We start from the raw sequence: 255,840 nt of genomic DNA, 5'->3' as shown, positions 1-255,840 counted from the left end.
CTGGAAAGCCGGAGCCGCAGCCACTCCTTTCAGAGACGCCAATGAGCAGGGCCAGGGCGCAGCGCTGCGGAAGTACCCCTGCAAAGTAATGAGGAGGCCTGGGGGCCTGGGAGGGAAGGGGGCACGGATGGAGGAGGCCAGGGCTCAGAGGAGGACTTCTGTTTTCCTATTTTTCAAGTTTTCTGTAAAAAGCATGAATTGTGCCTTTTTTTTGTTTTGTTTTTAAGTTAAAGGAATAGAAACTGGTTTGATGATGCAATTGGTGCTTGCAAAATACCTCAAAAGTGGCCGGCACGGTCATCCCAGCACTTTGGGAAGTCGAGGTGGGTGGATCACTTGAAATGAGTTCAAGACCAGCCTGGCCAACATGGCAAAACCCTGTCTCTACAATAAATACAAAAATTGGCCGGGCGCGGTGGCTCAAGCCTGTAATCCCAGCACTTTGGGAGGACGAGACGGGCGGATCACGAGGTCAGGAGATCAAGACCATCCTGGCTAACACGGTGAAACCCCGTCTCTACTAAAAAATACAAAAAAAGTAGCCGGGCGAGGTGGCGGGCACCTGTAGTCCCAGCTACTTGGGAGGCTGAGGCAGGAGAATGGTATAAATCCGGGAGGAGGAGCTTGCAGTGAACCGAGATCGCGCCACTGCACTCCAGCCTGGGCGACAGAGCGAGACTCCATCTCAAAAAATAAATAAATAAATAAAATAAAATAAATACAAAAATTATTCGGGGCTGGTGGTGGGCACCTGTAATCTCAGCTACTCAAGATCCTGCCACTACCTCCCAGCAGCTTAGGCAACAGGGTGAGACTCCATCTCCAAAACAAAACACCTCAAAAGTGAGGAGGTTCATAAGGGGGGGCATGGTGAGGCATTTGTTTTTCATTTTTATTTAGGGGATCAGCACCTAGGCCTGTGTTTTGCAAGCAGCTGGTAGCAAATTTTTAGTGGGTCAAGAAATAAGTACAGAAGACTGAGAACCACATTTTTTAAAGCTACGTTTTGTTAAAAAGTTTTGTTTTGGGCTGGGTGCGGTGGCTCACACCTGTAATCCCAGGACTTTGGGAGGCCGAGGCAGGCGGATCACAAGGTCAGGAGATCGAGACCACCCTGGCTAACATGGTGAAACCCTGTCTCTACTAAAAATACAAAAAATTAGCCGGGTGTGGTGGCGGGCACCTATAGTCCCAGCTACTTGGGAGGCTGGGGCAGGAGAATGGTGTGAACCGGAGAGGCAGAGCTTGCAGTGAGCCGAGATCGCGCCACTGCACTCCAGCCTGGGCGACAGAGCAAGACTCTGTCTCTAAATAAATAAATAAATAAATAAATAAATAAATAAATAAAAGTTTTGTTTTGGTATGCATGCTCTGGGCCACCATGCAAAATATAACCTTTTTTTTTTTTTTTTTTTTTAAATCACCCAGGTTGGAGTGCAGTGGCATGATCATAGCTCACTGCAGCCTCTACTCCTGGACTTAAGGGATCCCCCTGCTGTGGCCTCCCAAGTAGCTGGGGCTACAGGCGTGACCCACCACACCTGACCACACCATACCACACATTAAATAAATATCATGTATTTCTTCAGTCAAAACTGCTTGCAGGTTGGGGCAGGAATTGACTTGGAAGGAACACCAAGGAATTTTCTAGGGTGATAGAAATGGCCTATATCATGATGGGTTTGGGTTACATAAGTGTATGAATTTATCAAAATCTGAGGGTACCTTAAGATTTGTGTATTTTATGGTATGTAAATTTATCTAAAAGCCAAATTATCAGCCGGGCGCAGTGGCTCAGGCCTGTAATCCCAGCACTTTGGGAGGCCAGGGTCGCAGATCACCAGGTCAGGAGATCAAGACCATCCTGGCTAACAAGGTGAAACCCCATCTCTACTAAAAATACAAAAAAAAAATGAGCCGGGTGTGGTGGTGGGCACCTGTAGTCCCATCTACTCAGGAGGCTGAAGCAGGAGAATGGGGTGAACCCAGGAGGTGGAGCTTGCAATGAGCCAAGATCAGGCCACTACACTGGGTGACAGAGCGAGACTCCGTCTCAAAAAAAAAAAAGAAGCCAAATTATCAGCAAATACTGAACTCTAGCCAATGATATGCACGCAGAAGTGTTTAGGAATAACAGGTGTCTGACACTTTAAAATGCATCAAATAAGATGGACAGGCTGGGCGCAGTGACTCACGCCTGTAATCCCAGCACTTTGGGAGGCCGAGGTGGGTGGATCATCTGAGGTCAGGAGTTCGAGACCAGCCTGGCCAACATGGTAAAACCCCATCTCTACTAAAAATATAAAAATTAGCTTGGTGTGGTGACGGGGACCTGTAATCCCAGCTAGTCGGGAGGCTGAGGCAGGATAATCGCTTGAACCTGGGAGGCAGAGGTTGCAGTGAGCTGAGATCGCACCATTGCACTCCAGCCTGGGCAACAGAGCAAGACTCCATCTCAAACAGTAAAATAAAAAAATAAAAATAAAGATGGACAGAGAGAGAAAGAGATATGTGACAAGCAGGCCAGGCACGGTGGCTCACACCTGTAATCCCAGCACTTTGGCAGGCCAAGGCAGGTGGATCACCTGAGGTCAGGAGTTCGAGACCAGCCTGACCAACATGGTGAAACCCTGTCTCTACTAAAATTACAAAAATTAGCTGGGCGTGGTGGCAGGCACCTTTAGTCCCAGCTACTTGGGAGGCAGAGTCAGGAGAATCGCTTGAACCTGGGAGACAGAGGTGGCAGTGAGCTGAGATTGCACCACTGTACTCAGCCTGGGCAACACAGCGAGACTCTGTCTCAAAAAAAAAAAAAAAAAAAGGCTGGGCATGGTGGCTCATGCCTGCAATCCCAGCACTTTGGGAGGCTGAGGCGGGCAGCTCATGAGGTCAAGAGATCGAGACCATTCTGGCCAACATGGTGAAACCCTGTCTCTACTAAAAATACAAAAATTAGCCAGGCATGGTGGCAGACGCCTGTAATCCCAGCTACTTGGGAGGCTGAGGCAGGAGAATCGCTTGAACCCAGGAGGCGGAGGTTGCAGTGAGCCGATATTGTTCAATTTGGGAGGTGGAGGCAGGTAGATCATCAGAGCTCAGGAGTTCAAGACCAGCCTGACCAACATGGCAAAACCCCATCTCTATTAAAAATACAAAAACTGGCTGGGTGTGGTGGTATGCGCCTGTAATCCCAGCTACTCAGGAGGCTGAGGCAGAAGAATCTCTTGAACCCGGGAGGTGGAGGTTGTAGTGAACTGAGATCGCATCCATGCACTCCAGCCTGGGCGACAGAGCGAGACTCCATCTCAACAACAACAACAAAAAGAACAGTGCAGAACATTAAGATAGAGTCTGAGGGGTAAATGAGATTCAACTTCTCTGGATATTTGAAATTTTTGAAAATAGAATGTCTTGAAAAGCTGTATTTCTCATTGTGGGTTTTGGACAAAAGAGTTTGAAGGACCCTGGCACCAGACAACCTCCACCAGGGCAGTTAGCTCATAAGGCACCTTTGCAAAAAACGGCTTGACAAGTGGAGCCATGTGGATCTCAGCCCCCGCTGCCCCCTTGGCCAGGAACCCTTGTGCATGCCTTAGCTTGCACAGCGCTGCGTGGCAACCTTTGCTCGTGAGTCTCTTCAGCTGTAATATCCCATTCTGTTCTAATCAAGATGGGGATCCTGGCTTTTCTCAAAGAGGGCAGAAAGTGATCTGGGAGTCATAGTGGAACACAAGCCAAATAGAAGTCGGCTACGTGTGAAAGAGGGAAAACGTGTAAAATATTAAAGCTATAATGGGAGCATAATTATAGACACAGCCTCTCCTTAGGACCTACTGCAGTAAGGGGACCTTGTAAATCCTTGGCATCGTAACCTTTCATCGGGTAGGAGGGAGCTGTCACCCCCCCTAGTGACATGGCGGCTCCCCACTCTGTCTCACATTGAGAATAAAGAAACAGCTGGTCTCAAAGAGGCAGCGTTAGCCACACCTAACCACAGCAACTGCTCCACATCTGGCTGCTGGTGCAACCGTTTGGCCCAGTCCCTGCCTTCCATAGATAAGCTGATGGACAGGATGCTGCCAGAGTCCTCTCCAAGGCCTTCAAAATGCCAAGCTGACCCCAGCATTTCATCTCTCCTGCCACCTGCCCAGCCACCAGCTGGAACCACAGGGTCCCAGGAGCCATGCCAGGGACCCAGGTTAGGCCCATGGTCATGGAAGCACCCCACAGACCACCTCAGGACGGGAGCTTCCTTCCTGCTTGGCCACCACCTGGCTGCCTGATTTCAGCACAGCAGCACCTGTCACCACTCACCTCAAGAGGTGGCTCCAGAGCCTCCTGGGAGGGAAGAGGCCGTGGCAGTTGCTGTCATCATGCCAGCCCTGGGGCTCCAGCCCAGGGCAGAAGTAGGCTCTGGAATGAGTTGGACCCGGAAGCACAGTACACAGGGGGCTGGTAAGAGTGCAGGCATGAATGTAGCTTGGGTCTGGCCCTGTGTGGGGTGAGAGGCCAGGCTGCAGAAGTGTCGGGAGCTGGGAGGCTGAGGGTGGGCCCGGTGTTCACCGCTCCCAACCAGCAGGTGGGAAGCGGGCACCCAGGGCCGTGGGGGCCAGGCCCCGCCTGAGTGCAATGCCCTGTGTCAATTATGGTGGCTCAGGATCCAGCTGTGGCAACTGATCAGTATTTTCAATGTCACCCCTGGAGACTAGGCTGTTCGAGATGACTTCTGCCTTGTGGGGGGTCCTGGGAAAATTGCCTTGTTCACCTGCAGTGATGGAGTTCATTCAGCTTCACATTTGTGCTGTATAGCCCCGCCTCCCAGTCACAGCTGATTGGGTGAGAGGTGCACAGCTAAACCAATAAGATCCTGTCCTGGGACTAGAGCCTCAAGTAGAAATAACCTATTGGCTGCCTCTCGTTGTGGTGTGAAGACAGAGCCAGCCAGACACAGCAGCCAGCCCAGATGGCTTTAAAGAGTTTCTGATTTGGTGTCTTAGGAGGCCTGCCAGCCCTCCAGGCTGCCCTAGATTTTAATGAAGTAGCCTATTCCTTCCCACATATTTGCCTCTTTTGCCTGAAGTGCCTCTGAGTGGGTTTCTAGCTCTTCTAACCCAAGGTGCTGTAATTAAAGCATGGTCAAAAGGGTTGATCCATATGAGGCTGCATTAGTAGAAATATAGAGTCTAGTGTAAGGGAGGTGAAGGCCCTTTTCTGCTCTGTTCCATCCAGGCTCCACCAGACAGGCCATGTTGGCTTATGGGTGTGGGATGCTAAGAGGACTTAGCCTGCTCAAGTGCCTTCAGGAGAGAAAGCCATGATGGCCAAGGCGCCAGAACCGCTGTCTGTGGACATTCACCCTGGAGAAACCTGGAGACCAGGGTCTGTGCCTCCATCCATTTGATCAGCTGGTATTCACGAGTGCTCGCCAGGAGCCTGGCCGCTCCGGGTTTCAAGTGATTCTCCCCCCTCAGCCTCCTGAGTAGCTGGGATTACAGGCGCCTGTCACCATCCCCAGCTAATTTTTGTATTTTTAGTAGAGACAGGATTTCACCATGTTGGCCAGGTTGGTCTCAAACTTCTGACTTCAGGTGATCCGCCTACCTCAGCCTCCCAAAGTGCTGGGATTACAGGTGTGAGTCACCACGCCCAGACAAAATTTATTAATGAGACATTTCACACTATTTTTCTCATCCCTATCATTATTATGTCATCTTCCTCCTCATCACCAGTATCACCATCACCACCTTCAACATTATCATCACCAGGACCACCATCACCACCACCATCACCATCATCATCATCATCATCACCACCACCTTCACCATCATCACCACCACCATCATCACCATCACCCTCATCATCACCAACATTATCATCATCACCATCACCATCATCACCACCACCATCACCAACATTATCATCACCATCATCACCACCATCACCATCATTGCCATCACCCTCATCATCACCAACATTATCATCACCACCACCACCATCACTGTCATCACCATCACCCTCATCATCACCAACCACTATTTTTCTCATCCCTATCATCATTAAGTCATCTTCCTCCTCATCACCACTATCACCATCACCACCTTCAACATCATCATCACCACCACCATCATCACCACCATCACCATCATCACCACCACCATCATCACCATTATCATCACCATCATCATCAACATTATCATCGTCACCATCATCACCACCATCACCACCATCACCATCATCACTAGGACCACCATTACCACCACCATCACCATCATCACCACCTTCACCACCACCATTATCATCATCATCACCTTTACCATCACCACCATCCTCACCATCACCATCATCACCACCATCACCACCATCATCACCATCATCACCATCATCACCACAATCGTGGCATCTCACCATTACCACAACCCTCACCATCATGACCACCTTCATTATCATCAGCATGATCACCATTATTACTACCATTATCACCACCACCACCACCATCAATGACATAATCTCTAAGTATAATCACCAATTCTAAACATCAGTCTTTTAAATCTAGTGTGTATTTTATACTCACAGCACATCTCAGTTTGGAGGAAGCCACATTTTCATGGAATGATATTATCCTTTTTTTTGTTTGTTTTTTCAGACAGAGTTTTGCTCTTGTCGCCCAGGCTGGAGCGCAATGGCATGGTCTCAGCTCACACTCACTGCAACCTCCGCCTCCCAGCTTCAAGCGATTCTCCTGCCTCAGCCTCCCAAGTAGCTGGGATTACAGCGCCCGCCACCAGGCCCGGCTAATTTTTGTATTTTTAGTAGAGATGAGGTTTCACCATGTTGGCCAGGCTGGTCATGAACTCTTCACCTCAGGTGATCTGCCCGCCTTGGTCTCCCAAAGTGCTGGGATTACAGGCGTGAGCCACTGAGCCTGGCCTATTTGATCTTTGATGTAGACTTCATAAAATTCACATTTTGAAAAGTGGATTCACACACCCAACTTGTTCTAAGTATGCTAAAATGTTTTTCAATAATCAAATAGTGTTTAAAAGTAATTAAAGTAGGCTGGGTATAGTGGCTCACACCTGTAATCCCAGCACTTTGGGAGGCCAAAGTGGGTGAATCACCTGAGGTCAGGAGTTCGAGACCAGCCTGGCCAACATGGCGAAACCCCATCTCTACTAAAAATACAAAAATTAGCCAGGTGTGGTGGCGCGTGTCTATAATCCCAGCTACTCAGGAGGCTGAGGAAGGAGGATCACTTGAATCCGGGAGGTGGAGGTTGCAGTGAGCCGAGATTACACCACTGCACTCCAGCCTGGGCGACAGAGCAAGACTCTGTCTCAAAAAAAAAAAAAAAAAAGGCTGGGCGCGGTGGCTCATGCCTGTAATCCCAGCACTTTGGGAGGCCGAGTTGGGCAGATCACGAGGTCAGGAGATCGAGACCATCCTGGCTAACAAAGTGAAACCCCGTATGTACTAAAAACACAAAAATTAGCTGGGTGTGGTGGCAGGTGCCTGTAGTCCCAGCTACTCGGGAGGCTGAGGCAGGAGAGTGGCGTGAACCCAGGAGGCAGAGCTTGCAGTGAGCCGAGATCCTGTCACTGCACTCCAGCCTGGGCGACAGAGTGAGATTCTGTCTCAGGACAAAAAAAAAGGGGGGGTTTTTAAGGCTGGGCACGGTGGCTCTTGCCTGTAATCCCAGATTTTTGGGAGGTCAAGGTGGGAGCATCACTTGAGTCCAGGAGTTAAAGGCTGCAGTGAGCTATGATGGTGCCACTGTGCTCCAGCCTAGGACAGAGACACAGCAAGACCCTGTCTCAAAAGAAAAAAAGGCACTTTAGGGAGAATGCTGGAACTGTACAAATAACAAAAAATAACGCATGGGTGGCGCCCTCAGCTTACCATCTACAGCTGCAGTGCTTACCCCAGGAGGAAGATCCAGCTGCTTCCCAGCATGTGCAAAGCAAACGCGCACCAGGGGTTCCTTCCCCTCCACCCACAGGGCATCTGCCCTGCCTCCAACAGGCTCCCCTAGGTGGTCTACATTTGACAGCTTTGTAGATGTTCCTTGATTTCACAACTTTGAAGGCCCTACTACAAACCAGGGGGAGCCGATGCCCTGAAAAGTCCAGGGTGAATAAGACGTGGCCCTGCATTGAGGGCTCCTTGTCTGGCAGACATGAAGGTTAGCTTAGTGTTCAAGGACTCAGGCTGGAGGAAGACAATCATTCATTCAAGAACATTAATTGAGCACCTGCTATGTACCAGGCGCTGTGCTGGGAGCCCAGAGAGTCATGGTGAGCTTCCAGCGGGCCCTGTATGGGGCGAGGGGTCAGGCTGCAGAAGTGTCAGGAGCTGGGAGGCTGAGGGTGGGCCTGGTGTTCATGGCTCACGACCAGCACGTGGGAAGGGGGCCGTGGGGGCCAGGCCCAGCCTGAGTGCAATGGCCCTTAGACAGGCTGGGTTACGCCTCTCCAGAGAACTGTGAACTCAGCTTCCCTGGGGGCCTGAAGCTGCAGGGAGGCAGCTGTCAGAGCCTGGGAGAGAGGCTGTTCCTGGCGGGAGCAGGGCTGGGCTGGTTCCTGGGTTTGGGCGTGAGGAGGAGGTGCAGATAGGAAAGGCTGTTTCAGGGGTTTCAGCCTCAGGGAACATTTGGTCTAAGGGAATATTTCCCTAAGGGAAATGGAGTCTTACACTCAGCACAGGCAAGACCAGGTCTTTTTATTATTATTATTTTTACCCAGGAAGATCTCACTCTGTTTGTCACCCAGGCTGGAATGCAATCACGGTTCACTCTCGTAGTGCTGGGCTTAAGCGATACTCCCACCTCAGCCTCCCGAGTAGCTGGGACTACATGCAAGAACCACCATGCCCAGATTATTTTATTTTATTTATGTATTTATTTTGAGACAGATCACTCTGTCTCCCAGACTGGAGTGCAGTGGCACAATCTCGGCTCACTGAAACTTACGCCTCAAGAAAGAAAAGAAACAGGAAGCCACTGATGGTTATCAATGGTGGCAGAGGGCTGGGCACGGTGGCCCACGCCTGTAATCCCAGCAGTTTGGGAGGCTGAGGCGGGTGGATTGCTTGAGGCCAGGAGTTCAAGACCAGCCTGGCCAATACAGTGAAACCCTGTCTCTACTAAAAATAGAAAAATTAGCTGGGTGAGGGGGCAGGCACTGCCCAGCTACTCAGGAGGCTGAGGCAGGAGAATTGCTTGAACTTGGGAGGTGGAGGTTGCAGTGAGCCAAGATAACACCACTGCACTCCAGCCTGGGCGATGGAGTGAGATATCAAAAATAACGCATGAGATATTTTATTTTATTATTAAAAAGAACAAAATAAAATAAAATAAAACCTTACCTCCAGATAATACAACCCAAGCTCCAGGTGATATCATCTTGCCCCAGGTAGTAGAACCCAAGCTCCAGGTGATATAACTCACGCCCCTGGGTCAATGACTCTTCTCATAAAGGTCAACTCAAGTAGCAATGGATGGGAATATAGGGGGCGTAGGGAGTGGACGGGAATATAAAGAGGCCTGGGCTGCTTGCTTTCTTTTTGTAATGGGACCAGGAGACTTCCCAGGTGAAACCCCCATGGACTGTCACAGCTTTTACACCTCGGGTTCGAGGCTTGCCGGTGGGAGGCGTTCCTGCCTGGGGACGGTGTGGCCCTGCTGCAGGTGTGGAGTGTTCCCCGGGATGAGCTCTGCCCCAGTAACTGCCAGCTTGGGGTCAAGGTCAGCAGGTCAGGCCGGAACGCTCCAGGGAACCCGAGAGGGAGGTTCCCAGTGGGCGTGAGGGTGGTTGGCCCACGTGGCAAACATGTCTATCGGGAGAGCTGCCCTCTGGGGGTGTAGGAGGCCTTATCGCTGTCCAGGGGCCCCGGCTGGGGGGTCTGCCCTGTCCTCAGACCAGCTGCTGTTGGGAGTGCCTCGGAAACAACAGGGGCTCTCTCAATCCCGAATGCCCGGAAGGCAGAGCCTGAGGCAGAGGCTTCCTGCTGGGATTCTGCGGAGGTGGGCAAGCCCAGAGCAGAGTGAGGACAGGGGGAGTGAGGCAGGATGGACAGGAACCCGGGGACGGCGCGTCCTGGAGCTGGCCATCTCAACGTGCAGCCGACCACACAGTCACACATGAGGGTCCTCCAGGCAGCAGGAGGACCACGCCTCGTGCTGTGCAGGGGAGGAGGAGACGCGTTTCGCACCCGCTGTCATTGATGGAGGGTCAGCTGTGCTCCCCTCTGAATGGTGCTCTGGGCATGAGTGGGTCGTGGGCATCTCGGCTTCCCTGGCAACACAGAAGCTCTGAGCAGAAGGCAGGGGCAGGAGTGGGCAGGGGAAGGGCTCGGCCACGGCCAGGGCCCACGTGACGTTGCTGCCTGTGGACACGCTGAGCTGTGGCTGTGGTGAGTGTTCAGTCATCTGCAGTGGCCACTGACCTCATGGTCACTTGTCAGGCATGGAGTGAACCTCCTCATGGCCCTGGGGATATGGTCACCTGAGACATAACTCCAGGGAACCCCAGGGCCACAGACGGTTACACCCTGAGGACACGCTAGGGGAGCCTCAGAGGGTCAAAGCAGAGTGAAGTGAGCTCTGGGCAGTCAGGAATCAGAGGTGGGCACTGCTGGAAGGTGGAGGAGGGGTTTGCCAGGTTGGGGACAGCATTCCAAGGGGAGGTGAGACTGAGGACAATGGCCCTGGGGGATCCCGTGGCCCTGTGTGGTCGGTGCAGTGCCGGGGGACTGAGCAGTGAGGAGGGGGTGTGGCCGCTGTGCTGAGCCAAGAGGGGACTGAAGACAGGAGGTCCCTGTCCTGCTCGCTTGGGCCTGAATGCCCCCAGACCTCCTTTCTCCCTTCGTTGCTCCCAACCAGAGCCCCAGGGCATGAGAGGACGCCACCCACGCAGGGCTCTGTGCCTCACTGTGACCTCCATCTGCGGGATCAGCATGGGGCCAAAGTCACCAGAGCCAAATGCGCGTGGGAGCCTCAGAGTGTTCAGGCTGGAGGAGGCAGGGGCTGTCTGTGAAAGCCTCCTCTGTCCTGGGTACTGCCTGAAAGCCAGGACTCCGAGGGCCACGTGTCACCTGCTCTACCCTCAAGAGGCCCAGAGGGTCTGGACCCAGAAGTGTGGGCAGGACACGGCAGGTGGCAGGGGGCTGGTCGCTCTCCTTTCAGCTCTGACCAGGGCCCCAGGAAAGCCAGCCACTGGCTGGGCCAGAAGCGGGGGAGGGTGAGTCAGCAGGGCAGAGGGGCCCACAGGCACTGAGCTGGGGGCCAGGCTGGTTCCAGGACTTCCTTCTCTTCACCCAGGTGATGCTCAGCTCATCTCCACTGCTGCCCGGAGCAGTTAGCAATTCTGTGCCCTCCCGAGCAGCCCAAGCAGCCACCACTGCTCCTCAGAGACTGTGCTGGGGGCTGAGTTTGGAGGGCGGGGCAGGTCCGGGTTCCAGCCCATCTGTGCCTGTCTCTGAAGCCCCGAGCACTGCACGTCCTCCATGAGATCACAGGGGGGCCCGAGACCACATGGGTGGCTGCAGGAGAGCACTTGGTTCATCTTCACTCAGGGCAGCGTCTGCTCCTGGGCCTGGGCCCTTGGTCTCCAGTTCAGTGTTGGCCCCGTCCTTCCCATCAGTTGGGCTCTGGTTTCACTGGCGAGGTAGGGATGGTGAGAGCCAGGGATGAATCGGCGTCTTCACCCAAGCTTCCTCGCCACACCTTGGGGTCCTCAGTGCCCCCTTTGCTGCTGGTAGGGGTTTGTCACATGGTTCCTGGCCACATTGCAGGGTCCTAATGCCAACCTTCTAACCCTCAGCTGGCCGCTGAGGCCGCAGGCAGGTTCCAGGTCAGACTTCAAGCCACAGGTGCCCAAGCAGGTCCATTGCTGACATCAGCGAGGTAGCACCCTGAGCATGGATGGAGCCGAATACCTGCTTGAGGTAGGAGGGTGGCAGGGGCCCACAAGTCGGCTCCTGGCGGGTAGGTGGGTGGGAGAGGATGGTTACTGAGGCCAGCCATGGGGGATGAGGGTGAGGCCTCCCCTCTGCTCCCCTTTCTTCCCTTCCTCTGTCCTCCCTTCCCCATAGGATATCATGGCATATCACGGCTGGTGTGTTCGACGTCTGCTAAGTACCTGAAGTTTGTGTCCTCCCCAAAGGCAGGAGAGCACATGCTGTTTCTCAGGCGTGTTCCATGTGGGCATCTCACTCGACCCGCCTCCGAGCAGCAGCAGGCAGGACCCTTGCTTTACAGGCGACGAGGGGGTTGATGCTCCTGGGGCTCTATAGCTTGTCCAAGACCTCAAGGCAGTGAGGGGCATGGCTCGGGCACACGCTGCCCAGTGTCAGAGCTTCCCTGAGGACCAGGCCTGGCTCCCGCAGAGGTAGGCAGTGACAGCAGTGACCGCAGGCTTCCTCCCTCGGCTTTGGCTGTGAAAGAACGGGGGTGGGGCAGGGAATCAGATGCACAGGCAGTGGGAACCTGTCTGCTGCCTGCAAATAAATGGCCTTTTGCCTGTTTGGTCTGCAGAGCCCCCAGCTCGGTGCCCGGCTGGGACCAGCCCCTTAGAGGAACCCAGGACCCTCAGCAGGAGCAGGCAGGTGCTTGTGCCCTGCTGATCAGTTCCTGTTCTTGGTTTCCAGGAAAGGGAGGCTGGGGAACCCAATGGAAATTCACTCAGGGATATAAAACAAGAAGTCCCCGAATCTCACAGTCCCTGACAAGGAGTCAGGAAAGCAATATGCGGAAGACACGGAGACTGTGGTTGCCTCTGGGGAGGGATCCTGGCTGCAAGGGAGGTGTAGAGTCGACTGCTTGAAAATTGTTGTTTGTTTGTGTTTGTGTTTGTTTTTGAGATGGAGCTTCACTCTCATTGCCCAGGCTGGAGTGCAATGGCACAGTCTCGACTCACTGCAACCTCTGCCTCCTGGGTTCAAGCGATTCTCCTGCCTCAGCCTCCCGAGTAGCTGGGATTACAGGCATGCACCACCACGCACAGCTAATTTTGTAGTTTTAGCTGAGACGGGGTTTTGCCATGTTGGCCAGGCTGGTCTCGAACTTGTGACCTCAGGTGATCCTCCCACTTTGGCCTCCCAAAGTGCTGGGATTACAGGCACAAGCCACTGCACCCAGCCTGAAAATTGTTTTAACCATGTACATATTTCTTAAAATTGTCTATCATGGTAAAAATATATAATATAAATGTACCTTTTAAATCATTTTAAGGCATTAAGCATGTTTACAATGTTGTATAACCACTACTATTTCCAGAACCTTTTCATCACCCCAAAGAGAAACTCTGTCACCATTAAACAATAGCTGTCCACTTCCCCCTCTGGCCTGGTAACTACCTTCTGCTCTCTGGCTCCATAGACATTTCACATACACAGAGCTACACGGTGCCTTCCCTCTGTGCCTGGCTCTCTTCCGTCCACATCCTGTGCTCAAAGTCCAGCCCCATGCTGGTGTGGTGGCTCACACCTGTGATCCAGCACCTTGGGAGGTCAAGGCAGGAGGATCGCTTGAGTCTGGGAGTTTGAGACCAGACTGGGCAACATAGCAAGACCCCATCTCTATGGGGAAAAAAAATTAGCAGGGTGTGGCGGTGCATGTCTGTAGTTCCAGTTACTTGGGAGGCTGAGGTGGGAGGCTTCCTTGAGCCTGAGAGTTCCAGATTACAATGAGCCATCATTGTACCACTGCACTCTAGCCTGGTAGCTTGGGTGACAGAGCAGGACCCTGTCTCACACACACACAGAGAAGTTCATCCCCTTGTAGTGCACACATCAGAGTTTCATTTCTTTTTTTTTTTCTTTTTTTTTTTTTTTGAGACGGAGTCTCGCTCTGTCACCCAGGCTGGAGTGCAGTGGCCGGATCTCAGCTCACTGCAAGCTCCGCCTCCCGGGTTCACGCCATTCTCCTGCCTCAGCCTCCCGAGTAGCTGGGACTACAGGCGCCTGCCACCTCGCCCGGCTAAGTTTTTGTATTTTTAGTAGAGACGGGGTTTCACTGTGTTAGCCAGGATGGTCTCGATCTCCTGACCTCGTGATCCGCCCGTCTCGGCCTCCCAAAGTGCTGGGATTACAGGCTTGAGCCACCGCGCCCGGCCAAGTTTCATTTCTTTTTATGGACAAATAATATCAGATTGTATGAACAGACCACATTTCGTTTCTACACTCCATTAACAGACTCTGGAGTTGTTTCCTCTTAACATTATTATTTATTTATTTTTGAGACTGAGTCTCGCTCTGTCGCCCAGGTTGGAGTGCAATCGCGCGGTCTTGGCTCACTGCAACCTCTGCCTCCTGGGATCAAGTGATTCTCCTGCCTCAGCCTTCTGAGTAGTTGGAACTACAGGCATGCGCTACAATGCCTGGCTAATTTTTGTATTTTTAGTAGAGACGGGGTTTCACTATGTTGGCCAGGCTGGTCTTGAAACCCTAACCTCAAATGATCCACCCACCTTGGCCTCCCAAAGTGCTGGGGTTGCAGGTGTGAGCCACAGTGCCTGGCCAAAATTATTATTATTTTTGAGACAGAGTCTTGCTCTATTGCCCAGGCCGGAGTGCAGTGGCATCATCACTACTCACTGCAGCCGCCACCTCCTGGGATCTAGAGATCCTCCTACCTCAGCCTCATAAGTAGCTGGGACCACAGGCAGGCACCACCACGTCTAGCTAATTTTTTTTTTTTTTTTTTTTTTTTGAGACAGAGTCTCACTCTGTCACCCAGGCTGGAGTGCAATGGCGCGGCCTTGGCTCACTGCAACCTCTGCCTCCTGGGTTCAAGCAATTCTCCTGCCTCAGCCTCCTGAGTAGCTGGGATTACAGGTGTCTGCTGCCACGCCTGGCTAATTTTTGTATTTTTAGTAGAGACACGGTTTCACCATGTTGGCCAGGGTGGTCTCAAACTCCTGACCTCGTGATCTACCCACCTTAGCCTCCCAAAATGCTGGGATTACAGGCATGAGCCACAGTGCCTGGCTGGCATGCCTGGCTAATTTTTATTTTTTGTAGAGATGGGGTCTTGCTGTGTTATCCAGGCTGGTCTCCAACTCCCGGCCACAAGACATCCTCCTGCCTCAGCCCCTTAAAGTGTTGGGATTACAGGCGTGAGCCACCACACCCAGCCTGAAATTAAAATTTAAGTATAGTCAAGTAGTGATGATTATAGTATCATTGGGGAAAAAGTTACAACCTGCGTGATAAAGCCTAAAGTCCCTCTGACCCCTCTTGCCCTGGCTTTTCCTCTCTCCCAAGGGGACCTGACCATTGTTGCTCTCCCAAGAGTAAATCACTGGCCAGGCGTGGTGGCTCACACCTGTAATCGAAGCAGTTTGGGAGGTCGAGGTGGGCGGATCATTTGAGTTCAGGAGTTCAAGACCTGGCCAAGATTTTGAAACCCCATCTCTACTAAAAACACAAAAGTTGGCCAGGTGTGGTGGCACATGCCTGTAATCCCAGCTACTTGGGAGGTTGAGACAGGAGAATCACTTGAACTCGGGAGGTGGAGGATGCAGTGAGCCGAGATTGCTCCACTGTACTCCAGCCTGGACAACAGTGGGAGACTTTGTCTCAAGAAAATACAATAAAATAAAAAATAAATCACTGTTTTAAACAGTGACAAAAATAAAAAGCAACAGCAAGTTGAGAAAGGACTCCCAGCTGTGGGGCAGTGGGACAGGAGTGACTTTGGACTTGGAATCTGGAAAGCTGGGTGCAAAGGCTGGTCTATTCCTTTGGAAAATGGTTATCCCGCTTTGGCCCTCAGCATCCTCTTCTGCAACAGCAATTGAGTTTGAACACGGTCCAAATTCCTGAATGGGCAGTGGACTGGGCACAGGCAGGCTCCCCCGCCCCTGCCCGCCCCACCTCTCCCTGGCTGGCAAGCAGAGATCTTTTTCAGTGTCTTTATCTCCATTTTGCTAATTTTGTTTTGTGAATAAGTGAATTATGTATGAAGCAAAATATTAAAACAGCACCAAAGGGTATAGGTGAAGACCAGGTCTCCCTCCCACCCCAAGTGGGTAAGCATGGACCTCAGTGTACCTGATTGCTTTTCCCAATTGTAACACTGTAACTTAGCAATTGTTCCTCCTTGATAACAGAGCCATTGCAGGATTCTCTCTAACTGCTGCTACATAGTAACACTGTATCTTAGCAATTGCTCCACGTGGATACAAAACACACAGCCGGATTCTCTTTTTAACCTGCTGTGTAGCCCTCCACTGCCAGACACACTATCCTTTGACAGGCAACTGTGGGGGGAGAGTTTTTTCTACTTTTGCTACTTTAACAGTTCTAGGACATCCTCCACCTTTGCAAGTCCATCTGCAGGGCAAGCTCCCAGACTTCCCCACCTCTGCAGCAACTTTTCAAAGCCTGAGCAGAAGGTGACACTTGGAGAGAAAGTAAATCAGCCTTCTTTGAGAGAGAGTCTCGGCACACTGCAAGCTCCGCCTGCTGGGTTCACACCATTCTCCTGACCCAGCCTCCTGAGCAGCTGGGACTACAGGCGCCTGCCCCCACGCCCGGCTAATTTTTGTATTTTTAGTAGAGACCGGGTTTCAGTGTGTTAGCCAGGATGGTCTCGATCTCCTGACCTCGTGATCCACCCACCTCGGCCTCCCAAAGTGTGGGGATTACAGGCGTGAGCCATCGCGCCTGGCCTAAATCAGCCTTTAAACAGTAGACTTCCCATGAAAATCTCCATTTCTGTTTTTTTTTCTTTCTTTCTTTTTTAATGGAGTTTCGCTCTTGTCACTCAGGCTGGAGTGCAGCAGCATGATCTTGGCTCACTGCAACCTCCACCTCCCAGGTTCAAGCGATTTTCCTGCCTCAGCCTCCTGAGTAGCTGGGATTACAGGTGTGCGCCACAAAGCCTGGCTAATTTTTGTATTTTTAGTAGAAACAGGGTTTCACCGTGTTGGCCAGGCTGGTCTCCAACTCCCAACATCAAGTGATCCCCCCCTCCACCCTACCCCTTTGCCTCAGCCCTCCAAAGTGCTGGGATTACAGGCCTGGGCCACTGCCCTGCTACCTTTTTTTTTTTCTTTTTGAGCTGGAGAGTGTGGGCTTGTGTTGGGCTCTCAGTGTCTTGAGGCTCAGTGGCCACAGTCCCCCCAGCCTTACTCACTCCCTTACGCAGCTGAGTTTGGGAGCCATGGACGGAGCCCAATTGTGTAGAGCTCTTCCCCCTCTTCCTTTCTGTGCCCATATCAAGGGCAGACGAAGGCCAAACTGAGGTGGCCTGGGTGAGGGTCCCGAACACCCTGGACTCAGACCCCACCTCTCTGTGGCAGGGCGCCGCGGCAGCAGGTGCACAGGCCGTGGCTCTCACTCTCACCGTCTCACGCCAGAGCGACCCGGGCAAAGCCGCGCGCGGCGGCGGGCCTGGCTGGGAGCGGCCCCGGAGCCCCCTTCAGACCAATGCGGATCGCGGCACTGCTGGGACGCGAGCATCCCGCGTGCTCCCTCCGGGACCACGAGGCCCGGCCGCCGCGGGAGCTCCGAGCCTCCCCACGGTCCCCAGGGGGCGCTGCGTGCTCGCGCCTCGGGGCGCAAAGCGAAAGTCGCTGGGGCACGCGGGGTGCAGTTGCGCGTGGGGCGCTGCCTGGGGGAGCCAGAGGCCCCGGGACCCCTTCTGTAGAGCCCGGGCCCCGGCCCCGGCCTGCCCGGCGAGAAGCGCCCCTGCCCACCGCCGCGCACGCTCGGAGCCGCGGGGCCAAGGCTGCGGGAGGGGAGGGGTCCGCTCCGGGCCAGCGCGGGTCGGGGGTCTCCAGACCCCACGCACTAGGGCAGGCCGGAGGGGGGACGGGCCGCGCGGGACGGCGGAGGGGGTGCCTGGGCGCGCCTGGCCGTCGGGGAAGCGCGGAGGCGGGCACGCCGGGGAGGGCGGGCGGGGGCCGAGCTTATAAAGGCCCGCGGGGCGGGGAGGGCGGGAGCCGCCGTCCGGCCCAGCTCGGCCCCAGTGAGCCGAGCGCTGCGCTCCGCCGAGGGGCAGGGCGGACGCCTGAGCGAGCGCGGGCCCGGGACGTCGGCACCGGCGGGGCGGCCCGAGGAGGAGGACGAGGAAGAGGAGAAGGCGGCGCGCGGGTCCCCGCGGGTCAGCCATGGCGCGCCGGTCCCGGGGCCCCCACACCGCCCCATAGCGCCGCGGCGTCCGCACGGTCCGGGCCGGGCCCTGGGCCCTCCAGCCATGGAACCGCACGTGCTCGGCGCGGTCCTGTACTGGCTGCTGCTGCCCTGCGCGCTGCTGGCGGGTGAGTGGGGGCGGGCGCCGGGGGACGGTGGGAGGGGGCTGCGTCTCGGCTCCCCACGGCCTGGACACCGGACGACGCCGGCCGGGGCGAGGGCTGCGGGCGGGCGCGGAGATTCCCAGGGACGCGCGACCCGGGCGCCCGCATTCCTGAAGCATGAGCGCGGCAGGCGGCGGCGGGGCTCCTGTCCCAGGGCCGGGCTGGAAGGGCGGCGGCGGGTGGGGGAGACGGCACCGCGTGCCCACGGGGGAGGCCGAGCGAGCGCCCGGGATAGCGCGGCTGGCGTCTCCGCCGGGGCGCTGCGGAGAGGGGGCCGCCGGGCGAGGCGATGTTTGCCCCGGTGGGAAGGGCCGGAGCGGTGGTGGGGGGAGCACGAATCTCTTTTTCTCTTTCGTGTTTAAAAAAAAAAAAAAAAAGCGCAAAGTTGCATCAGGACTTCCTGACAGGCTGGGAGAAGGCGGGCTTCCTGCCTGGAGCTGTTTAATTTGGAGCTTCCCGAGCCCAACGAACGTCCGTGCCCAGGGCCCAGCCCCGTTCACCACTGCACCCCCCTCTGCCGGACTGAGGCGGTCCCACACTTTGGAAAAAAATAGTGTGGGTTCCTCCCTGGTCCTCCCTTGCCCTACTGGGCTCAGTCTCGCAGGGGCGGGGTCCGGCCTCTGCCCTGGTCTGGGGGAGTGGACACCCCCGGAGGCTGCGGCTTGGTGTCAGGGCGGAGCAGGGGTCCCCAGTCCTGGCATCTGTGTTCCCTGCTTGCCGGGCGGTGGTTTCCCTTTCGCGAAGCACACCCGTGTGCCTGGTGCTCCACGGCCTACCCGGGACTCAGGGCCCGCGCCCTCTGTCCGGGGCTCCCCACGTGTGACTGAGCTGGGAAGCAGTCAGATGAAATTAACCCACGGACAAGTGGGATGGTTTGCATTGGGAGTCCGCCATGGACCCGGCAGGTGGGGCGTTTTGATTCCAAAAGCCCTTCCAGAGCCCTTGCCTGGCTCCAGGTGGGAGCTCGCCCAGCGCTAGCGTTGGGGATCTAGGGCCGCCTGCGTGAGGCTCCCGGACAGACTATGTTTTGATCGGTCGCACGGAAAGGTGGTGAAACTTGGGGACGATTTTCTAGACAGGAATCAATGAAAACCATTGAGCCTGGAGAGGAGAGGTTTTGAGCGACTCTCTTCAGTGCGGTCGCCCTGTGTGAACTGGGCAGCCTGGGACCTGCTCCCAGTGTGGGGTCAGAAGCCGTAAACAGGGCCCGGCTGTGTTCCTTCCTGTGCCTTAAAAACAAGCAGGACAGCTGGGCACAGAGGCAGAGTCTGGAGCTGACAGGCCTTGGAGAGGGAAACAGGAAAGCTTCTGAAACGTCCCGTTCACACCGATCGTTCCATTTCCTCTTGTGTCTGAGAGTGGGGGTCCTTCCTGCAGGGAATGCCCCCTTCAGACGGCGACTGCTCCTTGGGCAGAGTTGGCAATGTTTTTCTTTAAAAGACCAGATGGTAAATATTTTTATGTCACAACATCATCATCATCTGGTATTTTTCCAGCCAGTACAAAATGTAAAAGCCATCCTTAGTTCATGGGCTGTACCTAAACAGGTGTTGAGCAGAGTCTGTGGCGGATGTGGTTTGCTGCACTCTGGGCACTGGTCAGGGGGCCTGGGTTCTGCCTTCTCGATTGCTATCCTCATGGGGGATCTGGGGGAGGGATCACCGTTCTTGCTTTTGGCCTCCTTGGGGAGGATGGGGAGGTAGCCCAGGGGTGCTCACCCCAGGCCACGTGTCAGAGTCTCCTGTGAAACTTTTAAAGAATAATGATGACTGACTCTGTAAGGTACTTTCTGTAAACCTAAAACTGGCCCCAAATGAAGTCTATTAATTTGAAAAGTGCTGAAGCCCAGGCCATACCCCACAGTGATTCTGTGTCTGGGGATGGGGCGTGGGGCCTGGGCCTCAGTGTTTTCTCTCAAGTGCCTGGGGGAGGTGGATGTGGAGCTGGCCAAGAGCCCTGCCTGCCTGCCTGCCTGCCTGCCTGCCTGCTGGCTGGGACTCCTGAGTCAGGCTCTCTGGCCCTGGGGTGTGGGCAGCACCAGACGGACTGGCAATGTGCAGGTTCTGCTGGCCTGGCCGGAGGTGGGACACTGGCTTTGCTGTCTTTGGAGTGCCCCCTCCCTCTCTGGTGAGCTTTGGCTGGAAGCAGTTAGTTCTACGGTGTTTTGGAAATGAATGAGGCCTTCAGAAGGCATTAGTCAGTGTGTGCCTGTGCTGGCTCAGACAGTGCCTGGTGAAGGTTTGAGTCATCCTGGGGTGCCCCGGCCCCCACGCCCTCCCACTCCAGTGCAAGATCATTACCCAAAAATCCAGCAGGGAGCTGCCCCCGCCCACAGGGAGCAGAGGCCTCCTTCAGCAGTCTCACCTGTTCCTGGAGCCTTGGGGGATCAGGGCCCATCTCTTCTAGAGAGATGTCAGGGCAGGGCCAGGTGCAATGGCTCACGTCTGTAATGTCAGAGTGTCAGGAGGCCAAGGTGGGAGGATTGCTTGAGCCTAGCCATTCGAGAGCAGCCTGGGCGATGTAGAGATCCCCATCTCTACGAAAAATATTTAAAAATTAACTGGGCGTGTTGGTGGTACACCTGTAGTCCCGGCTACTCAGGAGGCCAAGGTGGGAGGATTGTTTGAGTCGAGAAGGTGGAGGTACAGTGAGCCATGATTGCGTCACTGCACTCCAGCCTGGGTGACAGACCCTGTCTCAAAACAAAACAAAACAAAAGGCAGGACATTTGTGATTCTGGTAGAACAGGACTGCACCTCTGCTTTTGTCTGTGGGAAATCTAGACAGGGCTGCGGAAAGCCAGGTGGTGAGAGAGGAGCCACTGTGTCACGGACTGTGGGACACCCACGTGGGCTGACAATATGGCTTCTGCTTTTCAGGGTGCCTCGTGGCACACCCTAGGGGCACACCCACGGCTGGCAAGCTGGGCGTCGCCTCCTTCAGGCTGATTGTCACTGAGAAGTGTCACCAGTTAGCATGGGGGATGCTTCCTCCTTTTTCAGACCATTGTCACCATCAGAGTCTCACCACCCCTGGGAGGCAGCCAAGAAGGGGTCTCGTTCTGCCTCTGGGATGAGAACATAGAGGCCTGGGGAACAGCAGGCACTTGGCTCACAGTCACTCAGCAGTGCGGAGCCGCCAAGCCCAGCACGGCCGAGTCACCCCTCGGAGGCCTGTGCTGGGGTCTCAGGACCTGCACAGAACCCTGGCCTGTCCCATCTGAGGGTGCTGGGAACAGCATGGCCGTGGCAGAGTAGGATGGGGGGCTGCTTTTCTCTGTAGCTTGGGGGCCCCTTCTGAGCATCAGTTCCCTGGCATGGCAGAGGGGCATGCTGTGTCTCCATGCTGGGCCTGGAGGCTGGATGAGTCAGCGGGAGGGCGTGGGGCCTGGCTGACTGCACCGAGGGCTGCAGGTGTGAGTGTGCACATGTGTGTGCGTTTGGGGAAGGGGCCGGGGACTGCCCAGGAGCTGAGGATGGGTCATGGCGGGTGACCATCCCACAGTGGGTCACTGATGCCCAGGACACAGGGAGCTCCAGCCCCAGCTGCCAGGGTCCCACAGAGAGGAAGTGTCCTCTGGGGGCGGGTGGGGGTGCACAGTCTCTGATCCTGGCCCCAAGGCGGCTTCCTGGGCGGTGTTTCTCCTGTGCTGACTCTGCAGTGCGTTTGCTTTCAGTGCTCAAAGATGAAGGGGAACCACCGTGGGTCTTATTAGGCCTTGCCGGCCTAATCTGCCCTCTGCAGCCCACTCCTGAGATGGGGCCACCGCGGTCTCCAGGGTCCTGTGAGAGCCGCATCTCGCAGGAAGCCATTCCTGGCCTCTCTGGCCTCAGAAATCCCCTTTTCAATTCAACAAAATGTTAGCCTTCTCTTTAGCTATTTTAGAAATAGACAATCAGACTTTTTTTTTTTTTTTTTTCCTTCTTCTTCAAGACAGAGGCTCACTCTGTTGCCCAGGCTGGAGTGTAATGGCATGATTTTGGCTCACTGCAACTTCAGCCTGCAGGGCTCAAGCCATCCTCCTGCTTCAGCCTCCTGAGTAGCTGGGATTACAGGTGTGTACCACCATACCTAATTTTTGGATTTTTAGTAGAGATGGGGTTTCACCACATTGGCCAGGCTGGCCTTGAACTCCTGACCTTAAGTGATCTGCCCGCCTCAGCCTCCGAAAGCGCTGGGGTTACAGGCATGAGCCACGGCACCCAGCTGACAATTAGACTTTTGCTTTTGTTTATATATGCTTTTTCTTCTGGTTCCAGAAGCAAGTTTGCCCTTCCTTGTGGTAGAGAATCCTAGCTCACAGAGCAGTTTAGAAGCCAGCACCGCGTCCCACACACACATCTGGCATGGACGGACCCTTGCTGGGTATCTGTCCTGTGTTCTTCTGAAAGGCAAGCTGTTCCCAGCCAGCCCCTGCCCCGCTCTGCCTTAGTCTGCCTAGAGGCCTGAGTCTCCCGGTGACTGTGAGGCAGGACCCCCCTTCCCCCAACCCCGCCCACATCCTCCACATCTGCCTTCTGTCCTGCTCTTGACCTTTGAGCTCCCCCATCGGCCTCAGGGTGCGGCTGTTGAGCCTACGTTTTGGATGAGGACTCTGGGGTGAGGGAAGTGAATTCACACACCCAAGATCACACTGGTGGGAAGGGACAGGCCCGGGGCGAAGGCTTCTCCGCTCCTTGGCAGTTGAGTCCCACACCTGCTGGCAGAGGCATCTGAAGAGGACTTGGGGTACAGGGTCACTGGGAGGACGGGGGCAGGTGGAGGTGTGGCCGACCTGGTGGTGGCTCGTGGGCAGCAGCAGACTCTGTCTTGCTCTGAATGTGCAGGGCCCTCAGCCGCTTCTCTGGGTCTGGGTTTCCTCCCCTGTAAGTGACACCGTAAAAGCTTCACAGCCGCTTCCAAGTCTCAGGTCTCTCGGGCTTTGGATCTCACACCCAGGCTGGGTGGGAGCAGGGGTGGGACAGCTCTCCCCACTGGAAGGCTCAGAATTTCTCGCACAGTCATGGACCAGGAGACCCGGAACGTGGGCTTTCCCAGCTGCGCTGCGTGCCGCGGTGGCCGCAGTGGCCGGGGGTCTGTCGGGCCTCCATGAAGCTGAGGGGAAGGAGCCGCTCACCACCTGGTCCCGGGGCACACAGCGCAGTTCCCAGGAGCACAGAGGCTCCTTGGGACCTGTGGGGCCGTCGGCCTCCCTCAAACTGCACACGCAGCGTGTCCCCGGGGGCGTCTGCAGCCCGGCCCACCCCACTGCAGATTCCCGACCACTCGGATTCATTCATGTATCCGCTCACGCAGGTCCTGTGGGACAGAGCTCTGGGCAGCAGCCAGAAGTCCAAGTTCTGGTTCAGGGCCAGTGGAGGTGGGTGTGGGGGGTGTGGCTGGAGCTCGCTGCTCTCCCTCCCAAGCTAGTGAGGAAAGGAGGCTGTGGGCCCCGCACTGTTCTGGATGCACCGTTGCTGTTTATTCATGAAGTGCAGTGCTCAGCACAGGCAGGGAAAGAAAAGTGCCAGGAAAATGGGGCCCCCCCGAACGCCACCCAAAACAGGGTCCCTTGCCAGGCGCAGTGGCTCACACCTGTAATCCCAGCACTTTGCGAGGCCGAGGCAGGTGGATCACCTGAGGTCAGGAGTTCTTTTTTTTTTTTTTTTTTTTTTTTTTTGAGACGGAGTCATGCTCTGTCGCCCAGGCTGGAGTGCAGTGGCCGGATCTCAGCTCACTGCAAGCTCCGCCTCCCGGGTTCCCGCCATTCTCCTGCCTCCGCCTCCCGAGTAGCTGGGACTACAGGCGTCTGCCACCTCGGCCGGCTAGTTTTTTGTATTTTTTAGTAGAGACGGGGTTTCACCGTGTTAACCAGGATGGTCTCGATCTCCTGACCTCGTGATCCGCCCGTCTCGGCCTCCCAAAGTGCTGGGATTACAGGCTTGAGCCACCGCGCCCGGCCAGAGGTCAGGAGTTCTTGAGCAGCCTGACCAACATGGCAAAATCCATCTCAGCTAAAAATACAAAAATTAGCTGGGCGTGGTGGCACGCACCTGTAATCCCAGCTACTTAGGAGGCTGAGACAGGAGAATCGCTTGAACCCAGAAGGTGGAGGTTGCAGCAAGCTGAGATTTCGCCACTGCACTCCAGCCTGGGGGACAGAGTGAGCCTCTGTCTCAAAAAAAAAAAAAAAAGTGAAGGCGCAAATCAGATTACATTCCCTTTTTAACCCTTTGAACCTCTGTCCTCCCTTGTTCCCAGCAGGAGGCCTCTGGTGGATGCACCATGCACCCCACCTGCCCCTGCTCTCTGGGTTTCTCTCCTAGCTGGAACGGCCGCTTCCCCCGGTGCCTTCCTTGGGGCACAGCCTTGTGCCTCGGCGGCTGCTGGATGGCTGAGTGTGTGGGTGGTTCCCAGTGTGTAGGATGGCGCACGAGCCTCACGCCCTTCTGTGTGGGGTCACACACCCACCGCAGGCCATATTTTTGCTCACGTTCATGTTTCTCCATGGTGGACGCTGGGTTGCAGGGACCCTTCCTGTGTGCGGGTGAGGGTCTGGGCAGCTTCTGGTGCCGGGCCCATGGGGACGCTGACTGTCTCGGGTGCCAGCGCTGAGGTGTGCAGTGGACGGCTGTCCTGCCGGGTGCTGCCAGGGCCCCTTAGGCCGACGTGCGTGGCCACCCGATTCCCCGCCGTTGTCTCAGGAGCCTTTGCTGAGTGGGGTGGATCAATTTTTCGGGTGTGTTTTAATAGCATAATTACAGGGAGTATTTCAGGCTCCCTCTGACGGGCCGGCAGGGTTTGGCTGCCGGCTGTTTACCAGGCTCCAATCTGCACACTATTTTTCTGTGGGTATATATAGCTGGGGCTGCTTCTCCTTCCTCAGGTTCAGGCTAAAGAGGGACAGCGGCTGCCTCAGCCACCCCCTGTGGTTTCCTTTGCCTGTGGATGGGCGGCTAAAATGGGCCCAGGAAGAGTCAAGAACAAGGCCGGCTCTGGGTGCCACAGCTCCACCCCCAAAAGCAGGAAGGGGGCTCGGGCCATGCCCATCTGTGAGCCCCACCGGTCCGGGAGCGGCCTCAGGCAGGGGAGTCCTGGACCCCGAAGTGCCTGGGTGTGTTTGTCCACCCTTCCTCCTGTGTGTCTAGAAGCCTCCAGCCTCGGGAATAATGAAACTCAACTGTGACTTCAACAGATTCCTGGGCCCGCGGGAGCTCCCGGAGGCCTGTGGCTGTGGCAAGACCTGGAGGGCCATGCGAGAGGGACAGATGCGGGTTTGGGGAGGCTGCCTGCCCGGGAGGGGCCTCGAAAGAGGGGACAGGTGTGGGTTTGGGGCTGCCTGCCCGGGAGGGGCCTTAAGGACCCCAGGTCTGGTCTTGGTCTCACTCACCTCCTGGACCCTCCAAGGCCTGTGGTTTGCAATCTGTTGGCTGGGACCCCCACTGTCTGCCTCTACGCAGGCTCAGCCACCATGTGGCCCTCGCTTCCTCACTTACTTGATTTCTATTTATGGTTAAAGCACCGTTTGAAACAACCCATTATTAAAGCAACATGAAAGGGAGTTTTGAAAGGGGAAGCCATCGTCCATCCCACTGCCCCTGCCTCAACAGGGATCTGCTTTTCCTTTCCTGTCTGTGGGCCAGTGACAATAAGGACCCCACAACGGGCGGCCTGCAAGGCTCTGCTCCACCCTCCGCTTTCTCCTTCCGTGGTGGGTGCACGCCCTTGTGCTTTTCCTAAAAGAGCAGGTCCGCCAGGCATGGTGGCTCACGCCTATAATCCCAGCACTTTGGGAGGCTGAGGCAGGCAGATCTCGAGGCCAGGAGTTCAAGACCAACCTGGCCAACATGGCAAAACCCTGTTTCTACTAAAAATACAAAAATTAGCCGGCCATGGTGGCAGGCATCTGTAATCCCAGCTACTCGGGAGGCTGAAGTAGGAGAATCACTTGAATTCGGGAGGCAGAGGTTGCAGTGAGCTGAGATCAGCCACTGCACTCCAGCCTGGGCAACAAGAGTGAAACTCCATCTCAAAAAAAAAAAAAAAAAAGAAGAAAATCAGGACACCTCAGCCTGGTGCGGGCCCTTCCCTTCTTCTAGTCCCTGCCAAGAGGTGAGCGGGCCCAGATCTCCTGCCGGGCGGGGAATGAGCACATACGTTCCCCTCTTGGGACAGACAGCAGCAGCAGCAGCAGCCCTGTTGCGCACACGAGGACGAGGACGTGCAGGCTCAGGGGCCATGAGTGGCAGAAAGGCTGTCAGCACTGGACTGGCCCGCCCCAAGCCAGGGTCCGGCCCCACAGTGCTGTCCCCAAGCCCTGGCCCTTCTGCGGTCAGTCCCGTCTGCTAAGTCCCCTGCTCTGCCCCCCGTGTGTGGTCCCCCAGTTCCCTCCTGTGCTCGTTCCTTGGTAACCTCCCTGGCTTCACCTCCGCAGATGCCCTGAGCACACCCTCTCCCCTTCCTCCCCTCCCAGATGTGCATACAGGAGCTGCTCAAAGGCTGGGGCAGCCAGCAGGGCCCCTCCAAGGGAAGCTGGGCCCCGGGCAATGCCCTGAGCTGCCAGGTCCCGGCCCTGCGTCTTGTCCCTTCTATGCACCACGGTGTGGGATCCCAGGTCCCGGGTGGCACGTGTTTAATCTGAAAGGAAACTGCCCCCGCGCTCCCCAGCTTGTAGCCCGTGGGCCTGGCTCTGAGGCCTCGACTGCCCCACGGCCTGTGCTGCACATGCTGGGGCCAGGCTCTGGCTCTGGCTGATGCCTCCCGTGGCTTTAATCTGCATGATCTGGATGCTTAACAAGGGTCTTTGTGGCCGGGCGCGGTGGCTCAAGCCTGTAATCCCAGCACTTTGGGAGGCCAAGACGGGCGGATCACGAGGTCAGGAGATCGAGACCATCCTGGCTAACACGGTGAAACCCCGTCTCTACTAAAAAATACAAAAAACTAGCCGGGTGAGGTGGCAGACGCCTGTAGTCCCAGCTACTCAGGAGGCTGAGGCAAGAGAATGGCGTGAACCCGGGAGGTGGAGCTTGCAGTGAGCCGAGATGGTGCCACTGCACTCCAGCCTGGGCGACAGAGCGAGACTCCGTCTCAAAAAAAAAAAAAAAAAAAAAACCAAGGGTCTTTGCCTCTGCGTGTGCATTGCCTTCTGAGGAGTCTCCTCAAGTCTCCCAGCTGTTTAAATGATGCGGTCTTTTCTCTTTTGACCTGTTGGTGCCGTCAGCCAACCTCCTGCCTGCACTCTCCCTACCCTTGGCTGCCACTCCTGTGCTGCCCTTTGTGGTGTCTTGTCTTTTCTTTCTCTCTCTTTTTTTTTTTTTTTTTTTTTTTTGACAGAGTCTCGCTCTGTCACCCAGGCTGGAATGCAGTGGCATGATCTTGGCTCACTGCACCCTCTGCCTCCCGGGTTCAAGCGATTCTCCTGCCTCAGCCTCCCTAGTAGCTGGGATTACAGGTGCTTGCCACCACACCCAGCTAATTTTTGTATTGTTAGTAGAGACAGGGTTTTGCTATTTTGGCCAGGCTGGTCTCGAACTCCTGACCTCAGGTGATCTGCCCACCTTGGCTACCCAAAGTGCTGAGATTACAGGCATGAGCCACCGCACCCAGCCCCGGCCATGTGTTTTTAAGAGCAGGCATTTTATTCAGATGAAGCCTGGACATTCTTGGGGGGCTCTGGTCAGGGGCTCTGCCTGCCACTGAACGTCCTCTCCCTGCGTGGGTGGCCGTGGCATCCGGACTGCACTGGGCCCTGTTCTGCCTAGCTTCTGGCCGCTGGGTCTGTCCTGGCATCCTCTCTGGCCTGTGCGGGCACCTCTGCCTCCTGCTCCAGCCTGTCTGTCAGGGTCAGGGACACCCCTCTGCCATGCTCCAGAGCCCCTGGTCCCCTCACTCCCTTACATCCTGGGTGTCACGTGCACGGCCGGGAGTCTGTCGTCTTCATTGTCTGGGCCGGGGCCTCCCTGGGTGTCTGCTGGATGGAGGGGGATCCTTTGGGTCCCTGCAAAGTGAGCCCGCCTCTCAGCACCGCCCTGTCATTACGCAGCGACTATCTTTGTGCCTGTTTTTCCTTCCTTTGACTGGTTACCCTGGGATTAATTCCCAGGCCTTGCATTACCATCTCCCAATGCCTGGGTGGTTTCAGCACCCAAGAGCCTGTGCTGAGGCATCTTAGACCATGTGGGCACCACTCGCTTCTGTGCAGGCAGCTCCGGGGTGCCTCGTTTCTTGTGGAATCCTCCAGGGAGCCCCGTGTACCCCAAGAGTGCTCTCCACAGCCACTTGGCATGAGACAAGGGGTTCCTTTGCCCTTGGGCCCCATCCTTGTCTGGTCAGTTCTTCGTCATGGGGTCAGCGTGGGATTGCCGGCTTCCTTTTCAGGCTTCCTAGGACCCCGCTCAGACTTGCAGCTGGGCCAGCGGTGCCCACCCGTTTCTCCTCCACGCGGTGTGCAGAGGTGCCTGGGCCGCTGCTGGGGACTCTGGTGCCCAGGAGTGAGTCTCCTTGACCCCAAGCTGTCCTGACTATCACGGCTGGGACCTGTATTTCCCCTTCAGCACCCATGGGTGTCTTTCTCCAGTTTATATGATGATTTTTATTTACTTATTGAGACAGAGTCTCCCTCTGTCGCCCAAGCTGGAGTGCAATGGCATGATCTCGACTCATCACAAACTCCGCCTCCTGGGTTCAAGCGATTCTCATGCCTCAGCCTCCTGAGTAGCTGGGATTACAGTCATGTGCCACCACGCTGGACCTCTAGTTTATATGATTACAGCCAGGTCAGGGAGTCACCGGGTGTTGCCGTCCTGTGGGTGGGAAGGGGGCGCAGGCAGAGGCCAGGAGGAGGTGACAGTGATGAACTCCGCGTGCCGCTCAGGCCACGCCCACCCAGCCCTGCCTGTGACTTGTTCCTGTTGTGCTGGGAGCCGCATCCTAGACCTTATCGCTGGGCACAGACCTTCCCAGCCAGGGGAGAGGGAGGCCCGGAGGGGCCCCAATCTCTGACGGTCAGCAGTGTGCGGGGGAGGAGGCTTGCGGTGCTGAAGGGACTTGGGGGACCTGCAGGGAGGTGCTGGTGGTCAGGGATGGTGGCACCTGAGGGGACTTTCGGCAGGTCCAGAAGTGCCCAGAGCAAGCTCCGGTGGGGCCCTGCAGTGGGGGGCTGGGGTCTCTTCCCAAGACCACCCAGGAGGACACCAGGTGCAGGGAGGCCAGACCCCTCTCCCCCAACCTGTCAGCCTTTTCCCTATCAGACCCCGTCCCTAGGAGAGGGGGGCCTCAGGCATGGCCTCGAGCCCCCGGGGTTTTTTTCTGGGGGAAGCGCCAGCCGCTGTCTTCACCCTTCCCCTAGTGAGGCCAGGCTGTGCAGCGCCACGTGGAGGCCGTCTGCGCTGCACCCGTCAGTCGCCTGGCTTCCTGCCGACCCTCGGCCCCCGTCCACCTCTGGTCTTGGAAAAGGCCCCTCTCCCTGCCCACCTTCTCCCTGGCCCCCATGCCGGGTGGGCAGACCTCTGTGGTTTCTACTCGGGGGTCCCTCGTGGGCTCCCCGCTCTTGGAGGGCCGTCCTGTCTCGGGCCTCCCCTCTACTCAAATCCCCTGAGCGAGGGCCCAGGCTTGAGGCCAGGAGTTACTGGGGGGCCCGAGGGGGAGGCTCAGCCTGAATCAGTGAGACCCAGGAGGGACGAGGCACGTGGACCCGGGGGCTGGCTGGAGCCACTGGTGACAGATGGAGGAGTAATCGCTGCTTCCAGAGCACAGCGAGCCTGAGCTCCCGGGAGTGCCAGAAGCTTCTGGGTGGACAGACAGGCCGCCTCACATTCCAGAGGCTGACAGAGTCTTCCAGGCACCCCTGGGGCCAGCTGGAAGCCATGTGCCTCTACCCACATGTCCCGTGGGCGTTTGTAGGGGAGGCTGGCCCTGCCGTGGCCCACCCCAGCCTGCGGCCTCAGGAGCTCGCACCTTTGCAAGACGGTGACATGAAGGCTGCTGCGGGCATCCCCCTTAGAGAATGGGTAGCAGGGGGCACGGGCCTTTTTTTTTTTTTTTTTTTTTTTTGAGACAGAGTCTCACTCTTTGGCCAGGCTGGAGTGGAGTGGCACGATCTCAGCTCACTGCAATCTTCACCTTCCAGGTTCAAGTGATTCTCCTGCCTCAGCCTCCCGAGTAGCTGAGACTACAGGCGCCCGCCACCACGCCCGGCTAATATTTGTATTTTTAGTAAAGACACGGTTTTACCATGTTGTCCAGGATGGTCTTGATCTCTTGACCTTGTGATCCGCCCGCCTCAGCCTCCCAAAGTGCTGGGATTACAGGTGTGAGCCACCACACCCTGCCAGGCATGGGCCTTTTTATGGGGGAGGAAGCTGTGCCCGCTGCCAGACTGCAGCTGTCTGGCCCACCTGCCTGTGGACTGGGTTTTTCAGGGGCGGCGTGAGCCAGGGCCAGCAGGCTTCCAGGGCCCTCAGCTCCAGCGTGGCTGTTGGTTATTGGCACCTGGGCCTCATGTCCACACGGAAAGTGGAAAGTACATTCCCAGTTGGTGGCCAAGCCACAGGAGCCCACTTAGCCGTCCCAACCCCCGGCTCACTCGCTGCCGTGAGATGTCTGGGATTCCGGGCCCTCCTTCCCGTCTCAGACACAGACTTGGGACTTCAGTGCTGGACACAGGTGCTGGATCTGGGGTCTCAGTGGCACCAGGGATGGTCATTCTGACAGCCATGCCAGGGTCTCAGGAGGGCCTGGGGCCTCAGGTGGATGGGCATTGGCTCTGCTGGTGTTACCACTGCAACCTTGTCTCACCCGGCGCCTCCCTATGGCCCTGCTCTGACTGGGCTGAGGGGGACACCCATAGCTGGCTTGGGACCTCCACTGGACACTGTCACAGGGCACTTGTAGAGTGGTCCTGCTGGAGTTCAGGCTTGGATGCCTGTGGCCCCTGAGCCCAGCAGCTGCGTGAGCTGTGGGGAGCCGAGCCCCTAGTCAATAAAGCTGCGTGTTCCTCCCTGCCTGCTGGGCTTGGGGCCTGCAGGGCAAGGGAGGCGGTGGGATGGGAGCCCCGCCTGGCCTGGTTTCTTGTTTTCGCCGCGACCCCAGCTCTGTACAGCCAGATGCGGCTCCCAGTCCTAGCTCTGCTGCTGAGCACCGCTGGGCTGGTGATTGGGTAAATCTCTCAGCCTCTCTGAGCCTCCAGCACTTCATCTTTAAGAGTGGGACTGGCCTGGTCCTCCCAAGTGGGGTTACTGGGTGCGGGTTTCCTGCGAGGCTGGGCCCGGTGCCAGCAGTGGTTGCTTTGTCTGTGGGGCCCTTCACAAGGTTGATTTTTATCTCCCTGTGAGATTGGCACCTGCCCTGCTCTGCCTCACGGCTCTGGCTCTCAGGGACCAGGACGACCTGCCAGGTGACAGGGGCGGAAGGACTTTACAAGACGTAGCAGGATGTGAGGGGGTGGAGCCACTCCACCCAGGCCCTGCCTGCAGATGAGAGGCCCGAGAGCCTCTTAATCACCTGCGCTCAGGGCGTGTGAGGACAGGGAGTCCTTCCAGTGCCACCCACCAGATCCCTATAGTAAGGAGCTCCTCACCCAAGCCCCCAGGGCATGTTAGGGGTCTCCCAGGTGAGGACGTGAGGCCCAGAGACTCTGGTGGTGGCTGGTGTTGCCTACGGCGGGGCCGTGCGGGGCCCAGTGGAGGACGCCTGGCCCGGACCTGGCTGCTCCGTGGGAACCGTGGGGCGTGCTCAGGGTGACTTGGCACGACTGGGCTGCCGGCTGGCCTGGCTGAGTCACTGGCAGTGAAGGCACCAGGTGGTGGACATGCTGGGCAGCTGGCAGGAGAGCACCCCCACCCAGGACCATGTCCAGGCCGAGGGGGAAGGGAGCAGCCCAGGCAGGCACTGCCCATGCCGGGGCCCCTGCGCTAACGGCCACCTCTCCTGATGGACTGCAGTTCTGGAGCTGCCCCTGAGGAGAATGCCCTGCCCAGTGTCCTGGCAGAATTTCAACTTAGACACTCCCAGGGTCGGTGGGCTCGACCTCTTGAGGTAGCGAGCTGCCGCCAGGCCAGGGCTGGGAGTGAGAAGGAGTGAGACCTCCCCCGCTCCGCACTCCACTGTGCCATCCTCGGAACAGCCCGGCCAGGCAGCCACTGCCGTCCCCCCACCCCACAGACAGGAACTGCGGCTCCTAAAGGTCCAGCCACCTCCCAGGTCCACAGCCAGAAAGTGATGCAGGCGGGGCCCGGCTTGGGGGCAGCTGTGACCGGGTCACGGGGGAGCGGGCTGTGCGCAGGCATCAGGCTGAGAGGTCTCGGGGATGCGTCCTGGGAGCTGCGTGCAGGCCTCCTCTGGCTTTGGCAGGTTCTGTCCCCACAGACCGAGGCTCAGGAAGACCGGATTGTGCCCTCTCTGCCTCGAGAGAGGGTGGGGAGGGGCTGGAGCTTGCGGGCAGCAAGGACACCCTGGGAGGCATCAGTCCTCCTCCCCCGGGATGGGCTATGCATCAACAGTCCCTCGCTTCCTCTCTTGGGGGCAGAGGCCTGGGGGTCTGGAGCCTCCAGGTTGGAGCAGGTTAGCAGGGCCTCAGAACCCCCCACTGCCCCACCATCTGGCATAGGAAGGGGTATGACCCCTAGGGGATCTGTTTACTGCACTCTGCCCCATGCCCGCCTCTGTCCCTCTAACCTGCGCAGGAGCAGGGCCAGCGCTGAGCTAGCAGAGGCGACTTGAGGCCTGTCCTGGTCCCGCCCACCCGGGCCCCTCCCTGTTTCCCACCACGCTCCGCCTACCAGAGCTACATGTTCTGTTTGAGCCTTAGCCCCAGATCTGACCCAGGTCCTTGGAGGCAGGCAGTGACAGCCAGGCCTGGGGTCCTCTCCCTGCTCTTGACTGGAGGCTGCAGGTCCCCAGGCTTGGCCCTGACCCTCAGGAATGGAGCCGGCCGACATGAGGTGGGGCTCCCGTCAGGCGCAGTGGTAGGAGAGGAGGCGGGGCCGGTCCCACAGCTCCCTCGCCGCTGAGGCGTTCCGCAGGTCTGTCTTCATATTGGTAGGGAAAATGCAAGGATGCTGTAGTCTGGGCATCCCAGTCCCCAAGTCCGAAATCCAAACCTAAGCGAAATACAATTCCAGACCTGACTTTATGCGCCAGGTCACCGTCAAAAGCCAGAATTGGCCGGGCGCGGTGGCTCACGCCTGTAATCCCAGCACTTTGGGAGGACATGGCGGGAGGATCATGAGGCCAGGAGTTCGAGAGCAGCCTGGGTAACACAGTGAGACCCCTGTCACTATTTACACAAATAAAATTACGTGACTGCCTTTAGCGTATGTGTACGAGGTATATATTGAAATGTAAATAGAATTTTGTGTTGAGTCCCGTCCACAAGACATCTCATTATGTATGTGCAGATATTCCAAAATCCAGAAAAATCCCAAACTGGGAATATTTCTGGCCCCTTTGGATAAGGGATCCTCACCCTGCATAGCAAGAGTGAGTGCCGATGCTGCTGTGTCCTAGCACATCTCAGTGTGTGACCTTTGCAGTGAATAGGGCTGGCGTCCTCACTGTACAGATGAGGAAACTGAAGCCCAGATTGCTTTGCCAAAGTGGAGCTGGCCCCAGCCAGGGCTACTCTGGCTCCAAATCCCAGGGTCTGCAGTCACAATGCTACTGTGCACAGGACTGGGCCCTGCAGCTTGCGGTGTCGCTAGCCTGCCCATTGTGGGCAGCGCCCCCCACCCCCCCCACAGACTGGCCGAGGCCTAGAAGGGAGCAGGGCCTGGCTGAGGCTGCAGGGGTGGAGACAGCGAGCCAGCCCCTCGCTGCCAGGAAGGGCGCATCCATCCTGGCCTCTCCCCAGGGAGGAGGGAGGAGTGGCTGAGAGGGAAGCGCTCTTGGCCTGTGGACCAGCTCCTGCCACACAGACTAGGGAGCCCCCGCCCACAGGCCGCTTGTCAGGGCCACCCGGGACCCCCGTGAGGTCGGCTGCTCGCTCTGGTGTTAGGAATTGGATTAGTTTTCCATAAAAACAGGATGTGGTGGGTGAAAGGGCAGTGTGTCCGTCTTTCTTTCTCGCTCCCCCTTTTCCAGGAACTGAGCACATGCATAACCAGGCTTTAGCCAGGACCGTCCAGTCCCCTCCCCACCCCGCAGAGGGAACAACCCACTGTGTTGTTAAGTGGCCACTTAATCAGCTTCTCCTCCTGGCCTGGGGAGCTTCTTGGAGCCGGCCTGCCATGGTGGGAACAGCTATGGGGACACCCTGCCACAAGGTCCGGGAGCTAAGCTGGGGTGTGGGGGGAGGGGCTGCGAGGCCCAGGCAGTGTGCCAGGCCAAACAAGAGGAGCCCAGCCCCTGCCCCCACCAGCTGGCAGCCCTGGAGCGAGGTTGGGCCCATGAGGTTGGCTGGGCCCTGGGCCCCTCTCCCCAGGACTGTGGTGACACGTGGTTTTGGGGGCTCGTGGGTCCCACTTTGCAGGCCTCTGCTCTAGAGGGTCTGGTCCATGGGGTCCCCTCCGGAGGGCCTGGGGTCTGGACCCGGGGAAGGGAGCAGGAGGAGCATGTGCGTGCGTCTCGTGCTGTCAGGGGGTCCGGGAAGTCGGCGAGGGCTTGGGGGTTGTGTCAGTGAGTGTGGGTTTTGACCTGCGGTGGTGGGAGCTGGCTTGAGTCCCCTCGATCCCTCAAGGCTCTAGTCCTGAGTCCGGGCTGTAGGGCAGGGCAGGGTGGTCACCCTGAGGCGGAAGACTCCGTGGAGTTGTTCTGGCCTGGCTCTGCCCCTCCCCGGCTGGGCGGCCTCACTCTGTGACCTATGGGAACCCTGGTTCCTCTAAGTGGGGACAGCAGTGGCTCTGCCTTCCTAGGTGGCTGAGGGTGACATGGGCTTACCCCTGCAAACGCGGGGTCTGGCTCAGTGGTCGAGCACATGATGGCATGGGGCCCTTGGGGTCCTGAGAGAGATGGGAGTGGAGCAGCGGTTTGCAGGGAAGCTGGTGGCTTCCACCCCAGCCAGTCACCTGCAGTAGGGGAGTTCCAAAGCTGACTGAAGCTTCCACCTTGTGGCCGGTCCCCTTCCCTCCCGCCTCAGTCATTCTGGTCTCTGGGGGATCAGGACTGGGGGGGCTCTGGGTTGTGGGGGGGCTGTTTTTGTGAGTCAAAGCTCTCCCCGCACAGTCCCCTGAGCTCCTTCCTCATGGGCAGGGCCTGGCCCCGGGGTCTGAGCACAGCCACAGTCCAGGGATGCCCTCGAAGATAGCCCTGGATGGATTCCAGAGCTCGGAAATGGCTGCTTCCCGGAAGAATGTCCCGAAACTCACGAGACTGTTTCCTTCTGGGGAGGGAGAGCAGTGGGGAGATGTGTGAAGAGAGTACAGCGGCTCAGTCCGGGAAGAAGCTAATCGATCAGGGAAGCCGATCGATGGAGAAGCTGATGGGAAAGCCGTGCGTGGTAGAACACGTGCGTGCGGGCGGAGTAGTTACAGCACGCACAGGTCGACCGTGACGACTGTCACTTGGGTGTCACTTTGTGCTTCTGTGCGTTTTAAAAACTTTCGAAAGTGGAGAAGAGGAAAGTGAAAGATCTCTGAGATTTTATGGAAAGGGGAAACTGAGGCCCACTCTAGCCGGTTTGGGCCCAGGGTTCCAGCCTGGGGTGGCCCCGGCCCCCGTTGCCCCGAGGGGACTGTCCCTGTGGCTCTGAGAGCAGCTGGGGCCGGGTTCCGGGGCTGGTGATCCTGGGCGCGAGCCAGGCAGGGTACATTGATATGTCTGTCTGCCTGTGAAATGGATATTTAAGGAGCTGACGCACGCGATTGTGGGGCTGGCGCGTCTGAAGTTCGCAGGGCGGGCTGGCTGGCAAGAGCCGCTGTTGCAGTCTCGGGTCCACGCGTGCGCTCAAGCGGGGGTTCTCTGTGGCCATCCTGGGAAGTTCTCCAGGCCTCAGGCGTCACTCCCCCGCCTACAGCTGATTGGATGAGGCCCTCGTGCCGTCCGCCAATTGGATGAGGCCCTCATGACGTCCGCCGATTGGATAAGGCCCTCATGACATCTGCCGATAGGATGAGGCCCTCGTACCGTTCGCCAATTGGAGGAGGAGGAGGAGGAGGCGGCCCCCATGCCGTCCACCGATTGGATGAGGCCCTCGTGACGTCCGCCGATTGGATGAGGCCGTCGTGCCATCCGCTGATTTAAATCAATCTCAGTTAAAAAATACCTACATACAGGCCGGGCGCGGTGGCTCAAGCCTGTAATCCCAGCACTTTGGGAGGCCGAGACGGGCGGATCACGAGGTCAGGAGATCGAGACCATCCTGGCTAACACGGTGAAACCCCGTCTCTACTAAAAAAATACAAAAAACTAGCCGGGCGAGGTGGCGGGCGCCTATAGTCCCAGCTACTCGGAGGCTGAGGCAGGAGAATGGCGGGAACCCGGGGGGCGGAGCTTGCAGTGAGCTGAGATCCGGCCACTGCACCCCAGCCTGGGCGACAGAGCAAGACTCTGTCTCAAAAAAAAAAAAAAAAAAACAAAAAACCTACATACCAGGTATTTTTGACTAAACTGGGCAGCGTGGCCCAGCCGCCCCGACACATGAATCAACCTCACGCCCCACCGGCGGGCGCGACCGCGGCACCCAAGCTGCCGACTGAGAACACAGCCGCGCTGACTGTGGTCACGCCTCCGCCCACCTCGGCACCTGCTCAGAACGGAGAGAGCGGCCGGCGCGGCCTCACGCCCGGAACCCCAGCACCGTGGGAGGCCCGGGTGGGCGGGTCCCCTGAGGTCAGGAGTTCGAGACCAGCCTGGCCAACGTGGTGAAACCCCGTCTCTACTAAAAATAGAAAAATTAGCCGGGCGTGGTGGCGGGTGTCTGTAGTCCCAGGTACTCAGGAGGCGGAGGCAGGAGAATGGCTTGAACCCAGGAGGTGGAGGTTGCAGTGAGCTGAGATTGTGCCATTGCACTCCAGACTGAGCCACAGAGTGAGACTCTGTCTCAAAAAAAAAAAAAAATTTAGAGATAAGGACTTGGGCTCTCCAGGGACCAGGAAGCCAGGCTCCAGGTGCTGCTGTCCAGCCCTGTGCCAGTTCTAGGAGGTGCTCACCTGGCCACGTGTTCGGGCAGTGCTTCTGGGGCGGCATCTGCTGGGAGGGCAAGACAGTCCTGGTGCAGGTGCCCAATTCTGTCCCCATTTCACTTACTGAGAACTCAAGGCACAGAGTGGGAGGGCTGAGCTAGGACCAGACACCAGTCTTCTGCAGAAGTACACAGACATGATAGGTGACCGTCCTAGACACCTGCCCTGAGATTCCCCTCCCTCTCCTGCCCTGCCCCAGTGGCCTGGGGGGAAGGGAGAGCAAGGTTCTGAAGGGGGTGTGACCAGACACCTGCCCGTGACCCCTCCTCTCCAGGCTGCCTCCGAGTGGCTGGTGAGTCCTCCCCAACCCTGCCTGCGAGAGAGGTGGCCAGGCAGCATTCCTCCCTGAGTGCCAGGGAAGTCCCTACAGAGCGGGCCAGCTTGTGGTTGGGCCCTGGGGCAGTCTAGACAGGCCAGGCTGGTCAGGTCAGGGGGGCTGGGTACCGCTGGGTGAATCACAGGGTAAGGGCTCTGAGTTAGCACCCCAGCTTCTGTCCTGGGCCCAGCACCGCTGAGGACACAGTGGGCAGCCAGGTCTGCCGGGGCCGGGTACCTGTGTTTGGAAGGCAGTGCCGCTCCTGAGAGGTGGCTCCCGGGAGGTTTTCAGTGGCCGGGTTTCTTAGGAAGCCCTCGTTGCCTCTCTGGGGTGAGTTGCTGGGGCTGTGGTTGGAGTGGTCGCCGGTGTCTGCCCCTGGTGCTGAGGGCGGAGTCCTTGTTTTGGGAGGTCATGGCATGACGCTGGGGGTCAAAGGCAGACCATGGCAGAGGCATTTCTTTTCTCTTTTCTTTTTTTTTTCTTTGAGACTGAGTTTCACTCTTGTTGCCCAGGCTGGAGTGCAGTGGTGCGATCTCAGCTCACTGCAATCTCTGCCTCCCAGGTTCAAGCAATTCTCTGTCTCAGCCTCCCAAGTAGCTGGGATTACAGGCGCGTGCCACCACGCCCGGCTAATTTTTGTATTTTTAGTAGAGATGGAGTTTCGTCATGTTGGCCAGTCTGGTCGCGAACTCCTGACCTCATGATCCACCTGCCTTAGCCTCCCAAAGTGTTGGGATTACAGGCGTGAGCCACCATGCCTGGCCTGGCAGGGGAATGTCGTTGCGTGATCTCTGCCTGGAGAGCACACTCGTGTTTCCCGGAGGACGCTTTAGAACATGGCGCCTGGGTCTGGGTGAGCCTCAGCCTGAGCATCTACCTGCTTAGGGCCCAGTGACGCTGGTGGTGTGGACCTCAGCTCTGGAGAAAGAATGGGTTATGTGGAGCCTGGGCACCTGGAGGAACCTGGGGGAGGCGTTGCCGCCTGCTCGCTGCTGGGGCTTCAAGAGGACCCCATCTCCTGTGGCCGAGACCCTGTGTTTCACAGCACGTCCTGCCTCGTACCCCACCTCGCCCTCCGCAGCTTTGTGACCTCTGGGTTTTCCCTCAGGACCTTCGCATCTGATGTTCCCAGATCCTTCCCGCCACCGGGTCCTGCTCCGGTGACCCCCAGGGAAGCCTTCTCTGAGGACCCAGCTCAGCGTCTGGTGCTAACTGTGGCTCGTCATGCACTCTGGCCCCCAGGAGGCTGTGGGCTCCTGAAACCCCTCTGAACCATGGGCTTCCAACCACGCGTGACCCCCGCGTGCCGACTCTGTGTGCAGGTGTACAGCTGTGCCTGGGGCAGGCTGGCTGTGACGGCCTCACAGAGCCCGGAGAGCTGCCTCCTAGCTTCCAAAGCCTTCATTTCGGGTGGAATGGGCCGTCTCTGCAGGAATCCTACCCTCTCAATTAGTCTGGAATGCTGGGGGCGGGGCCAGCTCCAGGTCACAGAGCGACCTTGTTTACCTGGAACCTTAACATCGTGTGCTAATCAGTGTAATCAGTGTGGTCCACGCGGGCTGTGGAATGTGCTGTCCACTCGCTGGGTCAGCCAGAGAGTGTCAGGGAGCACCTACCGGCTGTTACCCCAGGGCTGCCCTGACCCAGCTCTTCACTGTGCACATTTGTACCACACTAGACCCTGGCCAGCAGCTCCAGGTGAAGAGGCACGTCAGTGCCTTCCTGATCTGGTTTGTTTGGTTTTGTTTTGTTTTAAATAGGGATGGGGTCTTCCTGTGTTGCCCAGGTTGGTCTCAAACTCCTGGGGTCAAGCAAACCTTCTACCTCAGCCTCTTAAAGTGCTGGATTACAGGCAGGAGTCCCCACACCCGGCCCACCGCTACTTTCTGGGCGAAGAGACAGAGTCCCAGAGAAGAAGCCGGGGTTTGACTGCTGGTCTGCGGCCGGTTCTGCTCACCTCCAGCCTCTGCCTGGGGCCACGCTGTTCACACAGGAGCTGCTCACAGGCTGAGGCCGAGAGCAGGGCCCTCCTGGGGAGCTGGGCCCCCGGAAGTGCCCTGAGCTGCCAGGAGCTGGCCCTGCATCTCATCCCTGTCTCTGGAGGACACTGGCTGCCAGCTCACCAGCTGGCCCCTGGGCAGGCTTGAATCATGACCTGGAACGCCGGACGTCTCTGGCTCCAGCCCTGGACCCGCACCCTGTCCAGGCACCCCAGGGCCAGACTGTTTTGGGTGTACCCTCTGGACGGGCTCCCCCCGTGACAGCAGTCCATGGAAAGCTGTGGTTCTTAGGGAACTACCGATTCCTAGTCCTGAGCCTGGAGCTGCCGGGTGCAAGGTGGGGGTGCGGGCGTGTTGGGGGCTGGGGGTCCCAGGAAAGAGCCCGTGGGACTCATGTGCTCATAGCTTCTGGCCGAGGGGCCAGCTTGTGGCTGGCTGTCCTTCCCAGCCACGCCTGGTCAGGGCTTGTGTGCAGGGCGGCTGAAGCTGTGGGAGGCCACACTGTCCACACAGCGCCCTGTGAGCCCACCGTGCCTCAGTTTCCCCATCTGACAAGTGGCACAACAGGAGCCGCTTCCTGGCACAGAGCGCAGGGTCAGAACTGACTCAGCACTTGTAGGCTGCTGAGGGACCTGAGGGGCTGCCCCACCCTTGCCTTGGCTGCTGCGGGAGACCTGGCAGACCACTCTGGCCGTGGCGCTGCTGGGGGTCTACACTTGGCAGTCAGGAGCCCCTTCTCCTCCCCAGACACATCCTCTCCTTGAGGCTGGAGGGGGTCCTGCCGTCCCTGGGGTTGTGGAGTTGCAGGAATCCAGGAGGGCAGTGCCTGCAGCTCAGATGGGGGCCGGTGGGCAGGGCCAATGCACTTGGACCCTCTGAGGATGGCAGGAGAGTGCCCTGTGCCAGTCGCTGACCTCAGGTGGCAGAGGCCATGGTGTGTGAAGGGAGGAGAGCTGAGCTGGAGGCCTTACTTTGTCACCGCCCCTCTGAGTGCCTGCTGCGTGCAGAGGCCAGCGGGGGCCCCTTCTTCATCTGGGCTCTGCCCAGACCCCAGGGTGGGCCGGGAGGGAGGCCTTGCTGCCCACAGAGGTGGCTCCGCCTGGTCCAGCTCCCTTCCCAGGGCACAGCAGAGGCATAGGGTTGGCTCCGTCAGACATTCGGGGACCCGCGTCCTTCCTGGGGCCCCACCCTCTACCCACTGTCCCCCACCTATTTACCTGTATCTGTGCCAGAGATGGCTGCCCAGATAAGCCCTGGTTTCCTCCCTTTCTGAAGAGGCTAGAGAGGAACCCACTTGGGCAGAGTCAGGGGATTGCTCTGTGTGGAACGCGGGCCTCACCCACACCCTGGAATCTGTCCCCTTCTTGGTTGTTGAGGGATGAGTCCCAGATCCCTGACCCTCCAGGAGAGTCCAGCACAGAAAAACGCTGAGGCCTCCACACCCTGGCAGCACTGCTGGTCGTCTGTGGGGAAGGACAGGCCCTTTGGAGGGTGGGGGAGGCGGGGAGGGCAGTGGGGGGAGGGTCGGGGGAAGGGGGGAAGGGCCACCGAGGCCCCGACGTGGGGCATGTCTCACGCGTGGGGTGGGGCGTTCTCATCTCTGCTCGGTCTCCTGCCATGCTGCGGGTCGTTCACTGCTGACCCCAAGTACCAAGAAGATGAGGATGGGGTGCTGAGCAGCATGGGGAGAACGCAAAGGCACCCCCCAGCTCACCTGCGCCCGCCCCGCAAGCACAGCTGCCATGGTGTGGGGACCGGAAGGCAGCGGCTTTGGGACCAGACTGCATCTGCCTCGGGCCGTGCTGCTGGGCCTCTGGTCAGCACCATCGTGCCCTCCAAGTCACTCAGCCTGGTCCCCTCCTGGGCTAGGGCAGCGCCACAAGAGCTCAGGCCCAGATGTACAGGTACCACTGTTCCGCCTACCACAAGTCGCCTGGGGAACCCTCCCTCCTGCAGCCTCCGTGTGCTCATCTGTGAAATGGGCGTGTTGGAGTCACCCCTGGCTTGTGTGAGAATCCCAGGGGCTGATGCCTGCGGGACCCTGTGGGCTTTGCCCCACTCCCTGGGCAGAGACAGCTCCCCCAGTCCCACCCACGTGGCTGTGTGCAGCAGGTGCCTGCTGACCCTCTGTTCCTGCACAGTCACCTTGTTCACAGACGGACCCACCCGCGCCCTGCAAACCCTCCGAGGGCTTCAGGCTGAGTGTGGCTGGGAGGGTGACCTGGCTCTCCACACCAGCAGGCCTGAGAGCAGTTGGCTGTGGCAGGTGCGGTGGGTGCCCAGCCCACAGCGGCCACCAGGCCTGCAGGACCCTGCCCCGTGTAGGTCAGATGAGCCATAAAACTGAGTTTCCTGGACACTGAGCTGATTAAACCCGGACACCGAGCTAATTAAACCCAGGCACCGAGCTAATTAAATGCTCCAGAAACTCCTCGGTGCCCCAGGCTGCTGGCCGGGCTCCAAGTAGGTAAGGAACATTCCATTTACCTCCTGCTGCCTCGAAGGCAGGGTGGCTCCCCTCGGGCCCTGCCTGTCCTGGGCTCCCTGGGTGCTGCCTCGAAGGCGAGTGGCTCCCTCGGGCCCTGCCTGTCCTGGGCTCCCTGGGAGCTGCCTCGAAGGCAGGGTGGCTCCCCTTGGGCCCTGCCTGTCCTGGGCTCCCTGGGTGCTGCCTCGAAGGCGAGTGGCTCCCTCGGGCCCTGCCTGTCCTGGGCTCCCTGGGAGCTGCCTCGAAGGCAGGGTGGCTCCCCTTGGGCCCTGCCTGTCCTGGGCTCCCTGGGTGCTGCCTCGAAGGCGAGTGGCTCCCTCGGGCCCTGCCTGTCCTGGACTCCCTGGGTGCTGCCTGTCCCATGACTGCATCCCACTGTTGCCTTTGGACAAAGCCTACTCTCCTAGGGCCTAGGGTTCTCCCCTGAGATGGCAGGGGTTGGTTCAAAGGTCTCTAAGATTTTCAGAGTTTTGTGAAGGGCTCTAGAATCCCGTTTCTGTCTTATTGCCGGACTGAGGGTGCAGACAGGGCCTTTTCCGTGAGTTTCTCTCAACTCTCCTTTGTCCATGAGGCGGGAAGAGGGACTTCCCCAGTCCTCAGCTCGGGGCAGGGTGGGATGGACAGGGAACTCTGCAGGATCCCAGCCTGAGACTGTCCAGCGCCCCGGGGGAGCGAAGCCTGTGGCGTCGCCGTCTGTAGCCATGGCTGGGGTCACTAAGGGCGCAGAGGCCCTGCTGGTGAGGGCTGGGGTGGGCTTCTGGGGTGGTGGGCGCTAGAGGCGGGACCTTTGCTTGTGGAGGGTGGGTCGGGTCACATCCGCTGGGGCCTTGGAGGGGCAGGTGGGGATTCGTGCAGAGAAGGACTGAAGCTGCTGGGGTTTGGGAGCATGTGTGGAGCAGGCCTGGAGGCCAGGGTGGCTGGTGAAGGTGGGCCTGGGCAGGCTCACCCTCCATTAGGGGAGCCCCCCAGGTCCCCTCCCCACACAGCTTTCACCTCTGTCTGCTCTCCAAGGCTCCTGTGCTGGGGCTGTGGGGTGGTAGGCCATGCGGCCTGTGTGAACCTCACCATAGACCTCGCTGTGAAGGCTGCGGGGGGCGTCTGGGGGCGGGCTGGCTTCCCCCTGTCCCCTGGGCCAACCTTGCCAGCCTCCTTCTTCCATAAAGGTGAGATCCGCCTGAGCCCTCATGGCCCCTCTGGGTCTGGGTTTGGTTTTTGTGCTCTGCCCGGGGTCATGGCAGGTAAGGCCCACCAGGCTCCCTTGCAGAGCGGGGCAGAGCAGCAGCCGCCGGGAGCTGCCCGTACCACGTCTGCTCTTTTCTTCTTCCTCTTCTCCTCTGCCCAGCCCCGCCCACCGGCATAAGCACTAGCACACAAGTGTTTATGGGTTTCTCTTCCAAGCCAAATAAGGCAGAGAGCGCATTTGCAGGAGTTGGAGCAGGCTGGGGGGAGGGCAGATGGGGCTTGGACCAGGACCCCGGCTCCCTGTAGCTGCCTTGGCCTGGCAGCTGTCATCTGTGAACTAATCCTCCCTGCCCTCACCCGGCCCTTTTCGGACCTTCCCATGCTCAGCTGGTAGCAAAAGAAGTGAAGACCTAGCAAAGTGCCTGCCCCGGCCGGGAGGCCCAGGTTCTAGTCCTGCGACTGCCGCTGTGAGCTCTGGGGACTCAGAAGACTCACGTCCTTTCCAGCTTCTGTTCCCTCGGCTGAGAGGAAGGCTGGACCAAGCCACCTGCCCTGCTTCCATCCCATCTGTTCCCTCCAGTCCTTTTTCTTTTTGGCCAGTTCACTTGTTGATAACTCCAACAACGCATGAAAACATTCCCCTTGTGGAAAAGGGAAATGCTGTGGGTAGGAGGGACCAAGGACCTCTTCTGCAAACACAGCGGCTTGGTGCGGATCTTCCTGGCCCTTTTTATATATCCCAGACATGCAGAAGTTCAGTTTTACACAAAAGGAATGGTAGGCGTCTGACTCTCTGTGGCTTGTATCTCTCGGCAGTGCCGCAGAGCTTGGTGCACGCTTGCTCTGTCATGCTATGCGTCAGGCACTGTTGTCTCTGCAACAATCCTGTGAGGAGGGGGTTACGGTTCTTGATTTATAAATGCACAAAGTGAGACAGAGGAGACTGGGCTCATCTGTGGTCATCTCAGCAGCTGTGAGGGGTCAGGGCTGGAGCCCAGTGGTGTAATTTTACAGGGCACGTACAGACATGACACAGGGTTCCGCCGCACACCCTACTGCCCGGCCCACTCTGCGGGTGGGTGCTGAGGCTGTTCCCACATCTGCTGTGTCTTGTGGGTCCGTGGGTGCCTGTGGAGTGGGGGTGGTGGGCTTGCATTTCCAAGCACTGCCCCGTCACAGGCTCAGGGAGAAGCAGTTATGCATGAGCTGCCGTGAGCCCCAGGTGTGACTGGCATCACAGCAGGAGGAGCCCTGGGGATGACTGAGTGACGATGGGTGGCGACGGAGCTCACAGAGGCCAGGGTTGCCACCAGGCCAGGGCACTGCTGGGGCCAAGACTGGGATGCAGCAGGATGTTGGTCTGTTGGGGAGTGGCAGGAAGCCCACAGGGTCAGCTGACACAAGGGGACCCAAAGTGGTGGTAGCCTTGAATGCCAGACCAAGGAACTGGTCTGAGACCACAGTTGGTCCAGTGCACAAAGACACAGGCCGAGAGGGTCGCTGCCCCTTGATGGCCATTCCCTTGTGGGAGGAGAGGCCGGGCAGCCACTGCCGGGAACCCACCTGGGCTTGAGAGTTGGACCACATGGCTGAGGAAGCTCCTAGGGATTCCTCCTGGGATTCAGCTGCTCTGCCCTCAACCCCGGAGGGCCTGTTGGTCTAGCCCTATATCCTCTCTGCCAGTTAGGTCTGGGCAGAGAAGTAGAGGCACAGAGGGTGGCAGAGGGATGTCCAGCCAGGCCTTTCTGTGGCACCTTCTGGGGCTGGCTGGAGTCTGTGAAATCTGTGTTAACTGGCCCAGACCCTTCCTGCCTCCTGGGGCACCTGCTGGAGCTGAGGCTGCTTGGGGAGCCTGTCTGTGACTTGAGTCTCTTGTGGGTCGTGCTGGGCTCGGTTCACCTGCCTGTAGGATGGGATGGTGCCGCCCTTAGGTTGTCGGGAGGACCCGAGGAGGGTGATGCCTCTAGCCCTGGCAGCTGGCCCTGCTCCACCCCGCAGCCCGGCTCCTTCAGGGCCAGGACTCCAACCCAGGTCACAGACTCCAACCCTCGGGCTCTCCTGCTTCCCAGGTAAGGAAGCTGAGCCCTGGAGAAGGTGGAGATGGGATCTCAGTCCAGCCCATGGCTACAGTTCCTTTGAGAAGTCTTGCTCTGTCGCCCAGGGTGGAGTGCAGTGACATGATCTTGGCCCACTGCACCCTCCACCTCCTGGGTTCAAGTGATTCTCCTGCCTCAGTGTCCTGAGTAGCTGGGATTACAGGCACCCACCACCACGCCAGGCTAAATTTTATATTTTTAGTTTCACCATGTTGGCCAGGCTGGTCTTGAACTCCTGACCTCAGGTGCTATGCCCGCCTCGGCCTCCCAAAGTGCTGGGATTACAGGCGTGAGCCTCTGTGCCCAGCCCCAGCCACCAGTTTTGTACGGCACTCAGGTGGGTGTGGTCCCTGAGGACATGTCACACTGGAGATCCTTACAGTCCATCGGCCGACCCGGCCGCACCAGCGGCCAGTGCCGGCCATTGGTGGGGCCAGAGTCCCGGGGCGGAGCGGCTGACTCCAGGTTGTGGAGGAGACTCTTAGGATCCTTCTAGGCATCCAGGTCGGGCAGGTGCCTCCATGCCTAAGACTGAGCTGCTAGTGGACATTGGGCTGGGTGTGTGGGCGTCCTGCATGCCTTCCCTGTGGCCTGGTGCCCGTGAGGAGTGGACAGTCACCCCGAGGGTGTAGACTACCCTTGAGGCTCCCAGATGGCGGCTGCAGAGCCGCTCCTCCCTGCCTGGTATGTGACGCCTTGTATGACTGAGGACACCTCTGACCGCTCAGTCCTGTGACCCTGGATGCAAGCGCTGGGCAGCACCTGGACTCCAGGCCCCCGTCCTTCCTTCCCCTGCTGTCCTGGCTCCTGGGCGGCCCCCCCACACCGAGGCTCTGCCCTGTGCTGGGAACCCAGGAATTATAGCCCTGCCCCCTGGCCCCTGTTTCTCATGTCGGGACCTGCTGGCCAGGTTAACTCCTGACCACCACTGTCTCAGACCTGCTGGTCCCACCCGGTCCCCACCTGTCCACTGCCTGAGGCTCTCCTGTGAGGCCTGCTCTGCAGCTCTTGGCCCGGGGGCCCCTGTCCTCTGGTGGTGCCTCCAGCACTCTGTCCCCTTTGGAGGTGGTGGCTTCGAGGGTAGGTGCCACTGTTCTGTGAAAAGGTGGTATAATCAAAGCAACACCCAGATACTGAAGGAGCTGGGAAATCAAAGGAGGCAGACAGAGCAAGTATGTTGGTTCTGGGCTATTTACTGGGGGGAACTTCCAGACAGAAACATGGCCTCGGGCAGCTTCGAGACAGGTAGAGCTCTGAACCCAAACGCCTGACCTGGGGCTCGTATCTTGCCCTGGGAGGAATGTGCAGGTGGCTGGGAACGCGGCAGGTGGGTGGCCAGATTCCTTCTGCAGCCTCAGGTTTGTTTAGGAGGAAACCTACGAGGACTAGGCATTCTTTTTTTTTTTTTTTTTTCCTTTCCTGCATATGAATGCCAGGGAATAGGTGTTCCTGCATAAATATGATACATCAACTAGACAGTTTGGAGGCATTCCCAGATCCGGGGTTAATCAGCAGATTAGCATTTAAATAAAGTTACTCTGTCCCCACAGCCAGCCAGGCCTGAGCCACATGGCGGGGGCGGGGGTGTTGGCTGTTTGCTGCGTCCCAGGCTTGCTCCATCTCCTTATCTGCAAAGTGGGGGTGACAGTTGTGGTCCTTGCCTAGTGCCACAGGATTATATAGGACAGATTGCCCAGCCCTGTGCCTGCACTGGGGGCAGCGGTGATGTGATGGCCATGACGGTGACGTGATGGCCGCGGGTGCGTCCGCCCTCTGGTTAGGCCTTGCCCCATGCCTGCACTGGGGACGGTGGTGATGTGATGGCCGCGGGTGCGTCCGCCCTCTGGTTAGGCCTCCCCTCTCCCTGGGGCACAAAAGGTGTCCTAGGGTGGGAGGGTCAGCTGCTGGGTCTGGGGCCCCTCCAGTCCCAGCTTTCAGCTCCTGTGCAGGTGTGGAGCAGGACGGCGCACTGGGGCCTTGGCTCACACGGTGCCCCCAGCTCGCCTCTGCCCGCTCTGCTGTGCAGCCTCAGCTCCTGTGGGTCCCGGGTCACCTGTCCATGTTGGCCGCGGTCTTTCTGCACCACTTCCTGCTCTCGGCCAGCGCTGGCCTGCAGGCCCTGGCGGTGTGGGGTCACACACAGGCCGCACCGGCTGTTTCACAGAGACTCCTTGCTCAAGGGGGGCTCAAAATCCTGGCCTTGGGTCTCTGCGTGGCTCCTGGAGGGAGAAAGGTGTGAGGTGTCCAGGCTGTGGAAGGCCCAGCCGGCAGCCCTCCTTGTGACAGTCCTTCAGGCCTCGCCGGGCTTGGTTCAGCCCATGTTAGAGGAGGCCAGGCTCGGAGCGGGCGGCTCCTCGGTTGCCACAGGGAACGAGGGTTGGCAGGTTCTCCTCTCCCACCCGGGTGTGGGCCAGCTGCAAGGGTCTCATCCCAGGAGCTGCGTCCTGGCGGGAGGGCTCAGGCATCTGACATCCCCGTGGCAGGTCTTCCTGTGGGCCAGTGAGAGTGGGTGGTGTCCAGCCCTCTGTGTGGAATGTTCCAGTGGAGTGGTGTGTGGTCCTGGTTACCACCATGTGGCATTTGTGGCTTTCCTGGCCAGCACCCACTGAAAGCAGAGGCCAGCCCAGCCCTTGGATACCCAGGGGCCCAGCAGCTACCGTGGGGGCAGCCTCTCCGCTCCCGGCTGTGCTTCCCTCAGCTGTCGGATGAGGGTCTGTGGATGGGTGATGGCCGGGCTCTCTGCTTCCCGAGGGGCTGGATGTGGGCCACAGAGAGGCATGTGCTGGTGGGGCGAGGGGGTCGGGGCTCAGGAGCCACCGCTCTCTCTGACCGCATCCCATTGCTGCTGACTCAGGAAAAGGTACTACCCTCACAGGGTCACAGGCCCAGGCTGGGCAGCTCCTGATGGGAACGTGGGAGCCACAGGGTAGGGCAGGCTCCTGTCCTCGCTCCTTGGGTTGTCTCGGGCCCCACCTCCCCTCTGGCCGAATTTCTTCCTTCTCTGCCTGAGACTGATCCACGAAGCTTCTGACCTGCCCTAAGTTGGAGCCAACCTTCAAGGCCAAAAGTAATGCCGCCTCCTCTAGGCAGCCTGCTCTGGTGTCTCCCCCTCTGGCTTTAGCCCACAAAGTCACAGTTGAGGCCACATCAACACACTTAGACCGTCCAACAGCACCTCTGGCTGCATAGACAACACAGGTAGATACAAGGAGGGTTTCAAAAAGCCGTGACCCTGCGGCCAGGACGCCTGTACCTGGGTTCTGACCACTCTCGGGAGCTCCTCCCCTCTCAGAGCCCATCCCATCTGAAAATGGGGGGATTGGAGCATTGGCCCCTCCTCACTCTTGCCCTGCCAGCTGGCTACTCTGAGGACCCCAAGACCAGATAATGGGAGGAATGGTGGGCTGGGCTGTAACCCCGAGCCCCCTTCTTATCCCACCCCTCAGGCCGCCCCTGCTTGGTGTCTGCGGCAAGGCTGACAGAAAAGATGGCGCCAGGGAGACCAGCCAGGGCCCGCCTGTCTCAGCCCATCCCCGGGCGAGCGGGTGGGCTCTGGGCTAAGTAGCCCTCTGCCTCTCTGAGCGTTTTCCTTGTCTGTGTTGTTGGTGAGTGGCCACCACCTGGGACAAGCCTTAGTTTTCTGTCCAAGTGTCCACCACGTCCCCAGACCCTAGACCAAGCCCGCTGCCTGGTGGGACCTGCTGGGTATTGAATGAATGAATGAATGAATGAATGAATGAATGAGTGAACAAACTCTGGGGGGCATGTTGCTGATCACCCCGGGGCAAGCCCGTGGTGGGTCCTGGTCTCAGGCAGGGGACTTGCCCTGCCGGGTAACGCTGAGCTGCTGGGGAACCCCTGCCAAAGTGCCTCCCACGCCCTCCATCGTCCTCTGCCTTTGACTCCACTCTGCCCCTCAAGGTTCCCCTCTGGCTCGGCCAGGGGCAGGGCGGTCAGGGAGGTCTCTGGCTCCAGGCCCTCCCTCATCTCCATCCTCAGCCCCTGCACCTGCCTCATCTCCAGCCCCAGCCCCTTGCAGCCTCAGACTCTGGCTTCTGACAATCCTTTGCAGATTTCAGGGGCTGGTTATTTTTTTATTCTGGCAAAATATACATCCATAAAACTTGCCATTTTATAGTTTGTTTCTTGAGATTATCTCACTCTGTCGCCCAGGCTGGAGCACAACAGCACGATCATGGCTCACTGCAGCCTCAGCCTCCTGGGCTCAAGTGATCCTCCCGCCTCAGCCTCCCGAGTAGCTGGGACCAGGGGCATGCACCTTCATCCCTGGCTAATTTTTGTAATTTTTTGTAGAGATGGGGTCTCCATGTTGCTCGGTCTGGTCTCGAACTCCTGGGCTCAAGTGATCCGCCTGCCTTGGCCTCCCAAAGTGCTGGGATTACAGGCGTGAGCCACCACACCCGGCCTAAAGTTTGTCATGTTAGCCACATTTAAGGGCACAGGTCAGCAGCGGTAAACACGTTCCCATAGTTGTGCAGCTGTCACCGACACCCATCTCTAGAACTTCTTCGTTTTCCCAAAGGAAACCACACCCATGGTACGACCTCCCTGGCCTTCCCACAGCCTCAGGGTTTGGCGACCTTCATCCCCAGGACCTACCCTTCTGCCTCCAGGAGCCCTGCCTGGTGTCCACGCCACACTAGGGCGCCCTGCCACGGGCTTTGAACCCAACCCTGGTGCACCTGAACTTGTTCAGCATTGGCCATTCCTGGCAGGTCAGACTGTGAGCTCCTCTGCTCTGATGGACGCATGGACGGCTGCCACCTGGCCGGACAGGTGCAGAGGGGAGGTGCCGCCTTCTCTGGGGACAGGGCTGGGGCAGAACCCACCCGGCTGAAAAGTGCAGCTCTAGGGAACAAGCGCAAACTTCAGAAGCCTTTGTCGTGAATGCATTTTCCTCCTGCCTCTTGGGCCAGATCTTATTGATTTTTTTTAATGAAAATGTATAATCATCAAAAAACTTTAGGTTTAAAAGCATGGAGCCGATGGCTATGCTTGATGCATCAATGGGAGGAAGTGGGGATGTTAACTTCAGGGAGGGCTCCTGGGGGAGCTGGGGAAGGCTGCTGTGTCCAGCAGGGCGGGTGGTGCCCCCTGGAGCCCTGGACTCTGCGACGCGTGTACTAAGCCGAGGCCGCCTTCAGCCCGTAGCCATCCCGAGCGTGAACCTTTTGTGTCTGCTTCTGGGAGGGTGGAAGGGTGAAGCTGCTGAGGGTGGGAAGGGAGGGGCTCTGCTTGCTGAGTTTGCCATGTGCCCCTGGCCCTTTCAGGTGCAAGCATCAACCCCATGGTGCCAATGGGGAGACGGGCCTGGAGGCCCCCCAGGCTGAAAGGCCAGGCCTCCCGTGCTGTCCGTGGAGGTCGGGGTCTTCCTCTGCCTGTGCCTCCTCTAACTCACCCTGCGTTTTCCATGCCCCTGGTCTAGGGTGAGGCTCGGGTCCTGGGGACTGAGGGGCAGGCGGGTGTCACGGTGAGAGCTGGGCTGGGTTGGGCCTCCCTCCAGAAGACTTCCCGGGGCTCCTGTGGCACCAAGGATGGGGCAGACGGTGGCACACATGGCCTCCCCTGGGCACAGAGCCAGACTATGGAGGGACCCGGTTGGCTACACCCTGGCTGGGACTTTGGGGTCATGGTGGGAGCAGCAGCCACGGGTCTCGCTTGGACACGGGTCTGAGCTCACTGTGGCCTCCTTCCTCAGCCTCCTGACCAGGGCCCTGCGGCTGGAGGGTGGGTGGAGGGTGGCGGGTGGAGGGTGGGCTGCTGGTGCCCCTCAGGCAGCAAGAGGCGCCCTTCCAGTCCCAGTGTCCTCCCCGGTTGCCCCAGAAAGGCTGAGTGGCCCCCCAGGTCCTCTGCAAGGAGACCATATCAGGTCCCAGCCCTCATCTCCTGACAAACCTCACGTTCCTAGGAGGAAGCAGGCCTGGCTGGAGCGTGGCAGGCGCAGCCTCCCTGACTCTGGACCCTGTCAGATCAGTGCAAGTGCCAGGCAGACCCCGCGTGGGAGCTGTGTGCTTGGGACTGATGCAAACACTGGCTGGGCTCTCAGGCGAGGGTGGGAGGACAGGCCCCAGGACCTTCTGAGAGAGGCAGGAGGGCAGACACGGGACACAGTGCGGCGGCTCCGGCGAGTGCAGCCACGTAGAGTGTTTGGGCTGAGGGCACACTGTGTCCCACCGCCCCATACCTGTGCGAGGGCTCCCAGACACGTGCTGGGCGCAGGAATCATAGCATTTTTTGTTTGATTGTTTTTTGAGATGGAGTCTTGCTCTGTCACCCAGGCTGGAGTGCAGTGGCGTGATCTCGGTGCAGCCTCCACCTCCCAGGTTCAAGCGATTCTCCCGCCTCAGCCTCCCGAGTAGCTGGGATTACAGGTGCCCGCCACCATGCCCAGCTAATTTTTGTATCTTTAGTAGAGACGGGGTTTCACCATGGCCAGGCTGGTCTTGAACTCCTGACCTCAAGTGATCCACCTGCCTCGGCCTCCCAAAGTGCTGGGATTACAGGTGTGAGCCACCGCGCCCAGCCCAAGAATAGCATTTTTAAAGGAAGAAAAGCAAGGTAGGAAGATGGGTCACAACCTTAGTGCCCCACTGGGAGGCTGGTGCCCGTGGCGTGGCGTGGTGTGGTGTGCGTGAGATACGTACGGAAGCTCGTGGGGGCTTCCATGGCTCCGGCCTAGGGCAGCACTCACAGGGCACACGGCCTTGGGGGTGTGACGAGCTGGGCCGTGGGTGCGCTGTCCTCTGGGGTGGGGGCTGGCCATCCTCTGTTGGCAACGCAGCTGACATCCATCTCCCCGCAGCCTGCCTGCTCCGTTTCAGCGGGCTCTCGCTGGTCTACCTGCTCTTCCTGCTGCTGCTGCCCTGGTTCCCTGGCCCCACCCGGCACAGCCTCCAAGGTAAGGCCAGGGGACCCCGTCCGTGCTCTCAGGGTGGGAGGGGGTGGACATTCGTTTGGGGCCAAAATTCATACAGCTTTCCTCACCTTCAACCACCCGGGGTGAAAGGTGAGGGGTCCCGAGAAAAATTTCTTTTCTTTTTTTTTTTTTTGTGATGGAGTCTCACTCTGTCGCCCAGGCTGGAGTGCAGTCGCGCGATCTTGGCTCACTTCAAGCTCCGCCTCCCGGGTTAAAGTAATCCTCGCACCTCAGTCTCCCAAGTAGCTGCAATTATAGCTGTGAGCCACCACGCCAGCCATCAAAGTTTCTTATTTTAATCGTAGACCCCAAGCTAAGCTCAGAATCTTTTCTGATCCATGTTGCAGGGGCTGTTGGAGGCAAAGGGGGCCACAGGGGTGGAGTCCCTGTGTCCCCTGGGAGGCCACAGGGAGTGGGTGGGCCCCAACTGCCCGCTCCCTGCAGGCTCCAGGCACTTTTCCTCCCTGCTAAGGCTCTGGTGGCGTGGAAGTTCCAGCCGCCTCTACCGCCCTCCCGCTGCCCGCCGTGGAGTTGGACCTCAGTTGACCTTGACCCACTTGCCGGTGGGGAGCTGGGGCCCGCCTTGGGAACCACCTTGGGGTCTGAGCTGGGCCAGGACTGTGCTTCTCTCCCGTATCCTCCAAACAGAGGGCAGTGAGGCCACACGCCAAGCCTGCAGCCTGGGTGATGAGGGTGGCGGCAAACCCTCCATCCTGTGATGTGTCACCTGCCTGCCCTGTGGGGGCCATGTCCATTTTGTGCCCACGTTTTAGGAGAGCGGGTTTTGGAACAAACACTCAGAGACCTGTCCCCAAAGGCCATGAGCCAAACGTGGGTGGGGCCGGGCCCTCTGCTGGCCTTTGGGTTTTGGAAGGTGAAGAGCCGCTGAAAGGAAGGAAGGTCCCCAGGGAGGGCAAGTGTAGAGAACAAGAGACCTTCCCCAGCAGAGGGCGGAGAAGAGGCCAAGCAGGACCGGGGGGCATGACTGTGGGGACACGCTCTTGGGCACCACGTTCTGGGAGGTGCTGGATGCAGCAGGTTGGCTGCATGGGGGCCTGTCTGTGGCTGTGAGGTGTCCACCGGGCTGCATTTTTCCAGGGGACTCTGGGGAGGATTTGCTTCCTCTTCCAGCTGCTCCAGGCGCCTACCTTCCTGGGCTTGGGGGCTCTCCCTCCATCTCCAGAGCCAGTGGGGTGGGGTCAGGATCACACCCCGTCTCTCCTGCTCCCTCTCCCCCTACGGTAGCCCTGCGGCTGCGTCCCATCTGCCTCCCTGGCTAATCCAGGCCGACCTCCCTGGTTTAAGATCAGCTGTTGAGCAGCTTTCGTCTGCTGCCTGGACTCCCCTCTGTGTGTGAGCTCCCGTGTTCACAGATTCTGGGGACTGGGATGCAGGCATCTTTGGGGTCCATCATTCTGCCAGCTGCAGGTGGGAGGCCACCCTCCAGCCTCGCGACATCTGGCTGGAAGCATCCCACAGGTTCCCTCCTAGCTCAGGGTGCTTTGGGGCGGGTACTGGTCTTTTTTACTTATTTTTTTGGGACGGAGTCTCGCTCTGTCGCCCAGGCTGGAGTGCAGTGGCACAATCTCGGCTCACTGCAAGCTCCGCCTCCCGGGTTCACGCCATTCTCCTGCCTCAGGCTCCCGAGTAGCTGGGACTACAGGCGCCCGCCACCTCGCCCGGCTAGTTTTTTGTATTTTTTTTTTTTTTAGTAGAGACGGGGTTTCACCATGTTAACCAGGATGGTCTCGACCTCCTGACCTCGTGATCCGCCCGTCTCGGCCTCCCAAAGTGCTGGGATTACAGGCTTGAACCACTGCGCCCGGCCAGCACTGGTCTTTTATACTTATTTTTTTGAGACGGATTCTTGCTCTGTCACCCAGGCTGGAGTGCAGTGGCACAATCTCGGCTCATTGCAACCTCCGTCTCCCGGGTTCAAGTGATTCTCCCGCCTCGGCCTCCCGAGTAGCTGGGATTGTAGGCACCCACCATCATGCCCGGGTAATTTTTGTATTTTTTTAGAGACAGGGGTTTTACCATGTTGGTCAGGCTGGTCTTGAACTCCTGACCTCAGGTGATCCACCCGCCTCGGCCAGGATTACAGGCATGAGCTACCGTGCTTTTTTTTTTTTTTTTTTTTTTTTTTTTTTTTTTTTTTTTGAGTGGGGTTCTTGCTTGGTTGCCCAGGCTGGAGGGCAGTGGCATGATCATGGCTCATTGCAGCCTCCACCTCCTGGGCTCAAGTGATCCTCCTGCCTCAGCCTCCCAAGATGCTGCGATTACAGGTGTGAGTCACTGTGCCCAGCACAGGCACTGATCTTGGGTCACGGGTAGAATTCAGGGGTGCAGAGAGGCATTTTGGGGAGGGGCCCAGTGCGGCCGAGTGCTGGGAGTTGCTGGGACCCGAGGCCAAAACCTCTCCAGGATGCATGGCTGGGGATGGGTGGGCACCTCCCCATCCTGGTCCCCATCCTGGGCCTCCCCTTTGCTCTGTGGAGCCGGTGCTATCTGTTCCCAGGCCCCTGGCGTTTCCCCGTTTGTTCCGTAAATATTTCATGCCCCGGGCGCAACTGGAAACACTTTCCTTTGATCGGCAGTGAGGGAAGGCAGGCATCCAGCCAGGCCAGGGGAGGAGCTGGGCTGGGAAGATCTGGAGTGGACCCGGGAGGACTTCCCTGCCTGAGCCTCCTCAGGGGCCCTTCAGAGATGGAGACGCTGCCCAGTTTTCCGGGAGGGAGAGAGGAAAGTGTGAGGCTTGCCCGAGCCGAGTGCCCGGGGCTTTATGATTTGTGCAGCTGCTGGGCTTGGCGCGGCCCTGGTGGAAGGTTTGACGCCATCCGGGCCTTGGTCCCCCTGTAGGCGTCAGCCTGACCCTTGCGGGGCTGGAGGTTGAGCTCAGACTGAGCAGGGAGGAGAGGGGCTGGGGCGGTGGGAACAGACCCTGGTGGTCCAGGCGGGGCTGCAGGCAGAGCCACAGGGGTCGGCTCCCAGAGACCTGCTTGTCATTTAGGGACTCAGAAGCCCCATCCTGCCTTAGGATAAAACCCACCTCCAAGACTGACCCTGCTGTCTGGAGAGAGACCACTCCCCCATCTCACCATGCCCCCTGCACGGAGGCCCTGCCACCCTCTTCAGCCTCACTGGTCCCCCCGCTCTGCCAGCCTTGTGTAGTCTCCATCCTCTGCCTCAAAAGCCCCCTCTCGTGGCCCTGCAGCTCAGCCCTAGCTCAGTCGCTGGTGGGTGTCATGGCTCAGCCTCAAGGCACCCTGGGTCCCTTGGCTGGTCCCATGCACACCCCACGGATCAGGTTCCGGGGGGCTCCCGTGCACACCCCAAGGATCAGCTCCACACTCCCCACGGATCAGGCCCGGCCCTCGTCCAGCAGGTGTGGGGTGGTGTCTACAGACCACTCATCAGGACGTTGCCATGGTGGGGCCCCTGAGCCTTTGCAGGCTGGGCAGGGGTCCAAGGGCTTCGGCTCTGGGGGAGGTCCGTGCTCTGTCAACCATCCGGTCTGTGGTGCCCTGGGGCCTCCCCGCCCCTTCCTGCTTCCTCCTGAGAGCCCTGCAAGCTGGAAGGGGAGCCCGGCACCTTATTTTTATTTTTATTTTTTTGAGACAGCGTCTCGTTCTGTCGCCCAGGCTGGAGTGCAGTGGCGCGATCTCGGCTCACTGCAAGCTCCGCCTCCCGGGTTCAAGTAAAAGTGATTCTCCTGCCTCAGCCTCCTGAGTAGCTGAGATTACAGGTGCCCATCACCACGCCTGGCTATTTTTTGTATTTTTAGTAGAAACAGGGTTCTACCATGTTGACTACCAGGTTTCACCATGTTGACCAGGCTGGTCTCGAACTCCTGACCTGAGGTGATCCACCTGCCTCGGCCTCCCAAAGTTGTGAGCCACTGTGCCCGGCCCCCTGCACCTTCTTCTGGGTGGGCAAGGGCCATGCTGAGCCCCTCCCCTGCCATGGATAGGGGTGGCAAGAACAGTCCGTTCCCCATGGGCTCCCTCCAGCAGGCAGCGGATGGGCCGGGGCCCACACAGTGGTTCAGGAACAAAGGCAGATGGGCGGCTGCCTGCCAGAGCTGGGCGGGTCCCTGGCCCAAGCCTCCTCTCACTCCCTTTCCCAGCATGGAGAGAGCACTGTAAGCTGGGCCGTGGCCTATAGGGTGTGTCCTGCCAGGAGGGAGTTGGAGTCGGGGGCAGGAGACCCCACTAGGCCTCCTGGGCTCCTGGAAGAGGCAGCAGTGGGTCCCTGAGGAGGTGGCCTGATCTCCATCCTTGGCTCAGCCTGGCTTTCGCAGCTATGCATTTGGGGGCGGGACCTGCAGGGGGAGCATGAGGGGGTGGGTGGGGGCAGGGGCTGCAGGTGGAGGAAGGAGAAAGCCATCTGACCCCTAGAGGTCATGCTGTTTGCATGGGAGAAGAGGGCCGGCGTCAGGGTGCCCCCTCGGCCTCTGTGTGCACCCCCCTGCCCCATGCAGGTCAGCAGGACCTCGGTCCCTCTGCACGTTCGGGCCCCCTCGCGTCTCCAGCAGTGTCTCTTCCGGGGGTGCCCCTCGAACTCTCAGCTCCCTAGTCTGATCCAGCCCAGGCAGGGAGCGGTCGTGCCACACGGCCAGGGGTGGCCTCCAGGCCCGGCTGCGGCCCCCTCGACCCTGGGGGAGGGATCATGGCCCAGCCGTTCTAACATGTCCAGACCAGGACACTCTGGCCAGCCCGAGAACTGAACCAGGAAGGAGGCAGGGAAAGGGGAAGGAGGAGGACAACAGGGAGGCAGTGACCTCCGAGTTGGAGCCAGAGACGGACATCCTGGACTGTCATTGTGCAGGGCAAGGCAGGAGGGCGGGAGCCAGGTGGCCTGGGAGCCCCTCCCTGCCCAGGGGTCTCTGGTCAGGCACTTCCTTCCCAGGCTGCTGGATCGTGTGTGCAGGGAACCCATCAGCCTGGCTGTTCAAGGGCCCAGATGTCGTCTCGGTGCCCGGGGGGTCCTTGACAGCACCAGCAGGAGCTCCACATGCCTATGGGGCAGGTGCCCTGCGGGTCTCTCTCTGTAGGACTCAGAATACCTTCTGCAATGGCACGTGCTCTCCCTGAGTGCCCAGTGCCACGGAGGGCCCCGCTGGCAAGGTCACTTCAATGTCAGGCTGGAGGATGCAGCGAGCAGGACTCACAGCCCAGGTGCCTGGGCAGGCCTGGCAGGAGCCCATTCCCCGGGTCAGTGCTCTCAGGTCACCCCACAGTGACAGAGGCGGAGACGCGGGCCCCTGCCTGGTGCCCTCCTGCTGCCAGACTTGTGCTCTGCTGAAGAGCGGCTGGCGCAGCACGTAGGAGCCCGGCACAGGGGTTCTGAGCAGTGAGAAGCCCGGCCCCCTGTGGGTTCGGGGCAGGGAGGCCCTGGAAGGTCCTGTCTTTCAGGAGCCCTGCACAGCCCCCACTGGTGGTGGCTCCTGCTCGTGCTGGGGCTGCAGCCTCTCTTCCTGGTCTCTGTTTTCCATTTCTCCTTCCCACTCTCCCTCCTGCTCACCCCTCCCACCCTCCACAGGTCAGAGGTCATAGCTGCAGGGTCAGCAGGTCAGGGCCTGGGGCAACCCTAGGAAGCCGTGAGTGAGAAGCTGGTCCAAACCTGCCTCGGCTGCCTGGCGGTGCGGATGGGGGTCCCGGGCATCCCTGAGTGCTGCCTCGCGGTCAGGCTTAGGGATATGCAGGGTGCCTTGGACGTGGGTCACGAGTCATCACTCCAGAAAGAGGGAGCTGAGTGTCCAAGGCCAATCCCGAGTCTGTCGCCTAACACCGACTGTGCCCAAAAAACTGAACAGAGTGGACACAGGCCCTAAGTTGGCGCCCTGAGGCCGAGAGAGGGCAGGTGTGTGGTGACATTCACCACCTCAGACCCAGACCCAGACCCAGACCCTGAATGTCCCTGAGCTCCACGAAGTTGTGAGAAGGGGCCGAGCTGCTCTACACTTTCTCGTGGCCGGTGGTACAGGAGTCGCTGCCCCAGGGTGAGGGCCCAGAGGCTCTGGCCAGAAGGCGCTGGGGTGGAGAGGGAAGCTGTCCACAGCCCTGGGCTCAGGACTCAGAACCTGGTGGGCCAAGGACTTTGGTCCGGACCCCTGCTGGAGGGTGAGCTGTCCACATGTGTGCAGAGAGCAGAGGCAAAGTCAGGGCTCCTGAGTGCCCCCAGCCACAGGCGGTGCCCGCTCAGCCCCCGCCCTGCAGCCCAAGGCCTCCCTGCTGGGGGGCTGAGTCCAGTGGGGCCACAGGCAGCTGGGAGCAGGACAAGGCTGCCGGGCAACTGGATGGTGCTGCCGCTTCCTGCCAGGTGCGGGTACACAGAGAGAGAGGATGCGGTCTGGGGCCCAACCTGGCGCACAGCAGGTGCCTGAAATGCCAGGGCTGCCATGGGGACTGGGAACCATGCATAGAGATGCGACTTCTCCTTGCGGCCCCTCAGCCCCAGGGAAGCAGTTGCCCGCCCCACTTTTCTCGAGAACCATCCTGGCCCCGCTCCCACACCAGCCACGGCTGCTCAGGGGGAGCCCCCTCGCCACCCCCAACCCCGACCCTGGCCACGGCTGCTCAGGGGCGCTCCCCATGCCTTGGTCTCCATCCAACTGCAGCCCCCACTGGGGTGAGGTGGAGCTTCTCGCGTCTCCTTGTGTTTATTTCTTCTGCTTCCACAACTGAACGGTGACGGATATTTGCTGGATAAGTGAGCAAACCCCAGGTGGTAGCCTCCAAGCCTGGGAGGCCTTTTCCTGCCTGTGGGCCCCAGACCCATCCTGCTGCCACCCCCAGGAGGGTGCCTGGCTCCTTGTCAGAATAGTGACACAAGTGGCCCTGGGAGGGTGTGGGGAGTGGGGCCGGCCTGCCTGCTGGGGTCCTGAGTCCATGCCGGGCATGCGTCTCAGGCCTCCGAGCTCTGACCTGGCTGGGGGCTATTGTCGGGCTGAGTGGCCTGGCCTGGGCTGGGGCCCCTCCCCATCCCCAGGACCAGCCTCACCCACCCACTCTGCCGCAGGTCACACAGGCCGCCTCCTGCGGGCGCTGCTGGGCCTCAGCCTGCTCTTCCTGGTGGCCCATCTCGCTCTCCAGATCTGCCTGCACACTGTGCCTCACCTGGACCAGCTCCTGGGACCCAGCTGTGAGTCGCTGAGGGGGCGGGACAGGGGTAGCCATCCTGGGGGTCAGGGAGAGGGCCATGCAGTGACCCCAAGTCTCCTGGGGGGGGTCTACTCAGCCTGATTTATGTCTGGCCTGGATGGTCCCCGTGAAACACCCCAGGGATGACTGGGCCGTGGTGCTGGCTGGGCAGAGCCTGACTGGGTTCCTCTGTCTTTCTCCGCAGGCAGCCGCTGGGAGACCCTCTCGCGACACATAGGGGTCACAAGGTTAAGACCGTCCCCCCCACCCCCAACCAGCGAGCCTCCCTTGGGGATTTCAGGCCCCAGGAAGTGGGGGGACCCAGGAGGGACGGGAGAGGGGGATGGGGACCTGGAGACTCATCCACATTCCATCCGCACTCTCCCCCGCGCCTGTCCTCCTGCTCTGACTGCGGCTGCTCCCTGCTTTCCGCAGGCTGGACCTGAAGGACATTCCCAACGCCATCCGGCTGGTGGCCCCTGACCTGGGCATCCTGGTGGTCTCCTCTGTCTGCCTCGGCCTCTGCGGGCGCCTTGCAAGGAATACCCAGCAGAGCCCACATACGCAGGAGCTGGTGAGGGCAGCTGCATCACCCATGTGTCAGGGAGGTCATTTGAGAGCTGTGGTCTCAGCCATTTTGAGGGTTAATCTTTTAAAAACAAATGTAGACTTTTTAGTTGTAAGTTGGTGTTAAAGAGGGGAGGAACTTCCATGTCCCACCCCGGGCCCAGCCTGCGGTTCTATCCTTTCTGACCTGTTTCTACCCGGGCTCTGCCTCTGGTGGGAAACCTCTGGTGGGAAACCTCTGGTGGGAAACCTCCAGGCCCTGAGGTGGTGTCTGTTTTGCCCTTAAAACTCTTCACGGGGGGATTGTCTGGGGCCACGCGGTGGTGGGAACCTGCAGTGCTGGGCAGTGGGTCTGGCTGGAGAGCCGCTGCAGACGGGCTGAGAAGGGGCGGCCCCGGCGGGAGGCCTCGGCCCCAGGCAGAGAGGCTGTCGGCCCAGAGCCCCAGCAGGGGCCTCGACCCCAGGAGCGACGGGCCTGAAGCAGGGCCTCTGTCCTCGGAGTGGGAGGCAGAGTGAACTTTAGCTGCTACGAGACTTCGAGGTCTGGCCCCGGGAATCTCCGAGCTACGGCCACCTCCCACGGGCAGGGAGTGAGCTGGGGCCTGCGTCACTGCTGCTCAGCCCCTCTCACCCCTACCCGGTCCCACACTCGCCATCCCCAGGCTCAGCCGGGATTTATGGTCACCTGGGTGTCCTGGCCCATGAACTCCCTGCCCCGGGCACCCAGCCTCCTCCCACCTCACCCTCCCAGTGCCCACTCGTCAGTCAGCTGATGCTTGCTGGGCACATGGACCCGAGAGGGAAAGGGGCTCCCCAAGCCACATGGTAGGTTGGGTGCAGCTGCTCAGCCTGCAGAGGCGGCCTGCCCTCCTGCCTGTCCTGTCCCCGCACCATGGAACAAGGCTGGCACCCACATTTCAGAGGCGGGAATGCGGACCTGGAGTGGCTTTTCTGGGCATTTAAGGGGGTCCAGTCATCGTGGGGGCTGTGCTGCTGCCTGTCCTCTGAGAGACCTGCCCCTCCCTCGTCAGCCCCTCCATGCTGACGAGGGAGGGCCCGAGCTTCCTGGAGCTTGGCTGCTGGGACGGGGCTGGGGGGCTGGACTCTGGTCAGCTTCCTCTTGGTGTGATGGGAGCCTGAGCGTGCAGCTGCGCCCTGGCCGGCCAGTGTGGACAGACTTCAGAGTGCGGTGGGGGCACCAGGCACCTCCAGGACACCATTCCGAAACCCAGATCTCGAAGCCCCATGACCCGGCCTGGCAGGGCCCCCGGGAGACCCTCACTCCCACATACGGGCAACACACAACGTGTGTGCAGGCATGCGGCAGAGTGTGCCAGCCAGCCCGAGGGGCGCCGGCCGCTGGAGGAGGTGAGGGGCGTCTGCAGCGTGGCTGTGGCACGTGGGGCCGAAATCAGGGCCAGGCCTACCCCTCGGTGGCCTCACACCTGTCCTCCCACAGCAGCTGCCTCTGTTCTTTCCACTCCCAGAAATGCTCATTTTTCACGGCTCTGCTCAGAAGATTTCCCAGGGCCAGGGCCAGGGCCAGGCTGTGGACGGGGTGAGCTCAGGCCTTCCAGCCCCAGCCCTGGCGCTCTGGGGTCTGGTGGGAGAGCCCCGGGCGTGAGCGATGGCACCCTGCGTTCTGATCCAGCCTCGCCCCCCGCTGCTGTGTGGTCTCTCAGAGGGGTGGGCTCAGGGTCCAGGCCTCTCCTGCCCTGATCTCCTTGGAGCCTCCCAGCAGCCCCTGCAGCCCTGGAGGCCTATGAGGACAGGACCGGTCTGGCTCATCTGTCCTGTCAAGCCCCCATCCCGTTTGACAGAAGGGGAACAGGCTCCGAGAGGCTAAGTGACTTGCCTGAGACTGTCAGAGCTGGGATGGTGCCTATCATCCAGCCCCACGGCCTGTGCTCTCAGCCTGGGCGCCTGGCGCCTCAGCCACCAGGAGAGCCCCCGAGTCACAGATGGGGACACTGGGCTGCTGGCAGCCAGGCCAGAGCCGGGGCATCTGACGACAGCCGTGTTCTTTCCACCACACCCTGGCTTTCCCCTGTGTTTGGGAAACGGCTGTTCTGGGAAATCTTTAGTCAGGACCAGGGAAAGCAGGCTGTCCGGGCTCTCTCCCCCGACCCCGGGCCGGCCTGTCACTTCTAGCAGCTGGCAGCCTCTGTCTCCCCAGAGGCTCGGCAAGGGCAGGAGCACCACCCCTAACTTCTAGGCACAGCCACCCAGAAGGCTGGCAGGGGTACCCAGGAGACCCTGGAGCCTGGCCATGTCCCTCAGGCCCCCTTGGTCTCTAGAGACCCCCCGGGTGCAGACAGGGCCCCGCTGCCCCCTGGGCGCGTGGTTCAGGGTGATGAGGCGCTCTAGGACAGCCTGCGGTCGGCCTGTACCTGGCAAGGTCATCATGTGCCTGGACTTGCCAGGTCGACCGTGGGTCTTCGGCCAGGGTGAGAACTGCTACCAGGAAGGCCTGCAGGGCCTGTGAGCTCGAGTGAGGAAGTAGGAAGGTGTCAGGCAGACCTCAGGGAGGCTGGGGCCTGTGCTCAGGGAGGCTGGCCTGTGGCCCTCAGAGGGGCAGCTGTGGACGTGGCCACCTCCCGCTCTCCTGGCTGGGCAGATGTGGGCTGCAGAGGTGGCCTCTGTGATACACCTGACCTTGCCCCTGCCCGTGACCTTGGCAGGATGATGACGAGAGGGATGTGGATGCCAGCCCCCCGGCAGGGCTGCAGGAAGCCGCAACGCTGGCCCCCACACGGAGGTCACGGCTGGCCGCCCGTTTCCGCGTCACTGCCCACTGGCTGCTGGTGGCGGCTGGGCGGGTCCTGGCCGTAACACTGCTCGCACTGGCAGGTACGCGCCGAGGCAGGGGCACTGGCAGTCACACTGGGAGGGGTCTTGGAGTTCCCTGATGACCGTGGAGATAGTGGGACATATGACACCAGCCAGGTACAACCCTGTGTGCCCCTGCCCTGCCCCGCAGGCATCGCCCACCCCTCGGTCCTCTCCAGCGTCTACCTGCTGGTCTTCCTGGCCATCTGCACCTGGTGGGCCTGCCACTTCCCCATCAGCACTCTGGGCTTCAACAGACTCTGCGCCGCAGTAGGCTGCTTCAGTACCGGCCATCTCCTCTCCCTCTACTGCTACCAGACGCCCTTGGCACAGGCTCTGCTCCCGCCTGCCGGCATCTGGGCTAGGTAACGGCTTGCCACACGGCCCCTTTTTCCTCCCGCCCTGGTCCTGCCCACCTGGCCCGTCTAACCCCTGTGGCCCCACTGCCTCCGGGGTGGTGGGCAGTGACAGGTCTTCTCTGGACAGGGTGCTGGGTCTCAAGGACTTCGTGGGTCCTGCGAACTGTTCCAGCCCCCACGTGCTGGTCCTCAACACCAGCCTGGACTGGCCCATGTATGCCAGCCCCGGCGTCCTGCTGCTGCTGTGCTACGCCACGGCCTCTCTGCGCAAGCTCCGTGTGCACCGCCCCTCCGGCCAGGCGAGTACCTGCCACCCTTGGGGGGTGGGCCGAGGTCAGACCATGGGCTGGTCTCGGGACCTCCTGCCTCTGGGTGGGGTGTGGAGCTGGTCTGGGCTCAAGGCGCTGGTCTCTGCAGAGGAAGGAGGCGGCAAAGGGGGACGAGACTCGGGAGCTGGAGCTGGCAGAGCTGGACCAGTGGCCCCAGGATGGGGAGGCTGCCCAGGTGAGCAGCCAGGTGGGTGGAGGTGCCAGAGTGGGGGGCACTGGGCCAGCCCCTGCATGGCTCACCACTGCTTGTCCACAGCACGTGGTGCCCACAGCACCCGACATGGAGGCTGATAACTGCATCGTGCACGAGTTGACAGGCCAGAGCCCCATCCGGCAGCGGCCTGGTAAGTACCGTGCACTCCGAGGTACGGCTGGTAAGGGGGAGGCCGGTGCTGCCCCCTGGTGACCGCCTGGCGCTCTCGCATGCTCGCACGGCACCGCTGCCTGCTGCCCCCTCGGGCATCCATGTGTCGGTGTCCCTGACCCCTGAGACACCCAGGGCAGCCGAGTGGCTGCATCGTTGATCCCCAAGACCCCATGGGGGGGCCCTTCAGTCTCCCAACCCCTCCCCAGAAAACATGGCTACGCCGTCTTGTGCTGTTCGCTCTGGGAGCTGCTCCAGGTGGGCCAGTGGCCCCAGGAGGCCGCTCGTCCAGGGCAGGGGCTGGCCTGGGAACTCCGTGTTGGCCATGTCGCCTTGGGAGGGTCTGGGGGCTCTTTCTGGCTACTTTCTTTCTTTACCCTAACCCTTGATTTTCCATTTTGCAATGTGTTTCTGAATGAAACGAGTGAAGCCAGGGCCCTGGGGTGGGGGTCCCGAGAGTCTTCAGGTGCACAGGGCTGGAAACGGGGTCAGGGCCACCTTGTGCGCCCCACCCTTTCAAGGAAACTGAGGCCCAGAGAACAGCAGGTGCTGGCAGGGCGATCCCTGACGCTCGGGGAACAGTGTCAGCCCCACCACTGGAGCCCGTGTGTTCCGCCCATAGCCCACCATGGCCACCGGGGGTCTGTCCCTCCTGCTGTGTGCTTGCCCATGGCCTGGATTTTAGGGCGTAGTCAGGGTGGGGGGTGCCTGGAGATCACCCTGCCGGAGCTGACCTCTGTCCCCACCTGCAGTGCGGCCCAAGCGGGCTGAGCCCAGGGAGGCATCCCCACTCCACAGCCTAGGCCACCTCATCATGGACCAGAGCTATGTGTGCGCACTCATCGCCATGATGGTAGGCGGCCGTGGGGATCGGGATGGGATGGGGTGGCGGAAGGTGGCTGTGCAGCACCCTCCTCTGCGCAGGTGTGGGGCATCGCTGGGAGGGGGGGGTGCGCTGGGCGGCCATGCAGGTCCCTCTGCCACGCAGGTGTGGAGCATCACCTACCACAGCTGGCTGACCTTTGTGCTGCTGCTCTGGGCCTGCCTCATCTGGACGGTGCGCAGCCGCCACCAGCTGGCCATGCTGTGTTCGCCCTGCATCCTGCTGTACGGGATGACGCTGTGCTGTCTGCGCTATGTGTGGGCCATGGACCTGCGCCCTGAGCTGCCCACCACCCTGGGCCCCGTCAGCCTGCGCCAGCTGGGGCTGGAGCACACCCGGTACCCCTGCCTGGACCTTGGCGCCATGGTGAGTGTGCACCACCACATCCAGGGGTGCCTGGGTGCATGGACCCGTCAGGGTCATCATCCTGTTCAATGTCCATTGCCCAGGGGAGTAGCAGCACCAGGAAGGTAGATCCGTGTCTGTCTGTCACAATGGGGTCCCCATTCTGCCCACCCAGGGCCAGCCCAGAGTAGCTTCTCAGTGAGTGTTTGTTGAGCAAATAAACAGACAACCTTGTGTTGGCACGGGCACCACCCCTGCACCCCTGACGCTGTGTGTGAGCGTGGGCTCTGCCCACTGGCACAGCCCTGGGTCTCAGTGACAAGCTGTGCAGGCCATGTGTTCACGGGGTGCCTGTGTGTCCATGTGAGCTGGGTGCCAGCATCATGTCTGGTCACCTGTTTGCAGGCCAGTGGGTTGTGTCTCATCTTGTGAGACTTGTGAGCCCGTGTGTGCAAACACGTGCACCTGTGTGTACACCTCCACATAAGCCTGTGGGCATATGTGAACATGCATGTGGGTAAATGTGCACTCCGGCATGTGGATGTGTGTGCATGTGTGTACATGGATCTGTGTCATGTGAACTAGTGAACCCGTGTGACTGCATGTGAGCGCGTGTGAACCCATGCACTCATCCGTGGGTATGGAAGTGTGTGCTCGTGTGCCTCTGGGTGGGTGTGAGCGAGAGGGTGTTTCGTGCCTGTGGGAGGCCAGTGTAGATGGGCTGGTGCCCGCTGCCTCCCTGAGGGCTCTTGCCCTGGCTGTGGGAGGGGTGCTGGGCCCCCCGGCTGACTGGGACATACCGCTCTTGTCGCAGTTGCTCTACACCCTGACCTTCTGGCTCCTGCTGCGCCAGTTTGTGAAAGAGAAGCTGCTAAAGCGGGCAGAGGCTCCAGCTGCGCTAACGGAGGTCACTGTGGCAGACACAGGTGAGTGGCAGGCCAGAGGTGGGAGTTACCCTCCTGCCCGCCCGCCCCGATGCCATCGCCTGCCCCCTGGCTTGGCCCACAGAGCCCACGCGGACGCATACGCTGCTGCAGAGCCTGGGGGAGCTGGTGAAGGGCGTCTATGCCAAGTACTGGATCTATGTGTGTGCCGGCATGTTCATCGTGGTCAGCTTCGCCGGCCGCCTCGTGGTCTACAAGATTGTCTACATGTTCCTCTTCCTGCTCTGCCTCACCCTCTTCCAGGTGGCTGGCGGGCCGGGGTGGGGGCTGGGGCACGGACCCTCCCCGCGGCCCTCACCGCCCCCCTCACCCGGCAGGTCTACTACAGCCTGTGGCGGAAGCTCCTCAAGGCCTTCTGGTGGCTCGTGGTGGCTTACACCATGCTGGTCCTCATCGCCGTCTACACCTTCCAGTTCCAGGACTTCCCCGCCTACTGGCGCAACCTCACTGGCTTCACCGATGAGCAGTGAGTCCAGGCTGGGGCGGTGGGGCAGCGGCGCTGACACCCCATGCACTTCCCCAGGGCTCCAGCGGCTCTGCCAGGGGCCGGGCCGGTGCTGATGCTAACCCTCCGCAGGCTGGGGGACCTGGGCCTGGAGCAGTTCAGCGTGTCCGAGCTCTTCTCCAGCATCCTGGTACCCGGCTTCTTCCTGCTGGCCTGCATCCTGCAGCTGCACTACTTCCACCGGCCCTTTATGCAGCTCACCGACATGGAGCACGTGTCCCCGCCCGGCAGGCGCCTCCCACGCTGGGCTCACAGGTGCGGCCCCGCCCTCCCTGGCTGGCCTTGGAGAGGTGCAACCTCCTGGGCCAGGGAGGGAGACAGGTGGGATTTGGACAGGAGCCACATCCTCCATTTGCTCACATCGAGGGGATGGCAGTAGCGTGGAGGTCCCGGAGACAGTGGGCATGAGTTACGACGCAGCTATGCGCCTGACTTGGCAGCTGCAGTAGCAGCGGTGCAAACAGGGCTTCCTCCAGGCCTAGGAAATGAGAGGGTCAGGAACCCAGTTGGGAGATGCCATTTTCGGACTCTCTCCCAGGCAGGATGCAGTGAGCGGGACCCCACTGCTGCAGCAGCAGCAGCAGGAGGAGGAGGAGGAGGAGGAGGGCCCCAGGGATGAGGGGCTGGGCATGGCCACTCCCCACCAGGCCACCCAGGTGCCTGAAGGTGAGTCGGGCGGGCAGAGCACGGTGGCCACCCAGTCTGCTGTGCCACATCCCAGCTGGGGGGTTGTTGACAGAGTCCCCTCTGAGCTTCACAGCCTCTTCTGCACAGGGACCTGGGACTCCCCATTTCCGCCCTACACTGACCCTCACACCATTACAGGCGCAGCCAAGTGGGGCCTGGTGGCCGAGCGGCTGCTGGAGCTGGCAGCTGGCTTCTCGGACGTCCTCTCACGGGTGCAGGTGTTCCTGCGGCGGCTGCTGGAGCTGCACATCTTCAAGCTGGTGGCCCTGTACACCGTCTGGGTGGCCCTGAAGGAGGTGAGTGTGGCAGGCACCTCAGCTTCCCGTCTGGGGTGGGGTTGCTCTGGCCTGCCCGGCTGTCCTCCCCAAGCCCAGCCCCACATGCCCACTGCCCTCAGGTGTCGGTGATGAACTTGCTGCTGGTGGTGCTGTGGGCCTTCGCCCTGCCCTACCCACGCTTCCGACCCATGGCCTCCTGCCTGTCTACGGTGTGGACCTGCGTCATCATCGTGTGTAAGATGCTGTACCAGCTCAAGGTTGTCAACCCTCAGGAGTATTCCAGTAACTGCACCGAGGTACGGCCCCCGTGGGCGGAGACGGAAGGAAGCTCCAGGCAGCTGTGTTCGCAGCCCCACCCTCCCAGGGCAGCTGCTTCAGTGCAATGGGGCCAAGGGGGCCTCCTGGAGGCAGCATCCTTTGACCTGATCTGTGGACCAGGGGTCCACTCCCTGCACACAAGGGTGTCTGGGAGGGGCGGAGTCCCAGGGTCTGCTGCAGTGAGGAGGGGAGGAGGGGAGGAGGGGAGGAGGGGAGGAGGGGAGGAGGGGAGGAGGGGAGGGCCCCACCCCAGGCCTGGGCGGGGAGAGACAGTCAGGCAGCTGCTGCCTGGCACTTTCTCACACATCCCTCCTTCTCCCTGGACCTCTCTTCACTCCCCTAGCCCCTGCCTGTGGTCTCCCTGTTTCTCAAACACCTGGTCCCCTTCCCCGTGAAGGTGGCTCCAAGACCAGCAGCCCCTGTGTCCTTGGCTGGGGCAGCGGTGGACCTGCCCCGGAGCTGTGGCTGTGGTGGGCTCCAGGCAGGGCCAGGGGGGCACTGTGGCCTAGGAGGGGGGCACTGATGCCCAGTCTCTTGCCAGCCCTCCCCCAACAGCACCAACCTGCTGACCACGGAGATCAGCCAGTCCCTGCTGTACCGGGGGCCCGTGGATCCTGCCAACTGGTTTGGGGTACGGAAAGGGTTCCCCAACCTGGGCTACATCCAGGTGAGTGAGGGGCTGGTGGACGGCAGGGCGGGCGAGTACCCGGCTGCCCCCTGACCCTTGCCCCCCCGCAGAACCACCTGCAGGTCCTGCTGCTGCTGGTATTCGAGGCCATCGTGTACCGGCGCCAGGAGCACCACCGCCGGCAGCACCAGCTGGCCCCACTGCCTGCCCAGGCTGTGTTCGCCAGCGGCACCCGCCAGCAGCTGGACCAGGATCTGCTCGGCTGCCTCAAGTACTTCATCAACTTCTTCTTCTACAAATTCGGGCTGGAGGTGAGGCAGGGACGTTGCCTCCTCCTGGGGCAGGGCTTGGCCGTCAGAAGGGAGGGCTGCACCGTGCAGGCACCGAAAGCCTGGCCCCACCTGGGTCTGCCTGGGCCACCGGGGGCGGGGGACAGGGCCCAGCAAGGCTTCCCCTGGCCTCCTGTGGTGTTGACAAGAAGCAGGGGGCTAAGGTAGATTCACTCTACTGTACAGCCCACCTCCTGGAGCCTCACTTTCCCCTGTATGATGGCAACTGCCAGCCACTCCAGCCCTCTTCACAGCACCACTGGCCCTGTCCTTGCTTGATGCCCACAGCCTCCAGGCAGGGCTGTCGCAAGCCTGAGGCCTGCCGGGTGGGACCAGAAAGTCCCTCTCCCCCGACTCACTGCACCCCACACCCCACCCTCCCGACTCACTGCACCCCCACACCCCACCCTCCCCGACTCACTGCACCCCCACACCCACCCTCCCTGACTCACTGCACCCCCACACCCCACCCTCCCCCGACTCACTGCACCCCCACACCCACCCTCCCCCCGACTCACTGCACCCCCACACCCACCCTCCCCGACTCACTGCACCCCCACACCCACCCTCCCCGACTCACTGCACCCCCACACCCACCCTCCCCCCGACTCACTGCACCCCCACACCCACCCTCCCCCCGACTCACTGCACCCCCACACCCACCCTCCCCGACTCACTGCACCCCCACACCCACCCTCCCCCCGACTCACTGCACCCCCACACCCCACCCTCCCCGACTCACTGCACCCCCACACCCACCCTCCCTGACTCACTGCACCCCACACCCCACCCTCCCGACTCACTGCACCCCCACACCCCACCCTCCCCGACTCACTGCACCCCCACACCCACCCTCCCTGACTCACTGCACCCCCACACCCCACCCTCCCCCGACTCACTGCACCCCCACACCCACCCTCCCCCCGACTCACTGCACCCCCACACCCACCCTCCCCCCGACTCACTGCACCCCCACACCCACCCTCCCCCCGACTCACTGCACCCCCACACCCACCCTCTCCCCTCCCCAGATCTGCTTCCTGATGGCCGTGAACGTGATTGGGCAGCGCATGAACTTTATGGTGACCCTGCACGGCTGCTGGCTGGTGGCCATCCTCACCCGCAGGCACCGCCAGGCCATTGCCCGCCTCTGGCCCAACTACTGCCTCTTCCTGGCTCTGTTCCTGCTGTACCAGTACCTGCTGTGCCTGGGGATGCCCCCGGCCCTGTGCATCGGTGAGGATCACGTGGCTTGGGTGGGTGTGGGCTTTGGGGCTTTGTGGACGCCCGTGGGGTATTTCCCGCCTGCCCCGGGCTCCTGTCCACCCTCCTGGACTTAGCCTTGGCCTCCCCCAGTCCCTCCTGCCCACCCCACATCCTACCCAGGGCCCTCATCTACGCCCTCTCTTGGGGGCGGCCCGGCCCTCTCCAGGCTCTGCTGTTCTTTCCTTTTTGCCCAATATTCTATCTTGAAATATTTCAAACCTTCAGGAAAGTTGTGAGTCACACAAGGAGCGCTGCGTCCTCTCTGGTCCCCGCGTGGGTTGGCCGTGATACCTCACACCCAAGAGCTGCCTCGAGCGTCTCCCGGGGGCGGGTGTCCCTAAGCCCACAGCCCCACATGCGCGGACCTGTCTCCTGGCAGTGCCATTGTCAAATGTGTCCTCTGCATTGAAACAGCCCCGGCCCCAGCACCCTGCTTTGTGGCGGTTTGGTTTTCAGATGGGATCTGGTCTGATGTTTGCTCTAGTCTCCTGTCTTGGGTCTAGGCCGCCCCCGCCTCTCCTGTCTCTTGGGAAGTTCCGGAGGGAGGCCGGCGGTGTTGCTGACGCCCTGAGACTGGATTTGCGTGGCTGTCCTGGTGATGAGGGTCTGCTCAAGGCACACAGCACCCTGCAGTCTGAGATGGGGAGTCACGTTTGTGCATGCGGCCGGCTCAGGGGCGTCCCACCTGCCCCACAGTGGCACCCAGCCTGTTGGCACTGGTGGGCTGTCTGGGGTCAGCCTTGTGGCTTCATGAAACAGACCCTTTCTGTTATCTCTGTGCCTCCGTCAGCTGGGTTTCCCATCCAGGAGAGCTGCCGTTTCTCACTGGCCACTTTCCGAGAATTCTGTCATCCACAGACACTGGGCCTCCCCTCTGCTGAGTGGAGGCCCTGGCCCCTCTGGCCACACACTGTTACGTCATCTCCCCTTATTTGGCTGGGCGTGGTGGTTCACACCTGTGATCCCAGCACTTTGGGAGGCCGAGGCAGGAGGATCCCTTGAGGCCAGGAGTTTGAAACCACTCTGGTCAACATAGCAAGAACTTTTTTTTTTTTTCCTCACCCAGACTGGAGTACAGTGACACAATCTCGGCTCACTGCAGCCTCTGCCTCCCTGGTTCAAGCGATTCTCTGCCTCAGCCTCCCAAGTAGCTGGGATTACAGGCAGGCACCACCATTCCCAGCTAATTTTTGTATTTTTTTTAGTAGAGACAGGGTTTCATCATGTTGGCCAGGCTGATCTTGAACTCCTGATCTCAGGTGATCCACTCCCCTCGGCCTCCCAGAGTGCTAGGGTTACAGGTGTGAGCCACCGCGCTCGGCCCTGTTTCCTAATGGCGGTTTCCTGTTTCCTCAACTCTTCTACGTATATTAATTGGCATCTTCCGTAAGGAAAAGCTGTCCTTTGTCCTCTGCTGATTTCTTTTTTTTGTTTTTTTTTTTTGAGACGGAGTCTTGCTCTGTCGCCGGGGCTGGAGTGCAGTGGCCGGATCTTGGCTCACTGCAAGCTCCGCCTCCCGGGTTCACGCCATTCTCCTGCCTCAGCCTCCCGAGTAGCTGGGACCACAGGCACCCGCCACCTCGCCCAGCTAGTTTTTTTGTTTGTTTGTTTGTTTGTTTGTTTTTGAGGCGGAGTCTTCACTCTGTAGCCCAGGCTGGAGTGCAGTGGCACCATCTCGGCTCACTGCAAGCTCCGCCTCCCAGGTTCACGCCATTCTCCTGCCTCAGCCTCCCGAGTAGCTGGGACTACAGGCGCCCGCCACCGCGCCCGGCTAATTTTTTTTTGTATTTTAGTAGAGACGGGGTTTCACCGTGTTAGCCAGGATGGTCTCGATCTCCTGACCTCGTGATCCGCCCGCCTCGGCCTCCCAAAGTGCAGGGATTACAGGCGTGAGCCACCGCGCCCGGCCTTTTTTTTTTTTGTATTTTTTAGTAGAGACGGGGTTGTGTTAGCCAGGATGGTCTCGATCTCCTGACCTCGTGATCCGCCCGTCTCGGCCTCCCAAAGTGCTGGGATTACAGGCTTGAGCCACCGCGCCTGGCCTGCTGATTTCTTTACTCAGGTATTTATGTCGGTGTGGACACTGATGTTGGTCGTCATCTCTGGGACTGGCTGTGGGACCAGCACTGTTTAGTCTCGTGTGGTCCCAGCTTCAGGCCCTGGGAGCTCTGGGCCTTCTCCACCTGCCCCGCCCTTTTCAAGCCCGTTTTGTTTTCTTTTTCTTTTTTTTTTTCAAGACGGAGTCCTGCTCTGTCGCCCAGGCTGGACTGCAGTGGTGCCATCTCTGCTCACCGCAACCTCCACCTCCCGGGTTCAAGCGATTCTCCTGCCTCAGCCTCCCTCCTGAGTAGCTGGGCTTACAGGCGCCCACCACCACGCCCGGCTAATTTTTGTATTTTTAGTAGAGACAGGGTTTCACCATGTTGGCCAGGCTGGTCTCAAACTCCTGACCTCAGGAGATCTGCCTGCCTCAGTCTCCCAAAGTGCTGGGATTACAGGCGTGAGCCGCCCCGCCCGGCCCTGTCCTGTTTTCTGCTCCCAGGCATTGCTGCCTCATCTTCTGCTTCCCAGGCTCAGCTCTGTGCTCATAGCCACTGTCCCGGGGAGCCCGATCGCGTTCCAGGAGTATCAGGTTTAGAGCCAGGGGTCTGGGCGCCGGCTGTGCCTGTTGCTACAGGGCTGCCCCTGCCTCTGGGCCCTCCAGATCTTTCCTGTAAAACACCTGCGTTAGAGAACCTGTGTTCTCTGACATCGAGGCAACTTCGTTTTCGTATCGTGAGGTTCCCTCTGCGGCAGACGGTGTCGTGGGTTTTGCAGACGTGTGGAGTCACATCCACCCACTCAGTCCTTAGGGACCAACCCTCCCTGCCTCACACGCCTCCCAGGAAGTGTGGCCGGGGCCGGCAAAGCCATGGCTCCCTCCCCCCGCAGGCCCTGGCCCCTCCCATCCCTGGCACGTGGTCCTGTCAGGACGCCACGTCAGCAGGACTCACAGCAGGTGCTGCTGGGTCTGACTTTCACTTGGCAGAGCACACTGAGGTCTGTCTAGGCTGTCCCGTGGATCCCGGTCCCACGTGCTGAGCGGCGTTCCCTGTTGTGGCTGCTGCGGGGGTCTGCACTGCGTGCGGCTCCTGGCTGTTTTCAGAGCTGTCACATCACACACACTGTCGTATCTTGGACTATGAGGCCATGTGAGCCACAACCCAGGGAGGCCCAGCAGCCCCTATCTCCGTGCTCTCCGGCCTCCCGCTTGGTTCCTTTGCCCCTGGGGGCTTGGCGCATAGTTGAAGGAATGCGTGTGTGTGAACACACAGGACACGAGAGCTGTCAGTTCTCAAGACAGCAGGTGTGCATGAGGTGATTCCCATGGATCCTGAGGGTTGGTGAAAAAGTCTCGGGCTCTGAAGCCACTGGTCAGCAGGTGGGGACGGGATATCTCAGGCCCTAGGCAGGCCAGGCCCTTCCTAACATGACGCTCCCACCACCAGATTACCCGTGGCGCTGGAGCCGGGCTGTCCCCATGAACTCTGCACTCATCAAGTGGCTGTACCTGCCTGATTTCTTCCGGGCCCCCAACTCCACCAACCTCATCAGTGAGTGCCCCCCACCACCCCCGCCTCCACAGAGGACCCTCAGAGCATGTTCACACCCCACAATCTGCTCACAAGTGTGCACACAGGCTTGCAAGGGCAGACATGCAGTCAGGCATATGGCAGTCTGCAGGCCCTGACCTCACACACACGCACATAGACCTCAACATGTGTGTACGGCAGCCCTTGTACGGACGCTCCCACACCAGGGCTCCCTCAGTGGCACCCGGCCACTCCCACAGGCAGACGTGTCCCCGCTCCCAGTGGCTGCACGCCGACAGGCCTGGGGTGGGAGGCGGGCTGTGTGCGCCATGCCCACCTCGTGTGGGTCCCCGAGCAGCACAGCAGCGGCTCCTGCGTCCTGCAGGCGACTTCCTCCTGCTGCTGTGCGCCTCCCAGCAGTGGCAAGTGTTCTCAGCTGAGCGCACGGAGGAGTGGCAGTGCATGGCTGGTGTCAACACCGACCGCCTGGAGCCGCTGCGGGGGGAGCCCAACCCTGTGCCCAACTTTATCCACTGCAGGTGGGTCCCATACCACCCTCCATGGGGAGTCCTCTGGGAGGGGTGGCCGGGGCGCCCGCCGTGACACTCCGGCCTGGCAGGTCCTACCTCGACATGCTGAAGGTGGCCGTCTTCCGGTACCTGTTCTGGCTGGTGCTGGTGGTGGTGTTTGTCACGGGGGCCACCCGAATCAGCATCTTCGGGCTGGGCTACCTGCTGGCCTGCTTCTACCTGCTGCTCTTCGGCACCACCCTGCTGCAGAGGGACACGCGGGCCCGCCTCGTGCTGTGGGACTGCCTCATTCTGTACAACGTCACCGTCATCATTTCCAAGAACATGCTGTCGGTGAGCCCAGCCCCGGCCCTACCCGCCCGCCCTGCCCCGGGGCCCTGCTGGCCCTGCTGACCCTGCTCTCCCCCAGCTCCTGGCCTGCGTCTTCGTGGAGCAGATGCAGACCGGCTTCTGCTGGGTCATCCAGCTCTTCAGCCTTGTGTGCACCGTCAAGGGCTACTATGACCGTGAGTGGCGAGGATGGCCGCTGGGGAGGGTGTGGGGAAGCCCCTGCTCCTGGGCCCTGAGCCTGACCCTTGCTGGCGCCTGCCTTGCAGCCAAGGAGATGATGGGCAGAGACCAGGACTGCCTGCTGCCTGTGGAGGAGGCCGGCATCATCTGGGACAGCATCTGCTTCTTCTTCCTGCTGCTGCAGCGCCGTGTCTTCCTCAGCTATTACTACCTGCACGTCAGGGCCGACCTCCAGGCCACCGCCCTGCTGGCATCCAGGCAAGCTCTGGCCCAGACACCGCCCAGAGCTCCCGTCCTGGGGCTGGGAGGGGGCAATGGGAGGGACCTCGCTGTCTCAGGCCCCAGCCTGTGGAGAACAGGCTCCACCCCTCTGGGACATGGGCATGTCATCTAGAGAATGAAGGACAGCAGACTCCCGGCACCATCAGACCCTGCCCCAGTGCTGGGTCTGTCAGAGACCACAGGCTGCAGTTCCGACGGTGGCTGGTGTCTCACCCCCCGGCCGACTTGCCTGCTAAGGACTAAGTGTCCCACCGGCGGGAGGGCCCCTGTGTGGTATCACGAATGCCCCAGGGAGGGGTTTGGGCTTGGGGCCAGCTTTGCCTGCTTCCCTGCAGCCCCGGTTGGGTGGGCGCCACCAGACACCCCTGCATCTGTACGGCAGAAGGGCCTGTCCTCACCGCAGACACCACAGAGGGTGGGGGTAGCAGATGCCTCCCCGGTGGGTGCCTCTCGCCCAGCATGGGCAGAGAGGAGCCGGCTGAGCCGTCCCGGGCTGAGCGGGGAGCGGCGGCTGCCCGTGCTGCTGGGGCTGAGTGTCTGGTGCTCACACCCCATCCCTGCCTCCCGACAGGGGCTTTGCCCTCTACAACGCTGCCAACCTCAAGAGCATCGACTTCCACCGCAGGACAGAGGAGAAGTCCCTGGCCCAGCTGAAAAGACAGTAGGTGCCTCTACGGCGGGGACTCCCCCGCTCCTCCACCCAGCGCTTAGCATACCTGGCCTTTTCCCCCCTACAGGATGGAGCGTATCCGTGCCAAGCAGGAGAAGCACAGGCAGGGCCGGGCAGACCGCGGTCACCCCCAGGACACCCTGGGCCCCAAGGACCCAGGCCCGGAGCCAGGTGAGTGCAGCTGGAGTCTAGCATCCAAGGCCTCATGTCCAGCATGTCTGTGCCTGCTGGTGTGTGCCTCATCTGTGCCCGTGTGATGTCCCACAGGGCTCCCCGCCCACCTGTCCTGTCCGCGTGATCACCGTCCGGCAGGCCCCATGGCCGCCCCGTGACTGTCCATCCACGCACATGGACTCTAAGCCCCGTGGCCTCACGTGGCCCCCATCACTGTGGGTCTCTGTGTCTGTCTCCACCCATCTTGTCCCCAAGACACTCACAGCCCCGACCCCTCCTTGTGCCTTGACTGCTGCCTCACGCTCACCCCACCCTCCACAGGGCCCGACAGTCCAGGGGGCTCCTCCCCGCCACGGAGGCAGTGGTGGCGGCCCTGGCTGGACCACGCCACAGGTACCCCCAATTAGCCCACCTGTGACCACCCTCTCAGGCCCTCTGTGCCCTCACCTGTCCTCTGCCTGGGCTGCTGTCTTCCCCTCCTTCCCCGACCCCCAGGCCCTGAGTGTCAGGACGCGCTCAGGCCTCCTGGGTCTGGGGGTGCCTCACTGGCTGCAGACCCCTGGACTGAATGTCCTCCCGGCGATGCCCCAGCCCTTCCAACGGGGGCGTCTCAGAGCTCGCTCTGACGCCACAGGAGCTGAGCGGCAGTTTCACCTGGTTGGTCCCAGCAGCAAGCACTGCGTCGTTCTACGTTTTCTGTTCTTTTTGAGACGGAGTCTCACTCTGTCACCCAGGCTGGAGTGCAATGGTGTAATCTCAGCTCACTGCAACCTCCACCTCCCGGGTTCAAGTGATTCTCCTGCCTCAGGCTCCCAAGTAGCTGAGACTACAAGCATGCGCCCCACTCCAAGCCAGTGTTGTTTTTTTTTTTTTTTTGAAATGGAGTCTTGCCCTGTTGCCCAGGCTGCAATGCAAGGGCGTGACCTCAGCTCACTGCAACCCCCACCTCCCAGGTTTAAAGGATTCTCCTGCCTCAGCCTTCCAAGTAGCTGGGATTACACGTGCCCGCCACCATGCCCAACTAATTTTTGTATTTTTAGTAGAGATGGGGTTTCACCACGTTGGCCAGGCTGGTCTCAAATCTCTGACCTCAGGTGATCCACCCGCCTCAGTCTCCCACAGTGCTGGGATGACAGGTGTCAGCCACTGTGTCCGGTCTGTTTTTCTAACTCTCCTGGGTTTTCCCGGGTCCTCTGCAGTCAGCCCACTCAGCACCCCAGCCTGCACTGGCTCTGCTCCGCAGCTGCCCTGCCCACCTCTGTCTTGTCCTACCGCGCTGGCCTGTGTCCTGTGCCTGCACCGCTCCCGGCTGCTCCACATGGGAAGGGTGGCTGTTGGGCCTTGGCCCATGCAGGCGGAGAGGGTGTGGCTGGGGGTCTCCCTGCATGGAAGGCCGGCTCTCAGCACTGCCTGCCCACAGTCATCCACTCCGGGGACTACTTCCTGTTTGAGTCTGACAGCGAGGAAGAGGAGGAGGCTGCCCCTGAAGACCCTAGGCCATCGGCCCAGAGTGCCTTCCAGGTGAGGTCGGGGAGCCCCCGCTGCCCCACTGCAACCACAGAGCTTGTGGCCCTCGGCCAGGGCAGCATAGGGGGTGCCAGATGCCCCCAGGGCCTAGAAGCCCAGCTCCTCCGCCTCCAGTTAGCTCACCCAGCCCCATCCAGGCCTCCCAAGTCCCAAGGGAAACCAGGCTACAGGGACGTGGGTCACGTGTAGCCTGCTGCCCCACGGTCTTGGCTCTGAACACCCAGGTTCTGGTGGCTGCCTGTGGCCTGACCTGTGAGATGGGCCTGACACCTTTGTGCTGGCCGCCTGGCTGTCCAGGGTCTGTCTTTGGGCCCCTGGCTCTCGGTGCTAGACCAGGAGTTGGGTGGGCTGCATGCGTGGGGGTCCTCACCCACAGCCCCTCAAGGTCCACATCTGGGAGGGGCTCAGGGACACGGAGGCCCCTGGTAGACACAGAGCAGGGATCTGGATCTGGTGCCAGGCTTGCCCAACCCCGGCTATTCCTCCTCTTCCCTCCTGGGTCCCATGGCTTGGAAGGCCGGGTCCTAACCCAGGGGGCTGGCCCACAGATGGCATACCAGGCATGGGTGACCAACGCCCAGACGGTGCTGAGGCGGCAGCAGCAGGAGCAGGCAAGGCAGGAGCAGGCAGGACAGCTACCCACAGGTGAGCTGGGTGGGGTGGAGACTCTGAGGGGAAGCTGCAGGACTCCCAGTCACTGACCAGCATCCTGTGCCTAGGAGGTGGCCCCAGCCAGGAGGTGGAGCCGGCAGAGGGCCCCGAGGAGGCAGCGGCAGGTGCGTGGGCCCCGGGGCGGGGGAGTGGGAGGTCTCTCTTGGCCCCACAGGCTGCCCCTCCAGCGCCCCCTCCCGCCCTCCCGCAGGCCGGAGCCACATGGTGCAGAGGGTGCTGAGCACGGCGCAGTTCCTGTGGGTGCTGGGGCAGGCGCTGGTGGACGGGCTGACGCGCTGGCTGCAGGAGTTCACCCGGCACCACAGCACCATGAGTGACGTGCTGCGGGCAGAGCGCTACGTCCTCACGCAGGAGCTCCTGCAGGTGAGCCGGCCCATGCACCACGCTCGTCCCTGCTCTGCCTGACCACGCCCCTGCCTGCTTAGCAGCCTAGTCCCATGCCCACGCTACACTAAACCCTGTGTGGGGACCAGAGCTGGGACACATGCCAGGCAGCCCTGAGCCCGCTCCTGTGCCCTGCAGGGTGGCGAAGTGCACCGGGGCATATTGGATCAGCTGTACACAAGCGAGGCCGAGGCCACGCTGCCAGGCCCCACCAAGGCCCCCGACGCACCAAGCACAGTGTCCAGGTAGGTGCTGGGGTGACCCCTGAACCGCAGCTGCTGCCCCTGGAGGGTGGGCAATGTCCAGCCATCCCCGACCCTCGCCATTCCCTTGTCCACCAAAGGACCGTGGGCACTTTCCACACTGACCCTCCCTGCAGCCTGGGGTCAGACCCTAGAGCAGGATTCTCTGTGACCTGGCTTCCCTCCCCAGTGGGCTGGGTGCGGAGGAGCCACTCAGCAGCACAACAGATGACACGGGAAGCCCCCTGAGCACTGGCTACCACACACGCAGTGGCAGCGAGGAGGCGGTCGCTGACCCCGGGGAGCACGAGGCTGGTGCCTCTCTGCACCAGGGACGCATGCGGACGGCCAGCGAGCTGCTGCTGGACAGGTGGGGGCGGGACGCGCACAACTCCAGCCTAACCATGGCCCTCGGGGAGCTGCCGAACGGGGACAGGAGCCTGTCTGTGACCGGCAGCAGGTCGGGCCGTTGTGCCTCCGGGCAGTCCCAGGCTCCCCCAAACGCGCGGGTCTCCCTGCAGGCGCTTGCGCATCCCAGAGCTGGAGGAGGCAGAGCTGTTTGCAGAGGGGCAGGGCCGGGTGCTGCGGCTGCTGCGGGCCGTGTACCAGTGCGTGGCCGCCCACTCAGAGCTGCTCTGCTACTTCATCATCATCCTCAACCACATGGTCACGGCCTCTGCTGGCTCGCTGGTGCTGCCCGTGCTCGTCTTCCTGTGGGCCATGCTGTCCATCCCGCGGCCCAGCAAGCGCTTCTGGATGACGGCCATCGTCTTCACCGAGGTGGGCCGAGGCCGCGGGGGAGGGGGCGCTTGGCCCGCTGCGCTGAGCCCCCCCCGCGTGCTGAGCCCCCTCCCCCGCAGGTCTCAGTGGTCGTCAAGTACCTGTTCCAGTTTGGATTCTTCCCCTGGAACAGCCACGCGGTGCTGCGGCGCTACGAGAACAAGCCCTACTTCCCGCCACGCATCCTGGGCCTAGAGAAGACTGACGGCTACATCAAGTACGACCTGGTGCAGCTCATGGCCCTCTTCTTCCACCGCTCCCAGTTGCTGGTGAGTGCGAGCCCTGCCAGTGCGGGGCTGGGCAGGCCCTCTGGGCACCTGTGCCCTCTGCCGGGAGGCAAGGCCCCCTCACCACAGCCTCCCGCCCCACAGTGCTACGGCCTCTGGGACCACGAGGAGGACGCACCATCCAAGGAGCATGACAAGAGCGGCAGGAAGGAGCAGGGGGCCGAGGAGGGGCCAGGGGCCCTGCCGGAACCCCAGGCCAAGGCAGGCACAGGGCTCGAGGAGGAGCCAGGAGTGCCCGAGGCCACCACCGAAGACCATGTTCAGGTGGAAGCGAGGGTCGTACTGACGGATGGGACCCCAGAACCCCAAGCGGAGCTCAGGCCCCGTGACACGAGGCGCATCAGTCTACGTTTTAGGAGGAGGAGGAAGGAGGGCCCAGCACAAAGAGGACTGGCAGCCATCGGTATAAGCGCCCCGTCCCACCACCTCCTGCCTACCCAGTTCTCTGAGTGGGGCTACTGCAGGGAGGGTCCTTCTCAGATAAGACGGCCAAGCCCAGTGCAGGGCCCACCTGGATCCCAGGAAGGCACTCTGAAGCCACAGCTCCTGGCTCTGCCCCCAGGGATGCCCCCCACATGCAGGGTGACTGCTGGCCTGGGCTGGTCCCTCACGGTTGCCCCAGACAGAGGACACAGCCCCAGCTGTCTCCTTGCCAGTGACACTAGGCGCTTCCTGTGATCAGTCTGCTTGTCTGTCAGATGGGGCGAATGCCAGCCTCTTAGGGTGGTCGGGAGCCAGACCCAGTCCCCAGGGGGCCCAGGCAGAAGTCAGCTTTTCCCCTACAGAAGCTGAGGACACGGAGGAAGAGAAAGAGGCCCCCACGGGGAGAGAGAAGAGGCCGAGCCGCGCTGGAAGAAGAGTGAGGGTGGCTGGGCGGCAGCTGCAGGGCTTCTGTCTGTCCCTGTGAGTGATGGTGGCCGGGGGCAGCTGGGCAGTGGGGGTGGGGAGGCGGGTACTGGCACCAGGCTGAACAGCCCCTTCCGCAGGGCCCAGGGCACATACCGGCCGCTACGGCGCTTCTTCCATGACATCCTGCACACTAAGTACCGCGCAGCCACCGACGTCTATGCCCTCATGTTCCTGGCCGACGTCGTCGACTTCATCATCATCATTTTTGGCTTCTGGGCCTTTGGGGTGAGCCAGACCCGGGACACCCCAGTGTACGCAGAGCTCAGCAGCCACCCACATCCCCAGGGCCTGGCTCCCCCTGACCTGTGCTCTCCCGGCCACAGAAACACTCGGCGGCCACGGATATCACGTCCTCCCTCTCAGACGACCAGGTACCCGAGGCCTTCCTGGTCATGCTGCTGATCCAGTTCAGTACCATGGTGGTTGATCGCGCCCTCTACCTGCGCAAGACCGTGCTGGGCAAGCTGGCCTTCCAAGTGGCGCTGGTGCTGGCCATCCACCTATGGATGTTCTTCATCCTGCCTGCCGTCACCGAGAGGTGGGCCCTCACGCGGGGGTGCTCGGTCTCCGGGGGCGGGGCCCTGCAGGGCTCCGTTTCTGAGGGGGTCCTTGACCTGGCCATCCCACCCCAGGATGTTCAGCCAGAACGTGGTGGCCCAGCTGTGGTACTTTGTGAAATGCATCTACTTCGCCCTGTCCGCCTACCAGATCCGCTGCGGCTACCCCACCCGCATCCTTGGTAACTTCCTCACCAAGAAGTACAATCACCTCAACCTCTTCCTCTTCCAGGGGTGAGCGTGAGTGCAGGTCCGCCGGGGTGGGGGTCACAGCCCGGGCAGGAGGGAGCCCACCTGATGGGAACCCTGGCTGTGGGCAGGTTCCGGCTGGTGCCGTTTCTGGTGGAGCTGCGGGCAGTGATGGACTGGGTGTGGACGGACACCACGCTGTCCCTGTCCAGCTGGATGTGTGTGGAGGACATCTATGCCAACATCTTCATCATCAAATGCAGCCGAGAGACAGAAAAGGTGCCTGGGCCCGGGGCGGGGGCCTGGACAAGGGATGTGCCTTCTCCCTAAGACAGAGGCACTGCTGCCACGAGAACCCGTGGTGCTGGTGGCCCTCCCAGGGCTTGCAGCCCATGGGGACATGAGGTGAGCCCACCCACTGGCTGATCACGAGGCCAGTGATCTTGGCAGCTGCGAGTGCCAGGGGCAGAAGTGGGTAGCGGACTTGGTCCTGTTCCAGGCAGGCTGGCAGCAGAGCAGGGCCTGGTGCGGGGAGGACCGGACGGACACTGTTCCCTGCGTTCTTGTTTAACGGCTTTGTTGAGAGATAATTCATGCATCAGACCACTCACCCATTTAAATAGTACAATGCAGGGGTTTTTAGAAGATTCGCGGTTAAGCATCTGCCACTATCATCAATTTTAGAGCATTTTCACCACTTCAGAAAGAAACCCTGGGCCGGGCACAGTGGCTCACACCTGTCATCCCAACACTTTAAGAGATCGAGGAGGCCAGGAGTTCAAGATCTGCCTGGGCCACACAGTGGGACCCCACCTCAGCAAATGTAAAAATAAATTAGCCGGCAATGGCAGCTCAGGCCTATGGTCCCAGAGCTTTGGGAAGCCAAAGGAGGGACAGGATCAGTTGAGGCCAGGAGTTTAAGACCAGCCTGGGCAACGCAGCGAGATCTCTTCTACAAAAAAATAAACATTAGCTGGGCGTGACGGTGCACACTTGTGCTCCCAGCTACTCTGGAGGCCGAGGTGGGAGGATGGCTTGAGGCCAGGAGGTCAAGGCTGCATTAAGCCTGCTCACACCACTGCACTCCAGCTTGGGCAACAGAGTGAGACCCTCTCTAAAAAACTAACAAGAAAAAACCCAGTGCCCATTGGCTGTCACTCCGTTTCCCCCTCCCCTGGCCCCAGTAACCCCTTGTCTAGGTCCTGGTTCTATGGATTTGCCTACAGCGGATATTTCATGAAAACGAGCTCAGACGGCATTTGTCCTTTTGTGACTGGCTTTCCTCACTCAGCATGGTGTCTTCGAGGTCCACCCACGTGGCAGTATAGCCTTCCTTTTTATGGGCAAATGATATTCTGTGGCATGGATGGACCACAACGTGTGGACTGAGGGGCTGTTGCCCATGATGCTGCCAGGCACGCCAGGGTACACGTGTGCCCATGCCCCCGGTTCTGTGGCTGCACGCCAGGGCTGGAAGGGCTGGTGGTGGTTTCCATCGTGAGGAGCCACTGGTTTTCCACAGCAGCTCCACCATCTTAGGTGCCCACCAGCAACACGAGGTTCCAGTTTCTCCACATCCTCAACAACCTGTTGCTATGTCGTCTTTGTTCTGGCCATTTCTGCTGAACAGGTGGCTTGCTGTGGGCTTTTTTCAGTTCCCTGTTGACCTATGTTGAGTTTCTTTTCACGTGCTGGGCCATTTGTGTATCTTTTCTGGGGAAATGTCTATTCAAATCCTTTCTCCAGAGCTTCTGAGACAGGATCTTGCTCTGTTGCCCAAGCTGAAGTGCAGTGGCATGATCTTGGCTCACTGCAGCCTCTGCCTCCCAGGTTCAAGCAATTCTCCCACCTCAGCCTCCCGAGTAGCTGGGACTACGGGTGTGCACGACACCTGGCTAGTTTTTGTATTTTTGGCCAGGTTGGTCTCAAACTCCTGAACTCAGAGTGCTGGGATGACAGGCATGAGCTGCTGCGCCCGGCAGCTGGGTTTTTATTAGAGTTTTTCTGTAGATACATCGGCTAGAAATGACTGAGTTGGAAGAATTCTCTGTATTCTCTGGTTGCCAGACCCTTATCAGATATAATTTACAGAAACTTTCTCCAATTCTATGGACTGTCTCTTACATTCTCTTGATGGCGTCTTTAGAAGCACAGAGTATTTATTTTGGTAATATCTGGTTTACTTTGTTTCTTTGTCAAATCCAGGTTCATGAAGATTTGCCCGTTTTCTTCTAAAAGTTCTATAGTTTTAGCTCTGAAGTTTAGCTCTTTGATCCACTTTGAGGTAAATTTTGGCACGTGGTATGAGGCAGGAGTTGCGTCTCATTCTCCTGCCTGGGGCGCTGCCTGCACTGTGGTGAGAAGGTTGACCGTTCCCACTGAACGGTCACAGCTCCCTTGTCTAAGATCAGCGGCCCCTGGGTTCCAACTGGACCCTCAGTTCTTCTCCACTGGCCTGCGTCTGCCCGCCATTACTACAGCTGTGCCATGCTGAGGTCAGGCTGGGGCTTTTGTGGGCTGCTGGGTGAGCTGGAGAATGCAGTCATGTGACCCGCAGGAAGGGCAGAGCTGAGCGTATGACCTGTGTCATTCCCCTCCAGAAATATCCGCAGCCCAAAGGGCAGAAGAAGAAGAAGATCGTCAAGTACGGCATGGGTGGCCTCATCATCCTCTTCCTCATCGCCATCATCTGGTTCCCGCTGCTCTTCATGTCGCTGGTGCGTTCCGTGGTCGGGGTCGTCAACCAGCCCGTCGATGTCACCGTCACCCTCAAGCTGGGCGGCTACGAGGTGAGCATGTGTGGCCCACCTGTCCGTTCCCACCCCGAGGGTTCTGGCCAGGGCGGCATGCCACCCCTAGCGGCTCCTCCACACTCATCTTCATGGCCCCGTGTCCCCGTACCTGCCCCTAGCCGCTGTTCACCATGAGCGCCCAGCAGCCGTCCATCATCCCCTTCACGGCCCAGGCCTACGAGGAGCTGTCCCGGCAGTTTGACCCCCACCCAGTAAGTGGCCTCTGCCCTGTGACAGCCTGGTGGGGGATGGGGGAGGTGGCTGCAGTCACTGAGGGTGTCACCTGTACCCAGCTGGCCATGCAGTTCATCAGCCAGTACAGCCCTGAGGACATCGTCACGGCGCAGATTGAGGGCAGCTCCGGGGCGCTGTGGCGCATCAGCCCACCCAGCCGCGCCCAGATGAAGCGGGAGCTCTACAACGGCACGGCTGACATCACCCTGCGCTTCACCTGGAACTTCCAGAGGTGCGTCCTGGACTTGAGGCAGGGCCTGGGTGAGTGGCCCCACCACGGTGGGTCACGCTGTGTTCCCACCCCCAGGGACCTGGCCAAGGGGGGCACCGTGGAGTACGCCAACGAGAAGCACATGCTGGCCCTGGCCCCCAACAGCACTGAACGGCGGCAGCTGGCCAGCCTGCTCGAGGGCACCTCGGACCAGTCTGTGTGAGTGAAGGGCCCGGGCGGTGGGCAGGAGGGCTGGGCCAGGTTGGCTGGGCCAGGCCTGACCTGCCAGCACCTCCCTGCAGGGTCATCCCAAATCTCTTCCCCAAGTACATCCGTGCCCCCAACGGGCCCGAAGCCAACCCTGTGAAGCAGCTGCAGCCCAGTGAGTGCGGGCGCAGGGGCTGCGGGAGGCCAGAGAGGGGTGACGGGCGCAGGGGCTGCGGGAGGCCAGAGAGGGGTGACGGGCGCCGGGGCTGGGGGAGGCCAGAGAGGGGTGGCTGCGGCCCCAACCGTCTCCTCGCTCCGCCCCAGACGAGGAGGCCGACTACCTCGGCGTGCGCATCCAGCTGCGGAGGGAGCAGGGTGCTGGGGCCACCGGCTTCCTTGAATGGTGGGTCATCGAGCTGCAGGAGTGCCGGACCGACTGCAACCTGCTGCCCATGGTCATCTTCAGCGACAAAGTCAGCCCACCGAGCCTCGGCTTCCTGGCTGGCTACGGGTGAGTGAGTGGCTGGGGGGCACCCCGCAGCTCAGGGGGCTCCGGGCGGCCCCAGGACTCACCAGCTTCCCCCGCAGGATCATGGGGCTGTATGTCTCCATCGTGCTGGTCATCGGCAAGTTCGTGCGTGGATTCTTCAGCGAGATCTCACACTCCATCATGTTTGAGGAGCTGCCGTGCGTGGACCGTATCCTCAAGCTCTGCCAGGACATCTTCCTGGTGCGGGAGACTCGTGAGCTGGAGCTGGAGGAGGAGTTGTACGCCAAGCTCATCTTCCTCTACCGCTCACCAGAGACCATGATCAAGTGGACTCGTGAGAAGGAGTAGGAGCTGCTGCTGGCGCCCGAGAGGGAAGGAGCCGGCCTGCTGGGCAGCGTGGCCACAGGGGGAGGCACTCCTCAGGCCGGGGGAGCCACTGCCCCATCCAAGGCCGCCAGCTGTGATGCATCCTCCCGGCCTGCCTGAGCCCTGATGCTGCTGTCAGAGGAGGACACTGCATCCCCATGGCCGGGGTGGTGCTGCCACCCGCTACATGTACTGTAGAGTTTTTTAATTAAAAATGTTTTATTTATACAAATGGACAATCGGAGGTCAGTCCCCCGTCCTTGCCTTCCAGCTCCAGTGTGCTGGGCCCTGCACCAGGCGGCCACCACCTGCTGTCTCGTCAAGCACCTCCTCAGGCTCAGCTCTGGCCTGCCTCATCGTCACTGTCCTCAATCAGACAGTCCCGGATCTCCTGCAAGACCCAGGCCCTAGAGAGAAAGCTGCAGTGGGCACCAGCCCCGAGGCCCCTGCCCCACACGCCACAGCAGTGGGGGCCTCAGTACCTCTGTGTGCGGAGCTGGGCCTCGGCCAGGATGTACGGCGGCAGGGGGTCCAGTGAGGGCTGCAACAGAGGCCAGTGTCAAGGGGCCACAAAATCTGCCAGCACCCCCTTGAGGGGACGGCCTTCCCACGTCCCCAAGCCTGGCCCGGGGCAGGTGGGCACGCACTCACCAAGTCCTTCATGTTCACGCGGCAGCTATAGCACAGCTGCTCCTCGATGCAGGCTTGGGGGTCCTCCCTGCGGGAGCAGAGCTGGCTGTGCCCACCTTGGCACCTCAGTGCTGTGCACTGTGGGGTAAGGGCAGGTCCCCCTCCCCACATGCAGCTGGCCATGGGTGGCAGGGACAGGGACTCACCTCCTGCAGGCCCCCTGGCCACAGCCCTGGACCCGGCCCACCCCTGGAGAACAGCAGGGCCCCGGGGGTGTCCGGGTCTCTGTCAGGGGGGTGGGCGACTGCATCTGGGAGAGACGTGAGGTCTGAGCCCCAAAAGCCGTGGCACTGTCTGCAAGCAGAAAGGGGCTGAGGGAGCCTGGGGCTGCTGAGCCCCACACCCACTCCCTAGCTCCCTCCCCCATCACCCCAAGAGCATGATACACAGACCAGCCGCGTCGACATCCAGGGCACACATGCAGAGGAGGCAGCAGGGGCTGGAGTCGCCGGCAGCAGGGCCGTCCCTGGGGGCCTTCACTAGCTTCTCACTTGTCCTGTGGCCAGGGTGTGGGAGGAGCAGGTGAATTGCACGGGCTGCGGCTCCACCCTAAGCCCTGGCCTGAGCACGAGCGGTGAGCTCAGCACCCGCACACACCCGCACACACCCACACACACCTGTGCACACCCGCACACACCCACACACACCCACACACCCGCACACACCCGTACACACCCACACACCTGTACACACCCACACACACCCACACACCCGCACACACCCGCACACACCTGTGCACAGTGCTGACAGTGGAGGGGAACTGGGTCTGCAGCCTGAGGATGAAGGCCTCCATCAGCCGGTGGATGCTGGCCTTTTCAGGGGCCTAGAGACAATCAGATTGGGGGCTATGGGAAAGCCCAGAGGCCAGCCCCAGGCTGGGGCAGAGAGTCCCCAGGGCAGGTGCCGTGGGTTCCACACTGCTGGCCCACATGGATCTGGCTTTGCTGCGACGGCTCAAGGCAGCCAGAGAACCGGCTTCAGCAGTGCACCCACTGTGGGGTCCTCCTGTCAACCCCACGCCCTCAGGGCACAGGGCGGGTGAGAGGATGCGGCACTGCTGGGGGAATACAGCAGGAGTCACTGAAGGTGTGCTGGTGACCTGAGCCTGTGAGAGGCTGCCCAGCCCACAAGGCCCACCCTAGTGTCAGTGGTGAGAGAGGCTGCTCCGTCCACATGGCCCACCTTGGTGTCCACGGCTGGTGTGAAAACAGAAGGGACGGAGAACAGGCGGTTGTAGAAAGCGACCTCCTTCAGGGTGTGGTCCCGCATGGGCCGCACCACCACCACGTCCCCGTGCCGCTCATCCGAGAAGCCCTGGGGGAGGCGGGGGCTGTGTGGTCGAGGTCAAGGCTGGAATGTGCTCCTCCCTCCTCCCCTGCCAGCTGGGGGAGGTCACAGACCTCCATCCCATAACCATCCGCGAGGCTGCAGGACTGATACACGAGAGGCTGCTCTCCAGTGAAGGTGGTCGAAGGGGTGAAGGTGGGGATGGGCCTCCTGAACACCCAGGTCCCTGCCTACCGTGTCCCAGGCCAGGAAGGCCCCTCGACCCAGCGCCAGGTTGGTCATGAGCTTGATGGCCAAGCGTGTGCAGCTGTCCCCAGTCATGACCTTAGAGTAGCCGTGGGCTCGGGCCATGTGCAGGATCAGGTGGGTCCTAAAGCACAGAGCATCTCAGGGGCCTGGGGGGCCAAGACCTGGGGAAGGGGTGCTCTTAGGGGCCTGGGGGGGTATAGGGCCCAGAGAAGGCAGACTCTCAGGGGTCTGGGGAGCCAGGACCCGGAGAAGAGGGGCTCTCAGGGATCTGGGGGGGTCAGGACCTGGGGAAGAGGTACTCTTAGGGGCCTGGGGGGTATGGGGCCCAGGGAAGAGGGACTCTCAGGGGTCTGGGGGGCCAGGACCCAGGGAAGGGGAACTCTCAAGGACCTGGGGGCTCAGGGCCCAGGGAAGGGGGGGCTCTCGGGGCCTCACCGCAGTGTCTGCAGAAGCTCCTCCTTGGCCGTCAGTGTCCTCACCGAGCAGAACAGCTGGGAAAGAGCCTCGGGCTGGGCAGCGGCAGGAGGGCTTGCCAGGCTCTGGGGGTCCAGTCGGGGCTGGGGTGGCTGTTCCTTCCCTTGAGTCGGGCCAGGACCACCCCCGGCCCCCAGCACATGCTGCTGCTGGAGGAAGCTGTCGACAGCCGCCTTGTAGGCCCCCTCGGATCCTGCCGGCTCCTGGGCAGAGCACCGAAGCACCGACGGGGGCAGACTGAACACCTTCCAGGATGCGGGAGAGGGTAGTGAGGCCAGGGAAATGGGCAGGTGCCCCCCCCTCCAGACAGCCCCACCTTCCAGGATGCGGGAGAGGGCAATGAGGCTGGGGACATGGGCAGGTGCCCCCCCCCCAGACAGCCCCACCTTCCAGGATGCAGGAGAGGGCAGTGAGGCTGGGGACATGGGCAGGTGCCCCCCCCCCAGACAGCCCCACCTTCCAGGATGCGGGAGAGGGCAATGAGGCTGGGACACGGGCAGGTGCCCCCCACCCCCCACCGACAGCCCCACCTTCTGGGACAAGGGAGAGGGCAGGGAGGCCCGGGACACGGGCAGGTGCCCCCCAGAGGTCCCCTCCAGGACCCCTTTCCAGGGACAGCCCCCCCACCTCCTCTAAGGCCACCACATGCCATGGTAACCCAGTTGCTTGCAGAATGGGCTTCACTTCGGCCAGGGTCTTTGATCTCTCCTCTAGACTCTTGCCAAAGGCTGCTCCCTCTGAAAAACCCAGGCAGAAAGAGTCAGGGCTCACAGAGCCAGGCAGGGCAGGGCACGGGGCCACCTCCACCTGGGGAAACCCCTAAAGGCCTTGCTCTGCAGGGCGGCACTTCCTGGCGGAGCTGTGGGGTGTCGCCATTTTCCTTTGGGCAGGGGGTTCTCCCTTGTGGCTGACCTCAGCGCTACCGGGAACACCCAGGAGCTCGTTCTGCAGGAGCAACGGTCGGGAGTCGGCCCCTGCACCCCCCTCACCACCAGCACTTAACTCCCCTTCTCTGTCCCCAGACTCCACGATGGGGCTGGGCCGCCGCCGCTCCTGCTCCCACCCCCAACTTTCTAAAGATGTTCTCAGACTCCAGTAACAGTGGTGTCACCTAACGATGGACACATCTACTGCCTCCTCCAGGGAAATTTACCCACCAGGGCCTCAGTGCAGGGGCCGCACCAGCAGCTCAACACTTTCTACCAGAGGCAGCATCCGCAAGGCATACCCCAAGCGGCCAGGGATTAGCAGGAGCAATGGCCCCACATACCGTCAACAAAGATGACCCCCGGCACAAAGCGCAGTCGCTTGGCAGAATCTTGGCTCAGGCCCTGGAGGGAGAAGCGGCAGGGACTCAGCCCCCAGCCATAAGCCACAGAACACCTTTCCCGCTCCGAACATTCTTCATCTGGATTTAACGCCGTCCTGGAAGGTGAAGTGGCCTTGCCCTGCCATTGCGTTTAGTGGACATAAGCCATTCAGACTCAGGTGCCAGGCAGGTCTAATAGGCAAAGGCTGCATGCCCGACTTGTTTTAAAGAGTAGCCTGGGCCGGGCGCGGTGGCTCAAGCCTGTAATCCCAGCACTTTGGGAGGCCGAGACGGGCGGATCACGAGGTCAGGAGATCGAGACCATCCTGGCTAACACGGTGAAACCCCGTCTCTACTAAAAAATACAAAAAACTAGCCGGGCGAGGTGGCGGGCGCCTATAGTCCCAGCTACTCGGGAGGCTGAGGCAGGAGAACGGGCGTGAACCCGGGAGGCGGAGCTTGCAGTGAGCTGAGATCTGGCCACTGCACTCCAGCCTGGGCGACAGAGCGGGACTCCGTCTCAAAAAATAAAAATAAAAATAAAAAAAAATAAAGAGTAGCCTGGGGGTCTTCACCCCTCTGGTAAAACACGCCCCCCACCAGCTGGTCCTGGATGTCCCAACACCACCCCAGGAGAGGGGGCTGGGGTTACAGGGCCACTGTGTCACCATCCCACACACTTCTGACCACTAAGGAAGCACTCGCTCTCACGAGCAGAAAGCAACAGCCTGTGAGAGGCAGGGGCGCCGCCGGGCACAGGAAGGGCAGCAGCACTGTTACACAGAGGGCTGGGCCAGTCCCTTATAACACCCTCCTGGCAGGTTCAGCGGACCTCAGAAAACAGAAAACTGATTTCAGCAGCGCCGTGCAGTGCGCCCATCCTCAGACCAACACCCACCTCTCACCCCGGCAGAGCCAACGACTCCCCCTTCTCAGCCACCCGCCCCACAGAAGCAGCCTCCTCCGGTCTGCACGTCTCACTGGGAGTGCGGAGAAACCAAGCACATCCCACTCCTGTGCCCTCCTGAGAAGCCTGACCTGCCTCGGACTTCCTGAACCGCCCCTTGATGCGCCACGTACACAGCCCCGCCACCCCCAGCTGAGTCCTGTGTGCAGCCTGAGCCCACCTCCGCCTCCCTGCACGTGCCGTCCCCTCCACCTCAAATGCTGCTCCCTTTGCTTCTCCTGGCAACACCCCCCTCCCTTCCTGATCTTCCCTCTGGTCACACGAGGCTGAGCCAAGACGCCGCTTTCCACTGACTGCGTTTCTACGCCGGTTGAGCAAACGGAAAGAAGTCAAGTGGGCTGCACACACGCACTCTGGACACAGCTTCTGATTTGTGCACCTGCTGTAAACACATCTGAGAACCCTCCAGGTGTCCAGGCCGCGGGGTGGGCTGCTCTCTAGCCCCAACCAAGAGGCCCTCAGCAGGCTGAGAAGGGAGGGCCCCAGCCCGAAGCTCAGCCCAGCAGCCCGGGCCCAGGGGGTGGTGAACACGCACCTCAAGGACCTGCCAGACCATGGAGCTGGACGAAGGCCCCCCAGACCACGCCAAGAGGACCTGGGGGAGAAAAAACATCACTCAGGGCACCGCACCTCCAACACGGGCAGACACCCCACCTCATGGACATCCAGGACATCAAGTCTGCCCTCAAAGGCCAGGGAGGAGCTGGCGGGCTGCAGCAGGCCAGGCTGCCTGTGGGAGGGCCCCTCGAGGGGCCAGGCTGCTCAGTCAGACCCCCGGGGCCCAGACGCTACCTTCTCGCCTGGAAAGATGAGCCGGTTCTTGCCCAGCATGGCTCTGAACTTGTGGACGTAGAAGGCCTTGAAACAGTCCCTGAAACACAGACCTGAGATGAGGGAGCCGCATGCTCCCTGCACGGTGGACGACGTCCTTTACCGATTTCCATCTTCCAAAGCAGCATCTTTGCATCCAGGGCCTGCCCCGAGACTGGTGAAAGGGGCGGGGCTGGGGCCCCTCTGGCAGTGAACATGAGGTTCACTGGTCCCTCCCACAACCCCACCAGGTACAAACTGCACAGCCACGGAGGCTGCATCCAACCAATGAGGGGCTAGAGCCCAGGCATCCCCCTCCCTACAGGTGCTCAGAATGGCCCAGCTGGTAGAGTGGACGGACTTAGGCATTCACAGGGCAAGGGCAACCCAGACCCCATAAAAAAAGACCCACCACATAAAGCCACCAGCTCTTTGGGGTGAACTGCAGAAATGGAGGGGCCACAGCGAGGGCTCTGTATCCTGGGGCCCCAGAGCTGGCATCTTGAGTGTGCTGGGCTCAACTGGGCCAGAAATGGCTGAAAGGCTCACTCACAGAGTGGCCTGGGCTCCTCCCCTAATCCCACAAAATCAGGACTTCCAGGCCCGGGAACTGCATTTTTAAGAGACAGGGTCTTGGCCGGGTGTGGTGGCTCACACCTGTAATCCCAGACTTTGGGAGGCCGAGGCAGGTGGATTGCAAGGTCAAGAGATCAAGACCATCCTGGCTAACACGGTGAAACCCCATCTCTACTAAAAATACAAAATATTAGCTGGGCATGGTGGTGGGTGCCTATAGTCCCAGCTACTTGGGAGGCTGAGGCAGGAGAACGGCATGAACCCAGGAGGCGGAGCTTGCAGTGAGCCGAGATCACACCACTGCACTCCAGCCTGGGCGAAAGAGCGAGACTCCATCTCAAAAAAAAAAAAAAAAAAAAAAAAAAAACAGAGGGTCTTGATCTGTCACCCAGGCTGGAGTGCAGTGGCACAATCATAGCTCACTGCAACCTCAAACTCATGTATTCATGTGATCCTTCTGCCTTGGCCACCCAGGTAGATAGGACTACAGGTTACAGGTACATGCCACCATGCCTGGCTAATTTTTGTATTTTTTGTAGAGACAAGGTCTCATCATGTTGCCCAGACTGGTCTCGAACTCCTGGCCTTAAGTGATCCTCCTGCCTGGGCCTCCCAAAGTGCTGAGATTACAGGTGTGAGCCACTGTGCCCAGCTGTAACCTTTTTTTTGTTTTGAGACGGAGTCTTGCTCTATCGCCCAGGCTGGAGTGCAGTGGTGCCCTCTCGGCTCACTGCCAGCTCCACCTCCCAGGTTCATGCCATTCTCCTGCCTCAGCCTCTCGAGTAGCTGGGACTACAGGTGCCCGCCACCACGCCCGGCTAACTTTTTGTATATTTAATAGAGACGGGGTTTCACCGTGTTAGCCAGGATGGTCTCGATCTCCTGACCTCGTGATCCGCCCGTCTCGGCCTCCCAAAGTGCTGGGATTACAGGTGTGAGCCACTGCGCCCAGCCGCCCAGCTATAATCTTTGTTCATAATAAACTTTCCAGCCATCTGACTCTGGCTCACTAGGTCAGAGGTTCTTGGCCCTGGCTGTCTATTAGAATCACACAAACCAATTAAGTCAAAATGTCTAGGGGTGAGGCCTAGGAATCAACATTTTAAAGCTCCCTGCAATCCTGGCAGGCAGGGTGAAGAGCAGCACCTGGTACAGAGCAGGCAATGCCACTGCAAGAGTCGCCCTGCAGCTGGGGCTCCAAGTCCCTTCCTGTCAGACACACTCAGTGTCCACAGCAGTCCCTCCCCACGCTGAATGGTTACCACGTACATGAGGCCGAATGACCCCCCTGTGGTTCCTTTATAGACAGTAAAGCAAGTCTGTGTTTAACAGCAAGATGCCAGGCGAAGGACTGCAGGTAACTGGCAAGTGTCAAGGCTGGAACATGGGAAGTGGCCCCAGGACAGAGCTTTGGGCATGGGGAGTCTCACACAAGGAGACACAGGTGCTGGGCTTCACCTCCTCACTGTGGACCAGGAGAGCCTGTGCGCCCTACACCACCAGCTAGGATTCAAGCATGGTGGGTCCACGGGGACATGCTGCGTCTGGGCTCCTGAAACCATACTGTCCCCTGTGGGTCAGGGAAGGCCAAAGTTTCTCCCACGTGCTGATCTGAATGATCCCTGGGGAGCCCAGCTCAACTTAGACTCCTAAGGCCTTCCCCTGGGGAGCTGGCTCCCCACTGTTCCTTAGGACCAGCAAGCACTGCAGAGCAAAAGCTCTGGCCTCAGCAGGGGCCCTGCTGGCCACAGCAGCCTCTCCTCAGTGAATTCTCCCGGCAGCCTGGTGTCCTTGGCAATTTCAGGTGCTCCTAGGTGGTTAAAGAAGTACCTACCTTGGCCAGGTGTGGTGGCTCATGCCTGTAATCCCAGCACTGTGGGAGGCCGAGGCAGGCGGATCACTTGAGGTCAGGAGTGCAAAACCAGCCTGGCCAACATGGTGAAACCCCGTGTCTACTAAAAATACAAAAACAATTAGCCGGGCATGGTGGCAGGCATCTGTCATCCCAGCTACTCGAGAGGCTGAGGCAGGAGAATCACTTGAATCCGGGAGGCAGGGGGTGCAGTGAGCTGAGATCGCACCACTGTACTCCAGCCTGGGCGACACAGCGAGCCTCCATCTCAAACAAACAAACAAAAAAACACAAAACCACTGGGAATTAAGAGGGCTAAATGGAGAGAGACCTGGTCCTCCCTTCAGGGAGCTGAGTCTAGTGGAAACAACTGAGCAATACAATGGCTACAAGCCAAGAAAGACATGACAAGCACCTGGGGGGAAGCTGGAGGTCTTCCAAGCCTCTATCCCACCACAGGTGAAACAAGCATCTTACATCAGATGAAACACTTTCACCCAGACCATCCATCCCTAGATGTATTCCAGCTGCCCCCAAATGCCCACTCCTCCTACACCTTATTCCAATCTAGACATCACGGCCCCACTTCCAACCGTCCCCATAAGCTCCATCAGAAACCTCATCAGCGGATCTGTGGCTAGATCATGGGAAATTGTTTCCCAAGCAGTAAACCAAAGCTTTCGCCTCCACTTCAACACCAGGGGCACCGGGGGCCACATCAGAAGCAGGCATAAAGTAAGTGTTTTTAAAAGGAAGAAATAAAGCCTCACAGGCTGGGGCTATCCTGTCTGCTCAGCGAGGCCACGTTTGCCAGGGTCTCAGCCACCTCCAGGCCTCACCTGCAGAAGGCATCTCCAGCTCGTATCACCACAACGGGTTGGGCTTCCTTGCACTTCACACACTTCTGTTCACGGCTTTGGAGATGGGAGGGGGGAGAAGAGAGGAACACAGATCACATCTCCCCCACCCCTAGTGGGCTTTGGGGAGACAGCTCCTGATTCTCACCCTGAGTTGGGTCAAAGGAAGGCACCGCGGTACACACAAAAACCCACGCTTGTGTTTTGTCCAAACTTCAAGAAAAACAAAGGCTCTAAGGGGATGTTTAGCCTAGAAAAGCCGGCTCAGGGGGCACATAAAGGCCGCTTTTCAGTCTCCCAAGGCTGACACGGGGAGGGGAGACAGCTTCACGGAACCAGATCGCTCCGAATAAGGACAGCACTGTCAGCGGCAGAGCCGCCCCCCGTGGCTATCAGGATGAGAGGTGCGAACCGGTGGAGTAAGCCCCCTTCTAGGTGCTCCTCACCGCTTGACAGGCATTCCCCAAGTGCCAGGGAGCCAGGTCCCGCCCTCCACGCGGGGTTCCCGAAGCAACGGCAAAGCCCAGCCGGGACCCTTCGGGGCAGGAGTGCGGCGGGAAGGCGAGGGGCGGCCTGGCGGGTCCGGCCGCCAGCTCTTACCTAGGCCGCGGCGCCGGGGTCGGCTCCCCAGGCGCCGGCTCCCCGTAGTCCTCGCCCACCTGACACATGGGCACGCCGGATCCCGTCGCAGACTGCGGTGCCGACAGCGCGAGGGCGCGCCCTGATGACTTCAGCGCGGCGCAGTGACGGCCGCGAAGCGCGGCTGGGGGCGGCGCCCTCCGATGACGTCAGCTCGGCGCAGTAACGGCCGTGACGAGCGGGCCGGGCCAGGCCAGGACAGCGGGAGGCGGGCGGCGCGGGCCTGGCCCCGGGATGGCGATGTTCCGCAGCCTGGTGGCCTCGGCTCAGCAGCGGCAGCCACCGGCCGGGCCGGCGGGCGGCGACAGCGGCCTGGAGGCGCAGTACACCTGCCCCATCTGCCTGGAGGTCTATCACCGGCCCGTGGCCATCGGCAGCTGCGGCCACACGTGAGCGCGCCCGCCCGGGGTCCGCGGGGAGGGGGCCGTGCCCCGCCGCGGGAGGGGTCGCGAGGCCGGCGGCCGTCCCGGTGCAGCCCCGGACTGGGCGCGCGGGGCCTCGGGTCGCGTGGGGTCCGGGTTCCCCTGTGCGGCGCCGCCGCTGCCGTTCTGGGCGCATTCATCCTCCGCCCAACCTCCTTCGCGCCAGCCGCAGGCGCCGGTGCGACTGCTGCTTCGGTTCACGGGGCGACCTGCGGCCCTGCCCAACCCTGGGGTCCCCGGGGGCTGCGGCGGGCGCTCGGGTACTCAGAGGGCAGCAGGTGCCACCGCTCCGCTAGTGGTGGTGGATTTGGGCTTGTGGGGCTGGAATGGGCAGCTGTAAATAAATGACTTGTGGCTTTTGCTATCAACTCTTGTTCGGACCCGCTGTCTGCCTGTTTTGACTACAGAGGAAAGGAGTTTCCTAAAGTTTAGAGGGGCTTGTTTGGAGTCTGATGTTCTTATGTTTTGTTTGAAGGAGAACTTGGGTCACACCGATCACTGAGTAGCCAGGCAGGCTGGTCCACAGAGGAGTAGACCCTAACCACCTTGCTGGGGTTTCCAGCTGCGCCAGGGCTCACAGCCGGCTCCTCTAGGGTGTTTCAGGAACAGAAACTCGAGGACGTGGCTCTCCTAGTGGAGAGCTGTGTTCAAGTATTCTGGAACTGCCAGCCCCGTTGGGAGGAAGCCGAGATCAGAGTGTCTGCTCTCTCCTAAGTGCTGAATAATACAGCTCTTGAGCACAATTAGCAGTGGCAGGGTACAGAGAGAGCAGGAGGGCTTCCCCGCAGACATCCAAGCTGCTGAGGTGGTGGAGTGGAGGGGGGTGCACCCAGGCTGGTAGGAGGCTCTTGAACATTTTGCAAGCAAAGGCAGCTGACTTCAGAGGCTCCTGGTACAGAGGGAGCTGGGACTGCTAGGTGGGTGTGTGCTGGTCACCCACGGAGGTGGCTGGGCCAGTGTCAGGATGCAGAGCTGCCTTCATTACCTGTGTCAGGCGGCACAGGCGCCTGCCCACGCTGGGACAGCTCTACCTACTTCTCTTGTGAGGCTGCTAAAGGCTCTGCCCCTGCTCCTCCATCTCACTTAGCTGTGACATTTTGGTGGGGCAGCCTCTGAACGGGTTTTTTTTTTTTTTTTTTTTTGAGAGAGTCTTGCCCTTGTCACCCAGGCTGGAGCGCAGTGGCACCATCTCGGCTCACCACAACCTCCACCTCCTGGGTTCAAGTGATCCTTCTGCCGCAGCCTCCTGAGTAGCTGGGATTACAGGCACCCGCCACCATGCCTGGCTAATTGTTGTATTTTTAGTAGACATGGGGTTTCACCATGTTGGCCAGGCTGGTCTCGAACTCCTGACCTCTGGTGACCTGCCCGCCTCAGCCTCCCAAAGTGCTGGGATGACAGGCGTGAGCCACTGCGCCTGGTGGGACTTCCTTCTTGGGAGCAGGTAGTACCGGGTGTTTGAAGGTGCCTTCTGCACTTTCTCATCTGTTACTGAGCACTGAGGCTTGACTTAGGCCTCGTTTTAGAAAAGCCTCCCGTAGGCTTTGGGTGTCGACACCTTCACCCTGCTGTGGCTGCCCACGGCACCTCCACTTTCCTAGCCTGCACAAACTGGTATTTGCCCTTTGCAAATACGTCTTTTCCTCAAATGTGGTTTCCGTAACACAGAATCCAGAACTCCATGGAATTTGGAGCATCTTTCCTACAAACTCCCCTCCCCCACGCTTCTCTTGGTAGAATGATAACCTTCCTAGTCTCACTGCAAGAGCTTTTCACACAGCCTTTGCCTTTCAAAGATTTTTCTCCCCGACTTTTCCTACTGGCTTTTGTTTTCTGGCTGTTCTCTCTCTGCTTCTAACTTTCTGTTTCTTGTTGGTGTTGCTAAGGCATGCATGCAAATGACCACAGAAAGTTTAAAGGCTCTTCGGGTTCCCTTCGGAAGTCTGTTGTTGGTCTGGTTCTGTCCCCTCTGCAAGCCCCCCAACCAGAGCAGCTTCCTCCTCCAGGGTAGATCTCTCATGGCAAGAGTATCCCAGTGTGGGGGCGTGCACCCTGCTCTAGCCCTCGGGCAGGAGTTCCCCTGGGGCCCAGCAGGAGCTGTTGTCATTCAGGGGACAGTCCTAGCAGTGAGCCATCTCTCTAACCAGAAGCCTGTGGGCCAGGACACGCATGATCATGAACCTGTCTGGAAGGGCTGTGAGAGCAGCCTCCACCCGTGCAAGACAGCTCTGGGGCTTGCTGAGGGTGCTGGCCTGCCAGCCAGGCAGATCCCTAAAGCACGGGCCGTCCTAGCTCTTCAGCTCGTGCAGCGGCCAGTGTAGGAGACACATCAGCAGCCGGGTGTCTGCTGGGAGGGCCAGTGCGTGATCGCCCCTCCCTTTGCAAGGCTGTCGACACCCCCACACCCATCGCCCTCAGCCACTTCCTTCAGCGGAGAAGCTGCTCAGCACAAGCCCCTGGGTGGGTGCAGACAGGAACTTCCTGTGGGGGAGGCGGGCACTGCTCCCGGCTGCTGGCTCTCTGAACACCAGGCTGGCCGTCACTGGAAACTAGGCTGATAGTGCATCCACCGTGCGGGTGCCTCGTTCTGCCTCCTGCTCCTTGGGCCCAGCTGCCCTGGGTTCCCTCTTGTGTCTTCCCTGAGTCCTTCTGGGGAGGACGAGGCTGTCTTCCTCCCAGCCAACCTTCTGGGCACCTTTCCTGTCTTCCCAAGCTCTGCCCGGGACCCTTTCCTTCCCCTCAGCCCGTGGCCGTGCTGTGCAGCCGAGACTCCCCTGGTCTCTGACAGCTCGGGGTTCACTTGGGAGGTGCACCGTCCAGTCGTTTCCAGTGTGTTTGCAATTATGCAACAATCAATGCAATTCTAGAAGATTCTTTCCACCCCAGAAAGAAACCCAGGGCCCTCCCCCTCGCCTGCCAACCACTCCTCTGCTTTCTGGTCACTGGGTTTGTCTCTGCTGGACGTTGAGTGTGAGTGGACTCCTACGACACGGGTGGGCCGTGCTTGCTGTCTGCCCTGCACTGTTTTCCAGGCCTCCTAGTGCGTGGCGCCTCTTCCTAGCCGAACGCCCTTTCCGTGCGTGTGCATGCCACACTTTGTCTCTTCACGCGTTTACCGACGGGCACCTGGGCTGTTTCCACTTCTCCCTGCCTGAGTATGGGGGTCTCCCTGAGGCCTCCCCATGTGGTCCATCTTGCCAACACCTTCCTCCCGTGATCAGGCGAAGTAGGCGGACCCCCTGGCTGGAATCCAGGGGTCAGTGCCAGGGATGACCCTGGAAATACCTGCTGGGGTGCCTGGTGTGGGTGTCTCCTCCGCAGACCTGCCGGGGCGCCTGGTGAGGCTTCGGGTAAGGTGAGCAACCTCTTTGCAGGAAAAGGCTTGTTCACTTTCTGACAGGTCTCAAGCGGAGTCCCACTTTCTTTCACACAAAGTTTAATGTGGGAGCCGCCAGCTAGGTGGTGGCTCCGTGCGAATCCAGTGGTGGGAAAGAGGGCCTGGGGGACAGCAGGAGGGACTTAAGATGCCCACTTGGCCGCCTTTGCCTGAGGTCCTCAGCCTTCCTCCTTGCAGGAAGGACCTTTTCTTGAGAGGGATGAGGAAATCTCTTGACAGCAAAGAGGACTCTGGCCCTGAATTCAACTGAGTCGTTTGTGAACTCAGGGCCTGCCCACAGCCCCTCTGTCCAGTGGGGCTCCTGCACCAGCCCTGCTCGCCCCCTGTCCTGCAGCCTTCCTGGGGCTGAGGGGCTCCGCCTCAGTTCCAGCTCCTTGCCGCAGCTCAGCTGTCCCCATTGTGCTCCTCACGAGGCCGGATATGGCTGCCCTGGTATTAAGCTCTTTCTCTGTGCCTGCGCTGGAGGCTTTCGCGCCTGGTGCTCCCGCTGGCTGGTGGTGCTCCCGCTGGCTGGTGGTGCTCCCGCTGGCTGGTGGTGCTCCCGCTGGCTGGTGGTGCTCCCGCTGGCTGGTGGTGCTCCCGCTGGCTGGTGGTGCTCCCGCTGGCTGGTGGTGCTCTCGCTGGCTGGTGGTCCTCCCCTCCAAGGGGTGTGTGCATCTGCAGAGTGGGAGGCTGTTATAGATACCAGCAGGAGGGTGTGTGAGCCCAAGGAAGCCCCTGCTGCCGGAGCCTGGAGTGCACATGGGGCTGCGGGACTCTCAGTCTGTCCTCACGATGTGGTGTCTCCAGGGGCAGTGCCGAGAGTCAGGGCCCATGGGAGCCTCAGGTGCCTCAACGGTGCCCAGGACCCGAGCCTCCACCTAGGTGGAGCAGGACCCCCTCCTGCCTGCGAAGCTGTCCCAAGCCTGGTGACTGCCACCCACCCTCAGGGTGTGCTGCCACTTGGCTGGCTTTGGCCCTTCCCTGTCCAATGCGTCTAGAGCCCCTGGGGCCTGGCAGTTTCCTTTCCCACAATTGTTTGAGGTTTTATCCTCCAGAGGGTGGAACTGGGGGAGTTTCCAGAGTTCCCGGGCTGTCCCTGTGCCCTGCAGCCCACCCAGTTGCTGCCATGTGAGGGTAAACCTGGTAGGCCAAGCGCGAGGCTCCTGCCTATGGGAGCTCCTCTGGCCCACGTGTGGGGACAGCCATAGCCACAGCTCTGCCCCTAGCCAGAAAACCACAGGGCCCTACTGTCAGGAAGGACCGGGGCCACCCTTTAGGCAGATGGGTCCCGTCCAGCTGGTGGGCCTTGGACATAGGAGTGACCATTTCCAGAGACGGCGATAGCAGTAGGGGGAGCTGCCCCTGTGGACCCCACAAATGCTGGGTCCTAAGAAGGGCCCCGAGAGAGGCCTGCGGTGCGGTTTGGGAGACCCCAGCGGCGGGCTGGCACTCAGGCCCTTGTGCCCTGCAGGTTCTGCGGGGAGTGCCTCCAGCCCTGCCTGCAGGTGCCGTCCCCACTGTGCCCACTCTGCCGCCTGCCCTTCGACCCCAAGAAGGTGGACAAGGCCACCCACGTGGAGAAGCAGCTCTCGTCCTACAAAGCGCCCTGTCGAGGCTGCAACAAAAAGGTACCCGCCTGCTCGGGCCATCCTGGAGCCGGGGGTCACTCGATGGGCAGCCTCAGCCCACGGGTTCCACAGAGGGCGGGGGCCGGGGCCATCTCTCTTTCCTGTTGAGTAATCACAGTCTCTGCTTCTGCACCAGGAAGCCGGCCCCGGCGCCTCCCTCCCCTCCCCTCCCGTTTTCATCTCTCACTTCCCGTGGTGACAGCTGGGGGGGCCAGCCCGATGGGGGCAGCACTGTCAGAGCCGCCTAGCCCGGGCCAGGGGAACCCATGTGGGTTGTGGCCAGGGTAGGGACTAGGGACCTGAGCTGAAACCTTCCCAATGCAGCCTTCCCCTGCCAGCCGATACTGGGGACAGTGCTGGGGGCTGCAAGGTCACAAGGGCGATAGGCAGAGTCAAGGACATCTAAGGGCCGAGCACCCTCCAGCTGCCAGGAGTGCCAGAGCCGGGCTGATGGGCACTGACACACCCACATCAGAGCAGCCTAAGGGCCTGCAGCTTGTCATAGGCCTTGTTGGCCCCCATCTCCATCCTGTCCTGGAGCCTGGCCCACACCCCATGGCCCTCCCTGGCACATCCACTTCAGGGTGGAGAGGGCCCAGCTAGTGCCCCTTTCTTTCAGTGGCTTCCATAGGACTGAGCAGCTAGAATTGATTTTGCATTTGCATTTCCCGACATTGCCACATCTCAGGTTAATAAGTTCTATGAAGCACTCACACTGGTACGTGGCCCCTCAGTGGTTTGTCCTCGAGGTCAAAGGTCCAGATGTCCAGGGGCTGCCCCGGACTCCAGAGTGGTGCCGCTGAGCAAGCTGTGGCCTCGGGTGCTTGGGCAGCTCCCGTCTCTCCCATGCTCAGAGTTCCTCTCTCCTGGGCAGACAGAAAGGATCAGAATGGGTCACATGCAGAGCGGCCTCCCCCACACCACAGCGGCACGGTTCTCTAATCTGTCTTCAGATGTGACTGTCTCCCAGCACCTTGCTGGGATGTGGCGCGTCCCTTGGAGTCCAGCAGCCCTGGGCAGAGCTGGGTGCTAGGCCTGTGTCCAGGAGGATCTCAGGCACCTGCGGTCTTGTGACCTATTGCCCTGGACAGTGAGTGTGCTGTGGGTGGAGGATGGCGCCCTGCCCCCATGGAAGCATCCCCGGCTTGCCCCTCAGTCCCACAGAGCATCTGTCCCCAGCCTGGGGCATTTCTGAGTGGCCTCCACCTGGCCTCTTCCTTTTTCTGGAGCAAGTATTTGAACTCCCGTAGGCGCCAGAGGTCTCCTTGCCTGTTTCCCACCACCCTTCTCCAGCCAGGTTTCTGCCCTCAGCCAGATCATCCTGCAGTGATTTGCTTTTGGCCATGGAGTGGTGGCTGCCCATTGCCTGTGATTGTTTTAGCAGCAGAAGGGACCGGATCCCTCTGCTGCTGGCAACACAGACACTTGCTTACAGTTCTCTGGTCCTGGACACCTGAGGTCTCAGCCTCCCCAGGACGGCCCTTCCAGATTCTCAGGACCGCCTTGCCCTCCCTGCCCTGTCTCCTAGGTGACCCTGGCAAAGATGAGAATCCACATTTCGTCCTGCCTAAAGGTCCAGGAGCAGATGGCCAACTGCCCCAAGTTCGTCCCCGTGGTGCCCACATCCCAGCCTATCCCCAGGTAGGCGCCCTGCAGTACAGGGGAGAGGAACCATCCTCAGCGGTTTCCTCGTTCTGGGAGCAAGTGCAGCGCCCCATCCCAGAGAGGCTTGGGGAGTCACCCGGGGCCGGGTCTACTCTGGGGAAGTAGACCCCCTTTGCCACCCTGCAGGAAGGCACCTGTGCTGCCCTCCCTGGCATACCCACCAGGCCCCCTGAGGTAGGGACACCTAAGGTGTGGGGAGCAAGAGGAGGGCACAGGCCAGGCCCACACATCACCTCCCAGCAGGTGGATGGGCCGAGAGATGGTTCCTCCCAGGGCAGCACCAGCAGCGTCTCTGCCGTTTGGCTGGCCTGGTTGTGTGGGGTGGACGAGGGTCCTGGGTGTGTCCTCAGGAGGCCACGGTGTGCAGAGGCACAGGGGGCACCCAGCCATTGCCACGCTCCTGCAGCCTACAGAGGGCAGGCCTGGGGCCACACCTGTGTTTGAGAGAAGCGGGGAGGCAGGGCCCCTAGACCCCTAGCCGTGCCACTCACTCTACCCCTGCCCTGCCAGCAACATCCCCAACAGGTCCACCTTCGCCTGCCCGTACTGCGGCGCCCGCAACCTGGACCAGCAGGAGCTGGTGAAGCACTGTGTGGAAAGCCACCGCAGCGACCCCAACCGCGTGGTGAGCGGCGCCCCCCCCAAGAGACGCTTGCACGAGGGGAGGCCTGTGGGGGATGGCGCCTGCCTCGAGAGACGCTTGCGCGAGGGGAGGCCTGTGGGGGACAGTGCCCGGCCCAGGAGCCTGCTCCCAGCGAGTCCGGGGGTGCCCAGGCCACAAAGCCTCCTGGGACCCAGGGTGGGGACTTGGCTGCCCCAGCAGCACCTGCTGGAAACCAGGGAGTGTCCATAAGTCCTTCAGGGTGACGCACACTGAATAACTCAGTTGTCACCAGGGCACATGCCTCCAGGTCTGGGGTGCCTTCCCAGGCTGAGGCAGCACTGGCAGGGCTCAGGGGAGGGCCCCCAGTCCCACTGCGGCCACCGCGCCTCTCCCCGGTCCAGCTCGGCTTGACCCCAGTGCCTGTTCCAGGTGTGCCCCATCTGCTCAGCAATGCCCTGGGGGGACCCCAGCTACAAGAGCGCCAACTTCCTGCAGCACCTGCTTCACCGACACAAGTTCTCCTATGACACCTTTGTGGTAGGCGTCCCGCCGCACTGTCCTCCCCCACCTCCTCCTCCCTCATTCACCCTCCTCCTGCTCAGGCCCCTCGCCAGCCTCAGGGTCCGCAGGGTTCAGAGGAAGCCAGAAACAGAAGCCTCGTTTCAGGTGACCACATTCCCCGGGTTTTGTGGGGGTTGCCTGCAGATGGGGAGTGATGGCAGCTGAGTTCGAGTGGCCACTAGAGGGTGCCCAGGCCTCTCAGGGATGTGGACCACACAGGGCAGGTCCCTGCCTGTCCACCCCACAGAACCCCGCGAGGGTGAGCCAGGCTTCCTTCTGGAAGCTTTCTGGAGAGAGGTGGAAGGACTTCCATCAACATTGAACACTCCAGCCCTGTCTCCTTTTCCTACTCGCCGCGGGTCAGGCACGCACCTGGCCCCCAGGCCTGCAGACACTCGCACAAACTCTTTACTCCTGGTGCGGCCCCTACCCTGCCCAACCCTGTTCATTCCTGGCCCTGGCTAACAGTCCTGGCGATGGCTGTCACTCCCCCTGCCAGCCGTCCAGGACCCACGCTCCACCTGCCTGAGAATGGAAATTGTTAGAGGTCAGGGAGCCCTGGCCGGCCTGCTCACCTCGGAAACCCCAGGGCTTAGAGTCCGAGCTGAACCAGCAGCCGTCCGAGTGCCCGCCTACCCAGCGGGTGATGGTCACGCCTTCTAGTCAGCACCTTCTCACCCCCCAGGAGGACTGTGCAGGCCCCATGCCGGTGGGAACAACAGAGCTGGGTCCTTCCTGTGTCCTGCTGGAGGGAGGCAGGAGGGGTGGACACGCCTGTGTGGGTAATGGGCAGAGGGGACCTCTCCTTCCCGTCTCCCTCCAGCCCGGTGCGCCTCTCCTTCCTGTTTCCAGGACTACAGCATTGATGAGGAGGCCGCCTTCCAGGCCGCCCTGGCCCTGTCTCTCTCAGAGAACTGAAGGGAAGCGCAGCCACCCGCCTGCATCTGGGGTCAGGGATGTCCCCGCTTGAGGGACAGGCCTGGGCTCCTGTGTCGCACCTGCTCGGGAGCACGCCCCACCGGACCAGGAGGAACCTGCACCTGCGCAGGACGGGAGCCGGGGCCAAGCCTCTGGGCCTGAAGACGGACCAGCTGCTGAGGCTGCCAGAGCAGGGCCGCCTGGTCCCACCGGCGTCGCTGGGTTCTTCGGTGCTTCTGGCCGAGCAGGCGGCCTCCTTGGGCAGGGCTGGCCACTGGGACCTGGAGCCGCCGCTGTGTCTTCAAAGCCATGATGCCCTCTCGTGGGAAGAAGGGACCGGCGGCGCGTGAGCCACGCTCTGCAGTCGAGCCGGAGGAGCCCAGGCTGCCACCCTGCCCAGCCCGACCCGCTTCCACCTTGCGCATTTGGTACTGGCTTTTGTGATACTTAGGAATCCTGGCATCTTTTCTATATTATCCAGTGTGATAATCTTTTCACGTTTTATAGAGCAAAGACAGAACAGTTACTCTTCATATTGCAATATCTGTGTTTGACTAGGAATAATAGTATTTTTATGGAATATTTACAAAATTATATTTTTTAAAAAAAAAATCAAAACAAGCATTGGGGGATTGGGGCAAGGAGGGAAGGAGCAGTGGGGCAGCTGCCAGAGCTCAGGCGAGCCGTGGCGTCTGCCCGGGGCCACCCACTGTGTGTCTGGGTCCTTGAGGTTTGTGCGTTTCTCTTTGATGACTAGGAAGAAATCCCAGCATCCCAGCCACAGGCTGTGGCCGCTCCCAGCAGAGGCAGGGCCGGCAGAGCAGGGGCCTCCTCCACCCAGAGTCCTGGCCTTGGCCCCCTGTCACCTTCAAAGCTGACTATGCCCCGCTGCGGGAGGGGACGGCACCCAGCGGTGGCAGAGCTTGGCCTGGGCAGGGACCCGCTTGGCGGGCTGAGCAACACGTCAACACTCTTTTCTGTTCTTGGCATTAATTATTGCTGTCTTTTTTTTTTTTTTTTGAGACGGAGTCTCGCTCTGTCACCCAGGCTGGAGTGCAGTGGCCGGATCTCAGCTCACTGCAAGCTCCGCCTCCCGGGTTCACGCCATTCTCCAGCCTCAGCCTCCCGAGTAGCTGGGACTACAGGCACCCGCCACCTCGCCCGGCTAGTTTTTTGTATTTCTTAATAGAGACGGGGTTTCACCGAGTTAGCCAGGATGGTCTCGATCTCCTGACCTCGTGATCCGCCCGTCTCGGCCTCCCAAAGTGCTGGGATTACAGGCTTGAGCCACCGCACCCGGCCTTATTGCTGTCTTTTTAAAAAAAGTTTAAATAAAATGTCTCAGAGCATCTCCAGCAGCCTCGACTGGGTTTTATGCTCCACGTGTGGAATCACCAGCTGTGTCTGTGTTGGAGGTCGCCTGTGTCCTCCCCAGACCCCTCATGCTGGGGGTGCAGCCTGCAGCCCGTGTGTGCCCGGGGCCCGAGCCTCACTCAGCCATGGAGGGTCCCACAGAGCCATTTAGACATGGGCACTGGCCCTCCTCCCTCTGAGAGGACCACCTGGTTCCTGCACCCGCAGGGCTGCTGGGGTTCGGACTCCTAGGCTGACCTTCTTTTTCTTAGAGGTGGGGTCACACTCTGTCACCCAGGCTGGAGTGCAGTGGTGCGGCTCGCCACAGCCTCTGTCTCCTGGGCTCAAGTGATCCGCTCGCCCTGACCTCCTGTGTCACTGGGACCACAGGTGTGCACCACCTCAGCGACCCCTGGATTGGCTTCTGAGCATACTGAGGGTTACGCCAACTGCCTGTAGCTCTCTGAGGGGTCACTGTCGGGGCCATGGGATCCTCTGTTCTCCAGTCTCCCAGGGCCTCAGGCCAACAAGGATCACCTGCTTGCCAGCCCCACGGCAGCTGTGGCCATCATAGACCAGTCACTGTTTCCTGCCTTCTCCCTGCCCCTCTCAGTTAAGGAGTGTTTCCATCCTCTGTTCTGGATTGTTTACTTGCAGGGCAGGTGGCTGTCCTCACCCTGAAGGCCACGGCTTGGGCTGGACACACAGGAGCCTCTACCAGTTGTCACTTAAGGGGAGACGCTTACCCCCTAGGGAGCAGGGCTGACTTCCGATTGCCCTCGCCAAGGGCCACTGGAGTCCCCACCTCCCCTTCTTACTACTCTTCGACCCCTGATGACATGATCCTGTGTCTGGGAGGCCCTCACCAGGCAGCACCAAACTCCAGGGAACAGCAGAGCCACCTACCAGCCTGCCCTTCCCTGTGGCCTTCCAGAAGGAGGCTTGAGACACAGTGTCCCCTGGAGCCATGTGGGCCTCTGACTGGTGCCCCGTGAGGCCGACAGTCCCGGCCATGTGTTCACCACCTGGCCACTGGCCAAGCCTGTCTCACCCCTTGGGCAGCCCACCCGCCACCCGCCTCCCAGCAGGAGCAGCGATGGGGGCAGCGCTCCACATCCAAGCCTGCTCCACATCTGACCGTAGGGTGACACGGAGCCGTCACGAGGGCATGACCCTGGGTGCCCAGGAAGCCTGGAGACAGCTCTGGGCCCTGTCTGGGCAGGCCGTGGCCTCAACAGCAGCCCTCGGGGAGGTGACGCCTGAGTCTCTGCACCTCACCTGGGGAGGACAAAGCACCTTCAAATCACTGAGCGGCTTCTCGCCGCCTCGGGGAAGGGAGAGGAGCCAGCATGTTGTGGGAGGCGTGGACGGGCTGGGGCTGGGAACTGCCTGGCCTCCCTTGCTCTGCTCTGCCCCAGGCCTCCAATTCCATGGCAGGTGCCTCAGGGGGCAAATCCCGACTTGGGCCGGTCTGAGGCCCCCTACTCTGTGTCACCCTCAGCTCTGAGGCCCCCTCTTGGCTCCGCACTGTGACCACTGTGCTGGGGACTCAGCAAGGCCGGGGCAGGCACTGGGCCCAGGGTGGGCAGGAGAAAGACTCCCCGGGGTCCCACTGGCGCTCATGCTATGGATAGGAGCGGTTTTAACAGACTGTGGCCTCTGAAAGGGACCAAAGCCTGTCCCTGTGTGCTTGTCCCGCTGGCCTCAGACGATGCGACTGCCCTCCCTCCCTCCCTGAACCGCAGCCACAAGCCTCCTACAAGCCAGCAGTGCCCAGAGTGAGGGGACGGAGTGGAGCCCGGACAAGGAGCCATCGCCGTCACCTTTGGCCTGCTCCAGTCTCAAACACTGGGCCACCTCCAAACTCAGCCCCGCCGAGCACCCACTCCCAAGCACTGGGCTACTTCCGAATGCCGAGGAAGCGGAACCCTGTCCCCTCCCGGTTGAACCAAGGCCTCCCACTGCTGCCGCTCCCAGGGGGCTGTCAGAGGAAGCCCAGGACCCCCTCCTCAGGACGCCCTGTCCCTGCACACGATTCTGGAGGGAGCAGGCCTGTCCCCTCCAGGTCCCCTCATGGAGGCCACAGGAGAGCTGAGAGCCACAGGCCAGCGTCTGGGTGAAGGTGCGGCCTCAGCTTTCCTCATGGGCCTGGCCGCCTCTCTGGTGACCTGGTGTCTGGGAGGGTCTGCCCAGGGGAGGACTTCAGAATGAACCCCAGCAAAGTGGGGAACTCAGGTCTGTTGGAGCTCAGCAGACCCTGCCATGGCGGGAGGAGGCCTCAGGCACGGAGCAAGACCCCTGCTCCATTGTTCTTGTTAACAAAGCCCTGGGTAGAGCCAAATGTCTGCACCCCGATACCGTGGGGGCTGTCTCAGTGACAGTGGGGAGGCCGGGACCCCTCCTACAGCCACATGAGGAAAGTGGGCCGAAGCCCCTCACGTCGGGGGTTGGGGGCGTGCACGGAGCTGGAGCCAGAGGGCCGCCCGCTCCGACCACATGGGCCGTGGCGGCTCGGATGTGGACCCACTGCTCTTAGGCAGAGTCCTGGAAGCCTGGGTCTCCCTCCCACCCTGGAGTATACCAGGGCCTGGCGGCAAGGCACAAAGCCAGATGGGGCTCACCCTGGAGGAGCTGGGGCTCCTGCCCTGTGGGGTCCAGGCCCGTCACAGACTTGCAGCAGCACGCCCTCGGTTTCACGTTATGTAACAGCGTGGGGAGCATGAACCCTGCTCCCCAGAAAGCGCCTCCAGGTCCCAGGGACCAGGGAACTTCTCTATTAGAAAGGGGTCAGGTGGGGGCCGGGCGCGGTGGCTCACGCCTGTAATCCCAGCACTTTGGGAGGCCGAGGCGGGCGGATCACAAGGTCAGGAGATCGAGACCACAGTGAAACCCCGTCTCTACTAAAAATACAAAAAACTAGCCGGGCGCGGTTGTGGGCGCCTGTGGTCCCAGCTACTCGGGAGGCTGAGGCAGGAGAATGGCGTGAACCCGGGAGGCGGAGCTTGCAGTGAGCCGAGATCGCGCCACTGCACTCCAGCCTGGGCTGGGCGACAGAGCGAGACTCCGTCTCAAAAAAAAAAAAAAAAAATAGAAAGGGGTCAGGTGGGAACGGCGATCCCCCGGCCCCAGGCTGGGCCCCCAAGAAACTGCCAGTAATTCTTATACCTGGGTCTCAGGAGCCACAAACAGCATTTTGAGCACTCGGAGACGGCGGCAGCAGGGTGTGGTTCGCAAGACTCAGCCCAGGCCTTTCCAGAACTGCAGGTGTGCGCAGGGGGGCGGGGGGCTGCCTCCAATAAGGGTCTCCCAGCTGCAGCTGCTCTACCCTGGGACCCGCACACCTACCGCAGCAGCCTCACCCTCCCAGGATCCTCTGGGTGCATCTGGGTGGTGCCTTAGGATTCCTCTAAATTGGGGCCACCTGGTTTTAGGCTCCTGAGGCCCTCGGGAAGGAGGCAGAAGCATCAGCTCCTGTTTCATAGATGAAAAGAGATATTCAGAAAACCTGCCCCAAATCCCCTGCTAACAAGAGGCAAACCGGGCTGATATTCCACTGTGTGGCCCAGCCCGGGGAACCTACTTGGCAGCCCATCTGGAAAACCCAGAGGCCTCCATGGGAGACCCCTAACCCTCTGCCTAGGATGTGATGCAGGGAGGAAGAAGGTGGGGAGGGAGGACGCCCTCAGCTACAGGCAGCCTCCTCCAATCCAAAACACCTGGGAGGACCCGGCCCCGTCGAGGGGTGGCCTGAAAACGCCGTCTCCCGTATTGCTGCCTCTGCCGCCCCTCCTATAACCACATCCCCAGGATTCTCTGCTCTCTCCAACTCACTCTAGGAAAAAGAGGCCTAAATTCACTCAACAAGGCATCACAAAGTCAAAGGCACTTTAACAAAAATAGCCTAAGGAATGCATCTCTAACAGTGGGCTCTGGGCAGAAGTAGAGATACTTTTTTTTTTTTTTTTTTTTTGAGACGGAGTCTCGCTCTGTCGCCGGATCTCAGCTCACTGCAAGCTCCGCCTCCCGGGTTCACGCCATTCTCCTGCCTCAGCCTCCCGAGTAGCTGGGACTACAGGCGCCTGCCACCTCGCCTGGCTAGTTTTTTGTATTTTTTTAGTAGAGACGGGGTTTCACCGTGTTAGCCAGGATGGTCTTGATCTCCTGACCTCGTGATCCGCCCGTCTCGGCCTCCCTAAGTGCTGGGATTACAGGCTTGAGCCACCGCGCCCGGCCTGAGATACTTTTGAGAAGGAGTCTCCCAGGTTCAAGCAATTCCCCTGCCTCAGCCTCTCGAGTAGCTGGGATTACAGGCACGCGCCATCACGCCTGGCTAATTTTTGTATCTTGAGTAGAGAAGGGGTTCCACCACGTTGGCCAGGCTGGTCTTGAACTCCTGACCTCAAGTGATCCACCTGGCTCGGCCTCCCAAAGTGCTGGGATTACAGGCGTGAGCCACTGCACCCAACCGGAGATACATTTTTGCAGGGCAAGGGGAGACTCCACATGGCACCCACTCAGAGCCCAGGCCTCAGCGGGTAGAAGCCTGGCTGGAAGCGGACCGGCCCCTCTGACGTGCAGTCCTGGTCTTGGCCACGGTTTGGGCTCTTCCAGCAGAGGGTGGCAGGCTGAACCTGGAGCCAGTGCGACCCCCGCAGAGTCCGCCATGTGAGCTTCCCAGAGCCTCTGGAGAGGAGCGGCTGTGGCGCCAGCCCCGGAAAATGGGAGTGGCACCCACGCAGTGCTTTTCTCGGAACCCTCAGTGCACCTGCTGTGGGTATGCAGGGACTGGGGTGTGGTCGGCACGGACAGCAGTGGCCTGTTCCCACAAGTCCCTCGAATCAGGGGTGAGCCAGGGCCTGAGGCCTCGTCCCGGTCCGGACTGTGGGTCTCCTGGGCTGCTGCATCAAGGGGTCACAACCTGGGGCGCCGAACACAACAGGAGTCTGAGTGTCTCCAGCTCAGGAGGAAATCCAGCACCCAGGTGTGGACGGGCTGTGCCGTGGGGCGGGGGCGGGGACCAGGGGTGGCCGCAGCGGCCTGGTGCTTCTTGGCTGGCAGGGGCATCGCTCCTGTGGTCAACACACAACTCCTCTGCACCCACACGTCACCCTCCCCCCCGCACCAGTCCTTGGATTAGGGCCCACCCTAATGACCTGACCTTGACTTGATGGCACCTGTGAAGACTCTATTTTCAATAAGGCCCCATGCCCAGAGGTGGGGGGACCCCACCATCTTTTAGGGGGCAAAGTTCAGTCCATGGTGCCATCCGTCAGTGCACTGTCGATACTGTCCCTGGCATTTCTGGAGGCACTGGTGCTCCAAGGACCCTGCTGATGTGGTAACCCAGGGTGCAGGCCACAGAGAAAGCACTTCACGTTGTGGAACCCGCTGCTGGCCTGCATCTGGAAGGGATGCTAAGTCCCTCTCCCCCAGGGGCCACCTCTCCCATGTCTCCCACCCAGGTGCCCCTGCCCCAGGCCCACCCCTGTTCACAGGAGCCCTGGACAGTGCTCATCCGGGTCCCAGGCGTGATGCGGCCCCAGCCCCTTGCCCGGCAGGCATTGTTCCCTTTGTGGCTCGATGAGAGAACACACTCAGCAGGCTGAGTTCCTCCTTCCCTCAGCCGCAGAGTGTGGCCCCACAGCCTCCCCACCGCCTGCCGCCAGGAAGGTGTCAGCTCCCTCACACGGCAGGTGGGAAGCTCACAGGACCCTGGCAGAGAGCAGGCGGCTGAGCTGGAACCGAGCTCAGGTATCCAACTCTGCAGGACCATGCTGGGGACCCCACAGATCCTTCTCCTGGTGCCCGGGACTTACCCGCTGATGCCCAGCCTCCATGTCACTTCAGAGCAGCTACTGCGACTTCCCACACACATACGCCCACAGACACACGCATGAACACGGCCGCGGCCTGCAGACTCACATGCACGCTGCCTCGCTGCTTGATGGCTCAATTCTCACCTCATCTGCCCCACGCCCAAGGGCCCCTCGGCACCGGTCACCCCCGGCCTGTGTCACTCCCCGGCCTGTGCCGAGGCTTTGTATAGTGTCATGTGTCTTATAGGTGGTGTAGGTAGGGACTGTTCTAACAGGCAGCACGGCCAAGCCTGCAGCCTGGGCACCAGGAGGACACCACGCTCAACCGCCCATGCCAGTGGCCAGAGATGGGCATTTAGGGGTGTCTCTCCCACCCAGGAGCCTGGGCTCCCCGTGCTCCCTGCACTTCCTCTAATCAGACCATTCAGGCATTTGACCGTGAACTGCACTGACCACTCCCCATTCCCTGTGCGTACGGCTGGTTGCCACACGCTCTCTCTTCTTTCTGCCGGACCCTTCACTTCTGCCTCATGGGATCTGGGGGTGGAGGATGGCCCTCCCCACTCCCGGCGCCCTCCCTGCCCAGGATCTGTGAGTAGTAAGTCTTTGAACGTGTTTCCTATTGTGGTGGGGACTGAATTTGCACCTTCCACAAGGAAGAACCAGGGGCTGCCCAGGCTGGGTTTTCTCAGGCATGTGGGGGACACAGGGCAGGCCCCAGCACCAGAGCGATGGTCAGGCAGGCATAACCTGGACGTGAATCAGACAGGAGCCATGGGACGTCTGCCAGTGTAAGCAAGTTTCCTGGAGGGACTCCTGGTTGCAGGTCAGACAACTAGGCATCAGGCCATGTGCCAGGCAAAAGACACATCCCGGGAAAGGCACACGGCAAATACCACGTCCATCCCCTTCATCTCCCAAGAGCACAGGGCTGCCTGCCAGCCACCTGGCACTGGCACTGAAAGGCAGTTTCACTGGGGGCTCTGAAAACAACCACGTCTGCCTCTCAGGACCCCCATATCACACAGGATGTGTCCATTGAACCCCAGCTTAAGAATCACCCTTCCTGGCCAGGTGCGGTGGCTTATGTAATCCCAGCACTTTGGGAGGCTGAGGCGGGTGGATCACCTGAAGTCAGGAGTTGGAGACCAGCCTGGTCAACATGGTGAAACCGCGTCTCTATTAAAAATACAAAAATTAGCCAGGCGTGTTGGCACATGCCTGTAATCCCAGCTGCTTGGGAGGCTGTGGCAGGAAAATCGTTTGAACCCAGGAGGTGGAGGTTGCAGTGAACCAAGATCGCACCACTGCACTCCAGCCTGGGCGACAGAGTGAGACTCTGTCTCAAAAAAAAAAAAAAAAAAGAACCACCTTCCCTTCTCAGACGGTGGTGTGAGCAGCCATAAACAGTAGTGAGTTCCCCTTCACAGAGGGTGACCAAGCACACAGTGGCGCCTAGTCTGGCTGGACGTTGAGATTTCAAGCATTGGGTTCACGTTTCCATGGGCCCATGACCTTGGGCCGCATGGGATTGTCCCGAGTCAGGATGTCTGCCTCGAGGAACTGCCTCTGCTCCTACAGGAGGGGCCGTCTCTCTGAGTCTGAGGACAACCAAGGCCCAGCTGCCAGGCTGTCCTTTGGGGGCCTGGGTCTTCACCTGAGTGTCTCCACTCGAGACAGACAGGGCCTACGTGCCCCCAGAGCATGGGCAGGGCCTGTAAAAAGGCCACGCTGTCTGCAAGCTCCTGCTTCTCTTCCATCCAGTTCAACAAGCCCTGCTAAACCCCCAGCATGCACCTGACCCCAGGCGGGCATTGTGCAGGTAGCAAGGGCTGAGCCCCTCCTGGTCTAGCTCTCAAGGACCATGTTCTAACTCGGAGTCAGGGTTTCCAAGGTTTGGGTCATAAAGCCCTATCAGTAAAAAACAAGCAGTGGCTCCCGCCTGTCATCCCAGCACTTTGGGAGGCCGAGGTGGGCGGATCACTTGAGATCAGGAGTTCAAGACCAGCCCGACCAACCTGGTGAAACCCCGTCTCTCCTAAAAATACAAAAATTAGCCAGGCGTGGTGGTGCACACCTATAATCCCAGCTACTTGGGAGGCTGAGGCAGGAGAATCGCTTGAACCTGGGAGGCGGAGGTTGGAGTGAGACTCCATCTCAGAATAACAGTCAATGGTGACAGAGATGTCTACCTGGATGGATACCTGTGTGCACATCTCCAGGCACTGTGGTTACATTCACTGTAAAACCAGAAAAGCAGGAAGACATACGCATAGGAAAGATGAAAATGTCAATATAAATGGAACTGTAACCATTTCTGCCCTGACCAGCAGTTCCTGGGGTGGGTTCCCCACTGGAAAACCGCTCCTGGGTGTCTGATGGAGGCAGATGGGAGGGGCCAGGCTGCCGGACCCAGCACAAGTCATCATCCCAATGTTCTAGATGTCCAGGGAAGGGGGCGAGGACCTGGATCACCTGCTGCAGTTCAGGGGGCGGCTCTAGCAGGCCGTGGGCCGTGGGTTTCCCACCGCAGGGGCGCGTAAGTTTAACCCCCAGAGCCAAGCTGCCAGCACTGAGGAACGGCGGACACAGAAGGGATGGAGACGGCCGCCCTCACCCGACCCCCACCCCGAGGCTGCACATGTGGGAAGGGGACACTGATGTTTCCCTCTGTGGGGCCTTCTTGGGTCCAGCCTGGACACCGCCCTGTGTGTCACAGCTGAAGAGTGAGTCTGCAGCCACCTTGAGTGTCCCTGGGGGGCAAGTGGTTGTGGCAGCCCTAGGACCCTACCCCAAAAGTGCTCGCAGGCCCTCTGGGGCGTTTCCAGGGTGAGATCAGCCATTCTCCACAGGAGAGCTACAGCAGCCCTGAATAACACGAGGCTCTAGCTGGGATTAGGATAAGCTTGTTGGGGCTTGGCGGGTGGCCACACAATGGGTAGGTGGGCGGGGAGGGACGGTGTGGGTGGAGGCTTGGCTCAGGTATCTGCAAGCCTTATCTGTGTCTGCGAGGGGGAGAGAGAAGGAAGGGAGGCTATAAATAGAAACCTTTCCAGGCGAGGAACAGGTGAATAAGCAGAAGGCAGGCATGTGTCCTCTGAAATCCACACTCCCGGCAGGGTGGTGCCAGGCCGCGGTTGCAGGAGAGGCGGGCACCTTCTTCCAGGGGCACCCCCACCTGTCCTTCCACTCCCCCTTACCAAGTGGCAGACGAGTTAGAATGTGGTTGGGTCCCAATCCCACTGCATCCTAACCTCCTATGGCCTTGGTCTTTTTTTTTTTTTTTTTTTTTTTTTTAATTTTTTGAGACAGGGTCTTGCTCTGTTGTCCAGACTAGAGTGCAGTGGGGTGATCATAGCCCACTGCAGCCTCCACCTCCTGAGGCTACTGCAACAAGCGATCCTCTCTCCTCAGCCTTCTGAGTAGCTGGGACTGAAGATGGGTGTTGCCACGCCTGGCTAATTAAAACAATTTTTTTTTTTTTTTTGTAGAGACGGGGTCTCATCTTGTTTTTCAGGCTGGTCTCAAACTCCTGGGTTCAAGCAGTCTCTCGTCTCAGCCTCCCACAGTGCTGGGATTACAGGAACTGCTGAGCCCAGCCTCACAGCCTTGGTTTTTTTCATTGGAAAAGCGGGGCTGATACTATCCCAGATTTTCATATCCTGGATGTGGGATGTGGGACGTGGGACGCTGCTGTGGCATGGCCCTCCTCCCTGCTGTCTCTCCCTCAGAGCTTCCATGGACTCACCACCCACCACCTTCCCCACCCCCGGCCCACAGAGGGCAAAGGGTACCCAGTTCTGAGGTGGGAGCCCTGCTGGGGAGGCAGGCCGGCGGCACAGCCATGGACACCCTGTGTGCATGCCAGCCCAGAGATGGCCCCACCTAGCCCCCAGCATTATGAAATGTCCACGTCGAAAGAGACCCAGACACTGGACACAGCGGCTCCCAGCTCTTTATGGCCCAGAGGGTTCTACAGGACCACAAAGGAGGGAAACGGCTTGCCCAGGTCACACGTGCAGCTGTTGCAGAATTCATGTGATTAGCCAGTTTTATTACACTTCCCATAACCAAGTCTGACCCCCTGGGAATTCCAGAATCGCAGGCCAAGTCCTCTGTACCCCCAAAAAAGAGCTTTCTGGAGGCACTCGGCAAACTCCTAAAGGGCTGTCTCCAGCGGGGGAGGCTTCGGAGACTGCAGTCCACCCAGAAAGGGCCACTGTCCCCAGGCCACCGGTCCCTGGCCTGTTCCAGGGCACTGACCCTGGGCCGCCACTGGGGCTGGTCAGTGGGGTCAGCTTCGGACTTCCTGGGCTCTGCCCATCAATCCTGCCGTGTGCGTTTGCAGAAGGGATGGGGAGGCGAGGCCGTGGAGAGGGCGTCATGCCCCGGAGCAAGGGTTTTCCGAGAACTAGGCTCGGCAGATGCTTCCACGCTGTGTGCACTGGAGCCCAGTTCGGTTTCCACTCAGCTTTGAACTCTGCCCTTTCATTCACGGCGAGTGGGCGGCCAGGCCCGAGGGGTCGGTGTGTGACTCGGCGGCGCGCGCGCCAGAGAAGTCCCGTGGGGAGGACACCGGTGGCCACGCGCGCCCCGCCCCGCCCCGCCCCGCCCCGCCCCGCCCGCGCACCTGTCCTGGGCGTGTTGCCCGCGGCCCCGCCCCGCCCTCAGCTCCGCCCCCGTGGCCCCGCCCCACTCGCGCCGGGCGCTGGTTGGCGGAGGCGGCGCGCTATGCTAATGAGCCTGACCCCTTCCGCACCTGCCCGGGCCCGGCGCTGCCCGCAAGCGCCCGCGGACTCAGCAGTCGGGACCCCGGCTCGCCCCTCCCGCCCCAGCCCGCCCCGGCCTGCCGCCCGGGAGGGGAACATGCCGCGCTCCTTCCTGGTGAAAACGCACTCCAGCCACAGGGTCCCCAACTACCGGCGGCTGGAGACGCAGAGAGGTACGGGCTACCCGATCCCCGAGCCCCTCCCGGGACTCGACCCTGCGGGGCGGGAGACAGAGAGAGGCCCCTGGGAGCGGGAGTGGGGGGACACCTGTCCCAGGTGGGAGGAGAAGGAGCCAGTACCTCTGCGCAGCGGCTGCGGCTGCAGGAAGGTAGGTGGCCCACGGGTGCCTCCACTTCAGGGCACTGAGCCCCGCCTCCGGCAGGGCGGGGGAGGTTCTCTCCCCACTTGGAGAAGTTTTCTAAGCCCCGAAGTCTCCCTGGAACTCACCTCTTAAATACGCCGCCTGTCCCCACCACTACAGCCCCAGCTAAAGGGACCCTGGAGTCATCTTCCTGGCACACACATTTGGGAGGGGTCGCGGGGTGGTGGGAGGGAGGGAGGGAGGGAGGGCCGTCTGGGGTGGCCTGGCTGAGGGACCCCCAGCGCATGCTGACTGGGGGTGTGAGCACAGAAGATGGTGAGGAGGAGGACTGATGGGCTCTTCCCGGTGCAAAGGCACTGCCCCTCCTGCATTCAGTTCAGGTGAGCCTTCTCCCGTAGCCTGCCTCCCTCCCCCACCTCCCCTCACCCCAGAAGCCCTCTTGCTCATCCTGGTAGGCTTGCCTGGGCAGGCTGGGCTAAAGGGCTGCAATCCTCCACACACTGGCTAGCCTGGGGAGATGGGTGCCCAGCAACTGGGCTGTCCGTTCATTTCCATTGCCTGCTAGGCTTAGGGACACGAGAGAAGAGGACTGTGTCCTTCAGAGGACAGCCTGCCACACGGGTGGTGAGAGCAGTCCCCACCTGGCTTGGCAGCTTCTTGGGACAAAGACCCACTGAGAGGCACCGGCGGACACAGTGGTCAGGACTCACGCGCTGTGGCCGGTGGGGGAGAGCAGGAAGGGCACTGCTGGGGCAGGGGCCCCCAGCAACACCCCCAAGAGGCCTTTATCCCAGCTCAGAACCCAGAGTTGGGTGTAGGGGGGGATCCCACCTGGACCCACACCCGAGGCCCAGGCTGCCACCAGGAGGTGCCAGCTAGGACCGTGCTTTTCAAATGTGCATTTTGAAATCAGTTTCGAGTCACTACCAACAATTTTGTAAAATAAAATAGAGCAGAAACTGTTGGAGTGCCTGGCTCATGGTGAAGGACACTGGCTTCAGTTATGTGTATGTGGATGCACATGTAACTACAGATGTGATGGAAAATGGAATTTACATGGGTCATAGTTGCAAGTTTCAAAGTGTTGTTTAGAGTCCATCCGAGTGTGCAAATCTGGGTAGCTGTGCTGGGCCCAGCGGCCAACTGTCATGAGTAGCCTTGCTGCCCGCAGTGCTCTCTGCTTCCCGCCCCCGCTTCCCTCCTCACTGTAGCCCCAGCTGCATGGCTTTCTGACAGCCAGGGGGCCCTGGCGACTTTCTGCCAAGATGTTACCCCAGGATAGACCTGAGGTGCTGGGGTTTGGGGCCCCTTAATCTCTCCTTCTATGGCTCCCCAGGGAACCCCTGAAGCCAGCAAGGTACTTAACAGTCTCTTCAACTGGGTGTGGTGGCTCATGCCTGTAATCTCAGCACTTTGGGAGGCCAAGGCGGGCAGATCACATGAGGTCAGGAGTTCAAAACCCGCCTGGCCAACATGGCGAAACCCCGTCCCTCCTAAAAATACAGAAGTTACCTGGGTGTGCTGGCGGGTGCCTGTAATCCCAGATACTCAGGAGGCTGAGGTAGGAGAATCGCTTGAACCCGGGAGATGGAGGTTGCAGTGAGCCGCGGTCACACCCCTGCACTCCAGCCTGGGCGACAGAGTGAGACTCTGTCTCAAAACAAAACAGTCTCTTCTCCCCAGGATCTGGACTGCAGAATGAATAAAAAAGCAAACAAAACCCAGAGAGTATTGGGAAAGCATTTAAAATCCCAGCAGAAACACATGGTCAGCCTGATGGGCAAGACTGTCTCTTGCCCCGTCCTGCCTCTGGGCTCAGCCACTGGGCTCACAAACAGGGTCCTAGCTCTGTGACAATACCTGGAGGCAGAAAGGTAGCCATGTCTTAGAGATGGAGACGAGAAATGGTGACTTTCTCCTGCCAAGAGGCCCCAGCAAAGCCGGGAAACCCGGGGCTCCCCGAGTGCTATCTCCCCAGAACTCTCTTGGACGCTGCCCCTTATCCTGTCACTGCCCTCACTTCTGGGTGGACAGAAACCTGATGACTCTGTAATTAGGAAGACTGAGGGTGGGAGAAGGTCAGGTCAGGAGAGAGTGGCAGATGGGAGATGTTCCTTTGAATTACCTATTTCTCATCCTCACCGTGCTTGTTATTGTCTCTTTTTGTTAATCCTACTGGGTGTGAGCGTCTCATTGTGATTGTGATTTGTACTTCCCTGATGGCTAATGGCATTGAGCATCTTTGCATGCGTTCATTGGCCATTTGTGTATTGTCTTTGGAGAAACAGTTATTCAAATTCCTTGCCCAGGCCAGGTGCAGTAGCTCACGCTTGTAATCTCAGCACTTTGGGAGGCTGAGATGGGCAGATCTCTTGAGGCCAGGAGTTTGAGACCAGTCTAGCCAATGTGGCAAAAACCCGTGTCTACTAAAGATACAAAAATTAGCTGGGCATGGTGGCAGGTGCCTGTAATCCCAGCTATCAGGAGGCTGAGGCAGGAGAATCGTTTGAACCCAGGAGGCAGAGGTTGCAGTGAGCTGAGATTGCGCCATTGCACTCCAGCCCGGGCAACGAGAGTGAGACTCCATCTCAAAAAGAAAAAAAAAAAAAAAGGTGGGGTGGGGCAGGCATGGTGGCTCATGCCTGTAATCCCAGTACTTTGGGAGGCTGAGGCAGGCAGATCTACAAGTTCAAGAGTTCGAGACCAGCCTGGCCAACATGGTAAAACCCTGTCTCTACTAAGAATACAAAAATAAGCCAGGCGTGATGGCACGTGCCTGTAATCCCAGGTACTCAGGAGGCTGAGGCAGGAGAATTGCTTGAACCTGCGAGGCGAAGTTTGCAATGAGCCAAGTTAGCGCCACTGCACTCCAGCCTGGGTGACAGAGCAAAACTCTATCTGGGGAAAAAAATAGCCAGGCATGGTGGTGCACACCTGTGGTCCCAGCTACTTGGGAGGCTGAGGCAGGAGAATCATTTGGATCTGGGAAGTAGAGGTTGCAGTTTGCAGTGAGCTGAATTCATGCCACTGCACTCCAGCCTGGGTGACAGAGCCAGACTCTGTCTCAAAAAAAAAAAAAAAAAAAAAAAAAGTCCAGGCGCGTGGCTCATGCCTATAATTCCAGCACTCTGGGAGGCTGAGGCGGGTGGATCACGAGGTCAGGAGATTGAGACCATCCTGGCTAACAGGGTGAAACCCTGTCTCTACTAAAAAATACAAAAAATTAGCCAGGTGTGGTGGAGGGCGCCTATAGTCCAGTTATGCAGGAGGCTGAGGCAGGAGAATCTCTTGAACCCAGGAGGCGGAGGTTGCAGTGAGCAGAGATCGCGCCACTGCACTCCAGCCTAGCGACAGAGCAAGACTCCATCTTAAAAAAAAAATCCCTTGCCCATATTAAAATTGTATTATTTGTCTTTTTATTGTTGACTTGCTAACATCCTTTATATGTTCTAGTGTTCTAGATGCTATTCCTGATCAGAAGTCTGATTTGCAAATATTTTCTCCTATTCTATGGGTTGTCTTTCTCTACCCAAAGCCTCAGCATGGAGGTAGAAACAGAGCCAGAGATCTATTTTAGGCCGGGCGCGGTGGCTCAAGCCTGTAATCCAAGCACTTTGGGAGGCCGAGACGGGCGGATCACGAGGTCAGGAGATCGAGACCATCCTGGCTAACACAATGAAACCCCGTCTCCACTAAAAATACAAAAAAATTAGCCGGGCGTGGTGGCGGCGCCTGTAGTCCCAGCTACTTGGGAGGCTGAGGCAGGAGAATGGCGGGAACCCGGGAGGCGGAGCTTGCAGTGAGCCGAGATCGCGCCACTGCACTCCAGCCTGGGCGACTAAGCGAGACTCCGCCTCAAAAAAAAAAAAAAAAGAGATCTATTTTAACACATCTAGAGTAAGAAAGGGATTGAGGGCTGTTTTGGCTTTGGGGAAATACAGAATTTAACTCTTGCCTGCAGACTAACCTGTTTATTTGGGGGCTGCTGCCCTTAAGTGGACCAACCATGTGGTGTGTGGTGTGCCGGCCCCCAAATTCGGGAACCACCGTCCTGGGGAGGAGCCCAGCCAGGGGCAATTCTGAAAGCCTGGGCCACAGCACCCCAGCCATGTGGCTCGGCTGCATTGAGAGCACAGCAGAGCGGGCACTGGTCAGCGGTCAGGGAGGCTTCTGAGCTCACTGCCTCATTATCCACAAAAGGAGATGCCCGAGGGGTAGCTGTTGGGTGACTGGAGGGTGATTAGTTATGAGGGGGCTGATTTTACACTCAGCCAGCTCCTTGCTGCCAAGCGTCTGACTTATGGGTGCTGCGTGGGCGCCTGGAGGATGCCGGCCCAGGCTGGTACCCCTCTGCGGGGGCGGTGGGGGGGCACTCATCAGAGGGACCCGCCCAGCCGAGGCGTAAAGGCCCTCCTTTAGCCACGAGGCCTGTTTCATGTTCCTGAACACGAAGGGTCCTGTCAGATGTTTCTTTGTGTTTAAAGAGGAAGTGAGATTCACTCTCTAGACCGCGGGGCCTTCTTGTTCTAGATGACTCCATTCCTGGCCATGCTGTCACTTCCCTGCACAGCACCGCCAGGTCCCTTGCAAGCTGGGTCTGCATGTGGGCTCCCGGCTACACCTCCCATGCCAGGCTGCTGATGGGCTGGGATTGGGCCCATGAATCGGAGCTGGAAACACAAAGCGCTGGGGACTCAGTCTTCATCTGTATATTCTCTCCCCTCCACCCCTCTAGAAATCAATGGTGCCTGCTCTGCCTGTGGGGGGCTGGTGGTGCCCCTCCTCCCCCAAGACAAGGAGGCCCCTTCTGTGCCCGGTGACCTTCCCCAGCCCTGGGACGGCTCCTCAGCCATCGCCTGCATCTCCCTGCCCCTCCTTCCACGGATCGAGGAAGCTCTGGGGGCCTCTGGGCCGGACGCCTTGGAAGTCAGCCGGGTCGACCCTTGGGCCAGCCGGGCCCCCATTGTACCCCTCAAAGACAGCCTGAACCACCTCAACCTGGCCCCACTGCTGGTGCTGCCCACACAGTGGTCCCCAATCCTGGGCCCAGACGGGCATAGGGCTCCAGAAAAACTGCTCGGGGCTGAGCGGACGCCCCGAACCCCCGGCGGCTTCCAATGCTTCCACTGCCACAAACCCTACCACACCCTGGCCGGGCTGGCCAGGCACCGGCAGCTGCACTGCCACCTGCAGGCGGGGCGCGTCTTCACCTGCAAGTACTGCGACAAGGAGTACACCAGCCTGGGCGCCCTCAAGATGCACATCCGCACCCACACGCTGCCCTGCACCTGTAAGATCTGCGGAAAGGCCTTCTCCAGGCCCTGGCTGCTGCAGGGCCACGTCCGCACCCACACAGGTAGGACAGGGTGAAGGTCTGCAAGGACGGTCTGGGCTGGGGGAAGAGGGAGGGCTGTGGGAGTTAGAAAAGGAAGAGGGGTGATTTTATAAACAATTCAGCTTCTGCCTCCTGACTTATCTGTGCAGAGTCCCACAGACCACAGACTAGAGGCCAAAAGTCCAAAGTCCAGGTGTCAGTAGGGGCCAGTGCAGGAGCCACGCCTGTAATCCCAGCACTTTGGGAGATTGAGGCAGGAGGATCACTTCAGGTCAGGACCAGCCTGGCCAACACAGCAAGACCCCAGTCTCTACTAAAAATAGAAACTTAGCTGAGTGTGGTGGCCCCTGCTGGTAGGCCCAGCTACTTAGAAGGCTGAGGCAGGAGGATCACTTGAGCCCAGGAGGTTGAGGCTGCAGTGAGCTGTAGTCATGCCACTGTACTCCAGCCTGAGCAACAGAGCAAGACCCCAACTCAAAACAAAACAAAACACCGACCAGGCATGGTGGCTCACACCTATAATCCCAGCATTTTAGGAGGCTGAGGTGGGTGGATCACCTGAGGTCATGAGTTCGAGACCAGCCTGGCCAACATAGTGAAACCCTGTCTCTACTAAAAATACAAAAATTAGCTGGGCGTGGAGGTGCACACCTGTAATCCCAGCTATTGGGGAGACTGAGGCAGGAGAATCACTTGAACCCAGGAAGTGGAGGTTGCATTGAGCCAAGATGGTGCCACTACACTCCAGCCTGGTGACAGAGCGAGACTCTGTCTCAAAAAAAAAAAAATAAATAAATAAAATAAAAAAAATAATGCCATTAAAGTACAAAAGTGGCTTGCTCTTCCCAAGAGCCAGCCAGCAGCCTCTGCCCAGGCTTTCTGTCAACCTCAGCATGCAAATAATAAAAACAGAAAGGAAGAAAGGGCTCCAGGAATAAGCTTCAGTCTCCACATCAGGCCCAGAGGTTCACACTTTTGTTTTTATTTTGGTCTGAGGCAGGGTCTCACTCTATTGCTCAGGCTGGAGTGCAGTGGTTTGATCACAGCTCACTGCAGCTTTGACTGCCTGGGTTCAAGTGATTCTCATGCCTCAGCCTCCTGAGTAGCTGGGACCATAGACATGCATCACCATGCCCAGCCAATTTTTAAATTATTTGTAGAAACAGGGGTCTCGCTATGTTGCCCAGGCTGATCTTGAACTTCTGGGCTCAATCTGTCTTCTCACCTTGGCCTCCCAAAGTGCTGGGATTATAGGCATGAACCACTGTGCCCAGCTAGTTCACACTTTTTCTAACTGGAGGTTCCCTACCCCCTAAGTCATGACTCTTGTGACTGGGACCTTCTGAGTCACACCTGGATGCAGGCCAGAGGGAAGGCCTTTTCCAGGTCTCCAGGAAATCCTTTCCGGTTTTTCTCAACCCTTTGATGAGGAGACCCGCCACACCCCCTTTCCATGCCAAAGGGTCCTGGGGCTTGGTGCCCTCAGCCTGGGAGTGAGGGGTGTGGGGAGGCCCTGCAAGAGGCTGGCCTGGCTAGGAGCATGCCTGGTGTCCCACCAGCAGGAATGCAGGTGCTCTGGGCCCTTCAGGGGCTGCAGGCTGGGGTCTCTCAGGACTCTATGGGGCTACAGGAATGGACACACGATTCCCAGTCACCCTTCCCTTTACAGGTGTTGGGCCAAGGTTCAAACAGGACTTTGTCCAGACCCCATGTTGTCCTGATGGGAGGTGGCTCCTAAATGCTGCCTCCTCGAAGTCCCCAGCTCTACCCCTGCTCTGGATTCTGCTGGAGCTGGCCAGACCCCCCCACTTGCCTGTCAGTGGCCAGGAACAGCTGCCAGAGGCCCCCAGTGCTTCCCCCGTCCTCTTCCAGTGGTCGAGGCCCCCGGGAGGGCTATTGCAGCAACATTAGGAGCTCTAAAGCCTGTGGCCGCCTGTGCTTCTCAGAGGGTCTTCAGGTGTGTCTCGCCCAGGTGTGGCGTGCCACCCCGTCCCCACACAGCTCAACCCTGGGTGCTCGGGCTGTGAGCATTTGTAGGGAAGGGATGGGAGTATCCACTGATGGTCACAGTGGGTGTTTTAGCCTTCAGGCCACCTTCCATGGTGTCACCGGCCCTCTTCTTCCTCCCCCAGGGGAGAAGCCCTATGCCTGCTCGCACTGCAGCAGGGCCTTTGCCGACCGCTCCAACCTTCGGGCCCATCTGCAAACGCACTCGGACACCAAGAAGTACCAGTGCCAGCGCTGTGCCAAGACCTTCTCCCGCATGTCCCTCCTGGCGCGGCACGAGGAGTCTGGCTGCTGCCCAGGCCCCTGAGAGGCACATAGTCGGTGCAGGTAGGAGGGATGGTCCTCGCCCTGAGAGCTGGTGTCCCTCCTGCCGCCAGAGGAGCCGGGAGTCTGGGAGGGCAGGGCCTGGCTTCACACTTGGTGCATCCTCCATATCTGTGTCCAGTCAGAACCAAAGACGTCCAGCGGGGCCACCAGGGCGGAGGCCACTCACCCAGGCCTCCCACCCCACGGAGCCCACTCAGAGGAGACTCCTCTCCCAGCGAAGACTGTCATCAGAACAAGAGCCATGGTTCCATTTCAATGCGGTCAGGTCTCTGGGTCTGCCCTTCCAAGAGTCAGAGCCTTGGGGAGGTGGCCACCAGCATGGGCCGGCACTGCCGCCAGATGACTTGCAAGGCTGCCTCGTTCCCTTGCAGCAGAAATGAACAGTTTGGACTTACAGTGAGCACGGCCGTGTGGTCCTTCCTCAGTAGGCACAACTACCTCTCAGCCGGCCCCTGCCAGCCTTCGGTTTGGGGTCTGGGACAAGTTGTCCCGTGTCACACGTCTACACGCATGTGCACAAACATGTACACACACGCGCCCTCCCCACCTCGCCAGACTCTCCAGAAGATGGGGCAGGACTGGGGGAGCCCACAATTGGTGGTTCGGGTGCGTTGGGATGAGACGGCGTGCCTCTGGGATTTGTCCTGCTCAGGGCCTCAAGGGGCTGGGATCTCAGGGCACTCAACTTTCCAGGCAAGAACAGCCATGGGGTAATAAACGGTCTCTGCACACCTGCATGTTCCATTCTTCGAAGCTTTGAGTCTCGGCCAATCCCCTGGTTCTGTGGAGGAGGTGGGACTCTGAGAAACTCCCTGACACAGCAGGATTTGGGGATCACCTGGGGCCTTCAGCCACCAAGTAGGCAGGAGACTCTGGATCAGGGCCTGCCACTGTGAAAAACTCTTCTGAGAGGTGGGGATGCTGCCGTCGGGTGAGCAGGGGCGCCGTCGTGGGCAGAAGCCAGCAAAGAAGTGGGAGAGCATCCCACGGCACAGAGGAACGGCCAAGAGGCTCCAGCTTGTGCTGGGTAGAGGGCCGACACCAAGGCCGGGGCAGGTGGTGTGCAGCTGGGGGCAGTCAGTCCTCCCAGCTGCCTGTCCCATGGCACAGAGGAACGGCCTAGAGGCTCTAGCTCATGGCGGTGAGAGGGCCGAGACCAAGGCCAGGGCAGGCGTTGTGCGGCTGGGGGCAGTGAGTCCTCCCTGCTGCCTGGTCAGAAGAGAGGACTCAGGGCTCCTCCTGCAGCCCTCACATGCTGCGAGGGTCTGACGTGATCACTGCTGTCTCGCAGAGGGTCTGGGCCTCTGTCCACCCATGGTACCTGGGGCATCTGTCGAGTCCCAGACCCTTGCCCTGCTCTGCTGAGACACTGTGCCAATTCGGCATGGCTGTCTACACCCAACACCCCCATCCCCGGAGTCCTGCTCCCCCCGTACAGTGGGATGGTGGCATTTCCTTCTTACACATGGCCTCTTCTCACCGCCAAGCTGCTGGGTGACCACCCACTGGGCTGGTCCTCCTCTTCCCAGCATGTCTCAACCTCTCCAGCTCAACCCCAGGGGCAGCGTCCAGGAAGGAGCGAGGAGGCCGCTCCTAGTCCCTGATGCCTTCACTGATGAGGACAGTGGAGGGAGGTTTCTGGGAGGGGCACCTGCTGACGAGGACAGTGGAGGAGGTTTCTGGGGGGGATACCCGCTGACAAGGACAGCGGAAGGAGGTTTCTGGGGGAGACACCCGCTGACGAGGACAGTGGAGGAGGTTTCTCGGGGCGGGGGGACACCTGTTCCTCAGGAGGGTTGGCCCGTTGTCAGCTCAACCCCAGGGGCAGCAACCAGGAAGGAGCAAGGAGGCTGCTCCTAGTCCCTGACGCCTTCACTGATGAGGACAGTGGAGGAGGTTTCTGGGAGGACACCTGTTCCTCAGGAGGGCAGTGGAGGAGGTTTCTGGGGGACACCTGTTCCTCAGGAGGGCAGTGGAGGTTTCTGGGGGACACCTGTTCCTCAGGAGGGCAGTGGAAGAGGTTTCTGGGGGACACCTGTTCCTCAGGAGGGCAGTGGAGGAGGTTTCTGGGGGACACCTGTTCCTCAGGAGGGCAGTGGAGGAGGTTTCTGGGGGACACCTGTTCCTCAGGAGGGTTGGCCCATTGTCAGCTGCTCTGCTTCTGGCTCCAGCCAGGAAGGCATCATTGTCCTGGTCCTGGAATGGAGCCACGTGGAGAGCGGCAAGGGCTCCCCTTGCTCCCCAGAGCCCGCTGAGCCTCCTGTCCATCCGTCTGTCCATGAGAATATTCAGGAGGGCTCACAGGGACCACACACGAAGCACCCTGTTGCTCAGCCACTTGGCTGCTCCAGTCCCAACCTGGGCAGCGAGAGCCCCACTCGGGGCAGGCCGCGGCAGATCAGCCTGGCTAACACTTGCCAGGTGCTAACGGGCCCTTGGGCAGATGGTTTGACGACACCTATTTGAGGAGCCTTGGGGACATCCCAGAGGAAACTTGACCTAGACCTTGGGCTCCTCTGGACTAAGGGTGACCTTGAGTAAACAGACCCCAGGAGAGCTCAGGCTGCAGCCGCTACCAGCCTCCATGTGAGCTGGAGGAGTGAAGACACTGAGAAAGCCTCTCTCACATTCCTGGACCAGGACCACTGCCTCCCCCACAGGGATTGGCCGTCCCCAGAGAGGGAGGCACCCACTCAGCTGCCATAACAAAGGCCCCCAGCCTGAGTGGCAGAAACAACAGAGTTTCATTCTCCCCCAGTTCTGGAGGCTGGAAGTCCCAGATCCAGGTGTCGGCAAGGCTGGTTCCTTTGGAGGCTGTGAGGGCGGGGCTGTTCCAGGCCTTCTGGTGGCTTTGGCTTCCCATGGCGTCTCCCTGGTGTGTGTGTGTTTTCTGTCTCTCCTCTTATGAGGACACAGTCATGTTGCCCTGCTCCAGGAGGCCCCCATCTCAACTCATGACATCTGCAAAGCCTCTATTTCCAAATATAGTCACATTCGGAGGGCCTGAGAATTAAGACTTCAACATATGGAAGTGGGGGACACCATTCCACCTAAACAGCCAATGGGAACAGAGGGCTTTGCCAAGAGTTGCCTCGAGAGTCCTTGCACTCAGTGCTGAGGAGAGGGGGGCCTCACCTTCTTCTTTCCCTCAGTCTACAAAAGATCATGAGGGCAGGGCATGGGGGTTCACACCTGTAATCCCAGCCCTGTGGGAGGCCAAGGCAGGTGGATCACTTGAGCCCAGGAGTTTGAGACCAGCCTGGGCAACATGGCAAAACTCTGTCTCTACTAAAAATACAAAAAAAATGAGCTGGGTGTGGTGGCGCACCCCTGTAGTCTGAGCTATTCAGGAGGCTGAGGCAGGAGGACTGCTTGTGCCCAAGAGGTGGAGGTTGCAGTGAGCCAAGATCATACCACTGCACTCAGCCTGGACGACAGACCGAGACCCTGTGCAAAACCAAAAACACACACAAAGGATCATGGGGGACAGCTGATCTTAACTGATGGGGTTTACTAGAAGCATCTCCTTCAAAGGTTGTATCCAAGTCACCTTCCCCAATGGTCACGGCTGTTTCCTGACCCATCTCCTCTCCCTCATCCCCATCAGGGCAAAGGCAGGGGACAGGCCAGCACCAGGGTCTTGAGGAGGAGTAGGGTTAGAAGCCTGTCCTCCAGGGCCCCCTCCCTCCCGACTGTCTCCTGGAGCTCTTGCCTCCTCTGCTTCATGGTCAGGCTGCCAGGGGTGAGGGTCTCCACCGGCCTGGAAAAAGGCAAGAGCTCCAACCACAGTTTCTGTCAAGCTGTTAAGTCTCGGCATCTCATAGGAGGGCTTTTTTTTTTTTTTTTTTTTTTTTTTTAGCATCCAGATCCCTAAAGGAAGCTATATTGTAAATTGTGTTCTATTTCTGGGTCCCAATATCTAAATGAGGCGACTGCACCTGTTGGGAATGAAGGACAGGAATTTCACAAGCCGAAAATAAAGCTGAATGTTTTCCCTTCTGTCTCAGCCCATGGAAAATGCTCTTATATTTATATCTGGGCAGGCAGGGGCTGGGAGGGAGAGAACGGGCTGGCAGAGAGGGGGCAGAGGAAAGGCAGGGCACCTGCCGGGGGCCTGGGGTGTAAAGAATGGAGGAGCCACTCCACTTAGGGCAGGTCCGGCCCAAGTCAGAGGCAGCAAGGGCGGCCAGCCCCACCAGGACACCCCCAGCCACTGCCCACCAGCCCCGCCCTTCACTGCTGGCCTCTCCTCCTTGTTCTGCCTGACCATGCCCAGGTTAACCTGGGGTGGTCACTTAAAATCCGGGCTTCTAGAGCCCTCTCCAACACCTGCAGCTTGAGCACCAGGAAGGGGGCATCTCAGCCTTGCTCATAGTCTCCGGGGGCTCGGAGCCTGGCAAGTTATTCCTCCCAGGACTCAGGCCTTCCTTTCCCCACCCAAATCTTCACTCGTCACATCCACTCTCCTCCCTCTTCCAGGGGTACTGTCAGAGTCTTTCTCCTGGGCAGGAGGCGGGGCAAGGATGGACAGGAGGCTGCAGGACCTGAGCACACTGGAAGCAGGTGTTTCAGTTATGGCCCAGTGATGTCTGGGTGAGAGTGCAAGCCTAGGAAATCCCTGAGGATCCTGGACAAGAGGAAGAGGGTGTCCCAGGCTCTGAAAGGTGGGGGCTGCACCCTCCTCACAGCAGGAAAAGTCCCCTGATGACGTCTCCCCTGACAGCACACGGCAGGCCTCAGACAGGACCCACACCAGGGTGTGCAGGAAGGAAAATTAGTGGCCCTGCATGCCTCTCGCTGTTCTCTGACTCATAGTGTAAAAGCAAAGCGGACGCCTGGCCTCCTAGAAACAGGTGTTGAGGGACAGCGGGCCTCTGGGTGACCGGGTCCCTCTCCCCACTCCCTGTTGAAAGAAACTTATCCCGAACGCCAAAAGGCGCTAAGGTTATTGCCTTCGTGTCCAAGAGCCCAGAGCATCCTATAAATATCATTTTGGCCCAAAATAATCGGGGGGGTTCTCTAGGTGTTTGAAAATAGCCTGCTTGTTACTATGTATATTCAGAGAACCCACTCCCGGCCTCCACTCGCGTGGCTAAGTATAGCTCCCTGGCAGAGTTCAATGGAACAAAAGCTTCCAGGCCTACCCGACCTCGTGGATGGTAGAACATTCCCGGAGGAGCACCTCAGCTGCCACGACTCGGAGGCGCTCAGAGAGAGGTTGGCACTGACCTCGTCACGTCCCATCTCCCACTCTTGAGCCAGATCAATCTGTGGGCCTCTCAGCAAGCAAGAGGCATTCTTGCCAGACCCAGGAGCAAGGTGCTCTGATGCCAGTTTTGTCCTCCTTGCAGGGTTGAGTTAGTCACAAAGCCTTGGTTTCTTCATCTATGAAAGCGGGATCGTTGGCCGGGCGCGGTGGCTCAAGCCTGTAATCCCAGCACTTTGGGAGGCCGAGACGGGCGGATCACGAAGTCAGGAGATCGAGACCATCCTGGCTAACACAGTGAAACCCCATCTCTACTAAAAAAATACAAAAAAAAAAACTAGCCGGGCGAGGTGGCGGGCGTCTGTAGTCCCGGCTACTCGGGAGGCTGAGGCAGGAGAATGGTGTGAACCCAGGAGGCAGAGCTTGCAGTGAGCTGAGATCCGGCCACTGCACTCCAGCTGGGGCGACAGAGCGAGACTCCGTCTCAAAAAAAAAAAAAAAGAAAGAGGGATGGTGCGAACTTCTATGTCAGAATTAAAGAGAACTCCAAGTAAACCATAAAAAACCAAAGGCTGGCCAGGTGTGGTGGCTCATATCTGTAATCCCAGCATTTTGGGAGGCTGAGGTGGGCGGGTCATCTGAGGCCAGGAGTTTGAGACCAGCCTGGCCAACATGGTAAAACCCTGTCTCTACTACAAATACAGAAATTAGCCAGGCGTGGTGGGCGCCTGCAATCCCAGCTACTCAGGAGGCTGAGGCAGGAGGATCACTTGAACCTGGGAGGCGGAGGTTGCAGTGAGCTGAGATCGCCCCACTGCATACCAGCCTGGGTGACAGAGCGAGACCCTGCCTAAAAAAAAAAAAAAAGGCCGGGCGCGGTGGCTCAAGCCTGTAATCCCAGCACTTTGGGAGGCCGAGACGGGTGGATCACGAGGTCAGGAGATCGAGACCATCCTGGCTAACACGGTGAAACCCCGTCTCTACTAAAAAGTACAAAAAACTAGCCGGGCGAGGTGGCGGGCGCCTGTAGTCCCAGCTACTCGGGAGGCTGAGCCAGGAGAATGGCGTAAACCCGGGAGGCGGAGCTTGCAGTGAGCAGAGATCCGGCCACCGCACTCCAGCCTGAGTGACAGAGCGAGACTCCGTCTCAAAAAAAAAAAAAAAAAAGGAAGAAAAACCAAAGACATTTAGGACATCCAAAATAAAACTGCCAACCTAAGGAACACCCTCAGCTTTGACTCCTCTCAGGATCTCTATTTCTGGACGCCAGGTTCTGGCTGCAGTGAGTCTGTCTTCGCAGCCATCCCTGGCCCAGCCCACGGCACTGCCTGAGAGCTGCTCAGCACCTGCCCCGGGGTTGGGTAGAGCTGTATCACGCGAATGGGCAAAGGTGGCAGAGTTTCAGACCCAGGGCCCAGCCTAACAGGGTAGATAGACGCCTCCCATCTTGCCAGGAGTCATGTGCCATCTCTGGGAATCCCAAGGAAATGCAGGGCCACCTTCCCACAGGATGTCAATCAGCACTGCCACCCCCAGCTCCTTCCCAGAAACCCTGCCCTCAAGGCCAAATCTGGGAATCTTAAAGCAGGTCCCTTCTCTTCAGCAGCTCCCCTGCTTCTCCCTCCCTCCCTTTCCCTCCCCTTCTCTGCGCTTGTTCTCTGCGTGAGGGTGAGCCTGTGAGACATCCGTAGGAAGATGCAGATCACTGCAGTGTTGCTTACCCAGCCCCAAATACCAGCTCCTTTTCCCTTCCCCTGGGAACAGGCAGCAGGGAGGTCCAGGAAACTTCAGAAACGAAGCTGAGAGGCGAGAGAAGGTGGGCAGTGAGGCCACAGGGACTTCTCATCTGCACAAGGCCCTTGTGAAACTCAGCTGTTTTGCATTGGTCAAAAGAGGGGCTGGAATGGAGACACAGCCCAGCCAGCGGGTCCTGGTCCTGCTGCCGTCCTGTCCACCGAGCATCATTTCTGCGCTGTCGTGGACATGGTGCCCCCTCCACCCACCGCACCCCAGCTGGGCTCTGCTCAGCACGGTGGGGTCTCCTCGTCGCAGAACAAGTTGTTCTGACAGGCAGTCTGCAGACCCCTTGAGACCCTCTAGGTGGCTTCTGCTGGGCAGAGCTGCTCTCCTGTTTGGCACAGGCACCAATGGTGCAGAAGCAGCCATAGCCATGTGAGTGCTGGCACATCCCCCACACCTCAGGAAACAATCACAGTTCTGGGATGGCCCTGGGTCCACGGCGGCTTGTGTGGAGGGACCCAATGGCAGCGCACACAGCCCCACACACGCCGAGGTCCACTCTCCGCAGAGCACACAGAGGAAAGATGGCAGCACTGTGAGAACATGGCCCTGGGTCTTGGCAGGAATGAGGTGAGCCCGCCACTTCAAAGGGAACAACGGACAGAACTTACCGCCAATGGTAAAACTTACACAGTCTAATGAAAAAGAAAATTTGGAAACTTTCATCTTCCACTAAAAGCCTGACAGCTTCTCATGCTTACTTTCTCAGGGGAAAGTGATTTTCTGATACTGTCAAATGAAGCAAGTCAACATCTGGAAGCCCCGTGTAAGGCAGTGAACCAAAACCAAAGCCGTCCGAACGACCAATGTGGATGTCAGGATCCCCTGCCTGGGTCAAAGGCCAAAGTGAGACAGACCAGTAGATTCTATGGATACCAGGAGGAAACCCACTAATGGGTGGGCCTCAGATTCCACCTTGCAGCTCACCTTGAAGAAAGACCAGTGCTGGAGTTTCAGCGCAGCACCCAAGAAAAGCCACCCTGATCTGAAGAGGCCAGGAAAGCACATTGCCCCTGCAGGTCTGGAGAGCAGATTCTCTCCAAATGCATCAACAAAACGACATCACGCAGAGGCACCCAGGAGGGCCCAGCTATCCACACCTGCCACACCAGATGTGAAAAAGATTCAGACAAACTTTTTTGTTTTTGCTTTTTTGAGACAGGGTCTTTCTCTGTCACCCCGGCTAGAGTGCAGTGGCACAACCTTGGCTCACTGTAACCTCGATCTCCTCGGCTCAAGGGATCCCCCCACAGCCTCCCGAGTAGCTGGGACTACAGGTACACGCCACCAGGCCCAGCTAATATTTTGTATTTTTTGTAGATACTGGGTCTCATCTTGTTGCCCAGGCTGGTCTCAAACTCCTGAGCTCAAGGATTCTCCTGGCCTCGGCCTCCCAAAGTGCAAGGATTATAGGTGTGAGCAACACCATGCCCCTAAGTCTAATTTCATTTCTTGTATTTTCTTCTCTTCTTTTGAAACAGGATTATGCTCTGTTGCCCAGGCTGCAGAGCAGTGGTGCAATCAGGGCTCACTGAAGCCTCAACCTCCTGGGCTCAAGCAATCCTCCTGCCTTAGCCTCATGAGTAGCTGGGTGCATGCCACACGCCTAGATAATTTTTTATAGAGACAAGGTCTCACTATGTTGTCCAGGCTGGTCTTGAACTCCTGAGTTCAAGCAATCCTCCTGCCTTGGCCTTCCCAAGTGCTGGGATCACAGATGTGTGCCCCTGCCCCTGGCTGATACTATTTTTTAATTTTTTTTTTTTTTGAGACAGAGTCTCTCTCTGTCGCCCAGGCTGGAGGGCAGTGGTGTGATCCCAGCTCACTGCAATCTCCGACTCCTGGGTTAAAGCGATTCTCCTGCCTCAGCTTCCCGAGTAGCTGGGACTACAGGCACCCACCACCATGCCCAGCTAATTTTTGTATTTTTAGTAGAGACAGGGTTTCACCATGTTGGCCAGGCTGGTCTCGAACTCCTGACCTCGTGATCTGCCCGCCTCGGCCTCCCACGTACTGGGACTGGGATTACAGGCATGAGCACCCAGCCAATACTAATTTCTATTTATTTCTTTATATATGTTTTCTGAGATGGAGTCTTGCTCTGTCGCCCAGGCTGGAGTGCAATGGCATGATCTCGGCTCACTGCAAGCTCCGCCTCCCGGGTTCACGCCATTCTCCTGCCTCAGCCTCCCGAGTAGCTGGGACCACAGGTGCCTGCCACCTCGCCTGGCTGATTTTTGGCCAATACTAATTTCCAAGGAGGGTCAATACAGATCTGTTCCCCTGCCCTGGAAATGGATCTGCTTGTTCTTTGGCAACTAATTTAATCCCATTATCAGCCTCGGGAGGCTTGGGTGATGCTGCCTCTCTATCCACCTAGACAGCACAAATCAAGCCCCAGATACTCCCACCGAGGATCACCATGGTGCGGGAAAGCAAGCTGGAAAACGGGTGAGCTGGATGTGTGTGTCCCTGAAGGGAAATACTTTCCGAGGTGAGTGGCTCGGGCACAAGGACGGCAGGGCCATTTGAGCCGCCAGCCCAGTTGGCCAGGTTTCCGGCCACGTGCATACAGTAAACGAGGGTGTATGTGCAGCTCCTGGTTTGGAAAACTGGAAGCTACAGAAGAATCTGTATTTACTCACTGATTTAACCAAATACACATTCTGTTTCTTCTGAAAGATGACCACACTCACCCAACAGCTTCTTTGGGGGGTCAGTAACACTACTCCCTGCAGATAAACACAGGTGGGCTCCTTCAAAGGGCTTTATCATCTACAAGAAACCATCCTTATCCCCACAGGTAAGGAAATGGGCACAGAGAGGTTAAGTAGCTTGCCTGAACTCACACAGTGAATCCGTAGCAGAGCTGTTCTTTAAACTCAGGCAATTTAGACCCAGAGTCTGTAATTTTATTATTTATTTATTTATTTAAAGATGGAATCTCATTCTGTTGCCCAGGTTGGAGTGCAGTAGTGTGATCTCGGCTCACCGCAACCTCCACCTTCCAGGTTCAACCGACTATCCTGCCTCAGTCTCCCAAGTAGCTGAGACTACAGGCATGTACCACCATACGTGGCTAATTTTCGCATTTTTAGTAGAGATGGGGTTTTGCCATGTTGGCCAGGCTGGTCTCGAACTCCTGACCTCAAGTGATCTGTGCTCCTCGGCCTCCCAAAGTGCTGGGATTACAGACATGAGCCACCGCACCCAGCCAGAGTCTGTCGTTTTTGTCTCTACATTGTCACTCGGTAAGATATTCTGAGATTTCCTTTCACTTTTTTTTTTGTTTTATGAGACAGAGTCTTGCTCTGTTGCCCCGGCTGGAGTGCGGTGGTGCGATCTCGGCTTACTGCAACCTCCACCTCTGGGTTCAAGCGATTCTCCTGCCTTAGCCTCCCAAGTAGCTGGGATTACAGATACGTGCCACCACACCTAGATAATTTTTGTATTTTTTAGTAGAGATGGGGTTTTGCCATGTTGGCCAGGCTGGTCTTGAACCCCTGACCTCAGGTGATTTGCACGCTTCAGCCTCCCAAAGTGCTGGGATTATAAGTGTGAGCCACCGCAATTGGCCTTTTTTTTTTTTTTTTTTTTGAGATGGAGTCTCCCTCTGTCACCCAGGCTGGAGTACAGTGGAGCAATCTCAGCTCATTGCAGCCTCTGTCTCCCAGGTTCAGGCCATTCTCCTGCCTCAGCCTCCCGAGTACCTGGGACTACAGATGCATGTCAACACACCCAGCTAATTTTTGTACTTTTAGTCGAGACAGGGTTTCATCATGTTGGCCAGGCTGGTTTTGAACTCCTGACCTCAACTGATTCGCCCGCCTCAGCCTCCCAAAGTGCTGAGATTACAGGCGTGAGCCAACGCGACCGGCCCCTTTGACTTTGAAGTCAGAGTAGGGTATCTGATCAGGACAGCAAACATGGCGCTGCTTTTTATATTGGGGCCCGTGTGTGGGGTGATATGGCGGGAGGAGCTGCAGGAAGATAGTGGACTGAGATCTGGACTCAAGCAGTCCTGTGGGGAAGCCAGGTTTTTCTAATGACTCCTGTTTAGAGGAGAAGAGAAGGCTGGGCGTGGTGGCTCATGCCTGAAATCCCAGTACTTTGGGAGGCTGAGGTGGGAGGATGACTTGAGCCCAGGAGTTTAAGACAAGCCTGGGCCACATGGCAAGACCCTGTTCTACAAAAAACAAAAAATTAAACAATTAGTTGGGTGTGGTGGCTAAGTCTATAATCCCAGTACTTTAGTAGGCAAAGGCAGGAGGATGGCTTGAGCACAGGAGGTCAAGTTTGCAGTGAGCCGTGATCTTGCCACTGCATTCTAGTCTGGGCAACAGAGTGAGACCCTGTCTCAAAACAAATAAATGAAAAATAAAAGTAAGTATCTAACACAGGAATAGTAAATCAAATACTGCATCTTCTCACTTGTAAGTGGGAGCTAAATGATAAGAACTTATGAACACAAGGAAACAACAGACACAGGGGTCCACTTGAGGGGCGAGGGCAGGGGAGGGAGAGGAGCAGAAAAGACAACTATTGGTTACTGGGCTTTGTACTTGCGTGATGAAATAATCTTTACAACCATCCCCTGTGACATGTGTTTGTTTATGTAGCAAACCTTCAAATGTAACCCAAACCTAAAATAAAAGTTAAAAAAAAAAAAGTATCGTATTGTAAACCTCTCTGGAATAAACATTTCCTTATTTTTTTAATTTAAATTTTTATTTTTAAAATGCCCTTATTCCCCGAGTCCTCACTTCTTTTTACCTCTCCAATTGCCTGGCTTGATGGTGTTTCACATTTGCTGACTGCTTCCAGAAAAACGTTTCCACTGAAGACCTCCCAAATGCAAGGCAGATATAGAGCAAGCTAGACACACGCCTTCCTTTCCAGTCACTTTCTGACTTTTTAAAGTCCCAGATGCCTGGGCTCAGGGAAAGGACACGAAGCGCCAGGAAGCAGGAAGCCCCGGGGATCAGCAGTAGGACACTGTGCAGGCTGCGCTCGGGGCCCCTCTGCTGGCCTGTCTAGGCCAAACCCCCAGGGCTGCAGGCCTGGAGACAGGCAGGACATGCTCAGGCTTGGCTGGGCTTCCCCTCCAGCTGTGTGGCTTCTCATTCATCTCCCAGACCCTCTCTCCTTATGAATCAGGGTCACACACAGCCTACTCATACCATACTTAGCAGAGCACCCATGCCTGTGGCTGAAATGCAGTGGTGTGATCAGAGCTCACTGAAGCTTTGAACTCCTGGGCTCAAGTGATCATCCTGCTTTAGCCTCTCTAGTAGCTGGGACTACAGGTGTGCACCACTACGGCCAGCTAATTTTCTTTTTTTTTTTTTTTTTTTTTTGAGATGGAGTCTTGCTCTGTCGCCCAGGCTGGAGTGCAGTGGCTGGATCTCGGCTCACTGCAAGCTCCACCTCCCGGGTTCACGCCATTCTCCTGCCTCAGCCTCCCGAGTAGCTGGGACTACAGGCGCCCGCCACCTCGCCCGGCTAGTTTTTTGTACTTTTTTTTTTAGTAGAGATGGGGTTTCACCGTGTTAGCCAGGATGGTCTCGATCTCCTGACCTCGTGATCCGCCCGTCTCGGCCTCCCAAAGTGCTGGGATTACAGGCTTGAGCCACCGCGCCCGGCCGGCCAGCTAATTTTCAAAAAAATTTTTTGTAGGCCAAGCCGGGCATAGTGGCTCACATCTGTAATCCCGGCACTTTGGGAGGCCGAGGCGGGTGGATCATGAGGTCAGGAGATCGAGACCATGACCATCCTGGCTAACACGGTGAAACCCCATCTCTACTAAAAATACAAAAAAAATTAGCCGGGCGTGGTGGTACACACCTGTAGTCCCAGCTACCTGGGAGGCTGAGGCAGGAGAATCACTTGAGCCCGGGAGGCAGAGGTTGCAGTGAGCTGAGATCGCACCACTGCATTCCAGCCTGGGTGACTGACAGAGCAAGATTCCGTCTCAAAAAATAAAAAATAATTAAAAAAAAAAAAACAAAAACCGCCAGGTGTGGAGGCTCACGCCTGTAATCCCAGTGCTTTGGGAGGCCAAGGCAGGCATATCACTTGAGGCCAGGAGTTTGAGACCAGCCTGAAAAACATGGCGAACATCCGTCTCTACTAAAAATACATAAATTTGCCGGGTCTGCTGGTGCACACTTGTAATCCCAGCTACTCGGGAGGCTGAGGCACAAGAATCACTTGAAACCAGGAGGCAGAAGGAGGAGGGAGCTGTGATTGCCCCACTGCACTCCAGCCTGGGTGACACTGCAAGCCTCTGTCTCAAAAAAAAAAAAAAAAAAGAGCAGCCTGGGCAATATAGTAAGACCTCCATCTCTACAAAATAAAAAATAAAAATTAGTCAGGAGTAGTGGCATGTGCCTGTATCACAGCTACTCGGGAGGTTCAAGTGGGAGGATCACCTGAGCCCAGGAAGCTGAGGCTGCTGTAAGCTGATGGTGCCACCACACTCCAGCCTGGACAACAGAGTGAGACCCTGTCTCTAAACAAAAATAAATTGTTTTTTTCTACTAGACTTAAGCAATCTTCCCTCCTTGGCCTCCCAAAGCACCAGGCCTGTGTCTTCTTTTTCATCATAGCTGTGGCAGAAGGAAGGAGGTGACCGGAAGCCCCACTCTCTCTGAGTAGCTGAGTGAGTACACCCTGACCATAGGCCCAGACAGTCCACATCAGCTCTTCAACAGGAAATTTTTTTTTTTTTTTTTTGAGACAGAGTCTCGCTCTGTTGCGGCCCAGGCTGGAGCACAGTGGCTGGATCTCAGCTCACTGCAAGCTCTGCCTCCCGGGTTTACGCCATTCTCCTGCCTCAGCCTCCTGAGCAGCTGGGACTACAGGCACCCGCCACCTCGCCCGGCTAGTTTTTTGTATTTTTTTTAGTAGAGACGGGGTTTCACTGTGTTAGCCAGGATGGTCTCGATCTCTTGACCTCGTGATCTGCCCGTCTCGGCCTCCCAAAGTGCTGGGATTACAGGCTTGAGCCACCGCGCCCCGCTCTTCAACAGGATTTAGTGGCTTTGCATAAAACAGAAAAGTGGCTGTGATTGCAAGAGAAATTAAAAATAACCACCATCTGAAATGCAAATTGAAAACAGTGAGACACCACGTCTCACTCTGACAGATGACCCACTGTGCCGGTGAAGGCGTGCAGGCACTCTCAGACTTCCAGAGAGACCTGAGTAATCGATTGACTTCCACAAAGGGCGACTTGCCAACAGCTATCAAAAGTACTCAGGCACATCCTACTTGGCCCAGCAATTCCACTTCCAGGAATTTCTCCTGCAGAAATACATGTGCACAAACAATGTGGAAAAGCACCGTTTACACTAACAACCCAACTGTCCATCGGGACAGACCAGGTATATTTAGACAACAAACAAGGAAGCTTTTTACTAAATTGGGATGATCTCTAAGAAGCACGTAAGTAGAAAAAGCAAGGTGGGAGAACACGCTATGTACTTGTACTATGCACGTCAAGGAAAAAATACACCAAGAATTGACAGGCCAGGTGGAGTGGCTCAAACCTAATCCCAGTACTTTGGGAGACTGAGATGGGAGGATCCCCTGAGGCCAGGATTCAAATCAGTCTTGGCCACATAGCAAGACCCCTCCAACATCTCTACAAAAAATTAAGAAAAAAATTAGCCAGGCATGGTGGTGTGTACCCATAGTCCCAACTACTGAGGAAGCTGAGGTGGGAGGATCCCTTAAGCCAGAAGGTCGAGGCTACACGGAGCTTTGATCGTACCACTGCCCTCCAGCCTGGGCAACAGAGTGAGACCCTATTTCTAGAAAAAAATAAAGAAATAAAGAAGTATGATGGTTCTGGTAATGGAACTAGGTGGCCAGGCAAAGTGGACATTTCACACTGCATAGTCCTGTATTTTCTGAAATCTGTCACCCTGGCTGGAGTACAGTAGCACCATCTCGGCTCACTGCAACTTCCACCTCCTGGGTTCAAGCAATTGTCCTGCCTCAGCCTCCCCACTAGCTGGGATTACAGGCGTGCACCACCACGCCCACCTAATTACTGTATTTTTAGTAGAGACGGGGTTTCACCATGTTGGCCAGGCTGGTCTCAAACTCCTGACCTCGTGATCCGCCCAACTCGGCCTCCCAAAGTGCTGGAATTACAGGTGTGAGCCCCCGTGCCTGGCCAATCTGGGCTATTTAAAAACTGAAAGTAAAATTTTAAAAGGGGAAGGGGAAAATGGGAAGTTACTGTTTAAAAGGGACAGAGTTTCTGTTTGCGATGAGAAAATTCTAGAAATAGTGGGGGTGTGGCACATGACTGGACTGAATGGCAGGGAAACGCACGCTTAAATGTTTCACGTATGTTTTACAAGAGCAGTCAATGCACACACAAGCGCCACAACCCAGTCCAAGGCTTTGCTCCTGCAGGGCCTTAGACGGGGTACTTGAGACGCCCACCTCAATGCAGGCTGGATCCAACCCTGGGCTGCCGGGCTTTCCTGCCCCGGGGTCTTTCGTGCGAGTCCCATGGGGGGACCCTGGCCCAGGCTACGGCCGCGGAAAAGGCTGTGGGCGGCGGGACAGGGTGCCCTTGGCTTGCGGGTTCAGAGTGGATCTCGGGACACATCTTCCAGCGCCTGACCTCCGGCCTGTGTGCACCCCCATACCCAGCGGGGCCATACGAGAGCTTCATGGAGGGCACAGCGCGACCCGCCCTCCCCTCAGCCCCGCACAGCGCCCCACGGCCCCCGCATAGCCTCCCACACAGCGCCACGCACAGCGCCCCACGGCCCCCGCACAGCCTCCCACACAGCGCCCCACGGCCCCCGCAGAGCCTCCCACACAGCGCCACGCACAGCGCCCCACGGCCCCCGCACAGCCTCCCACACAGCGCCACGCACAGCGCCCCACGGCCCCCGCACAGCCTCCCACACAGCTCCCCACGGCCCCCGCAGAGCTTCCCACACAGCGCCACGCACAGCGCCCCACGGCCCCTTGATGGACCCCGCAGAGCCGCTCACACGGCGCCCCAAACAGCGCCTCACGGCCCCCGCACAGCTGCCGCACACCCCGCATAGCACCAGCAGACAGTCGCGGAGCCCCCAAACGCAACAGCGCCCACCTCGCAGCGCCCAGACCCTGCAGCCCCGACGCCGACGCCACGCACCTGCGCACACCGCGCCTGCGCAGACACCACCCCCTCAGGCCTGGCGAGCACCCTCAGGAGGTGGGGCGGACCCACGTCAGCGCCCATCGTCCGATCCCGTCCATTGGCTGAGAGGAAATGCGTGCGTCAGACTCGCCGCTGATTGGTCGGCGCGCGAGCTGCCGGGCTCTCACGGGCCAATCCTGTGGCAGCGCGTGAGGCGGCAGAGCCCTCTGGGGTGGGATCGCCGGCCGTAAGTGGCTGTGGAGCTGGGGGCGCCGCGCGGAGGGACCATGGCCTCGGAGCAGCCGCTGGCGGCAGTCACCTGTACCGCGCCGGTCAACATCGCGGTCATCAAGTACTGTGAGTGTCGCGGGCCGGCCTGGGACGGGGATGGCCGGGAGCGAGGCCGGGTCCATGGGGGTCGCGCGCTGACTCGGCGGCGCGCTCCGTCCTGCTCTCCCAGGGCCTCGACAGACGGGGAAACTGAGGCTCAGGGAGGGGGGCGGCGGTGGTCGGGCGGGGCCGCGCGCTCCTTCTCCGCGTGACGGGCTCGGCGCCACCTGTTCCCCCGCCACGGCTGCCGCCCCTGCAGGGTCGCCCCGCGCCTGCCCATTAGCGATTACCGAACTTTATCGAAATCATCAATCATCGATTCCCACGAGTCGTAAGAATCCGCCGTGGTGGTGCGCGTCTATGGCTCCGGCTACCGGGGCGGCTGAGGCGGGAGGATGGCCTGAGCCCGGGAGGTCGAGGCTGCGGTGAGCCGAGATCGCGCCACTGCCCCCCAGCCCGAGGCCCTGTGCCCCTCCCTCGCCCCGTTTCTGCCAATGGTAACCTCCAAGGAGCGGGAACAGGGGGTCTGCAGCCCACATCCCTGCGGGGGAGGCCGGTCCGCACCTGCGCGTTCATAGCCACACCCCTCCCCTCCCGCCGGGGTTACCTGGCCGCCGCTGACCACTGATTTTTGTAACGTCGTTTCAAAATGTTCCGAAACTGGAATCACAGTATGTGGCCCACCCAGTATCTTTTGAGTTTGGCTTATTTCATTCAGCATAGAATGTGGACGTGCCCCCGATCGTATCAGTGCTTTGCCCCTCTGTTGCTGAGCCAGTCCGTGGACTCCATGGACCACCCTCTTAGCCAAGGCCTCACCCCGTTAAGAGCATCTGAGGTTTTCTTTCTTTGTTTCTTTTCTTTTCTTTTTTTTTTTTTTACAGGCACCGCCACCATGCCTGGCTAATTTTTTTGTATTTCCCTTACCAATAAAGCTGCCATAAAATGTGTACAGGTTTTTGTGTGAACATACATTTTCATTCTTCTGGGATAAATGCCCAGGAGTGCGGTTGCTGGGTCAGATGGTAGATATATATATGCATATACGTATATGCATGTGTGTGTATATATATACTTTAAAAAAAAAAACTGTCCAATTGTTTTTCAGAGTAGCTGGGCCATTTTGCATCCCTACCATGACGCAGTTTTTCCAGATCCTCACCAGCATTTGGTGGAGTTGCTGTTTTTCATTTTAGCCGCGTCCTGGTAGGGATGTGCTGACAGGGTGCTGTGCTCCTCATTCGCATTTCCCTGTTGGCCAGTGATGTGGAGCATCTTTCTTTGTGCTTATTTGCCATCTGTGGGTTTTCTCAGTGAAATGTCTGTTCATGTCCTGTGTCCATGCACTCACTGGATGGTTTGCTTTTTTACTATGAGTTTTGAGAGTTCATTATACAGTATAGGCTGGGTGCGCAGGCTCAAGCCTGTAATCACAGCACTTGGGGAGGCTGAGGTGGGTGGATCACCTGGGGTCAGGAGTTTGAGACCAGCTTGGCCAACATGGTGAAACCCCGTCTCTACTGAAAAAAAATAAAATAGGTGTTCTAGATATTAGTCTCCTGTTGGACACGTGGTTTGCAGATACTGTCTCCCAAACTAGCTAATCTTTTCATCCCCTTAACAAAGAGCCAGTTTTTCATTTTAAAGAAGTTCAGCGTATCAGTTTTGATGTCAAGTCTAAGACCTCTTTGCGTAGCCCTACGTCCTGAAGATTTTCTGCTTTTCTCCGAGTTGTATAGGATTGCCTTTTATATTTGTCTGTGATCCAAGGTTGTCCATTTAGCCCAGAAAGGCTACCCTTCCTCCATTGAATTGCTTTTGCACTTTTGTAAAAAAAAAAAAAAAAAAAAAGAATCAGCTGGGCTTGTTTGGGTCTGTTTCTGGGTTTTCTCCTTTTTTTTTTTTTTGAGACAGAGTCTTGCTCTGTCACCCAGGCTGGAGTGCAGTGGCACAATCTTGGCTCACTGTAACCTCCGCCTCCCAGGTTCAAGCAATCCTCCTGCCTTAGCCTTCTGAGTAGTTGGGGCTACATGCACGCATCACCACACCCGGCTAATTTTTGTATTTTTAGTAAAGACGGGGTTTCACCATGTTGGCCAGGCTGGTCTCGAGCTCCTGATCTCGTGATCTGCCCACCTTGACCTCCCAAAGTGCTGGGATTACAGGCGTGAGCCACTGCACCTGGCCTTTTATTTATTTTTTTGAGACGGACTCCCACTGCGACACCCAGGCTGGAGTGCAATGGCACGATCTTGGCTCACCACAACGTCCGCTTCCCGGGTTCAACCGATTCTCCTGCCTCAGCCTCCCGAGTAGCTGGGACTATAGGTGTGCACCGCCACACCCAGCTAATTTTTGTATTTTTAGTAGAGACAGGGTTTTGCCATATTGCCAGGCTGGTCTCAAACTCCTGACCTCAAGTGATCGCCGGTTTCAGCCTCCCAAAGTGCTGGGATCATAGGTGTGAGCCACTGCGGCTGGCCGACAGTGATTTTTACGGAAACTTGTCCATTTTCTTGTAACGTTCAGAGACTCTGGTCTTCTTTAACCCTTACATTTGAGCTGGTTTTTGATAGCACGCCGGTGGAGAAGGAGGTGCTGGCTCATGATAAGGAGGCAGAAGTCCAGGTTCCCTCCCCACCAACGCTGCCCCATCCCCACCAGGCCCTCAGGAATTCCTGAGCGTCTACTTGGCCTCTGATAAGAGACTGCGGGTCAGCGGAGTCCAGGCCCCTGTGTGCTCTCCACTGACTCCTGGGGAGGTGAAAGTCCCCACTCCTTCAGGGAGGGAAAGGGGGGCACCGTTCCAGCCTGGAGTGTGGGAGGAATCTGTTTCTTCTTTAGACAGGGTCTGCCTCTGTCACCAGGCTGGAGTAAGTAAGGCTGGAGTGCAGTGGTGCCACCTCGACTCAGTGCAACCTCCGCCTCCCAGGTTCAAGCGATTTTCCCACCTCAGCCTCCTGAGTTGCTGGGATAACAGGCACGCATCACCACAGCCTGGCTAATTTTTCTATTTTTCGTAGAGACGGGGTTTCACCATATTGGTCAGGTTAGTCTCAAACTCCTGACCTCAGGTGATCTGCCCACCTCGACCTCCCAAAGTGCTGGGATTACAGGTGTGAGCCATCACGCCCGGCCTCCCAGAGTGCTGGGATTACCGGCGCAAGCCACTGCACTGTGCCGGGCCGGGACTCTGTTTCTGTGTTGCTAGGCTGTCCTTCCCGGTCCTGCTAGGGAAGGCTGGCTTTGGTTGGCAGTTCCAGCTTCTGCAGGGCTAGGTCTAGGGCAGGCAGGACAGAAAAGCAAGCCCGGGGGCTCCTCCTGCCCTGTCCCACAGCTGTCCTCTGTCACCCGTGAGAATCTCACCTGTGATGTCCAGGGTCTTAGTTGTCCTCAGTGGGAGACAGATGGAGAAGTCCGCCGGCCCACCTTCCTGAAAGCAGAGGTTTGCCGGCCTCTCAGGGCAGCCGCGTCCGCCTACAAGGGCCACTCAGTGCTGTGTGAGAAAGAGCCTTGCGAACTGCAGAGCGTGGTTCTTTCCCAGGTGTCCGCATTTATCACCCCTGGAGCTGTCCACCATCCCCAGAGACCTCCCCTCTCACAAAACCGAGCAGATTGTGTGCTTAGCAAAGACGCCGTGAAATAAGACTTCAGCTGAAGCACTGCGCAGTGCTCCCCAGGCAAACGTTTCATTTCAGACTTTCCGGAAGGTTGATTTATCTTGCTGTCCCATGGCCGTGCTGGGCAGAAAGGGGTTTATCCCGGATGTTCCCGGGGAATATGAGCAGTGAGATTTGAGGAGTTCTCAGAGCTGGGCTCCTCTTGTTTGGGAAGGTGGAGGGGAGGCAGGCCGCGGTCAGAGCGCTCTGCACCTGGGCACTCACAGATGATGATGAAGGAGCATGGAGTGGGGAGGGAGGCTGGCTGGCCTCCAGCTCTGTGGTGGGAGCCTGAGCTCAGTGGGGCGGGGAGCAGTTCTTGCAGGCAGGGGTCTAGCAAGAGGATGGCCACACATGTGTGGTGAGAGACAGGACCGAGGCGGGTGGGGGCTGTGGGTGGGGGGTGGGGGCACCTGTGGGGAATACTGGGGGAGGGTGGGCCGGGAAGCCCACCGGCCTGGCCCTGGCTGTTCATTACAGGGGGCAAGCGCGATGAAGAGCTGGTTCTGCCCATCAACTCCTCCCTGAGTGTCACTCTGCACCAGGACCAGGTACGTGTGGACTGACGACAAAACACCACAGTGCCATTTCCAGAACGTTTGTAGAACAGTTGGTACCAGCTGGGTGCAGTGGCTCACATCTGCAATCCCAGCACTTTGGGAGGCTGACGTGGGAGGATCTCTTGAGCCCAGGAGTTGGAGACCACAGTGAACCATGATCACACCACTGCACTCCAGCCTGGGTGACAGTGAGACCCTGTCTCTGAAACCAAAAAAAAATTGGTGCTTTTTTACCTCAAGGCTAGGATGAGATGGCTCAGCGACGACTCCCGGCAGCGCGCAGTGTCTGTTCCATCTCCCAGTGTCAGGAGAGCTCAGCACAGCACACACATGCCCCCAGGTCTCATCACACATGTGCACACTGTGCCCCAGGGGCTCCCTTGGGAGTCCCTGTCTCTTTATTCAGGACAAGGCCTGGTTGCTCCACAAGGTGTGGCCCACGCTTTCCTCCGCCACAGGCTTCCCCACTGTCCAGCTAAGGCTGGCCTTTTCCCCCCGCCCGCCCTCAGCAGGGGGGCCTTGCTCGAGTGGGCAGCCACGAAGCTCTTTCAGTAGAAGAGGATACCTGGCTGGCATCGGTCCTCAAGGCTGGCCTCTGAGGTGGCCCTGGGTTTCCTTTTCAGTTAAAAACCACCACAACAGCCGTCATCAGCAAGGACTTCACCGAGGACCGGATTTGGCTGAATGGCCGGGAGGAGGACGTGGGGCAGCCGCGGCTCCAGGCCTGCCTGCGGGAGAGTGAGTTGGGGTCCCCGCAAGCCCATCCCTCCCTGTTGTCAGCAGGGTCCGAGCATCCAGAAAGCGCTTCTGCCTCTGGGCCCCTCCTGAGGCAGCAGGCGACGTGGCTGGGAACCAGACATGCCCACTGGACCCCCAGCTCCAGGGCAGTGGCCCCACTTCAATTCCCGCTGGGCTTGGGTCAGTCTAGGGTTTTCCTGGGGAAGAAACTCTCCATGAGGAGTCTGGCAGGCAGAGGCCTGGTGTTCAGCTGTGACCCGGGCAGGTGGGCAGGAGCAGGGCGGGCAGGGTGCTGACGGCTGGGCCACACGCTGTCTCATCGTGTCTGCAGTCCGCCGCCTGGCCCGGAAGCGGAGGAACGCGTGGGATGGGGACCCACTGTCCTCCAGCCTCAGCTGCAAAGTGCACGTGGCATCGGTGAACAACTTCCCCACGGCTGCAGGCCTGGCCTCCTCGGCGGCGGGCTATGCCTGCCTAGGTGGGTGCCCACAGAGACACGCAGGGGTTCTGGGCTGCGGGCATAGGAGCCGCTTCACGCTCTTCCCGGGTCAGGGGGCCCACTGCCAGGCGTGGCTGAACGAGCATCCCACACCCCAGGCCTCCCTGGCCTCTCTGGAGTTGTTCAGTCTCTTCCCAGAGCATATCTGAACATTTTCATCTTCCAGTTGCAGCTGGCGCGGGGCTCTCGCCTGTGATCCCAGTACTTAGAGGCTTATGGGGGAGAATCACTTTAGTCCAGGAGTTCAAGACCAGCCTTGGCAACATAGTGAGACCCCCCCATCTCTACATAAAATAGAAACATCTTCCAGTTGCTCCTTGTGGAGCCCCTCTAGGTCGTCAGTGATAGAAACCACTTCAGACTGGCTCAGACCTAAAATAGCGATGGTTTGTGGCTCACATAACTGAGGATTCCAATGGGCACAGCTGGTTACAGGCCCCACCAGACCCAGCTCTCTGCTGGCCCCAGGCCACTTTCTGGCGGCTTCTCACCCAGTGGCAGAGCCCGTTCCCATGGTGGTGGCCTCACAGTATCTTCACCCCTCAACTCCAGGGATGATGCTTCCTGGCCCACCTGGGCTCCAGTGCCTTCCCTGAACCACCCTCAGTGACCAGGGCCATGGGTGACCAGACCTGGAGGTGGGGTCGCCCTGCTGGAGCCCTGTGGACCGAGGGGAGAAGGTGGCTCCTGTGCTGGGTGGGCAGGGGCACGTCTTATGGAGCCCAGCTATGTCCTGGCATCAGTCCCTGCCCCACACAACCTTAAAATTCCTTCCCACCCTCCAAGCTCAGCTTCGGTGTCCCCCAGGGGACCCTCTCTCCACATCCCCCAGGGGGCTTCCCGCTCTGCCGCAGGTCCCTTTTGTCACCTTTGTCTCAGGCCACAAGCTCTGCAGGCTGTGAACAGAGTGTCCAAGAGCGGAGGGCGCTCTTAGTGGAGGGCGGGGACAAATGGCTGGGTTGGTGAATGCTGCCCTCGAAGGCTGATGGCCCAGAAGCCCTGTCATCTGGAAATCCCCGTTTGCCGTGGGGTGTGTGACCGTCCCGGGGCAGTGAGCTGTCAGGGAGCACAGCCCAGGCAGCTCTGAGGACCCTCCCCGGAATCCCCATGCCTGCAGCCTACACCTTGGCCCGTGTCTACGGCGTGGAGAGTGACCTCTCAGAAGTGGCTCGCCGGGGCTCAGGCAGCGCCTGCCGGAGCCTGTATGGGGGCTTTGTGGAGTGGCAGATGGGAGAGCAGACTGATGGGAAGGACAGCGTCGCCCGGCAAGTGGCCCCCGAGTCACACTGGCCTGAACTCCGCGTCCTCATCCTTGTGGTGAGTGGGGCGGATGGAGCAGCAGCCGGGTGGCCTCTGTCCCTAGTCAGGGCTGCTGCTGGGAGCAGGGGTGAAGGCACCCCATCCAGGCTTTGCTTGGCTCCTGGGGTCAGTGGATGCTAAAGAAACAGATGTGTGGTCGAGTGCTCAGGAAGTGCTCCCACGTGGCGGGCGCCACCACCCACTGGGATCTAGAAGTTGCCCCATGTCGCCCCTGCTGTGGCCGGGAGGCCTCCGTGGCCAGGCAGGTGGCACTGACTCCCAGCCCCGCTGCCCGCATTGGCTGAGGGAGGGCTGAGTGTTTGGGGCTGAGGTCCTGGGGGTGGCCTCCTGCAGGCCGTGGCCCAGGCTGCCTCTCCCCCGTGCAGGTGAGCGCTGAGAAGAAGCTGACGGGCAGTACTGTGGGCATGCAGGCCAGCGTGGAGACCAGCGCCCTGCTGCGGGTGAGGCCAGGAGCAGGTGGCCCCGGGGCCCTGGGAGTCATGCTTGTGCCCGACTCTGCCCTCAGCCTCTGTCTGGGCCCAAACGTTCTCACACCTGCGGCAGCCCCGCCAAGACCAGGTGGAGGAGCCACATGCAGAGATGGGGCTTGAGCCGGGCTTCCAACCCCGGAGACCCTCCTGGAACCCTCTGCCGTCGAGACCCCCGGCGGCTCCATGGGAAACACCCCGTGCCTTGCAGTTCCGGGCCGAGGCTGTGGTGCCGGCGCGCATGGCAGAGATGACCCGCTGCATCCGGGAGCGAGACTTCCCCGGCTTCGCCCAGCTGACCATGAAGGACAGCAACCAGTTCCACGCCACCTGCCTCGACACCTTCCCGCCCATCTCGTACCTCAATGCCGTCTCCTGGCGCATCATCCACCTGGTGCACCGCTTCAACGCCCACCACGGGGACACCAAGGTGACGCGGGCTGGGAGGGCAGAGGCTGCGCTCTCGCACTGTGTCGCGTGTCTAGGCTTATGCTGCCGTAGAGACGGTCCCGGGAGCCGCGTGCAGGGTGATCTGTGTCTGAAAGCTCGGCCCTGCTGTGTGCGGAGCTCACTGACCATCCGGGTTCTTCTGTTTTGTTTTGTTTCTTGACTTGCTCGGGTCACAGCCCCACCACCTTTTTCCTGGGTTCACAGGCAGAGGTGTCAAGTACCAGGCACTTGGGGTCACAGCTCCACTCCAGTGTGGCCCTGAGGGCCTAGACTGAGCTCTTGGAGAGCCCAGGGCCCCCTGGCAGACCAGAGGGTTGAGGGGACAAGGGCCAGGCACCACGTGAACAGCCGGGGTGACTGCTGTGGGTTCCAGGTGGCGTACACCTTTGACGCGGGCCCCAATGCCGTGATCTTCACCCTGGACGACACTGTGGCTGAGTTTGTGGCTGCTGTGAGGCACAGCTTTCCCCCGGGCTCGAACGGAGACGCGTGAGTGTGGACCCTTCCCCGCCTCCTCTTTGGGAGACGGTGCCAGGAACCCTGGTCGGAAGAGACGGAGGCACCTGAAGGCTGTGACACTGAGACGGGGAGTCCCAGGGCAGGTGGCAATTCCCCGAGTGTGGGAGCCACGGATAGGGTGTTCCCACAGAGCCATCCCACAGCCCACGTCCACAGGGAAAAAAGAGTGGCCGTGCAGGCGTGTGTGAGACGCACCCACCTCCTGAGAGACGGCATCCCCTGCAGCTCAGAAGCCCACAGGCCCTTATCCTATAGAACAGTGGCTTCTGAGGAAACACATGTGCATTCCCAGGAGCGCGTACAAGTGTGTGACATTTTGAAGGAAAGGAGTCAAAGCCCCCGACTGCCTTCTTACCGAAGTGAGTTAGAGGCGGTCAGGGCGGCTGGGTGTTGACCCCGCCCCTGCAGTTGGGTGTCTTTTCTGGGGTGGGGTCGTCTGGCAGCTGCATCCTGGCGCCACAGAGCCCCCACGTACACCCTCCTTGGTGCACAGCGTGGCCCAGCCTCCTTTCGCTCCTGGGCTGTTGATTTCTTCCCTCCCGTTGTTTTAATGGAGCCTGATTCTCAATGTGAGGGGCGCCTCCTGTTTAAGGGTGTGTGGAAGCGTGTGGGGATGGGCATCTGTCCTGGGTGGGAGCAGTAATACCTTCTACTGGTCAGGGGCCTGCCCTGTGGGATGGACTCGGACCCACACCCCAGGACTGCCCTCCTGGGAAGCACCAGGCTCGTGGCTTCTGCTCCGGGTGGGGCTTGCAGGCTTCCGTTGTTCTGCAGAACACAGTGACGAACGCACCAGCTTGAACTGGGCACTTCCCTAAGCTGTTACCCCATGGGGCGTGGCAGCAGCCTTGGCCAGACGTGGGTCCAGCCTGGGCATAGCTATTTACCACATAACCTAAAATTCACTGTCTCAGCCATTCCAGAGCATACAATCCTGTCGTGTTGAGGACACTCACAGGGTTGTGCAGCTACCACCTCGAGCCACCTCCTTAACTTTTTCATCACCCCTAAAAGAAACCTGTCACCACAGCGGCCACCTGCCATCTCCCACTCCCTGAGCCCTGACAGCCAGCAATGCATTTCCCATCTCTGGACTTGCCTGTTCTAGACGCTTAGAGAAATGGAGGTTGGCTGGGCGCGGTGGCTCACGCCTGTAATCCCAGCACTTTGGGAGTCTGAGGCAGGAGGATCACGAGGTCAGGAGATCTAGACCATCCTGGCTAACACGGTGAAACCCCGTCTCTACTAAAAATACAAAAAAATTAGCCGGGCGAGGTGGCGGGTGTCTGTAGTCCCAGCTACTCAGGAGGCTGAGGCAGGAGAATGGCGTGAACCCAGGAGGCGGAGCTTGCAGTGAGCCGAGATCGCGCCACTGCACTCCAGTCTGGGCAACAGAACAAGACTCCATCTCAAAAAAAAAAAGAAATGGATGTGTTCACCATGCCCCTGCCCTGCTTTTCCAGGTTTCTGAAGGGGCTGCAGGTGAGGCCGGCCCCTCTCTCAGCTGAGCTTCAGGCTGCGCTGGCCATGGAGCCGACGACCCCCGGTGGGGTCAAGTACATCATTGCCACTCAGGTGAGGCCTGGGGCTCGGCTGGTACTCTCGGGGTTTCCTTTCTTGCCAGAGGGGCCTGCCCAGCCCCCAGGGCCCTTGCAGGCTCAGCCCGGCTCCCTGTCCCTATCCCTACTGTGTCTCAGGCAGGAAGCCAGAAAGCCTTTGTTCATTCATTTGCTCTCAAAGTGGACATTACAGGCCACTGGCGATACTCAGAGCAGCAGGGCTGGGCTGGGGGTGGAAGGGCGAGTCTGACACAAGCTCCCAGGGAGACAGGTGGGGAGCATCAGGCCCCTGAATAGGGAGCGCTTGGGGTGGGTGCTTCTGGGGTCCCTGGGCCCTGCACCCCAACAGACCAGGGTTCCTGCTCTCCGACCTGCCCCGAGAGCCAAGCCTGCATCCAGCGATCACAGCCACCCGAGCTGTTGCCTCCACCTTCCTCTCAGGGGCCACATGCACAGGCTGCCTGTTTCCAGGCTCTGTGGTTCTCTGTCCACCCTATGACGGAGGCAGTGCCCTGGGCGGGGGCTGGCAGCTGGCGGGGCGGCTGTGCCTGAGGGAGCTGCGTGTGGGTGGTTTAGCTTCTGACCAGGACCCACCAGAAGGGCGGGGGCATACCCCTCCCCTCCTGTGTCCGGCCCCCTACAGATGCTGGGCACAGGATGAGGTGCTGCCATTCCTGGTGACCTGACACGGATCTCTACCCCCAGGTGGGGCCAGGACCCCAAATCCTGGACGACCCCAGCGCCCACCTCCTGGGTCCTGACGGCCTGCCGAAGCCAGCTGCCTGACCGCCTCAGCAGGACCGCACGCCACGTGGAGAAGGGGTGGCCTCGCCAGAGCTAGGGAGCGGGTGTGGTGGGCTCCGGACTACTGGGACATGTGGGTGGTGGCTTGTCCCAGGGCCCATGGACAGCTTGCTGTGGGGCCGTGCAGGGAGCCCTGCAGCTGCCCAGGTGTCAGGAGAGCTCCCTGCCGAGTGCTTCAGCTGCCCCAGGGCTTTGCCAAGATGGGATGGGGTGGGTATGAGAGCTGGCAGAGCCTCGGTGCAGCAGGGCTGAAGGGCTCGCTCACCCCAGCTCCAGCTGCTCCCAGTTCTCTGAGACGGGAGCTCAGCGGGGAGGTGGTGTCCCTCCATCGGACTAGGGAAGGGGTCACTGTGCTGGGAGCAGCCTCCTCGGGCCTCAGGAAACCACCAAGTGCCTTAGATGGTGGCTGCCCACAGCACTTCTGCTGAGACCCTGCCCCAGGCCTAGGTGTGGCTGGAATGGTGGTAGGAGTGGGCACCAGTGTGGCCCTGGTGGCCGTGGGGGAATAAACCAGCATTGCTGCCTCCTGCCTTCCGCTGTTTTTCTGTTTCATAAACCAGCATTCCGGTGTTCCTGCTCTGAGTGACCCTGGGACCTGCCAGGGAGTCCCGGTGTGCCCCATGAGGGCCTAGGAGAGGGGCAGGCTAGACAGAGCCAGAGGGGCTCCCCTCACACCCCACATTGGCTCAGGTGGGACCCTCAGAGCAGCCCCCGGTCTAAAGTCTTCCCATGGGCGCTGGGCTCACCACCCCCACGCCAACCCCTGCTTCCTGTCTCCAGGCCAGAAATGATGGGGCCGTCCCTGCATTCTGTGCTTTCCCAGTTGTGCACATCCTGTCCCCTCCCTCGAGTATCAGTCACAGTCCAGTGGCATGGTGTGGGGAGGCCCCCCGCAGTGTCTGACCCAGGCCACGCCTGTGCCAGCCCAGAGCCGGGGGAGGAAATGGGGGGCTGGGCCTTTGGTCCCCATGGGGAGGCCACCCTCGTCCTTGGTAGCATCAGGGTGCAGAGGTGTTCCCGGGCTGTAGGGGTGACCCCTCTGCTATTAATAGAAGCCTTGTTGACACGGGACCCTTGGGTCCCGGGCGTCGGGCAGGGGAATTTGTCAGTGCTTGAGAGCTGAAGCTGGGAAGCCCTGGGGAAGCGCGCTCCCCGCCTGGGCTGCGGCTGCCGAGCAGGGCCCCTCCTATGCCTCGGCGGGGTAGAGAGGGCGGGGACAGAAGGCTCCGGGGCAGCCCTGCACCCTACAGACGCAGGTCTCCGCCCAGCCGCGGTCACCTGGGGGTTTGGGGGCAGGGCCTGGGCGGAACGGGATTCGGCCGGGAGCGCAGGGGCGGCAGTACGCGCCTACCAGTGTCCCGGCAGGGTCCGTGCAGCCATGGGGCAGATCGAGTGGGCCATGTGGGCCAACGAGCAGGCGCTGGCGTCCGGCCTGAGTGAGTGCGCGGCAGGGACGGTGGAGGCTGCAGCCTGGAGGGGTATCCCAAGACCCCAGCCGGGACCTCGGGCTACTTACAGGGCGGGGAAGTGGGGCGCCAGGCGGGCCAGGGTCAGGCCAGGAGGGTGCGGGGAACAGGGGCGGGACCCTCAGGGCGCGGGCTGGAAGGAGTTCTGAGAACCCCAGCAGCCCCTTGCAGACCCTGCGGAGCGCGGCGCCCCTCCCCCATTCCCTCCCTCGGTCCCCCGACTCCGCGGAGGAGGAAGTTGCAGCGCAGGGGAAGAGGCGGTTCAGCCCTGGTGGTTTCCGGGGTCGCCGCCCCAAGCCCCCAAATGGGGGCTCTGGCCTGGGCGTCGGGAGAAGCTCCCCTGTCCCTCGGTAGCCAGCTGGGCTGCGAGTCGCCCTCCCTGGGCTTGGGGTGGGGAGTGGGCTCTTCATGCCCCGGGGCTCAGCCCTCCCCATCTGGAGTCTGCGCTGGAGGCGGCCTGGGATTACACGAGGCGCTGAAATCACCCAGTGACGGCCCTGCCCAGCCCAGCTGCTCGGGCGCTTTGCTCTTGGGGTGGGATGGCACAGACCCCAGTCACCCTGCTGCGCATTTGCTCAGAGGTTCTGGTGAGGGCAGCAGACTCCATTTGGAAATGGACCCTGTCAGGACCAGAGCGGGGGAGTGTCGGGCCCAGGCCGGGTGAGGCTGGGTTCAGGCAGGGTCTGAGGGCAGAGGCACCAGTGCGGCAGCTCCAGGAAGGACCTGCACCCGGTGGGGAGGAGTGCCTGGGAAGGGCCTGGAGGCTGAGGGTGAGGAGGAGGGGCCCGCTGCCACCACTGCCCTGGGGCTCTGAGCGCCCTACTGGTTGTCTGGAGTGCGCGGCAGAGACCTCAGGGTGGGAGGCCTGGAGCATGGGGCCCTGCAGCCTGTCCCACCGCCTGCTTCGAGTCAGCGGCCAAGAACTCGGTAGGTCAGTTCAGACAGCTCTCCCCAGAGCCGCCCCTTGAGACTGTCACCCTGCCTGCCCTGCACTCCCTACAGGAAATAGAGGGTCTGAGCGCACCCAGCTGGGAGCCAGGAGAGCTGGGCTCTAGTCTGGCCTCCTGCTGAAACCCTCCAGGGGCTCCTGGCCCAAATAATTAGAGCGGGACTGGACGCCCTGCGCTGCCTGCCCTGGCCTCCCAGCTCTCTGGCCCCCTCCTCCAGCTGCCGGTCTTCCTTTCTGTTCCTAGATCTCCTGAGCTTGCCCCAGGGCCTCTGCACAAGCTGCTTCTGCAGCGCCTCATGGCTGTCTCCTTTCTCAATTCAAATGTCACCTGCTCGGGGAGGTCTTCCCAGAGCGTGCAGCCCCCGGGAGGCAGCTGACCCAGAGAGAGTGGGGCCTTGACAAAGAGTCCCCCCCCCCTACACAGCAGGTGCTCTGTAACTGTGGCTGGGTGCCAGAGTACGTCCTCAGCCCTCCCTGGTGGCACCAGCGGCAGCTTTGCAGCCTCTTTCAGATGGCAGGCTTGGGACCAGGACGGTCCCCCAAAGATGCACGGACAATAGGCTGAGTAGACCCAAGGACACTGCCCTCCCCTCCTCCAACACAGACAGGCAAACCCAGAGAGTTAATGTGTAGCTGGGCTCAAACCAAGGATAGGAAATCTTCAAACAATACCATGTGGAGACAAAAACAGAATGGCTGGCAGGGCAAGGTGGCTTATGCCTGTAATCCCAGCACTTTGGGAGGCCGAGGCGGGCAGGTCACGAGGTCAGGAGATCGAGACCATCCTGGTTAACATGGTGAAACCCCGTCTCTACTAAACATAAAACAAATTAGCCACGTATGGTGGCGTGCACTTGTAGTCCCAGCTACTTGGGAGGCTGAGGCAGGAGAATCGCTTGAACTCGGGAGGCGGAGTTTGTAGTGAGCCGAGATCCCACCACGGAATTCTAGCCTGGGCAACAGGGCAAGACTTCATCTCCAAAAAAAAAAAGAAAGAAAGAAAAATAAATAAAATAGTAGTAAGGACCAGGCGCCGTGGCTCACGCCTGCAATCCTAATACTTTGGGAGGCCAAGGCGGGTGCGTTCCCTGAGGTCAGGAGTTCGAGACCAGCCTGGCCAATGTGGTGAAACTCCGTCTCTAATAAAAATATAAAAATCAGCTGGGTGTGGTGGCGAGCGCCAGTAATCCCAGCTACTCGGGAGAATGAGGCAAGAGAATTGCTTGAATCCGGGAGGCAGGGGTTGCAGTGAGTCAAGATTGCGCCACTGCACTCCAGCCTGGGTGACAGAGCGAGACTCCATCTCAAAAACAAGAAAAAAAAAAATAGTAAGGGGGAATATTGGACAATACCCCCCCCCCCGAAAAAAAAAGGTGCAGAAATAGCCACATCAGACAAAACTGAAATTAAGGCGAAATAGCTGACGGGTTAAGAGGAACTCCGTATCAGGAGGAAGGAGACACCCCCAAGATGCAGAAACCACACTCGGCCTATTGGCTTTCAGTGCATCAAAGACTCATGGTGACAAGGGGTCCATCGGGGATCTCAGAGCCCAGGGGCACAGGCCCACTGGGGCCTGCAGGTCGGGCCGTCCCTGGCTGCTCCTGGGACCTAGAGCCTGGGCATGTCCAGCACCCCCTCTGCCAGCCCGTGCGCCATAGGCTCTGCTCTTCACCAGCGCAGAGGGTGCCTCCTGGGGGTGTCCCTGACCCTGTCACTGTGCTATGGGGATGGGGATGGGGATGGGGATGGGGATGGGGAAGCTCTGGGTGGCCTGATGGCCCACAGGAGGTAGAGAAGGGGAGTGGCCCAGGCCCCCAGGATGGGAGTCCCACAGTACCTGACCCACTTCTCCCCACAGTCCTCATCACCGGGGGCATCGTGGCCACAGCTGGCCGCTTCACCCAGTGGTACTTTGGCGCCTACTCCATGTATCCTTCCACCTGAGGCTGGGGCGGGTGGGGAACGCCCAGGGCAGAGCCAGGGAACCACTTCACAGTGAGCTGTTCGCCTCCGCTCCCCGCCACCACAGCCAGGCTGGGACACAGGGTGGGCTGTCCACGGGTTGGGCAGCCTAGGCCCCAGCAGCCAGGCTCCTCGCCTGGGCCATGTGGTGGTCCGCGGCAGACCCCCAGTCTGAGTCCTGGTGAGGGGTGGGCAGGGGGTGTCACCAGAGGGCCAGGGCCAGCACTGAGGCCTCCCGGTTGGACTGCTGGGATCCTGTCTGCCCCCTCCTGTCAGTCAGCCCCCTTTGCCCGGCCCCTCCACCTCCTTTGCCCCATCTCAGCCCAGCCGTACCTTGCGACAAGCAGCATTGGGCAGGGTGGTGGGAGGGCGGGCGTGGGCAACCCCGAGTGCCTGACCTATTGGAACCTCCCGTGACTGCCTCCTGGCTCTGTGACCTCAGGCAGTGGCTGCCCCCTTTTTTTTTTTTTTTTTTTTTTTTTTTGAGACAAGGTCTCGATCTGTACCCCAGGCTGGAGTGCAGTGATGCAGTCATGACTCATGGCAGCCTCCACCTGGGCTCAGGCCACCCTCTTACCTCAGCCTCTGGAGTAGCTGGGACCACACACGCACACACCACCACACCTGGCTGACTCTTAAATTTTTTGTAGAGATGAGGGTGTCACTGTGTTGCCCTGGCTGGTCTCAAACTCCTGGGGGCTCCAGTGATCCTCCTGCCTCAGCCTCCCAAAGTGCTGGGATTCCAGACGTGAGCCACTGTGCTCGGGCCCCTCTCTGTGTTGTCTTCAGTAAAGAGGGTTCCCTGTGGCCCCCCAGGCTGAGCTGGGCTGTTCCTTAACCACATGGCTTCAGCGTGGCGGGCGTGTTTGTCTGCCTGCTGGAGTATCCCCGGGGGAAGAGGAAGAAGGGCTCCACCATGGAGCGCTGGTGAGTCTCCCCCTCCCGCTCTGGGGTCTCTCCCGGGGCTGCGGGGCCAGGCAGGGCTCACAGGGTCGGTACGTGGAGCCTAGTTCCTCACTCAGAGGCTCCGGAACCAATTCTTTGGTGCTTGTGGGCAAACCAAGGCCAGTGCCTGCCCTGTGTGTTTTCTGGGAGGGAAGAGGCCTGGGTGCCCTGGGGTCGTCGGCAGGGCAGCGGGGGAGTCCCGAGTGCTCGGAGAGGCCCAGCCGCGCTGTCTCCCCTTCCTCCCTCCCCCAGGGGACAGAAGTACATGACCTCCGTGGTGAAGCTGTTCGGGCCCCTCACCAGGAATTACTACGTTCGGGCCGTCCTGCACCTCCTGTGAGTCCCCACCCTTCACCCCCTCTCGGGCTCAGGGGGGCTTGGAGCCGACCCTCCCCCACTGTCCCACTGGCCGGGCTGCCTGCACAGAAGCCACCCCCCACTTACCTCGATGTTTTTCCAAACAAAAATTTGGGTTCCCGGCTCTGGCGGGGTCCCCGGAGCCCGTGTCCGCTGTCTAGTGTGCAGGATTTGTAAGGATCCTCCCCAAACCTGAGTAGCTGCGATCCTGTCTGGAGTCAGCAGGCCCTGCTGGGGGGTCTTGCCTGGGCTTCCTGGTAGGGTGGAGGATTCCGCACTGTGTGTCTGGTGGTTGCTGCCGGCCGAGGCCAGGACACCGGCACGGGGCTGCCCTGCGGCTGCTGGGGGTTCCTCTGAGCAAGTGCCCCCGAGTCGCTCGCATCCACATCAAGGCCAAGAATACCCAGGACCAAAACAAGCCCTGGGCCGCACACATCCCCTGGGTCTGTGGTCTGCCTTGTCCTGAGACTTTGCAGCCCTGGGCCGTGCACGCCTTGTCCTGAGACTTTGTGGCCTTGGCCCCCAGACCTGGGGCTCCATTCCCCTTTCTGAGTGCCCGTCTGTGTCCCTGCCTCCCACCCCCTACTCCCCCAGGCTCTCGGTGCCCGCCGGCTTCCTGCTGGCCACCATCCTCGGGACTGCCTGCCTGGCCATCGCGAGCGGCATCTACCTGTTGGTGAGTGGCGCCCTCTGAGGTTAGCCCCAGCCACCCCCACCCCCTGCCCTGACACCCTCGGACATACGTGGCCCTTGAAGCCAGTATGTAGGCTGAGGCTGAGCTGAGGCTGGGAGCAAGCGCGAGCCCGGGCGTGTGCTCACAACACCGCGGGGACGCAGCAGTTGCTGCTGCCGTTTTTGGCGCGTCTCGTGTGTTGGGTCATTTCCCTGTATTTCTTCATCAACCCGCACCATGGCCCTGGGAGGGGTACTGGTGTCCCCACTTTGCAGACAAAGAGGCGGAGGCGAGGCGCAGGGAGGTGCTGTGGCTGGCCTGGGGTCATGCAGCCGGCGGAAGGCTGTGCCTGGGCTTGGGTTCATTTATCAGGCTTTTCTCACCTAAACCCTATTTGCGCTGATTCGTGGGCGGTGCCAGGATGCACGCAGTCACGCAGATATTTTCTTAAACTGCCGACACCTGGGTTTGGTTTTGGAACACAGCACCCTGTTAGAGGGCTGCCCATCCCATGGGATACAGTGAGCATTCTGAGAGGCCAGGGATGGGTGGGGGGACAGGGCATAGCCTGGCCGGGCCTTGGGTGAGATACCCTCTGCCTACCCTGGGCTCCGGAACAGACGGCTGCAGGCCACCTTGTACTGCAGGGGTCTCTGAGTGGACAGAGCCCTCAGACTTTGTTTATTTAAATCCTTTTGTCCCTAGAGGCGAGTCCCTCCTGCCCACAGAGGCAAACGCACACTAAACCAAACCCAGGTGCTGGCAGTTTAAGAAAATGTCTGCGTGACTGCGTGCATCCTGGCACCACCCACGAATCAGCGCAAAGTGTGTGTGCGGTGTTAAATGTGCAGTACGTTCTGTGTGTGCCTTCCATGTATGTAAGTGGAGTTCTGTTTCAAGGCTCATTGACCTGCCACCGGCCTCTCAGGGCTCTCCTTTAGAATCCCTTCCTCTTGCCAAGCGCTCATCTGGGCTGTTGCTTTGTTCTCCAGGGGCCACCCACATGCCCCCTGGCTCCTGCTACCACATACAGCTAGCGCGCTCCTGGAGACCTCAGTAGGAATTCCTTGTGCTAAACCCAGAGAGGAATTGCTGGGTCAGGCATCAGCCTCTGTACCGTTGACCCTGCTGGGCTCAGCTGCTCCCCAGCAGACAACCTACCACCAGCCGTGCCGGCCCCATCGCCCCCACCTGGCGCACAGGGCTTTCTCCCACGCTTGGCAGTTCCTCAGCACGAGGCTGGCCGTGCGGAGCTTGGACTCGCTCTTCTCTGACTGTGGATTTGCGCTGTTGGAGTTTCTTCTCCCTTGAGTTGCCTGTTCATATCCTTTGTCCATTTTTCTATTGTGGTTTTTGTCTTTTTCTTAAGTTGCAGGAATTTCACGTGTTATTTTAGCTACTGAGCCTTTGTAACCTTTAGACACTGTGAATGCCTTCCTGCTTTCTGGTAAGGGTCTGTTAACTCGGCCCGTGAAGTCCTTCGCTGCACTGAAGAACAGAAGTTTCCCTGTTTACTTGCTCTACGGTCTGTGCTTTGTAAAAACACCTTTCCTTGGCCCTGGGTGCTGTGTTCACGCTCCTGCATTTTCCTCTATCAGCCTTAGAGTTTTGCTCTTCAGGACGGAATATTTCCGTTTTGGGGTTAGGTAGGATCACAGATGTCCCGTTTCTCTTTCTGCTTCATGACGTATATGATGTGACATATTTTTCTACCGGATATTGTGGAATAGAAGATGAAAAGCACACACTCCCGGGTCCACTTGGCCTGTTGCAGTGGAACCTCCGGGCATGGGCCCAGGAGTCTGTATTTTTAGTAAGCCAGTGGACTCCTGCGTTCTTCAAGCTCTGCCCCTGACCCCCATGTGCAGAAATGCCTGGGCACCCTTGGAGGGCTGCCGGCCAGGGTGGGTGAATGGCACCCACCAGACGGAGCCGGGCCTGCGACTCTCCTGGGCCACCCCTCCTGCCGGACCTCAGGCGTGCCTCCCTGCCCTTGGCTCCCTGCCTTGGCGCCTTGGGAGGAGAATTTAGGTGCTGGAATTTGCATCTGGGAGTGTCCACCAGGGGATCTTCCAGAAGCCCAGGAGTTCCTGCCCTACTCCTGGCATGAAGAAATAGCTTGGGTTGGTGTCAGGCTGACCCAGGTCCTGGCTGTGTGGCCTCCTGCCATCACTTCTCTGAGCGACAGTCACGCCATCCCGCATGGGATTCAGACTTGAGCCCATGTCCCGGGGCCCCTGGCGGGGTGGGCCTCCAGGGAGGGAGGGCCGGCTTTGGGGCGCAGCCCAACCCCTCAGTGCCCCGCAGGCGGCCGTGCGCGGTGAGCAGTGGACACCCATCGAGCCCAAGCCCCGGGAGCGGCCGCAGATCGGAGGCACCATCAAGCAGCCGCCCAGCAACCCCCCGCCGCGGCCCCCGGCTGAGGCCCGCAAGAAGCCCAGTGAGGAGGAGGAGGCGACGGCGGCGGGGGGATCCCCAGGAGGTCCCCAGGCCAACCCCATTCCGGTGACCGATGAGGTTGTGTGACTTCACCCCAGACCTGCCCTCCCGCCAGGGGCGCCCGCCCGCAATAAACGCAGCAAAGCCCGGAGCGTTTGCCTGAGCCTCTGCCTGGGGCCGGTGGGCGGGGCTGGGGTAGCCAGGGTTCCCGAGGCCCGGGCAGGCACCCCGTTTCCTGCCGGCCGGGCCGCATTCCAGTTTCATTAGCATCAGCATCGCCTGCCTTGTCAGCAGCACATGAAATCCCAGGTACCGTATATTCCACGAAATATAGTGGAATATGGGAATTCCAGGTGTGTGCCTCCCTAGAAAGGTCCTCCCCGGCCTGGAGGAGGTAATGGAGTCCTCCCTTGCTAGCTCTCCCAGGCCCTGCAGGCCCTCCACACCTAGTGCCTCCCTAAGGGGCTTGGATTCCAGAGGAGACCGCTGGCATTAAGTGAAAAGGGAACAGGGCAGGAGCCACGTGGTGAGCCTCTACCCAGCGCCTCTTTTCTGTAGAAACTGGGGTGAAGCTGGTGGCGGATGCACCCTTGTTTTCCCCCCACACTGATGCTGGAGGGCTCTACAGCTGCCCAGGACACTCAGGCCAAGTTGTAGGGGGCTTCTGGCCACCCCTGCTCCTCACTTGTGCAGAGGCTGTGGCTGGTTGCACATGCACCTGCCCACAGGTCCTCACCGCCACCCCAGCCAGGTGCCCTCAAAGCTTTGCCGTGCATCAGCCACATCCCCCACCGCTGGGCTCTCCCCAAGGCACCCACTCTCCTGAGGCTGGAGAAGCCCTTGCCTGCCGCTTGCCCACCTGCTCTCCCAGCAACTCACACTGCAGAGCCAGGGCCTCTGTTCCCGGGGCTTTCAGAAGCCGCCCCCCACCAGCCAACACTCAGCACCATGCAGATATCTCAGTCCAGCCTCGTCTCAGCTGTCCGCCCAGATCACCAAGCTTCAGGTCACCCTTGAAACCCCCACATCCCCACGTCCAATCCTGGCCCAAATCCAGACCCCAGCTATGTGGGCCATCCCCACCCAGGCCACCTGCCATCTCCCGCTCTTCCCTCACCCGCTGAAACCATCCAGACGCTGCCATTGAAACCCAAAGCCCCACCCCAGTGCCTCCAGCTCAGAGCCCACAGGCTCAGCTCCCTTCCGTGACAGCCACAAGCTTCTGATGGCCCCATGGCAGACCCAATCTGCACCCAGCGCCCTGCCCTGCCCCGCCCCCGCCGTGCCCCTCTCACCTGGCGTCAGCCACGCAGGCCACTCTCTGACCCTCGGACACACCCAGCACGTGTCTTCTCAGGGTCTCTGCATGGGCTCTTCCTGCTGCCTGGAGCTATTCCCCGAATGGCTGCCTGGCCCCTTCCTCCTCCCCTTCAGGTCTTCGAGGCCTCCCTGACCCTCTGCTTAGAACCACAGCCCCTCCCCCGGAGCCTCTGTCCTGGACCATTCCCAGACTAAACACCACTTGTTCCATCAGTCACCATGAGGGCAGGAGGGATTTTGACCATTTTGTTCTCAGCCTGTTCCCAGTGCCAGGCGCCTAGTAGAAACTCAATATGGCTGGGTGCGGTGGCTCATGCCTATAATCTCAGCAGTCTGGGAGGCCGAGGTGGGAGGATCACTTGAGCTCAGGAGTTCGACATCAACCTGGCCAACATGGCAAAACCCCGCCTCTACTAAAAATACAAATACTAGTTGGGTGTGGTGGCGCACGCCTGTACTGGGAGGCTGAGCTGGGAGAATTGCTTGAACCTAGAAGGTGGGGGTTGCAGTGAGCTCAAGTCACGCCACGGCCCTCCAGCCTGGGCAACAGAGCGAGACCCTTTCTCAAAAAAGAAAAGAAATGTGTTGAATGAAAATTCTACCGCCTGGACAAAGGCCACCACCTCCAGGAAGTCTTCCCTGAGGCCTCCTCCTCTGGGGGTCTGAGTAGAGTCCCCACCCCCATTTCCAGGCACCTGGACACGGTAGGTGGGTGAGCCAGGGGGCCAGGCAGGGGAGGGGCTAACAACTGCCCAGCAGCCCCACGGCAATGTCGGCCCTCAGGGCTGGGGGCCGAGAGACTGAGACCCTGAGACTGTCACAGGCCTGGGCCCCCTTTCCACGACTGAGGCTGCTCACCCCAGGGTCCTTTAACTAAAATCTCCAGCAGAGCCTGGGCCCCAGAGCCTGGCTAGTTCACCTTTAGGTAGGGCGCCTTGGTCTTGGCTGTTGATCCGACCCACAGAGGCTTGGGACCCTGCCTTGAGCCGACAGCCCTGCAGTTCATCCTCAGAGACTCTTGCCTGGGGGCCGAGATGGTGCCCCTAGGCGCTCACATCATTACAAAGCATAGGGCTCAAGGCTCTGCCTGGGGAAGGAGGCTCATTCCTGTTCCCAGGGGTATCCTCCGGGGAGACACTGTGGGCAGAGCAGGGACACCTGTGCTCCCCCGTGCTAGAGCTCAGTCCCACCTGCATGCACTGCTTGCTGCTGCATAGACCTTTCTGAAAGGATGCCCCAGAACTGGGTCCGTGGCTGGCCTGGGCCAGGGCTGAGCAGGAGAATGTCGCATTGAATGTTGGCCTCTGGGGATGTGTTCATCAGTTTAATAACAAACGTACACTAAAATAGTTGTTTAAGAAACAGGGGTACTTCCAAGGAGGTTGGGAAGAGGGAGCCTGGGGGGCCTGAGGTCAGTGATAGGGTGAGGGAAGCCGGGAGTGGGGCTGGAAGCCAAGGTACAGGTGGCCGTGTGACAACTTTTCTGTGGCTTTAAGGGCTGGAAGAGGGGCTGAGCTTCTACCCCCAACTGCTGAGGCTGGAGATGGGGAGAACAGTGGGGGGCCGTCCTCCAGATACGGGGGATGCCTGGACCCCAAGGGTAGTGTTGGGGTAGGCATATAAATAACAATAAATACACATAAATAGGGGGTGCCCTCTGGGGAGCCCATGTGTCCAGTCTAGGGGCTCCACAGCCTCGGCGGTCACACTGACCGGGGCAGCACGCAGGTACAGCCGACAGGCACGCGAATGAACTCGGTGTGGAAGGCGAAGGCCCCGGGCGTGGGGAGCCCCGAGCCGTCGCGGGAGCAGGGCCGGCGGCGCAACACCAGCAGACTCTGGAGCAGCCGCACGGAGTTGAGCGCAGCTGTCTCGCGGCCGGTCCGTGGGTCGATGCAGCCTCTGCACAGGCACTCGGCGAAGGCCAGCTTTTGTGGATAGCGGTCCTCGTCTGTGTCCACACTGCGGGACGGGGCGCACAGTGAGTCTCTGGCCCTACCCTTGCCTCCCTGAGGCTCCTCTCCCCTCAGGGCCCCTCCCCGAGTGCTCAGGATGGGACCTGAGGCAGTGAGGGCCGAGCCACACAGGCTTGGCATGCAGTTGGGCTCGTAAGTGGTGGTAATCCACGTCTCCCCAGGGCGCTCCAAGAGCACAGAGCAGGGGCCGGAGGCCTCTAAAGCCTCCCTCCCACTTCACCACCCAACCCCACTTCTGCAGGAGCTCAGGTGAGGGGCCCAGAATTTCCCCAGGGGACCCTGGCCACCAAGGACAGTGGCAGGCAGGGCACGGCCGCAAGCAGCAGCTCAGCCACCCAGGTCAGCAGGGCCGGAGGGACGGAGTTCAGGTGGCCACGCCCACTTGACAGGGGAGAACCACCAAGGCCCAGAGAGCTCTCCAGGCAGTCAGGGCCCTGCCAGGGGAGGGGCAGCCCACGCCACAGCAGGATCCCCAGGTCCTCACCGGTATCTCCAGGGTGAGATGGAGCGCTGGTGGGTATCTGCCTCCAACACCTCCTCTGGCCGCAGCACCGGGCACTGGGTCGCAGCTGAGGGCCTATCATGCCTCCTCCTGTGGCCTGCTGCCTCCAGGCTGGACACCAGGGCTACAGGCAAAGCCTGCCCCCACTTCGCACCTCGAGCCAGCAGGTGTGGGGGGGCCTGGCCGAGGGGCAGTTCCTCAGCTGAGTAGCAGCGTGGGGTCCCATGAGTGTGGGGGTGCCCCCTGAGGAAGGGGTCCTGGTGGGCCAGGCAGGCATGCAACCAGGTCAGAAACAGGAGGCCAGGGAGGAGCTGGTGAAACAGGCAGGTGGGTGGTTAGGGGGTGCCCAGGGCAGGGGGCACCTCACTTCCACCTCAGCTTTCCTTGTTCCCAGGGGAAAGATGGAGTACAGCCCTCCCTCTATAGATGGGGAAACTGAAGCCCAGAGAGGCTAGCCCTTCAGCCCAAGGCACCCAGCATGCCAGGGCTCCGAGGATCTGTAACTGCCTCCCCCTACCCCCAGACTGAGGGGTTTCCCAGAGCCCATCCCAACACCCTCATCCCAGGGTTCAGAGAACCCCACCCCAGCCCTTCCAGGCCAGGCTGTGCCATCCAAGTGGCAACCATCCAAGTGGCATGTGGAGAGGCTCACTGTCATGGTGGTGGCAGCAGGGCAGGCCGGGCTTGGAGCGGCCTGCACACTTGGCGGCAATCCCACAGGTGCACCTGGCCATGCACCTGGCAGCAGCCGCTCTTATACCTGAGGCCACACCTGGGGGAAATTCCGGCACCACTTCCTTCTCGGGAAGTGCCCAGCTGGGGCACTTCCTTCTCTGGTCCCCGCAGCCCCCACCTGCTGTGCATCAGGACACAGACATGCAAGGAGCCCTTGGGGAGCTCCGTCCTGTTACTCCCCTCCCCCGAGAGACTCTGCCCAACCTGAGCACCTGCCCAGGGTGCTGCCTTGTCTGACATTCTCAAACTGTTTTTTTTTTTTTGAGACAGGGTCTCGCTGTCACCCAAGCTGGAGTGCAATGGCGCTATCTCAGCTTACTGGAACCTCCACCTTCCAGGTTCAAGCAATTCTCCTGTCTCAGTCTCCCGAGTAGCTGGGACTACAGGCACCCACCACCATGCACGGCTAATTTTTGTACTTTTAGTACAGACGGGGTTTTGCCATATTGGCCAGGCTGGTCTGTGGCTCCTGACCTCAAGTGATCTGCTTGACTTGGCCTCCCAAAGTGCTGGATTATAGGAGTGAGCCACCGTGACCAGCCTTGAACCTCTATAAGAGGGTTTCTGCTTGCATATCCGTCCGCACCTTGCTGATTCAACTTGTAGGTTTTCATCTGGACCTGATGGTGGCGTGGCGCTTTGGTACCCTATACAGTTCTCCTCCGTCCCCTGCTGGTGGGTGCTGAGGGTGGTTCAGTGTTTTAGCTGAGATGATCAAGATCAGCTGAGGCTCACGTGCCCCCTTCACCCAGGTGGGAGAGGTCCCGGAGGAGATGGGGAAGCAGGTTTTCAGGTCTCTGTTGGGCTTCTGTGTTGTTGTTGTTGTTGTTGTTGTTTTCTGAGGTAGTGTCTCGCCCTGTTGCCCAGTCTGGAGTGCAGTGGTGTGATCTCGGCTCACTACAAGCTCAGCTTCTCGGGTTCACACCATTCTCCTGCCTCAGCCTCTTGAGTAGCTGGGACTACAGGTGCCCACCTGGCTAATTTTTTGTATTTTTAGTAGAGACAGGGTTTCACCGTATTAGCCGAGATGGTCTCAATCTCCTGACCTCGTGATCTGCCCACCTTGGCCTCCCAAAATGCTGGGATTACAGGCGTGAGTCACTGTGCCTGGCCCAAGCTTCTGTGGTTTTATTGAGAAAAAGTTCAAGCTAAAAAGTCTGAGTTGGAGGTGTGAGGAGGTGTGAGGTGTGAGGAGTGAGGTGTGAGGTCTGAGGACTGAGGTGTGAGGAGATGTGAGGTGTGAGGAGTGAGATATGAGATGTGAGGAGGTGTGAGGAGTGAGGTGTGAGGTCTGAGGAGTGAGGTGTGAGGAGGTGTGAGGAGTGAGGTGTAAAGTCTGAGGTGTGAGGTCTGAGGAGTGAGGTGTGAGGAGGTGGGAGGTGTGAGGAGTGAGGAGTGAGGTGTGAGGAGTGAGGAGTGAGGTGTGAGGAGTGAGGTGTGAGGAGCAAGGAATGAGGTGTGAGGAGTGAGTGAGGTGTGAGGTGTGAGGAGTGAGGTGTGAGGAGTGAGGAGTGAGGTGTGAGGAGCGAGGGGTGAGGTGTGAGGAGGTGTGAGGTGTGAGGAGGAGTGAAGTGTGAGGAGTGAGGAGTGAGGTGTGAGGAGTGAGGAGTGAGGTGTGAGGAGTGAGGTGTGAGGAGCGAGGAATGAGGTGTGAGGAGTGAGTGAGGTGTGAGGTATGAGGAGTGAGGTGTGAGGAGTGAGGAGTGAGGTGTGAGGAGCGAGGGGTGAGGTGTGAGGAGGTGTGAGGTGTGAGGAGACGTGAGGAGTGAGGTGTGAGGTGTGAGGGGTGAGGTGTGAGGAGTGAGGAGTGAGGTGTGAGGTGTGAGGTGTGAGGAGCGAGGTGTGAGGAATGAGGAGGTGTGAGAAGTGAGGTGTGAGGAGTGCGGTGTGAGGTGTCAGGAGTGACATATGAGGTGTGAGGAGGTGTGAGGTGTGAGAAGTGAGGTGTGAGGTCTGAGGAGTGAGGTGTGAGGAGGTGTGAGGAGTGAGGAGTGAGGTGTGAGGAGAGAGAGTGAGATGTGAGGTGTGAGGAGTGAGGAGTGAGGTGTGAGGTGTGAGGAGTGAGGTGTGAGCAGTGAGGGGTGAGGTGTGAGGAGTGAGGTGTGAGGAGGTGTGAGGTGTGAGATGTGTGGAGTGAGGTGTGAGGTGTGAGGGGTGAGGTGTGAAGTGTGAGGGGTGAGGAGTGAGGTGTGAGGTGTGAGGTGTGAGGAGTGAGGTGTGAGGAATGAGGAGTGAGGTGTGAGGAGTGAGGTGTGAGGAGTGAGGTGTGAGGTGTCAGGAGTGAGATATGAGGTGTGAGGAGGTGTGAGATAGGTGTGAGGTGTGAGGAGTGAGGTGTGAAGTGTGAGGTGTGAGGAGTGAGGTGTAAGGTCTGAGGTGTGAGGTCTGAGGAGTGAGGTGTGAGGAGGTGGGAGGTGTGAGGAGTGAGGAGTGAGGTGTGAGGAGTGAGGTGTGAAGAGTGAGGTGTGAGGTGTGAGGAGATGTGAGGAGTGAGGTGTGAGGTGGGAGGTGTGAGGAGTGAGGAGTGAGGTGTGAAGAGTGAGGAGGAGTGAGGTGTGAGGAGTGAGATGTGAGGAGTGAGGTGTGAGGAGTGAGGTAGGAGGTGGGAAGTGTGAGGAGGTGTGAAGAGTGAGGTGTGAGGAGTGAGGTGTGAGGAGTGAGGTGTGAGGAGTGAAGAGGTGTGAGGTGTGAGGTGTGAGGAGTGAGGTGTGAAGTGTGAGGTGTGAGGTGTGAGGAGATGTGAGGTGTGAGGAGGTGTGAGGTGTGAGCAGTGAGGTGTGAGAAGTGAGGTGTGAGGTGTGAAGTGTGAACAGCACACATAGGAATGTAAGTGGGGCCAGGAGCTGCCTTTGGCCTCCCTGCTTGGTGAGGCTGGCTGGGGTGGGGGTGCTGGAGGTGCCTTTGTTTCCCTGGAAAGGGGACAGCTGGGTCCAGAGCTCGGGAAGTTTTGAATACCGGGGGTTTGATGTCATCCTGAGGAGGGTTCCCCTGGGGTCCCCAGGGCCCCTGGCCACACCAAAGGTGGGGGAATCTGTCCGCCCTGGTCCCCTCAGCTTCGGGGTGAGGGCGGGAGGGAGGGTGCTTCTGTGTCCTCAGCCTTTCCTCCCCTGCCGCAGTGCAGATGTGTTCCACAGAGGCGTCCTCTAAGCTTAAAACCTCAGTCTCTCTGAACACAAAAGCCCCCAAGTGGGGTGGGGCTGAGGCAGCACTGGGACCCCCGGGCCCTCCAGTACCTCCTCTTGGCCACTGTGTGGCTCTCGGCTTATCTGCCATAGGCCTCTGGGGGTGAAGGAGGCCGTGCTCCAGGGTTAACAGTCTGGGAAGAATCAAAGACAGATTGCTGGAGTCCCGGGGGCTGCTCCTCCCTATAGTGCCTCTGCCCACCCACCCTCTGCTTGCATACCTCCTATGATGGGGAGCTCACTATCTGTGCTGGTTTCCTAGGGCTGTGCTAACCATGCACCACAAACTGGGGGGTGTGAAATGGCAGAAGTTTATTCCATGAGGCCATGGAGCTGGGAGTCTGATATCAAGGTGTGTTCAAGGTTGGGTCCTCCTGGAGGCTCTTCGAGCCCTCGGTTTCCCGGGCTTGCAGCTCCTCCCGTGGCCTCTCTGCTGCATCCGTCTTATCCTCTTCTGTGGTTTATAAGGACATGGGTTGTTGGATTTAGGGTCCAGTCTAAATGATAATCCCTCCCACCTTCTCAGGATGTGGGACCTGTCTTAACCCAGGACGGGGCATCTCAAGATCCTTTCCCTAATTACATCAAAGCAAAAGCCCCTCTTCCAAATGAGCGCACGTTCACAGGTCGCATCAGGCTGCGGGAGAGCCTTTTCCAGGACATAGCAGGAGCCACCGCATCCCCAGCAGGACAGGTGCTCCTGTGTGGGTTGTCTCTGCCTTAGGCTGGGCTGATGATACAGGCCTCTCTGCAGGGTGCTTGCCTGTTTCAGAAAAATTGCAGCCCCTCGTAGCCCTCCCCTAAAGGTGGCCTGAGCGCCTTGAGGGCCACGTCTGTGGCAGCCCCCTCTGTGTACCCAGGGCTGAGAGTGGTGCGGGGCACACAGGAGGGTGATTTGTAAATAACACAGATTGGAAAAAGGAGGGAGGAGAGTGGCTCTCCCCGTGTGTAAAGTGGGATGACAGCAGCTCCAGTGCCAAGGCTGCCCTGAGGCGCATTAGTGTCACTGCCTGGCTCAGGTGGTCGCAGTCCGCAGCACCTGCCGCCAGGAGGCTGACGGGCACTCTTACTGGTGTGAGACAGGGCAGCGGCAGTGGGGCGGGGTTTGTCTTCTCCAGAGTCTACTCAGCCATTCTGGGGACAAAAACTCAAGATCCCCCGCAACCTCTGCATGCCAAGCACAGCCCGGGGGAGGGGGCTGGGCCCCTCCCTGGCTTGGGCATCTCTGGGGGCCTCCCCTAGGCTGAGACCTACAAAGCAGCCCTGGGGCCCCTTCTTCTGCCACAGAGAGGGGCCCGGGGAAGCCTCATCGGAAACATCCCGAGGGGCCTGCAGGTGGGTGTCCAAGATGTTTTGTGCAAACCCTGACGAGTCACCACACTCAGCATGGCCAGGCCTGGCCTCCCCAGTGCTTCTGCCCAACCTGCCCAGCTGTGGCTTGGGGCTGGGGCTGCAGGCCATGCTGGGTGGGGAATCTTGAGGAGGGGAGTAGGGTGCCTTCGTGCAGGGTTAGGGAACGCACAGTGTTGGGAGGGAAGGACAAGCTGATGTCGGTCCTCATTCTCTGCTGGGAGTCCTTGTGCAGTGCACGACCTGCTCAGCCATGCCCAAGAAAGAGGAAGGGGGAGGGGACGATAGGAGCCAGAGGGAATGGAGGAAAAGGCCAGGAAAAGAGGGGGAGAGTGAGAAGCCCTCCACCTCGGCCTGGTGCTCTCGCCCCCATCCCCCATCCCCAGGTAGAGCCAGTGACCCTCCCTCCTGGCATGGGGATCAGGTCTGTCCACACGTGGGCCACACGCGGTTCTCTGGGGCAGGACCTGGTCAGCCGATGGCGGCAGCCAGTGCCTGAGGAGGTAAATGGCTGAGTGGGAAAGTTCGGCAGGAGGGAGCGAGCAGAGGGAGCTGGAGCCCCCAGGCACAGGAGTGTTCTCCCTGGCCCCCGACCGTCGTCTGCTCCCTCCCGCTCCCCCTTGTATCCGGTGTCCCGCCCAGGGGAGGATGGAAGGAGGCAGCCCCACCGTGGACTCCACTCCGCCCCCGCCTCCTTCCTCCCCGACCCGGGGCTGCCTTCTTCCCAGTGGCCCTCGGTGCTGAGGTGTGACGGCCGGACCCCCAGGCACAGGCTGCACCACGAGAACGGAGCCAGGGACCCGGCCAGGGCCGCGCGTCTCCCCACCTTCCGCGCGCTCCCAGCGCTGTCCCGGGGGTCGCAGGGCCAGGAAGACATGCCCGGGGGGACCTGCGGGACCTGCGGACTGGGCGGGGTCCGGGGTCCCGTGGGCGCAGAGGACGGGAGGAGGCAGGGCGGCCTGCGCTCCTGCGGGTGGCTGAGGCAAGCGCAGAAATACCGGGTTGGGCAAGACTGGAAAGGCGGCGGCAGGAAGGCTGGAGGGCGGCCCGGAGGCGGAGGTCCGGACAGGCCGGCTCTCAAACCACAACCCGGGCCCGCGCCCAGCAGACCACGTCCCCGGACCCTGGTGGGGAACGCGGACCCTGGTGCGGAATGAGGGGTCTCAGACAAACGCAGAGCCGGGCGGGTCAGAGGCAGCGCCGGGGACGTCCCTCAGACGCAGGGAAGGACGGACCCACAGCCAGGAGCCCTTTAGCGCCCTGAGCGGGCCTGTGGGAGGAGGGTGAGGCAGGGAGGGCACTGGGCAGGGCGGAAGGGGACCCTCTCTGCAGGGTCTCCCCCACATCAAGGCGCAGGTGCATAGCGGGTCACACGCAGCTGCTCACAACAGGTGTGTCCAGCCGGGTGGGCGGGGGGGGGGCACTGCTGGCGGGGGTGCAAAATCGTCATGAGACGTTGGCTGGGACAGCAGAGGGCCCCTCCCTGAGGTGCCACCACGCCACACCCCCCATGGGTTTTCCCCATCAGGAGTGGTCTCGTGTGTCTCGGCCTTTTCCCCTTCTGTGGATCCCCCTAGGGCCACCGCCTCCAAGCGGGGTCTACATCCGCCTGCCCACCCAAAGCCCAAAGGGGTGGGTAGGAGCGTGGCTGTGGGGGAGGGGCTGCAGGCAGAGGGCAGAGGCCCTGGGGCACGCCCTGGGAGGGGCTGGCAGGCGGGTGCCATTGCCAGAACCCCACACAGGCTTTCCAGTCACTGCATGGGGAGCAAGGAGGACGTGAGCGCTAACCGCCTGGAGCAGGACGTCCCTGGAGGGCGTGGACACCCGTGGATGCCCGTCACACAGCAAGGCCACCCTTCCCAGCTGCCTGACTGAACATCCTCTCCACTCGACCACATGGGGGCAGTCACCCTCCTAGGACAGGCCCCTCTACACCAATGTCCAAGAGCCAGAGGGATGGGTAGCCACACCTGGGGTCCACTGCCACCTGGTGCGAGTTCAAACCCAGCTCCAGACTGCGGTGCCCAGGGCTGTGGCTGGGGGCTGACCAGCTGCAGAGGGGGCCTCGCCTGGTCCCAGTCCACATGTGAGCTGCGGTGGGCTCACCTGTCCGCTCCTGGCCGGAGACAGACAGTCACTGTAGGCGCCAGTTTGAGGTGCCCCACACTGGAGGCACAAGGCACCATTTCCTGGCCTCCAGCCCTCATGGTACAGCCCACAAATGACAGGCTGCAGGCTGGCACCCAGAGTGGCCTGGACTCCAGCTCCGTGGCCTTGAAGGCCACTCTTTCCAGAGAATGGGAATTTCCTTTGCACCTGGCTTTGACCTGATGGCAAATCTGATAAGCCTCAAAAAATGGTGGTCGGGCGCGGCGGCTCACGCCTGTCATCCCAGCACTTTGGGAGGCTGAGGCGGGCGGATCACGAGGTCAGGAGATGGAGACCATCCTGGCTAACACAATGAAACCGTCTCTACTCAAAATACAAAAAACTAGCTGGGTGTGGTGGCGGCGCCTGTAGTCCCAGCTACTCAGGAGGCTGAGGCAGGAGAATGGCGTGAACCCAGGAGGCAGAGGTTGCAGTGAGCCGAGGTCGCGCCACTGCACTCCAGCCTGGGTGACAGAGCGAGACTCTGTCTCAAAAAAAAAAAAAAAGCCATTGCTGAGACACATGATCCAGCTGCTGGGACACAAGATGAACTGTGTGGCCTGTGCTGTAGGAGGGACGTGGACATAAAATGGGAAACAGTTCCCTCAGGAGTGCACAGGCGGTCCAGCTGCAGTGCTCACTCACGCCCAGCTCCTCTGCCCACACTCTTTAATCCAGAGAAGAGTGGCACGGATGCAGGTCATGCGGGGAGCAGAAGTGCGCGTTGCTGCCTCCCTGGGGCTCCACTCGCAGCCCCGGGGGAGGGAGCTCTCTCTTGGGGGTCTCATCCCAAACCTCGTGTCAGGAAGCAGATGAGGGACACGGGTGGGCCACAGGCGTGGGCCCCACACTGCGGCTCCTTGCATCTGATTAAAGGAGGTGCTGGAGGCCCTGGAGCGTGTACCTGGGAGGCCTCTGCCCAGGTGCAGGCCTGTGGCTTTCAAGGTGGAGAGCAGAGAGCGACAGTGGGGGCTCCTGGGGGGCTCTGCTGGTGGCCCCTGCTGTGGAACGTGGCATCACACATGGGGCCTGGCTCAGCAGGTCTGGGGCCTGCACACGGAGCCGGTGGTGGTCACTGCAGAGGTGGCAGCTGGGCTCAGGGCTGGGAGTCAGCCCCGGACCTCTTCCCCTCCAGCAGCTCCATAGCCCCTGCTCGGGAAGGTACCTCCATCTCATGAACCAAGGAACGCCCAACCCAGCCCCACAAATGGAGAAACTGAGGTGCAGTGCTTCCCTGAGCTGGGGTCTGAAGGCAGGAGCTGCTCCATGGCCGGTCCTCCCAGGGGGAGTGAGCGCGCAGCCACACCCTTGCCCCCCAGCAGCTCCCGAGTGCTGGGCCAAGTGCAGTGCACCACACAGAGGCAGACGGGGCTGTGCTTGGGCAGAGGGCGCACACACCACAAGGGCAAGAACAGCTGCTTATCAAAATATTTTATTTTAGGAGACCCCTCAAAAAAGACCCTCCACATTAGACAGACGCCCCAACAATACCCTTGGCCTTTTTTTTTTTGGTCTTTTCTGTATTTTTTCCTGTTTAAATCAACTAAAACAATTTGATGCTTAAAATAAAAGACAGGAAGTATTTCCTGATGAGACTTTAGTCGAGAATATAGATATATTTCTGATCCGGGGGCGGGTGATCGGGGGCGGGGAGGAGAAGGAGGTGCCACCAGTGGTTCTCGAGGTTCCATTTCTCAGCTCAGGAGGGATCCTGGCTGCCTGGACCCGGGCTGGGGACGCAGAGCTGGGGCTCCACAGGCCCAGGCCTGACCAGGGCCAGGAAAGAAGACGGTGGAGGAGGAAAAGAAGGCGGGGCTGGCGGCTGGGGCTTGTAATTTACATGAGAACTGTGCTGGTCACTCGCGCTGTCTGTGTCTGTCCTGTGGGACTTCTGCTCTGGGGAGGGAGGCTGGGACTCAGCGTCGTCGTCATCTCCTGTGTGGCTTCTTTTCCAGCTGAGAAACTTTTTTTTCTTTTTTACTTTTTAAAAAGAATCACAGCCAAAATAAGACATTAACTGCAAAATCCAAAATGGCTGCGCTTACCCTATGTATAAAAATGCGTCCAGTCCGGTCAGGGGCATGGCCTATGCTTTCCCGGGGATCTTGGCCCGCTTGCGCGCAATAGCGTCCTCCACGGCCTTCAGCTGTTTCAGCAGCTCCTCCCGCCGCGACAGCGTGCTGGCCTTCCCTGATTTGGTGCTGGCGGCGCCGGGATCCGAGGCTTTGCCGGGCACGCTCGTGACCTTGCTGGAGCTCTTGGACTGTGGTGACAGCTGGCGCTTCCTACAAGGGGGTGGGGAAGACCTTGAGCCCCCAGAAGCCACGTCTGAGGTGGAAGCAGCAGTGCGGTGCCCTCCCTGAAGGGGAACTTCCACTGAGTGCTCAGTGGCCACCAGGAGAGGCAAGGGGCTCCCGGGATGGCCAGGGTCCCATTGCCACAAGCAGGCCTGGTCCTAGCCACTGGCTGCCGGGCTTTGTGGAGTAGAGACTGGGAGGGTCCTGGGCTGGCCCCACACAACCTGCTCTTCTTCCCACCTCCGTGCCCAGAGCTCTTTGCCCAAGGACATGGGGAGCAGAGGGCAGCCTCCAGCCTCGACCAGGGCAGGAGTGTGTGTGCGGGAGTGGGGTTGCCCTTCCCTGTCCCTGTCCCTCACCACATCAGCCCAGCAGGAGCTACAGGAGCTGGAGCACCTCCAACCTGGCCCAGTGCTAGCCCTGCTGCTGCTGGCCTCCCTGGGAAAGAGGCTCAGGCTAGCCACCCTCGGTGTGCCCAGGGCACATGCTGGGTCCACTCACCTGTCAGCCGGGGCTGCAGGGGCTTTGGAGTTCTGGCCTCTCTGTCGCTCTGGCTTCGGGGAGCCCAGTCTCCCACCTGACTTCCGGTCCCGAGAACCTGGGTGATAGGTACAGAGTGAGACCACCCTCCTGGCTTACAGGGGATGGCAGTGTGGGTGGCCTCACCAACACCAGGGACTCACTTCTAAAGCCTGAGGCTGCTTAGTTCACCTCCTTCATTTTTATAAAGAAATAAAAAGGGAAGAGCCAAGTAGAAGAGAAGAGACATGTGGACACCAAGGCATCCGGAAATGAGGCTGAGGCCAAACCTGGGCTCCAGGTGCCACCAAGCAGCCAGTATCTTGCGCAGAGAGACAAAACTCCTTCCTAGCTTTGAAGAAATTTATCACATGGGGCTTCAAATACAGAACAACAAAAAAGACATGGCAGTAAAGACATACAAGCAAAGCCGAGAGATCACGAGTGTCACTCTGGCAATGTTAGGAGGGAGGCGCGGCAGCCTAGGCAGGGTCCACTGCCCGGCGCAGGCCCAAGGCTCATGCGTGAACAAAGGTCTGCAGACCCCAGTGGCCCTGGTTCCAACCCCAGGCAAGGACAGCGAGGCTGTTCCAGACTAACCACACAGGACACTGCCCTGGGCTTAGGGACAAAGGTGAGCAGCTTCCTCTTCCTACGCCCGACAAACTCAGAGAACTACTCAGGAAGGAGTCTGAAGCCCCCTGCCTGTTCTCTGTGTCTGGGAGTGGCTGTGCGGGTGGCCAGGCCCCCTTGTCCTCTGGTTTAAGTTCCACCCATCAAAGCCAGCCAGGACAACCTCCCTGTCTTTCCATCTGGGCCCCAGCTCTTGGGGTGTGGTCAGGACGGCTGGGGGTCCCCGAGGCCCTTTCAGGTCTATGTGGCTCAGCAGTAACACAGACACCGTCTGCCCTGTCACTCAGTTCACAAGAACCCAGGAGGGTCTCCAGAGGGCACGAGGCACGTGGGTCCAGCTGTCTTCTGTCAGTCAGACTGAAGAGATTTGCAAAAATGGAAAAACCAATGCCATTCCTGCTCATTTGTTTTGGAAAATATAATTATATTTTGCAAAAATGACACGTGTAAGAAAAATACAGGCCGGGCGCGGTGGCTCAAGCCTGTAATCCCAGCACTTTGGGAGGCCGAGACGGGCGGATCACGAGGTCAGGAGATCAAGACCATCTTGGCTAACATGGTGAAACCCCGTCTCTACTAAAAAATACAAAAAACTAGCCGGGCGAGGTGGCGGGCGCCTGTAGTCCCAGCTACTCGGGAGGCTGAGGCAGGAGGATGGCGTGAACCCGGGAGGCGGAGCTTGCAGTGAGCCGAGATCCGGCCACTGCACTCCAGCCTGGACGACAGAGCAAGACTCCGTCTCAAAAAAAAAAAAAGAAAAAAAAAAAAGAAAAATACAGTTGCTCTTGTTGCCCAAGCTGGAGTGCAATGGCGCAATCTCAGCTCACTACAACCTCCGCCTCCCGGGTTCAAGCAATTCTCCTGCCTCAGCCTCCTGAGTAGCTGGGACTACAGATGTGTGCCACTATGCCCAACTAATTTTTTGTAGTTTTAGTAGCAACGTGGTTTCACCATGTTAGCCAGGCTGGTCTCGAACTCCTGACCTCAGATGATCTGCACACCTTGGCCTCCCAAAGTGCTGAGATTACAGGTGTGAGCCACCATGCCCGGCCTATTACTGTTATATTTATTTATTTATTTATTTTTGAGACAGAGTCTTGCTCTGTGGCCAGACTGGAGTGCAGTAGTGTAGTATTAGCTCACTGCAACCTCCGCCTCCCGGTTCAAGTGATTCTCCTGCCTCAGCCTCCTGAATAGCTGGGATTACAGGTGCCCGCCACCATGCCCGGCTAATTTTTTTTTTTTTTTGGGATGACAGAGTCTGTCACTCAGGCTGGAGTGCAGTGGCGCTGTTTCGGCTCACTGCAAGCTCCGCCTCCCGGGTTCACACCATTCTCCTGCCTCAGCCTGCCGAGTAGCTGGGACTATAGGCACCCGCCACCTCGCCTGGCTAGTTTTTTGTATTTTTTAGTAGAGACGGGGTTTCACCGTGTTAGCCAGGACGGTCTCAATCTCCTGACCTTGTGATCTACCTGCCCCGGCCTCCCAAAGTGCTGGGATTACAGGCGTGAGCCACTGCGCCCGGCCTAATTTTTGTATTTTTAGTAGAGACAGGGTTTTACCAGGTTGGCCAGGCTGGTCTCGAACTCCTGACCTCAAGTGATCTGCCCGCCTCAGCCTCCCAAAGTGCTGGGATTACAGGCGTGAGCCACCGCGCCTGGTCCTGTTACTTTTAAACAAACATTTAAAAATTTTTCTTAGTTTTAGTTTTCAATATCGTAATACTGACAGGCATAATCTGCAAGTCAGATGTTTTCTGGGCCCTCCTGCTTGTTAAGAGCGATGGGGTCTGAGTCCAGCTGCTCCGCATCCCCAGGCTCCCGCCCCCTGCCCTGCCCCCTAGGGGCTGGGAGGCTCACCTCGGTCTGGGGATGTGTTGGCCCGCTTGGCTGGAGGAGGGCTCTGCCTGTCCTTGTCTGATGGTTCATAGCGCTTCCTGCTTCCTTTATCAGCCGCCTGGGACAACCGAGAGGCTGGTGAGGATGGCAGGGCCAGGAGACAGCAGCTGTGTCCTCACCCCAGACAACATTTCCTTGCCAGCAAACTGCTCTGCTCCCAAAGGTCCCACCACATGCCCATCAGACCCTGTAGCCCCAAGTGAGGCCTCCATGACCCGGACCAAGGGCACCCCCACTGTGCACTTGGGGCCCCTTCATGTTCCATGGGAAGCACCCTGAAGGCCTTCCTGCTCCCCATGGGGGCCACTCTAGGAGGACTTGGGACTCCTGAAACCAGGCCTCTTAACCTTCCAGCAGAGGACAGCGATGTGTCCTGCTGAGGGCAGAGGACAGGGACTGAGGCTTGCTTCCTGTATTATGTTGAGACTGGCTGGCAGGGAATGGCGGCCACAGGCACAGAGAGAACACGCTCTCTGTCCAGAGCGAGGCCGGCAGCACCCGAACCTCCCCAGATGCTCACACTTCCTGGCCCAGGCCGGGAAGATGGAGTCTCGCTCTGTCACCCAGGCTCTGCCGACACCTGCAAGGCTCCACTGGCCCTCACTCAGGTTCTGTCCCCCAGGAGGAAGCTGTCTCAGGAAGCAAATGGACCCAGGCCCAGACGCTGGGGGAGCCACCAGCAGGGCCCTTGCCCTCACCTTATTCAACAGTGTCAACTTGATCTCCTTGTGGGCCACAAACGTGCCCTGCTGGGGCTGCCCGGGGGGTGCCTGCTGGGGGGTCGAGGGCTGCTGGGAGGACTTCCCCCCTGCTGGAGGTTTTGAAGATTTAGGTGGTTGCGTGGACGAATCCCTTTTCCGCTTTTCCTCTTTAACACCGTCTTCTTTCTTAGATTTTCCTACCAACGATAAATCTGCAGTCATGGGGGTACTGGTGATTTTCCCGGGGCCACACCGACAGCCAGGCAAAGTCTGTGCTGATGCCACCCTCCTGCCCTGGAGCTACTCCTTAAAGGTACCAGGGCCCCCGAATACCTTTCTCCTTCCTGGTCTGGGCTGGGGCTGGGGACCGAGAGCTGGCTGAGGACACGGGGCTAGCCAGGTCTGCGTACATGTCTTCCGAGTCCACGCTGTGTGCAGAGCTGCTGCTCGACGTAGCACTGGACACTGAGGAGACACTGCTCACGCTCAGGGACCTGGACACATGAGAACATCTCACCACAGTCCAACCACAGACTGGAGGGAGGGGCCGGCGGGGGGTGCTCCATGGTCCACGTTTACCCAGTGTCCATTTATGGATCATGTACCCATGGAATGTGTGATTTTGGGGGGACACTGGGCAGTTCCAGGGTTACACAGTAACGGACGTCTCTATGGCTGGGCCAGGGCCCCATTTCACTAACGAATGTCAGGTTGCGGCTGGGCGCGGTGGCTCGCGCCTGTTATCCCAGCACTCTGGGAGACTGAGACGGGCAGATCACCCGAGGTCAGGAGTTCGGGACCAGCCTGGCCAACATGGTGAAACCCTGTCTCTACTAAAAATGCAGAAATTAGCCGGGCATGGTCGCGGGCACCAGTAATCCCAGCTACTGGAGAGGCTGAGGCAAAATAATTGCTTGAACCCGGGAGGTGGAGGTTGCAGTGAGCCAAGACTGTGCCACTGCACTCTAGCCTGGGCAACAAGAGCGAAACTCCGTCTCAAAACAAACACAAATGAAACGAATGTCAGGTTGCTTGTTGTGAAGGGAAACAGGACTGAGCTGAGCCAAGAGTGGCAAGGATGGAATTTAAGCAGAGTCCCTGGCTTAGACACCCGCAACAAAAGGGTGACAGCCTCAGCCCACAGGGAAATTAAAACACAACGAGCTGTTCCGCACAGTCTCAGGGAATGCCTGAGGAACACGCAGCAGACAGACTGGAAACAGCAGGTCTGCAGCTCCACTGGCTTGCACTCAACACGGACACAGAGCACAGGACTGGCATCTGAGTCCGCCCTGCCCATGTGCTACTCGGGAAAACACCAATCACATCCCCCAGGCACGTTGGGTACCGCAGCAGGGAACGGGGGAAGGTAAGAGAACCATTTTTTTTTCAAAAGTCAGGTCTTTTAAAACATTTCAGACCTATCAAGAAACATTTTAGGCCAGGTGCGGTGGCTCACGCCTATAATCCCAGGAGTTTGGGAGACCACGGTGGGAGGATCACTTGAGCCCAGGGGTTTTGAGACCAGCCTGGGCAACAGAGCAAGACCATGTCTCTCCAGAAACAAAACAAACAACAGAAAAAAAAAGTTTGATGGCCGGGCGCGGTGGCTCAAGCCTGTAATCCCAGCACTTTGGGAGGCCAAGACGGGCGGATCACGAGATCAGGAGATCGAGACCATCCTGGCTAACATGGTGAAACCCCGTCTCTACTAAAAAATACAAAAAACTAGCCGGGCGAGGTGGTGGGCACCTGTAGTCCCAGCTACTCGGGAGGCTGAGGCAGGAGAATGGCGTGAACCCGGGAGGCGGAGCTTGCAGTGAGCTGAGATCTGGCCACTGCACTCCAGCCTGGGTGACGGAGCGAGACTCTGTCTCAAAAAAAAAAAAAAAAAAAGTTTGACAAACATATAAACCACCTGCTGCCTGGAAATGAAAGAGTTCTATGTGAGGAATCTAAGGACTGATTTAATACTTTCTTTCAAAACAACTAAACAGCAGAAATCTTTTTTTCTGAGACAGGATCTCTGTTGTCCAGGCTGGAATGCAGTGGCGTGATCACAGCTCACTCAACCTTGACCTCCCAAGTAGCTGGGACCACAGGCACACACCACTATACCCAGCTCATTAAAAAAAATTTCTGGGCTGGACGTGGTGGCTCATACCTGTAATCCCACCACTTTAGGAGGCCAAGGTGGATGGATCACCTGAGGTCAGTTCAAGATCAGCCTGACCAACATGGTGAAACCCAGTCTCTACTAAAAATACAAAATTAGGCTGGGTGCAGTGGCTCACACCTGTAATCCCAGTACTTTGGGAGGCCAAGGTGGATGGATCACCTGGGGTCAGGAGTTCAAGATCAGCCTGACCAACCTGGTGAAACCTAGTCTCTACTAAAAATACAAAATTAGGCTGGGCGTGGTGGCTCACGCCTGTAATCCCAGCACTTTGGGAGGCTGAGGTGGGTGGATTGCCTGAGCTCAGGAGTTTTGAGACCAACCTGGGCAACACGGTGAAACCCTGTCTCTACTAAAATACAAAAAATTAGCTGGGTGTGACAGCATGCGCCTGTAGTCCCAGCTACCCGGGAGGCGGAGGTTGCGAGACTGCGCCATTGCACTCCAACCTGGGAAACAAGAATGAAACTGTCTCAAAAAAAAATATATATATATATTTTTTTTCTGTGGAGATGGGGTCTGTGTTGCTCAGGCTGGTCTCAAGTCCTGGGCTCAAGCAATCCTCCTGCCTTGGCCTCCCACAGTGCTGGGATCACAGGTGTGAGCCCCCGCGCCTGGCCCACAAAGCTTTTCCATGTATTCTCTTCTAAGATGTTTTTTATCAGCTTCCCCACCCCTCCGGCTGGTTCCCTTGATAGCTGTGACAGGCCGTGCAGGCCCGGCCTCTGTGGCTCCTCCCCAGGTGCAGGTGCTCTCCTAGGTGCTGTGGCATCAAGTCAGCAGGGCAGAGGCACCTCCTCCTGACCTGAGTGCCCTTGAGTTTGTGAAGCTGTTTTTGTGGGGGAAGGGGGGGTCTCCCTATCACATGAATCCTGGCCCATTTTCTCCCGTGTCAAAATTTCGACCACAGCCTTCCACAGCCCCAAGGTGACTCAGACCCAGAAGGGCCCCAAGCCTGCCTGTGGGAGACAGCCCAACCCACAAGCTGGCTTTTTCGGGGGACTTCCTGGCCCCAAAGGGGAGGGAGAAACAGAGGCAAAGGGTGATGGGGACGACCTGGATCGGGAGCTGGAACCACTATAGCTGCTGCCACTGCCGCTGCCGCTGCCGCTGAGCGTCCGCCTGTAATACAAGCAACAGCTGGGCTCAGGGGGCGTGGCCTCCGCAGCCCCTCATGGCCTCCCCTCCCCAGCAGCAGCCCAGCAGCCCTGTGAGGCGAGGCTCCAGACTGGCCTTGCCACCGCCTTGGAACAGGGCCTGGGCCTGTCTTCCTTTAGGCACAGTGTTTTGTCAGGATAAAAAGTGCAGTCTCTCAGGGCAGCACCTCCCAGTGTAGACGGGGCGGTGAGGGGAAGGCCTGTGCTCCCTGCCAAGCTGTCCTTTCTCCTTCACGCTCCAGAAACACAGACTCAGGGAGGGGACAGGACAGGTTCCCGGGTAAGGGCTCACTGGGTGCTGCTGCTCGGCTGGGGGTGCCTCCCACCACCTGGCTCTGGACCCTGGCACTCTGGATTTCCAGCAGTGCCAGCATCACAGTGGCACCAAGAACATGGAAAGCCCAAAGGCCCATGGACACCGAAATGCTCACCTCCTGGGGGGGGTCCTGGCTGGCCGCTCCTTCCTCCTGGCTTCCCGAGGGTCTCCTGGCTTGGTGGGCTCGGGGACAGGAGCCGTGGTTTTGGTGGCCTGTGGTGGGGCTGGAGGCAGGACCGGCTTCTTCACTGACTTCTCTCTGTGAGACAGGGAGGCTCGAGCAGGGCAGGGCTGGTGGATGAGGCCCCGCTGGCCTACGTCCTCTTTAAATGTACCCACACCTCGGGGAACGACACCGCATGCTTGTGACGCTAAGTGAGCACGCTCATGCCTGGACACAGTTCCCACCCGTCAGCGTCAGAGCGCTTGGGAATGGCTTCAAAGCCCCCAGCAGCCCTTCAGGGCTCCCCTCTAACAGACAAGAGCTACAGGCACCGCCAGACAGTGGGGAGAGCAGGCTAACATGAAGAGCCCTGAGAACACCCGGCTGCTGCCATGTCCCCAGGGCTGTGCTTCATCCCCAGGGCTCCTGGGGGAGCGCTGCAGTGTAAGGGCGGCCTGGGAGAACAGGGGCTGTGCCCAGTGGCCCCCCAGCCCAGTCACCCTCTGGGAACAGCCCCCCCGAGGCATCCTCACCTCTTTGGTCCCAAACACAAATGAGAGATAGAGACGGAGGGAGGAGGCTGCAGCCTCTGGAGGCCTGGCCGGCCAGGACTTGTCCACAGGCTGGGCACTCACCCTGCTTTCCCGGGCGGCGGGGCCGGCTCTCCCTTGGTTCTGATGGAAGGTCTATGTGGGGAAGGTGTTGGGGATGGGGACGGGGATGAAGAGAAGGACCGGGACCTGGGGGAGTGAACAAAGGTGTGAGAAGAGGCCTGGGGGTGTTTCTTCACCAGCCCAAGCCCACTGAGGACCGACCCACCCAGACCCATGGAGAAGGCCATGAATTTCCATGTATGTGCCTCAGGTTTAACTTCAGTTCTGCACTGTTCTGGCATCTGCTAAACACACAGGCCCAGAGTAGACCGTGGAGTGTGGAAGGTGTCAGCAGACCCTGGCGGGCCCTCCAGGAGGCAGGTGCCACGTTCACGTGTGTGCAGGACGGGAGGGGACAGGTCCCTTGGCAGTGGGGCAGCAGAGCAGCTCCCACAGAAACACCCGCAGGACAGGGCTGAGTCTGGCCCCTTCCTGGAGGACTGTCCCTGGAGGACTGGAATGCCTCAACTCGAGGATCTCAGGCTGTGGCCCTCAGTGACAGCACACATCTACACAAGGACGAGGGCCCGGAAGGCTGGTGTTTGGCGGGGGACACAGGACATGAGCCCCTGGCCATCCTAGTTCAGCTGCCAGCAGGGACTTTCAATACCACAAGGGGCTACTGGTGCCACAACTAAAGCCACATCTGCAGGTACCCATGCTCCCTGCACCAGCGGAGGGCCCTGCATGGGTCCCGGGCACGTACCTGGACCGGCTTCCTGAGAACGAGCTGTGTCTGGAAGAGCGGCTGGAGTAGGAGCTGTAGGATGAAGACCGGGATCGTGACCGGGAGGAGCCGGAGCCGGAGTAGGACGATGACCGTGAAGATGACCTGGGGTGGGCGGGAGGGAGAGTGGTGAGAAGTGAGAAGGGCCCTCCCTGCCCCGCACGCCCTCTGCTGACCTGCTGCTCTTTGGCACAGACCTGAACGCACAGCTACACACACATGCACAGACGCACACATGCGCACAGATGTACACATGCGCAGCTACACGCCCACAGATACACAGCTACATATGCGCACAGACGCACACAGACGTATACATGCACAGCTACACACCTACAGAATCACAGCTACACACATGCACAGACGCACAGCTATACATGTGCAAGTTGCACATGCGCGCACACACAGCGCTACGCAGGCGCAGATGCACAGCTACACACATGCGTATAGCTGCACACGCACAGACACACAGCTACACACGTGCACAGACGCACAGCCATACACGCGCAGACACACAGCTACCCACATGCGCACAGATGCATACAGCCTCCCCCAGACACTCCCACCCCTCCTCAGTGGAGAACAGCATTTAGAAATCAAGACCTGGGCATGGGGTGTGCCTGCTGTTACTGGGTGTCGCTGCCTGAGTGGACAGAGCCAGGATGTGTGCGCTGACCCAGCTCACGTGCGTCTGTGTGTGTGTCTATCTGTCCCTCTGCACCCACTGTGAAGCCTGGCCTCCCACCCACACCTCCTGTTCCTGTGGAGCACCATGGGGTCCACCCTAGTCCCCTGCTTTCCGTCATCCCTCCCTCGGGAGCCAGGCTCCTGTGTGCTGAGACCAGGACTGTATGTGGAGGGGCACAGCTTCAGGTCCAGTCTGGAGCAACAGATGGACTCACTGGGCCCCAGGTCTGTGCATCCTCCCGCATCCAGATGCCCCTCCCTCCAGTGTAGCCCGGGACTCCCTGGGAGCAGTCGGGCTCAGTCGCCGGTGTCTCTGCCCCATTTGGGGTCACTGCATCAGTCCTACTTGGCATTGATGCTCTTTGCTGAATGTATAAATGCCGGGTTAGTCCCACTGACTGGCCTTCAGGCAATGACCCCACAGCAAACAGTGGGGCTGTGGTGTTCCCCACCTGACCCAGTGAGGTACACGGTGTTCAGCTGACGGCTCCGAGGTGCTGACACCCCAGCCGTCCCAGAAGCCCTCGTTACCTGGAGGAATTAGAGGCAGAGGCCGACGAGGCTGATGTTTTCCGACGCCTTCGAGCCCGGCTCGGGGAGACCGACACCCCGAGTTTCTTCTTGGGAGACTTGGATCGGCGCCAAGGGTCCTTCCACTCATCTGCTCGCTTCACCTGCGGCCCCGCAGTGGCGGCCTCCTTCTTTGGTGGCTCAGCTTGGCGGCTGAAATCACAGAGATATTAGCAACTCTCGGGCCACCTTCCGCTTCACAGCAATGCCATGTGGGTGACAGCAGTGGGGGAGACTACTGCTCTCGTACCTGGCTCAGGATCACCTGAGAAACAAAGAGTCCAGTCCTATAGGGGAAAACAGACCACTCACAAAACCCATCATCGCAGGGATGAGCAGAGCTCTCTCCACAGTCTTGGCGCCAGAGTCTGTTACTCAGGGACACCCAGGCTTCTCCTGAACCAGAATGGCAGTTACTTTTTGTGGGTGTCATTACTTACTTAATTTCCATCTTCCCAACTACGCTGTCAGCTCTGGGAGGGACAGGGATGGTGTCTAATACCATTTGTAGTGCCGACATACTAGTAGGTTCATAATAAATATTTATGAAATAAGCCCGGGCACGGTGGCTTACGCCTGCAATCTCAGCACTTTGTGAGGTCGAGGCAGGCGGAGAAGTTGAGGTCGGGAGTTCCAGACCAGCCTGGCCAACATGGTGAAACCCCGTCTCTACTAAAAATATAAAAATTAGGCTGGGCACAATGGCTCATGCCTATAATCCCAGCACTTTGGGAGGCTGAGGTGGGCAGATCATGAGGTCAGGAGTTCAAGACCAGCCTGGCCAACATGGTGAAACTCCATGTCTACTAAAAATACAAAAATTAGGCTGGTATGGTGGCTCACGGCTGTAATCCCAGCACTTTGGGAGGCCGAGGAGGGCGAATCACGAGGTCAAGAGATCCAGACTATTCTGACTAACACAGTGAAACCCCATCTCTACTAAAAATATAAAAAGTTAGCCGGGCGTGGTGGCGGGTGCTTGTAGTCAAAGCTACTTGGGAGGCTGAGGCAGGAGAATGGCGTGAACCCGGGAGGTGGAGCTTGCACTGAGCCGAGATCACGTCACTGCACTCCAGCCTGGGCCACAGAGTGAGACTCCATCTCAAGAAAAAAAAAAATTAAGGCCGGGCGCGGTGGCTCACGCCTGTAATCCCAGCACTTTGGGAGGCCGAGGCGGGCGGATCACAAGGTCAGGAGATCGAGACCACGGTGAAACCCCGTCTCTACTAAAAATACAAAAAAAAATTAGCCGGGCGCGGTTGTAGGCGCTTGTAGTCCCAGCTACTCGGGAGGCTGAGGCAGGAGAATGGCGTGAACCCGGGAGGCGGAGCTTGCAGTGAGCCGAGATCGCGCCACTGCACTCCAGCCTGGGCGACAGAGCGAGACTCCGTCTCAAAAAAAAAAAAATTAGTTGGGCGTGGTGGCGGGCACCCATAATCCCAGCTACTTGGGAAGCTGAGGCAGGAGAATTTCTTGAACCTGGGAGGCAGAGGTTGTTGTGAGCTGAGATCGTGCCACTGCACTCCAATCTGGGTGACAGAGCAAGACTCCGTCTCAAACAAAACAAAACAAAATAAAACACAAAACAAAACAAAACAAAAATTAGCTGGGCGTGGAATATGTGCCTATAATCCCAGCTACTCGGGAGCCTGAGGCAGGAAAATCGTTTGAACCCAGGAGGCACAGGTTGCAGTGAGCTGAGACTGCACTACTGCACTCTAGTCTGGGCAACAGAGTGAGACTCCATCTTAGAAAACAAATAAGAAACCCAACACAAATGATATTAAAGTGACCCCTTATATATAAATCTTTATCTGACTCCTTGAAGGGCAAACTCCTGAGAAATGGAATTAATGGGTCAAAGGAGACACACATTTTACAGGTTATTGGTAGGTTATCAAATATTTTTTCCTCATTTAGCCAGCAGTGTGCGGTGCCAAACCTGAGCTTGGTGTCACCATTAACAACCACAACCACCACCTAGACACAAACCAACCCAAAATCCTGGCAATTGTATAAGCAGAAAAGGGTTTTTTTTTTTTTTTTTTTTTTTAAAGAGACAGGGTCTCGCTCTGTTGCCCACTCTGGAATGTGGTGGCATGATCACTGCAGCCTTGAGCTTCCAGGCTGAAGGGATCCTCCCACCTCAGCCTCTTTGAGTAGCCAGGACTGCGGGTGTGCACCACCACACCCAAGTCATCAAACACTGCTTTAAGGTCTCCCTGTGTTGCCCAGGCTGGTCTCGAATTCCAGGCCTCAAGCGATCCTCCCACCCTGGCCTCCGAAAGTGCTGGGGTTATAAGCTTGAGCCGCCATGCCTGGCCTGCAAACATATCTTAAAAGGCTGTCGTAGCTCCTGTGTTACTGTGAGTGGGATTCTCTGCCCTATGTCTTGCTCACCTCCGGCTCTGCTGTGGTAGCATCTGCTTATGTCACATGACAACACATGAAACCATCAAAACCATCAGTGTTTATGTTTTCAGAGCTTGTTTAATCAACCATATGGCCGGCAAACACACCTGCTATCTGCTGAGAATGCAGGATGGGGGCAGCTCCCCACTTAACACTGACCTAAGGACACGGACACACGACATCACAGCTTCAGCTCCTGTAATCAGCCCAAAACCCCAAGAGCTATTGCCACATCTGGGAGTCTCCCGGAGAAGTACTCCAGGAAGAGGCCAACGCCTGTCTTATGATCCTCCTTGTCCCAAGCTACTGGAGAGCTACTTTCACCTTTATACTTCCTGTATACTCTCATCCTAAAAACCCAAGAGGAAACGGAGCACCGGTGAGCCACAGGGACGGGGGCCCTTCCAACACAGGGAGAGGCAACGGCAGAAGTCAAGGCATGGTCGAGACCACCTCCTCTTCGGGTGAAGCTGTAACAGCACGTGGAGTCCTTGCTGTGGTGAGGGGGAAGCAAAACAGCGTCTGCTTGTCCCCTGCCATGGCATGGAAATAAAACCAGCTGACATCCAGAGAGGTGGGCGGTGCAGACGTCCACAATCTCAGGGCAGCTCGTGCTTGCCCCCCAGGAAGAACTGCTCATTCCCTCTGGGGACAATGACACCGAATTTCCAAATGAAGATGGCCAGAGGCAGGCCCCACAGGGGTCAGTGAGGTCTCTCTTCTCTGGGCCAGGGCTGTGGATGGGCCTGCACTGTCTCGTCACTGCACAGTGTGCCCTCCGCTACCGCCGGCCGCACCACTTTCCTTCTGAAGTAGCTGCTTCCAGGCCCATGGAGCAAGGAGGTTCTATCTGGCAAGTCCATGTTCCCATGTGTGGGACATGGTGGTACTGATTTTAAACAGGATGCAGATAACCAGTTTTTTTCTTTCTTCTCTTTTTTTTTTTTTTTTTGAGACGGAGTCTTGCTCTGTTGCCCAGGCTGGAGTGCAGTGGCGCGATCTCGGCTCACTGCAAGCTCCGCCTCCCAGGTTCACGCCATTCTCTTGTCTCAGCCTCTCCAGTAGCTAGGACTACAGGCACCCACCACCACACCTGGCTGATTTTTGTATTTTTAGTAGAGACTGGGTTTCACCGTGTTAGCCAGCATGATCTCGAACTCCTGACCTCGTGATCCGCCCGCCTTGGCCTCCCAAAGTGCTGGGATTACAGGTATGAGCCACCGTGCCTGGCCCATTTTTGTTTTTGTTTTTGAGACACAGTCTCTCTGTCACCCATGCTAGAGTGCAGTGGCGCAATCTCAGCTCACTGCAACCTCCGCCTCCCGGGTTCAATTGATTCTTCCACCTCAGCCTCCTGAGTAGCTGAGATTACAGGTGCCCGCCACCATGATCAGCTAGTTTTTGTATTTTTCATAGAGAGGAGGTTTTACCAAGTTGGCCAGGCTGGTCTCAAACTCCTGACCTCGAGTGATCCACCCACCTCAGCCCAGATAACCATTTTTACTTTTGACTTTATTACTACAGTAATAATGACAAATGATTTGGGATCAGCTTTACGGTAATGATGCAAAATTTTTCCTTTTAAAAGGTGTTTTAGTTTAAAAAGTGGACGAGATGCACTGGCTCACGCCTGTAATCCCAGCACTGTGAGAGGCTGAGGTGGGAGGGTCGCTTGAGGCCAGGGGTTTGAGACCAGCCTGGGCAACATGGCAAAACCCTGTCTCTACAAAAAATACAAGAATTATCCAGGCACGGTGTTGTGCACCTGTGGTCAGTCAGGGCTGAGGCAGGAGAATCACCTGAGCCTGAGAGGTCAAGACTGCAGTGAGCTGTGATTGTGCCCCTGTACTCCAGCCTAGGCGAAAGGGCAAGAAGACCCTGTCTCCAAAAGAAAAAAATACCAGTAAAAGTATTTAAAATATGCAAATACATAACAAGCAGTATCTGGATACAGAAAATTATGCAAGTGGGGGCTGGGCACGGTGGCTCACGCCCGTGATCCCAACACTTTGGGAGGCTGAGGCAGGCAGATCACTCGAGGCCAGGAGTTTGAGACCAACCTGGACAACATGGTAAAACCCCGTCTCTACTAAAAATACAAAAATTAGCCAGGCCTGGTGCTGTGTGCCTGTAATTCCAGCTGCTCGAGAGGCTGAGGCATAAGAATTGCTTCAACTTTGAGGCCAGGTGCAGTGGCTCACCCCTGTAATCCCAGCACTTTGGGAGGCCGAGGCAGACAGATCACGAGGTCAGGAGATCGAGACCATCCTGGCTAACACAGTGAAACCCTGTCTCTACTAAATATATATTAAAAAAAAAAACTAGCCGGGCGAGGTGGCAGGTGCCTGTAGTCCCAGCCACTCGGGAGGCTGAGGCAGGAGAATGGCGTGAACCTGGGAGGTGGAGTTTGCAGTAAGCCCAAGATCGCACCACTGCACTCCAGCCTGGGCGACAGAGAGAGAGAGACTCCGTCCCCCCCAAAAAAAAAAAAAAAAAAAAAAAAAAAAAATTATTGGCCAGGCGCGGTGGCTCACGCCTGTAATCCCAGCACTTTGGGAGGCCGAGGCGGGCGGATCACAAGGTCAGGAGATCGAGACCACGGTGAAACCCCGTCTCTACTAAAAATACAAAAAATTAGCCGGGCGCGGTTGTGGGCGCCTGTAGTCCCAGCTACTCGGGAGGCTGAGGCAGGAGAATGGCGTGAACCCGGGAGGCGGAGCTTGCAGTGAGCCGAGATCGCGCCACTGCACTCCAGCCTGGGCGACAGAGCGAGACTCCGTCTCAAAAAAAAAAAAAGAAAAATTATGCAAGTGGCACAAGAATTGGGTGAGTCTGGGAATTGATCTGTGTTAAGTCACATCTATGGATTCCAAGAACCAAATATAAATGAACTGCACCCCAGCTGGTGTCTTTCCTCAGACCTGGGGTGGGGGCCCAAACCATGAAGATGGCTTCCGTCGGGTGTGCACAGCTCCGGCGGTCAGTTCCAGCGGCAGGTGTCTTGGGAGGCTGAGCCAGTGCTCATTAAGAAAGCACCACGTGCGAAATGGTCACGTGACGCTGTGGGGGAGGCATGGCCAGGCCTGGCCGGTCCGAGGCACAGAGCCAGTGCCAGGAAGCTGCTCCAGCCTGGCCATCTTCCTCATGCTCCCTCTACTGCTTACAGTTTCCCAAACTTTACAGAATCATTGTATCTCACATTTATTTATTACAGAAAACATCTCAAATGTTATTTAAGGATTTTTCTATTTCTGTAAAGAAAACCATTTAACGCTGTTAACTCCTACACGCTCTCAGGAATCTTCTAATAGTTTTTTTTGTTTTTCTTTGAGACAGAGTCTGGCTCTGTCACCCAGGCTGGAGCACAGGGTCAGCTCCCTGCAACCTCCGCCTCCTGCGTTCAAATGATTCTCCTGCTTCAGCCTCCTGAGTAGCTGGGACGACAGGCACATGCCACCACGCTCAGCTAAGTTTTGTATTTTAAGTATAGACCAGGTTTCACTGTGTTGGCCAGGCTGGTCTTGAACTCCCAACCTCAGGTGATCCACCCACCTCAGCCTACCAAAGTGCTGGGATGCAAGCATGAGCTACAGCGCCCAATCTTGTAATTGTTTTTATGGTACATTCTCATCTCCTAGGAAAGGCCTGGCTGATCCCAGGTTGGAGGGAAGAGCTTGTGGTGTCAAGACCCTGCTGGGAGGTGCAAGGAACAGCCCTGTGTGCACCAGGAAGCCACAGGACACGGCTGGGATGGGAACCACAACGAGAGAGCTGGGCTCAGGCCATGGTGCCCTGGAGTCCTACTGCAGGCCAGTGCCTCTGACCACGGTGCTTGTAACCTTGGTCCTACGGTGGCTAACAGGTGGTACCTGGGGCAATGGGGCTGGGACCATTGGGCATTGTCTCCACTGCACTTTGATGTGAGTCTCCAGGCCCCAAGGCTGCGGCAGAAAGCAAGGCTGAGCACTGGGACCCGAGGCATGTGCCCTTCTCTCAGCAAAGGATGTCACCCCAGGGGACATCCTGATTAGACTTGGAAAAACCAGGCAGATACAAAACAAACAAAAGCAAAACACACAACATGGGTGCCCCAGGACAGCCCACCACCAGCGGCTCAGCTCCTTCACAAGTGGGGGCCTGCTCGGGGGGAGCCAGTGTGGGCTGCGAACGCTTGCAAGGGACGGTCCAGTCAGGAAGGTCCGCCTCCAGCTGGGCCAGGACAGATCTGGAATTTGCAAGAACACTTCCCACCGGAGGGAAAAACCCTCCAGACGACCCCTGACTGAGGAAGCGACCATTCCCGCAGCACGGGCCTGTGCTGTCATCTGGCCCCCATTCCCCGTTCAAGGCCACGGAAGACTCTCTAAGGGGCAAAGGTCAGCTCTACCACCAATGCAAACACGCCAGAGACAAAACCAAGGGCCCGAGGCTGGCACACTCACAGCTCATGCCTCACCGACGCCAGCGGGAACGTGAGGCAACATGGACGCCAGGCCGCTACAGGCCCCGTGTCCAGAAACTCCAACCCAAGCAGCTGCCAAGTTTGGGGTCAAAGGTTAAAAAGGATAAAAACGCATGAAGGTTCTTTCCTCAATCAAAAGAGCTAAGCATCTGAATCAACACGGGAAAAGGGAGATGGGAGCCTACAGGCCTCCCCCGGCTGAGCCGGCTCAGAGGCAGCTCCGGGAGCACCTCCACAGCGAAGCTTCTCTCTCAGCTCGTTCCTGTGTCTGCTCTGCGGAGCCTTCAGCTACAGGCCACGTGCTCTGCCCACCTCCCTTAAAACGTAACAGAAAAAGCCCAAAGCAGATCTGGAGTGCCAGCCCCATGTCTTTACTTTTTGCAAAAAAAAAAAAAAAAAAAAAAGTGGAGTCCAATGGACAGGCCAGAACAGGCCTGAGTGGCCGTCACCTTCTCTAACTTGCGCAGAAGGCCACGTGGCCTCATGCACACCTGCGAGAGCCAGTCTCAGCGCAGAGCAGATACAAACACCAGCAACTGTGCCTTCTGTGCGTTAAACTGCACATGAAAATCCCTGACCCCACTAGTCCCTTACCCAGAAGGTTGGTCTAAAACAGGGTTTCTTAACCTTTTCGGGGAAGTCACAAATCCCTCTGAAGAAGACTGTGTAGACTGGTCCACTCCCAGCAGAGATCTTGAGACTCCTGGGTGCCTTAAACTGGCAGATGAGAGGGCTCAGCCCAAATAACTCAGGATGAAGCGGCGGCCCGGGAAGTAGGCGCTCACCGGATGGGCCACAAAAGGGGTGTGGACACTGTGGTGTCCGGAACTCACCAGGGAAGTGTGAGAATGGAGAGCCCCGGGTGACTAGGTGCTGGGGGCAAGTGCTTCCCGTCTCAGGGGTCCACCCCGCAATCCCACTGCAGGAGCCTGCCTAGCTCTAGCCCTGAAGGGGCACCCAAAGCCACAAAGGTACACCTGGAAGTTGACCAGCCTGGAGACAGCAGGCAGCCCAGACAGCTCCCGCTGGAAGGTTCCCAATCAGTGTTTACATTTCTAATGACAATGACTGGTCAAAGAGCATCATAATGACGTAATGAGGTGCCTTGGCTGTGAGCACACCCACTGGCCTAGCTACAAAGATTAGAAGTAGGTGTCACAAAAGGGACTGCCCCCGCCCCCCAGCTCTACAGATGCATTTGATAGAACTGATTGAAAGGTTCTGCTCTAATCATTTTAAAATAGCCCAGATGGAGGAGCAGGTGAGACTCAAAAGGCAAACCAGGTCGAAGACAGCGGCACAACTCCACCTCCAGCCGCAGGTCCAGGGGGAGCTGGTCAGGAAGTCCTGCCAGAGATCCCGATGGGGATGAGATCCCAACGGGGACAAGCTAGCCAGTCCCAGAGTCAAACAGCTTAGGCAGTAAGAGAGAACCTCAGGGAAGAGGGGTATTAGGCTAGAGATAAGGAAAAGAAAGGGCTCCCCCATGGACAGAGTGCTGGCCCTCAGACAGCTCAGGGCAGCGTCTCCTATCGAGGCTCAGCATTCTCCTTCCTGGGGGAGGCCCTCAACTCTACTCAGGACACCCACGGCACCCGACGGTGGCCAACTCTCGTTCCTCCTGCTGCACGCCCACACCCCTTGTGAAGCTTGGGGTGGTGAAGTGCCTGCTATAATGAGCTTGGGCTGCGCTGGAGACGAAACAAAAAGTGACTGCGCTTCATTAGGGTGTAGCCTCCTGAAGGCCTAGTCCCAGCGCAGACAAGCCGGACCCTGCAGAGCCCCTCATTCGTGTTCTGCTCAGTAGCTGAAGGCAGAATCTTCCCAAATGGATCTCCCTGGGCAAAATCGTGTCATCTTCCTCCAGTTTAGGTGAGAAAAATTCTTTCTATTCATCTGATGATTAAAAACTCCCAACCTGCCAAAGGCCCACCCATTCAATATGTCTCACTGCAAGGGGAATTCAGCTGCTCCTGAAAAGGCAGCCAGGCTAGTTCTGGCTGATAAGTGAGAAGGAAGCCGGAGCACTGGCTGGAAATTCTGCGCTGGGGAAACCCTTGTCCTCCAGGCAGGTAGCAGGCCTGGCAGGGTTCCCGCGAAGGTGAGTGAAGCCAAGACTGGGGACTCCCCAGCACCCGGAAGCTGAATCCAGACAAGCGACGCAGAGAACGTCAGCCCTGCTGCTGGCAGCTTGGGGAAGGGGCTGAGGGCAGCCCCAGGAGCACAAGCAAGTGCTTCAGAAGGACAGAAACGGACGTGAGCCTCACAGAAGGGAAATAAACCAGCTCAGAAGTAAGTGGGAAGAGCGGCTCGGCCCAGTTTGGTGAGAGAAGCTGTGTCTGATTTTAAGAAAAACTCATTTAGTACAGAATTTCCTGAACCCTAGCTGTGAGCCCAGATCAGGCTAGAGAACGTCTGAGCACCTCCCAGTTCCTTCCCGAATGTGAGACTCCGTGAAGCTGAGGGCTCGGGGGCTGGCGACGGCAACCTGCTGCCTGGTGGCCATGCTGGCAGAGTTACCCTCTCCAAGCCTCCTGGGATCCATCACCCGCTTTCCTCTGGGGAGGCTGAGCACACTGGACAGAGGGGCTCGGCAGTTGGGAATCTATCCTCCCATCCCACGAGTCACTAACTTGCGAGGGCCACAGCAGAGGAACACAGAGACCTTAGGCACAACCGCCCTCTCATACGTACCCCAAAAGTACACTCTCACACACAGAAACATCCCTGAGTTGGAAGTACAGACTCCTGACTGGGAAGAGCCCCCGGCTTCTTGGAAACAGGCAGAATACATGACTAGGGGCTGGGGAAGGGGGTCTGTGGCCAGGAACGTGTGCCCATAAGCCACCGAAGTGGACATGCTGATGGACTCACAAACCCAGAACCACACAGCACAGTGACCTTCCACGTGGATATCACTGCCTTTCTATGTCTCTGCTTCTAAAACCAAGGATCTGGGCTGCGTGAAAACCCCCATTTTATGAATCTGGAAAGCAGACTGAGCTGGTTGTTTGTAGAAATCAATCTGCAATTTTATCAACTTGTAACGATCAATTATGACATGCAGGTAAAAATGCAGGCTGCTACCAAATCCAAAACTCACAGCACCCCCAAATATGAGTGAGCACCCCCAAATGTGGATGAGCACCAACCTGTGCGGGACTCTGGGAGAGGCATGGAGGCTGCAGCGGGGAGCAGGGCAGAGGGTGATGCCCCAGGACCACCTGCTGCGAGGGCTCCAGATAGGTGGGCACTGAGGGCCATGAGGAACAAGAAAGTAGGCTGGCAAGCAGGAGGGGATGGGGAGACCTCCCTGTGCAGAGGAATCTGAGCAAAACCCTGGAGGAGGTGGAGGCAGCCTGTCCATCCAGGCAGAGGGAACAGAGGAGGTGAGGGCAGCCCCTCCAGGCAGAGGGAATAGAGGAGGTGGGGGCAGCCCGTTAAAGGCAGAGTGAGCGGCTGGGGGTGGGTGCATGGGGTGCTGGATCTCACCTTTGCAGTGGGGTTCCAGTGGAAAACGCAGCCTTAGGCTGAGTCCACACTGCAAATGCTGTGTGCTGTAGGGGAAAGGGCTTCTATCCAAAAAGGGCTTGAAAGGCTGAAGAAGACAGCACAATATCAAGGTCAATGCCAGTTTCTCCGTTTGGATGACCATATAAACTTCAAAATAACTGTAACATAAAAGGATTAAAAACATCTGAAGTATGTCACTTATTCTGAATGTTCTTTTTTTTTTTTTGAGACGGAGTCTTGCTCTGTCACCCAGGTTGGAGTGCAGTGGCGCGCTCTCAGCTCACTGCAAGCTCCGTCTCCCAGGTTCAAGTGATTCTCCTGCCTCAGCCTCCCGAGTAGCTGGGACTATAGGTGCCCGCCACCACGCCTGGCTAATTTTTTGTATTTTTAGTAGAGACGGGGTTTCACCATGTTAACCAGGATGGTCTTGATCTCCTGACCTTGTGATCTGCCCACCTCGGCCTCTCAAAGTGCTGGGATTACAGGCGTGAGCCACCGCGCCCGGCCCTGAATGTTCTTTGAAAAGATTACTTTGCCTAATGTTAGGAGAGTATGATAAAATACAGCACATTTAGGGAAGTCCATTCATTGTGAGTTGGAGAATGAAAACAGTCAAAACTGGGCCACCAGCTAAGCAGCAGCTACAGCCATGAGTGACCCTGAAACAAAGGCCTGCGAAGTCCTGCCTGAAAGCTGACTTTCAGAAAAGAGTAAGACGACTTGTGTTCCACTGTACATAAGAGCGGGTGTCGTCCAGCCACACGGACAAGATGATGTGAACGACGGGCTTGTTTCTGTCCCGTGGGTGAATGCAAATGCTTCCAGATCCACAGTCGCAGGTCCTGATGGCTGCCAGCTCTCTGAGGGGAGCGTGAGAACTGTGGCCCCTCCAAGTGTGGCCACTGTGTGGCTCCAGCCATGAAGCTGCCCACGCCTGCAGGTCTAGCAGAGTCCAGCGTTATTGGAAGGTGTAGGTCCAAATGTGGATTTTGATGAGAGCCAAGTCAAACAACATCCCTGAGTTGCAAGTACAGACTCCTGACTGGGAAGTCCTGCAGGCCATGACCCTGGAAGAGTCTTGGGCTGTTTCCCAATAAGGAAATGCCTTGATCTCTCCTTGCATTTCACTGCCACAGGGACGCTGACACAAACCAACCCTGAGACGGAGCAATGTTCATGATCTCATCGAACCCCTCCTTTTTGAGACAGGGTCACCCAGGCTGGATCAAAAAGACCTATGTGTAAGAGCTAAAACCATGAAACTCTTAGAAGAGAACACGGCAGTAAATCTTTATGACCCTGTATTAGGCAACAATATCCTACATGACACCAAAACCATAAGCAACAAAAAGAAAACATTAATTGGAATTGCACATCATATACCTGATAAGGGACTTGTATCTGGAATACATAAAGGACTGTTACCACTCAATAATAAAAACAAATTAAAAAACGAGCAAAGGATCTGAATAAGCATTTCTCCAAAGAAGATATACAAATGGTCGATAAGCACAGAAAAAATGCTCTCGTTATCATCTGCCATCAGAGAAATACAAATCTCAACAGCAGGGAGACACCACACCCACCGAGACAGCTGTCATCAACAAGACGGACAACAGCAAGTGGAGACAAGGATGTGGAGAGATGGCGCTCTCCTACGCGGCCAGCGGGAATGTAAAAGGTGCAGCTGCTGTGCACAACAGTCTGGGGGTTTCTCAAATCGCTAAACATAGAGTGACCACATGATCTAGCAATTCCACACTGAGGTACACGCCCAAGAAAAATGAAAACCTACGTCCACACAAAAATCTGCACACAAATTCACATTCACAACAGCCAAGAGGTGGAAACAACTCAATGTCCATCAACAGAGGAAGGGAGAAACACGACGCAGTGTGTCCACGGAGGAGTAAGGCACTGACCCACGCCACAGCGTGGACAAATGTTAAAAACGCTCGAAGGAAAGAGGCCGGTTACAAAAGGCCATGTATATCACACACTTGTTCCTACAAAATGTTCTGAACGGGCAGATCCCTAGAGACACAAAGCTGCTAAGAGACTGGGAAGTGTGGGCAAAGTGGAGAGTGACTGCTGATGGGTACAAGGTTTCTTCTTCTTCTTTTTTTTTTTTTTGACAGAGTCTTACTGTTACCTAGGCTAGAGTGCCATGGCACAATCTCGGCTCACTGCAACCTCAACTCAACCTTCTGGGCTTAAGCAATCCTCCTGCATTAGCCTCCTGAGTAGCTGGGACCACAGTGGCGCACTACCACGCCCTAACTTTCTGTATTTTTTTGTAGAGACGGGATTTTGCCATGTTGCCCAGGCTGATCTCCAACTCCTGAGCTCAAGCAATCTGTCCACCTTGGCCGCCCAAAGTGTTGGGATTACAAGCGTGAGCCACCGTGCCCAGCCTAAATTTTTTTAAAACAATTTTTTTTTTAAGATACAGGGTCTCGCTCTGTCACCCAGGCTGGAGTGCAGCTGTGCAAGGGTAGCTCATGGCAGCCTCCAACACCTAGGCGATCCCATAATCTTCCTGCCTTGGCCTCCTGAGTAGCTGGAACCACAGGCTCATGCCAACTCGCCCGGCTAATTTTTAATTTTCTTTTTTTTTTTAATAGAGATGGGGTCTTGCTTTGCTACCCAGGCTGATCTCAAACTCCCGGCTTCAAGCAATCCACTTGCCTCAACCTCCTTAAAGTGCAGGGATACAAGTGTAAGCCACCGCAAGGTTTCACTCTGGGAGACAAAAGTGTTCCCATATTGATTGTGATGATGGCTGCACAACTCTGAATATTCTAGAAACCACTGAATTGTACACTTTAAATGGGTATGTTGCATGGTACATGAATTATATTTCAAGAAAGTTGTAAGAAACACCCACAAAAGACATCATCCAGTACTCTAATGTCCAGAGGCCCATCCATTCTGCTCTTAATAGTCAAGTATATTTGAAGGAAAAAAACGGCTGTCCCGAGCCCCAGCGCCTGCCTGTCTCATGGGTCTTCGCTGTTCCCCCAGCAGCTGGCAGCAAGGATCATTCTGCACCCACTCCACAAAGGAAACGGCAGGACCCCAGCCCTCCCCTGCATGCTGGCTGCTGGAGCGCCTCCCCCTGGCCAGCAACACGGACGCCCCACAGCACCTGAGCCCAGTCCCAAGCTCCGGGGGCCAGGCGTGCTTTGGAATTCAGAACTCTGCTGAGAACAGTAACATGGCGCCCAGGATGTGAGTTACACACCATGCGTGGTATACAAGGGCAGTGTCTGTTAAAGCACACTGATGTTTGCATGTGGACTGTAAGCACTTTCACATCAGTGAGATCCCCTAGAACAAGAACAGCCTCCCAGGAGCTCAGGGCAGATGTCACCACCTTGGGAGTTTTACAGAAAGGCCCTGCGTCGGAGAGCTTTGGGTTTGGAACCACAGGTTCGGGCCGTGGGCCTGCATTCGTCCCCTGGGCTCCAGAGCTGTGGGCAGCAGAGTGGAAGCGCAGGTCGGGGGTCTAGGTACAGACTGCGTGCCGGACCTGCAGGTCGAGGGGCTAGGTACAGACTGCGTGCCGGACCTGCAGGTCGGGGGGCTAGGTACAGACTGCGTGCCGGACCTGCAGGTCGGGGGGCTAGGTACAGACTGCGTGCCGGACCTGCAGGTCGGGGGGCTAGGTACGGACTGCGTGCCGGACTCCCCACACCCCTGGGCTTCGGGAACCACGGTCTACCTTGGTGGCTGCGGGGAGCGGGGCTTGGGTTTCCCCTTCTCCTTCTCCCGCTCCTTCTCCCGGTCGCGGTCACGGTGCTGCCGGTCCTTCTCGTCCCGCTTGGCTCGCTCACGCTCCCACTCCTCCTTCCTCCGCTGCCGCTCCTTGTCGCGCTCACGCTCCCGCTCTCGCTCACGCTCCCTCTGCCGGCGCTCCCGCTCTCGGTCCCGCTCCCGCTCCCGCTCGCGCTCGCGCTGTCTGTTCTCTCTCTCTCGCTCCCGCTCCCTTTCCTTTGTTAAAAAGCCAAACACATGGGGACACAGTGCATTATTTGGGTGACTGAGGCACTGAAAGCCCTGGCTCCAACACCACGCGATCTGTGTCACAAAATCACACCTAAACCCCACAAACCTACACACAAAACGCCAAGTGCACACAACTATGGCTGAACTCTGCGGTGGAGTACAGAGGAGATGGCAAGAGAGAGGCAGGATCAGGGAGCACCCTCCAGTGGGGATCTAATTCCCAACTCTCTCCTTAAAACACAATGTTAAAAACCGGGTCAGATGCCAAATTAGAGCAAACACGAACTAGGAGTGAAATCATCCCAACCGCCAATTCTAGACTAACTCAAGGCAGCAGTTCTGCAGTCACAGCCCAATGCCGCTGGGACAGATGGCCTTCTGCCATGTGGCCTGGGCAAATCCATTCGTCCATCCAGAGACGGGAGTTCCAGGCTTGTCCCAGGTGGGTGCAGCCACAGCAGTGCACATGCCCTGCCTCTGGAGCAGAGCGGGCATCCAAAAGGCTGCTCCTGTTCTTCTAGTACAATCCTCAGATGCCCTTTCCAACTTTCTCTTTGCTCTTACTCATTCATTTGCTCTAATATTCAATGTTAAAACTGAATAAAGTCCAATTACAGTGCACCTGACGAGTTTCAGGTTCGAGGCCTCTGCTGGGGAGATGTGGGGTGCACCCCCAGCCTCCCTGCTGCCCCTCCCTCAGACACAGCAGAGAAGAACGCAGTGGAAAGGGATTCCTGGGGCTTTCTCCCACATTCCAGGGTGCCCTGCCCAGGGGTAGGGAGCAGGACCCTGCAGCCCACCTGCAATGAGGAAGCTGCTCTATGGAGAGACGGGGCACGAGAGGATCAAGCAGGGGGACTTCTCTGGCACAACAGGGCCCTCTCCTCTCGGTGAGCTCACCCTGTTGGGCTCCTGAGGAGACAGCCGCACCTGGTCCTCAAAGCTCATGACTGTCCCCGCAGTCACAGAGCAGGAACTACACAGCAGCTTCTAACGGACCCTTCCCTGGAGCACTTCGTCAAATCACCCTAACAGTTAAGATGAGGAACTCACAGTCTGAAGCACTTAATTCATCAATACGCTAAACTGAGGCTCAGACCAGGGAGATTTCCAGGGAGGAAATCTCAGTATAGACCAGTCTTCCATGAGAGCAGTGAGGTGCAGCAGGCCCGCAGGAACACACTTAACAAGCTGGCTGAAGTAGATGAAAACAGCCGCCACATCCTAAACGGGATCACTGAGGGGCAGGGAAGAGTGACACACCCGATCAGGGAGACACAGGCATCATTAAGTATACTGGCAAATCTCATTTTCAAAACCAGGCCGAGCTGGGTTCCGGGGCTCACACCTGTAATCCCAACACTTTGGGAGGCCGAGGCAGGCAGATCACCTGAGGTCGGGAGTTTGAGACCGGCCTGACCAACATGGGAAAACCCCGTCTCTATTAAAAATACAAAAAATTAGCCAGGTGTGATGGTGGGCACCTGTAATCCCAGCAACTCAGGAGGCTGAGGCAGGAGAATCACTTGAACCTGGGAGGTGGAGGTTGCAGTGAGCTGAGATCATGCCATTGGACTCCAGCCTGGGCAACAGAGTTAACTCCATCTCCAAAAAAAAAAAAAGAAAAGAAAAAAGAAAGAAAGAAAAAGAAAAAACCAGGACAGGCGCAGTGGCTCACATCTGTAATCCCAGCACTCTGGGAGGCCGAGACAAGTGGGTTGCTTGAGCTCAGGAGTTCAAAACCATCCTGGGAAACATGGTAAAACCCTGTCTTTACAAAAAAAATACAAAAAATTAGCTGGGCATGGTGGTGCATGCGTGTGGTTCCAGCTACTCAGGAGGCTGAGGCAGGAGAATCGCTTGAACCCAGAAGGTAGAGGTTGCAGTGAGCCGAGATTGCGTCAGTGCACTCCAGCCTGGGTGACAGAGTGAGACCCCATCTCAAAAAACAAAAAACAAAAACCAAAAAAAAAAACTCCCAAAACTATAGCAAGAACCAGTTTTCAGGCAAGTCCTTGTTCAAATGACCACTGATTTAATCGCTGGCTCTGAATTAGTTCTCCATAACAATCAATTTGGTTTTGAAATTGGTACACTGTGCTGACTCTATAAGCTCATATAAAGCCCTATATTTTCTACTATAAATAAAAAGGGATGACTTTAATGAACAGATCATGAAGTTCATATCTGGATATTTAAGTCATACTTACTCGGTAATTATGGTACGGCTCTGTTTCTGTATACTGCACCCTGAAATTCTCATACTGTCCGCCACGCCAAAACCGCTCAATTTCATAGTCATAATAAGGGTCCGCATAAGGCTCGAGTCTGAAAAGGGCCAATGAAAAAGAACTCTCATCACTTAGGAACACTGGTATAAAAAGACCACATGAAACATTAGGGACAGACAGTAACAGACCGTGACTCAGTGGGGTTTACTCCAGGAGTGCAAGGTTAGCTCAAGGTTAGGAAATCTATCCACAAACTACATGTAAGAGCAGGCCAAAAGTCAAGGGGTTCTTTTCACAGATGACAAAAATGTCTGACAAAAATTCAATAGCCTTTTTGATAAAAATACTCAAGAAAATAGGAAGTGAGGGCTGGGTGCGGTGGCTCATGCCTATAATCCCAGCACTTTGGGAGGCCAAGGCGGGTGGATCACCTGAGGTCGGGAGTTTGAGACCAGCCCGACCAACATGGAGAAACCCCGTTTCTACTAAAAATACAAAATTAGCCGGATGTGGTGGTGCATGCCTGTAATCCCAGCTACTCAAGAGGCTGAGGCCGGAGAATCACTTGAACCCGGGAGGCGGAGGTTGCCGTGAGCCGAGATCGTGCCATTGCATTCCGGCCTGGGCAACAAGAGTGAAACTCCATCTCAAAAATTAAACAAACAAACAAACAAACAAGGAAGTGATACTTTAGCATGATAAAAATATACTGACACACTTTGGAACTAAAGCCAGCACCTTACTCACTGGAGAACAGGAGGAGCTCCCCCAGGAGACTCCGCAACCACCTGTCCCTGTGTGGAGGCACCACCTGACTGGACAAGGGGAGCCCACAGACGCACAAGAACACACAAAAAAGGAGCAAAGCGAGCTCAGATTCGCACAACGATACGATGCTACACACGAAAACCCAGAGACCTGATAAAGCCAATTCAAATACACAAAAAAGAAATTTGGAAAGGCAGAGGATTAAAAAAATTAACATAGAAATCAGTGTCTTCATAGACACAGATTATAACCAGTTAGGAGGCAGAGTGGAGAAAACCACATTTCCAAAAGCAACAAAGAAGAAAAAAATACTGAGGAATAAAATATTAACATATTTCACCAGAAACGTGCAGAGCTCATTCCTGAGAGATACGAAGCGCGCGTGAATAAATGGGGAGACGCCTGAGAGACACGAACAGTGTGTGAATAAGTGGAGAGACGCCTTTGTGAATAAATGGAGAGACACCTGACATGAAGTGTGTGTGAATAAATGAGGAGATGCGGCCGGGCGCTGTGGCTCAAGCCTGTAATCCCAGCACTTTGGGAGGCCGAGACGGGCGGATCACGAGGTCAGGAGATCGAGACCATCCTGGCTAACACGGTGAAACCCCGTCTCTACTAAAAAGTACAAAAAACTAGCCGGGCGAGGTGGTGGGCGCCTGTAGTCCCAGCTACTCGGGAGGCTGAGGCCGGAGAATGGCGTGAACCCGGGAGGCGGAGCTTGCAGTGAGCTGAGATCCGGCCACTGCACTCCAGCCTGGGCGACAGAGCGAGACTCCGTCTCAAAAATAAAAAAAATAAAATAAATAAAATAAATAGATAAATAAGGAGACGCCTCTGACACAAAGTGTGCATGAACAAATGGGGAGACGCCTCTGAGAGACACGAAGCGTGCGTGAATAAATGGGGAGACGCCTCTTGCACTGGGACAGGACAGCTCGGAATCGCCCACAAGTCAGTCCTTCCTATGCTGACTTATAAATGTAACACAATCCCAGCAAAAACACCAATGAGCCTCTTTACGGAGCCAGACAAGCTGACACCCAAGTTCATGTGAAAAATCAGACCCCAAGACCAGCCAAGAAAACCCTGGAAATGAAGACATGCCAGACACGACCTCTGAGATATTAAACATCCTAAAAAGCCTGTATAATTAAGCCAGTGCCATCGCAGCACATGAAAACCGGCGGCCAGAAGCAGCAGGCAGGAGGTCCAGACACAGACCAGGCACGCCCAGAGAGGTGGCGTCTCAGGGACAGAGGGGATTCTTCCTCGAACAGGGAGGGGTCAACTGTCCCGCTGCTGGGAAGGTCAGGCTGTCTTCCCCACTGCGCACAGGGTGGTGGGGTCTGCTCTAAGCTCCTGCCGGGGCCCACAACTCTGCACCTCCTTTCCTGCAGAGCAGAGGAAACAAGGTGCACACCAGCAACAGGAGGTCTCTGGACACCCCTCCAGGGTAGTCTCAGCCCCAGGCCAACCCACTGCTTTGCGTAGACTGGGTGGGAACCTGATGCATCATGGTTTGCGGTGGCTCCAGCTATGGGTGGCCACTAACAGCCTCGAGGTCATCTCCTCAACTCTCCACATGGCCTAGCACTGGCTCTCCCAAAGGACACAGCTTCAGTTCGTTCCAATCAGTCCGACCTCATTCAATCGAATGTGCACACTACTCAAATCACACTGAATTATGATACTCAGTAAACATCTGTAGAGACCTGTGGTGACATGACATCATGCTACATAAAAACGAAGAGGAAGCCTGGACAGCATGCGAGACCCCGTCTCTACAAAAATACAAAATTAGCCAGGTCTGGAGGCGCACGGCTGTGGCCCCAACTACTTGGCGGGCTGAGGCAGGAGGATGGCATGAGCCCAGCAGGGCAGAAAAGCCTTTCCCAAAATGAGTGTGAGGGTGCGTGTTCTCTGACGAGAGGGCTGTGCTGGCAAATTTGTTTTTGGGAAACTGCACTGAAGCAAAATGAAAAGGCCTCTTTCCTCTTTCCTGCAGGCTTTCTGGCAGGTGGGTGAGTGGACAGGAACGCGGCACACAGCGTTTCCTCAGCGGGGCTGCCTCGGAACCATCTGCTCCTCAGCCGCGCGCTAGAGAACGTGCCACCACGGCACGCCACCGGGAACCGCAACCGCGCGCTAGAGAACGTGCCACCACGGCACGCCACCGGGAACCGCAACCGCGCGCTAGAGAACGTGCCACCACGGCACGCCACCGGGAACCGCAACCGTGTGCTGGAGAATGTGTCAACACGGCACGCCACCAGGAATTGCAACCATGCCAACAACGGACTCCTCAGCACTATCATGAAAAATTCTGAAACACTCTTGAAATGAATTTGGAAGGGTATTTAATTCAATTTAAAAATAAATGCTACTGGGCAATATCATGGTCTGCACAAACACTTCCCAAACTGTTTTAGGGAACCCAAAATGTTAATGGGCCTTTTGAGAAAAGGATTCTGTGATCAAGCAAGCTTGGGCAAAGCTGGCTCGCAGCAAACGGGAGGCTCGCGCCTCATTCTGCAGTCACCACTTAACCAGCCAGCACGAACAGCGTCCTGTGCACACACATGCATTCTGCACTCCACAAGCCCCACGTCCCCAGAGGTCTGGGCAGTGTCAGACTCAGCACTGCCACGTGGAGTGCACTACTCCTCGCTGGAGGGGAGAACCCGAGGTCCTGGCCGAGAGGAACTATTGGACACGCCCACCAGAGGCAGGTGGTTTCTGCCCATAGCCCTGCCCAGGGAGAGGCATGGCAGGTGAAAAGTTGAGCAATTAGAGAACGTGTAAGAATCAGACCTTTGGAGCTTGGAGATCACTTTGTTTAACCATTTCATTTCAATGACAAGGAAACTGGAGCTCAAAAAGTACTAGAAAAAGTTCTAAAATGTCGAACATGACCCACTTTTAATCTAAGGGTTATGCAATATTACACAATGAAATTGTGCATTTGCACAATTCAGGTTGAAATCGTGCTGACCTCAACCCAGGTGGAGGGAGGCTGTGCTCTGCAAAGGGTGGGAGTCAGGTGCTCACATGCCCCTGCCTGCTGCAGAGACCCAAGGTGAAGAGGAGGGTCCCAGGCAGTTCACTAAGGGAGCAGTGATGCAGCCCCCTGCTGCCTCTTGTCCCTCACCCCACCCAACATGGTCTGGGTGGTGCCCACCTGCCTGTTGCCCACCTTCCTGTTGCAATGTTGGCTACTGAAAGTGAAGGCAGGGGATGAGGTCCCCAAAGGCATGAAGAGGCCACAGCAATGCCTGGGCACCCATACACCCATCTGCCCTCAGAGTCTGTGGGACTGTGGGCTTGCTCATGTGGAGCAGGCCCTGTCTCACTCTCCAGGTAGCCCAACCCTCCCTCCCTGCTCACTCAGGGGGCTTCCCTACAGAGCACCAGCAAATCCCAGGGAAATCCACTTATACTTTCTCAGGTAAGCCTCTGGGACAAAGGAGGTGCTCGACGAGCATCTGGCAGACCTGTTACCTGAGGAAAGGGAGTGTGCTTTTTGAAAATTACTGTTCTGGTTTCTCTGTATCCCAGCCTGACATCCTACTCCAAAGAATAGCAGCCTGCACTCCCGCCTCTAATACTCTGGCACGGCACCACTTCCTGTGCTGGGGGCGTATGGGAAGTTGGCAGGGCCCAGTCCGTGGCCCTGGCCATGGCCTGACAGCCTGAGGCTGATTTAATCAGAAACTCTGTTCACGGTGGAGCTACTCCTGACGACCACATTTCTCACAGGTGACATCCTGTGCACACCAGAGGCCCCTCGTGTCTTTGGGTCACATGTCCCTATTGGACATGTAGAACATTCTGGGTACAGTAGCCCTATGCAAAGATGACATTTCTCTTTTTTTTTTTTAAGACAGAGTCTCACTCAGTTGCCCAGGCTGGAGTGCAGTGGCGCCATCTTGGCTCACTGCAAGTTCCGCCTCCCGGGTTCATGCCATTCTCATGCCTCAGTCTCTCGAGTAGCTGGGACTACAGGCGCCCGCCACCACGCCCGGCTAATTTTTTTGTATTTTTTTTTTAGTAGAGACGGGGTTTCACGGTGTTAGCCAGGATGGTCTCAATCTCCTGACCTTGTGATCTGCCCGCCTCGGCCTCCCAAAGTGCTGGGATTACAGGTGTGAGCCACCGCGCCTGGCCGTCATTTCTTAAAGTCTTACATATGTGAGAGTTTTTTGTTCTGTTTTTTGAGAGTCTCGCTCTGTCGCCCAGGCTGGAGTGCAGTGGCACCATCTCAGTTGCTGCAACCTCCACTTTTCGGGTTCAAGAGATTCTCCCACCTCAGCCTCTTGAGTAGCTGGGATTACAGGCACACATTACCACGTCTCAAAAAAAAAAAAAATAAACAAACAAATAAATAAAATAAAATAAAATAAAAAAGATATGGAGTCTCACTCTGCCGCCCAGGCTGGAGTGCAGTGGCACAATCTTGGCTCACTGCAACCTCCGCCTGCCAGGTTCAAGCAATTCTCCTGCCTTAGCCTCCCGAGTAACTGGGATTACAGGAGCACACTACCATGCCCTGCTAATTTCTTCTGTATTTTAGTAGAGACAGGGTTTTACCATGTTGCCCAGACTGGTCTCGAACTCCTGAGCTCAGGCAATCCGCCCGCCTCGGCCTCCCAGAGTGCCGGGATTACAGGTGTGAGCCACCGCGCCCGGCTGCAAAGTATTATTTTTACTAAGTGATCCTGCTAGGAGAATTTTTAATTCCAAAAGAGATATAAAGAAAAAACAGGCTGGGTGTGGTGGCTCATGCCTGTAATCCCAGCACTTTGGGAGGCCGAGGTGGGCAGATCACGAGGTCAGGAGATCGAGACCATCCTGGCTAACACGGTGAAACCCCATCTCTACTAAAAAAAAAACACAAAAAATTAGCTGGGTGTGGTGGCGGGTGCCTGTAGTCCCAGCTACTCGGGAGACTAGGGCAGGAGAATGGCGTGAACCCGGGAGCCTACAGTGAGCCAAGATGGCACCACTGCACTCCAGCCTGGGCGACACAGCGAGACTCTGTCTCAAAAAAAAAGGAAAACAACAACAACAACAAAAGGAAAAACGATTTTCTTGTCCTTTACACAGTGTCAGACTATTCCCTGAAGACTTCTCGAACAGGCACCATATTCCACTGGTTCTACAACGACGTGTTTACTCCATCCCGCAGTAAGCAAAGCCTGCCTGCATGAAGGTGCTGCTACGTGACAATTATTTGCAAAACTCAACATCAGGTGGCTAACGTCTATATTCCCAGCAACTTAGAAGGCTCAGGCACGAGGACTGCTTGAGTTCAAGAGTTGCAGACCAGCCTGAGCAACATAGCAAGATCTCATGTCAAAAAGCCAATAGAAAACCCTCAACATTAGGGAATAAAATGACGTGGTATCTTTAGAGAGTTTATGTCCCTGGAATTACTTAAAATCAATGATTCTCAGAATTACCTGGAGGGCTTGTTTTTAACAAACCACTGGCTGGGCTCTCCCTGGAGTTTCAGACTCAGACTGTCCGGGGTGGGGCTGAGAACCTGACCTCTCACATACCGCCGGGACAGCCGTGGCTGAGGGTGAGGCGCCACGCCAGGAGGTCACAGCTATCAATCCAGGCTGCACTCTCCTCACCTGTGCAGCAGGGACATGGCCCTGACCTCGGCCTGCTGTGACCCAAAACAGGTCAGGGGCACCGGATGCAAAGCCTGTCACGCAGCAGGATTCCAGCATGCGAGTGTTGCTGGCTTGGCCTCTTCTGTGCCATGAAGGCCCTGGAGCCTGACGGCCAACTGGGCTGCCAGCCACCCTCCTGCACACCCTACAAGCTGTGGCCTGCTTTGCCAGCTGTTTCAGGTGAGGCCCAGCCTGCAGCGGGCACGGGTAGGACCGAGAAGGCTGGGTGACATGGGGAGCCACTCCTGCTAACAGCACGCACCAAGACGCCTGAGCTTGCTGCGCAGCTCCCTCCCTCCCTCTGGGTTTCAGCAGCCCAGCCACACTGGCTCCCTCCACTCACTGTTTTCCTCTGCAGCCATCTGGTGGACCCAACTTTCCCCTAGATGCTCTTTGTGACAATCATAGGGTGGTCTCCACCCTCCTGGCAGGACGCTGACTGACAGTTCTTCCCACTGTGTCTATCAGAAACAGCCAGGGCACCTTGCCACTGTGACACATGCACCCTGACCCTGTTCCCAGAGGTCCTGACTCACCAGGTCTCAGGGGAGGTCTGGCACAAAAGGCCTCAGGTTAACTGTAACATGCAGAGGCTGCACTATAAAAACAAACAAAACACAAACATACAGAAAAATCTGGCTCTCAGACACCAGTGAAAACCTTTCAGCCCTGACTGCCGAGGCTTTAGCATTTGGGGGTCCTCCTACAGTGTAGATACTGGCTCCTGGGAGAGAAGCTAGAGAGCCAGGAGTCAGCTTCTGTCACCTGGTGCCAGGACGGGAGACACCTGTTTCTGTAACCAACACTGATATACAACACACACACAGAGGGCACTCCAAAAAACCTGAGAGACCTGCCGAACCACTTCCAAGCAGGCAGTTTTCAGGTCCCTGCTCCAGTCAGGGAAACTGGAAATAGAGGTCAAGGATCATGCCCAGGTTCTAAGATCCATCATTCCATCATTCCTCACACATATTTATAGAGTCCTCTGTGCGCACGAGCTCTGGGGCAGGAAACACGACACGTACATCTAACAACAACAACAACAAAACACAAAGGCCTCCAGGGCTTCGGGAGACACCCCTGGGGATCCTGCAGAGTTTTGACTCGAATGCATCTTTCTGTGATCTGACATTCCACACGAAATTTAATTAGAAAATGTACACTTTTTAACCAAGTCTTTAAATACCTATCCCTTCAACGTCTAAGTTGTCACCTTCAGGGGCAGGTGTGGGCCACTGGGGCTTCCTCCCCCAACTCCCGCAGGCAGAAAGCCCAGGGGAGCCTGCTCGCAGCAAGAAGGCCTTGAGAAGGGCCTGCAGGGCCAAGTCAACAGGACCGAATCCTGGAGCGCACGCACTGCACGCCTTCCTTTTCTGTGGCCGTTCATTATCACTCCAGACAGAAATCATAGTGATTATGATTCCCTGATAGCTACCAGCAATGTGCAGGGCTGCTAAGGCCTCAGCATAATGGAGCGCCAATTCAGATCTGAGCGAATTACAATCCAGTTCCCCGCCCTGAACCTCACCCGGCCGCCCACAGGCAGAGTTTTGTAAACAGCACTTTGTATGCCACGCAATCCCCCCAAGGTCTGACTTCCACCCTTCAACCTAGGCACTTCTTCTGTAAGACAGGATTTTTAAACACCAGGCATAAATGGGCCGGGCACAATGGTTCACGCCTGTGATCCCAGCACTCTGGAAGGCCGAGGTGGGCGGATCACTTGAGGTCAGGAGTCCGAGAACATCCTGGCCAACATGGCGAAATCCCATCTCTACTAAAAATACAAAAATTAGCTGGGTGTGGTGGTGTACGCCTGTAGTCCCAGCTACTTGGGAGGCTGAAGCAGGAGAACCGCTTGAACCCATGGAGGCGAAGGCTGCAGTGAGCCGAGATTGTGCCACTGCACTCCAGCCTGGGTGACAGAGTGAGAATCCGTCCCAGAAAAAACAAAACAAAACAAAACAAAAACACCAGCCATCAATGCCCTGAAGGAGCCAAGCAGTGAAGACAAAACAGCACTGACAGCGAAGAGGCTGTAGCTGTTATGCTCCTGGCTTGTGGCAACCTCCACACATTTCCTGGCTCCCGGCTAATGTGGGGAGGGTAAGGAGCCAGAAACACAGACTTGGGAGGCTCTAGAGGCCTCGAGGACAGCTGCAAAAACTCTCAGAGCTCAGGAACCACAGCGGTGTGAGTGCTGCCAGTCAAGGCCCGCAGCACAGAGCCGCAACGCTTCCTTCCTAGAAGCAAAAAGCTGAGATGAGCTGTGAGAACCATGCCTGAACGCTCTCAGGCATGTCACTGCGACTCCAGCAAGCGGGGCTGGGCCCCAGCCGAGTGCACCCTGGGGCCCCGGACATGGCCGCAGGCAGGGAGGAACCGGAGGGGCAGGCGGGGCCATTCCTTACACTGTGTCTCTGACATCTCTCGGGAGCCGAGAATTCCAATCTCGAAAAGCTTCATTTTCTTTGTCAAATTCCCGTTCGTCTTCGCCAATGGTCACCGTAAACCTTTTCTCTTCAAAGTCAGGCTCCTGTTCTTTTCGGATAGTTGCTTTTTTTAAAACCTACCATTGTAAGAAGAAAGAAGTCAACACGGAGTGGAATACTGGGCGTCGCTGTTAGGAAACACAAAAGCGGCCGCCCCACCCGACCGCAGCAGCCCCCCAGGAGCAGGAGCTGCCGGCTGCAAGTGCTCGAGGGTGAGGGCGGGCACAGCACAGGCGTCTTTCTGGGCAGGGCAGTCTGTGCCCGTCTCTGCATGAACAGCTGCCCCCAGCCTCCGTGTGCCCACGTGAGGTACTCATCACTTCCTTCAACCACCCTTGGAACTGAACTCACGGTTCAGTTACTCAGTGACAAGCAGCACGTGGAGTGGCTGGAGTCTCAGAGGGAAGGAGGTGACATGCCGAGGGAGTGAGGAGGAACATCTTGTCCATCACTTCCCAGCAGAGAGGCTGACCAGGAATATGAGGAAGCGGGGCTGGGTGCCGGCAGAGTGGTTCCCAGAGCTTAAGTTCATACACTGGGGCCAACATGGGCCTAGAGGGAGGGAGTGTGCAGTGACGGGGCCAGAAAGCCCCAAGCTCTCTCCAGAAGAACAGTCTCAGGAGCATGGGGCGCAGATCCTGGGGTGCGGCGAGGGCAGTCTCACCAGGCTTTCTGTGAGTGGCTGGAGACTGCACCCTGTGCTCCTGGGCAGCGCCAGTCGGGGGCCCAGTGCTGATCCAGCCCCATGAAAACAGTGGGTATGCCCTGGACTGAACTTCCTGGCCTACTGGGTTGCTGCCTGAGACAGTTAGATTTAATCCTCCATCTTTCTGGGCCTGGTGGCGCATGCCTGTAATCCCAGCTATTTGGGAGGCCGAGGCAGGAGAATCACATGAACCTGGGATGTGGAGGCTACGATGAGTCAAGATTGGGCTATTGCACTCCAGCCTGGGCGACAAGAGCGAAACACCCGTCTCACAAAAAAAAATAAAAAAAATAAAAAAAATAATAAAGACACCACAGAAACCGACCCCTAACTTCGGAGCTTTTTTTCTGGGGCTTTCTATGGCTGTCTCTGGACTGAGGAAATCCCAGTTTTGTCAAGAACCACTCCTGTAATAGCATCTTTCTTGTCAGGATTTCTGCCGAATTCTATTACCTCTTTTGCATGCCGGAGTCCTCGTTCCCAGGCACTCTCTGTTGGGGGCTCTGGAGGGGGTGGAGGCAAAATTTCATCAACTACCGGCCCACCCTGTTGAAAAATGAGAAGGGAGAAGGTGAGAAAGTAAAACTTTCAAGTGTACAGAGAAACCAGACAGTAAAAACATCAACTACAACACCAGCTGGCCGCGTGTGGCCGCTCTCCTTCCACCAAGCCTCACTCCGTCCCCAGAAAGCCGAGGCCTGCTTCCACTCGGGACAACAGAAGCAGCTGAAACGGGGCACTGAGCCTGCGCTAAGGCACAGCGACTTGTCTTAAGCTTGAGATTCAGACAGAGCTCAGCTGGCTGATGTGCTAACAATGAAAGAAGAGGCATCACGCACCCAAGGGTTGGCGGGCATCAGCGGGTGAGGTCCGAGAGGCGGGGCGCCATTAGGCGGGAAGGGGTCGGCTTTGGTGATTAGGGAGTAGTTCCCCTTGTCGTTCACTCCAGGGTGTATAAACCTACAATTCATTCCCCAGGTACAGTTCCCTATGGAAACAAAAGTGAGATCAGAAAGGGTCCACAAGAGCCTAACTGCACAAGGGCAGCTGCCGGGGTTGGGGGTGGGAGAGGGCAGAGGCCATGTTTACCCAGGCCTGATGGTGAGCCACACAGCAGCGGGGACTGAACGGGGAGGTGGGTGGGATAAGCCTGGAGAGGCTGAGCCAGGCAGCTGCACCTGCCCAGGCACAGCAGTTCCCCAGAGGCTGCCAGGAACCCATGGCGCCTTGGTCAGAGGAAACAGCCCGTTTCAGAGTCACTTTGTGGAGAGTTCATGCATACCAACTGAGTATTAATTTTCCCCTTAAACCAGAAAAGCCCCAGAGCCTTGCTTCCAGCCCTGGCCCAGGCTCATCTAGGTACACCTGGATGTTAACTGTATTTGTGCTGACACAGACATCAATGAGAAGCATTAACAATGATCAGAAGCCTGCAGGTGTGCTCAGGGTGCCCTTGGCCACCTCTGTACATCTGCATTTCTCTTATGAAAATTCTCACAGAGCATTTCAAGATATTTCTGGAATTTAAACAGGGCTTTTACACTTTGCTCATAAATAACAATCACAAACCTTCATCTTCAACAGAACATCAGAGTTAGTAAAGGAAACCTCGACTTTTCAGTGCAGAATATAAGACATCTAAGTGTTTAATTACTGAATCACTTTTTAAAAATGTACTTTTTTGAATAGATAATATGTATACATTGTTTAAAACCAAATATGGCATATAGTATCTAAGTGATTTTAGAAGTTTTTTCAATGGGTTAACTGCAGTTAGATTTTAAATCATTTAAAATTTTAATCTTAAACATCATTAACACTTAAGCTTGCATTAAAACCAACTCAACACAACATAATAACAATATCAATCCAAATTAAACATGAAAGAAAGTAAACTTAAAATTGCTTATCTGGAAATGCAAAAATGACAAACTAATTTTTAAAATTTCTAAAAGCATTTCAGAGATCACACATAAGTCAAAAGAGGTTGGGAGGCCAGGCACAGTGGTTCACGCCTGTAATCCCAGCATTTTGGGAGGCCGAGGCGGGAGGATCGCGAGGTCAGGAGATCGAGACCATCCTGGCTAACAGTGAAATCCCATCTCTACTAAAAAAAAAAGATACAAAAAATCAGCCTGGCATGGTGGCAGGCGCCTGTAGTCCCAGCTACTCGGGAGGCTGAAGTAGGATAATGGCGTGAACCCGGGAGGTGGAGCTTGCAGTGAGCCAAGATTGCGCCACTGCACTCTAGCCTGAGTGACAGAGCGAGACTCCATCTCAAAAAAACAAAACAAAACAAACAAAAGAGGTTGGGAAATGTTATTCTATAGGGGGTTCAAAAATCCAGAGCCTCAGAGAGATTTAAAGAAAAACCGACAATGCAGTCATACATCTAAGAGACTCAACATACCACAGAGCTCTTCATGGTTTGCCTCTGAAAATACCCATGCAGTATTCAAAATCACGTGTGTAACTAAACAAGTAACAAAAGCTCATTGTAAAAAATGTCCAAGTACAGAAAAGTGCTGACAACAGAAACCACAGCTTTTCTGTACTCCTTTTTCCTGTTTTTCAGACGGAGTCTCGCTCTGTCACCCAGGCTGGAGAGAAATGACGCAATCCTGGCTCACTGCAACCTGCACCTCCTGGGTTTCAGCGATTCTCCTGCCTCAGCCTCCTGAGTAGCTGGGATTATAGGTGGACACCACCACGCCCAGCTAATTTTTATATTTTTAGTAGAGACAGGGCTTCACCATGTTGGCCAGGCTGGTCTTGAACTCCTGACCTTGTGATCTGCCCGCCTCAGCCTCCCAAAGTATTGGGATTACAGGCATGAGCCACCGCACTCGGCCTCTGTACTACTTTTTCATCTAGAATATGTATCTGGGTGGTGGCTAAATGTTATTGTTCTTCTATTTACAAAAATTTTTAGGACATCACCTACGAACCTGCTGTCAAAAAAGATCCTTTCTCACTGATATTGGCAGGGGGAGAAAAGAGGAATAAGGCAGAAGAGAACAAACCAGCAAGCACCGAAGAGCAAGCCGAGAAGGTGAGCGTGGGGCTGCCACCAGACACTAGACGCTGATGGGTGACAGTGTTCAGCTCTCGGGGGCCACCTGCCCGGGGGGGCTGAGCGCTGCCCTGCCCCTGGCCAGAGTAAAGGGGAAGATGGCTCTGGAAAGCAGCACAGTTGGCCTGCACATCTAGCTGGGACACACCTAAAGCAGATGTCAGGCAAAAAGAACACTGCTGTCCCATCCACCTTTTTAAAATGTGAACTTTTATCTGTGTAGGAACACACCCAACTGTTGGGAATGTGGGAAGAGGCTTTAGATTTTATTTTCTCGACTTCTGCCAGTCCATTTTTCCTTTTTTTTTTTTTTTGAGACAGAGTCTTGCTCTGTTGCCCAGGCTGGAGTGCAGTGGAGTGATCTAGGCTCATTGCAACTTCTGCCTCGTGGGTTCAAGCAATTCTCCTGCCTCAGCCTCCTGAGTAGCTGGGATTACAGGTGGACACCCCCACGCCCAGCTAATTTTTGTATTTTTAGTAGAGATGGGGTTTTGCCATGCTAGCTAGGCTGGTCTCAAACTCCTGACCTCAGGTGATCCGCCCGCCTCGGCCTCCCAAAGAGCTGGGATTACAGGTGTCAGCCACCGTCCCCAGCCTTACTTTCATAGTTTAAAAAGCAATTTGTTAAAAAAAAAAAAAAAAATTATCCGAAAATGGAAGCAAAAATAAAGATCTTCTGGTATACAAACTGTATACTCTTCTGTTTCTAACTGGGACTTCAAACCCAGAATTTATGTGGATTGTGATTCTAACAGTATAAAGACAGTCCTGCAGATATTGCGTACAAAGACACGGCCTCAGGCCAGAAGAGGACAAGGACAGAGGCCGCTGGAGCGGGGCAGAGGCAGCTCCTTCACTGCTGAAATGTCTAATACTATTTCTGGCTTCAAGGTAGGATGATGGTCTTTTTCTTCACTGGAATGTCAGCACAGTAGCAACTGTTTGTTTTTGTTTTTTCTGAGACGGAGTTTTGCTCTTGTTGCCCAGGCTGGAGTGCAATGGCACGATTTCAGCTCACTGCAACCTCCACCTCCCAGGTTCAAGTGATTCTCCTGCCTCAGCCTCCCAAATAGCTGGAATTACAGGCATGCACCACCACGTCTGGCTAATTTTGCATTTTTAATAGAGATGAGGTTTCTCCGTGTTGGTCAGGCTGGTGTTGAGCTTGCGACCTCAGGTGATCCACCCACCTCGGCCTCCCAAAGTGCTGGGATTACAGGCATGAGTCACCGCGCCCGGCCAACTATTTTATTCTCTTATTAATCTTCATGTCTGTGTAAACATTGTGTTATTTTACATATATGAAATATTTCATAATAAAATGAAATACTTGTAAATAAAAAATATCCACCCACTCTAAAAGGTACACTGTGAAGTCGACCTCCTACCCCACGGCCATTGCCAGAGGCAGTTATGAATATACTGGGGCTCCATCCACCAATCATTCCCCCTTTTACCTGAGAATATAAATCATGCTCTGTGTTGAGCCTCGTTTTTTTTTACTGAACAATGTAACTACAGAAAGGGAACCTGCATGCTCAGCAGCAACAAACCCAAACTGGATCAGGGAAACAGACAGGAAACGTGGAAAATCCAGAAACTAAACAGAGACGGCAGGAAGTGAGGCTCAGCTCACGCTCCAGCACAGCCCACATGAAATATCTTTAAATGTCTCTTCTGATTTTGAATACGGTAAATATCCATTCCGTTTCCTTGGTTCACATGGGTCATTTCTATTGACGTGTATAATGGTATTAGAAATTGAGAAAGGCTTTTAAAGATAACTCATTATTGAACAACAACAAGGTATCCGATAGATAGTAACCAATATTTATGAAACTAGTTTAAAATACTTGGTGAGAGGAGTGGCATTCTTTGCCTTTTTGCGACTCCCTTGAATGCTGACCCCAGAAAACCCCCGGCCTCCCATCTGTGTGCGATCGGCCATGAAGGGCTGCTGTGGCTGAAGCAGGAGAAGACATTACAGACCCACTTAGAGACTCAGCTAGAAAGGGAGGGGCATCTAAAAGCCTTTTCAGATGTGCTGAGAGCTTCTTCCTGACACCACACTCAGCATGGGAAGGTTCCTTACAGTGAGCTGCAATCGAATCCTATCACCACCCTTTCCCAGCTTGGGATTTCTCTGAAATCCATTGGTCTATCTTGAACTTTGAATGGGTCTTTTACAAAGGCATGATTCTGTGACATCCTGCAATGGTCACCTGAGAAAGTCCTGACTCACCGAGAAGCTGGTGAGCACACAAACCAATTTTCAACTGAAAGCTTCAATTTTAATACTGCTAACACTGTCCGTTGTTCCCCTTGAAGCCGCGGGCTCACTTTGTTCCTGCCAGGACCCGGACCTGCATGCCCCGGCATGTCTGCCAGTCTTCGTCATGAATGTGTGCTCCACGGAGAGCGCACAGGGTCAGCCGCAGCTCAAGCCTTGCACGTGCTGCCCTTTGAGGCCGCTGGACTTGAGTGCTGGCAGGGGCTCTACCGGCGCTGCCACTCCGCCATGCTGACTACTGAGAGACATGCACAGTAGGACCCCTCCACTGCTTTCTGGCTTTCCACAATTTCAGTTACCTGTGGTCTGAAAATATTAGACAATTCCAAAAATAATTCCTAAATTTTAAATGATGTTCTGTGTTGAGTAGCAAGATGAAATCTTGTGCCGACCTCCTCTGTCCCACCTGGGACACGAATCCTCCCTTTGTCCAGGAGATCCACGCTGCCGACCACGCTAACTGCCCACTAGTCATCTAGCAGCCCTCTTGGCCACCAACAACCGTTGGGAGCACGGTGGTGCTGTGCTCACTGTGGCTGTGACCCACAATCACTGGGGGCAGATGACCTTCCTCCTGACGCATCGGCAGGAGATCACGAGGAGCCCAATGCCACATGGCAAGGCCTCCGTGTCATCATGCGAGCGTTTCATCTCACGTCATCAGATGGCTGAGTGCAGTAAAGTGAGCTCTTCTGAGAGACCATGATCACATTTTTATTGCAACTGCTCTATTTTATGATTGGCTATTGCTGTTAATCTCTTACTGTGCCTAATTTATAAATTATATTTTATCATAGGGATGTACTTATAAAATCATGGAACTGTATACTTAAAATGGGTCAATTTCATGGCACATAAATATTACTTTAGTAAAGTTTTTTTAAAAGACCTTATAAATAATAATAAATAAAACATCTGTACTCAAGTGTAAGATTTAATTAAATTACAATTCTTACTACTACAGCACAGACATGAAGTAAAGTGGCATGGGAGGCCGAGGTGGGCGGATCATTTGAGGTCAGGAGTTCGAGACCAGCCTGACCAACTGAAACACAAAATTTAGCCACTACCAAATTACAAAAATTAGCCAGGCATGGTGGCCTGTGCCTATAATCTCAGCTACTCAGGAGGTTGAGGCAGGAGAATAGCTTGAACCCGGGAGGCGGAGGTCGCAGTGAGCTGAGATACCACTGCACTCCAGCCTGGGCAACAGAGGCAGACTGTCTCAAAAAAGTAAAATAAAATAAAATAAAAATAAATAAATATAGTTTTGACCTCAGGGTCCCCTGAAAGGGTCTCAAGGACTCCCAGGGGTTCACAGACAACACTCAGACCTGCTGCTTTAAACACAGTTTTGCAAGGATTCAAAACTGAGCAAAAGACGTTTCTTCAAGGCAGACCCAGGACAAATGAGCTACCGAGCACATGAAAACAGACAGCTCGGCACAAACCTTCAGGGAAGGCAGATCAAAAGCCAGGAAGGTGTTACCTCCCACCACTGGAATGGCTACTACCAAAAAAACAGAACAGAGTACTGGTGAGGACGTGGAGAAACTGGACACCTCCACGCTGCTGCTGGGAAAGTCCAACGGCAGAGCCACTGTGGAAAACAGCCTGGCGGCTCCTCGAAAGATGAAACACACAACCACCACGTCGTCCGCAACTCCACTGCCAGGCTGCTCGCGAACGAACTGAAAGCAGGGTCTGGAGAGAGACTTTTACGCCCATGTTCACAGCAGCTCTACTCACAATTGCCTGGAGGTGGAAGCCACCCAAGTGTCCATCCACAGATGAGGATACACCCCACGCGGCTACTCCACACTAAGAAATAGAGGTCAGATTTTTTTTTTTTTGTGAAACCAAGTCTCATTCCGACACCCAGGCTGAAGTGCAGTGGTGTGATCTCGGCTCACTGCAACCTCTGCCTCCTGGGTTCAAGTGATTCTCCTGCCTTGGCCTCCTGAGCAGCTGGAATTACAGGCATGCTCTACCACGTCCAGCTAATTTTGTATTTTTAGTAGAGACAGCGTTTCGCCATGCTGAGCAGGCTGGTCTCCAACTCCTCGAGTGATCCACCCGCCTCGGCCTCCCAAAGTGCTGTGATTACAGGCATCAGCTACTGCACTTATTATCCAATCTTAAAAAGGAAGAAGGCCAGGCATGGTGGCTCACACCTCTAATCCCAGCACTTTGGGAGGCAGGGGCAGAAGGATCCCTTAAGCCCAGGAGTTTAAGATCAGCTTGCATAACACAGTGGGACCCTGTCTCTACAAATAATAAAGTTAGCTGGGCAAAGTGGCATGCCTGTAGTCCCAGTCACGTGGAAAGCTGAGGCAGGAGGACGGCTTGAGCCCAGGAAGTCAAGGCTGCAGTAAGCCATGATCATGTCACTGTACTCCAGCCTGGGTGACAGTGAGATCCTGTCCAAAAAAAAAAAAAAAAAAATCCTGATGACCGATGAACCTTGACGACATTATGCTAAGTAAAATAAACCAGTCACAAAAGGACAAATACTGTATGATTCCACTTGTACGTGGTACTTAGAACAGTCAGCATTCAGAGACAACACCACCGCAGGTGCTAGGAGGCTGGTGGGAGGAATGAGAAGTCGTTTCACAGGTACAGAGTTTGAGTTCTGTAAGCTGAAAAAGTCCTGGAGATGGATGGTGGTGATGGTTATGACACAGCAACATGAATGTATTAACACTGAACCGTACACTTAAAAAATGGTATTCCAGCCAGGTGTGGTGGCTCACGCCTCTAATCCCAGCACTTTGGGAGGCTGAGGCAGGTGGATCACAAGGTCAGGAGATTGAGACCATCCTGGCTAACACGGTGAAACCCCATCTCTACCAAAACTACAAAAAAATTAGCTGGGCGTGGTGGCAGGTGCCTGTAGTCCCAATTACTCAGGAGGCTGAGGCAGGAGAATCACTTGAACCCTGGAGGTGGAGGTTGCAGAGAGCCGAGATGGCGCCACTGCACTCCAGCCTGGGCGACAGCGAGATTCTGTCTCAAAAAAAAAAAAAAAAAAAAACGAAAAGGTATTCCACCACAATTTAAAAAAACTGGGGGGAGCAGAGCCAAGGAGATCAGACCCAAAAAATGGACTGGGATGCTTGTTCACTGAGGGATAAATCAGAAACCCAAAGTAGGGGCCAGGTGCGGTGGCTCACACCTGCAATCCCAGCACTTTCGGAGGCTGAGGCGAGGGGATCACCTGAGGTCAGGGTTGAAGTTCAAGACCAGCCTGGCCAACATGATGAAACCCCATGTCTGCTAAAAATACAAAAATTGGTTGGGGGTGGTGGCAGATGCCTGTAATCGCAGTTATTTGGGAGGCTGAGATGAGAGAATCGTCTGAACCCTGGAGGTGGAGGTTCCAATGAGCCGAGATCTCACCATTGCACTCCATCCAGCCTGGGTGACAGAGTGAGACTCTGTCCCCAAAAAAAAAAAAAAAGAAAGAAACCCAAAGTGGGACACAGATTAAAGAAGGTGCTACTTACTCCCCTGTGGACACAACTTTGTGTCCAATGATCCAACTCAGGCCCATGAGAGGTAAAAACAGTCCATGAAGAATTACAGCTCCAGTTGTTGTGTACGTGCCGTGGAGCTGGGCAGGCGCAAACAAAGCCCCGATCTCTAAAATGTGAGCGAGTTGTGTTCCCAGTGCATTCTGTTGTCAATTGGTCACAAATCTCAACGTGTCCACTAAGCGATTATATCACAACGTGTCACAGAGATAAAGCTAGGAGAGGCCGGGGTAGTGGCTCCTGCCTGTCATCCCCATACCTTGGTAGGCTGAGGTGGAAGGACTGCTTGAGCCTAGTATTTGAGACCAGGCTGAGCAATATACTGAGACCCCATCTCTACAAGTAATCTAAAAAAGAAAGATGGGCTCTTGTTATGTTGCCCAGGCTGGTCTTGAACTCCTGGGCTCAAGTGATCTTCCCAACTCAGCTTCCCAAAGTGGGGCTCAAGTGATCTTCCCAACTCAGCTTCCCAAAGTGCTAGGATTACAGGTACGAGCTACCACACCCAGCCACCAACTTTTTTCTAAGAAAATAATTTTCTAATTTTGATACAATTCACATAACATAAAATACTCCCATTTAACGTGTACGATTCACTGGTTTGCAGTATATTCACAAAGTTGTGTAAGCATCACCACTAGCTAGTTCTAGAACATTCCATCACCCTAAAGAGGAAATTCTGTACTCACTAGCTATTACTCTCCACACCTAGCTCAGGCAATGATGAATCAATCTGCTTTCTGTCTCTGTGGATTTGTTGGCTTCTATGCTCCCTTCTGTCACTCAGCATGTGTCTTCAAAGCTTGTCCACACTGTGGCGTGAGTCACAATCTGCTTTCTGTCTCTGTGGACCTGTGGCCTTCTGTGCTCCCTTTTGTCACTCAGCACGTCTTCAAGGTTTGTCCACATTGTGGCGTGAGCCAGTGCTTCATTCCCTTTATGGCCAAGCAGCATTCCAGTGCATGGACAGGCCACACTTGTTCATCCATTCCTCAGTTGTCGGGTACCTGGGTTGTTTCTTCTCTTTGGTTACTGCATGTCATGCTGCTGTGAACATTCGCACACAAGCTTTCACATAAATGCACGTGTCCATTTCTCTTGGATGCATACCTGGAGTTGAACTACTGGGTCATACAGTGAGTAGCCAGCAGCTTCTGAGGAACTATCTTCTGAAGCAGCTGCACCGTTTTACCCTCTCACCAGCAGTGAATGAGGGCTCCAACATCTCCATATCCTTGCCAACACAACAAACTTCATTTTGTTTTTAAAATAACTTGTTGTTATTGGAGGGATCATAAACTGATGAATTTCAATTTCATAAAAACTGCAGGTAGGCAGAAACATTTAAGTCCAAATTCCTCACAACAAAGCAGCAGCAGGAGACATGATCTAGAAAACGGTAAGAATCAGCCACTTTCTCTGCATCGTATTACCTCGCTCTACAGAATAAAAATACTTCTGAAATGAGTTATTGATAGCGCCTGATTAAGCCGCAAAAATGCTGCCTTATCTAGCTTCTGCTTTCTTTTTTTTTTTAAGAGACAGTCTCATTGTTGCCCAGCCTGGAGAACAGTGGCACGATCATGTCGCAAATGCAGCCTCAACCTCCCAGACTCAAGTGATCTGCCCCCCTCAGCACCCACCCCCTACTCCCCACGTAGCTGGGACTACACGTGCGTGCCACCAGGCCCTGTTAATTTTTCATTTTTTGTAGAGACAAGGTCTCACTATGTTGCCCAGGCTGGTCTCAAACTGATTTCTTGACTGTAGAAACCTTCCACATGGTCTCACTCACTGAAACCCAAACTCAGTACTTAGTCTAACTTTGGGGGCACCACCTTCCAATTCTGACCAACCCACGTGATGTGCAGGGAGACAGGATCCTGTCTGTGTTCATCCAGGCATCTCTCAGTGAAGGGAATGAAGAGTTCCAGTAACGATCTTTCTTCATCTGTTTTGTGCTTCTGTTGTTAAATTCTGGAACTAGCTCAGCAGTGAGCCCCGAGCTCCTGGTCCAGAGTCTCCCTGCCCTGGTGGATGCTGCAGCCTCCTGCTGTCGGAACCTAAGGCCAATGCCGACTGGCTGGCCAAGCTTCTGAGTCACACTGCCACCCAGAGACCAGAGCACTGCACTGTGATGGGTGCTGATTCAAAATGACTGCAAATGTGTACACATACATGTGTACAGATTTTTCTCCATCACTTTTATATAGAAATTTGCAACACTGATGTCATTAATTCCCATACTATTATAAAAAAGAGGTCTGTTTAAATTTAAATTTTCTGAAATATCGACACTGCAAATACCAAAGCTTTTAAAAATTTGTAAGTTTACTTTCCAAAATCTACTGCACATTTCTCTGCATTCTTAGCAGTGTCTGTGACAATCTACGGCTCTAAAGTCTACTGCCCACACAGGCTTTCCCCAGTGGGGGCCCCTCAAATGCACGTGTGACTTGGGCGAGTCAACTGTTTTTGCTTGGCAAAACCAAGCAAGCACACACCCATAGGAACGAGCCTGACCCGGGGTTCCCATGAGCCCCACATCATCAGGTCATCTCTTGCACAGGGGCGTTCTCGGCTGCTCTAAGAGCACAGCCTGCCTCTGAATGATGGGACTCTGCCACACCTCAAGGGTGTGTCCTGTCTGTCCCCGATGCTCGATTGGCTCACGTGCCTCTAAGGAGGTTGCGAACAGCTCTCTGCCCCTCAAAGACCCCCTTTCCTTCTGGCTTCACAGCTGTGTTCTGGATCCAGGAGAAGGAAGTCTGGCCTCTGGAGTAGGGGGACTTTAAGGTACTGAAGAGAGTGAATATAGCGTATTTTGTACCTTTAACCTGGCCTCTGAATGGTATGGAATTGGATATTGGTGGAAGAAGAGTGGATAATGGTGTCACAACATCTGGAAAAGAAGTACAGGAAGCTCTTGTGAGCTTTAGACGGCACACACAGGCTGGCAGTGACAAAGTCATCTACGGGCTTACAGCAAAATTGAGAGAGAGAAAAACATCTTCCCACCTCTCCAAGGGGAACGCTCAATTACAAGAAATACACCAAAACTACTGCTGCACATCAAAGATACCCTTACAAGCTGGAAATTCTCATTTCCATTTCCGAATCCCCCAAGACATTAAGCAGCGAAACAAAAAGCCCTAACATCATCAGGCTAAAGAGTTCCGCCACATTTTAAAATGGGTTAGCCCAGATTTTTCTTTTTCTTTTTTTTTTTTTTTGAGATGGAGTCTGGCTCTGTCGCCCGGGCTGGAGTGCAGTGGCCGGATCTCAGCTCACTGCAAGCTCCGCCTCCCGGGTTTACGCCATTCTCCTGCCTCAGCCTCCCGAGTAGCTGGGACTACAGGCGCCCGCCGCCTCGCCCGGCTAGTTTTTTGTATTTTTTAGTAGAGACGGGGTTTCACCGTGTTCGCCAGGATGGTCTCGATCTCCTGACCTCGTGATCCGCCCGTCTCGGCCTCCCAAAGTGCTGGGATTACAGGCTTGAGCCACCGCGCCCGGCCTAGCCCAGATTTTTCTGACAAGATTTTCTTACACCGCCCCCTGCTGCAGCTCCTGAACTCACACCATTACTTCTACAGGAGAGAGCCCTGCTGCCTTCAGCGGCCATCTCTGGCCATTTCGAAATCCATTCCACACCAACAAACGCTTCGGACACATCTTACAGGAAAAGGGGCCATCTCTACAGAGGTGGGGAAAATGCTAATTCTGGTGTCTAGAACATTCGGCCTTATGAAAAGGACCACTTTGAAAAATGACTGATGCCATCTGCATTACTGGGTCTGCTGCGATCGGAAGGGTCTGGGGCCACCAGTGTGAGAATGAGAATGACCAGGCTGCTCCCACCAAGGCAGTCATTAAAGTGATGAAAGCACCAATACAAGGGCCTATGGTTTACCATCAATATTGCCACTGCCACCACTACCACCACCTAGCCAGTCTTGCCCAGAGAACTGCCTTGAGCAGCGCAGGTCCCGCCAAGGTGAGCCAGCACCACAGCCCCAGAAGCTGGGGCCCCAGCTGACTGCGAGAAGGCCCCACACGCAGACAGTTACCTTTCATGAAGAACCGGCAGGTGGGACGAGGTCTCACCTTCCTGTCACTGGGGTCCTTCACTTCACCTTCTTCCAGGTCATCATCCTGAAACAGAGAACACCATCTGAACGTGGGGGAGGCATCTATCAATCAGCACTGCTTTCTCCAAACCAGAAGGGGCAGGAAGCCTGGTGTGGGACCTGGATATTGTGACAGGAATTGAATTCACGTCAATTTTCCAAACCTTAGGTCCCAGATCTGCACAGCAGGGAAGATCAGAGCGCGCCCAGCAGCTCCAAGCGTCCCGCCGCAACACCAAGGAGGAACGCCGTGCAGCACACGGGCACTCTACAGAGCAGCTCTCATGACGTTTCTCTTAACTATCAACTCTGGGCAGGAAATAGTAACACCTCAGGGTTTTAAAACTGTTAACATTTAAATAAAATTTGGAGAACAAAATATTTTATGTCCCTTAAACACAAACTTCCTCTTACAATTCTTGGGGAGGGGAGGAGTTGGGTGCCTCGGGGCAGTGATGCCAGCAGCCAAGAGTGGCCCGCCTGGAGGCTCATCCTCAGCCAGCTCCTCACCCTGGCTGTCAAGTCTTAGAACAACCCAGGAGCTCTAAGCTGGGCCTCACCCGCAGGGACCCGGATGCACAGCCAAACCTGACCCTTGCTTGGTGCTCTCCCCAAGCCACCTACTGTCCCAGGGCCTGTTCCCACAGACGTGCAGCTGAGACCCCTCCTGACACCACCCCAGCCCACGTGGGCACCAGCTGCCCACCTGACATCCCTGACACAAGACCACTCAGGATGGAAGTACTCATCACCCCCACCCGGGCCTCTTTCAGCCAGCCCTAGCGTAACCAATCTCCCTGGTCCCATGCGGCCCCTCTTGATCCCCTCCCCGTCTTCTGCACTCTGCACCCCTGCCCATCACACCCAGCCTGGTAAAAACTACTTTCTTTTTTTTTTTTTTTTTTTTTGAGACGGAGTCTCGCTCTGTCACCCAGGCTGGAGTGCGGTGGCCGGATCTCTGCTCACTGCAAGCTCCGCCTCCCGGGTTTGCGCCATTCTCCTGCCTCAGCCTCCCGAGTAGCTGGGACTACAGGCGTCCGCCACCTCGCCCAGCTAGTTTTTTGTATTTTTTTTAGTAGAGACGGGGTTTCACCGTGTTAGCCAGGATGGTCTCGATCTCCTGACCTCGTGATCCGCCCGTCTCGGCCTCCCAAAGTGCTGGGATTACAGGCTTGAGCCACCGCGCCCGGCCAAAAACTACTTTCTAACGGGCTTCTCTCATTCCCTCCGCAACTCCTCCGGTCTCGCTTCACAGTGCGAAGCGCCCTTTCCCAATTCCAGGTCTGACCGTGTTCTTCCCTCTCCTCTTCCTGATTATTTAACTCACTTTCAGACGGAAGCTTGAGCCCCCTTCCTTGGGGTGGTCTTCCCTGAGTTCCCCCCACGACAGGTCCTCGCAGCCCCAGGCCCTGCAGGTGTTGCAGCCACACCTGAGCATCCTTTTGTTAACGACACCACCACTCGCCTGGCCGAACCCTGTGCCCCACCAGAGCAGGCCCATGTCTGACAGGGCAGGCCCACCACCAAGTTGCTGGGTCCAGGCAGCATCTGGCTCACAATAAACAGTCCATAATTATCTGTTGAATGAAAAAATGCTGAAACCAAGCCCTGGATTTATGATAACCCAAACTTTTACAGCTGAAATATTTGTAACATTTTTAGGCTCAAAGATACTCGGTTATTAAAAAGTATTTTATAAGGAAAAGAACAGATTCCTGAGGGTTATATCCCTTAAGTGATCCAGCAGAATCACTTTTTAAAGAAATGATCAAATATAACCAATTAAAAAAAGAGAAATGATCAGAGAAGGCATGTTTAATTTATGCCAAGTGACAGCATGCCTCTCTTCTGTGGTCTTTTAGTTTGTGTCTTCTTTTTTTTTTTTGAGACGGAGTCTCACTCTGCCGCCCAGGCTGGAGTGCAGCGGCCAGATCTCGGCTCACTGCAAGCTCTGCCTCCCAGGTTCACGCCATTCTCCTGCCTCAGCCTCCCGAGTAGCTGGGACCACAGGCGCCCGCCACCTCGCCCGGCTAGTTTTTCGTATTTTTTAGTAGAGACGGGGTTTCACCGTGTTAGCCAGGATGGTCTCAATCTCCTGACCTCGTGATCCACCCGCCTCGGCCTCCCAAAGTGCTGGGATTACAGGCTTGAGCCACTGAGCCCGGCCTGTGTCTTCTTTTTACTACTATTCTTACAGTAACGAGCACTGCCCTAAAATCTTAACATGGTATTCTACGTAAGATCAAATCTAAGTTGAGAACACATTCTTTGTTCCCATGAGAAAAACAAAACTCATTTGGAAAGTTCAAATCCATTCCAATCTGCCTGCCTCACTTGGAAGTGAGTGTGCAGGAGTGGAGGTGGTGAGAAGGGCTTTTCTGCATCAGGATGAACAGCAAACAAACTAGACCAGACGGAGCACTGTTTCTGCAAAGATGTAACCATTAACATTCACAGAAGCAAAAAAGAACAATGTAACCACCTTAAGATTGGAGGAAGGACCCTGTAGCTACTACAAGTGATCAGGAAACAGACTACAGTTGCATAGTGAAGGCGCAAGACATCATTTCAACCCAAGGGACACAGACTAGGGTCTACACACTGACCCCAGTCATCCAGCCTCTACATCTGCAAGGACCAGGGGCTGTACATACTGGTGTGCTGGGCTTATGGCCCCTCTTTTAGTTAAACAAACAAACAAATAAAAATAATCCATCAATCACTCAGCAATATAATATTGTGAATTTTCAAGTAACCACCATTAACACAATGGTCTTTTAAATAATGGATGGTGGCCGGGCGCGGTGGCTCAAGCCTGTAATCCCAGCACTTTGGGAGGCCGAGGCGGGTGGATCACGAGGTCAGGAGATCGAGACTATCCTGGCTAACATGGTGAAAGCCCGTCTCTACTAAAAATACAAAAAAAAAAAATAGCCGGGCGTGGTGGCGGGCGCCTGTAGTCTCAGCTACTTGGGAGGCTGAGGCGGGAGAATGGCGTGAACCCGGGAGGCGGAGCTTGCAGTGAGCCGAGATCACGCCACTGCACTCCAACCTGGGAGACACAGCGAGACTCCGTCTCAAAAAAATAAATAAATAAAAAAATAAAAAAAATAAATAAATAATGGATGGTTACCACGCCTTTTTTTTTTTTTTTTTTTTGGAGACAGAGTCCTGCTCTGTCGCCCAGGCTGGAGTGCAGTGCAGTGGCACGATCTTGGCTCACTGCAACCTCTACCTCCCAGGTTCAAGCGATTCTCCTGCCTCAGCCTCCTGAGTAGCTGGGATTACAGGTGCCTGATATCACGCCTGGCTATTTTTGTTATTTTTAGTAGAGACGGGGTTTTGCCACGTTGGCCAGGATGGTCTTGAACTCCTGACCTCAGGTGATCTGCCCACCTTGGCCTACCAAAGTGCTGGGATTAAAGGTGTGAGCCACCACATCTGGCCTCCGTGCTCAATTTTTATTCTTACTCTACATGTGTAAATAACAAAATACTCAACCTCCCAAAATAAATAATCACTAAACAATGGATAATTAAAACAAGTTATAAGTATCATGCAAAGAAAACTCAAGACAGGGACCCAGAGCTGAAGTTATCTGAGACTGTCATACTGGGTGTGTGGTACGCAGGAACTCCGGGCCTCCTGGTTTCCCTCATGCTGATGGCCTTCTGCTCATGTGACCCGAGCCACAGAGAGTAGGAAGCAGAGGACAAGGGGGGCCTGAGTGGACCAGCTAGCTGCAAACTGGCTTAAAAATGGATGGTGCCTGTGGGGCTCTCAGCACATACCACCTGGGACAGGCCAAGTTGACGTGGATGCTGAGGGTGAGACTACGGAGGCACACAGGCCTCAGTGCACCCATCTGAGGTTGGGTTTCCATACTGGCACACTCCTGCTGGTGCTTCCTCACCGCAGGGGAAATACACATGTGGATAAAGGACACCAGGCTGAGTGCATTATCTACTCCAATTTTAAAAGCCTTTATAAAATTTACATGCAGTGGGGGAGAAGGCCCAGATTCAAATCCTAGGTCCAGGCTGTCGTGACTGTGAGTGTGGACAGGTCACCCGATCTGCAAAGCTCACATTCCCCTCTACACAACGGGGCAGGTGCCCCAGAGCAGGCTGCTGTGGGCTGAAGGAAAATGCTGCACCGAGAGGCCACGCGCACTGCGCTGAAAGCATGAGCAGCAAGCACTCTGCGAGTGTGCATGAGTCCTCTATTTCAAAGGAAACACCTCACTGGTAATGTGCTCAACAGGATTAACTCGGAGCAATGACACCGGTGATTTTTGCTTTCTTCTTTGTGCAGCCTTTTCTTTTCCTTTCTTAGATAGAAAGAAAAGAACCCTGTGAACGTGTATTACTTACACAACAAGAAAACAGTTATTTCACACTGGAGCTTCTGTACAAACGCAGAAAAGGAAAGGGGGCCACTGCGTGCAGCTGCTGTGCCAGAGGAAGCCGAGCAGCCAGCCCGGGCACAACCTGGCACGGCCACTTAGGCCAACTATAACCTCCTGAGTCCTGGGCGTCTTGTCTATCGGATGGGGGTGAAAACACAGGCCTATCATTCCTTATCTGAAGCCTGTGGGGTCAGTGTCTTCTGAGAATTCAGAAACACTCTCTATTTCTGGGTCTGAAACAGTAGCCTGGGAGGTACACAGCAATTCTGGGCAGAAGTCTCGGGACCCCTCCCACAACAGGGGAGGCACGAAGCTAGGAGCAGCCTCACGTCAGCTTGGGCCAGGTCTGCTACCAGGTGAGGAAAAGGTTTCAGTTCTCAGAGCTTCTGAGGCCTCAGCGCTGTAAGAACGGTGGCCTGCGCGTTTTCACGTTTCTATGTGGAACACTAACCACGCTAAGAGGCACAGAAGGCCTCTGAGCCTACTACTGATGCTATGGGGCCCTTTTCCCAAGTGTGGTACAGGCCACTGCTTCCTGGGCTTTGGCAATAGAATGGGTGCGCTTGGCACCTTATCAGTGACACAGAAGAGAACCCCACTTGGAGAGGAAACCCACAGCCACGAGGCTCGCTGGAGAAGCTCTTCTGCAGAAAAGCTCATGGATACAGACATAAAAGGCAGGTGGATCACAAGGTCAGGTCGTCGAGACCAGCCTGGCCAAGACAGTGAAACCCTGTCTCTACTAAAAATACTAAAATCAGCCGGGTGGCCAGGTGCGGTGGCTCAAGCCTGTAATCCCAGCACTTTGGGAGGCCGAGACGGGCGGATCACAAGGTCAGGAGATCGAGACCATCCTGGCTAACACGGTGAAACCCTGTCTCTACTAAGAAATACAAAAAACTAGCCAGGTGAGGTGGTGGGCGCCTGTAGACCCAGCTACTGGGGAGGCTGAGGCAGGAGAATGGCGTGAACCCGGGAGGCGGAGCTTGCAGTGAGCTGAGATCCGGCCACTGCACTCCAGCCTGGGCTACAGAGCAAGACTCCGTCTCAAAAAAAAAAAAAATCAGCCGGGTGCGGTGGCAGGTGCCTGTGATCCCAGCTACCTGGGAGGCTGAGGCAGGTGAATGCTTGAACCCGGGAGGCAGAGGTTGCAGTGAGCCAATATTGCACCACTGCACTCTAGCCTGGGCAACAGAGCAAGACTCTGTCTGGGGAAAAAAAAAAAAAAGGAAAGCTGGATTATTTGAACAGGATAAAATACTAAAGACCATGTGCAAAGAAAATGCTCCAAAAGGTGGACTGAGAGCTACCAATGATGACAGGAGTCATGTGGCCCACCCACGCGGGACGCAGTCCACTGTGCTGCTGGCTGGCTGGGAGGCCACTCTACTAATGTAGGGGGTCCTCAATAAGAGGAGAATGGAATAAAATGGGCACCCTACCCTTTCCAAGGGCCAGTGTGCTCCAGGTGACGGAAAGTCTGCTAACCAAATGATAAGTCAGACATAAACACAGAGCACGGAGTGAGCACAAGAGCGGGTGGACAGACCCAGGCCAGGCCTCTAAACTGTAATGGCAAATCAGAGCCCCCCAGGCTGGAAGGAGCTTGTCATCTCCCAGCAGGAAAGGTGGTTCTGGGGAGGGACTAGACGTGTAGGAGAAAGAAAAGAGAGGCTGCCACATGGCATGAGTGGGTCAGGGTGGGCTCCACACACTCTTCAGGGGGATGGCAGGAGCAGAAACACAAGGCCTGCTGCACCCGGCTGTCTGCCATGCCGCTTCCTGAACAGGTAAGAGATCAGTGACTGAAGATAACCTGGCGTCAGGGACACCCTCACCCACACCACAAATGAGTCAGGTGCTGCAAGCAGCTGGTCCTGGAAACTTTCCTCCGCACCACGTGGGCCAGTGGCACTTCTAGAAGATACTTGTATCTGAGGGTGTTCTGGCAGCACACCACACACAGATTCAAGGCCTTAGGCACAAGCTATATGGTTTAGACAATGAATTTCAAGGGCTTATTGTACAAATTGATGTCCCAATCAAGGAAAGTGTACCCCAGAATCAGTTCACCTGTACCAGTGACCCAAAATCTAAAAGGGACATGTGCCAAGAGAAGAGAAAGCGCTTCTGAAGAAGAATGACAAATCAGGCCAGGGCAGTGGCTTGGCACTTTGGGAGGCCCAGGTGGGCGGATCACTCGAGGTCAAGAGTTCAAGACCAGCCTGGGCAACATAGTGAGATCCCATCTCTATTTTTTAAATTAAAAGCAATAAAATTAAATTACAAAATTAAGAAAAAAAGAAGAGAGTGCTAAATCAAATGGCTCTCTAGACTTTGCCACTCAGTTGTTCCTGGCATCCAGTAAACCAGGGTGCCAAGGGGCAGGCCACGAGAGCCTCTGGGCGGAGCAGCCCCTCTCCCAACTGGGCCGGTAAGATCCTGCTGGGATGTGGAATGCTATAAGGCCTCCGAAACATCCATTTGCGAAGGTACAGGCCAAAGAGCACACCTCTTCCACAGAGAAACATCCGGGTAGTTGACCTGACACCAGGGCTCTGCCTGAAAGCAACGAGAAAAAAGGCCTTCTAGAAAGGACACTTTCCAACACACGCAGAGGCTGCTTTCCAGGGACTGAAAGGAAAGGGGACTTAGCCAAAGGCCTGGTGGGAAGCCGACTGCTCATGGACCCAGCGCACCCCAGGGCTCCCAGTCCATCAGAGAAACGCAGCCAGAGACAGAGAAGGGAGCAGGGTGCGGTGCAGGAATGCAGCAGGGCCTCCGAGAAAGAGAGGCAGGCACAGGAGGTATGCTTGGTGGAGATGCAACAGAGATACAAGAGTGGACGACAGGCTTGGAACTGGGCCCAAGAGGAGGAAAAAGCTGGAAGGAGCCGGACTGGCAGCCCTTCATGCTGCCAGTGGCGCGTACCTCTGCTGGGTCCTTCCCGCAGGGTGGAGGACTGATGCTGCTCACGTGAACTCGCCTCCATCTGTGACGGGCTCCTGAGTGTGACTTTCCACTCACTGCCGCTTCACGTTACAAAGGCTCTCACCTTCAGTGTGCCCCGGGCAAGTGGGATTCCTCCACTGACTAGCTGCTCACCATGTGCCAGGCCCCAGGGAGATAGGGGAACCAGCCAGGTAGCCCCCAGTCTTAGGAAACATGTTCTTGGGAGTAGGGGAAGCAGCAGGTGCACACACACACACACACACACACACACACACACGAACCTGTGCCACGACGGACAGGCAGGGGCAACAGAGAAACAGCCTACTCAAATGCTGAGGCTGACACATAAAGGATGGAGGAGCCTGAGACACCGCTGGGTGTGGGAACAAGAGGAGGCTACGGGAGCCCCTGGGGCAAGCAACCCAGGGGCCTGAAGTCAAATGTGCTCTCACGGGGGCTGAACGCAGCATTCACAGCACTGCCCGTGTTGGGCAGAGGCCTGCTGCCTCCACAACAGGAGTGCACTCTGCTCTTCCCAGTCACACTCAGCATGTGGCACAGCAAGGTCCACCTGTGCTGGTGTCCAGGAGCACAGACCTGTGGGGAATGCGGGGCACTGGAGGCTGTCTGTGCTGTGGGAGGGAACCTGCCTCCCCGGTTGCTGAGGGAGCTGTGCTGGGGTTTCCACAGCAGCACCTTGCCCTCACAAGATGCTGCCAAGCAGGGCAGGCAGGGTCTAGGTGGGCAAAAATGGCAAACAGCGTTTTCTTCCATGCGCTGTGTCTAGGGAAAACCAGCACATCCAGGCCTTTGGCAGCCAGGGCCCTTCTCTAGGCCCGCTGGGCTCAGCCCATCTACCGCACCGTCCGCACACATGGTGCACCATCGAGAACTCACAGTATGCCCCGCAGACATGGCGTTTCAGGACCACTATGGGGACCCTTGACCTGTCTGATGAATCTCCCCCAAGACTTAAGGGTCCACAGCCAGTCCTCTTAAGAGGAACTGGAGCATGCCAGAGCCCTGGGTGCAGGGCCTGCTGCACTCCCAGTGGTGGTGTGCAGACAGGGCTATTATCCCAGGACACCAAAAACTCAAACTCATGGGCATCCTCAACCCAACCAGTTCACCCAAATTGATGAACTTGAATCTCACTGTGTCTCCTCTTTCCCTCTGCCAGCCCTGGGGTAGCTCTCTTCTTGCAAAAAAAAAAAAAAAAAAAAGAAAAAGAAAAAAAAAGCACTAGCTGAGTAGACCACCTCCTACGTTTAGTTGTGAAAAAATGAAACATCTAAAACTCTAAGCTTGTAGGCACACACACGTCCCATAAAGTTAGATGAGCAATACTTCAAACCCTATAAATTACTGAGCACTGTCACAGCTATCAGCTATAGCCAAAAAGTCACATCCAAACGTGGACTGAGAGCACGAACACCAACATGCTACTGGAGAAGCATGGCACTTGCCGGGCGTGGTACCTCACACCTGTGATCCCAGCACTGTGGGAGGCTGGGACGGCCGGATCACCTGAGGTCAGGAGTTTGAAACAAGCCTAGCTAACATGGCGACACCCCATCTCTACCAAAAATACAAAAATTAGCCAGTGGTGGCAGGTGCCTGCAATCCCAGCTACTCAGCAGAGTGAGGCAGGACAACTGCCTGAACCTCAGGGGCAGAGGCTATATACGGAGCTGAGATGGCGTCACTGCACTGCAGCCTGGGTTAGAGTAGACTCTGTCTCAAAAAAAAAAAAAAAAAAAAAAAAAAAGGGCATTGCACTCAAGGCAAACCGGTGGTTACACATCTAACTGGCAACCTTTACCTGCCTCAACCCAGACCATGAGATCAGACAAATACTCTCTCTTTTCACTGTAATGACTCCCAATAAGCAGAACCCCCTTCCCTGGGATCCTTCAAAAACAAAAGCGCCGCCACCGCCACCACCGCCACCGCCACCACCACCCCCACCGCCCCCGTCGCCCCCGCCGCCACCCCCACCACCGCCGCCGCCACCGCCGCCACCCCCGCCACCGCCACCACCACCGCCACCGCCACCACCACCACCCAATTCAGTTCAACTGCTCTGCCCCTTGCTCAGCTCCTTTGAGTTCAATAGCTCTGGAAAGTATCACTCAGGAGGACTTTGGGCTGTTTCTCTGGAAACACTCATAATTTTTCCAATGGCATCAACTGCCAAGAAAAGCCCACCTACCCAGATCTAGGATCACAGATAGTACTACCTTCCCCTCAACTTGAAGGCCGCATTAATTTAACGTACAAAAAAGTGTGCTGACTTTGTCAAGCTGAGGTGCCCACCACGGTCTTTTCAGGGATCCCTCCAAAGAGGCCTGGCCCAGCTGGTGCCCTCTCCAGAGGTCAGGCTCTAGGGCCAGTGTAAGAATGCCTAGAAGAACATCCACAACCAGATGGAAACTTTCCTCATTCTTTTCAGTCCAAAAACCTGACAAGAGTGGAAACCCACGCAGTTTCTGGTTGAGTGCTAACTCGAGTATCACTTGAAGACGGCAAAGACAAGGGAAGACATTACCCCTTCACTCCTAGAACCTAAAAAAACTGGGTGCTAGGTCGGTCTTTTACTACAACCCAAACAATCCCACCAGCTGGCCGGCCGAGGGCCATGGAAACCCTGCTGGCAGCTTCTGGAGCTGCCTATTCTCATTCTTGATTTCCAATTCTTTCTCGATTTTCATTCTTCCTTTCCAATCACTATGGGACTGACCCCAAAACAAGCCTCTCATTCTCCTGCACCATCCCTAGTAACAAAATCACTAAATCAGTCCCACACAGAGTCCCTCCTTCCCGGCACTGGCCTGTGTCAGGAGCTGGGGAGGACGCCCTGCGACGCTCTGCCCCATCATACTCACGTCTATTTCCCCGTCATCGATCTCTCCATCATCGTCCTCTTTCTTTTTCTCCTTGGCAGCCTCTGGGGATTCCTTTTCTCCCACGCTCTGAACACCAGCCTTCCCCTCCTCCCTGGGAGCGCCTTCGCCCTTCTCCTCCTCATCCTCAGCCCCCGCTTTCTCGGCCTCGTCCTCCTGGACGGCGGGAGCCAGCTCCTCGGGGACCTCCTCGTCGTAGTCTAGCTCATGCTCGTCCAGCTCCCTGGTGACTGAGGAGGCCTCGTCCCTAAGGTCGCTTGTCCTGTCTTCCTCCCCGTCGTCCCCCTCCTCCTCGCAGGGGGGGCTGGTCGGGCCCCGGCTCAGCTCATTCACCTCCGAGTCCTGCTCTTGGGATTTAGGCTCACTGGCCCGGTCCTCGTCGGAGTGGTTATCTTCCTCCTCCTGGCTCAGCCCCCTGGCTGCACTCTCCTCATCCTCCAGATCAGAAGCCCTCACCCCCGCCCCGTCCAAATCCTGATCGGACCCGCTGTCCCTCAGAATGTCGTCATCCGAGAGCCCCTGTGGCTGCTCTTCATCCTCTGGAGAGCGAGGATCCCGTTCAGGGCTCTCGGCCACATCCATCGGTACCCACGGTTCTGCAAAAGAGAGAATACAGATTGGCAGCCTTTAGCAAAATGGAAAACAAACCTTGTCCCCACTTTCCTGGCCTGAAGAAGCAGGACTTCCACCTTGCTTGGCCCCACACGGCTCTGCCCCAAATCCCACACTCCACTCTGCAGAGAAAGACAAGCCATAACTCCACTCCACAAGGCTAGACTCTGCTCAGCTAACCTGGGTGTTAAGTGCCTCCCGTTTTTAGCAATTGGGCAAAATGAGATGTGGCAGAATGAGACACAGCCCGGCCTAGTCCTCCCCCATTCAAGGGCAGCCCACACAAGTTAACAGAAAGTGAGCAACAAGATACGGACTGCAAAGGACAGCGGTTTGAATTCTTAAGAGTATTAACTTTTGAAATTCAAGATAAACTGTATCATAGAACGAGGCAGCAAAACTGCAGGCCCAGGTCTCACCATTTTTCTGGAGTCATCCTGAAGCAGGAACCTGGGCCACCCTTTGGCAGTTTCCAAGTCTGGAGCCTTTTCTGTTACTGAACACAATTCTCAAAGGCCAGCCTCTGATGGACTCCCAGAATCCCTTGGCTGCCCTTAGCAATGCAGGCTCAGAGCCCTGCCTGTGTGTTCACTGGCACCCTCCAGCACGTGTTGAGAGGGCCGTGTTCACCTGCTCAGCAACTCACACACCTAAGGTGAGAACCCCTCTTCCCACACGGGTAGCTGTTGTAGAAATGAACTCTGCCAGGAAGCTTTACACATTTACATACTGTGTATATGCAAAAGACGAGGCTGGTCAGGTATGGTGGCTCGCATCTATAATCCCAGCACTTTGGGAGGTTGCAACGGGAAAATCATGTGAGCCCAGGAGTTCGAGACCAGCCTGGGCAACATGGTGAGACCCTGTCTCTATAAAAAAAATGCTAAAATTCACAGGGTGTGGTGGCACGTGCCTGTATTTCCAGCTACTTGGGAGTCTGACGCAGGAGGATCGCTTAAGCCCAGGAGGTGGAGGCTGCAGTGAGCTAAGACTGCGCCACTGCGCTTCAGCCTGGGCAGCAGAGTGAGACCAATCTCCAAAAAAACTCAAAAAACAAAAAAAAGGGCCGGGCACGGTGGCTCACACCTGTAATTCCAGCACTTTGGGAGGCCGAGATGGGCGGATCGAGGTCAGGAGATCGAGACCATCCTAGCTAACATGGTGAAACCCCATCTCTACTAAAAATACAAAAAAATCAGCCAGGCGTGGTGGCAGGCGCCTGTAGTTCCAGCTACTCAGGAGGCTGAGGCAGGAGAATGGCGTGAACCCGGGAGGTGGAGCTTGCAGTGAGCCAAGATCACGCCACTGCACTCTAGCCTGGGCAATAGAGCGAGACTCTGTATCAAAAAAAAAAAAAAAAGACAGGGTAATTTCAGATTTCATTCCTATTTTTACTAATCCAGATTTAATTACAAAGTGAATATTTTCTAGTTTCCCACCTTAAAAACTTGTAGAAAGTACACTGCTACCAATGCTTAAAAGTGGACAGTGTAAGACAGGCAGGAAGGTGTCGAACAGCAACACTAACCTGGCAAACACTTGCCACACCACCACCCCCAGGGCAGCCGGTCACCACCGAGTGAGTGTGGAGCGGCAGGGACAGTGCCAGGTCAGTGGCCACCCAACTTTTCAGTCCGTGAGGCTGTTAAAAAAACGCATGTCACAGTCACACTGCTTGGCATCTCAGTAAGGGCTGGAAACAGATTACTCATCTCAAGATAACCACGGAAGCAGCAAGTCATACACATACACATTTATATGTCTTGGGTCTCAAAGAACCGTATACACTAAAGATAAAAATATGCATCTTTTAAATTTTATACTTTTAATACGACAACCTGTTTAAAGATGCACAGTATCGAGAGTTGGTATCTAAACCCAGTTAAACTTTTTTTTTTTTTTTTTTTTGCTGTTAGTGGAAATCATTAAGATTAAGTTGGCCGGGCGCGGTGGCTCAAGCCTGTAATCCCAGCACTTTGGGAGGCCAAGACGGGCGGATCATGAGGTCAGGAGATCGAGACCATCCTGGCTAACATGGTGAAACCCCGTCTCTACTAAGAAATACAAAAAACTAGCCGGGCGTGGTGGCGGGCGCCTGTAGTCCCAGCTACTCGGGAGGCTGAGGCAGGAGAATGGCGTGAACCCAGAAGGCGGAGCTTCCTGTGAGCTGAGATCCGGCCACTGCACTCCAGCCTGGGCGACAGAGCGAGACTCCGTCTCAAAAAAAAAAAAAAAAAAGGCCGGGCGCGGTGGCTCACGCCTGTAATCCCAGCACTTTGGGAGGCCGAGGCGGGCGGATCACGAGGTCAGGAGATCGAGACCACGGTGAAACCCCGTCTCTACTAAAAATACAAAAAATTAGCCGGGCGCGGTTGTGGGCGCCTGTAGTCCCAGCTACTCGGGAGGCTGAGGCAGGAGAATGGCGTGAACCCGGGAGGCGGAGCTTGCAGTGAGCCGAGATCGCGCCACTGCACTCCAGCCTGGGCTGGGCGACAGAGCGAGACTCCGTCTCAAAAAAAAAAAAAAAGATTAAGTACACATTAGATGCTGGGCGCGGTGGCTCATGCCTATAATTCCAGCACTTTGCGGGGCTGATGTGGGCAGATTACGAGATCAGGAGACTGAGACCATCCTGGCTAACACAGTGAAACCCCGTCTCTACTAAAAATACAAAAACAAAATTAGCCAGGCATGGTGGTGGGTGCCTGTAGTCCCAGCTACTTGGGAGGTTGAGGCGGGAGAATGGCGTGAACCCGGGAGGTGGAGCTTGCAGTGAGCCGAGATTGTGCCACTGAACTCCAGCCTGGGTGACAGAGCGAGATTCTGCCAAAAAAAAAAAAAAAAAAAAAAAGAGAGAGAGAGACACATTAGAACAAATTGGCCAGGTGCGGTAGCTCATGCCTGTAATCCCAGCACTTTGGGAAGCTGAGGTGGGCGGATTACTTGAGTCCAGGAGTTCTAGACCAGCTTGGGCAACATAACAAAACCCGGTCTCTACAAAAAATACAAAAATTAGCTGGGTTGGCCGGGCGCGGTGGCTCAAGCCTGTAATCCCAGCACTTTGGGAGGCCGAGACGGGCGGATCACGAGGTCAGGAGACCGAGACCATCCTGGCTAACACAGTGAAACCCCGTCTCTACTAAAAAATACAAAAAACTTAGCTGGGCGAGGTGGCGGGCGCCTGTAGTCCCAGCTACTCGGGAGGCTGAGGCAGGAGAATGGCGTAAACCCGGGAGGCGGAGCTTGCAGTGAGCTGAGATCCGGACACTGCACTCCAGCCTGGGTGGCAGAGCGAGACTCCGTCTCAAAAAAAAAAAAAAAAAAAAAAAATTAATTAGCTGGGCATGATAGGGCACCTGTCATCCCAGCTACTTAGAAGGCTGAGGAGGATCACTTGAGCCTAGGAGGTTGAGGCTGCACTTCAGCCTGGGTGACACAAGACCCTGTCTCAAACAAAAACCAAAACGCCAAAAAAAACCCCACATCTGGCCAGGTGTGGTGGCTCACGCCTGTAATACTAGCACTTTGGGAGGCCAAGGCAGGTGGATCACCTGAGGTCAGGAGTTCAACACCAGCCTGGCCAACATGGTGAAACCCGGTCTCTACTAAAATACAAAAATTAGCCGGTTATGACGGTAGGTACCTGTAATTCAAGCTACTTGGGAGGCTGAGACGGCAGAATCGCCTGAACTTGGGAGACAGTGGTTGCAGTGAGCCGAGATCACACCACTGCACTCTAGCCTAGGTGGTGCTAAGCGAGACTCCATCCCAAAAGAAAACCTAAATCATTCATCACTTCATAAAAACTAAATGGGCCAGGGGTGGTGGCTCATGGCTGTAATTCCAGCACTTTGGAAGGCTGAGGCGGGTGGATCACCTGAGGTCAGGAGTTCAGGACAAGCCTGGTCAACATGGTAAAACCTTGTCTCTACTAAAAATACAAAACAACAGCTGGGCGTGGTGGCGGGCACCTGTAATCCCAGCTACTCGGGAGGTTGAGGCAGAATTGTTTGAATTCCGGGGGCGGAAGCTGCAGTGAGCCGAGACCACACCATTGCACTCCAGCCTGGGTGACAGAGCGAGACTTCGTCTCAAAAAAAAAACCCTAAATGATTAGCAATAACATAAATTCACAAACCAACCAATCCATTCTAAGTCACTTGAAAGCAGACAGTTCTGAAAATGATTCACTTTTCGGTTTTCTAACTACACTATCCAGTTACTACACAGAGGCAGGACTACTGGGAGGAATTATTAAAAAGTCAGTCCTAAGCCAGGAGTGGTGGCAAGTGTCTGCAATCCCAGCTGCTTGGGTGGCTGAGGTGGGAGGATCAGTTGAACCCAAGAGTTCGAGTCCAGCCTGGATAACAGGGTGAGACCGTCTTTCTCTTAATCAAAGGTAGTCCTAAACTGGTATACACTGCCAAAAACGGAAAAGCCAAGGAGTCGCTCCCCAAACAGCATCACAGGGGCGCTTGCTGCACAGAGCATTTCTGCAGCCCAAGGCAACAAAGGCAAGGATGAAAAGCACCAGGGTCGCTAAGGCCTCTACGCTCTCACTGTTCAAGAATCAGAGTGCATGTGGGGTTGTAGCAGTAAGTCACCAGTGGCAAACTGGCAATTCTCTCTCTTGCCTAGCTAATGACATTAGTAACATCCTATACTATCTTTGTACAATTTTTTTTTTTTGAGACAGAGTCTCGCTCTGTTGCCCAGGCTGGAGTGCAGTGGCTGGATCTCAGCTCACTACAAGTTCCACCTCCCGGGTTTACGCCATTCTCCTGCCTCAGCCTCCCGAGTAGCTGGGACTACAGGCGCCCGCCACCTCGCCTGGCTAGTTTTTTGTATTTTTTAGTAGAGACGGGCTTTCACCGTGTTAGGCAGGATGGTCTCGGCCTCCCAAAGTGCTGGGATTACAGGCTTGAGCCACCGCGCCCGGCCTCCTTGTACAATTTTTATGACAATGTATAAACATCTTCCTCATAGAAGGGCAGGTAGTTTACATCTCCCCAGCTGCCGAAGTGGAGCACCTGGTACCCAGCAGGATGTCCCAAGCTGAACCCAGACCTGAAATGTGACAAATTCTGATTCTCATGTTTTATAGTCTAATGTCAACCTTGCAAACAAAGTGATCTCTTAAATAAACTGACTTTTATGCAAAACTAAACGTCCCCTCAAACTAGTTTTAAAAAATCACACAATTGGCTGGGTGTGGTGGCTCATGCCTGTAATCCCAGCACTTTGGGAGGCTGAGGCGGGTGGATCACGAGGTCGGAAGTTCGAGACCAACTTGGCCAAAACACAGTGAAACCCCGTCTCTACTAAAAATACAAAAATTAGCTGGGCATGGTGGCACGTGCCTGTAGTCCCAGCTACTCAGGAGGCTGAGGCAAGAGAATCACTCAAACCCAGGAGGAGGAGGTTACAGTGAGCCCAGATCGTGCCACTGCACTCCAGCCTGGGCAACAGAGTGACACTCCATTTCAAAAAATAATAATAAGGTGCCAGGAAAAGAAACGTAGCCTCGTAAGTGTAGACAATGAAATGAAAAGCGTAGACACGGGTGTCAGCAGACAAGTCTCAACTGACACCTATGTTTGCAATTCGTGCTCAGTTTGGTCTTCGTACACTATCACTCTATAACTGAAGATTCTCAGCATGATTTAGAACTAAATCCTTAGCCCTCCGATTCATCAGATGGGTAAGCTTGCCTAAGGAATGAAGTAACAAGTACCCGTCATCCCAACTCTGTTGCTTTCTGCATTTGGCAGATGATACTTGATAAATATTTGTTGATACATGACAAAAATCTCATTACTTGAGGAACTACCTGTTGCCTACCAGAAAGGAATTGAAAATAAGTGCCCAGGAGGAGGAGGTTGCAGTGAGCCAAGATCGTGCCACTGCACTCCAGCCTGGGCAACAGAGTGAGACTCCGTCTCAAAAAATAATAGTAATAATAAAGACTAGGTGCTACCTCCCTTCCAAGCAGTCCCTCTGGGAGGATGCACAGACTCCAATGGCACTGCTGAAATGCAGAGCATTTGGGAACCTTCTCATTTCGAATGACCTTCCAAGCCTGAAGAAGTCTTCTGGTGTTCTCCGTGGTGGCAAATCTTCCTCCTCTCAAGCTAGTCTCTGATAAGTGCTGCAAGTCAGAGTCTCACCTGATAAGGTAAGTTACCAACCACATAAGACAACTTTTGGTCAAACCTGGAGGGTGACTACTGAATAAAACTGATTTTCCCATATGACTACATTTTTACTACCAAAACAGGAGTTCTAAAGAGGTTTTGGCAAAGAAGCACCAATGAAATACAAGCACAACATTTTGGGACAGTTATTTTCAACAGAGCAGTCCCTATTTGAATGCCTGAGTTCTGGAACATCTGGTTAAAATTCTGACTCATAACCTCACGGGCTTACAATATCTAAATGAAAGTTATCAAGGTTGGTGACAGACCCCACTCGCAAACTGACCAAGCTTGACCACTAAACTGCTTGATAAGGAGGTACTCACCTTGAGATGCTCTGTAGCCGTGACAAAATACAAATCTCTTGAAACACGATCTAGGCCACAGGTTAACTTACCTGTTTGCTTTCTGGAGTGACTCCACAAAGCTTTCTTACAACATTTCAGCATGTCCCACCTAAAATGGGAGAGGAGTTTCCGGCTTTGGGACACATTTGACCGGTTCCAGGGCTGGCTGGGTTCCATACTGCCCTTAGATAGTAAAATTATCAGGCAAAGACTCTCCTCCCAAGGCTGGGAAGCGGGATTCAGCCGAGGTCAAGGCTCACCAGGAGAATCTCAACAACTGAACGGGAAAGGACCACTCTACAGACAACAAGCTGGAAGTGAGTCTCAGGAGAAATGACGAGCGCCTTGCTACACCCCAAACGGTACTGCAGATGCCAAACACTCTCTTCTTCCATTTTCCCAAACGGGTCTGAAGAATGACCTACCCTTGCAAATGAGTTAGCGGAACAAAGCTCATTTAAAACGGCCACTCTAACCGGCAAACTCAGCTGTCACAAAGTAGTCAGGAAAACTTAATTTTTGGCAGGAGCAAGGCTGTAAGTTTCGGTTCTTCCAGCATTATATCTGCAGTTAGTTTATATAAAGGACCCAGCACCTCTGATCTCCTGATCCAAGGGGCAAGGAAGTTACATACTCCTAAGAGACCGGCGCGCGTCTTGGGGCAATCACCACGTCCAACCTGTGCACACTCTGAAGCTGCGGCGCAAGTTCCAGGAGGCTCATGAAGAGCTCAAAGTTCTCCGAAGAGCCCAGAAACAGCAAGGGCTGACCTATTCCGGAGGTTAACCTGGGCGCCTCTCACCGCCCCTTAGCGGGCGGCACACATGTGCCACGCGAGTGGCCCGGAAGAGAAATGACAGCTTCAGGAAAATAAACTCCGCCGCGGGGCGCGGAGGCAGCGCGCGAGGAGCTCAGGCGCTGAGGGCGCCCCAGGACCGCGGGGCCGCTTACGGACGGAACGCGGGGTGGTGCCTGTCTCAAGGTCCCCCTCCCTTGGCCCAAGGGCCAGTCTTCGGTCGGCGGGTCCGCACGGCCGGAGGCGCGCCAGGGTCCCGGGCCTCACTCCCGCCGCCGCCGCCGCCTCGGCGGCCTCCTCCTCCCGCCGCCGCCGGCCCGGCCTCCCGCCGCCCGCCCGGCCCCCGCTAACCTCAGCGCTAGGACGGAGAGGGGGCCACGGCGCTGCTGGAGTCGGAGCGGCGTGGAGAAGACGTCCCTTGGCCCTTCCGTTCCTCACAGGCTCTGGCTCCAGGCTCGACGCGGGCGGAACAAACGGGCTCCACTACCCGCGGGGGCCGGCCATTGTGCGACGTCATCAGGCCGCGACGGTCGTCCTACGGCCGGCGGGCTTCCCTCCCTCGCCCCGCCCCCTCCAGTTTCCTTCCGGCCTCCGCGCGGCTCCGCCCCCGCGGCGCGCGCCCGGACGCGCGCGCGCCCGCTGAGCCCCCGCTACAGCGCAGGCGCCACAGGGAGTTCGCTCCTCGGGAGCGGGAGTCCGGCTCAGCGCCTGCGCACAGGGCTCCCCGTGGCCGCCGGGTCACGTGACGGGGCTCTGGCTCGGCTGGTGGGTTCTTCATCCCTGGGGGATGATCGAGTTCAACGCGGAAAACTTAAAGCGGTTTTCGTCGGGCTGATATCTCCTGCTTTATTGAATGTTGATATTAAATGCTTAGCTCCGGAATTATTTTTTCAGGTATCGACTTTAGATTAAAAGCCTAACAATTCTTACCTCTCCCATGGGCTGCCCAGCTCCCCGCGCGGTTCAACGCGAGCAGCGCCAGCAAGGGGACCTGTCCCGTGTCCTGCTCATCGCGGCGTCCCCCGGGCGCGTCCACAGCCTGGGACGTCCAGGGGCTGCAGCGGTGCGAGCTGCTCTAGAGACGGAGGGCCCGGCCCAAGACCAGGGGCCCACGGTTTCATCCTGCACTGTCCCCTGCCAACGATGTGGCTGGTCCTGGGGGTCACAGGACTTCGCCCACCCCATCTTCCTCCATATCCCCAGGGTGGAAACAAGGGAGCGAGATGTGGAGGAACTGATGAACAGACAAAATGCGGCCTGTCCATGCAGTGGAATGTGAGTCAGCCATCCAGAAGAGTGAAGTTCAGACCCGTGCCACAACGTGGGTGAACCTTGGAAACATATTAAGTAAAGCAAGCCAATCACAAAAGGACAAATACTGTGCGACTCCATGCTATGGACCGAGTTCTGTCCCCCTAACATTTGTATGTGAAGCCGTAATCCCCAATGTGACTGTGTTTGCAGAAAGGGCCTTTAGAGAATTAAGGTTAAATGAGATTATAAGGGTGGGATCCTGATCTGATAGGATTCCTGTCCTTGGAAGACGTACCACAGACGTGGCCCTGTGGCTCACGCCTGTAATCCTAGCACTTTGGGAGGCCAAGCTTGGAGTACCACCTCCTCCAGGAGTTTGAGGCCAGCCTGGGCAACAAAGCAAGACCCCTGCCTCTACAAAAAAATTAACAGGACATGGTGGTACATGCCTGTGATCCCAGCAACTTGTTATGGTTATGTAAGAGGAGTGTGAATTCCACCCTGGTGATTTTGGTCGTGTCAGGAGCAGCCCTGTAACGCGAGTTGGCGCCTTCTGTAGGCTTTATGTGTCGGTAAGACAGTCCCACCCAGCAACGGCCAGTTGACAAACATAAACCTGCATGGACATTACCATCCATGCAAAGGAGCAGCCGGCACCGGCTGTGACCGACACGTGCCTGGCTGCGATCTGAGTTTCATGAACAGTAAACTCTGTTGATCACAGCCTCTTTGGAAAACAATGTCAGTTTAAAAGAAGAAGTGCCCTGTGACCAGCCGTGCTACCCTCAACAGGGTTCTTCAAGTGGGGCCCAGGCAAGCAGCCTCAGTATCACTAGGGGTTGTTAGGAATGTGCTTTCCTGGGTCCTGCCCCAGAATGGCTGCACCAGCGACTGGGAGTGGGGCCCTGGGGCCCTGTGGTCCGTGAAGAGCTCTCAGGGGATTCTGATGCCTGATGGCACAGGTGGGCCACCGGACTGCGGTGTCATCTGCCCATGGGCATGAGATATGAAGAAGGACATAGCAGGTCTGTTAGTCATAACTAAAAGAACAAAGGGAAAAACCGGAAAACCACCCAGATGTCGATCAACAGATGATTGTAAGTTTTTGTTTTTTTTTTTTGAGACGGAGTCTCGCTCTGTCGTCCAGGCCAGAGTGCAGTGGCGCGATCTCTGCTCACTGCAAGCTCCGCCTCCCGGGTTCACGCCGTTCTCCTGCCTCAGCCTCCCGAGTAGCTAGGACTACAGGCGCCCGCCACCTCGCCCGGCTAATTTTTTGTATTTTTAGTAGGGACGGGGTTTCACCGTGTTAGCCAGGATGATCTCGATCTCCTGACCTCGTGATCCGCCTGTCTCGGCCTCCCAAAGTGCTGGGATTACAGGCGTGAGCCACCACTCACCATGCCTGGCGATTGTAATATTGTAATAGTAATCTGGTACAACATTGGCAACATTGTGGTTGTTAAAAATGCTAATACATGAACCTCCAGTGTGTATACACATATATAAATAAAAGGGTGAAGACCATCTGTAATGTTGAATGACAAAGGCAAGTGCAGAAGCAGATAGGGTGGGCACATTTCTTTTCTTTTTTTTTTTGAGACAAAGTCTCGCTGTGTTGCCCAGGCTGGAGTGCAGTGGCGTGATCTCAGCTCGCTGCAACCTCTGCCTCCTGGGTTCAAGTGATTCTCCTGCCTCAGCCTCCTGAGGAACTGGGACTACAGGTGCCCGCCAGCAAGCCTGGCTAATTTTTTGTATTTTTAGTAGAGACAGGGTTTCACTGTGTTAGCCAGGGTGGTCTGGATCTTCTGACCTCATGATCCTCCTGCCTCGGCCTCCCATAGTGTTGGGATTACAGGTGTGAGCTACTGCGCCTGGCCCACGTTTCTATAAGATTAAAATCATGAGCGGTTTTGTTGAGGGTGTAGGGCACCCAGAGCCTGTGGGCTGTGCTGGGAGTGAAAGTGGTGGCCGCTCCAGAAGCCTGCCATAGCGCTCACCGAACCGCAGCCTGTGTGCGGCCGGAACTGGGTTGTGCTACTCCTCCGTGACTTCCGGAAGAGATGAGCTTCAACGTCCAGCAAAAGGCACATCCAAGATCGTTCACCCCAGTGTGACGTGTTAAACTCCGGACTAGAAGGAACCCTGAGGTGCTTCAATAATAGAACGATGAACCAGCTGTAGTGTGACCCCCACGCAATGGAATATTCTACAGGAACAAAAAGGACACGCTACCCCTACATGCAACATGGATCTCAGAGGCAGGATGTTGCGCAAAAGAAGCCAGACACAAATGCTTCGGCTCATGTTGGTATGACTCGGGAATCTGCAGTGATGGGGATCCCAGGAGCAGTGACCAGGAGGCAGTGCCAGGGAGCCTGCGGTGGGGGCTGATAGTCAGTAGCTTGACCTGGTTGGAACGTTCTATCTTTAAGTTGGAGTCCATTATGTTTGTTTATTTGTTTATCTCGTAGAGGTGGAGGTCTCACTGTGTTGCCCAGGCTGGTCTCAAACTCCGGGCCTCAAGTGATCCTTAGCCTCCCAAAGTGCTGGGATTACAGGCCTGAGCCACTGTATGGGGCCATTATTGTTATTAGTGCTTAAAAGTATTTAGTAAACATTTTATTTAGCCTAAAAGCACTTCATTTGGAGAACAGAGGCTGGACGGAACATGGCGTGCCGGGCGTGAGAGAACTGACTGTCCTCTTCCAGAGCAGAAAGTGGAGAAATGACTTTTAAGCCTAATTTCCGGGGTGGTAAAACTCTTCTGTATGAAGAAGTACAAATATGTAATGTCCCATGATGGCAGCTATGGGACATTACATATTTGCCAAAACCCACATAACGTACAACGCCAAGAGTGAACTGTAATGTAAACTGTGGACTTCAGTAAATGATCATGTCCCGGTATGGGCTGGTTGGTTGTGACGCAGGGCAGGTGAGGCCCAAAGCGGAGCTTAGCCTGTGAGCGTTCTTGGCTTTGCCTGAGAAAGAATTCAAGGACGAGCCGGAGGTAGAAGAGAACAACTTGATTGAAGAGGCAGCGTGACAGCTCCAATGGCTCCTGCAGAGCTGGGCTCCCCCGGAAGGTAGAGAGCAGCAGCTCAGGACACTTCTGCAGTCCCATGATACCCACTTCTAATTGCATGCAGATTATATGCAGAAATTTCTAGGGAAGGAGTAGTCACTTCTGGGTCACTGAGTCACTGCCATGGAAAGGGGGTGGGAGTGTTGCCATGACGACGGTAAACTGACACAGAACACTGGTGGGTGTGTCTTTTTTTCTTTTTTTCCTGAGACGGAGTCTCCCTCTGTCACCCACATTGGAGTGCAGTGGCCTGATCTCGGCTCGCCGCAACCTCTGTCTCCTGGGCTCAAACAGTTTTCCTGCTTCAATCTCCCGAGTAGCTGGGGCTGCAGGCATGGGACATCATGCCCGGCTAATTTTTGTATTTTTAGTAGAGACGGGGTTTCACCATGTTGGCCAGGCTGGTCTCAAACTCCTGACCTCTGGTGATCTGCCCGCCTCAGCCTCCCAAAGTGCTGGGATTACAGGCGTGAGGCAGGGTGCCCGGCCTGGTGTGTCTTATAAAAAGCTGCTTCTGGCCGGGCGCGGTGGCTCACGTCTGTAATCCCAGCACTTTGGGAGACCGAGGCGGGCAGATCACGAGGTCAGGAGATTGAGACCATCCTGGCTAACACGGTGAAACCCCGTCTCTACTAAAAATACAAAAAATTAACTGGGCGTGGTGGCGGGCGCCTGTAGTCCCAGCTACCCGGGAGGCTGAGGCAGGAGAATGGTGTGAACCCAGGATGTGGAGCTTGCAGTGAGCGGAGATCGCACCACTGCACTCCAGCCTGGGTGACAAAGCGAGACTCCGTCTCAAAAAAAAAAAAAAAAAAAAAAAAAAAAGTTGCTTCTGCCCCTCCCTGCTTTAGCCAGTCCTGTTTGGTCCCAGCTCCAAGCCCTGCCTCTGGAGTTGAGTCCTGCCTCCTACCTCAATTATAACAAATGTGCTGCACCAGTGCAGGGTGTTAATAAGAGGGGAGATGGGCGGGGGTGCTGGGGGTACAGGGGAACTCTGCTCATTTTTCTTTTCTTTTCTTTTTTTTTTTTTGAGACAGAGTCTTGCTCTGTCACCCAGGCTGGAGTGCAGTGGCGTGATGTCGGCTCACAGAAGCTCCGCCTCCCGGGTTCATGCCATTCTCCTCCCTTAGCCTCCTGAGTAGCTGGGACTACAGGCGCCCACCACCACGCCTGGCTAATTTTTTTGTATTTTTTTTAGTGGAGAGGGGATTTCACTGTGTTAGCCAGGATGGTCTCGATCTCCTGACCTCGTGATCCGCCCGCCTTGGCCTCCCAAAGTGCTGGGATTACAGGTGTGAGCCATCGCGCCTGGCCTCCCATTTTTCTTTAAACCTAAAACTGGTCTAAAAAATTAATTTCATATTTTTTTTCACAAGAATGTGGAACAACTGGAACCACATACTCTGCTGCTGGGAGTGTAAATAGTGCCCCTATTAAGAAAAAGTCGCCGGGCGCGGTGGCTGAAGCCTGTAATCCCAGCACTTTGGGAGGCCGAGGCAGGTGGATCACCTGAGGTCAGGAGTTCGAGACCAGCCTAGTCAACATGGTGAAACCTCGTCTCTACTAAAAATACAAAAATTAGCCGAGTGCGGTGGTGGGCATCTGTAATCCTAGCTACTCAGGAAGCTGAAGCAGGGGAATCACTTGAACCCGAAGGCAGAGGTTGCCGTGAACCAAGATTGCACCACTGCCCTCCAGCCTGAGCAACAAGAGCAAAACTCTCTCTCAAAACAACAACCACCAACAAAAAACCCCAACTTTATTGAGATCTAGTTTACATTTGCCAAAACGAACACTTTTTAAATTTTTTTTTGAGATGGAGTCTTGCACTGTCGCCCAGGCTGGAGTGCAGTGGTGCAATCTCGGCTCACTGCAACCTCTGCCTCCTGGGTTCCATCGATTCTCCTGCCTCAGCCTCCCCAGTAACTGGGACTACAGGTGTGCACCACCACGCCTGGCTAATTTTTGTATTTTTTAGTAGAGATGGGGTTTCACCATATCGGCCAGGCTGGTCTCAAACTCCTGACCTTGTGATCCGCCTGCCTCGGCCTCCCAAAGTGCTGGGATTACAGGCGTGAGCCACCACGCCCAGCCCAAAATGCACACTTGTAAGTGTGCAGTTTGATGAGTTTTCACAGTGTGTGCATTCACACAGGCCCACCTCACTAGCAGAACCCTGTGACAGACACTCAGCCCTTAGGGCACCTGCCGGGAGAGAAGAGTTAGAGGCAGGAACTTCTTCCAGTTGCCTTATTTGCAGAGGAGGAGGCTGAGGCCCAGAGATCACTCGTCCAAGACCACCCCTGGCTTAGCCAGAGTCCACACTGAAACCCAGGGTTCTCAGCTGTTTCCTTGTCATTGTGCAAAGCCACTTACTTGCCAAGAAGGTAGTGACTGCCCCATTGAAGAGCAAGGGGAAGCAGTGCAGGTTTTTGAGCGGGGGAGCTACATGAAGAAAGTAGCATGTTATCATTCTGAAGGCCTCCTATATCTGAACCACCTCCGATTCTGTTGCTATTAAGTGCTTTTTCTCTTGGTTTTCAGTGATCTAGTCCCTCCATCTTTTTTTTTTTTTTTTTTGGAGACCGAGTCTTACTCTATCCCCCAGGCGGGAGTGCAGTGGCACGATCTTGGCTCACTGCAACCTCCGCCTCCCAGGTTCAGGCGATTCTCCTGTCTCAGCCTCCCGAGTAGCGGAGACTACAGGCATGTGCCACCATGCCTGGCTAATTTTTGTAGTTTTAGTAAAAACAGGGTTTCATCATGTTGGCTAGGTTGGTCTCCAACTCCCATCCTCAGGTGATCCACCAGACTTGGCCTCCGAATGTGCTGCGATTACAGGTGTGGGCCGCCGCGCCCTGCCCTTCCCACATTTTTGAGACGGGGTCTTGCATGTATTGTCCAGGCTGGAGTGCAGTGGTGTGATCGTGGTTCACTGAGCCTCAAACTCTTGGCCTCAAACACTCCTCCCACCTCAGCCTTCAGAGCAGCGGGAGTACAGGTGTGCACCACCATGCCCAGCTATTGTTTTCATTCTTTGTAGAGATGGGTTCCCACTGTGTTACCCAAGCTGGTCTCGAACTCCTGCCCTCAAATGATTTTCCCACCTTGGCCTCCTAAAGTGCTGGGATTATGGGCATTAGCCACCATGTCTGGTGATCTGGTCCCTTCTTCTTTTTTATTTTTTTCTTTTTTGAGACAAGGTCTCGCTCTGTTGCCCAAGCTGGAGTGCAGTGGCATGAACAGGGTTCACTGCAGCCTCGACCCCCTGAGCTCAAGTGATCCTCCCACCTCAGTCTCCCTTGTACCTGGGACTACAGGCGCGCACCAGCACTCCTGGCTTCTGATCCCTTTTAAGAGCATGCCTTGGCCGGGCACGGTGGCTCACGCCAGTAATCCCAGCACTTTGGGAGGCCGAGGTGGGCGGATCACAAGGTCAAGAGATGGAGACCATTCTGGCCAACATGGTGAAACCCCGTCTCTACTAAAAAAAAAAAAAAAAAAAAAAAAAAAGAGAAAATACAAAAATTAGCTGGGTGTGGTGGCGGGTGCCTGTAGTCCCAGCTACTCGGGAGGCTGAGGGCAGGAGAATCGGTTGAACACGGGAGGCAGAGCTTGCAGTGAGCCAAGATCACGCCACTGCACTCCAGCCTGAGCAACAGAGCAAGACTCCACCTCTCCCCCCTTCCCCCCCAAAAAATCAAATAATAGAGCATGCCTTGTGCTATGGTTTGAATGTTTCTCCCAGACTTTATGTGTTGGGAACTTAACCTCCACAATTATATGCTTTTGGAGGTAATTAGGATTGGATGAGGTCATCAGAGTGGGCCCCCATGATGGGACTAGTGGCCTCATAACAAGAGGGACAGGCCAGGCGCGGTGGCTCACGCCTGTAATCCCAGCACTTTGGGAGGCTGAGGTGGGCGGATCATGAGGTCAGGAGTTTGAGACCAGCCTGGCCAATATGACAAAACCCCGTCTGTACTAAAAATACAAAAATTAACTGGGTGTGGTGGCAGGTGCCTGTAATCCCAGCTACTTGGGAGGCTGAAGCAGGAAAATCACTTGAACCTGGGAGGCAGAGGTTGCAGTGACCCGAGATGGCATCACTGCACTCCAATCTGGGTGACAGAGCGAGACTCTGTCTCAAAAAAAAAAAAAAAAAAAAAAGAGAAAGAGAGACTTGAGCTGGTGTGTTCTTGCCTTGTCACCACGTGATGCCCTCTGTTGTGTTATGATGTGAGGAGAAGCTCTCCAGATGCCAGCACTATGCTTTTGGACTTCCAGCCTCCAGAACTGTAAGAAACAAACCTCTCTTCTCTATAAATTACCCACTCTTAGATATAGCCACAGAAAACAGACTAAGACACCTTGCAACTTTGTGTGTGTGTGCTGCGATTACAGGCATGAGCCATCGCGCCCAGGTTGGCCCTGTCCAGACTTGATTTGGGGATTACAGCCCTTGTTCCCAGGGAGTGGAATGTCGGTGCTCCCAAGGGAAAGCCTGTGAGGGTCACCAGCCCCCGCCCCCCACAGGGTTTGGTCTCCAGCCCGCGGCAGCTGCCGACACCTCTGCTCGGCTCTGCATCCTCCGGGAGCCTTTTCTGTCGGGTTTCTTGCAGTTTCTTAGGGCATATGCAGCTTAGGGGGTGGCCATGGCCTGAAGGGGATTTGCACTCAGGGCTTTGGGCTCTTTCCCCAAGTTCCCTCAGGCCCCAGCAGGTTTGGAGCCTCAAACTCTAATCCCTGTTTCTCAGCTCGGCAAGGCTGTGCTTTCTGCTTTCGGACCTCGATGCCAATGTGGGAAGATGCTCCACGAGAAAAACCAGGGTGAATGTGGGCTCACTTTCTTGTTTACGTTCGCTCGAGGGTCATAGCTCCGGGCCCTGCCAGCTCTGGTTACTCCCCACAGGCCCCGTTACATGCGTGTATCATAGCCTGTGTGTCCAGCCTGTGTCCATGTCTTCAGCGGGAGGGCAAGCGTGGGGCTAGCCGTTCTGTCTGAAAGCGTTTTACCGATAGCCCTTGCTATTTCCTCAAAGGGCCACCAGAGGGCACTCCCACTCAGCCCGGCCGCTGTTTGTCGGGGGGAAGAGGGGATGGAGGGTGTGGGAGGTGTGGGGTGGAGGTGGGGGTGGTCCTGGGCCCTGGACGGCAAGTGAAACCTGCAGGAAGCCCTGCCTGTTCTGTGTGGGACCCCCACTTCCATCGTGGCCCCCACCACAGATGCTGCGAGTCCACTCCAGTCCCCGTCCCAGCCTCTGGAGGGGTGCCGGCTCTGACCCCTTCTGGCCCCCGCCTTTCCCTCGAGATGTCCATGGGCCCCCAACTCTTTGACGAGGTCTCAGACACCCCAGGGAGGCCGGGGAAAGGATTCCCGGGGCAGCTGAGCCTGAGGCTGGGGGCTTTTCTGTTGTTTCCACAGCCCCAGGGCCTGACACCGTGGGACCTCTGCAGGCTGGTTGGGGTGAATGAATGATTGATTGATTGATGAATGAATGAATGAATGTCAGTTCAGCTCCTATTTCACCACCTGGAATTTACTAGGGGCCTGGAATTTCTTTCCACCTCTCTCTCTCTCTCTCTGTGTGTGTGTGTGTGTGTGTGTGTGTATATATATATATATATAAAATTTTTTTTTAAACGGTCTTGCTCTGTTGCCCAGGCTGCAGTGCAGTGGTGCAATCTCTGCTCACTGCAGCCTTCAACTCCCAGGCTCAGGTGATCCTCCTGCCTTAGCTTCCTGAGTAGCTGGGCTACAGGTGTGCACCACCATACCTGGCTAATTTTATTTTAATTTTAATTTTTTGTACAGACAGTCTTTGGCCTCCCAAAGTGCTCGAATTACAGGCATGAGCCACATGCCCGGTCCCATGGCCACAATTTTTTTTTTTTCTTTTTTCAGATGTAGTCTTGCTCTGACGCCTAGGCTGGAGTGCAGTAGTACAATCTTGGTTCATTGCAACTTCTGCCTCCCAGGTTCAAGTGATTCTTGTGCCTCTGTCTGCGGAGTAGCTGGGATTACAGGCACCCGCCACCATGCCCAGCTAATTTTTGTATTTTTAGTACAGACAGGGTTTCACCGTGTTGGCCAGGCTGGTCTCAAACTCCTGACCTCAAGTGACTGCCCACCTCAGCCTCCCACAGTGCTGAGATTACAGGCATGAACCTGCCCCATGGTCACAATTTAAGTACCCTTCTGCACCCTGAAGCTCTGCCCTGGTCACTCACAGAGCCCACATGGACCAGAGTGCCACACTGTGGTTCAGCCAGTGGCCTCTCCCGGCTGGCCACTGGCGAAGCCCCCCCTGTAAAACCAGGAAATGGTGGCAGCCCATCCCTGAGCTGGCCCCAGTGAGCTGGCTGGCAGGGATTCATGCCGCTTCAATGGGGGCCGGCCCTGTGATCGCTGGAGCTAACAGAATGCTGGGGAAATGCAGCCACACCTTAATGAGGCATTTGCATGTTGCTTCTGCTCCTGGGAGGTTCTCTCTGCCATGTGAAAGTCTGGCCACAGTGCTGGAGAGACCAAGGCCCTGAGGTCCCGAGGCTGCATGGAGAGCAAGAGACCCAGGCATCCAGGACCTCATCCTATGGAGAAGAACCATCCAGCTGAGCCCAGCCAGAAACGTGAGAGAAGAGAGAACTGCAGCTGTTTTGAGCCACTGCATTTTGAGGGGGTTGGAAACGTAGCAGCAAAACCACAGCAAACAGTGGTGCCTTTGGCCCCAGAGCTCCTCACTCACACCCTGACCCAAGCTCTGCTAATGAGTTACTCCCTAAATACAGCTCTATGCAAACCAGCCTGTCCCTGCATCTCCACACTGACAACTTCAGACCTCTGCCCCCGTCTTCTTTCAGGAAACGATCGCCTGTGCTTCCAGGAGGACGTCCCATCCCATCTAGCTAGAATTAAGCAGGCAGAGGAACTCGGAAGGACTGGACTGGCTGAGTCTTCCAGACTCCATCTTTCTCCCGTGCTGGGCGCTTCCTGCCCTCAAACATCAGACTCAAAGTGCTTCAGCTTTTGGGCTCTGGGACCTACACCAGTGGTTTCCCAGGGGCTCTAGGGCCTACACCAGTGGTTTCTCAAGGGCTGTTTGGCCACAGACTGAAGGCTGCACTGTTGCTTCCCTACTTTTGAGGTTTTGGGACTCGGACCAGCTTCCAGGCTCCTCAGCTTGCAGACGGCCTGTTGTGGGACTTCACCTCGTGATTGGTGAGTCAATACTCCCAATAAACTCCCCTCCATGTATACATCTATCCTATTAGTGCTGTCCCTCTAGAGAACCCTGACTCATACACTGGGGTGATGTCAATGCTGCTGTGACTGTCATTTTCTTGTTCTAGAGAAACAATGAACCCACTGAGACAAAGGGTGGGGGAGGAAAGGCCCGGAGTGGGGCTGAAGACACAGGTTCCAGGCCCGGCTCTGCTGCTCTCAGATGAGGCTTCTTCTCTGTTGAGTGGGTACAATCTTAGGGCCCTACTCTTGAGCTTGCCATGTGCATTGACTGTGGCAGTCCACATACAAACACTCAGCATGGTGCCTGGCATGCAGACAGGATTCCATAAATCTTGGTCGTCATAGAAGTTTCCATTTCTTACCACCGAGCACTTCATGACCCCTTTGGGCAAATGACTTCCCTCTCTGGACCCCTGTGTCCACTTCCACGTGGTGGCAGGCTCAGGACAGATGGCTTTGTAGCTCCATCCCATGCCATTTCATTAGCTCCACCCGTGCCATTTCATTCCATTCTCTTCTTTAGCTTCTCCGTGCCTTGGCTTCCCTGTTGGGGTGATTTCAGCACCACAGGGAGGACAGCAGTCTGGGAGCTGTCCATGGAGCTGAAGTCACCGGAGGGCACCTGGTGGAGAAGGCGGGGTGGGGCTGGAGGTGGGGGTGCGAGGGAAGCAGCAGGGGATGGCCAGAAATGGAGGGAGGTTGCATCCACTGGGCACAACTGGGTCTTCCATGCCATGAGAGCTCATGGAGTCATCCTTTCCTGTCTTTCCAGGTGGCCCCAGTTGGGAACTGAGGTATATTGATTGGGGCACTAGGAACAACAGCCTGCCAGTTATGGCTTGGCCATCCCCTCTGCCACCGCTTTCCTGCCCATCAGCCCTTTTCCCTAGAGTCCCTCCTTCAGCCAGGTCCTGAAAAGTCACACCTTTTGGCCAAGCTGCTGAAAATACCACTCAGCTAGAACTCGTGCTCATGCCAGCCTCATTCCAGACACCCCCAAACCAGAAACAGCCCAGGAGCCCATTAACAGATTCATGGGAAAATGTATTGCAGTCTATTCCATCACTGGACTCTTACGCAGCAGTGAAGACAGATATCCCATCACTGGACTCTTACGCAGCAGCGAAGACAGGTGTCCCATCACTGGACTCCTACGCAGCAGCGAAGACAGGTGTCCCATCACTGGACTCCTACGCAGCAGCGAAGACAGGTGAATTCCAAGCTATTCCATCACTGGACTCTTACGCAGCAGTGAAGACAGGTGTCCCATCACTGGACTCTTACGCAGCAGTGAAGACAGTGTCCCATCACTGGACTCTTACGCAGCAGTGAAGACAGTGTCCCATCACTGGACTCTTACGCAGCAGTGAAGACAGATGTCCCATCACTGGACTCTTACGCAGCAGCGAAGACAGGTGTCCCATCACTGGACTCTTACGCAGCAGCGAAGACAGGTGAATTGCAAGCTATTCCATCACTGGACTCTTACGCAGCAGTGAAGACAGTGTCCCATCACTGGACTCTTACGCAGCAGTGAAGACAGGTGAATTGCAAGCTATTCCATCACTGGACTCCTACGCAGCAGTGAAGACAGGTGTCCCATCACTGGACTCTTACGCAGCAGTGAAGACAGGTGTCCCATCACTGGACTCTTACGCAGCAGTGAAGACAGGCGTCCCATCACTGGACTCTTACGCAGCAGCGAAGACAGGTGTCCCATCACTGGACTCTTACGCAGCAGTGAAGACAGGCGTCCCATCACTGGACTCTTACGCAGCAGCGAAGACAGGTGTCCCATCACTTGACTCTTACGCAGCAGGGAAGACAGGTGTCCCATCACTGGACTCTTACGCAGCAGTGAAGACAGGTGAATTGCAAGCTATTCCATCACTGGACTCTTACGCAGCAGTGAAGACAGATATCCCATCACTGGACTCTTACGCAGCAGTGAAGACAGGTGAATTGCAAGCTATTCCATCACTGGACTCTTACGCAGCAGTGAAGACAGGTGTCCCATCACTGGACTCCTACGCAGCAGCGAAGACAGGCGTCCCATCACTGGACTCCTACGCAGCAGTGAAGACAGGTGTCCCATCACTGGACTCTTACGCAGCAGCGAAGACAGGCGTCCCATCACTGGACTCCTACGCAGCAGTGAAGACAGGTGTCCCATCACTGGACTCTTACGCAGCAGCGAAGACAGGTGTCCCATCACTGGACTCTTACGCAGCAGTGAAGACAGTGTCCCATCACTGGACTCTTACGCAGCAGTGAAGACAGATGTCCCATCACTGGACTCTTACGCAGCAGTGAAGACAGGTGAATTGCAAGCTATTCCATCACTGGACTCCTACGCAGCAGTGAAGACAGGCGTCCCATCACTGGACTCTTACGCAGCAGCGAAGACAGGTGAATTGCAAGCTATTCCATCACTGGACTCTTACGCAGCAGTGAAGACAGATATCCCATCACTGGACTCTTACGCAGCAGTGAAGACAGGTGAATTGCAAGCTATTCCATCACTGGACTCTTACGCAGCAGTGAAGACAGGTGTCCCATCACTGGACTCCTACGCAGCAGCGAAGACAGGCGTCC

General features: G+C 57.2%; 8 protein-coding genes, 1 long non-coding RNA gene and 1 pseudogene across 46 annotated transcripts; 5 read left to right on the top strand and 5 right to left on the bottom strand.

The window, feature by feature from the left end:
- The first annotated feature begins 17,937 nt into the window (after positions 1–17,937).
- On the top strand, positions 17,938–86,000 carry PIEZO1 (piezo type mechanosensitive ion channel component 1 (Er blood group)). 6 transcript variants are annotated; one of them, XM_005592776.5, is made up of 51 exons: positions 17,938–18,260; positions 52,293–52,388; positions 59,427–59,549; positions 59,754–59,796; positions 59,984–60,122; positions 62,797–62,965; positions 63,096–63,309; positions 63,431–63,602; positions 63,721–63,807; positions 63,889–63,976; positions 64,749–64,849; positions 64,985–65,245; positions 66,039–66,150; positions 66,233–66,411; positions 66,486–66,634; positions 66,746–66,928; positions 67,212–67,339; positions 67,499–67,656; positions 67,758–67,934; positions 68,498–68,623; positions 68,695–68,895; positions 69,945–70,149; positions 73,668–73,772; positions 74,137–74,290; positions 74,371–74,614; positions 74,691–74,787; positions 74,878–75,049; positions 75,645–75,734; positions 75,811–75,914; positions 76,239–76,310; positions 77,338–77,438; positions 77,993–78,089; positions 78,164–78,220; positions 78,307–78,479; positions 78,639–78,745; positions 78,933–79,112; positions 79,264–79,522; positions 79,603–79,791; positions 79,894–80,212; positions 80,595–80,712; positions 80,796–80,943; positions 81,042–81,256; positions 81,351–81,509; positions 81,596–81,743; positions 84,065–84,253; positions 84,376–84,468; positions 84,550–84,722; positions 84,798–84,920; positions 85,004–85,083; positions 85,233–85,419; positions 85,497–86,000. In XM_005592776.5, exons 1-51 carry the CDS (start codon positions 18,197–18,199, stop codon positions 85,744–85,746), a joined length of 7,578 nt encoding a protein of 2,525 aa, XP_005592833.3. In that variant the 5' UTR covers positions 17,938–18,196; the 3' UTR covers positions 85,747–86,000. The 6 variants fall into 6 exon arrangements, 4 of the variants coding, with proteins under 4 accessions (XP_005592833.3, XP_045238165.2, XP_073882867.1 ...); XM_045382230.3 differs by lacking the exon at positions 76,239–76,310; XM_074026766.1 differs by lacking the exons at positions 17,938–18,260; positions 52,293–52,388; positions 59,427–59,549; ... (6 more) ...; positions 63,889–63,976; positions 64,749–64,849 and having other exon boundaries at positions 65,202–65,245; positions 67,216–67,339.
- Positions 58,255–58,902, bottom strand: LOC135968959 (uncharacterized; annotated as a pseudogene).
- On the bottom strand, positions 85,965–95,558 carry CTU2 (cytosolic thiouridylase subunit 2). Of its 12 annotated transcripts, none has more exons than XM_065537402.1 (16): positions 95,436–95,558; positions 94,818–94,892; positions 91,533–91,611; positions 91,276–91,335; positions 91,035–91,122; positions 89,735–89,795; positions 89,092–89,201; positions 88,426–88,709; positions 87,976–88,111; positions 87,637–87,768; positions 87,186–87,277; positions 86,847–86,950; positions 86,601–86,748; positions 86,416–86,482; positions 86,247–86,305; positions 85,965–86,171 (listed from the first exon to the last, which is right to left on the bottom strand). In XM_065537402.1, the coding sequence occupies exons 2-16, from the start codon at positions 94,828–94,830 to the stop codon at positions 86,102–86,104; spliced, it is 1,503 nt and encodes a 500-aa protein (XP_065393474.1). In that variant the 5' UTR covers positions 94,831–94,892; positions 95,436–95,558; the 3' UTR covers positions 85,965–86,101. The 12 variants fall into 12 exon arrangements, with proteins under 12 accessions (XP_065393474.1, XP_065393472.1, XP_073882883.1 ...); XM_065537400.1 differs by having other exon boundaries at positions 91,093–91,122; XM_074026782.1 differs by lacking the exon at positions 91,035–91,122 and having other exon boundaries at positions 94,749–94,892.
- Positions 95,559–95,625: 67 nt separating this feature from the next.
- On the top strand, positions 95,626–106,000 carry RNF166 (ring finger protein 166). 4 transcript variants are annotated; one of them, XM_065537408.2, is made up of 7 exons: positions 95,626–95,863; positions 100,747–100,903; positions 102,432–102,544; positions 103,079–103,193; positions 103,602–103,709; positions 104,419–104,511; positions 104,586–106,000. In XM_065537408.2, the coding sequence occupies exons 1-7, from the start codon at positions 95,709–95,711 to the stop codon at positions 104,649–104,651; spliced, it is 807 nt and encodes a 268-aa protein (XP_065393480.1). In that variant the 5' UTR covers positions 95,626–95,708; the 3' UTR covers positions 104,652–106,000. The 4 variants fall into 4 exon arrangements, with proteins under 4 accessions (XP_065393480.1, XP_073882884.1, XP_005592831.1 ...); XM_074026783.1 differs by lacking the exon at positions 100,747–100,903; XM_005592774.5 differs by lacking the exon at positions 104,419–104,511.
- Positions 106,001–115,335: 9,335 nt separating this feature from the next.
- SNAI3 (snail family transcriptional repressor 3) lies at positions 115,336–125,311 on the top strand. 3 transcript variants are annotated; one of them, XM_074026763.1, is made up of 3 exons: positions 115,336–116,917; positions 121,647–122,267; positions 124,379–125,311. In XM_074026763.1, exons 1-3 carry the CDS (start codon positions 116,245–116,247, stop codon positions 124,558–124,560), a joined length of 1,476 nt encoding a protein of 491 aa, XP_073882864.1. In that variant the 5' UTR covers positions 115,336–116,244; the 3' UTR covers positions 124,561–125,311. The 3 variants fall into 3 exon arrangements, with proteins under 3 accessions (XP_073882864.1, XP_005592830.3, XP_065393793.1); XM_005592773.4 differs by having other exon boundaries at positions 116,598–116,762; XM_065537721.2 differs by having other exon boundaries at positions 116,598–117,291.
- Positions 125,312–126,537: 1,226 nt separating this feature from the next.
- LOC135968984 (uncharacterized) lies at positions 126,538–140,771 on the bottom strand. Its single transcript, XR_010584030.2, has 2 exons — positions 140,708–140,771; positions 126,538–128,027 (listed from the first exon to the last, which is right to left on the bottom strand). It is a non-coding gene; the product is annotated as an uncharacterized lncRNA (long non-coding RNA).
- A 219-nt stretch (positions 140,772–140,990) lies between these two features.
- Positions 140,991–152,172, top strand: MVD (mevalonate diphosphate decarboxylase). Of its 2 annotated transcripts, XM_005592770.4 has the most exons (10): positions 140,991–141,094; positions 145,207–145,277; positions 145,910–146,024; positions 146,356–146,502; positions 147,641–147,840; positions 148,209–148,283; positions 148,522–148,740; positions 149,134–149,249; positions 150,743–150,854; positions 151,544–152,172. In XM_005592770.4, exons 1-10 carry the CDS (start codon positions 141,025–141,027, stop codon positions 151,622–151,624), a joined length of 1,206 nt encoding a protein of 401 aa, XP_005592827.2. In that variant the 5' UTR covers positions 140,991–141,024; the 3' UTR covers positions 151,625–152,172. The 2 variants fall into 2 exon arrangements, with proteins under 2 accessions (XP_005592827.2, XP_045237997.1); XM_045382062.2 differs by lacking the exon at positions 148,209–148,283.
- A 574-nt stretch (positions 152,173–152,746) lies between these two features.
- Positions 152,747–160,587, top strand: CYBA (cytochrome b-245 alpha chain). 7 transcript variants are annotated; one of them, XM_005592769.4, is made up of 6 exons: positions 152,953–153,078; positions 155,919–155,988; positions 156,875–156,949; positions 157,220–157,303; positions 157,919–158,000; positions 160,305–160,587. In XM_005592769.4, exons 1-6 carry the CDS (start codon positions 153,021–153,023, stop codon positions 160,521–160,523), a joined length of 588 nt encoding a protein of 195 aa, XP_005592826.2. In that variant the 5' UTR covers positions 152,953–153,020; the 3' UTR covers positions 160,524–160,587. The 7 variants fall into 7 exon arrangements, with proteins under 7 accessions (XP_045237998.1, XP_005592826.2, XP_073882866.1 ...); XM_074026765.1 differs by having other exon boundaries at positions 158,990–160,587; XM_074026764.1 differs by having other exon boundaries at positions 158,703–160,587.
- Positions 160,588–163,067: 2,480 nt separating this feature from the next.
- IL17C (interleukin 17C) lies at positions 163,068–164,569 on the bottom strand (the record flags this gene model as incomplete). The annotated part of the gene is made up of 2 exons (XM_005592768.4): positions 163,068–163,718; positions 164,217–164,569. Coding segments are annotated over 2 exons (612 nt in total), but the record flags the coding sequence as incomplete, so codon positions are not given.
- An 8,496-nt stretch (positions 164,570–173,065) lies between these two features.
- On the bottom strand, positions 173,066–242,175 carry ZC3H18 (zinc finger CCCH-type containing 18). Of its 10 annotated transcripts, none has more exons than XM_005592764.4 (19): positions 242,012–242,175; positions 233,694–234,307; positions 223,389–223,473; positions 222,152–222,223; positions 211,262–211,410; positions 210,876–210,968; positions 209,636–209,793; positions 200,752–200,869; positions 198,258–198,526; positions 184,108–184,299; positions 182,869–182,994; positions 182,145–182,249; positions 181,462–181,605; positions 180,930–180,995; positions 178,031–178,191; positions 177,695–177,909; positions 176,958–177,054; positions 174,448–174,544; positions 173,066–173,934 (listed from the first exon to the last, which is right to left on the bottom strand). In XM_005592764.4, exons 2-19 carry the CDS (start codon positions 234,291–234,293, stop codon positions 173,736–173,738), a joined length of 2,946 nt encoding a protein of 981 aa, XP_005592821.2. In that variant the 5' UTR covers positions 234,294–234,307; positions 242,012–242,175; the 3' UTR covers positions 173,066–173,735. The 10 variants fall into 10 exon arrangements, with proteins under 10 accessions (XP_005592821.2, XP_015298544.2, XP_073882863.1 ...); XM_015443058.3 differs by having other exon boundaries at positions 177,695–177,894; XM_074026762.1 differs by lacking the exon at positions 198,258–198,526 and having other exon boundaries at positions 177,695–177,894.
- Between the last annotated feature and the right edge of the window lie 13,665 nt (positions 242,176–255,840).

Source organism: Macaca fascicularis, chromosome 20 (assembly GCF_037993035.2).
Source record: "Macaca fascicularis isolate 582-1 chromosome 20, T2T-MFA8v1.1".
Classification (NCBI taxonomy): Eukaryota; Metazoa; Chordata; class Mammalia; order Primates; family Cercopithecidae; genus Macaca; species Macaca fascicularis.
The sequence above is the reverse complement of the archived record's forward strand: the minus strand, read 5'-3'. Positions and strand labels throughout refer to the sequence as shown.

Excerpts from the sequence above, each read along its gene's own strand:
- CTU2 (XM_065537399.2), bottom strand. The coding sequence starts at position 94,130 with ATGACAGATGCCTGCCACCATGCCCGGCTAATTGTTTTTGTATTTTTA. Across the intron at positions 89,202-89,734 it reads GGGGGTCATCTTTGTTGACG|AGGGAGCAGCCTTTGGCAAG; the intron begins GTATGTGGGGCC and ends TGGGTTTTTCAG. Across the intron at positions 86,306-86,415 it reads GCGTGAACATGAAGGACTTG|CCCTCACTGGACCCCCTGCC; the intron begins GTGAGTGCGTGC and ends CCTCTGTTGCAG.
- CYBA (XM_045382064.3), top strand. The coding sequence starts at position 153,648 with ATGGCACAGACCCCAGTCACCCTGCTGCGCATTTGCTCAGAGGTTCTG. Across the intron at positions 156,950-157,219 it reads GGCTCCACCATGGAGCGCTG|GGGACAGAAGTACATGACCT; the intron begins GTGAGTCTCCCC and ends TCCCTCCCCCAG. Across the intron at positions 157,304-157,918 it reads CGGGCCGTCCTGCACCTCCT|GCTCTCGGTGCCCGCCGGCT; the intron begins GTGAGTCCCCAC and ends CTACTCCCCCAG.
- SNAI3 (XM_074026763.1), top strand. The coding sequence starts at position 116,245 with ATGCTTCCACGCTGTGTGCACTGGAGCCCAGTTCGGTTTCCACTCAGC. Across the intron at positions 116,918-121,646 it reads GCGGCTGCGGCTGCAGGAAG|AAATCAATGGTGCCTGCTCT; the intron begins GTAGGTGGCCCA and ends CCACCCCTCTAG. Across the intron at positions 122,268-124,378 it reads CCACGTCCGCACCCACACAG|GGGAGAAGCCCTATGCCTGC; the intron begins GTAGGACAGGGT and ends TTCCTCCCCCAG.
- RNF166 (XM_065537408.2), top strand. The coding sequence starts at position 95,709 with ATGGCGATGTTCCGCAGCCTGGTGGCCTCGGCTCAGCAGCGGCAGCCA. Across the intron at positions 95,864-100,746 it reads ATCGGCAGCTGCGGCCACAC|GTTCTGCGGGGAGTGCCTCC; the intron begins GTGAGCGCGCCC and ends TGTGCCCTGCAG. Across the intron at positions 103,194-103,601 it reads GCAGCGACCCCAACCGCGTG|GTGTGCCCCATCTGCTCAGC; the intron begins GTGAGCGGCGCC and ends TGCCTGTTCCAG.
- ZC3H18 (XM_005592764.4), bottom strand. The coding sequence starts at position 234,293 with ATGGATGTGGCCGAGAGCCCTGAACGGGATCCTCGCTCTCCAGAGGAT. Across the intron at positions 211,411-222,151 it reads ATTCAGAGGCCAGGTTAAAG|GGAACTGTACCTGGGGAATG; the intron begins GTACAAAATACG and ends TTGTTTCCATAG. Across the intron at positions 174,545-176,957 it reads CAACACATCCCCAGACCGAG|GTTCTCGGGACCGGAAGTCA; the intron begins GTGAGCCTCCCA and ends CCTATCACCCAG.
- MVD (XM_005592770.4), top strand. The coding sequence starts at position 141,025 with ATGGCCTCGGAGCAGCCGCTGGCGGCAGTCACCTGTACCGCGCCGGTC. Across the intron at positions 147,841-148,208 it reads TCCGCGTCCTCATCCTTGTG|GTGAGCGCTGAGAAGAAGCT; the intron begins GTGAGTGGGGCG and ends TCCCCCGTGCAG. Across the intron at positions 150,855-151,543 it reads AGTACATCATTGCCACTCAG|GTGGGGCCAGGACCCCAAAT; the intron begins GTGAGGCCTGGG and ends CTCTACCCCCAG.
- PIEZO1 (XM_005592776.5), top strand. The coding sequence starts at position 18,197 with ATGGAACCGCACGTGCTCGGCGCGGTCCTGTACTGGCTGCTGCTGCCC. Across the intron at positions 66,151-66,232 it reads GGTCACTGTGGCAGACACAG|AGCCCACGCGGACGCATACG; the intron begins GTGAGTGGCAGG and ends CTTGGCCCACAG. Across the intron at positions 79,792-79,893 it reads TCCACCGCTCCCAGTTGCTG|TGCTACGGCCTCTGGGACCA; the intron begins GTGAGTGCGAGC and ends CCCGCCCCACAG.